The following is a 235,635-nucleotide window of genomic DNA, read 5'->3' as shown; positions in this document are numbered from 1 at the left end:
ATCTTCTGCAAACTGGTGGACCAGTAGACATGTGCTGTTGGCAGAACCCTTCCCTCCTTCCAGGTGTTCAAGGTAGGTCTAACACTGGGTGCAGGACCTCATAGATAGTTGGGTTCACCTGTCTCACTACTGTAAGTGGTCCTTGACACTTAGCAAGGAGCTTACTAGGGGATGATGGTCGGGGTAGCAGGACCAATGCTCCCTCTAATCTGTAATGACAAGTGTACACAAAAATCTTGTGCTGTGCAATAAGAACTTTGATCTCCTCTGGGTTTGATCATTTTTGCTCTTGTTCATCTGCACTCTCACAAAACATAAGTAGCCAGCCTGTAGTGGGTAATGAAGGATTTTCTCACCGGAGCTTTTGCACACCATCCATATGTGATTGGCTTGCTATATGATGCTTTAAAAAGTCAAGTTTCCAAATATCACCCCACTTCTTCCCACCTGCAAATTCTCCAGCAACTGACAATACATGCAGGTAACACCATTTTCTGTATTGTACATAAATAATTCTCGTAGCTGCATATCCCCAACCTCGTGTGCTATAATGACAGGCTGGACAAACTTTGGACAAACTTGCATTGTTTTCTTTGGGGTGGCAGAGGCTGCGGGGAGATCTGATAGAGATTTAAATGATTATAAGAGGCATAGATAACGTGGACAAGGAGTTTCTTTCTTCCCAGGTAGAAATATCTAATACCAGAGTGTATGCATTGAAGGTTCAAAGGGGTAAGTCTTTTACACGGAGCGGTGGATGTCTGGAATGCACTGCCTGGTATTGTGGTGAGGCAAAAACATTACAGGCTTTCAAGAGATGTTTAGATAGTGTCACGTGATCGGCAGCAATGAATATATCGAGTCAGAATTTATAAACAAACTAACATTTATTAAACCCTGATAAACAATGGAAAAAAAAATGAAAACCCTAACCAGAAGTAAATGGCTATGCGGCCATTCAATAAATTGCTACTCGGTACTAGTTCTTAAAGCAATAATACGAAACCAGTTCTTAAAGCGATAAATTCAAACACAGTTCTTCGAATGGTAAATTTTAAAGTCCAAGAGATTTATATAGTCAATTAGGAGAGACTTTCATGAAGTAACGAATTCCTCGAAGACAGGACGTCACTGCCACTCCCAGTCAGATCCTGCCTTGTCCACAGGAATCACGTTGACGGAAATAAAATGGTTTTAAGGGCACTGACCTTCCTCCTCTGTAGAATAGAGCCTGCACAGCCTTTTCTGCTTCCTTTTTAGCAGAGACTATCTCATGCAGATCACTTTCTTGAACAAATTCAATAATGGTCGATCCTTTCCAAACCAGTCGAACGCCTCCTTCAGGGTCCCGTCTTCACTCTCCAGCGTTACTGAAAAGATACATTAACAGGCCTGACAGTGATTGGTCAAACCACTGACTCAGACTTCTGTACCTTACATTAGAACATAAAACTCTGTTTAAAATCAAAACTGTGTCATAATGCAAATAAGCAGCGGAGCAGAATATCTCATTGACGTTCTAACTGGAAAACTAACTGCGTCACCAGGGGTCTTCCCTCTTATACCCGTGGTGAACATGTCATCACGTGCCCTCACATGGGTGGGAAAATTACATCAGGTGACCTCCAAAAGACCATTACATCATTCTCACAAGAAAGTCACAAGATCTCCTTGAGGTATGTAACACCTCCCTCAAAAAAATACAAAGGTATAAAATTTACAACATACAGAATATACACTGTATTATCTTTCAGCACTTTACAAACTAGAATATAGTAGGAGTGTTACAAATATTAAAATACCACTCCATAAAAAAATTTCATTGTACATTTAACATCTAGATAGACAATCAGCAATCACATTATCTTTACCTTTAATGTGGGTGATCAAAATATTGTACTCCTGTAACTTTAAGCTCCAATTTAGTAATCTTCTATTTTTGTTTTTCATCTTACACAAAAACACTAACAGATTATGATCAGTGTAAACTATGTGTGGTTTCTGAGTAGTACTAACACATACTTCAAAATATTGTAAAGCCAAAACAAGAGATAATAATTCCTTTTCTATTGTTGAATAATTTCTTTGATGGGCATTAAATTTCTTAGAAAAGTAAACTACCGGATGATCAACTTCATCACCCTTATCTCTTTGAAGTAACACTGCTCCTGCAGCTTCATCACTAGCATCTACAGCTAATGAAAATGGTTATTCAAAGTCAGGAGATTTGAGCACAGGTTGACTACATACTATAGTTTTCAATTTATCAAAGGCCTCTTGACAAAGCTCTGACCAAACAAACTTTTCATTTTTCTTCAAGAGGTTAGTTAATGGAAGAGCAATGTTCGCAAAATGCTTACAAAATTTTCTGTAATATCCTACCATACCCAAGAATCTTCTGAGAGTTTTTCTACCAGTTGGAGTGGGTACTTCTAAAATTGCCTGAACTTTCGCCTGAACGGGTGCTAATTTTCCCTGACCCACAACATAGCCAAGGCAGGTCACTGTGGCATGGCCAAATTCACTTTTAGCTAAGTTAATAGTTAAGTTAGCTTTTGAAAGTCTTTCAAATAGTTTCTCCACCACAGTAATATATGCTTTCCAAGTACTATTTCCCGTAACTAAATCATCAATATAGGCATCTGTATCTTTTAACCCATGAATCACCTTATTAATCATCCTTTGGAATGTACCTGGTGCATTCTTCATCCCAAATGGAAGAACATTATATTCATATAACCTGGATGGGGTTACAAACGCAGAAATCTCTCTACCGCCATCAGTCAATGGAACACACCAATAACCTTTTAACAAATCAATCTTTGCAAGGAACTTGGCATGTCCAACTTTATCCACACAATCATCTACCCTAGGGATTGGATATGCATCAGTCTTTGTCACAGCATTCACCTTCCTGTAATCTGTACAAAACCTAATACTATTGTCTGGCTTAGGCACCATAACACACGGTGAACTCCAATCCTTTATTGCAAAAGGGTTGGAGTTCAGAAAATAAGGTACTATTACAATAATAGTGGCCAAAGGACCTAGGGTAATGGATGAACTGAAGGAAATTTATATTAGGCAGGAAATGGTGTTGGATAGACTGTTGGGTCTGAAGGCTGATAAGTCCCCGGGACCTGATGGTCTGCATCCCAGGGTACTTAAAGAGGTGGCTTTAGAAATCGTGGACACATTGGTAATCATTTTCCAATGTTCTATAGATTCAGGATCAGTTCCTGTGGATTGGAGGGTGGTTAATGTTGTCCCTTTCTTTAAGAAGGGAGGAAGAGAGAAAACAGGGAATTATAGACTGGTTAGCCTGACGTCAGTGGTGGGAAAGATGCTGAAGTCAATTATAAAAGATGAAATTACTACACATCTGGATAGCAGTAACAGGATCGGTCCGAGTCAGCATGGATTTACGAAGGGGAAATCATGCTTGACTAACCTTCTGGAATTTTTTGAGGATGTAACTATGCAAGTAGACAGGGAGAGCCAGTGGATGTAGTGTACCTGGACTTTCAGAAAGCCTTTGATAAAGTCCCACATAGGAGATTTGTGGGCAAAATTAGGGCACATGGTATTGGGGGCAGAGTACTGACATGGATTGAAAATTGGCTGGCTGATAGAAAACAAAGAGTCGCGATTAATGGGTCCCTTTTGGAATGGCAGGTGGTAACCAGTGGGGTACTGCAGGGCTCAATGTTGGGACCGCAGCTGCTTACAAGATATATTAATGATTTAGATGAGGGAATTAGAGTAACATTAGCAAATTTGCCGATGACACAAAGCTGGGTGGCAGTGTGAAATGTGAGGAGGATGTTATGAGAATGCAGGGTGACTTGGACAGGCTAGGTGAGTGGGCAGAGGCATGGCAGATGCAGTTTAATGTGGATAAATGTGCGGTTAGCAACACACATCAAAGTTGCTGGTGAACGCAGCAGGCCAGGCAGCATCTCTAGGAAGAGGTACAGTTGACATTTCAGGCCGAGACCCTTCATCAGGACTAACTGAAGGAAGAGTTAGTAAGAGATTTGAAAGTGGGAGGGGGAGGGGGAGATTCAAAATGAAAGGAGAAGACAGGAGGGGGAGGGATGGACCCAAGAGCTGGACAGGTGATAGGCAAAAGGGATATGAGAGGATCATGGGACAGAAGGTCCGGGGAGAAAGACAAGGGGGGGAGGAACCCGAAGGATGGACAAGGAGTATAGTCAGAGGGACAGAGGGAGAGAAGGAGAGTGAGAGAAAGAATGTGTGTATAAAAATAAATAACGGATGGGGTACGAGGGGGAGGTGGGCATTAGCGGAAGTTAGAGAAGTCGATGTTCATGCCATCAGGTTGGAGGCTACCCAGATGGAACATAAGGTGTTGTTCCTCCAACCTGAGTGTGGCTTCATCTTTACAGTAGAGGAGGTCATGGATAGACGTGTCAGAATGGGAATGGGATGTGGAATTAAAGTGTGTGGCCACTGGGAGATCCTGCTTTCTCTGGCAGACAGAGCGTAGGTGTTCAGCAAAGCGGTCTCTCAGTCTGCGTCAGGTCTCGCCAATATATAGAAGGCCATATCGGGAGCACCGGACGCAGTATATCACCCCAGCCGACTCACAGGTGAAGTGTTGCCTCACCTGGAAGGACTGTCTGGGGCCCTGAATGGTGGTGAGGGAGGAAGTGTAAGGGCATGTGTAACACTTGTTCCACTTACAAGGATAAGTGCCAGGAGGGAGATCAGTGGGGAGGGATGGGGGGGGGATGAATGGACAAGGGAGTTGTGTAGGGAGCGATCCCTGCGGAAAGCAGAGAGGGGGGAGAGGGAAAGATGTGCTTAGTGGTGGGATCCCGTTGGAGGTGGCGGAAGTTACGGAGAATAATATGTTGGACCCGGAGGCTGGTGGGGTGGTAGGTGAGGACCAGGGGGACCCTATTCCTAGTGGGGTGGCAGGAGGATGGAATGAGAGCAGATGTATGTGAAATGGGGGAGATGTGTTTGAGAGAAGAGTTGATAGTGGAGGAAGGGAAGCCCCTTTCTTTAAAAAAGGAGGACATCTCCCTTGTCCTGAAATGAAAAGCCTCATCCTGAGAACAGATGCGGCGAAGACGGAGGAATTGCAAGAAGAGGATGGCATTTTTGCAAGAGACAGGGTGAGAAGAGGAATAGTCTAGATAGCTGTGAGAGTCAGTAGGTTTATAGTAGACATCAGTGGATAAGCTGTCTCCAGAGACAGAGACAGAAAGATCTAGAAAGGGGAGGGAGGTGTCGGAAATGGACCAGGTAAACTTGAGGGCAGGGTGAAAGTTGGAGGCAAAGTTAATAAAGTCAACGAGCTCAGCATGCGTGCAGGAAGCAGCGCCAATGCAGTCGTCGATGTAGCAAAGGAAAAGTGGGGGACAGATACCAGAATAGGCACGGAACATAGATTGTTCCACAAAGCCAACAAAAAGACAGGCATAGCTAGGACCCATACGGGTGCCCATAGCTACACCTTTAGTTTGGAGGAAGTGGGAGGAGCCAAAGGAGAAATTATTAAGAGTAAGGACTAATTCCGCTAGACGGAGCAGAGTGGTGGTAGAGGGGAACTGATTAGGTCTGGAATCCAAAAAGAAGTGGAGAGCTTTGAGACCTTCCTGACGGGGGATGGAAGTAGATAGGGACTGGACATCCATGGTGAAAATAAAGCGGTGGGGGCCAGGGAACTTAAAATCATCGAAAAGTTTAAGAGCGTGAGAAGTGTCACGAACATAGGTCGGAAGGGATTGAACAAGGAGGGTTAAAACCGTGTCGAGGTATGCAGAAACGAGTTTGGTGGGGCAGGAGCAAGCTGAGACAATAGGTCTGCCAGGACAGGCAGGTTTGTGGATCTTGGGTAGGAGGTAGAAACAGGAAGTGCGAGGTGTGGGAACTATAATATTGGTAGCAGTGGATGGGAGATCTCCTGAGCAGATAAAGTCGGTGATGGTGTGGGAGACAATGGCCTGGTGCTCCTTAGTGGGGTCACGATCGAGGGAAATAAGAGGAGGTATCCATGAGTTGTCGCTGTGCCTCGGCAAGGTAGAGGTCAGTACGCCAGACTACAACAGCACCTCCCTTATCGGCGGGTTTAATAATAAGGTTAGGATTAGTGCGGAGGGAGTGGAGAGCAGAGCGTTCGGAAGGAGTAAGGTTGGAATGGGAACAAGGTGTGGTGAAGTCGAGACGGTTGACGTCCCGTCGGCAGTTAGCGATAAAGAGATCCAGAGCAGGCAGAAGACCAGAGCGGGGTGTCCATGAAGAAGAGGAGGGTTGAAGACGGGAGAAGGGGTCATCGGTGGGGGTGGAAGAGTCCTTGCCGAAGAAGTAGGCTCGGAGATGGAGACAGCGGAAGAAGAGTTCCGCATTGTGGCGAACACGGAACTCGCTGAGGTGTGGGCGAAGGGGGACAAAGGTGAGGCCCTTACTGACCTCTGCCTTTGATGTTGAACGCACTGGAGAAGTCAAAAAACATGACCCTCACAGTGCTCGCTGGCTTGTCCAGGTGGGCGTAGACACGGTTCAGCAGGTAGATGATGGCATCCTCAACTCCTAGTTGGGGCTGGTAGGCGAACTGGAGGGGATCTGACCATAGGCCGGAGCAGCTCCTGAACAAGTCTCTCCAGGGTCTTCATGGTGTGGGAGGTCAATGCCACCGGTCTGTAGTCATTGAGGCCGCTGGGGCGCGGCGTCTTCGGCACAGGGATGAGGCAGGATGTTTTCTACAGTACAGGAACCCTCCGGAGCCTCAGGCTCAGGTTGAAGACATGGCAAAGTACTCCACATAGCTGAGGGGCACAGGCTTTGAGCACCCTGGTACTGATACCATCCGGTCCTGCAGCCTTGCTTGGGTTGAGACGTTTCAGTTGTCTTCTCACCTGTTCAGCTGTGAAGCCCACCGTGGTGGTTTTGTGTGGGGAAGGGGTATAGTCATGAGAGCAGGGTGGGGGACTGTGAGGAGGGGTAGGAGGAGAGAGTGGAATATGTGCTGGTTGGGGGCCAACAACCGATGGTTCATGTGGGGGATGGGCAGGGGTCACAATGTCAAATCTGTTAAAGAACAGGTTAAGTTCGTTGGCCCTGTCCACACTGCCTTCAGCTCCTCTGTTGCTAGTTTGCCGAAACCCATTGATAGTCCTCATCCCCCTGCAGACCCCTCTCATGTTGTTCTGCTGGAGTTTCCACTCAAGCTTCCTCCTGTACCTGTCTTTAGCCTCCCTGATCCTGGCTTTCAGGTCCCTCTGTATTGCCCTCAGCTCCTCCCTATTTCCACCTCTAAACGCCCTCTTTTTAGTGTTCAGGATGTCCTTAATGTCCTTTGTTACCCATAGCTTGTTATTTGAATAACAAAGGATAGTTCTTGTCGGAACATTGCCTGTGTGAAAACCTGGACTAAGAGCACACCAATCTCCTGCTACATACAGAAATCTGGTGGCTTAGTAGAGGAAGAGTTCTCATAGGGTGTTCGAGCAGAAAGATGAATTGCAGGAGTACTTTCAAGAAAATAGTAGGCCAGATTTTGCTAAGAGCTTTGAAGATGAAGAATGGCTGCAGAAACTAGCTTACTTAGCAGACACTTTTCATCATATGAACCAGTTGAACAAGTGTCTGCAAGGCCCTGGAGAAAATGTTTTGAATTCAAGAGAAAAGATTCTTGGATTTAAAAGGAGACAGAATCTTTGGAAAATTCATGCTGCAAAAGGGATTTCTGAAATGTTTCCATTGCTGCTTGGGCTTGAGAGTGAGGAAGGATATCAGAAAGTCTCGAGTCTTATTGAAAACCATCTGGAAGAACTACAGAACAAAATTGAACAGTATTTTTCCTTCCTTTCAACCCATGTGTATGACTGGGTGAGGGACCCTTTCTCTGAATCTTCTGCTCAATTTGTGAACCTGACTTTGAGAGAAGAGGAAGAACTTTATGAGCTGCAATCTGATCGTGCACTCAAGATGAGACTTACTGACCTAGCCCTGGACAAGTTCTGGATTTCTGTGAAAGAAGAGTATCCTGCCATTCATAGGAAAACAATAAACATTTTGCTGCAGTTTTCAACTTTTTACATGTGCGAGCAAGCTTTTTTTTGTTTAACAAGCATCAAGAGCGAGGACAGATATTGTCTCATTTCAGTTGAATGTGAGATCCATGTGTGCTTATCTCAAGTTCAACCCAGTATTGAGACATTTTTCCTGTTTGCTTTATGAGTTTATAAAATTTATGAAGGAGAAAGAAAAATTTCAAGAAAGGTAAGCTAACCTTAACTGTCTTTTTTCCAAGAAAGGTTGGTTAAAAATTCATTCTTTACTCAAAGGAACACTGAAAATTATTTTTTGATTATTATATCTACAGCTTACTGGTCACTCTAATGTACCATGAGCTCTAAATATGATCATTTTTATGCAGAGTTTCCCTGAGACCTGAAAATTATTTCAAGGGTTCCTCCAGGGCAAAAACGTTGAGAAAGGCTGCATATTGTTACAGGATGTCAGTTTTGTAGCAGTACAGGGATTGGTGAAAAAGATACTAAAGGAAACCACATGGATGTTTATGTTCAGGTCATCCAAAGAAGAGTTGATATGGCTTTCCAGTTCTCGGTTGGTGGTCCAGTAGGGTACTTCTCAAAAGTCTTTTTCCCCCTACAATGCTTTTACAGTGTGAATTGTAAATTTGCACACTGATGTGGCAACATGCCCAACATGCGTTAGATAATGCTTGATGTGAAAATGTTCTGTGCACTGTGTAATACAACAATTTGACACGACAGTGTTCTACGCTCTGTGCAATGCATCAGTTTGATATGGCAGAGTTCTATGCATTGTACAAGAGGGCAAATTTATATGCAATCGTGTGTGATGATGCAACCTGATATGTCACCTGCTGGTGGCGCCAGTTCCTACCCTATTTCTGTCTTCCCTGACAATCTTAGTTTTTTTCCTCAGTGGAAGGTTGTCAACCATTTATGATACAGATGGCTTATTCTCCAAACTGAATGCAGTTACAGATGAGTTTACACCTCAAAAACCAGTTACATTCTTAAATATAACAAGGAAAATTTATTTTAACATTCTATATTTCAATAGTTGAAGAAATAAGAAATATAGACTGAATGTGCTTATAGTTAATGCCTACTGTGACAATGCTGATTCAATAATTCCATCCATACTCATAAGCACACTATTCTTGGTGAGGGGGGGTGCGGGATGTAACAGCTCAATAACACGAGACACAAGGTGCCTGTGGACATCATGAATGCTTGGTGCTCACTTTGAGCAGTTCACTTGGATTTATTGGTTATGCATTCTCCTGTTCTGGCAGCCATCAATCACTTTTTATCTTGCTGCTCTCACCCCTTACATACCCTCATCTATTTCTGCCCCATGCCTACTCCAACTCTGTCACTCTACCCCTCATCTACTTTTCCTTCTCCTTCTTCATTATCCTCCTGTGGTTCTTTGTCTTTCCTTCCCTCCACACTAACATTCCACCTTCGATTTGGAAAGCAAAGCATGAGCTGGCCTACATTGCAAGCTGATTTGAGTACAAGAATAGAGGCATTTCAATCAGTTATATAGGATCTTGTAAGACTGCACCTAGAGCACTGTGTAAAGCTCTAGTTTCCCTACCTAAGAAAAGATACAGGAAAGGAACATAACAAGGGTATACAAGATTGAATACTAGAATGGTGGGCTTGTCAGATGGAGAGACGTTAAAGACTCTGTATTTTTGTGCTCTGGAGTTCAGAAGAATTTGAGCTCCCACTAAAACTTACAAACCTTTTCCTCCTATATTTTATGTGTTCTGGGTAATGGGATAGGGATACATCTCTACCAAAGGAGGTGTAAGGTGCTACTTCTGTCTGCTAGCCTGCAGGTCACTGTTGGGTAAGATGTAGCATCTGCTTAGACCCCCAGTCAGGGTCATGTGAAGTCATGGGAGCACGTGGCGCATGACTATATGAGCAGCTGATGCAGATCAAAAGTCCTGGTTATGTGACCACTGACGTCAAGCACACAAGCTCTGGAGTATTGATAATGGCTGGAGACACCCATCTTATAAAGACACTGCCCAGAAGAAGGCAATGGCAAACCACTTCTGTAGAAGAATTTGCCATGAACAATCATTGTCATGGAAAGACCATGATCACCCATGTTCTATGACACGGTACATACCGAATGAATGATGTTATGTGTTTCTTCAGATTCCAGCATCTGCACTCTGTGTCTCTAAAGTTTTTGTGGGACCTGATTTAAGTTAAGTTCAGGGATAATGATTCCCCTGACTGATGATGTCTGAAACCAGGGACTTCTGTCTCAAAATAAGAAATTGTCTGTTTTAGCAGACAGATGAGAAAAAAATTGCTGCCAGTGGTTAGTGACTCATTGCTGACCATTGAGAGAAGGTCTCACAGACGATACATAGTTCCCTTGGAGGGAACCAGAAGAATTTGTCTCAATTCTCAGCAGTAATGCTGTGCGTGGCAACAAGGGTGGAGATGATTGGGTGGGAGGGCAAGGCCCATCAAGAGAGCATACAATTTTCCTGTGAGGATTATTGAGTGAGATGCAGACCAATATTTTCCTCAGTAAGATGTTCAGAACCAGCAGTTCCATACTTAGAATAAAATAATACTGATTTAGGACTGATTTAAGAAGAAATTTCTTCATCTAGATAGCAGTAACTTCTTGAATTCACTACTCAAGAAGGCAATGGAGGCTTAGTTGCTACTAAGCAGAATAACAAAATAATTTTTGATATTAAGGGGATCAATATATATATGTGGTTAGGACATAGAAACCATAGAAACCATAGAAGAACTGCAGCACTGAAACAGGCCTTTTGGCACTTCTTGGCTGTGCCGAACCATTTTCTGCCTAGTCTCACTGACCTGCACACAGACCATGTCCCTCCATACACCTCCCATCCAAGTATCTGTCCAATTTATTCTTAAATGTTAAAAAAGAACCTGCATTTACCACCTTATCTGGCAGCTCATTACACACTCCCACCACTCTCTATGTGAAGAAACCCCCCCCCCACCCAATGTTCCCTTTAAACTTTTCACCCTTCACCCTTAACCCATGTCCTCTGTTTTTTTTCTCCCCTTGCCTCAGTGGAAGAAGCCTGCTTGCATTCACTCTATCTATACACATCATAATTTTATATACCTCTATCAAATCTCGCCTCATTCTTCTACACTCCAGGGAATGAAGTCCTAATCTATTCAACCTTTCTCTGTAACTGAGTTTCTCCAATCCAAGCAACATCCTTGTAAACCTTCTCTGCACTCTTTCAACCTTATTAATATCCTGCCTGTAATTTGGTGACCAAAACTGAACAGAATACTCCAGATTTGGCCTCACCAATGCTTCATACAACCTCATCATAACATTTCAGCTCTTATACTCAATACTTTGATTAATAAAGGCCAATATATCAAAAACTCTCTTTACGACCCTATCTACCTGTGATGCCACTTTTAGGGAATTTTGTATCTGTATTCCCAGATCCCTCTGTTCTATTGCGCTCCTCAGTGCCTTACCATTTACCCTGTATGTTCTACCTTGATTTATCCTTCCAAAGTGCAATACCACACACTTGTCTGTATTAAACTCCATCTGCCATTTTTCAGCCCATTTTTTCAGCTGGTCCAAATCCCTCTGCAAGCTTTGAAAACCTTCCTCACTGTCCACTACACCTCCAATCTTTGTATCATCAGCAAATTTGCTGATCCAGTTTACCATATTATCATCCAGATCATTGATATAGATGACAAATAACAATGGACCCAGCACTGATCCCTGTGGCACACCACTAGTCACAGGCCTCCATTCTGAGAAGCAATCGTCCACTACCATTCTTTGGCTTCTTCCATTGAGCTAATGTCTAATCCAATTTACCACTTCAAAATGGAAGTTGTGTTGATGTAGAAGATTGGCTATAATTTTATTGAATGGAGAACACTCCATGGTGGTACGTTTGAACAACTTTAAGCTCCTAGGTGGCAGCATATTGTTCCTGGGACCCATTGTACTGATGCATTCATGAAGAGAGCAAACCAATGGCTTAACTTTGTTAGGAATGTAAGTTTGATCTGGCACCAAAGACTTGCAAATTATTATAGGTGTATGCTAGAGAGCATTCTGGCTGGTTGCATCACAGTCTGGTTTCAAGGTTGCAATCCACAGGATTGTAAGAGGCTGCAGAAGATTAAAACATACAACATAGATCATAGAACAGTGCAGCACAATACAAATCCTTTGGCCCACAATGTTGTGTCAGCCCTTTGTCTTCTCCAAGATCAATCTAACCCTTCCCTCCAACATAGTCCTCCAGTTTTCTTTCAGCTACATATCTATCTAACAGTACCTTAAATTTCCCTAATCTATCTGTGTCCACCACAGGGAGTCCTAAACTTTTTATGCCATGGACCTTTAACATTAACTGAGGGGTCCTTGGACCTGTAGTTGGGAACCTCTGCTCTACCACCTCTTTTGGCATCTACCACTCTCTGTGTAAAAAAAATAGAATGTACCTCTGACATCTCCCTTACACTTCCCTCCAAGCACCTTAAAGTTATTAGCACCTCACATTCGCCACTTCCACCCCGGGAAAAAGTCTCTGGCTGTCTACTTTATCTGTGCTTCTTATCAATTTGTACACCTTTCATCCTCCTTCTCTCCAAAGAGAAACACTTTCATTCTCTCTTATCCAGGCAGCGTTATGATGAATTTCCTCTGCACCTCCTCTAAAGCTTCTACATACTTTCAATGAGGTGACCAGAAATGAACACAATGTTCCAAGTGTGGTTTAACCAGGGTTTTTTAGAGCTGCAACCCTACCTCATGGCTGTTGAACTCAATCCCCCAACTAATGAAGGCCAACACACCATAAGGTTTCTTGACTACTGCAACTTTGAAGGGTCTGTAGACAGGAATCCTAAGATCCCACTATGCTTCCACATAGTTAAAAATCCTGCTATTAACGCTTCAGGTTCAATCTTCCAAAGTAAACCACTTTATACTTCTCTGCATTGAACTCCATCCACCACTTCTCAGCCTTAGTAGACTCAGCCAGCTCTATCAGAGGCAAAACCTTCTCCACAATTGAAAACATCTTCAGGAAGCGATGCCACAAGAAGGCAGCATCCATCATTAAGGACCCTCACCATCAGGACATACACTCTCCTCATTATTACCTTCAGGGAGGAGGTACAGGCGTCTGAAGACTCACTCAACAACTGTCACTAGATTTCTAAACAGACCATGAATCTATGAACATTTCCTCACTATTCCTTTTTTGTCCTACTATTGTTTGGTAATTGATAGTAATTTTATGTCTTTGCAGTGTTTTGCTGCTGCAAAACAACAAATTTCAATGAAAGGCAAGGATAATAAAACCCGATTCTTATTCTGATTCTGTATTGGTAAGAACAGTTAGTTATATTGGTTGACAAAAAGTTTATGCACTTATGAATACAAGCGAGAGTTAACAACACTAAACAGATTTCCAGTTTTACCAGCAGTGATCTTTATTGCAGTAGAGCACACCAAATGTATTCCCAAACAAAACTAGCCAGCAATTTTTGCATAAAAATAAAATAGAAGTCTTGTTCTATTGAGAATGAATCCCTCTCGAAGGCCTCAATGCCACAAACGTTGCTTTACTGCTGCTATTTTTTATATTAACATTTTCTCTAAAATGCAAAAAGATATACATAAATCATTGTTTTTCCTTGAGGGTGAATAGATATAACCCTGAGATTTTTTCTCTCTGGGCATACCTTAGCAACTCTATAGAACAGTAACTGTAATCTGAAAACATCAGCAACTGATAACTGTAACAAACTACAAATGCAGATATAAATAAATAGCAATAAATATCGAGCATGAATTAACAATATAACAGAGTCCTTAAATGAGTGTATCTATCTCCTTTTGTTCAAGAGTTTGATGGTTGAGGGATTTCAACTGTTCTTGAATCTGGTGGTGCAAGTCCTGACACACCTGTACCTACTACCTGATGGCAGCAGCGAGAAAAGAGCATGGGCTGGGTGGTGAGGATCTTTGACGATGGATCCTGCTTTTCTATAGCAACATTTTATGTAGATGCGCTCAGTGGTTGGGAGGGTTTTACCTGTGAGGTACTGGGCTGAATCCACTTCCTTTTGTAGGATTTTCCGCTCAAAGGCATTGGTGTTCCCATACCAGGCCATATTTGCCAAGGTTTTTGATGACATGCTGAAACGCTGCAGACTCCTGAGGAAATAGAGGAGCTGTTGTGCTTTTTTCACAATAATATTTATATGATGGGTCCATGACAGGTCCTCTGAGATAGTGACACCCAGGAATTTAAAGTTACTGACCCTCTCCACCTCTGATCCTCCGATGATTTACTGACTCTTAGACTTCTGGTTTCCCTCTCCTGAAGTGTACAATCAGTTCCTTGGTCTTATTGACATTGAGTAAGGTGTTGTCGTTATTACACCACTTAGCCAAGTCTTCAGTCTCCCTCCTGCATTCTGATTCATCATCCCCTTTGCTACAGTCCACAACAGTGGTATCTTGTATCTGGTGTTGGAGCTGTACTTAGCCACACAGTCATAGGTATAAACCGAGTAGAGCAGGGTGCTAAGTACACATCCTTGTGGTGCTCCTGTGCTGATGGAGATTGTGGATGAGATGTTTTTGCCAATCCAAACTAACTAGGGTCTACAAGTGAGGAAATCCAGGATCCAATTGTACAAGGATATATTGAGACCCAGGTCTTGGAGATTGCTAATTAGTTTTGAGGCAATGATGGTGTTAAGTGCTGAGCTGTAATCAATAAAGAGCATCCTGATTTATCCATCTTTGCTGTCTAGATGTTCTAGGGTTGTGTGAAGAGCCAACAAGATAGCATCTGCTGTAGACCTTTTGTTTTGGTAGGTGAATTGGAGCAGATCCAAGTTACCATTCAGACAAGAGTTGATCTGCTTCAACACCAGTGACTCAAAACACCTCATCTCTGTGGACATAAGTGCCACTGGCTGATAGTCATTTAGACAGGTTACCACACTCTTCTTGGGCACCAGTATGACTGAAGCCTGCTTGAAGCAGGTGGGTATGACAGACTGCCAGAAAGAGAGGTTGAAGATATCCATGAATACACTAGCTAATTGGTAGGCATAGATTTTCAGTACTTGGCCAGGTATTCTGTCTGGACCGGATGCTTTCCTTGGATTTACTGTCTTGAAGGCAGCCTGTATGCCATCTTCAGATACTGAGACCAAAGGACTACTGGGAGACTTGGAGGTGTGTAATGGTTCCTCCCTGTTCTGGTGGTCAAAGTGAGCATAGATGGCATTGAGCTCATCTGGAGGTGAAGATTCGTTGTCCCCTGTGTCACAAGATTTAACTCTGTAGGAGGTTATGGCATTCAAACCCTGCCATGGCTGTCCAGCATCCCTGGTTGATTCCGGTCCAGTCTGGAATCTTCACTTTGCCCGAGAGATAGCTTTCCAGAGAATATACCTGCACTTTTTGTAGCATTCTTGATCTCCAGATTTGAATGCCTCTGACCTGGCTCTCAGTAGGTTCCGGATTTCATTGTTTATCTAGGGCTTCTGATTGGGGAAAACCCTGAACGATTTCATGGGTTACACTCATCCACAACTGCTTTAATAAAGTCTGTAACAGCCCTGGTGTAGTCATTCAGGTCCTGAGATGAGTTCTTGAATACAACCCAGTTCCCTGACTCAAGGCAATCCTGTAGCTGTTCCTCAGCCTCCAGCGACCACCTTGTGGTTGTCTTGATTGCTCTTTAGTCTCTGTCTGTGCGCAGGTTGCGGGAGTACAGTCAAATGACCTGACTTGCAATCTTGGGAAGGAATGCTAGGCATTCGTTATCATAATGTAACAGTGGTCTCGTGTGTTAGGTCCTCTGGTTCAACAGGTTATGTGCTGGAGATAATAGAGCAGGGTTTATTTCAAACAGACCTGGTTAAAGTCACCAACTATAATTTGAAATGTATTAGGATGGGCCGGTTCTTGTTTCCAGACAGCATTGTGCAGTTTCGTAAGTGTTTGCTTATTATCGGCCGCTGATGGTATGGAAACTGCGATCAGGATCATGAATAAGAACTCGCGAGGCAAACAGAATGGTCTACGTTTAATTGTTGGTTGCTCTAAGTCAGGGGAACAAGAAGTCGACATAACCCAACTTCCATATACCAATGAGAATTGGCTAAAAAGCATAAACCACCACCTCTTTCCTTACTAGAATTCAAGGTTCAACCCATCCTGACAATGGTAAAACCTTCTAGGCGGATAGCTGCATCTGGTATGTAAAATCTCTCTAAAGGATAACTTGCAGGTTCATTTGGTGGAAAGGAAGGCAAATGCAATGTTGGCATTAATTTCAAGAGGACTAAAATATAAAAGCAAGTTTGGAATGCTGAGGTTTTACAAAGCACTTGGAGTATTGTGAGCAGTTTTGATCCCCTTATCTCAGAAAAGATGTGCTAGCATTGGAAAAGGTCCAGAGGAGTTACACCAGAATGATCCTGGGAATGAAAGGGTTCATGTATGAGTAATATTTGCTGGCTCTGGGCCTGTTCTCACTGGAGTTTAGAAGAATGAAGGAGCTTCTCATCAAAACCTATGCAGTATTGAAAGGCCTTGATAAAGTAGACATAGGGAGGATGTTTCCTATAGTGGAGGAGTCTAGGACCAGAGGGCACAGCCTCAGAATAGAAGGATATCCATTTGGAACAGAGATGAGGAAGAATTTGTTTAGGCAGAGGGTGGTAAATCTGTGGAGCTCATTATCACAGACAGCTATGAAGACTAAGTCATTGGGTGTATTTAAAGCAGAGGTTGATAAGCTTAATTAATAAGAGTGTCCAAAGTTACAGGAAGGTTGAGAGGGAATATAAATCAGCCATGATGGAATGGTGGGTCAGACAATGGGCCAAATGTCCTAATTCTGCTCCTATATTTTATGTTTTTTTTGGTTTTAAAGCAGGGATCATTTTGGAGATCCATCCTGGGAATTACACTTGAAAATGGTAATATCTGGTCGCTGAAGGTTGCAAAAGAATACCACTACAACAATCTCTTTGCAAATCGCATTGCACGATAGCCTGTTCAACAGAGATATTAGGGCAGCAGGGACAATGTACTATGATGCAGAAGAAAACCTACATATTGAGATTTATGATAAAACAATTACAATTGTTATCTTCCATTTTCTGCTCAACAAAGACAAAATGACTGGTCGACTGAATGTCATGCAGGAAAACAAACAACAGGAGGCTGTGTTTGCCAGGCAGCCATGCACTAGAGACTGGGGTCTGGGATGAGGTTACTGAGGAGTCTCTGAGATTGGTAGGTGGAGCGTCTGCTCTGGTAGAAGGGATGAAACGAATTGAGGAAACCTGCTGATCGCAGCTGTATTTTACATGCACAGCGTTTATTATGGTCACGTGTACTAAGATACAGTGCATAAAAATAATGTGCAAGGACCATGACAAGATTGAATCATTTTTAATGTTCAAGAGTCAGATAGCAACAGGAGACAAGCTGTCCTTGAGTCCTGTAGTCCGTGCTTTTTAAGATTTTGTACCTTTTGTCCGATGGAATAGACGAGAAGAGAGAATGACTGGGATGAATGACTGGGTTTATGATTATGCTTTACCAAGGCAGCAGCAAGTATAGGAGGAATCAGTGGAGGAGAGGTTGTGTTGAGTGATGGACTGGGCTCTGTTCACAACTCTTCACTTTTACTTGCACACTTGGCAGAGCAGTTGTCATACATAGCTCTGATACAATCATATAGGATGCTTTTTATTATAGTACATTTGTTAAAATTAGTTAGAGTCTTTGCTGAATTTGTTTAGCCTTCTGAGGAAGTGGAGGCATTGTGGTGCGTTTTTGGCCATGATGTCAATGCAGCAAGATCAGGACAAATTGCTGATGATATTTGCATTTAGGAACTTCAAGCTCTCAACCTTGTCTACCTCAGTACCATTGGTACATTGACAGAAGTCAATGAACACGCTTTCATTTCACTGACGTTGAGGGAGAAGTTATTGTCTTGATACTATGCCACTAGGTTCTTTATCTCCTTCCCGTACTCTGTCTCACCATTATTTGAGATCCTGCCCACTACAATGGTGTCATCTGCAATCTTGTAACTGGAATTAGAACAGAATTTTGCCTCATAGACATGTGTGTACTGGGAGCATAGTAAGGGAAGTGAATTGGATTGCACGCCATTGTCTAGATCAGTGGTGCTGAAATGAAGATTGTCGAATTTGACTAGCATCAGTCAAATTTAAATCCACCTTCAACTTATTTTATAAAGTGCAACAATGCAGACATTTATTTGAAGGAGAATGGAATATAAAAACAAGAAAATAATGCTGAAGCTTTATAAGAAGTAGTCAGGCCACACTTGGAGTATTGTCAACAGTTTTGGGCCCCTTATTTCAGAGAGGATGTCATTGTCATTGGAGAGAGTCCAGAGAAGGTTCACAAGAATGAGTCCAGTAATGAAGGGGTTAACATACGGAGAGTGTTTGGCAATTTTGGGCCTGTACTCACTGGAATTTAGAAGAATGCATGGGGATCTCATTAAAGCCTACTGAATGTTGAAAGGACTAGATAGGGTGAATGTGGAAAGGATGTTTCCTATGGCGGGGGTATCCAGTACCAAAGGGCACAGCCTCAAAATTGAGGGGCGACCTTTTTAGAACAGAAGTAAGGAGGAATTTTTTCAGTCAAAATGTTTTGAATCTGTGGAATGTTCTGCCACAGAATATGGCAGAGGTCAAATCCATGGGTATATTCAAAGCAGAAGTTGATAGTTTCTTGATTAGTTGAAGCATCAGGGGATATGGTGAGAGGGCAGGTGTGTGGAGCTGAATGGGATCCAAGATCAGCCATGATGAAATGGCAGAGTGGACTTAATGGGCTGAATGACCTAATTCTGCTCCTATATCTTATGGTCTTACTCTCAAGAGTGTGATATCTAGCCAGCATTCTACTAACCAATGCCAAAATTAGCAGGAGGTCCTACTGGCAACTTAGTAATGCAGCCTTCATTTAAAAACTTTTACCTTCAGCTTTACAAAGGATGCAAATCACTGAGTTTCCTCAAATCTCAGCAGATCCTATCCCCTACGAGAAATAGACCACCCTCTACAAACAAAGCTACATGTGTGGTACAATATTCTACTGTCTGCACATACTCTTACATTCCATAAGAGAAATCTCCCAAACATTTTCACTCCTGTGGCCATGATTTTCTTGCCTCTGCCTGGAGAAGGAGCAGTCTGGGAGACGTTGAGAGTGTACACTGCGTTCTGTTCTGTCCGGCTACCTCAATTAGCAGTGTTCACTACTCCCTCACTGATAGTGACAATATGATCCCCAAAATCATTTCCTGATCTTCACAGTGACTGCAAGTTGAGGGTTCTTCGACAAACTAACAAGAGATGGCTCTGAGCGGTGATCCCCGTGAGTTTCATTTCTTTCATGCATGAATTTGTTTTTCTATTGCAGGGGAGAGAAGGGGTTATCTGATGATCTCATCAGTTGTGTTAAACTAATGTATTACTGAAAGCAGAATTGTTGCTTTCTGGACAAACACACTGTCCCCTTTCAGAAAATACTCGTGCTCCTACACACTGTTAGATTATTTCACCACACGTTGGTATGCTGACATTTTTTGTTTGTCTTACAAACAAGTGAAAAGTACATTTCATCCCCAAGGGCAGGATAACACCACCAGTTGTTGAGGGGAGAGGCTGGGACAATGGCGACTGAGCAGATATGTCTGCTCTGAAAAGTCTGATTTATTGCTGATCTGGGGAATAAAATCAATGGCTAAAGCTGTAATATGGGAGATGGAACTCGTAGCTGCTCCCCTACATCATGTGTTGTCTCCAGCTGACTTTCCCTATCGAGTGCCAGCTATTTTTCTTTGGGAACTAGCAGCCTTTTCTGCACTAACTGGGCAGAAGATCAGAATCTCAAATGAAAAGCAAAATTCTTAGCTACCATCCAGCCTAGAACAACTGAAGTTGATCATTGGATTCCAACATTACCGCTCACTTCCAACAAACTTCCTGGGGGGGGGCGGAGAAATGATGTGAAACTACTCTGCCTCCAGTGATTACACTCTGGAACCAAGAAGATGAACAGAACTGCAATGGTGGAGCTGCAGTGTGCAGATAATGCTTGCTTTCTGCATGCTCAGTGACCAAGTTGCTACATATCATTGACCCATTCCCTATAGCATACAAGGAGATTGTCTTTACACTTGACGTCCACACGACTGAGGTATAGTACACTGACCCTGCTGCAGCAGATGATAAAAGTTCATGGACATTTCCCCTTTTTCTGGAGCCGTCTCTTGGTAAAAGCAGACATTGCTGGTATTCTAAATTGCTTCACTGGTTGATTGAGGAATGGTGTATTAGACCTTAGACTTGCACTAGACTCATAATATACTGGGCAGCAGTGATCTTTGCCCTACTCTATGATTCTCAGGCCTGGGCTACCTGAAGCAGGCACCACATTACATTGGAAAAATGCTACGTGCTCTTTCTCTGCCAAGTGGTTCTCGAAATTCACTGGAAGAATATGCAAACTAATGTCAGCCTCCTCTCCCAGGCCAGCAGATCCTGCTAGTCTCAGTTGGTTATATTGGGTATGGCACATTGATTTACTCAAAACCAGCATCCTGAAACCAAAATCCTATTCCACACCCTGCTGTAGGAGGGGTTTTAAATATGGACAGAGAAAAATGATTCAACGTGCCCAAAGCTCAAAGTCAAAGACAAAGTCAATTTTATTGTCAAGTGCCCAAGAATATGTAAGAACATGTGCAATGAGAAATCTACCTGCAGAAGCATCATAGGTACATAGCATCATATGAACAGCATTTACAAGTAAATTAAACATAATTTATACACCATTTTTAAAAGAAGGAGCACAATTAGAACAAAGCAAAAAACAAAGTCAATTTTAGTGCAAAGAGATCAATGTGGTCATAGTGCGGCAAAGCTGTAGTTATTGGGATTTTACCAATTGGTTCAAGAACTGAAGAGCTGAAGGGAAGTAGCCATTCTTGAACTTAGTTATGTAGGATAGGCTGCTGTTTGTTAAATACAGCTTGGCATTCAATACTATCATTCTCTCAGTACTAGTCAATGACCCTCAAAACATGGGCCTCTGTACCTCCATCTGCATTTGATCCTTGAGTTATCAACACAGATCAGTATTAAGACATCTCTTCCTCACTGACAATCAACACAGGCACACCTTAAGGATGTGTATTTAGTCCAATGGCCTATTCTCTCTAGACACATGACTGTATGCTAGGCACAGCTCAAACACCATCTATAAAACTGTTGTTGGCAGAATCTCAGATGGCAACAATTTGGTGTACAGGAGTGAGATAGATCAGCTGGTAGAGTGGTATTGCAGTAACATCCTCACATTCGGCATCAGCAAATTGATTGTGGACTTCAGGAAGGGGAAGTCAGGAGAATGCACACCAGTCCTTATTGACTGGTCAAAGGTGGAAAGAGTGAGTGACTTAAAGTTCCTGGGTATCAACACATCAGAAAGTCAATTGTGGGCAAACACATTGATGCAATCACAAATAAGGCATACCAGCAACTCTCCTTGATTAGGAGTTAGAGGATATCACTAAAGACTGATGCAAATTTCTATAGACTTACAATGAAAATTACATTCTGACTGGTTACATCACCACTTGGTATAGAGCCTCCAGTTCATTGGATCACAAGAGGCAGAAGAAGAATTTCCATCCTCTGGACATCTTAGCCATCTCTACCATGGTCACAGCCCATCCCATCATCAAGGAAATATTCCAGAGCATTGCCTCAAGATGGCAGCATCTGTCATTAAGGACCCCACACTCTCATTTTGAAAATTAGAGTGGGGATACCACTCTCAGATACCTGAAGACCCACATTCAACATTTTAGAAAAAGCTTTTTGCCCTCTTCCATCAGATCTCTGAATGGTCCATGAGCATGTGAACAGCGTCTTGTTAAACATGAGATTCTGCAAATGCTAGAAATCCAGAGCAACACCCAAAATTGTTGGATGACCTCAACAGTATCCATAGAAATGAACACTCGACGTTTCAAGCCCTTCATCAGTACTGGAAAGGAAGGGGGAAGAAACCAGAATAAGATGGTAGGTGGTGGAGGAGGAAGGACTACGAGCAAGAAGGTGATGTTCATGCCATCAGATTAGGGGCTTCCCAAATGGAAAATGAGGCATTGCTCCTTCAACCTGAGAGTGGCCTTATTGTGACAATTCAGGAGGCTAAGTACCAATATGTTGGAATGGGAATGGGGATTAGAATTAAAATGGTTGGCCACTGGAAAATACTTCTTTTTGTGAATGGAGTGAAGGTGCTCAATAAAGTGGTTCCCCAGTCTTTGTCGGATCTCTCTAATGTAGAGGAGGTCGCATATCCCAAGAAAATGTTTTATGCATTCTCTGGTAATGCTCCACAACTCTTTCTGTGCTACATTGATAACTGCATTGGTGTTGCTTCACCTATGCTGAGCTTGTCAATTTAATCAAATTTTCCTTGAACTTCCACACTGTCCTTAAATTCACTTGCTCCATTTCTGACACATCTCTCTCCTTTCTTGATCTCTCTGTCTCCATCTCTGGAGTCAAATTGTCTCCTGATACCTTCTATAAACCTACTTACTCCCATGGATATCTTCACTATACTTTTCCCACCCTATCTCCTGTAAAAATGCCATTCCTTTTTCTCAGTACCTTCACTTCTGCCACATCTGTTCCCAGGATGAGGCTTTCCTTTCCAGGATATCAGAGATGTCCTCCTTCTTCAACGAACAGGCTATCCTATCCTCCATGATTGATGTTGCCCTCACCTGCATCTCCTCCATCTCCCAGGCATCCATCCTCACCTTATCTTCCCGCTGCCTTAATAGGGATTCAGTTCCTCTTCCCCTCTTATACTACCATATGAGCCTTCGCATCCTGCAACTTCAGCCATCTTCTTCGGTATCCTACCATCAATCATATCTTGACCTGTCCTGCCACCATTCTCTGCCTTCCATAGGGATCAATCCCTCTGTGATTATCTTCTCCATTCATCCATCTCCACTAAGCTCATTACTGATACTTACCCCTGCAAGGAGTAGAATTGCTACATCTACTCATTCACCTCCTCCCTCACCTTCATTCAGGGCTCCAAACAGTCCTTCCAGGTTATGCAACATTTCAGCTGTATATCTTTTGGGGTCGTATACTGCATCTGGTGCCCCTGGTGCGGCCTCCTCTACGTTGGTGAGACTGAACGTAGACTGGGGGACTGCTTTGTTGAGCACCTTCACTCTGTCTGCAAAAAGCAGGATTTCCTTGTGGCCAGTTGTTTAAATTCCGTCCCCATTCTCATTCTAACATGTCAATCCATATCCTTCTCTACAGCTGCAGTGAGGCCATTCTCAGGTTGGAGGAGCAACACCTCCTATTCTGTCTGGGTAGTCTCCAAACTGATGGCATGAACATCAATTTCTCCGCCTCTGCTAATTCTTCCCCGTCTCCCATCCCTCTTCTTTAAATTCCCACTCTTACCTCTCTCTTCTCCTCACCTGCTTATCATGTCCCCCCTCCTCCTTTCCCTTCTTCCATGGTCCACTCTCTTTTTCTATGTGATTCCTTCTTCACTTTATGTTTCTCCCCTGGCACCTCCTGATTTCTTTCTTCATCCCTCCTTCACCAGCTACCTGGCTTCACCAATCATCTGGCTTGTACTCCTTTCCCTCCTCCCCCCTCCCCCCCACACTACCTTATTTTGGCTTCATGCCCCTTCCTTTGCAGTGTTGATGATACATTGACTATTCATTTCCATAGATGCTGCCTAACCAGACGAGCTCCTCCACCATTTTGTGCAGGTAACACTTCCTTGCGATCCCTCTTTAGCACTATTTATTTATTTTATAGTGGCTTTGATGTCTTGCATTGCACAGCTGCTGCAAAACAACAAATTTTGTAGCATGTCAGTGATTAATAAACCTGATTCTAGTTTATTTATTATTGTCACATATACTGTGATATAGTAAAAACCGCTTTGGTTGTACACCATCAAGGTAGATCATGGCATCCATAGGTAGTAAACAGAGAAAAAGAAAGCTGAATATAGTGTGTAGTTACAGAGAAAGTGCGATGCAGGTAGGCAAATAAAGAGCAAGTTCCTCAAAGAGGAAGACTGGGAGATCAAGAGTTCAAAAAATAATCTCTTAGCATGTGAGAGATCGGTACAAGAGTTTGAGTCTAGTGTTAGATGCTTTTAAGTTTTTGTATCTTTTGGTTACAAGAGAGGGAGAATTTTTTTTTTGATTTTTGTGCGCTGAAAGCTTCCCTAAGTAGAGCAATAAATCTATTGGCTTCAGGGATCCTCCAGCATCTTAAGGTGGAGAAAGGGGATCTGTGAAGGTGTTGAGAACCTTAAGGCCTCAGAACAGAAGCACACAGAAACCACACATGAATGATGGAAGGAGCTCACCACCTCACTAACTATCCACCTACCTGCAACACCAGACACTTGCTGCTCCAGCAGAAGAGTCTGCAATCCCACTTTGGTCTCATTAGTCAACTCAATATACTTCAAATCAGAGTGGAGCAAGTTAAACTTGATTTTCAGTGACTGCCTAAGAAGAAAACATTTCCAAAATACCTAATTGAACTTTTGGGGAACCTGAAGACATGATAGCTGCTCTATAAATGCAAATAATATATCATTTTTTAGCATGAACTGTGTGCTGTCATCCTTCAAACATGTATGCATTTTGCAAAAAATTGTCCAATAAGATGGTTAAATTTAATTCAAATAAATGGATTTAATTTATATGTAACAGACAAAAAAGCCATCTATTTAATAACACTATGCAGTAATAGACTACAACAAATATGCAACACCTCCCCATTTACAAGAGTCCCAACCCATGTGTTTAGGGTCAAGGCAATTATTGTCTGACCTGTGGCAGCTCCTTGCCAGATGCTCCCATCAAGACTGAGGAGCCTGACTTTTTGTTTTGCAGAGAGCATCAGTGAAAGGCATATGTCAGAGCTATCAAAGAGGCATCAGTGGCTTTACTTTGTTTTTCCACTGAGGCATATTTGCTGAAGCGGGTTGAAGATTGAAAGGGAACTCATAGAAATTTTTTTTTAAATCACTTAAATGTGAAACAGACAATGAAATATCTTGGCAATGTAATATAACCATACATGCACAGCAATAATTCAATATATTTGCTCACCCACACCTTTGATCTTTTACTGATTAATATTGGGTGTAACAGCCCTTCAGTGCAGGTAAAGTCTGCACAGCTCTTTGGCCCAGTGCCAGGTTTTCTAGAGCTGGGTTGGCGGAGGCATTTCTTGGGCGTAAGAACTGCAATGGGTCAATAGGCTGCATTTTTTTTGCCATGCAATACTGTGTAATTCTTTATGCCAATTCAATGGCATAAAGGAAAAATCTTAATAGTTCTTGGATGTTTTTTTACAAAATATGTTTTGTAGGTGGAAAGAGTACTTCTAAAAGGTTAAACTGAAGCCCAGGGATAAACTACTGGAAATCTGAGATGAAATTACATTTTCTTTATTCCTCTCCCCTCAGCATCTGAGTGGAGAGTGGATGAGTTAGGGTTGGAAATTCCTCAAGGATATCAAATGAGAGGACATTTTGTTGGTCTCCTGGCAGATCCAGTCCCTCTATGAAATTGAAAGGGTAATTTTAATATAACTGGCCAAAGACATATTTTTCACACATGAATGAATTCCTGAAATTCTCGAAATCCCAGTGAATTTTGAGCTTTTAATCAATCCAGAAGCCACAGTCCAACTGGAATACCCACACATGCATTTTGCTACTTCAATGCATAGATTGTTCACTAGTACTTTTGATCTATAACTGAATAAGTAGACTCTCTCTGGACTACTGATAGATTGTACTGTTTACTTGGATTTGTCTTGTGTTAGAACCACACTTGTCCTGTGTTAGAACTGTGTGACTATGGTATTGGGACTGAAGATGCTAGAGATTACCAGGATGTTATTTCTGTGTTAGTGTTATATTAGTGTGGAGATATTTTTGTTAGTGCAGGTTTAATTTACTTCATGATATAGTAACACATTAACTCAAAGGTGCAAGTTCAAGATTCCCCATAGCATATAAGAAGTTTAAATTCAGTTGATTAAATAAATCATGAATAAGAAGGCAGTCTGTCACCACAAAATTTAAGTGAATTATTATAAAGTTTCTATGGTTCATTAAAGTACTTCAAGGAAGGACATCTGTCATCTTTAGTTCTGAGTCCCCAAGAATATGGTTAACCCTTAAAAGACTGAAAAATTCTAGGTTCAAAGACAATTGGTAATAGATAATAAATGAAGACCTTAGTGGTGTCGCACAAAACCTGTATATCAATTTGAAGGTCTTGCTGTGTTAGTGCTGCTTCAGTGAAGAGAGGGCACTGTGTTCATGCTCTACTATTGCTGCTATTAGTTCTGTGTTAGCTTTGGTGTTTGGTTCTTAAACTGAAGAGAGAGGTTCAATAATTCAGTCTTCCACTGTCCGTCTTTTTCTTTCTTTGCCTCACTTTATCTCTTGCTTTGGTTCTTTCTCTCTCACTTTCTTTCCCTATCCCAGTTTATCTTTCTCATTGCTTCTGTGAGCTCTCATACTCTCATCTCCCTCACTCTTTTCTCCCTATATATTTCTCTCTTTTTTCCTCTCCCCATCTATAGTCCATGTCTTGCTCTCTATCCCTCCCTATCTTTTTCTCCCTCTCCATCTCTCTCTTCCACCATTTCTTTGTCAAAGCTCCACCTTTCTCCCTAGAAATGCCTCTCCAACTTTTCTTCTCACCCAATCTCTCACTTACTATATCTCTCTTTCCTTCTTTCCTGTCTCTCTCTCCTCTCCTCTCTCCAAATCCTCTCCTCCTCCCTCTCCCACTCCCCCCTCCCTATCCCCAACTTACCTTCTTGTCCATGAGGCTCAGATGAATTGTAATCCCTTCATGGCTCTTATTTATGATTCTCAATATCAAAACAATCATTAAGCCACAGAAGGCAAACCGTTCTGTCAGAATATCTTCTCCAAAGCCCTCACATATAATTTCCATACTGACTTGTCCCTTTGCTACCATGCACCTGTATCCTGGGAATTAAGCACCAAACCTGGGAATGCCATTGACGTCAGAGGTTCAAGAACAATGCCTGACAAAGGCCACAGGATCAGGGCTATAAAAACAGCCTTATTTGAGCCACTTCTGGATCAAAAGGAATTCTTGAATAGAGAAAGTGTCAAAATATCACATATAGAATATCTTGAGATGGAGTATGACTAAAATAGTTCTGGTTCATTTCTGAAGATGTATTCCCCCTATGACAAAACTATTTATTGGGATTTTTCAGTGTTTGGGTCAAATTATTAGACATCAAGGAATGAAAGGATATGGAGTTAGTGGAGCAAAGTGGAACTGAGGTTAAAGATCAGTCAATCATATTGAATGTCAGACCAAGCTGAATGGCCAACATTGTTTCTCTTCTTTGTGTTCTAATGTTCATATTTTATTGCTAATTGTCTTGTAGATTGTCAGTTTTGACGCAGGCATATACGGTGCTTTCTTCTCCAACAACTCCTGGCTTCTTTCTATCGGTCTTAAACATTGCCATATTTTCATACACGGTACTATCAGAAGATGGAGTCACCTGCTAAGAGAAAGACAAAATGAATCAGAAAGGAATGTATTACATTTTAAGGTGAAAAGCTGACTAAAGATGCCCTTTCCTCAGTTCATCTGCTGTTGAAACATTGTACCACACCTTCAGATTCAACTAAACCACTCTTCTCCTGACTGGCCTCCCCTGATTGATTTACTATGCATTTAAGATCATAAGACCATAGGATATAGGAGCAGTATTAGGCCATTTGGTCCATCAAGTCTGCTCTGCCATTTCATCATGGCTGATCCATTTTTCCTCTCAGACCAAGCCTCCTGAGTTACCCCCGTATCTCTTTATACCCTAACCAATCAACGATCTATCAACCTCTGCCTTAAAAGCACATAAACGCTTGGCCTCCACAGCTGCCTGTGGCAACGAATTCTGCAGATGCATCACTCTCTGGTTAAAAAAATTCACCTCAACTCAGTTCTAAAGGGGCGCATCTCTATTTTGAGGCTGTGTCCTCTGGTCTTAAACATTCCCACGATAGGAAACTGTCATGGTCTGGTCCATGAAGTCTGCATTCTGGTTCATGGTCTGGTCTGTTAATGCCTCATTCCGTGTTTTCCTTTGTTCCATTGGGTGCCTTAATTGAGGCACCTGATTCTCGTTTTGGGCTTGCACATAAGTACCTCTCAAACCAAGGATTCCCTGCTGAACTGTTCCCTTCCACTTCCTTCTGAAGCCTCGCCTGCATCCCCGTCAAGTTCAATCGCCGGAGGAGACCGGAGCCTTGCCACACCAAAATAAGGAACTATCTATCGTTGAGTTTAAAACTATCTCTTTGTGTCCCTGTGATTAGTGTCCAGTCAATGAAGAGTCCCGGCCCTAGGTCCTGTTCCCAAGGAGGGGTCCTGACTCTGTGTAAAGCCCCAGCCCTAAGTCCTGTTCCCAAGGAGGGGTCCCGGCTCTGTGTCCTGTGTCCTGTGTTCCAAGTTCCAGGCACCGTGTTCCAGTCCTGTCAAAGTCAAGGCTTCGTGTTCTCATCCTGTCTATGTGCCTCGTCCAGTCCAGGAGTCCCTCATCAGTTTACCTCAGCAAGTGTCCTCGGCAGTTATCCCGGCCCTGCGTCCTAGAAAGGGTCCCAGCCCTGAGTCCTCAAAAGGGTCCTGGTCCTGCGCTCCAAGGAAGAGTCCGGGCTCCGAAACTAATACGAGTCCAAGAGCTGAGCCAAACCTAGTCCAAGAGCTACATTCTGCCCTGGAGTACCTCTTCCAAGGCTCTGAACGTCCAGTCCGCATCCAAGGCTCTGAGTTCCTGTGTTCCAAGACCAAGTCCAAGCACTGTGTTCCAGCCCTGTCCAAGTCTGAGCTTCGTGTCCTCATCTAGTTCCGGTTCCTTGCCCAGCCCTGATGCTGGAGATTCCTCGTCCTGTGCTGGGGTACCGCTTCCCGTCCTGTAGCCACGTCCTGTCCTTGCCAAGATCCTAGCCTAGACCCGGGTTCTGGTTCTGAGTCAAGATCCAGGTTCCGAGTCCCAACCAAGGCCTAGGTTCTGGGTCCTTGTCCAGGCTTTAGTTCTGGAGTTCCGTTTTCCTAGTCCAGGCTCCTCATTCCCAGTTCCCCATCCGGGTCCCGTGCTTCTAGCCCAAGTCCTAGTTCAGGCCCTGAATCCTAGTCTCGTCCAGAGCCTGTGTCAATGTCCAGTGTCATTTCTTCCTTACTCAGCTTGTGATCGCGATAAACCTAGTCCTGTTCCTAGTACTTCAGTGTCTGTGTCTTGCATTTGGGTCTGCTACGAGCGCCCCCTTGTAACACAAACATTTTTTCCACACCCACTTTATCATCAATGACTCTGCCCTCTTCATCTGACCCACAATGTCTCCATCCATACCCAGGATCATCATTAGCTCCAATTGGCGCTGAGCTTCAGCTTTTAAATTGCTAACTTCATGGTCAGGTTAATTCATGACTTATTCCTTCCTATCTCTATAATGGTTTACAGCCCTACAAACTTCCAAGAAGTCCCTTCCTGACTTGCTTCATTTGCCTTACCCCTTCCTTCACCTTGGCACTTAGGGTAGTGGTAGAACTTTGAAATCCAGCCTCTGTCTCCCAGCTTTAACATGCTTTTCTTCCTTCTTATTGCCTATACATCTGGTCTGATTTGCTCACCAATTGAAGAGATTACATCAAGTAAAATAAAGCCCAGCTTCATTTCCTTTCTTTTTTTTCTAGATCCTGACAATCAAGGTTGAATTTTGGTGTGTTGGTTTGTCCCTCAGGAAGACAATAAAGTACACCAACATCTGCAGCTCTTGTGTCTCCAGTAAGGGACACTTATCCACAGGCTTGGAAGCTGAGGATCTGCCACCAACTATTTTTGACAACATGGATCAGACATAATATGAAGCAAAATTACCAAACACCATCTGGCTTCAAGTACAGACACAAAGAGCTCATACCACAAAATGGACAAGATTCTTACCTTCAGAAGTGACTTGATTTTTGAATATATGGTTAATTTCAACACTGTATTTTTGTTGTATTCTTATTATATATAAAAAGCAGATAAAATATATCTGAGCATTTGCACACCATCCTCTCCCCTGCAGGACAAGTTGTCCACATTTCTGACATGGAAAATTCAAAATCCCAAAAAAAGATGCACTCAGTGACTTTGGCCAAAGTGAATTAACACAACACACACAAAATGCTGGAGCAACTCAGCAGGTCAGTAGCATCTGTGGATATGAACAGACAGTTGATGCTTTGGGCCAAGACCTTTCTTCAGGATTGGAAATGATGGGGGAAGATGGCAAAATAAAAAGTTGGTAGGAGGGGAAGTAGGTTAACCAGAAGGTGATGGGTGAATCCAGGTGGGTAGGTAAGATAAAGGGCTGGAGAGGAAGGAATCTGTTAGGAGAGGAGAGTGGATCATATGAGAAAGGGAAGGAGGTGAGGCATCAGGGGGAAGTGATAGGCAGGTGAGAAGAGGTAAGGGGTCAGAGAGTGGAAAAGAAGAAAAGGGGAGGGGATGAAGGAGATTTTTTTAACTAGAAGAAGAAACTGATATTCATGCCGTCAGGTTAGAAACTACCCAGATGGAATATGAGGTGTTGCTCTATCACCCTGTGGGTGGCCTCAACATATCAGAATGGGAATGGGAAATGGAATTCAAATGGTTGACCACCAAGAAGTCCCACTTGTGGCGGATGATGCAGAGGTGCTGATGAAGTGGTCCCCAATTTACAATGCCTCTCACCAATGTAGAGGAGGCCACATCAGGAGCATTGGATGTAGTATACGCTCCCAGCAAATTTGCAGGTGAAGTGTTGCCTCACCTGGAAGGACTGCCAGCAGCCCGGAATGGAGGTTAGTGAGGAGGTGAATGGGCAGATGTAGCACTTTGTCCACTTGCAAGCATAAGTGGCAGGAGGGAGAATATTCGGGACAGATGAAGGAATAAGGGAATCATGGAGGGAGTGATCCCTGCAGAAAGTGGAGAAGGCGGGGGTGTTGTTGGGGAAGTATGGATAAGTTTGATGGTAGGATCATCTTGGAGATCGTGGAACCTGTGGAGAATAATGTGTTGGATGCAGAGACTCATGGATTGGTAGGTTTTGACAAGAGGAACTCTATCACTGCTAAGGCAGTGGGAATATGGGGTGAGTGCCGATGTATGGGAAGTGGAGGAGATATGGGTGAGGGCAGCATCAACGGTGGAGGAAGAGAAACACTGTTCTTTGAAAAGGAGGACTTCTCTGATGTCCTGGAAAGGAAAGCAGCATCCTGAGAACAGATGTGGCAGAGAGGAAGGAACTGAGAAAAGGGAATGGCATTTTTGAGGAGACAGGGTGGGATGATGTATAGTCAAGATAACCACGTGAATCTGTAGGTTTATAAAAGATGTTAATCAACAGTTTGTCTCCAGAGATGGAGTCAGAGACATTGAGAAAGGGGAGGGAGGTGTCAGAAATGGACAAAGTGAATTTAAGGGCAGGGTAGAAGTTAGAGGCAAAGTTGATGAAATTTACAAACTCAACATGGATGCATGAAGCAGCACCAGTGCAGTCATTAATAAGGAGGAAGATTTGGGGAGCATTTCGTGGAAGTCTTGGAAACTAGCCTGTTCCACTTAACCAACGATTGCAGGTGTCCATGGCTACCGCTTGAGTCTGGAGAAAGAGGGAGGGGCCAAAGTAAAGATTGTTGAGGACAAGGACCAGTTCTGTCAGATGGAGGAGGGTGGTGGTAGAATGGAACTGGTGAGTAGTTTTATTGAGAAAGAAGGGTAGAGCTTTAAGGCTTTCTTGATGGGGGACAGAAGTGTACAAGGACTGGGCATGAATGGTATGAAATGAAGTGGAAAAGGCCAGGGAATTGAAAGTAATTGAAGAGTTCAGGAGCATGAGAAGTGATGCGTATGTTAGGTTGGAAGAGATGAACCAAACGGGATGGAATGGAGGTGAAGTATGAGGACACGAGTTCAGTGGGTCAAAAGCAGACAGAGACAATTGGTCTACCTGGAGAGTCAGGTTTGTAGACCTGGTGTAGGAGGTAGAAGCAAGCAGTGCAGGTTAAGGGAAGTATATGCTTGGTGGAAGTGGATGGGAGTTCTCTAGAGTTGATGAGGTCAGTGTTGGTGTTGGGGCCAGTTTTCTGAGAGTCTGGAGTGGAGTCCTCTTCATGGGGTAAGTATGAGGAGGTGTCAGAGAGCTGCGAGCTAGTCTCAGCAAGTAGAGGTCTGTCCACCACACTACAACAGCACCCTTTTGTCTGCGGGGGTTGAGATTTGCAGACAGAGTGGAGGGAAGTGCGTTAAGAGGGACTAAAGTTTGAGGAGGAGAGAGGAGTACTGAAATCAATATGGTTGATGTCTAGTCAGCTATTTGAGATTAAAAGGACCGGAGCAGAGGAGGGTTGGAGATGGGAGAAAGGGTCAGAAGTGCATGATGGGGAAACCTTGTCAAAGAAGTGGGCTAGGAGACAGAGGTGACAGAAGAAGAGCTCGGGAAGTTCAAAGGGAATAGTGAAGACATGGCAAGGAGTAGAGCTGGGGTCAGAGGGAGGAAGAGAGTTGGTGGTGCCAGAGAGAAAAGGAGGGTTGGGTGTTCAGGGAAGTAGGGTGAGAAAAAGATGGAAGCTCCAAGGACCAAAGGATGGTGGAACCTGAGAGACCTGGAGTTGGAAATTGATGGTGGAGGAAGGGGATCCTGGGGACCCAGCAGCAGCAAGTAAAGACTCATCTTGGAAGTGCTGACAGTTGAGGTCCAGGCTGGAGCTGGTTAGAGGCCACACAATTTGCAGTCTGAAGACATCCAGGTCATAGGAACTGTCACCGGTGGTGGTGGAATCTGGGGTCTTGGTATGTTCCAGTTGTTGGAACTAGGGTTGGTGATAATTGTCTCACCAACCTGGAACCGTTCAGAGCCATTGGAGCTGGGATTGCAGTCGGTGAGATCCGTGGAGTGGGGGCGTTCTATTGGATTGAGGACTGAGCAAGAGGCAACAGGGACAGTGGTCTGGTGGCATTGAGGGCCATCAGAACCGGAGTTGGAGGTGGTGGGATCTGCGGTTTGGAGACGGGTGAACTTCTGATCTGGGGGTCCCCAACCTTTCTTATGCCATACCCCATCCTTACTGGACCCACGAAGGCAAAGAATCGGCAGTTGAAGGTGTGGATCTGGTGGAGGATAAAATGTTGGAGAGGTCCATACCATATGGAGGAGTGGGAGGCCAGGAACTGTGGCCAAATCTAAGGTAGGGCCACCAGGTACCTCCACATAGAATTCGGAGAGAAGCTATGGAAGACGTAATCAATTGAATGTGAAATGAATTAGCATTGCCTCTATAATCAAAAGGTAATTAAAATGTTGATCAATAGTTCTTAGTGCCTAGTGCGCATACGCCAGTCGCACATGCAGCCTGGTACAGCTGTTCCGATCTATTCTTACTTTCTTCTTCTTACTTTTTAACTTACATTATTTTTTGTATTTTTTTCATGGTAACATGTCAAAGCTGCACCCTTTCTAACATGCTGGTAGAGAGAGTTTTATTTGGTTTTTTTTTAAGCACTGGAAATGGTTACATCCCGACATGCGGGACAGAAGCAAAGTCGCGTTGTGTATTCATGGGATCAGTTAATGCTGGCCAGTTTAGCGAGCAGAGCGGCGGACACCCCTGCTGGAATCCGGAAGAAAACACACAGAGGATGCAGAGGGGGATCACAAGGTCGAGGAAAGAGGACCGGGTCGAGACAACAGAGACTTATGGAGAAGAGGAGTTCGGTGGGTAATACCGTTCCGGCTGACCGGAAGTGCACTGAGAGTGGTAAGCGTGAAGGATTTGGATGCTTACTGTTCTGGTTAACAACGGATGGTGCAATCCGGGTCATATTACGATCGAGGAACGTGTTTGTACACCGGATATTGAACTTTTTACTGTTGGACTTCGGCCACATTCCACCATGATACAACACTTGGTGGCACGGGAGGTCGTTCCTGCCTGTGGCCATCGAACGTGCAGCTCCTCCCGTGGAGGATCAGACACCCTGAGCCAATAGACAGGTCCTGGATTTATTTTCCATCTGGCATAGTTTGCATTTTGTTGTTTGATTGTTTGTTGTTTTTGTATTGCTATATTTACGCTCTGTTCTTGGTTGGTGCGGCTGTAACGAACCCAAATTTTCCTCGGGATCAATAAAGTATATCTATCTATCTAATAAGAAATTACTTCTGTATAAAAAACCTATCAAACAATGAAATATCAGAAATAAAGAAAGAAGGAAAAGTAACAGAAATGTGATGTTGGGTTTCTTAAGGATCACTTAGGATAAGTCTCCAAGGCCTGATTGGATATACTACAGGTTATTGAGAGGGGCAAGAAATGAGATTACTGTGTCCTCTCTAGGCACAGGTGAGGTCCCAGAGGACTGGTAAGTAGCTACATTGCTCCATTGTTCAAGAAGAGAACCAGGATAATCTAGGAAACTATAGACCACCAAGTCTCACATCAGTGGTAAGAAGGTTACTAGAGAGAATTGTTAGGGAGAGGTTTATGAGCATTTGGAAAACTGTCCTAATTAGGCCATCATGGCTTTATGTGGGGCAACATCTTGTTATAGCATATGCCTTCTAATCTAGATGGTATCCTGGTAAATCTCTTCTGCACTTCCATAGCCTCAATGTCAGAAACCAGAAATGTATGCGATACTCCAGATGTGGCCTAACTAGAGCTATATAAAGCTGCAAAATAATTTCCTGAATTTTGACCTCACTGCCTTGACTAATAAAGGCAAGAATGCCATATGCCTTTTTAACCACCCTATCAACCTGGGCAGCCACTTTCACGGAGCGGTTGCAGCTATTGAGCTAATATAAGTGGTTCTGCACAGCATTGTGGGCCGACGTTCCTGTTCCTGACCAGTGGTGTTCTATGCGAAGGACTATGTCATAATTTCTCACGCTAACAGCACTCAGAAATTGAAATACACTGTAAAAATTTGCACATTACATCAGATTGAAACTGTGAAGAACTAGAAAAGAATGGATGATGATGCAAACAAACACAAAGATTTTAAATGCAAAATTTTGACATAAGTATGAGTCTGAAGGTGATAGAGATGTCAAGAATTGTGGATACAGATGATTAAATGTTGTGACGGGGTCCTGAAGTACCCCTATGAACTGTGCTTTTGAAAAGAGAGAGAGAGAGTTATTTAACACCAACATCTTGTATTTAAGAGAGAGAGAGAGATGAAGACAACTTTGGATGATGCTATGGGTTTTCTGCAGCATGTTTACATTTTTAGAAGGACACTGGTTTCAGCTTCTGTACTCTTACAGAGAGAGAGGGGGAGGAGCTGTTTGATGGACAGCTGGTATTCGGCATGGTGAGATAAGTAGAAGGTCAGATGATAAACGGACAGACACATGGTTTTGGACACTGAATGAGCTTTGTTGTGCCCACAGAAAAAGTGGGTTTTGGAGGATCGATCAGTGGCTCTCGCAGTGTGAAAAGGGAGTGACCGGAGGGGAGCTGTTTGCGTGTGCATCCCTTGCCTGGGTTGATAATTCCACCACAGAAGAACAGTCTGTGGTCACAGTCGGTGACTTCTAAAGGATTTCGGAGGGCAACAGGAAGATCGACGGTGTCAGCTCACCTGAAGACTCAAATCTCTCCCTCTCTCTCTTTCCATCACTGCTTAACTCAATACCACGAACTAAACTGAACTTTACTCATCATCGTAAGACTACCTATTTACCCCTAGACTTGAAGAAGTTTGATTTTCATATATTTCCACACTTATATATATACATATATTCATTGATAACCCATTTGATTTATCTGCATTTATATTACTATATTGTGTAGTAACTAATAAATACCATTAGTTAATAGCAATACTGGACTCCAAGGTGTTTTCCATTTCTGCCGGTTCTTTAACCTGTCACGGGGTACGTGACAATGTAACAAAGTTGACAAACAAAGCCATAAAAATGCAAAAAAAGGTGCCACCACATTTCAAATGTAGTGCAATACCGTCTAATCTAGAACTTTGAAGGGAAAACATCTAGGGCACTATGCACTATTACTGTCCATGTGATACAAAAATAGATGCACTAAAAAGAATTTTAAAGATGAAACCGGTTTTCAATGATAAGAAAATTTTAAAAATCCACATGGATGACCTCAAGGTAAGATTTCATAAAGAAGCTGCTGAGAAGAAGCTCTCAGCTATGCTGAAGTCCATATTTTGCAATGGTATATTTGAGGTGGCCATCACAAAAAATCAATGAGGAATTCAGGAGAATTCATTTTTCCTTGATTGGTCAAGATATGTTTTCCACCATCACATCAAGCATTTGAAGCAAGTGTCATAGATATGTATAAGATAACAACATAAATCAGTGAGATTGGAATGAATGGAGATGATGATGGCGGCTTGAGGTAGAGATAGCCCATAGCCTTATGTCCCATACTAGACTTGACAATCTCTATGATATGATTCTAGTGAGGTATTCCTTGAGATACATGGAAAGGAAGTTACCTGTGCATCACCAAGTTCGGCTTGTTCTGAGTTGGGTCTTGCTGCTTTTCGGCCCTTATGCTTATAGGCAAATTGTAGGGAAGCGTAGTGCAAGGAATTTCCAGAGTTTTTTCTAGAAAATTTCCATTTCCTTTCCCCGCTTTTCGACATAAACAAGTTGTCGTACACACCACTAATGACAGAATTACTTGTTTGTGTGATCTGCAAATGAGATAAGGGCAACATCTTAAAGCACTCATGCAATTTTCAAAGCAAGGGCCTGTATTTTTCTGAGAGGGCCTCGCCACGTACAACTACTATCTGTTTTCCCTATTCCCCTCAAACTTACCATCTCTTATGCCTCTGTTGGTTCTGAAGACAGCAGGAAGCTCGCGGCAGCAAAATGACCTCAATCAGTGCAATAAGAATTAGAAACAAAATCTTTCCATGAAACTCTGGAAACCCTTGACATCCAACCAAACCCCTCTCCATTTTTCTCAACTGTCAAAGGCTCATATAGTCCTCACTGTCACTAAAATGGACAATTACCAGAGCTTTTAAGTTATTAAACTATTGAAAGAATAGGAAACAGAATTAACATAAAACATGCCAACTTAACTAAAACATTAAAAACACAAGTAATTAAAAAGTTTATTTTAACCAGTTTTTTCCATATAGCCATACACTTCCCATTCAATATGAATGGGTTCAGGAAATTTGTGGCATGTAGCCTGTTGAATGATCCAACAGAAAATTTCCCCATTGTAAATCATGGGAGACATAACTGGCGTTGTGGGATATAAATTCAGGACTCTGGACTGTTGGTGCAGTCCTCCAGATTACCAACCTGGTTATTTAATTAACTACCACACCCACCTTTGACAAGGTACTTTGGCTACTCTGGAAGGCTCAACCCAGGGTGATATAGCAGATTAAATTCATATTTGGCTCAGATGTAGGAAGCAGAGGGTGATGGTTGAGGGTTGTTTCTCAGACTGGAGACCTGTATCTAGTAGTGTGCTACAAGGGACGGTGGTCTAATTTGTTTCTAATTTTTATATATGGTTTGGATGTGAGTGTATAAGGCATGGTTAATAATTTTGTGGATGGTACTAAAATAGGTGGTGTTGTAGATAGTGTGGAAGGTTATGGGAAAGTAAAGAGGATCTTGATTAATTAAGTATGTGGTCTGAGGACTAGCAAATCACTTTTAATCCAGGTAAATGGACATTGGGATATAAAACCAGGGTAGAATGGGAGGGCCCTGGGGAGTATTATGGAAGAGAGGAACCTCAGAGTTAAAGTCCATAGTTTGCTAAAGGTTGCATCACAGTTAGATAAGGTGGTGAACAAGTTACCTGATATGTTGGCCTTCACCTTTCAGAACAGTGAATATAGAAATCGGAAAGTTATGTTGCAGCTATATAAGACATTGGTGAGGCTGCACTTGGAGTGCTCAGTACAGGTTTTGTCATCTTGTTATAGGAAAGTAGTTATTAAACTAGAAAAAGTGCAAAAAATATTTACCAGGATGTTGCCTGGACTTGGGGCTCTGAGTCAGAAGGAAAGGCTATGTAGTTTTATTCCCTGGATTGTAGGAGATTGAGGAATGATTTGATAGGGGTATATAAAATGATGAGGGACACAGACAGGGTGAAAACACATAGTATTTTTTACCCCAGAGAGGGAATGCGAAAAACTGGAGGGTGTAGTTTAAGATCAATGATGAGACATTTAAGAAAGCCATCAGGTACAGCTTCTTCACATAAAATGCAGAGCGTATTTGGATTAAGCTGCCAGAAATATTGTAGCGGGTGAGGCGGGCATATTAGTAACAGTTAAAAGTGAATTAGATAAGTACATAGATAGGAGAGATGTAGAGGACTATGGGGCAAATGAAGGCAGATGGACAAGCTCACCAGACAACACAGTCAGCACAAATGAGTTGAGCCATACAGCCTGTTTACATGATGTATGACTATGACTTTATGATACTTGTTCAGCACAGTGTAGCAATCCCACTTGTCTTACTCTCGCTTTGCTAATTCACCTGGACCCCTTCATCTTACTCTCTTGCTCACATATGCATCAACTCCTTTTAGATTCTTTTTAACTATTAACTTACACAGAATAGTAATTTACAGAAGCCATCATTGGGATGTGGTTGAAGGTCCACACCAACGCACGAAGAACGCACAGATGACACCAGGCCAGGATTGAATACAGGTCCCTAGAGCTGTGAGGAAGCAACTCTATCTGCTGTCTTTAATTGATGGCAAGGATTAAAATTCCAGCTTTTGAATCAGATGAAGGTACTGTTTAAACAGTAGGAGGAACAAAGGCCATTGGGAAGGCCAAGTGCAAGTGGGATCCTCATGATTGCGTTCTACAGAGAATCAAGTGCAACATAACTTCCATTACTATATTCATTGTTCTCAGTGATCAAGGCCAACATGCCAAATACCTTCTTCACCACCCTATCAAAGTGTGATGCCACTTTTGGCAAACTATTCACTTTAACTCAGAGGTTCCTCTCTTCCATAATACTCCCCAGGGCCCTCCCATTCTATAAACCCTACCCAATATGCATTTACCTGGATTGAAAGCCATTTGCTAGTCAGTTTAGTCCTTCAACAAACAGTCTCCTGCAAGAACACATTTCATCAGAGGAGCAACAACTTCACTAACCTCTGTCAGATCCTGCATCTCTGTGTGGATGACAGGTTGAGAATCACATTCCAGATTTTTACCTGGGGATGAAAAAAAGAGAAAGATCTGTAAGCCATGGCAAACTTTTATTTTTGACTGAAAGTCAGGGTTTCCAGTCTCACACCTTGTGGTTGAGGTGGTAACTCCAGTGGTTAGTAGAAAGGCTCTAAGGTCACTGGGTGATACAGCTTAAAACAAAATTCTGTATGATGTCTCAGTGAAGAAAATGGTTCCATAGAAGTGAATTTCTCCCCAGACTCCTGCACACTTATTCCACAGCCAACATTGAAATGATCTGACCTTGAATAATTAATGAAATCTTGCTTTGCATAATTAGTTCTCTTACATTTTTATGATAACATTTTGAAATTAGAGTAAAACTCTAATAATTCAAATGGAATTTCCAATCGTTTGGCATCTGGCTCACTAGGTGATGTGGGACTCTATCCCCTCCCACTCACTAGTATATTGTTCTCTCTTTTAATTTATCCAGTTTGTTGGTACATTTATTATCATACCCCTGCAGCACATTTTGTCACATAATATAATTCTATATCATTTTAATGACATATTTTGTGTGCCACAGTCCCGGGGAGTTATTAGATTGCATAGAGGGAAAGAGAGTTTAAAAGAAGTGAGTGGGGACAGTCACACATTTTGTGATCAACAATTCCTGAGGAGACATTGGATTGTTTATAATTAGGCAGTTGGCAAGAACCAATATAAAGAAGTTAGGTTTAAGTGGAGTGGCCATTGTGTGCATGGGCCTGTGTTGGAGTGGGAAGTTGAGGCTCCAGCAAGAAGAGGCATAGGCAGAAGGTAGATTTTTTTTGTTATTTAGTCTTTCATTCTTTCTTATTACACATTTAGAGCAGTGGGAATGCCAGACAGGATACTGGAATGTTTCTCCTGAGGTATGTGGGAAGGCAGTGAGACATCCAGTGTCCCTGATGACTACACTTGCAAGAAGTGCATCCAGCTTCAGTTTCTAACAGACCTGCATGAGTTGCAGCTGGAACGGAATGATCTCTGCATCATTCAGGGGGCTGAGGGGGTGATAGACAGGACATACAGGGAGGTAATTACGTCCAAGGTGCAGGACACAGGAAACTGAGTGACGTGTCAGAAGGGGAAAAGAGAATAGGCACACAGTGCTGAGTACACCTATGGCTATTTCCCCACAACTATAGGTATACTGATTTGGAGGGGGAATGACCTAGCAGAGGAAAGCTACAGCAGTCAGGTCTCTGGCACTAAATCTGGCTCTGTGGCTCAGAAGGAAAGCCGAGCTGTAGCAATAGGGGATTCATTAGTTAGAGGAAGAGAGAGGAGGTTCTGTGGACGAGAATGACATTTGTGGATAGTTTGTTACCTCCCCCAGTGACAGAAACCCCAAGGCTGTGATCTCAGGATTTCTACACGTGGCATGTGCTAGTAAGGCCAGAAATAGGAAGATCATACAATTTTGAACATGCACGAGGGAGAGCTTCAGATTTTTGGATCATTGGGCTCCCTTCCACAGAAGGTGGTACCTGTGCAGAAAGGATGGTTTGCACCTCAGCAGGAGGGGGACCAATACCCTGGCGGGAAGGTTTGCTAGTGCTGTTTAAACTAAAATTGCAGGGGATTGGGAGCCAGAGAACCAGAATAAATTGTGGAGTGGTTGTAGAGAAAGATATCCTTAAGCCTACATACAGGGTTAGGAATAAAAAGGTTGAGCTCGGTGGGACTAATGTTCTGAGCTGCACATATTTCAATGCAAAGAGTACTGCAGGAAAGGTGGATGAGCTTAGGGCATGGATCACTATGTGGAATTATGACATTGTAGCCATTACTGAGACTTGGTTGCAGGAGGAATGTTCTGGCGTTCTGTTGTTTTAGACATGATAGAACAGAAGGGCTTAAAGTGGGACAGGTGGGATTACTAGTCAGGGAAAATATCCTCGCAGTGCTCAGTCAGGACAGAATGGAGAGCTCATCTAATGAGGCTTGATGGGTAGAATTGAGGAAGAAGAAAGGTATGACCATAATAATAGAAATATATTATAGACCACCCAACAGCCTGCAGAATTTAGAAAAGCAAATTTGTAGATAGATCATAGACTGCTGCAAGAAACTTTAAACTTTGAAATATAAAGTTGAGATAGTAGGTGATTTTAACTTTCCACATATCGACAGAGACTCCCATACTATAAAAGAAGTCAATGGGAAGGAGTATGTCAAATGTGTTCAGGAAAGTTTCCATAATCGTTACATAGAAGTCCAAACTAGAGAGAGTGCAATACTAGATCTCCCATTAAGGAAAAAGACAGGTCAGGTGACAGAAGTTTGTGTAGGGGAATGCTTTGCAACTAATGATCACAATGCTATTAGTTTCAAAAACATTTTGGAAAAGAATAGATCTGGTCCTTGGATTAAATTCGAGAAAGGCCAATTTTCATGGTATCAGAAGGAATCTAGCAAGTGTAGATTGGGACAGGTTGTTTTCTGGCAAAGGCGTACATGGTAAGTGGGGGGCCTTCAAAAGCGAAACTTTGAGAGTACAAATTTTGTATGTTCCTGTAAGAATAAAAGACAAAGGTAACAGGTTTAGGGAACCTTTGTTTGCAAGAGATATTGTTACCCTGGTTAAGAAAAAGAAGGAGGTACAGAGCAGGTATAGGCAGGCAGGAACAAATGAGGTACTTAGGTTATATAAGAAATGCAAGTGAACACTTAAGAAAGAAATGAGGAGGGCTAAAAAAGGACATGAGGTTGCTCAAGCACATAAGGTGAAGAAGAATCCTAAGGACTTCTACAGAGATATTAAGACCAAAAGGATAGCAAGGAACAAAAAGTGTCCTCTGGAAGGCAAAGAATGGTTTTGGACAATTGCTTCTCTGACTGGAGGCCTGTGACTAGTCGTGTGCCTCAGGGATCGACGCCGAGTCCATTGTTGTTTGTCATCTATTTCAATGATCAGGATGATAATGTGGAAAACTGGATCAGCAGATTTGCAGATGACACCAAGACTGAGGATATAGTGGATAGCGACAAAGACTTTCAAAACTTGCAGCATGATCTGGACCAGCTGAACTAGAATTAGTCCCATCAAGGTGTGAGAAAGAAATATCTGGAGAAAAAGATAAATTGTAATGGAATAAATTAACTAAAATTGAATTAGATAGATTAGGGCACCAAGATCTGAGGTGATAAGAAAGAAGGAGGTGAATGAACAGCAACAGAGACAGGTGAGGGGGTAACTCCTTTGTGGAGCAAGTATAGACCTAATAGACTCACCGGCTTCCTCCTGTGGTGAATTATTCCAACAATTAGCAAATGGTAGCAGGGAACTTACCTCTGAACAAATATTTCTTTTGTCTCCAGAGCCAAATGGCAAACAGGAGAAGTGTAGCGACTATGGATCCTGCAATGACTGTTGGTAAGATGGCACCTGCATCAGCCAACAAAACATACTTCAATATTTGTTGCCATAATAGTGCAGAAAACCTGCTGTTGCATTTGCTTCCCCACCTTACTGAATGTTAAGTGATTCAGTAAATTTGTGTTCACATTGAACTTTAGGTTCAAACAATGCATGTTGCTACTTCTCCTCCATATAAGCAACTGTCTTTAACTCTACTGAAGCTGCCTTCTCCCTCTCACCAATTCCATATCCTTTCTGCTCCCCATTCCTACCTTGCTGAATGTAGACTGCTCTTAATTCTATCCCCTATACTATTGCACTTATTGAATGAGTATTCTAAAGGGAGGATAAAGCAAGCGTGGCTGACAAGGGAATTCCAAGGGTGTATAAAAGGAAAGAGAGAGCATATACCCACTGGAGGAACTCAGCATGTCAGGTAGCATCAATGGAAACAAATAAACACTCGCTGTTTTGGGCTGAGACCCTCCTTCAGGACCGGAAATGAATGGGGAAGATGCCAGAGTAAGAAGATGGGAGCAAGGGAAGAAGGACAGCTGGAAGGTGCTAGGTGAAGCCAGGTGGGTAGGAAAGGTAAAAGGCTGGAAAAGAAGGAATATGATAGGAGAGAAGAGTGGACCAGAGGAGAAAGGGAAGGAGGAGGGGACGATAGGGTAGGTGATAAGAGGAGCGGACCCAGGAGTAGGTGAGAAGAGGTAAGAGGCCAGAGTGGTGAATAGAAGAAGAAGAAGACGGGAGAGCAGGGGAACTTTTTTTATACTGGAAGCAGAATTGATATTCATGCCATCAGGTTGGAAGCATACCCAGTCGGAATATAAGGTGTTTCTGCTCCATCCTGAGGGTGGCCCTATAGTGGCAAAAGTGGAGGCCATGGACTGACATGTTGGAATGGGAATAAAATGTTTGGCCACCGGGAAGTTCCACTTCTTGCTGATAGAGTGGAGGTGCTCGATGCTGTGTCCCCCAATTTATATCAGGTCGCACTAATGTAGAGGAGGCTGCATTAGGAGCACAGGACACAATAAGTGACCTCAGCAGGTTCACAGGTGAAATGCTGCTTCACCTGGAAGGACTGTTTGGGGCCCCGAATGGAGGTGAGGAAGGAGGTGAATGGCCATGAGTAGCTGCTTGCAGAGATAAGTGCCAGGAGGGAGATCAGTGGGGAGGGATGAATGGACAAGGGAACAATGGAGAGAGCGATCCCTGCAGAAAGCGGGGTTGTGGAGCGTGGTTAGGTAAAGATGTATTTGGCGGTAGGATCTTTTGGAGGTGGCGGAAACTGTGGAGAATGATATGTTGGATTTGGAAGCTCATGGGGTGGTAGGTAAGGACAAGAGGAACTCTATCACTGTTAAGGCTGCAGGATTATGGGGTGAGTGTGGATATTTAGGAAATGGAGGAGGGCAGCATCAGTTTTGCGGGTGAGGGCAGCATCAATTTTGGAGGAATGGAAACCCCATTCTTTAAAGAAGGAGGACATCTCTGATGTCCTGGAAAGGAAAGCTGCATCCTGGGAACAGAGGCAGTGGAGATGAAGGACAGAGAAAAGGGAATAGCATTTTTACAGGAGACACGTTGGCAAGAGATATAGTTAAGGTAACCATGGGAATTGGTAGGCTTATAAAAGATGTTGGTTGGTAGCTTGACTCCAGAGATAGAGACAGGGAGATTGAGAAAAGGGAGGGTTGGGTTAGAAATGGACCAAGTGAATTTAAAGGCAGGGTGGAAGTTGGAGGCAAAGTCGATGAAAGTGATGAGCTCAGTGTGGGTGCATGAAGCAGCACCAATACAGTCGTCAATGTAGCAGAGAAAGATTAGGGGAGTATTACCAAGGAAGGCTTGGAACATGGACTATTCTATGTAGCCAACAAAATACAGAATAGCTGGGGCCCACTGGCACTTTTTGCCTCTGGAGATTGTGGGAGGAGCCAAAGGAACGTTTGTTGAGTGTGAGGACAGTTCTGCCAGACAGTGGTGTTGGAGGGGAACTGTTTGGTTCTTTTATTGAGGAAGAAGTGGGGACTTATTAAGTCCTTCTTGATTGGAGGGGGGCGGTGGTAGAAGTGTATACGGACTGGACTGAAAATGAGGCAGTCAGGATCAGGAAATTGAAAGTTAGTGAGGAGACTGAGAGCGTGGGATATGTTGTGGAAGTAGGTGGGAATGGACTGAACCAAGGGTGATAGAATGAAGTTGAGGTATGAGGATATGGTTCAGTGAGGCAGGAGCAGGCAGAGACAATAGGATGGAATAGAAGATTGGATAGAAGCATGGGCAGAAGATTGGCTGACTGGCATAAAGCAAACTGTTTAAAAATGTAGTTGCTGCTCTTTCATCTAAAATTCTTACTTTTAAACTTTCATCATTGCAGGAGTGTAAGAAACAGACCCAAAGGTCTTCTGATAATATCAGTGTAAATGACACCCTAAACACAAAATACTCTGCAGATGCTGGGGTCAAAGCAACACTCACAACATGCTGGAGGAACTCAGCAGGTCGGGCAGCATCCATAGAAACAATCAGTCAACGTTTCGGGCCGGAACTCTTTGTCAGGACTGAAGAGGGAAGGGGCAGAGGCCCTATAAAGAAGGTGGGGGGAGGGTGGGATGGAGAAGGCTGGTAGGTTCCAGGTGAAAAACCAGTAAGGGGAAAGATAAAGGGGTGGGGGAGGGGAAGCAAGGAGGTGATAGGCAGGAAAGGTGAAGAAGGAGTAGGGGAAAACACAATGGGTAGTAGAAGGAGGCGGAACCATGAGAGAGGTGATAGGCAGCTGGGGGAGGGGGCAGAGTGAAATATGGATAGGGGAAGGGAGGGGGAGGGAATTACCGGAAGTTGGAAAATTCTATGTTCATACCAAGGGGCTGGAGACTACCTAGACGGTATATGAGGTGTTGCTACTCCAACCTGAGTTTAGCCTCATCACGGCAGTAGAGGAGGCCATGTATGGACATATCTGAATGGGAGTGGGAAGCAGAGTTGAAGTGGGTGGCTACTGGGAGATCCTGTCTGTTTTGGCGGGCGGAGCAGAGGTGCTCGACGAAGCGGTCCCCCAATCTGTGTTGGGTTTCACCGATGTAGAGGAGGCCGCATCGGGAGCACTGGATGCAATAGATGACCCCAACAGACTCACAAGTGAGTGTTGCCTCACCTGGAAGGACTGTTTGGGGCCCACCACTACCCTCCCCCGGTTGGCAGAACTGGTACTCACACTTAATAACTTCTCTTTTGGCTCTTCCCACTTTCTTCAGACCAAGGGTGTAGCTATGGGCACTCGCATGGGCCCCAGCTATGCCTGCCTCTTCGTTGGTTATGTGGAACACTCTGTGCTCCAAACCTATTCTGATACTGCTCTCCAAATTTTCCTTTGCTACATTGATGACTACATTGCTGCTGCTTCCGGCACCCATGCTGAGCTCGTCAATTTCATCGACTTTACTTCAAACTTCCACCCAGCCCTCAAATTCACTTGGTCTATCTCAGACACTTCTCTCCCCTTTCTCGACCTCCCGGTCTCCATCTCTGGAGACAGACTGTCCATTGACATCTTTTACAAGCCTACTGACTCTCATAACTACCTCGACTATACCTCTTCCCACCCTGCCATATGCAAAAATGCCATTCCCTATTCCCAGTTCCTCTGTCTCCACTGCATCTGCTCCTAGAATGAGGCTTTCCATTCCAGGGCATCTCCAATGTCCTCACGAGGAATTCTGCAGATGGTGGAAATTCAAACAACACACATCAAAGCTGCTGGTGAATACAGCAGGTCAGGCAGTATCTCTAGGAAGAGGTACAGTCGACATTTCAGGCCGGGACCCATTGTCAGGATTGGTGAAGGGTCCCGGCCTGAAACGTCGACAGTACCTCTTCCTAGAGATGCTGCCTGACCTGCTGCATTCACCAGCAACTTCGATGTGTGTTGTTTGGTTCTCCAATGTCCTCTTTTTTTAAGGATGGTGATTTCCCTTCTGCCATCAGCAATGATGCCCTCACCCACATCTCCTCCATTTCCCGCACTTTGGCCCTCACCCCATCCTCCCGCAACCACAACAGGGACAGAGTTCCCCTTGTCCTCACCTACCACCCCACCAGCCTCTGGATCCAGCGCATTATCCTCCGCAACTTCCGCCACCTTCAACAGGACCCCACAACTAAGCACATCTTTCCCTCTCCACCCCTCTCCACTTTCCACAGGGATTGTTCCCTCCGCGACTCCCTGATCCACATGTCCCTCCCCACGGATCTCCCACCCGGCACTTATCCCTGTAAGCATAAGTGCTACACTTCCTCTCTTGCCACCATTCAGGGCCATAAACAGTCCTTCCAGGTGAGGCAACACTTCACTTGTGAGTCGGTTGGTGTCATCTATTGCATCCGGTGCTCCTGGTGCGGCCTCCTCTACATTGGTGAAACCCGACGCAGGTTGGGGGACCGCTTCGTCGAGCACCTCCACTCCGTCCGCCACAACAGACAGGATCTCCTGGTTGCCACGCAGGGTTCCGGCCCGTAACATTGACTCATCATTTCCACGGATGCTGCCCGACCTGCTGAGTTCCTCCAGCGTGTTGTGAGTGTAGCAAATGACACCCTGTAGTTCCACCCTGATCCTCCTCCTCTATGCACTTCAGTACACAGTTTCATAAATTAATATCAAACCACTGAAGGGAACTTAACAGGTTGAGCAGCAACTTTGAGGAGATGAAATTATAAATTTCATCTCTTAAAAAGGTGGCATCCATTATTATGGACCCCCCTCCTCCATCACCCAGGGCATGCCTCGTTCTCATTGTTACTATCAGGAAGGAGGTGCAGAAGCCTGAAGTAAAACACTCAACAATTCAGGAACAACTTCTTCCCCTTTGCCATCTGATTTCCTGAAAGTGCATTGCACCCATGAACAGTACCTCACTACTTTTTAATTTCTATTTTTGCACTACTTATATAATTTAATAATTTTATATACTTACTGTAATTCACATTTCATGCCCTATGCCAGTGATATTAAACATGAGTTCAGCAGAGGAGGACAAAGGGCTTAATTAGGAAGGGGAAAAAAGATTACAAGAGAAAACTGGCAGGGAACATAAAAACTGACTGTAAAAGCTTTTATAGATATGTAAAAAGGAAAAGACTGGTAAAGACAAATGTAGGTCCCCTACAGACAGAAACAGGTGAATTGATTATGGGGAGCAAGGACATGGCAGACCAATTGAATAATTACTTTGGTTCTGTCTTCACTAAGGAAGACATAAATAATCTTCCAGAAATAGTAGGGAACAGAGGGTCCAGTGAGATGGAGGAACTGAGCGAAATACATGTTAGTAGGGAAGTGGTGTTAGGTAAATTGAAGGGATTAAAGGCAGATAAATCCCCAGGGCCAGATGGTCTGCATCCCAGAGTGCTTAAGGAAGTAGCCCAAGAAATAGTGGATGCATTAGTGATAATTTTTCAAAACTCGTTAGATTCTGGACTAGTTCCTGAGGATTGGAGGGTGGTTAATGTAACCCCACTTTTTAAAAAAGGAGGGAGAGAGAAACCGGGGAATTATAGACTGGTTAGCCTAACGTCGGTGGTGGGGAAACTGCTGGAGTCAGTTATCAAAGATGTGATAACAGCACATTTGGAAAGCGGTGAAATCATCGGACAAAGTCAGCATGGATTTGTGAAAGGAAAATCATGTCTGACGAATCTCATAGAATTTTTTGAGGATGTAATTAGTAGAGTGGATAGGGGAGAACCAGTGGATGTGGTATATTTGGATTTTCAAAAGGCTTTTGACAAGGTCCCACACAGGAGATTAGTGTGCAAACTTAAAGCACACGGTATTGGGGGTAAGGTATTGATGTGGATAGAGAATTGGTTAGCAGACAGGAAGCAAAGAGTGGGAATAAACGGGACCTTTTCAGAATGGCAGGCAGTGACTAGTGGGGTACCGCAAGGCTCAGTGCTGGGACCCCAGTTGTTTACAATATATATTAATGACTTGGATGAGGGAATTAAATGCAGCATCTCCAAGTTTGCGGATGACACGAAGCTGGGCGGCAGTGTTAGCTGTGAGGAGGATGCTAAGAGGACGCAGGGTGACTTGGATAGGTTGGGTGAGTGAGCAAATTCATGGCAGATGCAATTTAATGTGGATAAATGTGAAGTTATCCACTTTGGTGGCAAAAATAGGAAAACAGATTATTATCTGAATGGTGGTCGATTAGGAAAAGGGGAGGTGCAACGAGACCTGGGTGTCATTATACACCAGTCATTGAATGTGGGCATGCAGGTACAGCAGGCGGTGAAAAAGGCGAATGGTATGCTGGCATTTATAGTGAGAGGATTCGAGTACAGGAGCAGGGAGGTACTACTGCAGTTGTACAAGGCCTTGGTGAGACCACACCTGGAGTATTGTGTGCAGTTTTGGTCCCCTAATCTGAGGAAAGACATCTTTGCCATAGAGGGAGTACAAAGAAGGTTCACCAGATTGATTCCTGGGATGGCAGGACTTTCATATGAAGAAAGACTGGATGAACTGGGCTTGTACTCGTTGGAATTTAGAAGATTGAGGGGGGATCTGATTGAAACGTATAAAATCCTAAAGGGATTAAACAGGCTAGATGCAGGAAGATTGTTCGCGATGTTGGGGAAGTCCAGAACGAGGGGTCACAGTTTGAGGATAGAGGGGAAGCCTTTTAGGACCGAGATTAGGAAAAACTTCTTCACTCAGAGAGTGGTGAATCTGTGGAATTCTCTGCCACAGGAAACAGTTGAGGCCAGTTCATTGGCTATATTTAAGAGGGAGTTAGATATGGCCCTTGTGGCTATGGGGATCAGGGGGTATGGAGGGAAGGCTGGTGCAGGGTTCTGAGTTGGATGATCAGCCATGATCATAATAAATGGCAGTGCAGGCTCGAAGGGCCGAATGACCTACTCCTGCACCTATTTTCTATGTTTCTATGTTTCTATGATTCTGATTCTGATATTTCACATCAATGTGCACAATTCCTTTCCACCCACAGATGTTGCTCAACCTTCTGAATGCTTTTAACAGATTTTTTTCTCTAGATTCCCGTGTCTGTAATGTTTTGGGTCTACGTAAATTAATATCCCTATGAACTGAAGGACCTCTGTGAAATATTATTGTGATACAACTCAAGTTGCTCAAAGCTGATGCTGAAGAATGTGATGTCCAACAAATTTCATGATTTGTTCCATCATTAAAATATTAATTATTGATAAATGAAAGAAGTTAGAAGCATGGAATAATCAAGAATTCTAAGAAATCAAGAACTATGTAGACAAAATGAAACAGAAGAAAGTATAGTATTCTATGACAAATCATTGCTCTCTTGACCATCACCTATTGAAAACAATCTGAGGAACTCTGTTCAATGGAAGCCGTCAGATGGACTTCCTCTTCACAGGAAAATCTAAAATACATTTCCTTAAAAAACATCTTCCAAGTTGCGAAAGTGCATTTTGTTTTGTTAGGCAGGGGTACTAATAGTTATGGAAACAAGGTTAATTACTAGCATTCTTCCGTAGTCTAGTTGTCTTTGGAATTTTGTTAGTAGATTTTTGTCCCTCCTACTGACTTAGCCTTATCAATAATTTCACATATAGCTACATACCCAGTGTTGACTTGAAACAGTATTCCTCTGAGCGTATAACGCCAAGTTTATTCTGAGCTTGGCATGAAACACAACCACTTGTCATTGTTTGCAGAGTCAGAATGCTGATGGTCCAAGAGCCGTTTTGCACTTCCACAGCAGTCTCTGTGTTGTTCCAGGAAATTCTTGCTGGAGGATTGGCTTCAGTTATACAGTGAAAACTCATCCCACCTTGAGTCAGGTTTACTTGAGTAGGTTTGTCTGCAAGAAGAAATTAGGATTATAGATGGCAGGTTCATTTTCGTACAGCCTGTTAAACTCAAAGTCACAAGATTTTAGTTCGTTATATCCTCATATAGCTGATCCAACTGATAAATATGTGTCTGTGTGTTTGCAGATTATTTGATAAAATTAGATGAGTTCATTATCATGCACATTAGTGTTCAATTAAATTTCTCGTTTGCTTGAAGCTCTCAGAGTGAATAGTATACTTGATATTCATAAATCCAACAATAAATGTCATGATATGCACAAAATAGCAGGATGGCACAATGAATGTAGTGCAATCTGGGGTAGTGTAAAAACAAACGAGAGAAGATCTGCAGATGCTGGAAATCAAAGTAATACACAAAAACTCTGGAGGAACTCAGCAGACCAGACAGCATCCATAGAAATGAGTAAACAGTCGAAGTTTCAGGGTGAGACCCTTCATCAGGAAGGGTACGTCAGGAGCAATAGCTTGTATTGAAAAAAACGAGCTGCAAAGTTGGTGCAACTTCAACAGGATGTCATGCGTGCTAAACAGTAAGAAAAAGCTTGCAATGTGTTGTGCAGATAATTTCAGGCTCCAAACTACATCATCAAATTTGATTCCAACATCATTTTACGAAGTGAAAGGGCCCACTTTCTGCACAGTCCTAAGAAGATATGCCTGATCTACTATCCTTTTGGTTGAAGGCTGCAATATTAGGTTAGATTGTATGGCTTCTCAGGCAGCATTTTTGAGCAAGCTGTCAGCTGGTGGCAGTACATGGTTTAGCTGGTTTAGATTTCCACATCTGTGCTGTACAATGCATCAGTTAGGTATGATGCCACTGCTGATTTCAGAGGGGCTGGGGCATAGCTTGTGGATGAAGCACAAAAGCACTCATTTTAATTGGATACTGAACTTGAGTGAAAATGTAAGCACAGAAAAGTAATTATTTTACTTAATGTTTTCAATTAATTTCTAGTGATTAAAAAGCAACTTTACCTATCAACAATTTTTGTTTTAATTACTTTATCATACTGGACATTTAAAGTAGCTGAAGACCAGCAACAAGCTGTCATGGCCCTGACGGCTACTGGGGCTCTGGGATCTCTGGTCCCACAACCTTTGTGGAGTCATGGCAAGGGCTCTGTGGAGGAAAGGGTTCTTCCACTACTCGACAGCGAGGAGCTGGGTTGGATGCGAAGCCCCTCAATTATTGTAGTAGAGTACCACCCAGGGGGTCACATAAGTGGCAACGGTGCTACCACTTTTAAGAAATGTAACAGAGCACTACTTAGTGTATTATCTTTGAGTGTGAGAATGAAAGGGCATTGCACAATTTATTTTTGTAAATATTTTTATTATATAAAAAGATCTGATGCTCAGTTGCCACTCACATGTCCTTACAACATAAAGTAGTCCCATATTGTACAGTACACTCCTCCCCTTTTATTTTAATAGTGTATCAACTGTTTTTTTTTAACTGAGGCACTACGCTAAACAAATATGTTTACCCTTAACTTACAAATGCCTACCAATTGTTTACTTAGTAACTTAAAAATATCAAATTATAACAAAATAATGTAATAATATCAAATTATAACAAGCCCTTTTTTTTACTTTTGGTCTAAGACCCATTTATAACTCAAGTCTCTGGGGGGGAACACTGCCCACTGTGCCCTACTTCTCTAGGTGATGATTATGTACCAGCGGTAACAGAAGAAATAATTGAAGCTGTAGCAAAATTAGTCATATTTCACAAGAGATGTGATGCATTTTTTGTAGCTTTGGTTTCCAAAAGAAGTGGTTGGTGATCAGCTGTCTCTGCTATTTATTCAAAAGTCAGGGCAATCCAATGCCTCACAGAAAGATCAGTACTTTACCAGTAATCTTTTACCATTTGAAGAAGCAGTTGATTGAAATCCTGTTGTTCATTCCGTTGTTCTTAAGCTGCTGGTAAAGCACAGTTTTGCTGAAATAAGGATTACCTGCAGTGCTATCTGTCTGAAGTTCAAAATAAACAAATCTTGGTCAGGAAAATGAGACTGAACTCTATGCACTGTTTCTGAAATGTTTGGAGGATTCTATGTATGAAAAATCCCAGTTGTGCACAGTGCAAGAAAAGATTGCATACCTACCTGGCTCAAGAGGGAGGATTCCTTCAGATGCACATACAGCACAAGTGTGAAAATACAATAATAGAAACCTTACAGTCTGTTGCCAGAATCCACCTCTGTTTTGATGCTGTTTCCCAACTTCTTTGTGCAAAACAAGACACATTGGCTGAGGATTCAAAATATGTACGTCCAAAAGAAACTTCCCTGCAAAGGATTAAGTGAATGATTCTCGATGAAGGAAATGATTGGTTCAAGATTTACCTTGTGCGAAGGCTGTTCTGTTTGAATGGAATTGATTTTATCCAAGAGCTTTTAAGGAATGACCAATTTTCATGGATCTTTCCCAAGGAAATTGCTCAGGAGAAGACGGAGATGTTGGTCTTTTTGGAGATTTAAGCTTATTGAGAGTTTGCGGATCTTCCATTATCTGTTCATCTGTTAACAAGTAATTTAACTGCACAGGTGCAGGTTTTCATCTGCTGTCTGTAATTGGAACAGGGTCATTAGGTCTCCTCCTCAATTTTCTAGTCATTATTGGCTTTACCTCCATAGAATCTCCTGTGAGTTCCATTGTTAGCCTCTCATTCTCAATCATCTTTATCTCTTCTTCTAACTCAATCTTTTTATCTTCAAATTCCTTCACTGCTGCTTTCTTCTCTTTAATGTAATTCCTTTCCACTTGTTCTGTCTCCAGTTGCGGAAAAAGCTCTGCATTTTGTATTCTTTCCTTGTATTGTTGACCTAGTTTCTTCATCCTTTTCTGATACTCCTGCAAAGTGCCTTCCTGTAACTGCTGTAGCTGTCTTTTGAGTGATGTCAATTTCTCCTGGTACATCTGCTCTTTTACTTCCAGGTAGTCTTCATCATCCTGCTTATTGGCAATACCTGTCTCCCTGTTGACGCTGTCTAGCTCCTCCTTGTCGTTGTAGTAGTCGATATTGGGTGAGAGGAGAGCTGCGGAAATCTTCCCCACTGAGCTGCCCTCCTTTGTTGACACACCTAGTACCTTGATGGTCTGCTAATCCAGCTGGATTTTCCTGAGCCATTCATGTCCCTGCAATGGTGGTCCTCCATTTTTCAGTACATACAGGTTCAGTTGCTGTGTTTTATCTCCATAGGTCACTGTCACTTTAATTTTGCCTTTGGGATGCATTTTCTGTCCTGTGTAAGTTTTTAGTAGAAGTTTTGTTCGTTTCCGAAGTATGTGCGAAAACAGTCATTTGGTAGTCGTGTACAGAGATCACTCTTAAAGCTGAGTCTGTATCCAACTCCATTTTCAGTCTCACTCTTGTGGAGTGATCCATATTACTCTTCGATCATCTGTCTCTTTCATGCTGTGAAGTTGCAGACAAGACAATTCTCTTTCATCTGAATTGTTTTCATCAGAATTGCCTTCTTTCATTTTGTGCACATTGTTGTATTTTCCTTTCTGGGGTTTCTTGTTTCTCTGTATTCTGTCCTTTTTCTGCTGTTTACTAGCTTTGTATACTCTGCCAATGTGGCCCTGTTTGACACAATTTCTGCATTCTTTTTCTTTAAACCAACAATCATCAGGGTCATGTGACCTGTTCCCAGAATGGTAACATTTCTTTCCTTCATTTCTGTTCAGTGACATTTTATTCATAGCATATTCCAGAGGTTTTTGTTGTATCTTGGAAGAACCCCGTTCCACTGTTTCCATTGATATTAAGATGTTTAGCACTTTCTCGAATGTAAGGTCTTTGTCACACAGGAGCTTCTTCTGTGTGGTTTCACAGTGCATGCCACACACTAACCCGTCCCTTAATGCGCCCAATAGACCAGCTCCAAATTAACAATGTTCTGCTAATTTGTGCAATTCAGCACAATATTCAGAAATGCTTTCATTTTTACTCTGATTCCGTTTGTGGAATTTAATTCTTTCAGCTATGACCAGTGGTTTGGGGATTAAGTGCTGTTGGAGGGTGTCTACTATTTGCTTGAACATTTTGTCAGCTAGCTTTTCAGGGGTTAACAAGCTCTGTAGCAGCCCGTATGCTGTTGCTCCCATAATACTGAGTAAGACGCTGGCTTTCTTTTTATCATTAACACCATTAGCCTCACAATATAACTCCACTCTTTCAATGTAAGTTGCCCAGTCTTCAATGCCACTATCAAATGCTGTAATGGTTCCAATCATTGCCATCTTTGTTATGTTAATTAAACCCCATTCTCCCCTTATTTTCATTTTTGAATCACGTGTCCATTTTGCTATTGCCATGAACGCACTCCGTCTAGATGTGTGTGTTGCTCCTTTTTATCTCTCTTCTGGGGCAGGCACACCCTCAGCCCCTGGGGGGTCAGTGCCGGCTGTGGTCTCGGCTGGACGTGCTGCGGCTCCGACTGTGTCTCTTGGTCTCCCGACGTTCCCGACCTGTGGCTGTGCTTCTGTTTCCTTTCAGACTTGCGGCCTCGCTCTGCCTTGACTTGTACCTTGCGCTCTTCTTCCAAGTGTCGTTATCAATTAAAACACGACGTTCCGATACGATGTAGATTCATTAACCTCGTTGCCAATTTGTTGTGTATGTGGCCGGGTTACACAACAAAGATATAAATAAAAACGCTGGAGATGGGAGCTAAGTTAACAGGGTCCTTTACCGACTGAAACCAAACTGAACACACACGTACAGATCAATACGTGCCTAATAATGCATGAAACAACATAAAGTAGTCCTATATTATACAGTACAATAAGAATTTCAGGTTGCATACTGTATACAATCTCTGATATTAAATTAAACAATTGAAACATTGAAGAGTGTGAGGGAAGTTAGGTAAAAGAATACATGGATAAGGATGTATATTGAACAGATGTTAGAAAATAAGAGTATCTTCACCTTATACATTGACGTGCAACAGGTTAGGGGATAAAATTAACGTAAAACCCAAAGGATTACCTACATTGAACAGAAATCTTCCAGTCCTCTGAAGTCTGCTTTCCCAAATAATTTGAGGCTGTGCAGGTATACAATCCAGAATTGCTTCTTGAAATACTGTGAAAGACCAGGGTCCCTCTTGTACTATTAAGATTTATTATATGGCTATTATCTTTGTTTCTCCTGTACCAGGTGTAAGTAGCTTCAGGATAGCTGCGACTGGAGCATAGCAAAGAGATGTTGTCACCCTCTTTAATATCCATTTCTGTTCTGTCTTCTACATAAATGGTTGTGTTTCTGGGTGCATCTGTAAGTAAAAATAATATTATGAGTTATAACTTATGATACAGAGAACTTGAGTGTCCAGTTCATCTGTTATATAAGGCAATTAACAATGATCACATGCCTAACTCCCAAGTTAAGACACTCTATACTGAGTCCTCTCACAGAATAGTTTACCAAAAGCATAAGAGAAAAGGATATTCTCAAAATCTCTTGAAAAATAATTGCAACTTTCCCACTGACTCCTGGAATTTCTGACAATTCAAAGTGGAAAAGGACTACTTGGGATGGTAGTGAGGTTAGTGAGGCCATCGATCAGGTGTACACCAAAGTCCTGTGTAATTGATGGAAGGAGTGCACCAACAATGTTAGAAAACTGAAATAAAATTCAGAATTGGGAAAAATACACTCATCAAGTTAGGAAACACCTGTGGAGGGGAAACAGCACAATTAGGGACTCACTTCACTAAATTTTGTGTTTGGTGATGTTGATCTGGGGAGACGTTGAAGTCATTCTGCTTCATGTTCTGAAGGTTGGACAAATGCTCAGCATCAGTATTATCCAACAATCACTCTCTAAGATACTCAAGGATACCTGTCTATTTAAGCTAACAAACAAAGTTGCTTAATTAAACAAGCAAACTAACAGAGGGCCAAGTGGTAGTTCTCAACTCTGTCCTGACTCCATGGTGACAGGCAGATTCTAGCAAGTGAATGCAAAGGTGGGTTGAAATCTGTTAAGGGTGCATCCATCAGCCCAGTAGTAGAATGATCCTGAAGTAAAGGAAATCAGTGCTTCTGTGATCTCACCTCTGTAGCCAGCAAGGACTCCATGGCTGGAGCAAATCTCAGAGATAACTTCCAGTTGAAATATGTCAACCTTGGGATATTCTGTCCCTTGGACATTTCAAGCAAGGAGATTTAATTGTGAAATGGACTTTGCCTTGGACCCTCTGCTGTCAGTTCTGGTTATAGTGGAGGTCTGGTGGGAATAAACCTCCTTTGTTTTATGTTACAGGATTCACCTCCATGAGAGTAAGTCACAGTTGTAATTGTAGCTACACTATTAAGTCCTTCTCAGTGCCATAAGACCTTTCATAACACTGTTCCCAGCAAGTTGAAAGTAACTATGAATTCCACTAAAGTGCAGGTGTGCAAAGTCTTAACGTATGACAGCAACTTGAATATCTGTTATGTTGATATCGCTAACACTGCTGATGTGAGAGTAAATGATATTAGAAATCTGAAATAAAGACATGAGGAAATGCATGAAATATACACAAAATGTTGGAGGAACTCTGCAGACCTGGCAGCATCTATGGAAAAAAAGTACAGTTGATGTTTTGGACAGAGACTCTTTATTGGAACTGAAGAAAAAAAGATGAGGAGTCAGAGTAAGAAGTGGAGGGAGGAAGAACCACAAGGTAATGGGTGAACTAGGAGTTGGGGGGTGGTGACGGTGAAGTAAAGAGCTAGAAAGTTGATTGGTGAAAGAGATACAGGGCTGGAGAAGGGGGAGTCTAATAGGAGAGGACAGAAAGCCATGGAAGAAAGAAAAGGGGGAGGAGAACCAGAGGGAGGTGATAGGCAGGTAAGGGGATAAGGTGAGAGAGGGAAATGAAAATGGGGAACGGTGAAGGAGAAGAGGGGGGGTTTACTGGAAGTTTGAGAAATTGATGTTCATGCCATCAGGTTGGAGTCTACACAGACAGAATATAAGGTGTTGCCCCAAAGATCTGAGTGTGGCCTCATTGCATCAGTAGAAGAGGTCATAGGTTTCTTCCTCTCCTCCCACACCTTCTTACTCTGACTCCCCATCTTTTTTTCTCCAGTCCTGATGAAGGGCTCGGTCCAACTCCACTCTTTTCCATAAACGCTGCCTGGTCTGCTGAGTTCCTCCAGCATTTTGTGTGTGTTGCTTGGATATCCAACGTCTGCAGATCTTCTCTTGTTTGTGAGAAAAAGTGTGAACTTGAGGTTCAGTATCCTTCATCTGTTATCTGAGAACCCAGAACAAAATGTTCTGACACTGCTGATTTGCTGAGTGTTTCCAGCATTTCCTTTTCTGCTGCTGATTTAATCGATCTGTTGTGATCCCTTTGGCCACTCTCCTATCTGTACACTGTACAGTTCAAGCAGACTTCTTTTATTCTTCCTGTTTCAGTTTCATCCAGTCTTTCAGTTGTCTATGAGTAAAGTCTAATGACTTGCATATAGATGAAACTCAATACAGAAAGGCATTATTATTTTGAAAAGGTTTTGGATATTCCGTTTGTCTATCTCTGTCTGTTGCTCTCTGTTATTCCCTCTGTCTCGCTCTTTCTGTCTCTGTTTCTATGTCTCTCTCTCCATTATCATTCCCCTGTATCCTTTGCCTTTTTCTTCCTCTCTCTCTCTCTCTCTCTCTCTCTCTCTCTCTCTCTCTCTCTCTCTCTCTCTCTCACTCTCTGTCTGTCTGTCTCTCTTCTGCAGTGATCTGTGGAATCTGTAGAATGGGAAGTAAGGAGAACAGGTAGTTGAGATCAAGGCATTCAGGAATGTTTTAGTCAGCTTATACTTTAAAATAGGATGAAATTAGATGCAGAAAATGCACAAAAACAATAATTTCTCACATTGAACAAGTATCTCCACAGCCTCTGAGCTCTGCCTTCCAAGGTAGTTTGTTGCTACGCAACTGTACAATCCAGCATTGCTTTGTGAAATGCTTTGGAAGAGCAGAATACCATCATTGGAATTATAATCCTGAACTTGACCTTTGTCCCTCTTGTACCAGCTGTATGTGGCTTCAGGGTTACTGTTACCGGCACATGACAAAGAGACCTCGTCACCCTCTTTGATCTCTGATCTGTTCTCCATTTTAATGTTTACATTTTTGGGTGCATCTGAAAGTGAATAGATTTCATATTTGAGGACTAGTGATACAGACAGCGTACATTTTTTGAGAGCCTAATTTCACTCATTCAGATATAATGGACAGACCATGTTGACCACATACCAAACATTTCTGAGCTCAGCCACGAGAGGAGTTTATGAAATGGATAGAAAAGCAAGAATTTTTATAGACTTTCTCAGACTCTAGCTGACACAAATCACCATTGACATCTGGAAATCACCATTGACACCTGAAGGCTCTGGTCCAGGAGCATTCAAAGTAGAAAAAGAACATTCGAGATGATACTGAGAACATTAGGAGCACATGGGTTAGAAGATGTGCACCACCTCACAAACTGAAATGAAGCCCCCGGATGCTAGAAACATTCAGCAAGTTGGGTGACATCAGTGGAGAGAGAAAACCACAATTAACAATTTGGCTCAGTGATGAGAACTTCTGACTACATGGACAAAGAGACTTAGATAGTAGAGGGGAATGGGCAAAGAAGTGAAGTGGAAAAAGAAATACAATATTAGAAAGTGTTGGTCATGCACTTTGGTGGAAGAAATATATGGCCAGTCTATTATTTGGATGGGGAGGGAATTCAAAATGCAGAGATGCAAAGGGATTTGGGATTCCTTGTGCAGGATATCCTAAAGGTTAACCTTCAGGTTCAGTTAGTGGTGAAGAAGGTGAATGCAATGTTGGCATTCCACTTCCAGATAGGTTCTTGATTAGTCAGGGTACCAAAGGGAAAGGGGAGAAGGCAGGGGAGTGGGGATGACTGGAAGAATTGGATCAGCCAATGATGGAATAGTAAAGCAGACTCGATGGGCTGAATGCCCTACTTCTACTCCTATATCTTATGGTCTACTGGTCTTATTTACACGGGTAGGCTCTAGCAGTTGCTGCCTGTGACAGGTGTCATCCATCAGCTGGCAATGACTGGAATACTTCTGAAGGATCATGTCAGGGTCTCTGTGACCTCACATCTATCGTTGGCACACCCCGGCAATGACATCATGTTCAGATCCCTGCCTGCTGTAGGGGTCAGATCTCAATGAGAATTTCCTCTGGATGTCAGCTTTGCAAATATTTTGTCCCTTGAACATTTCAAGAATGGAGATTTGCTCTCAAAAACTGCCCCCTGTCACAGTCCGGTCTGTTGACTCCTTATTTCAGTTAATTACCTTTTCCCCGTGTTCTACCGGGCTCCTTGATTAGGGGACCTGATCCTCATCAGAACCGGCGGCATAAAGACTCCGGCTTACATCTGCCCGGGGCTGGACCGACACACCGCAGCCCGTGCGGCAATGCATGCTCCGGGGCTGCTGAGAATGGTGGATTCTAAGTGGCTTCAGTGCCTGGGGTTGATACGGGAATCCTGTCTCTTCATGTTCAGTTAAGTGATTGCCAGCCGTTTGCCGCTTCATGTGCTACCCCATGTCAAGATATGAATCGTCTGTCGTTGTTTGGTTTTGTTGCTACTCCGAGGTAAGATACGAATTGGCTATCTTTGTTTGATGTTGTCTTCCCATGTCCAAGTCCAAGCCCAGGCTTCGAGTCCAAGACGACTCCAAGTCAAGTTTGAGTCCAGGCTCCGTGTCCAAGTCAAGTCCGATTCCAGGCTCCGTATCCAAGCCAAGTCCGAGTCCAGGTTCCGAATCCAAGTAAAGTGCAAGTCCAGGCTCTGTGCCCAAGTCAAGTCCGAGTCCAGGCTCCGAATCCAAGTCAAGTCCGAGTCCAAATTGAGTCCAAGTCCAGGTTCCGTGTTGTAGTCCAGGCTCCATGGCCAAGTCCAAGTCCAGGTTCCTCTGGTTTGTTGTCCAACGTTTACATCCATGTAAGCATCTAATCCTCCCTCTCCAGGCTTCCTGGCAACTATTAATAAAATACGCTTCTGTTAATGTTACCTCCGATCTGTGTCCTACACTTGGGTCCACACCCAACACCTCATTGTAACACCCCCAAGAAAGCTTTGACCTCAGGGTGTCTGCTCTCACCCCTGGTGTAACCATACTGTATAAATAAATAGCCGTTCACCTCCACTGGAAGCAGTAATTCAAGCTCCGTTGCTCAGCCCTCCCCAGTAAACTTAGCACTTGGCAATTCTGTTCCCTGCAAGCTGTTAACAATTTTGAATCCGATTGAATAGCATGAGTGCAGAGTCTTCAGGGCTAGCAGTAACTTGTATTCTTCCTGGTTTGGTCATACCCCTAACATCACTGCTGTAAAATCAATGAAAATTTAAAACAGCAGATGCTGGAAATTGATAATAAAAACAGAAATTGCTGGTAACATTCAGCAGGTCTGGTAGCATCAGTAGAAATAGAGAAAGTGTAAATGTTTCAAGTCTGGGACATTCCATCACTACTCAGAGATCTGATGAAATGTTGAGGATCTGAAATGTAAACTCCTGTTGGCCAGTTGCTCACTTGTACATTGTACCGGTTGACTTGGTTTACTTGCAGCTCTGGAAAGTATTTTTTTCCCAGGCTTAACAGATCATTTTTCCTTCTGAGCCAGAGAGTTTTCTAGTGTGTTTAAGTGAGTTCATAAACTAATAATTTCAGTTTGTTTTTCATCTTTCATGGATTTTGAGCCTTGGAACAGCATTACTGCCATTGCATTGTCCTCAGTAACTCTCTGTATACTTTGAAGAGGAAATGGGCTTGACATGGATGAAGTGGGTTAACAGCATCTGCAAAAGGATAACGTAGCTTTGTAGATAATTGGGAACTCGTGGACTTTGTGAAAAAATAACTTTCTAATGGTGTTTTGACTTTAATTTCAGTGCAACTCTAAATGCTACTGAATAATGAACTTAAATAGATTTTAAAATGTTTTACTCATTATCTTCTTGATTTATTATATTGTTAGTCTCTCTCTGTCTCGATCTCTATCTAACCATTTGGGCTGTGATGGACCATGCTGCATGACAATCATTATGTGAGAAGAAAGGTTGCAAGAAGGTTCTAGCCCATTTATGTAAAAGCAACCCAACTGAATTTGTCAAGCAATGAAATTGATAACAGAAACCCCTCTAGATCAATAACTTCTTACATTGAACAGATATCTCCACTGCCTCTGAACTTCGCTTTCCCAGATAGTTTGTTGCCGTGCAGCTATAGAACCCGGAATCACTTTGTGAAATATTTTGGAAGAGCAGAATCCTATCCTTGGAATTATAATCCTGAATTTGACCTTTGTCTCTCTTGTACCATTTGTAGGTGGCTTCAGGGTTACTGCTACTGGCACATGCCAAAGGGACAGTGTCACCTTCTGTGATTTTCGATCTCTCTTCCACTTGAATGGTTACGTTTTTGGGTGCATCTAAAAGTAAAAGATTTTATACCTTATGACTAAGAATACAGAGAGCACTACGTCTCTAGTAGGACCCGAGTCACATACAGAAGGCTGTGTCGCATGGGAAATACTGATCACACAACAGACATCAGACACTCGACACTCTTCTCCAAGTCCTGCCACTGCAAATAAGTACTGCTGTTTGAGTACCGTTGGGGGAGACGGCCTACCTGGGGGAAGCAACAGTAGTCGCACCTCTGGCACGGAGTCTGGCCCTCTGGCTCAGAAGGGTAGGGAAAGAAAGAGGTTGGCAGCAGTGATAGGGGACTCTATAGTTAGGGGGTCAGACAGGCAATTCTGCGGATGCAGTAATGAAACGCGGATGGTAGTTTGCCTCCCAGGTGCCAGAGTCCGAGACGTTTCTGATTCGCATCCATGATATCTTGAAGTGGGAAGGAGAACAGCCAGAGGTCATGGTATACATTGGTACCAACATCATAGGTAGGAAAAGGGAGGATTCCTGAAAGCAGACTCCAGGGAGTTAGGAAGGAAGTTGAGAATTAGGACCCTGAAAGGTAGTAATCACATGACAGTAAGTATAGGAATAGAATGAGGTGGAGGATAAATGTGTGGCTGAGGGATTGGAACAGGGGGCAGGGATTCAGAATTCTGGATCATTGAACCTCTTCTGGGGCAGTTGTAACCTGTACAAAAAGGATGGGTTGCACTTGAATCTGAGGGGGACCGGTATCCTGGCGGGGAGGTTTGCAAAGCCTATTGGGGAGAGCTTAAACTAGAATTGCTGAGGGGTGGGAACTGACTTGAAGTGACGGAGGAAAGGGAGGTTGGCTCACAAATAGAGAAAGCTTGGAGACAGTGCGAAAGTGGGGATAGGCAGGTGATAGAGAAGGGATGCACTCAGACCAATGGTTTGAGATGTGTCTATTTTAATGCGAGGAGTATTATGAATAAAGCGGATGAGCTTTGAGCGTGGATCAGCACTTGGAGCTATGATGTGGTGGCCATTACAGAGACTTGGATGGTGCAGGGGCAGGAATGGCTACTTCAACTGTCAGGCTTTAGATGTTTCAGAAAGGACAGGGAGGGAGGCAAAAGAGGTGGGGGCGTGGCACTGTTGATCAGAGATAGTGTCACGGCTGCAAGGAAGGAGGAAGTCGTGAAGGGGTTGTCTACGGAGTCTATGTGGGTGGAAGTTAGGAATAGGAAGGGGTCAATAACTCTACTGGGTGTTTTTTATAGACCACCCAATAGTAAAAAGGGCGTCGAGGAGCTGAGAGGGGGACAGATTCTGGAAAGAAGTAATAATAAAGGGTTGTTGTGGTGGGAGATTTTAATTTCTCAAAAATCGATTGGCATCTGTCATAGTCCGATCCGTGAAGTCCGTGTTCTGGTTTATAGTCCGGTCCATGGTTCCTTGTTCCGGGGTTTCTGGTCTGGTTTTCCCCAGTTTCTGTTGTGGACACATGTTTCTCGTTTTGGGGCTGAGACATAAATACTTCTGCTGACCAGGGATTCCCAGCTGGACTGTTTTGTCACAACGGGGTTGCTGGGAACGGATCCAAATGCAAGACACAGACACTGAAGTACAAGGAACAGGACTTGACTAGAGTAGGGATGTGACAGGATACAGACAAGGATTAGACACCAGCACGCAGACTAGGGCTTGGTCCCCAAACCAGAGACTGGACAAGGACCCAGAACCTGGGTCTTGCCTCAGGCTTGGTCCCCAGAACCAGATATGGACATGACATGACTGCAGGACTGGAGGCTGGCGTCTTGAGGCTTGAGGCTGGAGACAGGCTTGGGGTCTTGGCTCTTGAGGCCTGCAGGCTGGGGTCTTGGCTCTTGAAATGCGGAGGCTTGGGTATGGACTCCAAGCCAGAGACTGGTCAAGGACCCAGAATCTGGGACTTGATTCGGGCTCAGACTCCAGAACTAGGCGAGGATAAGACGAAGCTACAGCTTTGGACATGGCTCGGGTGAGGAACTCCTGGGTAGGGCGAGACACAAGGGCAGGTAAAGGCACATGGACAGGACTTGGATAGGACTGGACTAGGCACAGACTGGATGAGGGCCTTCCGAAGCACGGAGCCTTGGACTAGAAGAGACGGGAGCACAGAACAGAGCTGGGACCCCTCCTTGGGAACAGGACGTAGGGCTGGGACTCATACACCGAACCCTGAACATGAAGAGACAGATCACAACACAAGGTGGCAGCAAACGGCCGGACCTACCTAGCAAAGGCGAGGACACAGAGACAGTTCCCAGCACTAGGCGGCGGCAAACAGCCAGACCCACCTAGCGAAGGCGTGGACACAGAGACAGATCCCAACACTAGGTAACGGCAAACGGCCGGACCTACCTAGCAAAGGCGTGGACACAGAGAGACAATTCCACATAACAAAAGACAGTTCCTTATCTTGACCTAACAAGGCTCCAGTCTTGCTCTGATGGTAAGGCTTCAGCGATACAGGCGGGGTATCCAGGCTAGGTGAGCAGGCAGAGAGACAGGTGGGGGGGGGTGGGGGGAGGAGATAGGGAGGGGAACAGGACAGTCCAGCTGGGAATCCCTGGTTTGCAGAGGTATTTATGTCTCAGCCCCAAAACGAGAAACATGTGCCCACAACAGAAACTGGGGAAAATCAGAAACCCCGGAACAAGGGACCATGGAGCGGACCGTGAACCGGAACATGGACTTCACGGTCTGGACTATGACAGCATCTCCCTAGAGCAAGGGGTTTAGATGGGGTAGAGTTTGTTAGGTGTGTTCAGGAAGGTTTCTTGACACAATATGTAGATAAGCCTACAAGAGGAGAGGCTGTACTTGATCTGGTATTGGGAAATGAACCTGGTCGGGTGTCAGATCTCTCAGTGGGAGAGCATATTTTAGAAAGTGATCACAGTTCTATCTCCTTTACCATAGCATTGGGGAGGGATCAGAACAGACAAGTTAGGAAAATGGTTAATTGGAGTAAGGGGAAATATGAGGCTATCAGGCAAGAACTTGGAAGCATAAATTAGAAACAGGTGTTCTCGGAAATATACGGAGCAAATGTGGCAAATGTTCAGGGGATATTTGAGTGGGGTTCTGCGTAGATATGTTCCAATGAGACATTGTAGGGAACAGGAATCGTGTTGTATAAAGGCTTTTGTAAGTCTACTCAAGAAGAAAAGAAGAGCTTACAAAAGGTTCAAAAAACTAGGTAATGATCTAGAAGATAGCAGGAAGGAGCTTAGGAATGAAATTAGGAGAGCCAGAAGAGGCCCTGAGAAGACTTTGGTGGACAGGATTAAAGAAAACCACAAGGCATTCTACAAGTATGTGAAGAGCAAGAGGATAAAATACGAGAGAATAGGACCAATCAAGTGTGACAGCGGAAAAGTGTGTATGGAACTGGAGGAGATGGTAGAGGTACTTAATGAATACTTTACTTCAGTATTCACTACAGAAAAGGATCTTGGTGATTGTAGGGATGACTTGCAGCGGACTGAAAAGCTTAAGCATGTAGATATTAAGGAAGAGGATGTGCTGGAGCTTTTGGAAAGCATCAAGTTGGATAAGTCACCGGGACCGGACGAGATGTACCCTAGGCTACTGTGGGAGGTGAGTGAGGAGATTGTTGAGCCTCTGGCGATGATCTTTGCATCATCAATGAGGACTCCAGATGATTGGAGAATTGTGGATGTTGTTCCCTTATTCAGGAAAGGGAGTAGGGATAACCCAGGAAATTATACAGCAATGAGTCTCACTTCAGTGGTTGGTAAGTTGATGGAGAAGATCCTGAGAGGCAGGATTTATGCACATTTCGAGAAGCATAATATGATTAGGAATAGTCAGCATTGCTTTGTGAAAGGCAGGTCGTATCTTACGAGTCCGATTGAATTTTTTGAGGATGTGACTAAACGCATTGATGAAGGAAGATTAGTAGATGTGGTATATATGGATTTTAGCAAGGCATTTGATAAGGTACCCCATGTAAGGCTTATTGAGAAAGTAAGAAGGCATGGGATCCAAGGAGACATTGCTTTGTGGATCCAGAACTGGCTTTCCCACAGAAGGTAAAGAATGGTTGTAGACGGGTCATATTCTACATGGAGGCTGGTGACCAGTGGTGTGCCTCAGGGATCTGTTCTGGGACCCCTACTCTTTGTGATTTTTATAAATGACCTGGATGAGGAAGTGGAGGGATGGGTTAGTAAATTTGTTGATGACACAGAGGTTGGGGGTGTTGTGGATAATGTGGATGGCTGTCAGAGGTTACAGCGGGACATTCATGGGATGCAAAACTGGGCTGAGAAGTGGCAGATGGAGATCATCCCAACTAAGTGTGAGGTAGCTCATTTTTCTAGGTCAAATATGATGGCAGAATGTAATAGTAATGGTAAGACTCTTGACAGTGTGGAGGATCAGAGAGATCTTGGAGTCCGAGTCCATAGGACACCCAAAGCTGCTATGCAGGTTGACTCTGTGGTATGAAGGCATACGATGCATTTGCCTTCATAAATCGTGGGATTGAGTTTAAGAGCTGAGAGGTAATATTGCAACTATATAGGACCCTGGTCAGACCCCACTTGGAGTACTGTGCTCAGTTCTGGTCGCCTCACTACAGGAAGGACGAGGAAACCATAGAAAGGGTGCAGAGGAGATTTACAAGGATGTTGCCTGGATGGGGAGCATGCCTTATGAGAGTAGGTTGAGTGAACTCGGCCTTTTCTCCTTGGAGCGACGGAGGATGAAAGGTGACCTGACAGAGGTGTACAAGATAATGAGAGGCTTTGATCATGTGGATAGTCAGAGGCTTTTTCCCAGGGCTGAAATGGTTAGCACGAGAGGTTCTTGGACGTAGGTACAGGGGAGATGTCAGGGGTAAGTTTTTTACGCAGAGAGTGCTGAATGCATGGATGAGCTGCTGGCAGCAGTGGTGGAGGTGGATACGATGAGGTCTCTTAAGAGACTCCTGGATGGATACATGGAGCATCGAAAAATAGAGGGCTATGGGTAAGCCTAGGTAGTTCTAAGGTAAGGACATGTTTGGCACAGCTTTGTGGGCCAAAGGTCCTGTATTACGCTGTAGGTTTTCGATATTTCTATGTTTCTATGAAATGATCACTAGGCAGATAAACAAAAAGATTCAAGGACATTCTCAAAATTCCTCGTAGAAATATCCTCTATGACACACTGGAATCACAAGACCATGGGTAATCAGAAAGGTTGGGGGCTGATGGGATGATATTGAGAATATTGGGCCCTGCATCAGTGCGGAAGGTGTGGGAGGAGAGCAGCATCTCACAAACTACTGTTGATACACTCTTCAAGCTCAAAAGGCCCAGACCTTTCTTCAGTGAATTGAAGCAAGGTTTCTGGGTCAATGTACTTCAGTATACCCAGGAACAGATCAGACTTAACTACTGAGGTTGGATGTCTCAGATAAATCCCATCTTTGCTAGGAATACTTGGCAAGTCAGTGGATGAGTAAAAAAAAATCACGGTTATCAACTTAGCCCAGAGACACGTGTAACTGAGCAGATGTCTGGCTTTGTGATAAACAGATTCAGAGGGAATAGCGTGCTGATCTGTGGAGGTGTTGGAATCTCTCTGCTGCATGTAAGGAGCTTACTGAGAGCTAGGCAGCAGCTCTCTGTCATGTGCTGGCACCATGCAGCCAGATCCCAGCAAGTGAACACCAGGCTGGTCTGCAAAGTGTGACAGGTGGCATCCATTAACCAACAGTGACTGGAATGATCATGAAGGAATGGAAGTTAATGGCTCTGTGATCTCTCCTCTGTAGCTAACACACCCTGGCAATGACTCCATGTCTGAAGTGCTGTCTGTATCAGTTATCAGATTTCAATGAGAACTTCTTGTGGAAGTCAGCATTGGGAATATATTGTTCCTTTATGTTTTTGAGAGGAGAGATTTGCTCTCAGAAATTATCCTTAAGAAGGATCTACTCTCAACCTTGTTCATACTGGACTGATCTGACCCCATTTTACAAATCAGGTAGCATCCACCTTCACTTAGACCAAGTTTCAGCAGTAACCAGAACTGCACGTGTCGTCCCAGCTCTTTTACTGAGTGCCTAAAACCATGAAGGTAAACTTCTTGATTCAGCTTTCTTCACTGATCTATCCGCCTGTGATACCATTTTCTGGGAGCTATGAAACTTCACCCGAGGGTCTTTCTGTACATCAACACTGCTGCATGCAGTTACTGGCTCTGTTAGTACTAAGGTTCCTTGCTTTGTTATAGATGGGGGACAGTAATGGGGACAAGCTCCCACTATTAAATGCACCTCCAATAGCCTCTGACAACCAAGTCCATCTCCTGGTCTTCATGTGTGGCTTAGCTACTAAGCCCAACAGAACCATTTCTACTGACAGGAGACAGGACAAAGGCGGGTTACTAGTACGTTAAAACCAGTCACTTTCGGCGGGTGGGGCTCAGCAACTGTGTTTGGTTGCTCGTCTGGGAAAGGAAATCTCTGATCTCAAACCTCTGCTGCCTTGTGGCTGTTCCCACTCATGAGGGAGGCTTCGGGGGTAAACCCCAGGGGAAAAGTCCAGAACTGTAGTCCCTAAGGCCATCCTATATTGAGTTCAATGTTGACTGGCAATTCCTGTGATGCTGCTGGTATCAAACTATGTCAGTCTCTGCCTTTCCTTTGGGTTCATCAGCTGCATAGAGAGGGGGAGCTTGCTACAAGGGCAACAGCTTGCTACCATGTCATACTGCCCAGACTTGCGTATCTAGACAGCTCGGATGCAATATCCGAGGTTGACTCTGACCGACGGAGGCCTCAGGCCAGTATTTGAAATTGTAGTCTGCATTACCGCTCACCAGTATGGGTGAAGTTACATTTGCCACTGTTATGGGTAGCTCTTTCTTTTTGTCTCTATGTCTCATGTCTCACGTTTCTCTGTCTCCCTTAGTCTGTCTGTCTCTTCCTCGTCTCCTGAAATAATCCAATCGTTTAGAATCATACAATCATAGAAAAGTACAGGACAGAAGCATCCCTTCAACCCATCTAGCCTGTACAGAACCATTTAAACTGCCTACTCCAATTGCCCTGCATAAGGACCATAGCCCTCCATAACCCCACCATTCATGTACCTATCCACGTTTCTTGCAAACTTTCAAATTGAGCTTGCGTACACCACTTGTGCTGGCAGCTCATTCCACACAAGGTTGTAGCAGATGCTGTAGAATAACAAGGTGGGGCAGAAGGGTTTAGGCACTTAAACTCCTGAGGAATAATCTTGCTAACATAGAAACATAGAAACATAGAAAATAGGTGCAGGAGTAGGCTATTTGGCCCTTCGAGCCTGCACCACCATTTATTATGATCATGGCTGATCATCCAACTCAGAACACTGCCCCAGCCTTCCCTCCATACCCCCTGACCCCCGTAGCCACAAGGGCCATATCTAACTCCCTCTTAAATATAGACAATGAACTGGCCTCAACTGTTTCCTGTGGCAGAGAATTCCACAGATTCACCACTCTCTGTGTGAAGAAGTTTTTCCTAATCTCGGTCCTAAAAGGCTTCCCCTCTATCCTCAAACTGTGACCCCTCGTTCTGGACTTCCCCAACATCGGGAACAATCTTCCTGCATCTAGCCTGTCCAATCCCTTTAGGATCTTATACGTTTCAATCAGATCCCCCCTCAATCTTCTAAATTCCAATGAGTACAAGCCCAGTTCATCCAGTCTTTCTTCATATGAAAGTCCTGCCATCCCAGGAATCAATCTGGTGAACCTTCTCTGTACTCCCTCTATGGCAAGGATGTCTTTCCTCAGATTAGGGGACCAAAACTGCACACAATACTCCAGGTGTGGTCTCACCAAGGCCTTGTACAACTGCAGTAGTACCTCCCTGCTCCTGTACTCGAATCCTCTCGCTATAAATGCCAGCATACCATTCGCCTTTTTCACCGCCTGCTGTACCTGCATGCCCACTTTCAATGACTGGTGTATAATGACACCCAGGTCATGTTGCACCTCCCCTTTTCCTAATCGGCCACCATTCAGATAATAATCTGTTTTCCTATTTTTGCCACCAAAGTGGATAACTTCACATTTATCCACATTAAATTGCATCTGCCATGAATTTGCTCACTCACCCAACCTATCCAAGTCACCCTGCATCCTCTTAGCATCCTCCTCACAGCTAACACTGCCACCCAGCTTCGTGTCACCCGCAAACTTGGAGATGCTGCACTTAATTCCCTCATCCAAGTCATTAATATATATTGTAAACAACTGGGGTCCCAGCACTGAGCCTTGCGGTACCCCACTAGTCACTGCCTGCCATTCTGAAAAGGTCCCGTTTATTCCCACTCTTTGCTTCCTGTCTGCTAACCAACTCTCCACCCACACCAATACCTTACCCCCAATACCGTGTGCTTTAAGTTTGCACACTAATCTCCTGTGTGGGACCTTGTCAAAAGCCTTCTGAAAATCCAAATATACCACATCCACTGGTTCTCCCCTATCCACTCTACTAGTTACATCCTCAAAAAATTCTATAAGATTCGTCAGACATGATTTTCCTTTCACAAATCCATGCTGACTTTGTCCGATCATTTCACCACTTTCCAAATGTGCTGTTATCACATCCTTGATAACTGACTCCAGCAGTTTCCCCACCACCGACGTTAGGCTAACCGGTCTATAATTCCCCGGTTTCTCTCTCCCTCCTTTTTTAAAAAGTGGAGTTACATTAGCCACCCTCCAATCCTCAGGAACTAGTCCAGAATCTAACGAGTTTTGAAAAATTATCACTAATGCATCCACTATTTCTTGGGCTACTTCCTTAAGCACCCTGGGATGCAGACCATCTGGCCCTGGGGATTTATCTGCCTTCAATCCCTTCAATTTACCTAACACCACTTCCCTACTAACATGTATTTCGCTCAGTTCCTCCATCTCACTGGACCCTCTGTCCCTTACTATTTCTGGAAGATTATTTATGTATAATATGTATAATATTATTTATGTATAACATGTATAATAACAACACAACTGAACTTGTCACTGCATGATATTAATAGCAAATACACTCAAAAGCAACAGTTTCTTACATTGAACAGATATTTCTACAGCCTCTGAGCTTTGACTTCCCAAATAGTTCGTTGCCGTGCAGCCATAGAACCCAGAATCACTTTGCGAAATACTTTGGAAGAGCAGAATACCATCCTTGGGTGTAAAATCCTGAACTTGACCATTGTCTCTCTTGTACCAGCTGTATGTGGCTTCAGGGTTACTGTTACTGGCACACGACAAAGAGATCTTGTCACCCTCTTTGATTTTCAGCTGCGATCTCGCTTCCACTTGAATGGTTACATTTTTGGGTGCATCTAAAAGGAGAAGATTTTATGTCTTATGACTAAGTACAGAGAGTACTACATCCCTAGCAGGATCTGAGTCACTTACAGTTAGCTGTGTCGCACAGGAAATATCAATCACAGATCTGACATCAGACAGCTGACACTCTTACTCACGTTCTGCCAATGGAAGTGATCACTAGGCAGACAGCAAAAAGATTCAAGGACATTCTCAAAACTCCTTGAAGAAATGCATTCTCCCCACATACAACCAGGAATCACAAGTCCATGAACAGAAAAGATGGAATGCAGTGGGGATGATATTGACAGTATTTGGCCCTGCATCATTGCAAAAGGCATGGGCGGAGAGCAGCATCTCATAGACTACTGATGGTACACACTCTAAGCTCAAAAGGCCTGGACCTTTCTTCAGAGAATTGAAGCAAGGTTCCTTGGGTCAAGGTAGTCCAAATTATCCAAAAGGAGATCAGATTTAACCACTGTGCATTGCCTTACTCCGATGTTTGTGAAGTTCCATTTGCCACTGTTATAGGTATCTCTTTCACTCCCTCTTTGTCTTTCTGTCTTCCTCTCTGTCTGCCTGTCTCTCTGTCTCTTGCTCTCTCTTCCTCCTTCTTCTGAAATAATCCAACCCTCTCGGTTGTAGAATAGCAATGTGGGTAGGACGGATTTAGGAGATGAAAATTCTGAAGAATAACCCCACTAACTTATACAGTAACAAAACAACTGAGCGTGTCATCAGATGAAAATAATAACAATAATTTCTTACATTGTACAGATATCTCCACAGCCTCTGAGCTCTGGTTTCCAAGGTAGTTTGTTGCCATGCAACTGTAAAATCCAGAATCACTTTGTGAAATACTTTGGAAGAGCAGAATGCCATCATTGGAATTATAATCCTGAATTTGAACTTTGTCCCTCTTGTACCAGCTATAGGTGGCTTCAGGGTTACTGTTACTGGCACACGACAAAGAGACCTCGTCACCCTCTTTGATCTCTGATCTGTTCTCCATTTTAACCTTTACATTTCTTGGTGCATCTGAAAGTGAATAAATTTCATGTTTGAGGACTGCTGATACAGACAGAGTACATCCTTTGAGAGCCTAATTTCACTCATTCAGATATAATGGACAGACTGTGTTGACCACATGCCAAGCATTTCTGAGCTCAGCCACAAGAGGAGTTTATGAAATGGATAGAAAAGCAAGAATTTTTATAGACTTTCTCAGACTCTAGCTGATACAAGTCACCATTGATATCTGAAGGCTTTGGTCTATGAGCATTCAAAGTAGAAAAAAAACATTCGAGATGATACTGAGAACATTAGGAGCACATGGGTTAGAAGGTGTGCACCACCTCACAAACTGGAATGAATCCCCAGATTCGGCAAGTTGGGTGACATCAGTGGAGAGAGAAATCCACAATTAACAATTTGGCTTAGTGATGAGAACATCTGACTACATGGACAGAGAGACTTACATAGTAAAGTATAGGGGAATGGGCAAAGAAGTGGCAAATGAAATACAATGTTAGAAGGTGTTGGTCATGCACTTTGGTGGAGGAAATAAACCGGCAGATGATTATTTAGAGGGGGAGAGAACTCAAAATGCAGAAATGCAAACGGACTTGGGAGTCTTTGTACAGGATATCCTAAAGGTTAACCTCCAGGTTGAGTTGGTGGTGAAGAGGGCAAATACAATGTTGACATTCATTTCTAGAGATATAGAATATAAGAGCAGGGATATGAATTTGAGGCTCTATAAGGCAATAGGGAGACCACACTTGGAGTATTGTCTGCAGTTTTGGGCTCTTTATTTTAGAAAGGATATACTGACATTGGAGAGGGTTCAGGGAAGATTCACAAGAATGATTCCAGGCATGAAAGGGTTACTGTATGAGGAATGTCAGCAGCTCTTTGGGCTGTATTCCCTGGAGTTCAGGAGAATGAAGGAAATCTCATAGAAAGATTCCAAATGTTAAATGGCCTGAACAAATTACATATGGCAAAGTTACTTCCCATGATAGGGGAGTCTAGGACAAGAGGGCACATCTTCAGGATTGAAGGACGCCCATTCAGAACGGAGTTGTGGAGAAATTACTTTAGTCAGAGGGTAGTAAATCTGTGGAATTTGTAGCCACAAGTAGCTGTGGAAGCCAAGTCATTGGGTGTATTTAAGACAGAGATAGATAGGTTCTTGATGAGTCAGGACATCAACCGGTATGGGGAAAAGGCAGGGGAGTGGGGATGACTGGAAGAATTGGATCAGCCCATGATTGAATGATGGAGCAGACTCGTGGTGACGAATGCCCTACTTCTGCTTTTATATCTTATGGTCCTATGGTCTTTACACAGGTAGGCTCTAGCAGTTGCCGCCTGTGATGGTGTCATCCATCAGCTGGCAATGGCTGGAATAATCCTGAAGGAACAGGTCAGGGTCTCTGTGACCTCACACCTATAGTTGACACACTCTAGCAATGACATCATGTCCAGATCCCTGCCTGCTGCAGGGGTCAGATCTCAACGAAAATTTCCTACGGATGTCAGCCTTGCAAATATTTTGTCCCTTGAACATTTCAAGAATGGAGATTTGCTCTCAAAAACTGCCCCCAAGAAAGTTTCGACCTCAGGGTGTCTGCTCTCACCCCTGGTGTAACCATACTGTATAAATAAATAACCGTTCACCTCCACCAGTAAACTTAGCAGTAATTCAAGCTCCACTGCTCAGTCCTCCCCAGTAAACTTAGCACTTGGCAATTCTGTTCCCTGCAAGCTGTTAACAATTTTGAATCCGATTGAATAGCATGAGTGCAGAGTCTTCAGGGCTAGCAGTAACTTGTATTCTTCCTGGTTTGGTCATACCCCTAACATCACTGCTGTAAAATCAATGAAAATTTAAAACAGCAGATGCTGGAAATTGATAATAAAAACAGAAATTGCTGGTAACATTCAGCAGGTCTGGTAGCATCAGTAGAAATAGAGAAAGTGTAAATGTTTCAAGTCTGGAACATTCCATCACTACTCAGAGATCTGATGAAATGTTGAGGATCTGAAATGTAAACTCTTGTTGGCCAGTTGCTCACTTGTACATTGTACCGGTTGACTTGGTTTACTTGCAGCTCTGGAAAGTATTTTTTTCCCAGGCTTAACAGATCATTTTTCCTTCTGAGCCAGAGAGTTTTCTAGTGTGTTTAAGTGACTTCATAAACTAATAATTTCAGTTTGTTCTTCATCTTTCATGGATGTTGGGCCTTGGAGTAGTATTACTGCCAATGCACTGTCCTCAGTAACTCTCTGTATACTTTGAAGAGGAAATCGGCTTGACGGGGATGCAGGATCTGTAAAAGGATGACAAGTAGTTTTGCAGATAATAATTGGGAACTCGTGGACTTTGTGAAAAATTAACTTTCTAGTAGTGCTTTGCCCTTAATTTCAGTGCAACTCTCAATGCTGCTGAATAATGAACTTAAATGGATTTTAAAATGTTTTACTCATTATCTTCTTGATTTATTATATTGTTAGTCTTTCACTGTCGCTATGTCTAACTCTATCTCAATCTCTATCTAACCATTTGGGCTGTGTTGGATCATGCAGAATGACAATCTGTATGTGAGAAGAAAGGTTACAAGAAGGTTCTAGCCAATATATGTAAAAGCAACACAAATGAATTTGTCAAGCAATGAAATTGATAACAGAAACCACTCTAAAGCAATAATTTCTTATTTCTCTGTCTGTCTCGCTCTTCCTCGGCTCCTGAAATAGTCCAATCCTTTAGAATCATGCAATCGTAGAAAAGTACAGGACAGAAGCATCCCTTCAACCCATCTAGCCTGTACAGAACCATTTAAACTGCCTACTCCAATTGCCCTGCATAAGGACCATAGCCCTCTGTAACCCCACCATTCATGTACCTATCCACGTTTCTTACAAACTTTCAAATCGAGCTCACATGCACCATTTGTGCTGGCAGCTCATTCCACACAAGGTTATGGCAGATGCTGTAGAATAACAATGTAGGGCAGATGGGTTTAGGAAATATAAATTCTGAGGAATAATCTTGTTAACTTATATAATAAAATCACAACTGAGCTTGTCACCGGATGATATTAATAGCAAAATACACTCCAAAGAAACAATCTCTTACATTGAACAGATATCTCTACAGCCTCTGAGGTTTGGTTTCCAAGATAATTTGTTGCCGTGCAGCTATAGAACCCGGAATCCCTTTGTGAAATACTTTGGAAGAGCAGAATGCCATCCTTGGAAGTAAAATCCTGAACTTGACCTTTGTCTCTCCTGTACCAGCTGTATGTGGCTTCAGGGTTACTGTTACTGGCACATGACAAAAAGACCTCGTCACCCTCTTTGATCTCTGATCTGTTCTCCCCTTGAATTGTTATATTTTGGGGTGCATCTGGAAAATAATATAGAATGCAAATAATATCATATGCAAGAAATGAGGGGTAGTTACCGTATGTAGCAACAAATAATCTTTTGGATCAACTCAATGGTTTAAGCAGCTTCTGTGTGAGGAAAGGAATGGTCGACATTTCATGCCAAACCTCTGCATCAGGTCAGCATCTGCATTAGTCTTGATGCAGGGTTTGAACCCAAAACATCGGCAATTCTTTTCCTCACGCTGATGCTGCCCACCCTGCTGAGTCTCTCCAGTAAATTGATTGTTACTCCAAAATACAGCAGCTGCCATCTATTGTGCATTGTTGTATTAAATCACCTTAAGTTTACAGCTCCCACTAAATGGAAGATATTAGATTTAACATGCAAATATACAGAACACTACTGTTCATTATTTGTCATGGAATTTTTCCTGTATTTCAGTCCGTTTTCATAACTTTGTAATCATTTTTCCTCAACTGTATGCTTATTTCTCCATTAAATGTTAGTTTTGCATTCTCCTTTTCAAACAACACGTTCCAGATTACAATTTGCTCCATTTAAAAAAATTTCCTCATTTTTCCTTTAAATTGTTCTGCTGTTCACCCTAGATTTTCTTCATTTAATAAAATATTGATCTGTTCATCACAGGAACAGACCTTTCTATCCACGATGTCTGTGCTACACATAATGCCAAATTTAAAATAAGTCTCTTCTTCCATGCCTGGCATATTCATAAAAGTAGCTGCTTCCACAACTACCCCTGCCAACTTTCTGTGCTCTGTGTTTAAAAAAAATGCCTAAGCATCCTCCTTCAACTTTCTGCCTCTCACCTCAAAGCTACGTCCTCTATAATTTGCCATTTTTTAACCTGGGAAAACAGTTCTGTTTACCCTATCAATGCTTCTCTAAATTTTATAACTTCTATCAGGTCTTTCTTCAGCAGTCAATACTCATAAGAAATCAATCCAGATTGTCTAATCTATCTTATAGCTCCAGACAGTTTATCCTAATTAGAAATGCAGCACAGTAACAGGTCCTTCTGGCCCAATGGGTCCATACTGCTGAATTACACCCATCCGACTAATTAACCTACTAACCTGTATGTCTTTGGAATGCAGGAGGAAACCGGAACACTTGGAGGAAACCCAGAGGTCATGGGCAGAGCATACAGTCCCCTTACAGACAGCATCAGAATTGAACCCGTGTCGCTAGCGTCATAATAACATTGGCTAACTGCTATGCTACAGTACTGCCTGTTTACACCTTTCTATGCCCTTATCAAAACTTCCACATCTTTCCTGTAATGGAGTAAACAGAAAAACATGCATTTCTTCAACTGTAGCATAATCAAAGTTTTATATAGCTAACATATCATCCTGACTCTTATACACAGTGCCCTGACAGATGATGACAATCATGCCATAGGCTTTTCATCATCACTCTATTTAGCCATGTTGCCACTTTCAGAGAGCAATAACCCTGTACATCACTACTGCTAGTAGTCTTAGTCATCAACAGTTCACTTTCCCCTTACAGTGGCATGCAAAAGTTTGGGCACCACTGGTCAAAATTTTTGATACAGTACTTCTCTGCTTTCTTTATATTCCTCAATGGCCCTGTCTTACATATGCTTCCTCTGCCTTTTTGACTAAATTTACAAATTCTCTTGTCATCCAAGGTTCTCTTATATTGCTATCCTTGTCCTTATCCTTCCTCCTTGTTAGAATAAGCTGGTCCTGAACACTGATCAGCTGATCTTTAACTAAATTCCATTTGCCAGATGCCTTACAAGAGGACCACAACTTTGTTGTTGGTTTTGGAGGCTTGCGTGCCTCAATGACCCAGAAAACAATGTTGGTTGGAGTCAGAGCTTTATGCTTTGGCTCTTCGTCGTGCCAAACAGGTCAAAGGGTAGAGGCCACACTAAGAGTGGTCCACCGTCCTCTAGGTTCAGGGGTTCAGTTCAGGGCTAACAACCCTGACTGGTAAAACAAAATTGTTATGGAAGGAGCAATGAAGAATCCTTCTACATCTGAATGCGACAGTATTCCTGAGTCTCCAACCAGGACTTGCATGACTGATAGTAGTGAAAACCGAGAAGCAGCTCTTGACATGAGGAAGGAAGCTCTGAACACCTCCATTCATGGAGAACCTTCATTTCTGCCCAATGGCATAATGACATAACTACAGTTCAGCATTCAACACCATAGTCCCATCCAGGCTTGAAAAAGCTCAGAGACCTCGGCCTTGACCCTGCCTTGTGCAGCTGGATCCTAGACTTCCTGTCAGATCGCCAGCAGGTTGTAAGAGTGGGCTCCCTTACCTTCAACCCTCTGACTCTCAATACAGGAGCCCCTCAGGGCTGTGTACTGAGTCCCCTCCTTTACTCCCTGTATACCCATGACTGTATCGCCATCCACGACTCCAATCTGCTAATTAAATTTGCCGATGACACTGCATTGATTGGTCTTATCTCAAACAATAGCGAGGCGGCCTACAGGGAAGAAGTCATCCCTCTGACACAGTGGTGTCAAGAAAACAACCTCTCCCTCAATGTCGCAAAAACAAAGTAGCTGTTTGTGGATTACAGGAGGAATTGGGTCTTAGCCCCTATTGACATCAATGGATCTGGGGTTGAGAGTGTAAACAGCTTTAAGTTCCTCAGCATCCACATCACTGAGGATCTCATGTGGTCTGTACACACCAGCTGTGTGGTGAAAAAGGCACAACAGCACCTCTTTCACATTAGATGGTTGAGGAGGTTTGGTATGGGCCCCCAAATCTTAAGAAATTTCTACAGGGGTACAAATGCGAGCGTCCTAACTGGCTGCATCACTGCCTGGTATGGGAACTGTACTTCCCTTAATTGCGGGACTCTGCAGAAAGTGGTGCGGACAGCCCAGCACATTTGTAGTTGTGATCTTCCCATGATTCAGGACATTTACAAGGACAGGTGTGTAAAAAGGGCCCATAGGATCATGGGGGACCCAAGCCATCACAACCACAATCTATTCCAGCTGCTACCATCTGGGAAGTGGTACAGCAGCATAAAAGCCAGGACCAACAGGCTCTGGGACAGCTTCTTCCACCAGGCCATCAGACTGATGAACTCACGCTGATTTGAGTGTACTCTATATTACATTAACTGTTCTATTTATTATAAATTATTATAAATTACTATGGTTGCACATTGCACATTTAGATGGAGACGTAACGTAAAGATTTTTACTCCTCATGTACGTGAAGGATGTAAGAAATGAAGGCAATTCAATTCAACCATTTGCTTTCTGTCCCATAGCCAAAAGCATCATATTCACTTTGCAACCACCCCTTTCAACCTGTGAGCTTCACTTTGCTCACAGTTCTATTTTGTGATATTGCACCAAGTGCCTTGAATTGCTCCTGTGACACAACATCAGATACACAGGCTCTCATCACCTTACCTGCAAATTCTTGAAAGAATTCGATCAATTTTGCCAATTTTTTTTTTGCTTTAACCAATTTTCACTGACAACTTATTGAAATGTTTGCCTTTTCTCAAATATTTCCATTGTTAAAGCTGGACTAAATGGTGGTAGATTCAGTGATTTTTTTTTGTTTCCATTTTCCAAGTAATATTACCACATCAGCGATCATCTGGATCAGTTTCTCACTGTTATTTATGGAAGAATTTGTGGCTGCTGCCTGAACCGCCAGAAATCATATATTTGTTTCCTTTGTTAATGTGTAAATCATCTTATCTTGAACATACGGCATTTGAAATTTGCAGATAGACAACTCACTCTTCATATGCTATATTTTATGCTACTTAATCAATGTTATTTCCTCTTTCACTGCTGCCCTAATAGACTATTAGATGGCAGCAGATACAAGCCACTCATTTATGGCCACATCCTCCATACAAGCATTCCCTTGTTTGTCCCCTAATTAGTCCCATTCTTCTTCTGACTGGTCTCTGATCACAGACATCTGTGTATCCACGGATCATTTTCATATTCTCTCACAGCCCTTCTCTGCCATACTTGTGGAAATGTGATGGGTCTTCACGTGCATTATCTCCACATTGAAGACCTTCTCTTCAGTTATACATTAAACACATGCCTTTGCAAAGAAAATAAGGCTTGTTTTGGGGAATGTCAAACTATTTGGCTTGCCTACCAAAGCTGATCTTGGAAAAAACTTAGTAAGGATTAAAGAAACAACACCACCACCTTCAAGTTGCATACTATCTTAATTAGAAATATATCTTCACTGGGTTTAAATCCTGGGCCTCCCTAGACAATTGTACAATAGGAGATACCTTCACCTGAAATGGTTCAAGCAAGCAGCCCAGCACTACCTTCTCAAGGACAATTAGTGCTGGCCAATAAATGCTACCTTGCCAGTGATGCTTAGATTCTGAAAATAAGTTATAAAAGTGGTGGAAGTTAAGATTTGTGTTGTGGAACTTCCACTTATGCCACACAAATCTGGATCCGGGAGTTAAAAGCGACTTTGAGGATCTCCCAGACTTACAACAATCTCCCCTCCAACAGATTACTCGAACTGCTAAGGTTACATTCTGGGGAAGTGAAGCAACACCATAAAGTAATAAATCGCCTGTTCTCCCTTGGACTGACTGCAAGTGAATTTCTCTCGAAAATTCACCAAGTTGCCACATGCCTGAGCCATAAGGTCATGGACTCATCCAGTTCAAAAACCGGCCCTTCAACCCACAATGTCTATGTCAACTGCGGCATCCATCAATACTCATCCTACTTACCCACAATTAGATCTCGTTTTCTGTGCTTTTCAGATGATAAAGAGGAAGTAATCAGCCAGAAACCCTGCTCATTTGCATGACACACAGGTGAGTGTTGAGAACAGGGATATGAATGTTAAATTAGTTTCACAAATATTGTCAACATCACCAGTTACTGAATATCTAGAGATACTGTAAATTAGAAGAGGAATATAATTGATGTAAGAATTGGATAGTATGTCCATTGAAGGATCTTTTATTTAGATACATTAAAGAATACAGATGAGCTTCCACACGGCTGCTTTGAGTTGGTCGACTGTCCGTGTTCTGTCTCAGTAAAGCAAGCATAACATCAATACCAATAGAGAGACACAAGCAAAAGAAAATCTGAAGATGCTGGAAATCAAAGTAACACACAAAAATCTGGAGGAACTCAGCAGGCCAGGCAGCATCTATGGAAAAGAGTAAATGGTCAATATTTCAGGCCAAGACCCTTCATCAGGACAGGAAGAAAAGAGTAAGAAGTGAGGGGAGGGGAGGAAGAAATACAAGGTAGTAGGTGATAGGTGAAACCACAAGAGAGGGAGAGGTGAAGTAAAGAGCTGGAAAGTCAATTGCTGAAAGAGATAAAGGGCTGGAGAAGGGGAATCAGATAGGAAAGGGCAGAAGGCCATGGAAGAAAGGGAAGGTGGAGGGGGGGAGGCTGGGCAGATAAGGAGAAAGGTGAGAGAAAGAAATGGGAATGGAGAGCAGTGACGCAGAGTGGGGGGTGGCAATTACCAGAAGTTTGAGAAATTGCCACCCGTTTTAATGCTACTCAGAAAGAATATAAGATATTGCTCTTCCAACCCGGGTGTGGCCTCATAGCAGTGTTAGAGGAGGCCATGTCAGAATGGGAGTGGGAAGTAGAATTGAAACGGGTGGCCACCGAGAGATCTTGCATTTTCTGGCAGACGGAGTGTAGGTGCTCAGTAAAGTGGTCTCCCAATCTACTTTGGGTCTCACCGATATATGGGAGGCCACACCAGGAACACCAGGTGACCCCCACAAATTTACGAGTGAAGTGTCGTTTCACCTGGAAGGACTATTTGGGGCCCTGAATAGTAGTGAGAGAGCAGGTATAAGGGCTGGGGTGGCACTTGTTCCACTTGCAAGTGCCAGGAGGGAGATCTGTGGGGGGGGGGGGACGAATGGACAAAGGAGTGGCATAGGGAGCAATCTCTGCGGAAAGTGGAATGTTGGGGGGGAGGGATGGAAAGACGTGGTTGGTGGTGGGATCTCTTTGGAGATGGTGAAAGTTTTTGTTTATTATGTGCTGGTTGCGGAGGCTGACTGGGTGGTGGGTGAGGACAAGAGGAACTCTATTTCTGGTGGGGTGTTGGGCGGATGGGGTGAGGGCAGACAAGTGGGAAATGGAAGAGATGCAGGTGAGGGCAGTATTAATAGTGCTCCTCCCCCTTCCCTTTCTTCCTTGGCCTTCTGTCCTCTTCTATCAGATTGCTCCTTCTCCAGCTCTTTATCTCTTTCACCAATCGACTTTCCAGCTCTTTAAATCACCTCTCCCCCTCTCCTGGTTTTATCTATCACCTACTACCTTGTACCTTTTCCTTCCCTCTGCCAATCTTCCTACTCTGACTTCTCATCTCTTTTTTCTAGTGGTGATGAAGGGTCTCAACCTGAAACATTGACTGTGTGCTCTTTTCCATAGATACTGCCTGGTCTTCTGAGTTTCATCAGCATTTTGTGTGTGTTACCAATAGACAGAGCCAGGGGTGAGTGGTAAACACAGTAATACTGGGCCTGTAATACACAGGTGTAGTGCAGAGAGAGAGGAACTAGTTCTTGTTTGGGAGAGCATTATGTATTAAAGAAGGTCATGAATCTGCAGCCATGCTGAGTATAGGAAAAGGAGGATGGATCAAGTTCTGATTAAAGGTTATTGACCAAAAGCATTAACTCTGCTTTTCACTCCACAGATGTTACCTCCACCTGCTCTCTCTATAGTTGTACTCAAAAATACTGATTCATTTTTGGAATTACTGGAACCTTCTGCAATCTTCCTGTATACGATTTGGTTGCTTCGATTCCTAAGTTATAATTGTCTCTGAATTTTCAATGAAGTATACTGAAGTACATTTATAAAAAGCTAAATAAAGCTCTGTGACATTGGTTTAAAACCATCCGAAAAGCTAAACAATTTTTAACCAGTCATTTGCTCCCTCTAGGTCTTCCTGTGGCACAGACTGGTGCTGAAATGCAAGATGTTAGTAAGTTTCAAGGTAGTTAAAATTGAATATAAGACCCTTACATTTAACTTTCAGAGTCACTTGAACTTCATCCCTGAATGAATATTTGCTGGAAATGACTGAGCACTTGATGACTTTGTTGTGATCCCTGTGTGATAGGGTGACGGTAACTGTGCTCTGAAGCGTTCTAGTTTCAGGGATCCTCCTGATATTTCCTGATATCCTGTCACCGAGGCCATACCACTCGAGTTTGGATTGGACTTGTTCATCAATTTCAGATGAGGAACAAATCAATTTCGTCCTGACCCCTTCAATTAATTCTGGGGGGACCGAGAGAATTGGCTTTGTTGGATGAGCTGCAAAAGAAAAGAAATGGTAGAAAATATTGGTTAAACAATACTCTACATATTCTAGCTGAAATTATTTGTAAATATCAGTTGTGTAGATGGATTTTGAAGTTTTTAAAGAGTAAAGTATATATCATGAAGGAAAAATTACCATAAACTATAAGGTTCACACCAGGTTTTCCTGTCCAGCTGTCTCTGCCTTGTATTTTGAATCTGAAGCAATAATTCTTGTTGGTTTTCTTAACATCATGTAACTGAAGAGAGCAATTTTTTCTGTCCAAGTCTCCTATGAAACTCACACCTTCGCTGTTAGCTTCCTTACTGTTGTACAGTATTTCAGATGATTCTGTACATGGATCTTCTAACCACAAGGCTGTTATGTCAGATGAAGGGATGCTTTTATAAGGATATTGGAAGGAACAGTTAAAGATTACAGACATCCCCTGCAGTGCTTGAACAGGAGATGCAACTGAGACATCCCAACCTTCTGGAGCCATATATGCTGGATAGGAAAGGGGAAAAAAAGACAACAGAGAATATAAATGCATTGTTAATTATGCAATTATACAATGTAATCTCTGGTTATGAAGCATTTGCAGTCATAATGGTAAATTGATACTTGGGGACAGCCCTCCCAATTCAAAGTGAAAATAAAAATCCTGCATTTGCTGGAAATATGTAATAAACACAGAAAATGCTGGAAGCACTCAGCAGGTCAGGCAGCATCTGGAGAAAGAGAACCTGTTGGTATTTAGGTTTGAAGGTCAGAAGAATCTACAATCTGGAACATTATTTGTGCAGAGTGTTTCCAGCATTACAATAACAAACAATGTGCTGGAGCAACTCAGCAGGTCAAGCAGCATCTGTCGGGAAAAGGGATATCTCAGGTGGGAACTGTGCATTAAAACAACACAGCTCCTTCCACAGATGCTGTTTGACTTGCTGAGTTCCTCCAGCAGACTGTTGTTCCAGATGCCAGTATCTGCATTCTCTTGCGTCACTGTTACCTGTCTTTACTTAGGCATTCAAAGTACAGAATCAAACACCAGTCCAGTGATATGAGCACACAATGCAGGCCGATGTTCAAGTCCGAGGAAGTTCTACATGAGGGAAATTTTTATCTGTTGATTGAGATCTTAATTAGGTTCTATCTGCCTTCAGATATCAAACCTCCAACAACGCAAAAGATCAATGAGGGAAACAAATAAGGGAATTAAAAAGGCAAAATGGGTGTATGATGAAGAATGTTAAATTTAATTTATAAAACCTCAAAAAGTTTAATTCAAAAAGTTTTTGGATCATTGGGATAACCATTGGCGCAGGCGTGATCTGTACAAAGGGGACGGGTTGCACTTGAATCCTAGGGGGACCAATTTCCTGGCGGGGAGATTTGCAAGGGCTTCTGAGGTGACTTTAAACTAGAAAGGTTGGGGGGAGGGAATTAAATTAAGGAGACTAAGAGAGGGGAAGTTGATATAGGAGAAAAGGAAGAAAAAGATAAAGTTGTTTGCTCAATTAAGGATAAACAGAGAGTGGGAGGTGGAGAGTTTCTTAAATACATCTATGTTAATGCTAGGAGCATTGTAAGAAAGGTGGATGAGCTTACAGCATGGATTGATAACTGGAAATATGATGTTGTAGCTATTAGTGAAATGTGGTTGCAGGAAGGGTGTGATCGGCAACTAAATATTCCAGAATTTCGTTGCTTCAGGTGTGATAGAATAGGAGGTGCAAGAGGGGGAGGTGTGGCATTGCTTCTCGGAGATTATATAACAGTGGTGCTGTGGCAGGATAGATTAGTGGACTCGTCTAGGGAGGCTATTTGGGTCGAATTGAGGAATAGAAAAGGTGTTGTGACACTTATAAGGGTGTATTATAGACCACCTAATGGGGACCGAGAACTGGAGGAGCAAATTTGTAAGGAGATAGCAGATATTTGTAGTAAGCACAAGGTTGTGATTGTGGGGGATTTTAATTTTCCACACATAGACTGGGAAGCCCATTCTGTAAAAGGGCTGGATGGTTTGGAGTTTGTAAAATGTGTACAGGATAGTTTTTTGCAGCAGTACATAGAGGTACTAACTAGAGAAGGGGCAGTGTTGGATCTCCTGTTAGGGAATGAGACAAGGGGAGGTAACGGAGGTATTTGTTGGGGAGCACTTTGGGTCCAGTGATCACAATACAATTAGTTTCAGTGTAATTATGGAGGAGGATAGGACTGGACCTAGGATTGAGATTTTTGATTGAAGAAAGGCTAACTTTGAGGAGATGAGAAAGGATTTAGAAGGAGTGGATTGGGAAAATTTGTTTTATGGGAAGGATGTAACAGAGTAATGGAGGTCATTTAACGGTGAAATTTTGAGTGTTCAGAATCTTTATGTTCCTGTTAGGTTGAAAGGAAAGGTTAAAAGTTTGAGAGAGCCATGGTTTTCAAGAGATATTAGATACTTGGTTCAGAAAAAGAGAGGGATCTTCAATAAATATAGGCAGCTTGGAGTTAATGAGGTACTCCAGGAATATAAAGAATGTGAAAAGAATCTTGAGAAAGAAATTAGAAAAGCTAAAAGAAGATACGAGGCTGCTTTGGCAAGTAAGGTGAAAATAAATCCAAAGGGTTTCTACAGTTATGTTAGTGGCAAAAGGATAGTGAGGGATAAAATTGGTCCCTTGGAGAATCAAAGTGGATGGCTATGTGCAGAGACAAAAGAGATAGGGAAGATTTTGAACAATTTCTTTTCTTCGGTATTCACTAAGGAGAAGGATTGTATTGTGTAAAGTAAACGAAACAAGTAGGGTAGTTATGGAAAGTACGACAATTATAGAAGAGGAAGTACTGGCACTTTTAAGGAATATAAAAGTGGATAAGTCTCCGGGTCCGGACAAGATATTCCCTAGGATCTTGAGGGAAGTTAGTGTAGAAATAGCAGGGGCTCTGACAGAAATATTTCAAATATCATTAGAAACAGGGATGGTGCCGGAGGATTGGCGTATTGCTCATGTGGTTCCATTGTTTAAAAAGGGTTCTAAGAGTAAACCTGGCAATTATCGGCCTGTGGTTTTGACGTCAGTGGTGAGTAAATTGATGGAAAGTATTCTTAGAGATGGTATATATAATTATCTGGATAGACAGGGTCTGATTAGGAACAGTCAACATGGATTTGTGTTTGGAAGGTCATGTTTGACAAATCTTATTGAATTTTTTGATGAGGTTACTAAGAAAGTTGACAAGGGTAAAACGGTGGATGTTGTCTATATGGACTTCAGTAAGGCCTTTGACAAGGTTCCACATGGAAGGTTAGTTAGGAAGGTTCAATCGTTAGGCATTAATATGGAAGTAGTAAAACGGACTCAGCAGTGGCTAGATGGGAGACGCCAGAGAGTATTGGTGGATAACTGTGTGTCAGATTGGAGGAGGGTGTGTAGCGGTGTGCCTCAGGGATCTGTACTAGGTCCAATGTTGTTTGTCATATATATTAATGATCTGGATGATGGGGTGGTAAATTGGATTAGTAAGTATGCAGATGATACTAAGATAGGTGGTGTTGTGGATGATGAGGTAGGTTTTCAAAACTTGCAGAGAGATTTAGGACAGTTAGAAGAGTGGGCTGAAAGATGGCAGATGGAGCTTAATGCAGAAAAATGTGAGGTGCTACATTTTGGTAGGACTAATCAAAATAGGACATACATGGTAAATGGTAGGGCTTTAAAGAATGCTGTAGAACAGAGGGATCTAGGAATAATGGTGCATAGTTCCCTGAAGATGGAATCTCATGTGGATAGGTTGGTAAAGAAAGCTTTTGGTTTGCTGGCCTTTATTAATCAGAGCATTGAGAATAGGAGTTGGGATGTAATGTTGAATTTGTATAAGGCATTGGTAAGGCCAAATCTGGAGTATTGTGTACAGTTCTGGTCACTGAATTATAGGAAAGATATCAATAAAATTGAGAGAGTACGGAGGAGCTTTACTTAAATGTTGCCTGGGTTTCATCTCCTAAGTTACAGAGAAAGGGTTGAACAAGTTAGGTCTTTATTCTTTGGAGCGTAGAAGGTTGAGGGGGGACTTGATAGAGGTGTTTAAAATTATGAGGGGGATTGATAGAGTTGACGTGGTTAGACTTTTTCCATTGAGAGTGGGGAAGATTCAAACTAGAGGACATGGGTTGAAAGTCAGAGGACAAAAGTTTAGGGGTAACATGAGGGGGAACTTCTTTACTCAGAGAGTGGGAGCTGTATGGAATGAGCTTCCAGCAGAAGTGGTTAAGGCATGTTCTATGTTGTCGTTTAAAGTTAAATTGGATAGATATATGGACAGGAAAGGAATGGAGAGTTATGGGCTGAGTGCAGGTCAGTGAGACTAGGATAGGGTAAGAGTTCGGCACAGACTAGAAGGGCCGAGATGGTCTGTTTCCGCGCTGTAATTGTTATATTGTTATATGGTTATAAGGGAAAGAGGATTGTAAATATAATTTATTTATTTTATTGAGATACAGTGCAGAACAGGCCTTTAAGATCCTTTGCGCCACACCGCCAAGCAACGGCCAGTTTAATCCTAGCCTAATCATCAGACAATTTACAATGACCAATTAACCGTACGTCTTTGGACTGTGGGAGGAAACCAGATCACCCGGAGGAAACCCACCAGGTCAAAGGGAGAACATACAAATTCTGTACAAGCAGCAGTGGGAATTGAAGCCAGGTTGCCTGTACTGTGCTGTTGTGCTAACCACTACGTTACTGTGCCATCCTCAGTCAGTGTCTTTAAAAAAAACAATCGACAGCAAACTTATGCCTGGAGGCAGGGGGCATTTACTTGGCTCCAGATGAAGTATTTAATGGAAGAGTGGAGTTGTGGTGGATGACTGTTAACTAGTAGGGGAAACAACAACCTTAAAGTTGGTGATTTTGTTTCTGTATTAAAAGAATATATGCCATAACTATCTATTGGAACCATATCATAAAAGGCTTGCAGTTCGATTGAATATTGACCATCACAATGAGCAATTGTGTTGATTTGCTGATCTTTGTCTGTGTGTGTATACATGTCAGTAGATTAGGTTATTGTCATATATATCAGAGAGCAATGAAATTCTTTGCTCCCATGAAGCTCACAGAATGAATATTATATATAATAACAATAACTGCAATAAATGCAATGGTGAATACATCAGGCAGAATGATGCGAAGGTTAGTAGTGCAGTTTAAGGTAGTGCAAAAAAAAATGCTGAAGTGATATGAACAGAATAACCAAGATGGGTGGAATTAAGTTTTCAAGAATATGGCAGCACCACTAGAAAGGTGTGTGAAAGAGGTGATTCGTTCAGAAGTCTAACAGCAGTGGAGAAGAAGCTGCTCTACAGTCCAGTTGTGTGGGCTTTTAATGTCCTGTATTGGATGTATGGACATTCCTATCTGTCAGAGTTAAGATTAGCTGAGTTTACAACTCCGCAAAGCTTAAAAGAGAAGATGTTTTCAAAAGTAAAACAAGATTAGCATGTGCCAAAAGAGAGGCTGACATGAGAGAGCAGCAATAGCATAAGTCCAATGATATTGGAAAGCTTGGATAAATGGTAAAATTTAATATTTGCTTGGAGCATATGAACTTTACAGCTAATTACAATACAAACATCACAAATAAACTGCAAGAGACTTGGATGGCTCAGGGGCAGGAATGGTTACTTCGAGTGCCAGGCTTTAGATGTTTCAGAAAGGACAGGGAGGGAGGCAAAAGAGGTGGGGGTGTGGCCCTGTTGATCAGAGATAGTGTCACGGCTGCAGAAAAGGAAGAAGACATGGAGGTGGAAGTTAGAAACAAGAAAGGGTCAATAATTCTTCTGGGTGTTTTTTATAGACCACCCAATAGTAACAGAGACATTGAGGAGCAGGTAGAGAGACAGATTCTGGAAAGGTGTAACAATAACAGGGTTGTCGTGGTGGGAGATTTTAATTTCCCAAATATAGATTGGCATGTCGCTGGAGCAAGGGGTTTAGATGGGGTGGAGTTTGTTAGGTGTGTTCAGGAAGGTTTCTTGACACAATATGTAGATAAACCTACGAGAAGAGAGGTTGTACTTGATCTGGTATTAGGAAATGAACCTGGTAGGTGTCAGATATCTCAGTGGGAGAGCATTTTGGAGATAGTGATTACAATTCTATCTCCTCTACCATAGCATTGGAGAGGGATAGGAACAGACAAGTTAGGAAAGCATTTAATTGGAGTAAGGGGAAATATGAGGCTATCAGGCAGGAACTTGGAAGCATAAATTGGGAACAGATATTCTCAGGGAAATGTATGGAAGAAATGTGGCAAATGTTCAAGGGATATTTACATGGGGTTCTGCATAGGTACATTCCAATGAGACAGGGAAAGAATGGTACAGGAACTGTGGTGTACAAAGGCTGTTGTAAATATAGTCAAGAAGAAAAGAAGAGCTGATGAAAGTTCAAAAAACTAGGTAATGATGGATATCTAGAAGATTATAAGGCTAGCAGGAAGGAGCTTAAGAAAGAAATTAGGAGTCCAGAAGGGGCCATGCGAAGGCCTTGGCAGACAGGATTAAAGAAAACCCCAAGGCATTCTACAAATATGTGAAGAGCAGGAGAATAAAATGTGAGAGAATAGGACCAATCAAGTGTGACAGTGGAAAAGTGTGTATGGAACTGGAGGAGATAGCAGAGGTACTTAATGAGTACTTTGCTTCAATATTCATTACGGAAAAGGATCTTGGCAATTATAGGGATAACTTACAGTGGACTGAAAAACTTGAGCATGTAGATATTAAGAAAGAGGATGGGCTGAAGCTTTTGGAAAGCATGAAGTTGGATAATTCCCCGGGACCGGACGAGATGTATCCCAGGCTCCTGTGGGAAGCGAAGGAAGAGATTGCTGAGCCTCTGGCGATGATCTTTGCATCATCAATGGGGACGGGAGAGATTCTGGAAGATTGGAGGGTTGTGTATGTCGTTCCATTATTCAAGAAAGGGAGTAGATATAGCCCAGGAAATTGTAGACCAGTGAGTCTTACTTCAGTGGTTGGTAAGTTGGTGGAGAAGATCCTGAGAGGCAAGATTTATGAACATTTAGAGAGGCATAATATGATTAGGAATAGGCAGCGTGGCTTTATGAAAGGCAGGTCATGCCTTATGCGCCTGATTGAATTTTTTGAGGATGTGACTAAACACGTTGATGAAAGTAGAGCAGTAGATGTAGAGTATATGGATTTCAGCAAGGCATTTGACAAGGTACCCCATGCAAGGCTTATTGAGAAAGTAAGGAGGCATGGGATCCAAGGAGATATTGCTTTGTGGATCCAGAAATGGCTTGCCCACAGAAGGCAAAGTGTGGTTCTAGACAGGTCATATTCTGCATGGAGGTCGGTCACCAGTGGTGTGCCTCAGGGATCTGTTCTGGGACCTCGGCTCTTTGTGATTTTTACAAATGACCTAGATGAAGAATTGGAGGGATGGGTTTGTAAATTTGCTAATGACACAAAGGTTGTGGGTGTTGTGGATAGTTTGGAGGGCTGTCAGAGGTTACGACGGGACATTGATAGGATGCAATATTGGGCTGAGAAGTGGCTGATGGAGTTCAACCCAGATAAGTGTGAGGTGGTTCATTTTGGTACATCAAATATGATGACAGAATAAAGTATTAATGGTAAGACTCTTGGCTGTGTGGAGGATCAGAGGGATCTTGGGGTCTGAGTCCATAGGACACTCAAAGCTGTTGTGCAGTTTGACTCTGTGGTTAAGAAAGTATACTGTGCATTGGCCTTCATCAATTGTGGGATTGAGTTTAGGAGCCGAGAGGTAATGTTGCAACTACATAGGACCCTGGTCAGACCCTACTTGGAGTACTGTGCTCAGTTCTGGTCGCCTTACTATAGGAAGGATGTGGAAAGCATAGAAAAGGTGCAGAGGGGATTTACAAGGATGTTGCCTGGATTGGGGAGCATGCCTTATGAGAATAGGTTAAGTGGACTCGGGCTTTTTCCTTGGAGCGACGGAGGTTGAGAGGTGACCTGATAGAGGTGTATAAGATGATGAGAGGCATTGATGATGTGGATATTCAGAGGCTTTTTCCCAGGGCTGGAATGGCTAGCATGAGAGGGCACAGTTTTAAGATGTTTGGAAGTAGGTACAGAGGAGATGTCAGGGGTAAGTTTTTTTACGCAGAGAGTGATAAGTGTGTGGAATGGGCTGCCGGTGACAGTGGTGGAGGCGAATACGATTGGGTCTTTAAAGAGACTGCTAGACAGGTACATAATAGAGGGCTATGGGTAAACCTAGGTAATTTCTAAGGTAAGGACATGCTCGGCACAGCTTTATGGGCTGAAGGGCCTGTATTGTGCTGTAGATTTTCTATGTTTGTATCCATTAGTAGAAAAACTTTTCCTTCTTACTCTGACTCATAAATGAAGCAAGTACATCTTTCTCTGTAGTTGTACACTTTATTCTACATTGTTAATGTTTTACATTGTTCTACTTCAATGCATTGTGTAATGATTTGATGTGTATGAGCAGTATACAAGACAAGCTTTTCTCTGTATCTCAGTACATATGATAATAATAATAAAAAAGCAATGCCAAATCTGCAGCATGGACTACAAGAGCTATCACCTGGTAAATGCAAACAGAATAAAGCAATGATAGTTGCAGTTTTATTGGAAATAGCACCGGAGTTTTGATCTTCTTAAGATTCGGGACAGTACCTCTAATATTAACTGGGCAAGAAGACTTAGTAGTCACTGTGCACATGATAATACTTGACTAAAAGTTTCAGCTTTTCTTTCCATCAAGCCCTGGGATAAACTCAGAGAACCAAAATCCAATGGATGTGCAAACTATGCGAAGAAAAATAGTGAATGAAGGAAGAGGTGTCTGACCCCTGTGGCTTTTTGTTCGCTATCTTACATCCACCATAATATTGTAAAATAGAGGCTCCTTATACTTGAGCTTCATCCAAAGAAGTTGTTACCAATTCATAGAGCATGCAACAATACAGCACAAGAACAGACCTTTTCTGCTGAACTAGTTAAATTGGTTATCAAATGCTCAACTAAACTAATTCTGCATTCCAGGCATCCTCTATACTGTGTAAAAAACCTTGTCCTGCAGAACTGCTTTGAACTTAACCCCTATCACCTTAAATGCATGCCCTCTGGTATTAGCAATTTCAACACTGAGATGAAGGTATTGGCTATCTGCTCTATCTATGCTGCTCATAACTTTATAAACCTCTATCAGATCTCCTCTCAGCAGTCACTAATCCAGAGAAAACTTCTCACGTTTGTCCTTATAGCACATGCCCCCTAATTCATACAGTATCCTGGAAAGTCTCTTCTGCACCCTCTCCAAAGCCTTGACATCCTTCCTATAATGGGATGATCAGAACTGAATGCAATACTCAGATGCGGCCTAGCTAGACATTTATAAAGCTATGACATAACTGCCTGACTCTTGAATCCAGTTCCTCAACTAATGCCATATGGCTTCTTTACGATAAGTAGCTATCAAGCTGTGTAGCTGCTTTCAGTAATCTACAGACTTGAACCCCAAGATCACACTGTACATCAACCCTGTCATGCCATTACCATTGTATGTCTCTACACTTGATGCTGCAAAGTGCGACTTCACATTTGGTCAGGTTAATTCCCAACTGCCATTTCTCAGCCACTATCTGCAATTGATCTATATCCCTCTGAATCTTTTGCTAGTCTTCTACACCACCAATCTTTGTGTCATCTACAACCTTACTAACCCACTCATCTGTGTCTTCATCCAGGTCATTTTATATCTCAAAGAGCAGATCCCAGAGTGGAACCCTGCAGAACATCACTAGTCATAGACCTCCAGCCAAAATAGTCCCATCAGACAACTACCTTATCTCTTCTGTGGGCAAGCCAATTCAAAATCCAAATGGGCAATTCTTTGTGGTTCCCATGCATCTTAATCTACTGCATGAGTCTCCCATGACAGACCTTGTTAAACGTCTTATTACAATCCATATAGACAGCATCTACAGCTCTACCTCCATCAATCACCTTTGTCACCTCCTCAAAAAATAGTTAATAAAACATGGTGCATGTCCCTAATTAGGCCTTGGTTTTCCAATTGCTGATTAATCCTATCCCTAAGGATCCTCCCTGGTAAATTTTGTACCACTGACATAAGGCTCACTGGTCGATTATTTCCAGGATTTCCTTTCTTGAATAAATGAGCAACATTAGCTATTTAACAATCCTTCAGGGACCTTAGCTGTAGCTAAAGAAGGCACGAAGATTTTGATTAGGGCCCCTGCAGTCACATTTCTTCCCTTTCTGAATATTCTGGGGTATATCCTATCAGCACTGAGGATATCCACTCTAAAGTTCTTCAAGAGGCCCAGCATTACCTCCTCAGAATGTGTTAGCAAATTCTCATGCTCCTCACTGATTTCCCTGTCCTCCACTTACTTCTCCTTGGTAAATATTGATGCAAAGTACTCAGTTAGGACCTTACCTCCACCCATCTTCCACCCCCAAGCATATGCTTCCTTCTTTACCCTTGAGGGGTCCTATCTTCTCCTTAGTTGTACATGCATAGAATGTCCTGTGATTCACTTTAATCCTACTTGGAGAGGACTTTTCATGGCCTCTCCCTGCTTTCTTAATTCCCTCTTGAGTTCTTTGCACATATGCACAGAAGTGGTTCATGTACCCAAATCATGGGTTTTGTTTCATTCACACAGTAAAAGATAAGTAATGGGCAATGTAAAGTTTTTATTTCATCATCTAAAATGTAGCACAGTGTTATTACTGAAACTGTATTTAAAAGCCTGGAATATAATTTAAAACTATGGTATTACAACAGTGGAATTTCAGTTATGATTGAGATGGCATTATGCTGAGATAGCATTTATTGACCTCTTCTTGCTGCTGGTAAAGGCATTGTACTCTCCAGTGCTGGTGGATAACTGACTGAATGGGTTAAAACATTCCCATATAATGCTGACTACCAGACCCTTCTCTGTGAATTGTCACCTTGTCGTGGTGGAGAAGCTTGTGTGGTCCTGTGATCCCGAGAGCAATGCTGTCTGGAGCTATGCTGCTGGTAGGGTCACCCATGGCGGTAAGGTTGAGGGTGAGGTCCCTGACAAAGAACAATCCAACCAAGACTTCAACAGTGGAACAGGCGGATGGAGTTACTTCGAACTCAATGGCTGTGAAGGCGGTTGTAGGCTGCAACAAATCCAACAGCTCCAATCATCATGGTTTCCATGCCATTGGAATCAGTTGGTTGATTTGTGAAGTATCGTGTGCTTCTTGGAGTGCAGCATCAAATACACATTAAACAAATACATGCACAGATGTCTTCACTCTGTGAGCCACTTTTTCAGAACGAAGACCATCATCCTCATCCTCGAGGGATAGCCACGACGACAACCAGACCTCCAGTAAGGATTTGTTCTTAAGACATGGACTTTGCTGAATCAGTTAGACTAACAAAATGATATTACTGACAATTACTACAAGTAATCCTGATGTTCCAATGCATTAATGTGTTATGTTAAAAAATACAAATTCCATTGGGGTTGGGAGGGTATGAATGAAATGACCTCAAGGAAGAGGTTGGAAGGAGACACTAATGAAAGGGATAGGTAGTCTTCTAATGGAATAATCTGAAACCTCAAATACTGGATCACCAGGTACACAAACCATGAAATAGACATCAACACACTTAAAATCCTATCTATTTACTAGTGGCCGCTCTGTTTGAAAGATGGGAAAAACTGTTGTTTCAACTTAGCAATCTCTAAAAAAAGTTATGTTTTTTGTAGAATTATTCACGAGCAACAAGCCAACACTAGTAAACCACAAGAATGGGAAATATGAGCTCCGGAAGGTGGAGATCTCTGTGTTTGCGGGGAGCTTCAAACCTTTATTAATAGGGTATTATACAATTGTAGGAAAGGATAGAGCAATGGTTAATGAAGCACAGCTGCCTACGAATTAGCTAAATAAAGATTGATAGATAGATACAATATTGATCCCAAAGGAAATTACAGTTTCACAATAGCATTACACGGCCACAGATATAAATATTAGAAGTGAAACACCCTGGTTTCCTTGGCTGTATAAGTCTAGCCCCTACCAAACCCATGAGACTGAGGCAGGCGCAATCCCTCCCCAAACCCTGGTTTGTGTGGATGCTGTGTCATTTGCTACCCTGTTACAAATTAATGCATGAAATTAAAGACAGTGCACTGCATATGATTAAAAGAATTATATTTATGAGTCTTAACTAAAGAGTTAGTAAAGACTAACAGAAAGAAAAGGGCCCATTCTAATTAAACAGTCAAATGTGCACAAGTTGGATCTCATCTTGAACTTCTCTGTCACTCATGTGCTGGGCCCTCGGTCAACGGGAAAGCACACACCACCTTCCAAACGTCGCTCGCAATCCATCTCGAACAAACGGGTCTCCCACCAGATGGTATGTTATGACCGGTTCTCCCCAGCATCTTCTCTCTTCATCTTCTCTTGAACAAAAGCTCCAAGCCCAACCTTAGTGTCCCTCACCAGAGAAACCTCCCCTTAATCCAACCATCCTAATTGGATGGCACACATTTCTCCTCCTCTCTTATCTTCAGCAGTAACCCAAACATAAGCTGAAAACAAGCAGCTCGCACAGAACAGCACAAGATGAAACACATACAGCATAACAGTAAAAATATGAACCAGGGCATTACAGAAGGAAAGTAGAAAGAATAAAAAATGTTACCACAAACTATCTAACAGAAGGGGGTCATGACTTCCCTGGCTATAGGTTGACTCATTATAGAGCCTAATGGCCGAGGGTAAGAATGACCTCATGTAGCGCTCTTTGGAGCAGTGCCGTTGTCTTAGTCTATTACTAACAGTGTTCCTCTGTTCAGCCAAGGTGGTGAGAAACATTGTCCAGAATTGTCAGGATTTTTCACAGAAAAAGGTTTATATCAAGACTCTGACATGATTATGGTTGAAAAGAAAGCTTACTGTCTGTAATGGGACAAAGGTGATATCCTACAAACAGAATCACCCTTATGAATTCCTCAGCATCACCTGTACCACTAGAGCTAGAAGCCCTAACTTTCTCTTGAGAAAATGCATGCAATATCCCTCTTCTGCAAAATCACGGCTCATTGCTGTGCTGAGAGAGGAAATCGAGGCGCAAGACTCACTACTATTTACATATTGGAAGACAAGGTATTCCTTGTGTTTAGAAACTTGAGCCTGGAAACATCACTGAAACGATTGAAAATTGGAACAGCTATATATTCCCGACAGGGACCTTTCCCATTTCAGGCAAAGCAATACTTTATACTTTATTGTCGCCAAACAATTGATACTGGAACGTACAATCATCACAGCGATATTTGATTCTGCACTTCCTGCTCCCTGGATTACAAATCCATAGTAAGTATTAAAAATTTAAGTTATGAATCATAAATAGAAAATAGAAAAATGGAAAGTAAGGTAGTGCAAAAAAAAACTGAGAGACAGGTCTGGATATTTGGAGGGGACGGCCCAGATCCAGGTCTCATGACTACTTAGTTTATTCTGAATGTGAAAGAAGCAGAAGGGGCGGGGGGGGGGTGTCTCCACTCCAAGTAACCAAAGAACTGTAGGTCAAAGTTCCCTCAAACATAATATAGAGATACTGCAATAAGAACATTGTGTTTGACAGGAAAAGGAGCCTCAGAGAGGAGGCTGTATATGTTCTATCTGTAAGTGATGATTGCAATGCATCTTGTGTGAACCACAGAGAATTAGGTAGTGGTCTCTTTGTACGAGAGATGAAATAGGTTCTTGCACAATTTAACCACGTACCGTTTTCCTTATGGCACCTATTGATAGACATATTACAGCAACCACACACTGTCAAGGAGAGCACTGGAATACATCCCTGTAAGACAGACAGCATCTGCTTCTGAGTGATTATCGTTCAGGGAAAGATGAAGGACACTGAGAGTGGAAAACTGGGGCTGAGGTGAAATGATCGCTTGGACTAACATCTGAATGAGACTCGCCAGTAATTGACGAATGAGAGCTGATGTGTATGTGGCTCTTATTTTACGGGTACAGTAAGGATATTATTCCTGTTCACAGTGGATGTGGGATTACAAGGGTCTCTGTGGTCTGTGGGAGATTTTCTTGGGGTAACTGGTATTAAAATGACTAAGTGCTATATCTGTAGCATGGTACAGGGAAAGCTGCAGAATAACTTGCTGACTTTCATATTCAATGCCTCAGCTGATGAAAGCAAGTGGTCTATATGCCTTCTTTTCCGCCCCATCTCCTTGTGCTGTTATTTCCTTTGAGCTATGGTCTTGGATCCAAAAGTCACTTCGCACCTCAATATTTTAAAGAGTTCTGTCATTAACTTTTTTTTAGATTTTTTTTTAGATGTTGAGGGCACACAGTCCTCTTTTATTGTCATTTAGTAATGCATGTATTAAGAAATGATACAATTTGTTCCTCCAGAATGATATCACAGAAACACAAGACAAACCAAGACTAAAAATAAACTGACAAAAACCACATAATTATAACATATAGTTACAACAGTGCAAAGCAATACCGTAATTTGATGAAGAACAGACCATGGGCACGGTAAAAAAAGTCTCAAAGTCTCTCGAAAGTCCCATCATCTCACGCAGACAGTTGAAGGAAGAAAACTCTTCCTGCCATGAGCTTCCAGTGCCGCAAACTTGCCGATGCAACATCCTGGAAGCACCCGACCACAGTCCGACTCCAAGTCCGTCCGAAAACTTCGAGCCTCCGACCAGCTCTCAGACACCGAGCACCGAGCACCATCTCTGCCAAGCGCTTCGACCCCAGCCCTGGCAACAAGCAATATGCAAAGCCGAGGATTTGGGGCCTTCCCCTCAGGAGATTCTTGATCGCACAGTAGCAGCGGCAGCGAAGCAGGGATTTCAGAAGTTTCTCCAGATGTTCCTCTGTGCTTCTCACGGCTGTCTCCATCAAATTAGGATTTTACACGCCACCCTACTTCACAAATACGATATCAATTCAGAGCGGCCGTGCGCGCTGCGTTGTGCCGCCATCTTCTCCTCCCCTCCCTATATATTTTACTTCCAAAGTGCAGCACTTTACACTGGCCAAAGTTAAGCTCCATCAGACATTTCTCTACTCATATTTCCAACTGATCTATATCTTGCTGTATCCCTTGTTAATCTTCCTATCCACAGCTCCACCTATTTATATGTCATCTGCAAGACCCATTGTGTCTCAGTCCAACAGAATACATGCATGTAGTCAGACTAACTCTCTAGCCCCACTCCAGACCAAGCCAATTCAAGTCCTACACACGAACCTTTTGCTATCTCCATGGGCACAGTCCTTCATAACGATTTTCTTCCTGTAACCATTTTAGTCTTATGGAATCTAAAGACTCAAGTAATGTATGTAGGGAGAGGTAAGTCACCAAGTATCCATGTTACAGCTCATTGTTGCCCTTGCTTGCAAGCTATACACCTAATAGCGATGCTGGGGTATAATATTACACTCATAGCCCAGCACCCTCTGCTTCCTTGACTCACTACTTTACCAAAGTTTGGAAGAAGGACTGAGGTTTGATTTAGCTTGGAATATTGGCAGGTAAAGTAGATATGGCTATGGATCACAGACCAGGAACAGAGACCTCTGCTGACAGTCTAACACCTCAATGGGACACACAACAGGCAGTTCCACGGGGCACAGGAAAAATAAAGAAAGTAATCCTGGAAAAAGTGCTGGACACCCAAGTCAATATCCTAGACCCAGAGTGGACAACTGAGCAAGTCATCCATATTACTAGCACCTTCAAGAGCAGGCAGAGAGTAAAGATTACAGAGCACACTGGTCTTGGATGACAACACATGCAATGCCTCAGGAAGACAGAGCTGTTGGATGGAGAATGAAGACTTAGGGAGCTGGGACATGCAGCATTAACCTCAGCCACTCTAAATAGGTCAGCTTGATAGGTTGACCAAGATGACTTTAGTTCTCTTCAAGTTGCCGTTACTACCTCATACACAAGGCAAGTAAATTAATAAAGAAGTGATTGCTCGGGTTGCACATCATTAAACCAATAACAGCAAATACTGTTTTTGAGATGTGCAGGAGGGGATTTGAATGCTGTCACCAAGTTTTAATAGGATGAAAGTTATGAGGGCATTAGCATGCAGAAGCACTCTAACATCGGTCAATATCAGAACATTTCCTCCCAAAGTAAGGATTTATCACAGGTGTGAGGGAGGTATTTGGGGCCGTGTGTAGGTGGAAAGGATGACTTTTTAAAATATATGGTTCGGACTAAAAACACTCATGACTGAAAAAAAATCTTGAGATCTTCTGTGGCATAATTGTGATTATACACTTGATACACTAGACAGTTGCTGGTATTCTGTATCTGCTTTTGGTCTCTCCAGAGGGCAAGTATGAATGACGCTGAGGAGAACCACACAAGTGGCTTTAACCTACATGGTACAGTTTGAACCATGCAGCTTAAAAAGATTCTACATTTGGGTTTGAGGCAACTTAATCAACATTCAGAAAATGAAGTGGTTGTACAAGTGGTTTCTCTTAACTGAAAAGTATACAGTATCACCATTCATAACTTCAAATCACGCACATGCAGAACTTAATTACCTATTAGGTATTGGTCCCTCTCTGTAAATACTGGACTACTAGCGTAGGTTGCTGCTCAGGCAATGAATGCTGATTTGTTGAATTCCTTTGAGTAAGAGATGAATCTGTTTTTTGGTTGGAGCACTAATGGTCTCCCTCAAATCAAGGCATTAATCAGTCTGAGGGTGGTTTGCTGGACTAACTCATTATTTTAGGGGGTCAGTAAGCAAGTAACAAAATCCTTTTTAATGTAACTTTGATGGTTGCCTCTACTCCCAAGAGACGAAGCTTCTGTGCAGTATTTATTGTGATGCATGTGCAGAGCATGCAGCTGCCAAATTGGCAAGCATATGTAAGAATATAATAATTAGAATCTGCAGTGGGCCATTTTGTCCATCTATGCCTTATCTCATTATCTCCCGATCACTTTCCATTACTAATCCCATAGCCCTTGATTCCCATCTACCTAAATATCAATGGTTTTCTATCTTGTATTTATTCAGCAAGTCCTCTTAGAAACTGATCTTTTTTTTCCCATGCCTGTAGTCTGTTGTCCTGTTTCCCTTTGCTAGATAAAACAACATCAGCACATCTAGTCTATATGTTCCAGTAAGAATTGTATATATTGTGATGTGGTCATCACTAAATCTGGCCCATAATCTTTGAATATTGATTTATTTATGGCAAGTGGATTATCTGATAATGTTCCATATTGTAACTCAGAGGAGTTCCCAAATGCAGAGCCAACTGAGACGAACTGATCTCAACCTCTGATGTGGATGGAGAGCTTGTCTTGAACAATGCTTGTCTTATCATAAGCTGAAACCAAACAGTTATGCAGCATCAGAATCATCTGATCAAATGTAAATGCAATGGAAAGGCTCCTAAAGAACAGGAAACACTACAAAACAAGTTCTCTCGCAGATACAAAAATGAAGTTTAAGAGGCACTTAGACAGACAAATGGAGGGATACAGACCATGTGTGGGCAAGTGGGGTTAGTTCAGGCTGGTATTGTGCTTTGCATAGATGTGTTAGGCCCACAGCCTATTCCCATGCTGCATGGTCTGTTGCCCAGTGTGCTTTCAGGGACGCTAAGAGCTCAGAGATGCCAGTTTTCAAAACAAAGCTGGCAGGGGGAGTAAGGTGTAAGACAAAAATAAGCTACATGGAGATTGATTAAGACAAATTTGACAATAAGGACTACAAGTGCTGATTGTTAGCAAGATATTTTACATCAATACAGTGAGGACAGTATAGAAGCATTACAATGAAAAGTGATGAGAGAGCAAACTATATTAAAAATTTTGTTTACAATCTTTTAAAGTCACCCACACATGCTCTGAGCAGGTTTGAGTCAACCCCATTGAAGCTCTCAGAAGCTCCCGTGAAACGATTTAGAGGTATTTACTGTAATTGACTCTCAGGTGGGCTGCGTTCAGGGAGACAAATCCCAATTGTGGGATAAGCTCCCTGCTTGTTCTTTTCACCAGGATCAAGTAGCATCGTTTTCTGGGGATTCAGAGATATTGTGAAATGTCAGTCAAGAGCCAAGAACATTGTGTGAGAAGTCAGGCTGATCATGATTATCCAATTTCAGTTAGGAAGATGACTGTTTTCACTCTGGTTTTGATGGACATGTGGCATAAACAACACCAAACATACAGTAAATGACCTATAGTCAAGCTATTCTTGCCAGTGGAGTCTGAAGGATGTAGATTATGGGGTGTGAAGTAGAGCAGGAGACAATCTTCCTCAGGAGTCATGTGTCTTGGCTTTTAGCTCCATGAGGAACAACGTTTGCAGTACCTGGATTTTCCCAGGTTGGAAACAGAGATTTATTGTCTCTTGCCAGTTGGATTGGTTTATTATTATTACTATTGTCACATGTACTGAGAGCAAGTGAAAAGCTTATGTAGCATTCTGTTCATGCAGTTCAAATTATTGCACAGTGCAATGAGATAGAACAAGGTCAGACAATACCAGAATGCAGAATAAAGTGTAACAGCTACAGAGAAAGTGCAGTGCAGGTAGACAGTACAGAGAGAGTGCAGTGCAGGCAGACAATACAGTGCAGTGCAGGCAGACAGTACAGAGAGAGTGCAGTGCAGGCAGACAGTACAGTGCAGTGCAGGCAGACAGTACAGAGAGAGTGCAGTGCAGGCAGACAATACAGTGCAGTGCAGGTAGACAGTACAGAGAGAGTGCAGTGCAGGCAGACAATACAGAGAGAGTGCAGTGCAGGTAGACAGTACAGAGAGAGTGCAGTGCAGGTAGACAGTACAGAGAGAGTGCAGTGCAGGCAGACAATACAGTGCAGTGCAGGCAGACAATACAGTGCAGCGCAGGCAGACAATACACAAGGAGTGCAGTGCAGGTAGACAGTACAGAGAGAGTGCAGTGCAGGCAGACAATACAGTGCAGTGCAGGTAGACAGTACAGAGAGAGTGCAGTGCAGGCAGACAATACAGAAGGAGTGCAGTGCAGGTAGACAGTACAGAGAGAGTGCAGTGCAGGCAGACAATACAGAGAGAGTGCAGTGCAGGTAGACAGTACAGAGGGAATGCAGTGCAGGCAGACAGTACAGAGAGAGTGCAGTGCAGACAGACAATACAGAGAGAGTGCAGTGCAGGTAGACAGTACAGAGGGAGTGCAGTGCAGGCAGACAGTACAGAGAGAGTGCAGTGCAGGCAGACAGTACAGAGAGAGTGCAGTGCAGGCAGACAATACAGTGAAAGATCATATTGGGGTAGATTGTGAGCACGAGAGTCCATCTTAGCATTTTAGGGAATCACTCAAGAGTCAGATGGAATTGCTTGGGTGTATACTTCTTTATAATATCTAGACATAGGCACCTTCAGCAACTGCTTAATCCATGGTAAACCGATATTGACTAAAAATAATGGTAAAGTTGATAGTAGTTTGCCTGTGCAGAACCAGGGCGCTCTGAAATGAACTTTTCAAATTGTCTGCTGGGAGGAACTGCTGAAGAAGCTGTTCATGCAAGCACAAACAGTTGGAAGTTAATGGTCTGTGGTTTATGAGGAACCTCTGGTCTGTCTATTCAAAAGGTTTAGAAGCAAAACTTAAACACACAAAACTACAGATTGGATTTGACCTTAAAAGTATTTAAAATTAAAACCATTAGAATCATAGCCAAGTTTTCACAATAACACTGAGAACAAACATTTTCCCATTGCCATTGTTCTAATGGTTGAGCATCAAACAGAAGAACTTTTCTGAAGTTGCCAGTTCAGGGACTTAAAGTAAACCAATAGGATGGTCAACAAAGGAGGAGTTGCTCACAAAATCCCACACAGCTGAGGACAGACTCCTACAAGCGATCACTGGCAGGAGTTGCAGTTACAGCCAGTTAGAGAGAAATGTATGTTTGAATCACAATTATGTTTCGGATTAAAGTTGTTGTCTCTGGGGTTTTATTTTCTACGAACACCTTGTTTTGCACTGTTCTTACGATTGTTGTATAATTTATTTATAATTTATATGCTGAGTGTAACCTGATCCTACATGCACTTGTGCATATGACAATGAACTTGACTTGACTTCACTTGAGAATGCTGAACTCACAGGTGAGTGATGGACTGGTGTTCAGCACACTGCTCCATGAGGTTCTCTCTGTGCTGAACTGAGGCTGTGGTCTGCAACAAACAAGCTCCTGGTTTGACTGCAACTGGTTTCATGGCTGTGGACTCACTTTCATGAACTTTGGTTCTGAATATTGTTTGCTTACTTTTTATTGTTTGCATTATTTTTTTGTGCATATTAGGTGTTCCAAGGTGTTCTTTTTAAAATGGGTTCTATTGGGTTTCTTTGTTTTGTGGCTGCCTGTAAGGAGACGAATTTCAAGGTTGCATGGTATATAGTATACATACTTTGATAATAAATGTACTTTGAACTTTGAACATTAATATACAATGTTTTACAATAGTTTACTGCATATATTTTTCAGTAGTTTCTTGTAATATATTTTGTTATATTAATTGTGTAAATCATATTTATTTTCGGTATACTTTTATATGGATGCCTCCGTCTTTGCTGGATCCACAGCAGTAGGAGAGGAAGAAAGAAGAGCATTAAAAAGTGATAAAGTATCATCCTATCTAGATATATGGTCGGAGATGACTCATAACCTGAATCATTCTGGAGAATCCCTCCAAATAACTCCTGCTGCAACAATTGAGGTACGCTGCATCTCATTCCACTACATATTACCATCTTATTGATTTGAAACGTCATGTATGATGTATGGCCACACATTAGATTCTATCAGTAACCATCTCCACCAAGAGGTGGACATATAATCCCTCCAAGGATTAATGAAACTATTGTTGCCCATTCTATGCCAGGTAAATCTAGTGCCAGTTTATTATGCAAGATTTGAAATGAACATTAACTTGGCATTGAATGACTAACACACCAGTGATGAGGTGAATTTTGACTTGGCAAAGCCATTGTTCTGGCACTGAGGTTAAGGTATGATCTGCAGGAGGGAGCTTTTAAAGCTTGAAGGCACTGAAGAAAGCTATCCATTTACCCCATGAGTACAGTCTCAAAGGAATGAGGAGTTCATGCACTGGAATTATGGCTGCAGACGCAGCCTGCAGAACTGAAGTTACCAATACTCCTCTATGAATGCTAAGGAGATTATATTGTGCTCTTCCTCATCCAGGATGATGGTTATGATTCCATGAACAACTCTGTGACCCTCCCTGACCTATCAAATCTAACTACAGTATCATACTTCAAGGAATTGGAGTATTCAGTCCAAGGTAGGGTGGATTAGTAAGATAGCTTATTAGTTTCCACTGGTAGGAAAGTCCAGGATCCAAGGGCACAGCCTCAGAATAGAGCGACTTCCATTTAGAATAGAGATGAAAAGGAATGTTTTCCAGCCAGAGGGTGATGAATCTGTGGAATTTATTGCCATGGGGGTCTGTGGAGTCCGGGACATTAGCTGTATTTAAGATAGAGATTGATAAATTCTCAGTTGGTAGGGAGGTTGTGGATTACAGGGGGAAGGTCAGAGAATAGGTTTGAAAAAAGTCAGCTATGATTGAACAGCAGAGTAGTCACAATGAGCCAAATAGCCCATTTCTACTCCCATACTTTATAGACCTATTGTTATTTTTTTCCAGTCAAGTCCATGCCAACCAATGTCCATCCATCCATATTAATCCCAGCTTCCATTAGTTTGGCTGCAGCCTGTAGACTACAGCAATTCGAGAAACTTTATTGAAACAATTCGAGAAACTTTATTGAAACTTTATTGAGAAGCTTTGAGGAAAAGTTATTCAAAATGATGACCACACTGTGTGCTATTTTCCAATTAGGCTGAACCGAAAGATGGAAAAGTTTCGATTTTATTGAAATAGGAAGCTGTATCACGTCCCAGCTTCAATGACAGTGCCAGCTGTAAACATTAGCACCTGCAAACTGAACCTGCAGTTCACTCACACTTGTCACTTGGCACAATTACTTCCCTTAACGTGTACTGCCTCAGTTCCTAATTTACAGCTGACTCCATAGAAACCACTATCTGAGTTCCTTCAGCACAAGCAGGTTCTGGAAGGGGCTCCTCTCTGCTGTGGAGAGATGCCAGAGTCAGCAAGTGCTGACATCGTGACAGTGAACACCGACCAGTGTCAATGAATGGAGAAAAACACTAACTTAACTCACCCATCTGCAGCCCCTTCTCCTTCCTGCTACCATCCACACACTGCACAAACAGTTCCTTCCCCAACTCCAAGCTATCCAGTTCTGGTTACAAATGTTTTTCTCTCCCCTAATGTTCCCTTCTCTCTTCCTTTACTTATCAGAGTTCAGCACTGGCAGCCCTTTGTGTCCCTGCTTATATCCATCCAGCAGCTGCCTCCTTGTCCCCTCAACTCGCTCAATCTGCCCCTCAGCATTTTCTCCCCAGCTCTTTGTCTGCCTCTCGTTTATCATTCACTGGCCTCAGTCATTCCGTTCCACCTCCCCTACCTGGCACAAGGTGCCTGTCTTCTTAAACTTTTGCTCAGTCCAATCATCTTTGACTCCTGTGTCACCACTGCCCTTCTCCTCATTCTATTGCTATCTGGTCTCCTCGCTCTTAGTCCAGGGTTTTGGTCTGAAGCATTGACAGTTCCTTTCCTCTGACCCACTGAGTTCCTCCAGCAAATTGTTCATTGGCTCAATTCCCACGTTGGATGTCCTCAATATTTCAGGGACCCTTCCAGAGTCGGTCACATAAACAACTCAACAGTAACAGCCACTGTATATGTTCACCCCCTCTTGTTTAATAGTCACCTGTGGGCTGCTCCCTGTCACGCAAAGCTGCTCCCTCACAGGAGAAAACATAACAGTTGACTCCAAGCAACAGCAGGTCTCAATGGCCTGACTTTGACAGTGTGCCTTGAGCCCCTACACTGCTCTGGGATGGCTGACTATCCAGCAACACTGGGTAATTCTCAGAGGGGCAGTGTTTGGATCACACATGCTGTTACTCTGAAAAAGCCAGTGGTTTCACAGGCTATGGAGCTACTTTCTCATCCAGGCAAGACAACTGATGCTGGGAGACAGACTGTAGATACACACTCACAGCCTGAACAGTCAAGCAATAGTGGGATCCAGCACACTTGGTCTGTCCAGGTTTAGGTGGAGAAAAAATGGCTACATACTTGTCCTTCAAGACAAGACTGAGGCATCTGTACTGCTAACTGGTCTGTAATAGAATCACAGCCATTGACCACAGAAACATTCTTAATCCACATCAACTACACAGTCGCAGTCCGTACTAATCTTATACTAATCCCACTTTGTTCTCCCCTACATTCCCATCAGCTGCCCCCAGATTCAACCACAGGCCCAAACACCAGGTCATTTAAGTGCAACAGTTAACTGACCAGGCTGCAAGTCTTTGAGATGGGAAACATTTCGGAAGACCTTGTGGTCTCAAGGAGAGCATATCTTGCACGTTCTGTTATTTTGCACTTGTCATTGCATTTATTGTTGTATTTACAATTACCATGCATACAGTCTGCTATGTGAGCTTCACACAAGCAGAGAAGTTCTTTTCACCCTGGTATATATGACAATAAGCTAATTATATTGGGAAGCTGTGTATGTAAACTCCATACACATCACACTGGAAGTCAGAATTAAACCTGGTTCACTGGAGTTGTGAGGCAATAGCTCTGTAATCTGAACAACCACGGCTCTGTAATCTGAACAACAATGGCTCTGTAATCTGAACCATACTGCCTCCCAAATAGTGTTGGGGTTCTTAAACGTTGATGGAACTGCATTCATCCAGGTAAGTGCCCAGTATTTGATCAAACCCCTGATATGTAGATAGAGAAAAGGCTTGGTGATGTGTCAGGAGGAGAATCACTCACCACAGAACACATTAAAGTTGTTTCACTTGAGCTTCTGATCAGTGGTGCATCCCTGGGTGTTAATTGTGATATAATCACTGAGGCAATGAATTGAATGTCTCCCATAAGTAGACTGTCTCCTGTCCAAGGTACTCATCCTCTGCCGTGTACCTATTTGCCACTTATCACTTTATGCCTGAAGGTTGTCTAGATCTTGCTGCATTATAATGAAAGTGTTCAGTATCAGTTTCAGTATCTGCTATGGTATTTGATTTATTCACTGTGGCAATCTGAATGGAATTGAACATTGAACAACTCCATTTCTTATCCTAGAACAAAAGGATGTTCCCTTGTTTAAATAATTCTCTGCAGTGATTGACCAGCTGCTCACTATCTTCTAGCAGTAGTTGGTATTAGTGTTGGTGCATGGCCAAGTAGTTAGTGCATTGGTCTAGTGATCTGAAGGTCACTAGTTCAAGTCTCAGCTAAGGCAGCATGTTGTGTCCTTGAGCAAGGCACTTAACCACACATTGCTCTGCGATGACACTGGTGCCAAGCTGTATTGGCCTAGTGCCCTTACCTTGGACAACATCGGTGGCATGGAGAGGGGAGACTTGCAGCAAAGGCAACTACTAGTCTTCCATACAACTTTACCTAGGCCTGCGCCCTGGAAACCTTCCAAGGCGCAAATCCATGGTCTCACAAGACTAACGGATTTCTATAAGTTGGTATCAAAGGGTAGTTCACCTTTGAGAGCTGGAGTTAAGATATCAGTTAATATTGGATGATTTTATGTGACTGGGAAATGAAAGGTATTCATGATTCAAACACATGCATGTGCTTGCAAGAGGTGGGTACAGCAAAACACAATTGCAGCAATAGGTTACACAAATAAGGATCTATCATTACTCTGGTGTGCATTTATATGAATATTCAATATCTAATATAGATATTTAAAGTTGAAAATATTTCTGAGTAAATGTTAGTAATCCTACAAACCTGTATCACTCCTCTCTGAAATTTCTTTACAGTGGCTATCTTCCCTCTGTGTTCTTAGTCTTGATGCAGGGTCTTGACACAAAGCTTTGACTATCTCTTTGGTTCTACAGATGCAGCTTGACCCACTGAGTTCCTCCAGTGACTTGATTTTTGATACAAAGTGAAATGATTGCAAAATAATTATGCTCCATCCAGTGCAATGTAATCTGTCAGAACTTGTCACATCGACTCTATGTTCAAGGAAGATTGCTCTCATGCTTAGTAGGGATGCTTGGGGTAAAGGATCATATCATCAACGAATATCTGAGCAAGGTCTCAAATCACTTACAGTAAGTACCCTCCCTGCTTTTGGTCTAGACCAGGAGTTCCCAACTTTTTTTTTCTGCCATAGACCAATAGCATTAAGCAATGGATCCATGGACACCAGGCTGGGAATCTCTGGTTTAGATAAAAAAAAGCCTCTTTTGTCCTGACAAAGGGTCTCAGCCCGAAATGTCGACCGTACCTCTTCCTATAGTTGCTGCCTGGCCTGCTGCGTTCACCAGCAACTTTTATGTGTGTTGCTCTTTTGTTCCTTCCTTCCTTCCTTCCAACACTGGTGTTACACTTCCAAATAGAAACAGACCTCATTATGTTACTTGGAAAATTTTCAGGCTAATTACTGCATGGAAATAGGAGTTAAAGTACTCTGAACAATTTTCAGATTAAAGCACTTTAACTATCTACCAACAATTTCAAATATAAATGCAAGCATATCACAGCAATGTGTAACTATCTTTGATCTGTTCCTGATATTTGTCCAACTATTTCCACATGCTATTCTGTTGATGTGGTTTAAAACTACAAAGCCTGATCAGTGCAAAGTCATTTTTAGGCAACTTTGCTCACTCAAGTTTCTGCATGAAAGATTGGCTTTCTTTATTTTATTTACAAATGAAATAGATCCTGAATCCAAGATAATAAGCATCTCATTATGGGTGAACGTGCTCGTATTGTAGATATACTTCTTAATGAATTTGTCTTCATGTTTGCATGAGCTAATTAAAATTATATTGACATTATGAGCACGTTCATTCATAATAATAGGAATTCCAGCATGCACTTCTAAAATCGGACAAAATAACCTCAAAACCTCTATCCAAGTCAGTTAAAGATTTTTCTGTTAACAATGGCATTTGCAAGACAGCATCTATTTAATTATATTTAAAAAACAAGACAGGGAGATATTTTCAGTATGATCCTTGAAGTGTAACAAAGGGAAACAGATGCTCAACTTTTTTTTAACAGTACTACAACTAAAAATACATAGGGAAAATAAAGCATTAAACATGAATGACCCAAGAGCAGAATAATCATTTTTACAGGCTTGGATAATGGAGCAATGCTTTGTTTAACTTTTGCATACCTGTTCATAAAAGCAAGGAACAGAATTCTGCTTTAAATCCTCGGCAGGGTGGTGACCAAACCACCTGAACTTGTATTCCTTTTCTTAATGCAGAAATGGTAGCAGAATATGTCCTTTGATTTGATTTACTCATGTCAGAAATAGCTTTTGGTATCCATCTGCAGTAATTCAATACAGATCCTCTGTACTAAAGGAAATACAAATTGGCCCTTTGATTTTCAAAACTTTGAACCCTGGTATTATTCTGGTAAATCAGCATTTATTTCCCTCCTAAGTTCAGCGTATCCTTCCTGAAATCTATTGGAGTTCTGGCTAAGCAGCATGGAGAGAAGTAAGCAGTCAACATCTTAAGCAGCATGGAGAGAAGTAAGCAGTCAACATTTTGGGAAGAGACCCTTCAGACTTTATAGATGCTGCCTGACCTGCTGAGTTCCTTCCTCAGCATTTTGGGTGTGTTGCTCAAAACTTCCAGCATCTGCAGAATCTCTTGTAGCAAACATTGTTCTATAATTTTACTGTGACTACTTATTCCACGCAGATACAAGGTTAACAGCTGGAGATGTATTTCATTTTAAAATATAAATCAATAACTTCTAGATTTGTATCCAAATCCTTCTTAGCATTCTATAATAAAATATCCTGATTCAACTTCCTTATATGTACATGGAGTAGTCGACACAGACTTCTTCACAGTGAATTCTATTTGTCATAGTTTTGCCCACTCCTGTTTCATTGCACTCTGTACACTTTTGTTATAACATAACAACCAAAATCATGTTGGGCTAGGATATTTCACACCATAATACCATTTCTCTGCACCTTGCCGCAGAGAAAAAGTTTGGTCAGTAAGTCGGGAAATGCAGGTGGCGTTTGAGGCCTTAGTGAATGAGGAGAGTTGGAGAAACAAGCAGAACAAAGATGCAAATATTATCAAACCAAGCACTGCTTGAGGAAACAAGAGGGCAAAGAGATTAGATCAAATGAAAGAGAAAAGTTAGACAGAAAAAAATAGGAAAAATGAAAAGATTTAAAAGAAGCTTCTAGGCAGAACTTCTGATATCTGTAGCACATCCATCCCAAACGTCAGCTATCCATCTATTCCAATCATGTTTACAGGCACTTGGTCCACAGCTATCTATGCCTTAGCAATTCAAGTGCTTGTGCAAATATGTTTTAAAAAAGTCATTCGCTTTCTCTATATTGGAATCAGGAACCTCTGCTGATAAATATAAGGTGGAACTCTTGCAGTAAAGTTACGATGCAAATCCATGAAGTTTTACCTGCATGAAAGAAAATGAAAACAGGCTTATATCAACCACCATTCCCTGGTGATTTAAAAGCCAATGGACATGACTTAACTGGAGATTACTGCTAAATTTGATCATCAATAATTATTGTTTTGACATGGCATAGATACCTATAGAGAATTACACTGCTTTTTGTCACCAATGGACCCAGCATGCAACTTTTAGTATTATATAAATAAATTCAAGTGTGGAAAATATTTAGATGGATTTGTGCTTGGTCAACCACCATGAGAATTGGATGATAAAAATACTTCTGATAAAAGATGTTGTTCAAAATTATGCATAACAAATGTTGAAATTAGATACTTACCCTGGTTAAGACACATGGCTATTAGTGCCAGGGTGTATTGCGATATGCTCATTGTTTTAAGACACAGCAGCTGAGAAATACATAATAGATCACTGTCAGTAAAGATCTTTAGGACATTGTGCAATCCCCCACATTGATCCAGCCAAACAATACACTTCTATTGTGTTCCTGAAGTCTCACTGCTTTCCCCATCCTGTTCTAGATGTTACAGCAACCTCTCTGAAACCAAGCAGTTTGTGTTTAGAAATTGTTGACTTTCAGACTGTCCAATTAATCATTTTGTTCATTTTTCTTAACCTTACAATATTTTCCCTTTTAAAGATAGATGCAAAACATTCTGAAAGTCACGATTCAATTTAATTCTTTCAGTGAAAGCATTCAGATCATACCAAATCTCAGGTGAGAAAAATATCTTTTTCTTACCCCCCCCGCCCCCAAGATTTACTGTTGCAATTATGCATTCCTTGCTTAACAAGCTATTAAACTACTTGTCAGGCAGAATGATGTTCTACAGTTGTTTGATTGATGAAATAAATGTTATTAATAATGTGATAGATCCATTGCTCTTTTTAATTACTGACCGTAAACTTTCCTTTCACACAGATACAAATTAAAGGAATTAGTGCATTATCTTAATGTATAGTAGGATACAAGACCTTAAGATCTAGGAGCAGAAACATGGCTCTGCCATTCCATCATGGCTGATTTATTATCCCACTCAACCCCATTCTCCTACTTTCTCCTCACAGCCTTTGATGTTTTTTCTGATCAAGAACCTATCAACTTCTGCTCTAAATATACCCAACGATTTGGCCTCCAAAGCCGTCTGTGGCGATGAATTCCACAAACTCACCACACACTGACTAAAGAAAATCCTCATCACTTCTGTTCTAAAGGGATATGTTTGTCTTCTGAAGATGTGCTCTCTGGTCCTAGACTCCCACAATGTTGGAACATCCTCTCTAAGTCGTCTTTATCCAGGTCTTTCAATATTCCTCCCCCCCCCCGCCCATTCTTCCAAACTCCAGCGAATACAGGCTCAAAGCAATTAAAAGCTCATCAAACCCATGTAAACTTTTTCACTCCCAATACCTATCCTGTGAAACTCCTTTGGACTGGCTTCAATCCCAGCATATCTTTTCTTAGATAACGGGTCCAAAACTGCTTACGTTCCTCCAAGAGTGGTCTAGCAAATGCCTTATAAAGCCTCAGTATTACATCCTTGTTTTTATATTCTATTTTCTTGAGATTAAAGCTAACCTCGCACTTGCCTTCCTGACTACCAACTCAATCTGCAAGTCAACCTTTAGGGAATCCTGCAAAGAACTTCCAAGCCCCTTTGCACCTCTGATTTCTGAATTTGCTCTGTTTTAGAAAATAGTCCATGTCTTTATTCCTTCTACCAGCTTGCTTGACCGTGCACTTCACTGCACTGTATTCCATCTGCTACTTCTCTGTCCATTTTCTTCAACTCTCTAAGTCATTTTGCAGACCCACTGCTTCCTCAACACTATCTGCCCCTCCAAACTTGCCCAGAAAGCCATTAATTCCATGATCCAGATCATTGACATATAGTGTAAAAAGAAACAATCCTAACACCAACCCACCAGTCACTGGCAGCCAACCAGCAAAGGCCCCCTTTATTTTCATTCTTTGTGTCCTGCCAGAAAGCCAAGTCTTCTGTCTATGCTGGCATCTTTCCTATATGGGATCTTATCTTGTTTAGTCGCCTCATGTACAATACCTCATTAAAAGCTTTCTGAAAATCCAAATAAACAATATTCCACCGAGGCTCCCCTATCAATCCTGCTTGATATATCCTCAGAGAATTCCAACAGATTTGTCAGACAAGATTTCCCCTTAAGGAAAACGCGCTGACTTCAGCCTATTTTATCACCTGCCTCCAAGTACCCTGAAACCTCATTTTTTATAATGGACTCTACCACCTTTCCAGCCACTGAAATTAGGCTAATTTTCTGTCTTTTGCTTCTCTCCTTTCTTAAAGAGTGGAGATAGCAATTTTCCAGTTCTCAGAAGCCAGGCCAGAACCTAATGATTCTTGAAAGGTCACAACTAATGCCTCCACAATCTCTTCAGCTACCTCTTTAACCTGGGGTGTAGTCCATCAGGTCCAGGTGACCTATTTACCTTCAGATGATTCAACTCCCAAGCACTTCTCCTTAGTAATAGTGACTACACTCATTTCTGCTCCCTGACACTCTTGAATTTCTGGCATAGTGCTGGTGTCTTCCACAGTAAAGACAGATGCAAAATACTATTAAGTTCAACTACCATTTCTTTATCCCCAATTGCTACTTCTCTGGCATCATTTTCCAATGGTCCAATATTTCCTCTCACCTGTCTTATTCTCTTTATATATCTGAAAATACTTTAGGTATGCTCTTTTATATTTTTGGTTAGCTTACCTTCATATTTCATCCTTTTGCTCTTCATTTTTTGTAAGTTGCATTCTATTGGTTTTAATAGCTTTAGTCCTCTAGATTCTAACTAATTTTTCCATATTCTATGTCCTCTCTTTTGCTTTTACGTTGTCTTTGACACATCCTCCCTTTAGAATGCTTCTTTGTCTTTGGGATGAACTGATCTTGTGCCTTCCAAACTGCAACCAGAAACTCCAGCCATTGCTGTTCTGTCACCATCGCAGCCAGTGTCTCCTTCTAATCAACTTTGGCCAGCTCCTCTCTCATGCCCTTGCAGTTTCCTTGAGCCAGATGTAATGCCAATACCTTTGATTTTGTCTTCTTCCTCTTAAACTGCAGGATGAATTCTATCATATTATGATCATTGTCTCCTACAGGTTCGTTTACCTTAAGCTCCCTAATCAAATCTGGTTCAGTACACAACACCCAATCCAGAATAACAATTTCTCTAGTGGGATAGGAACATAGAAACATAGAAAATAGGTGCAGGAGTAGGTCACTCGGCCCTTCGAGCCTGCACCGCCATTCAGTATGATCATGGCTGATCATCCAACTCAGAACCCTGCACCAGCCTTCCCCCCATACCCCCTGATCCCCGTAGCCACAAGGGCCATATCTAACTCCCTCTTAAATATAGCCAACGAACTGGCCTCAACTGTTTCCTGTGGCAGAGAATTCCACAGATTCACCACTCTCTGTGTGAAGAAGTTTTTCCTAATCTCGGTCCTAAAAGGCTTCCCCTTTATTCCTAAACTATGACCCCTCGTTCTGGACTTCCCCAACATCGGGAACAATCTTCCTGCATATAGCCTGTCCAATCCCTTTAGGCTTTTATATGTTTCAATAAGATCCCCCCTCAATCTTCTAAATTCCAACAAGTAAAAGTGTAGTCGATCCAGTCTTTCATCATATGGAAGTCCTGCCATCCCAGGAATCAATATGGTGAACCTTCTTTGTACTCCCTCTATGGCAAGGATGTCTTTCCTCAGATTAAGGAACCAAAACTGCACACAATACTCCAGGTGTAGTCTCACCAAGGCCTTGTACAACTGCAGTAGTACCTCCCTGCTCCTGTACTCAAATCCTCTTGCTATGAATGCCAGCATACCATTCGCCTTTTTCACCGCCTGCTGTACCTGCATGCCCACATTCAATGACTGGTGTATAATGACACCCAGGTCATGTTGCACCTCCCCTTTTCCTAATCGGCCACCATTCAGATAATAATCTGTTTTCCTGTTCTTGCCACCAAAGTGGATAACCTCACATTTATCCACATTAAATTGCATCTGCCATGAATTTGCCCACTCACCCAACCTATCCAAGTCACCCGCATCCTCTTAGCATCCTCCTCACAGCTAACACTGCCGCCCAGCTTCGTGTCATCCGCAAACTTGGAGATGTTGCATTTAATTCCCTCATCTGAGTCATTAATATACATTGTAAACAACTGGGGTCCCAGCAGTGAGCCTTGCGGTACCCCACTAGTCACTGCCTGCCATTCTGAAAAGGTCCCGTTTATTCCCACTCTTTGCTTCCTGTCTGCCAACCAATTCTCTATCCACATCAATACCTTACCCCCAACACCATGTGCTTTAAATTTGCACACTAATCTCCTGTGTGGGATCTTGTCAAAACCCTTTTGAAAATCCAAATATACCACATCTACTGGTTCTTCCCTATCCACTCCACTAGTTACATCCTCAAAAAATTCTATGAGATTCGTCAGACATGATTTTCCTTTCACAAATCCATGCTGACTTTGTCCGATGATTTCACTGCTTTCCAAGTGTGCTGTTATCACATCTTTGATAACTGACTCTAGCATTTTCCCCACCACTGATGTCAGGCTAACCGGTCTATAATTCCCCCGTTTCTCTCTCCCTCCTTTTTTAAAAGGTGGTGTTACATTAGCCACCCTCCATTCCTCAGGAACTAGTCCAGAATCTAAAGAGTTTTGAAAAATTATCACTAATGCATCCACTATTTCTTGGGCTACTTCCTTAAGCACTCTGGGATGCAGACCATGGGATCCACAAAGTAGTCCAGAAAACCATCTCATAGGCATTCTACAAATTCTTTCTATTTGGATCCAGTACCTACCTAATTTTCCCAATCTACCTAAATATTAAAATCTCCCATGACCATCATAACATTGCTCTTTTTATATACCTTTTCCATCTCCTGCTGTAATTTGTAACCTATATCTTGGCTATTGTTTGGGAGCCCATATACAACTCCCATGAGGGACTTTTTTATCCTTGCAGTTTCTTAACTCTACCCACAAGGATTCTACATCTTCTGATCCTATATCTTCTCTTTCTAAGGATTTAATTTCATTTTTTTACCAACAGAGCCACCCCAGACCCACAGCCACTTGCCTGTCCTTTTGATACAATATGTATCCTTGGATGTTAAGCTCCTAACTGTAAGCTCCTTTCAGGTACGACTCCTTGAAGGCCACTAAGTCACACCTGCTAATTTCTAGTTGTGTTGCAAGATCATCTACTTTTCTGTATTCTGTTTGCATTCAAATATAGCACCTTCAGTCCTGCACTCATCACCCTTTTTAATTTTGCCTATGTTAGTAGAAATTAAGTTCTAATCCCTTTCTAAACTTTATGTTTTTTTTCTGGTGACTCCTGTAACCTCTCCTGCATTTCCCTTCTCCTCTACTTTATCCTTACTTTTCCAAGCCGTTGATCCAAACCCACTACTACTTTTCCTCCTCTAAAACCCCTTCAGCTGTTTCACTCCAATTACTGCAGCAAGTTCCATAAATATTATTACAATAAAATGATTTTCCTCTCATCTCCTGTTTTTTTTCCTCATAGCTGTAAATCTATGTCACTGGTTTTTGAATAGGAACAATTTCCCTCTCTCTGCACCACTCCTGATCTAGTCAATTCAATCAAATCTTCTTTCAACCTGTCTGCTCTAAGGAAAATAGCCCAGATTCTCCGGTATGAACCTGGAGCTGAAATCCCCTATCCCCAGACATATTCCTATAACTTCACATCCTTTCCAAGTCAGGGTGCCCAGAATTGGACAGTGCCCTCCGTTCACAAATTAACTGATTCTCCCTCTGTTTATTTTCCATTTAATATCCTTAAGTGCACTGAGACTGCAGATTTAAAATATGCCTGACGTGGAATGACTAAAAATTAAAGTAACTTGACGCCACCAGATATTAAGGCCACATCCCAGTTGCTGTAGCAGTCAGAGCTCTTTGAAAAGTTAATGTGAAAGCTATTGAGATCATCTTACCTTTTACTTTATAACTTTTATTGACACAGTGCTCCCTTGAGGAAGTGTAATCCTCTTCAATCAAGTTACGTTATACTTATATCTACCGATGCAGGAAGAACTGGAAACGCCAACATTTTGTCATAGGATGCAGCTGCTAGAAGTCAACATGAAGCAAATGCAGCGACATTTCTCACTTATCAGCAATTCCTACCTCCTCAAAAAGGGAAGTAATTAATTTAGCAAAGATGAAAATTGATGAATATTCAAAAACAATCTGTTTACGCACTGCATCAAGCCACACCCATTATCAGCACCGATGTCTTGCATTTAACAAGTAGAATACGTGTCAGGGGTTAACAGAAAGACTCCCAAAATCAAAGGAATTATTGAAAGGTAGATTGGAAAGATAAATACAAGATAGTCTGCAGATGCTGGAAATCCAAAGCGACACACACAAAATGCTGAAGGAACTCAGCAGGTCAGGCAGCAGCTATGGAAAAGAGTAAAGAGTCAACGTTTTGGGCCAAGATCCTTCTTCAGGACTGGAAAGGAAGGAGGAGGATGCCTGAATGAAAAGGTGGGGTGGGGCAGGGGAAAGAGACCAGTTAGAAAGTGATAGGTGAAGCCCGGTGGATGGGAAAGGTCAATGGCTGGAGAATGATAGGTGAAGCTCACAGATATAAAATGAGATTACGAGGAATGCCAAAGTCTACAAAGAGAACCAAACATCATTGTAATGCAGATAGTTGGAATTAGAGATGCACAGAGAGGTTGCATGATTGCAGAAGATCACTTAAACAAGGTGGTCTGATTACAGTTGGAATTATTATGACATAATGGGAGTCATAGAATCGTAGAGACATTTCACACTGAGAAAAGCTCTTTGGCACATTGATTCCATGCTGATAGTCATGGTCACTGGGGGCTTTGCTATTGTTTAAATGGTGGGTAGTGGGTGTTGATACTTTTACTGGAGCAAGTGGGAGGAGGGAAGCATTGATGATTTTGCTGCTGCTTGAGTTTGGGAGGGCGAGGGGGGGCATTGAGGTTCTAAAATATTTCTCCCATTCATCTTTTGGGGTTTATCTTTGGTTTGGTGCATGTCTGTGAAGAGTAAGAATTTCAGGTTGCATGGTATACTGTACATTACCAGATCTTAATCCATTTTATTCCTCCCATATTCGTGAACTTCACTCAGATTTCACCACTCACCTACAAGCTAGGGTCAATTTAGAATCTTCAATTAGACCTCTAGCCTCCAGGTTTTGGATACAGAGGAGGTCAGATCACGACTTGGAAACACATATGACCAAAAAAGACTGTGAACACTCCACACAGACGGCACCAGATGCCAGGATTGACTTGGGGGCATTGAGGTAGCAACTCTACCATCTGCACGACTGTGCCGCCTACGAGACTATTAAAGGCTATAGATTAAAAGTTCTGCCAAAGAAACTTCTGTTCAATAGAAAATTCCAGAAGAAATAAATAACATTGTCTTTGTGTTAAAGATAGAGCAATGCAATAGGCACTTACAATAATAATAATAATAATAATTAAATCTTATAACCATATAACAATTACAGCATGGAAACAGGCCATCTTGGCCCTTCAAGTCCGTGCCGAACGCTTACTCTCACCTAGTCCCACTGACCTGTACTCAGCCCATAACCCTCCATTCCTTTCCTGTCCATATATCTATCCAATTTCACTTTAAATGACAACATCAAACCTGCCTCAACCACTTTTGCTGGAAGTTCGTTTCACACAGCCACCATTTTCTGAGTAAAGAAGTTCCCCCTCATGTCACCCCTAAACTTTTGCCTTTAAACTCTCAACTCATGTCCTCTTGTTTGAATCTCCCCTACTCTCAATGGAAAAAGCCCATCCACGTCAACTCTATCTATCCCACCATAATTTTAAATACTTCTATCAAGTCCCCCCTCAACCTTCTACACTCCAAAGAATAAAGACTCAACCTATTCAACCTTACTCTGTAACTTAGGTGATGAAACCCAGGTAACATTCTAGTAAATCTTCTCTGTACTCTCTCTATTTTGCTGACATCTTTCCTATAATTCAGTGGCCAGAATTGTACATAATACTCCAAATTTGGCCTTACCAATGCCTTGTACAATTTCAACATTACATCCCAACTCCTGTACTCAATGCTCTGATTTATAAAGGCCAGCATACCAAAAGTTTTCTTCACCACCCTTTCCACATGAGATTCCACCTTCAGAGAACTATGCACCATTATTCCTAGATCCCTCTGTTCTACTGCATTCTTCAATGCCCTACCATTTACCATGTATGTCCTATTTTGATTAGTCCTACCAATATGTAGCACCTCACATTTATCAGCATTAAACTCCATCTGCCATCTTTCAGCCCACTCTTCTAACTGGCCTATATCTCTCTGCAAGCTTTGAAAACCTACTTCATTTACAACAACTCCACCTATCTTAGTATCACCTGCATACTTACTCATCCAATTTACCACCCCATCATCCAGATCATTAATATATATGACAAACAACATTGGACCCAATACAGATCCCTCAGACACACCACTAGTCACCGGCCTCCAATCTAACAAAAAGTTATCCACCACCACTCTCTGGTGTCTCCCATCCAGCCACTGCTGAATCCATTTTACTACTTCAATATTAATACCTAACAATTGAACCTTCCAAACTAACCTTCCATGTGGAACCTTGTCAAATGCCTTACTGAAGTCCATATAGACAACATACACTGTATTACCCTCGTCAACTTTCCTCGTAACCTCTTCAAAAAATTCAATAAGATCTGTCAAACATGACCTTCCACGCACAAATCCATGCTGACTGTTCCTAATCAGACCCTGTCTATCCAGATAATTATATATACCATCTCTAAGAATACTTTCCATCAATTTACCCACCACTGACGTCAAACTCACAAGCCGATAATTGCTAGGTTTATTCTTAGAACCCTTTTTAAACAATGGAGCAACATGAGCAATATGCCAATCCTCCGGCACCATCCCCGTTTCTAATGACATTTGAAATATTTCTGTCAGAGTCCCTGCTATTTCCACACTAACTTCCCTCAAGGTCCGAGGGAATATCCTGTCAGAATTCGGAGACTTATCCACTTTTATATTCCTTAAAAGCGCCAGTACTTCCTCTTCTTTAATCATCATAGTTTCCATAACTTCCCTACCTGTTTCCCTGACCTTACACAATTCAATATCCTTCTCCTTAGTAAATACCAAAATTGTTCAGAATCTCCCCCATCTCTTTTGGCTCCACACATAGCTGTCCACTCTGATTCTCTAAGGGACCAATTTTATCCCTCACTATCCTTTTGCTATTAATATAACTGTAGAAACCCTTTGGATTTATTTTCACCTTACTTGCCAAAGCAACCTCATATCTTCTTTTAGCTTTTCTAATTTCTTTCTTAAGATTCTTTTTACATTCTTTATATTCCTCGAGCACCTCATTTACTTCATGCTGCCTATATTTATGGTAGATATCTCGCTTTTTCCAAACCAAGTTTCCAATATCCCTTGAAAACCATGGCTCTCTCAAACTTTTAACCTTTCCTTTCAACCTAACAGGAACATAAAGATTCTGTACCCTAAAAATTTCACCTTTAAATGACCTCCATTTCTCTATTACATTCTTCCCATAAAAAAAATTGTCCCAATCCACTCCTTCTAAATCCTTTCACATCTCTTTAAAGTTAGCCTTTCTCCAATCAAAAATCTCAACCCTGGGTCCAGACCTATCCTTATCCATAATTATATTGAAACTAATGGTGTCGTGATCACTGGACCCGAAGTGCTCCCCAACACAAACCTCCGTCACCTGACCTATCTCATTCCCTAACAGGAGATCCAACACTGCACCTTCTCTAGATGGTATCCCTGTGTATTGCTGCAAAAAACTATCCTGCACACATTTTGCAAACTCCAAACCATCTAGCCCTTTTACAGTAAGGGCTTCCCAGTCTATGTGTGGAAAATTTAAATCTCCCACAAACACAACCTTGTGCTTACGACAAATATCTGCCATCTCCTTACAAATTTGTTCCTTCAATTCTTGCTCCCTATTTGGTGGACTATAATACACGCCTATAAGCATTACTACACCTTTCCCATTCCTCAATTCCACCCAAGTAGCCTCCCTAGACGAGCCCTCTAATCTCCCCTGACAGAACACTGCTGTAATATTTTTTCTCATGTAGAATCATATAAAGTCTTCTCATATAGAAGACCTAAATTCCATATTGCAAGCTAATATTTACAAGGCAGTATGACTGAAATTATTATATGCTGAGAATGACCAATTATTATCCAAATGTCCTGCAGGATGTATTTTAAATGCTTATCTGCCTGAGATAAGGACTAATAGAGAAGCTGATTCCTTTGTTGTTAGAATAGTTCTGAAGCACGGATTAAAGCCAGTTCCTCAAGGGGTGTTGTGGTACCAAAGTATTACTCAAAGAAACAGCACACAACTTCCTTAAGAAATTCCTGTGATTACTCTCCTCCTGAGAGTGATATGGCTAGTCAACACTAACTACTTTCAACTGTTAAAATTTACATACAGTAGGATTTGAGGTTTCTGTTCTACCTTCCAACTTACACCAGCCCCATCCATTCTCAAGTTGCCTACATATCTCAGTTTGAATGGACAGTCAGTGTTATTGTCATATTCTTGAATTCTTAATTCTACCTCTTCTATTACTGTCATCTCATCACTTCTTTATACGCTTCTTCAGTTTGTACTTTGCACCATACTGTGGTTTAGTGCTGGCCGCACTCCATAATATTGCCTTTATTATTACCATGTATTTTCTTTACTCTGTGAGCTTTACACAAAGAATTTTGTTATACCCTGGAGTACGTTTGAACAGGAAACCTGCTCATACCTGTGCTAAGGAGACGTGCAACAGATTCCCTACAGAAGTTGTCACAACTGGAGCAGTTGACCAACAACAGCATGTTGCACCGCCATATGATTAGGCAGCTGTGGTTTGGTGAGAGGCCAGTGCCAGAAAGTAAGGGCCAATGTTAGTAGTATTCATCAAATCTTAGGGAGGACAGGAGCAAGAGATTTAATTGCTATTCCCTAAAACATTCAGTGAGCAAGAGGGAGAAATTCATGCAATTTCAGCTCCCTGGTTTGTTTAAATGTTATTCAATATTTTAGATTTTGATACATTGGAGCTTTCCTGACTTTCTAATATATGAATAAAGACATATAAAACCACAAAATAAGAAAATGCTTATATTTTTAATATCGCTAGTATCCACACTATTTTACATTACTACTCTGCAAACCTTTGAGAGCCCATCTATACTGATCCCACTTACCAGCTGCTCTCCCTTTTTGTTTTGACTATTTAAGCCCATTTGCCAGTTACTTTGGCTATAGAAGTATGCATCATCTATAAACCCAAATCCTGCTGGAGTATTTGCTTCCACAACCCCTTCAGGTAGTGTTCCAGATTTCACACCCTGATTCATCTTGATTTCCCTTCCAAGTTGTTAAATTGTTGCAGGATATTGAACCTGGAATGAGTAAAACAACCTGCAGAAATTAGTTTCAGCAGACAAATGCTCATTGTGAATGGGTTTCAATATTTTATTGATTTACAAGCAAGCAGCAGGATAACCTGTCATATTGAACAAGTTAAAAATTGAACACCACAGCTGTTAATAATCCAGAGGTTTAATTTATTTCCCATTTTGAGTGAGTGATTAATCTGCAATTATAAGACACAAACTTTTACATCATCTTAATGAACAGTGTAATTGATAGACTAAGCCCACATTTGTACAGTCATAAGAGTACTCTCACTAAATATATAAAAAAGACATTGTAATATACTATACGTCATCAGGCAACTGAGTACTGTTTGTCAGTGGATTGAGTAAAATCTGGTTATTTCATCTGTGGTTTATCACTATGTGAAATTGGCTGCTCGGTCTCTTCAATGGAAGGAAGAAGCTGGTGGGACACATACTACTGACCAATTTGATATCAGCACTGTCCCAAGTTAAGATAACCCCACAGAATTGTGCTGTATGTTTGACTCTACAACAGAGCCATTTGTGGTCCTGCATTTCATCGTCTGACACTCTAACTAGGCACATCTGAATGAATGTACCACTTTCTTTTTGCAGACTTGTTCATGATTATAAACAGTGTAATATTATTTAAATGCAGAATATTACAACAACCTCTTTACGAAATGCAAATCTCTTTTCCACTGAAATGGTGGCATGTTTCATTCCTGAGATTCAGTGCCTGGAGATTCAGGGCATTTCTAGTAACAGGAATCAGCTTTTGTATATAAAGAATAGTAAAAAAAAAACACAAAATGATTAGTTTTGATTTGATAAAGTTTTGATTAATTATTGAAATATTATTTACTGATTTAAGTCACTGTATTTTTAATATTAATTTCCAATTAAAAACTCCTCCTATACTTGTATTGACAGACCATATTTTAATTGCAATTATTCCACCAGATGCCAAATTTAGTTCCATTTAAGTTCTACAATGGAATGTTAGACTACATGCTAATGCAGTTTAAAGAGACTAAGGGAACTCAGAGTAAGAACATGAGAAATGGCTACAGAGATTAAAAAAGAATAAAATAACTAGGTGGATATATATGGGAAAAGAAAGGAAGAGAAAGATAAGGATACGTACTATATATGTAGAAATAACAGAAAAAGTGTGTGAAACATACACAAAGAGAATAAGAGAGAAGAATATTAAAAATGTATATATGGACAGATCAATAGACACAGTGACACATTTAGAGGTAGAGATAGAAAGAAATATGTAGAAAACTAGTGAACAATATAGGTAGATGGGATAATTGAACAACACAATGTGATGGATGTCAAAACAGAACATTAACAATATACAGAGATAGACAGATAGATAGATGTGGGTCCATGCAGACCAAAATATGAGGGATGTCAACCCACCTGGAAATTTTCCTGGATTCTTCAGAAATAAAGATTAATAATCCAGGGTATTGCCGACAATAACCAAAGGTAAAATTAGCAGAGAGAAAAAATTGTGTTGGGAATTGATGAAAGAAGACTTCCCAACAGTGCATTAATGAACGTGACCTTGCAGTTGTCGTGGAAGGCTAGTGTTTGCAAAGATGACCTGGACAGAACAATATTGGTGGGGGATAAAAAGTGGGTCAATTGATGAAATTATTGGGAATATATTCCAGCAGAGTTTGGAACCCAAGGAGGAACCAGTTGATTGAAAGAGAGGCAGTAGAGATAAAAACAAGAATAGTAATAGTAAGATGAAGGCATGTTAGCCAGCAGGTTTGGGAGCAATTAATGACATGACGAACACATAGGAACATGTACATTATGAATATTTGTATGGGATATGGAAAAAAACCAACACAGTGAATCACATATAAGGGTGTGGCATTTATGAGAATCATTGACCGTTCATGGTTTAGAAGGGCTTATAATTGTCTACATATACTGTAAAAATGAGAAGAAATTGTAGCAAAAATAACCTTTGTTGAACCCATCATATATGTAAGTAATGAGGCAGGGTTGACATAGCTTCATCTTGTAAAGTCATCTACATCATACCAGCCATTTTCTGCTGTAAAGCTTTACGTTCCAATGAATTTTGCTCTTAATACATGATTTTATTCATTAGTTAGTACACTTTATATTTATTTCTCTGCATTGGATATTTTGCTGGCTCATGTCAGAAGAAATGAGCAATAGGCAGATGATAAAGGGTTAATTTTATTATCATAGTTCGCATACAGGACAAACATTTGCTGATGGTATTACAGGGTCCTATGTCTATTCCAATGTACCCACTGATTTCTGGGTGAATGTTAATGATGAGCAAGTTCTCTGGAACATTGTACATTAAGCAATCAGGAATTGGATGTTTAAATACAAAGCTCCCATTAAGCTGTATTAACTGTGAGTAGCCTAGCCCACCCATGTAAGACAAAACCTTTGAGCAAGACTGTCATGTAGTGAACAGGACTTGGCGTAAGTTGGGATATGGTCTTTGCACCTTTTCAGCATCTGGAATCGTTTCACTTATTCTGCGTTCACAGTCTACTTAAATCTGATCAGTCAGACCTGAGCTGCAGTCCCATGATAAGTAAAATTTGAATACAACATTTCACTTCATCCAGATTGAAGCATTCAGCAAGAAGACTGAGATGATTCTCATCACAGTGAACAGAGAATGAATTTATGGTCAGGATGCTCAAGATAATAAACGCATAATTTACCCACTGTTCTGGCCATAACTGCAGTAGGCACAAATTTGCAGTACTTCGACTTTCTGAATGCAAAAGCAAGGTATACCTAGTTAATACCAAAATAGTGACAATCCTTTAGCTGGGTACAAGACAAATGGTGGAAGAAGTCCTCCATCAGTTAAGTTTGATGGCCACATAGCTGTGGTAGCCAGGGTGATTATAGGCACAGAATTTATATGCAACATTGCTTCACACATTACACTGCTCTGGAGAAATTATTTATTTATTTATTTGTTTACTGAGATATAGTGTGGAGTAGGCCCTTCCAGCCCTTCGCACCATGCTGGTCAGCAATCCCCCAATTTAATGCTAGCCTAATCACGGGACAATTTACAATGAGTAATTAACCGACCAACCAGTATGTCTTTGGACTGTGGGAGGAAATTGGAGCCCCCAAAGGAACCCTACACTTGTGCTTTTATTGGGAGAAGGCACTGTAGTTTGCTTTTACCACTTTTTCAGTAGAAACAGAGTAAATTTACTGAGTTAATTAATCTTGTTTGCTGTTCATCTCAATTTACTCTGAGTTATACAATACACTCCTTCAGTTCATTGGTTGATATAGTTTTGGAAAAACTACTTTGTATATCTTAGTTTGAATGTGTTTATAAGCATTTATAGTGTCCAAGTGTACATCAAGATTTGTTCATTGATTTATGGACATTAGCAGATGATGCCTAGCAAACATTGGTTTAAAGTTGGTAGAGAAAAGATGTAATGAGCAAACGGGGATGAGATGGGTGAAGCAATGTGAATAAATTAGTGGTGTGCAAATTCTGTACAAAGAGAAAAGTAAAGTGGAAAATGATTGAAAGAACCTAAATGGGTAAAGTATTAAGGGGAGTGTTTAACAGCAGGAAATATGCCACAAAATGCGACAGGGGATAAACTGTAGAAGGACACAAAATCTGCAAGGTTTTTGATAAATTATATAGATAATAGTCTGTGCCTATTTTATTTCCATTGCACAAATGTTCAGTCAGGGTTTACCCGTAAAAGTTACCATGCACCACTTTATTCAATTTCAGTATCAGGTTTTGCTGACTTTCTGTGGTCTCTCGTGTAAGTGAACAGATTGCAGGCATTGCTTCCACCTTCTTTCACACAGCTCCCAAGAACTCCACTCTGTCGCCCTGGCCTTTTGCTTGCTTGCCGTCTGAATCATGCTGCAGGTTGGCATAGGCAAATTCCTTTTCCCGTCTGCCGCTGGTCTCAGACTGAGTCCCCTGAGTCTGCAGAGAGAGGGACAGTTTGAGATGCTGCCAAAGTTCCATACTCACTCATGCTTTTCCCTATTCACTCACCTACCCCCTCCCACATCCAGCTCACTGACTCATCATTGATTTTACTGTATTTTTGTACCTTATTCCTCTCGATTTCCATCTCTTCCAGTCCTGCACACCTCCAGTATTTCTCCATTCATCTATTTCTGGTCTCATGTTGCTTCATTGGTAGTTCTGACTTGAACTATATTAAAACTGAGGTTAGAAATTCCTAGGTTAAATCTCTCACCTTATTCCAACTCTTCTCCTTTAAGACACTTCATCAAATCTACTTCTTTGACAATCTGCCTGCAATATCGTCTTAGTTGACTTAAGTGGCTGGTGTAAAATTATGCCTGAACTAACCTATGAGCACCACAGGGAAAATTAGACCAACATGTCCCAAGAGAAATTATTCTTGGGACAACTAAGTTGTCAGGGTTGTAGACCCTTATATAGTATGTAATGTTGCTTCCTTTCACCTATTGGGTATACAATCTTCTCCCTTTACCTGGCCTCATCATCTCCTTTCCCTGCACTATCAAGGACCAGGCAATGACTCCTCCCCAGCCTGACTCCTAACCCTAGCTCTTCCTGAAAAGTGGTACCTGAGTTCTCAATCTCTTTCCGACTCACGTCACCTACACCCTAATTCTAGATTTTGCTCCTTTCTGTCCTGCCAGCAGGCCAAGGCTAAGGCACCTTGACCTTATGCCTATTCACTTTAATCATTTGTTCAAGCCTTCAAAAAAAGCACTGACCTCCCCCAACTCTCTAAAATACATGAATCTTTTCAATCATATGCTGAATTTTCTTTTTGGCAGAATGTAATCAATGCAAGCAGTCACTTGCTTGGTGAGGTATAAACAGAGCTTGGGGCCTTTTGGGACTTTTCAGTGGGATGCAAACATAACTATCTATAAGGTGCTCGGCAAAGGTCAATATAAAGAAGAGAGGTGTGAACAGAGTGGCCATTGCAGGAGCGGAAGCTGTTGGAGTGTACAGTGTTAGAGTTGTCAGGCTTTGGCTCAACGCGATTGGGCAAGAACATGCGAAGTGTGTAAGTTTCTTGTAAGTTTTTTTCTTTCTTTGTCTATAAGCATATAGTTGTTGCGGTGAGAATGGATCCAGGGTTAGTGGTACATTCTTCGTGTGAGATGTGAGAACTCCAGGAGACCTCCAGTCTCCCTGATAACTACATCTACATGAATTGCATCATACTGCAGCTCCTTAGAGACCACGTTAACGAACTGGAGCTGCAGAAGGTTACCCTCCAACTCATATGGAAGAATGAGCAGGTGACAGATAGGAATGACAGGGAGGTAGTTACCCTTAAGTTGCAGGAGGAAGGTAGCAGGATGACTGTCAGGAGAGGAAAAGGGAATCGACAGACAGTGCAGATTAGCCCTGTGGCCATTCCTCTCAATAATAAGTACACCACTTTGGATACTACTGGGGGAGTCTACTTATCAGGGGAAACCACAGAGACTGGATCTCGGGCACTGAGTCAGGGTCTGTGGCTCAGAAGGGAAGGAGGAGAAGAGGGGTGCCGTATTGATAGGTGATTCCATAGTTAGAGGAGAAAAGAGGAGTTTCCGTGGACATGAAGGAGGCACCCAGATGGACTGTTGCCTCCCAAGTGCCGGGGTCACGGATGTTCTCAGGTCAGGTTCACAGTATTATAAAGGAGCAGAGTGAGCAACTGGAAGTCATGGGAACAAACAACATAGGTAGAAAAATGGTGGAGGACCTGAAGAGAGATATAGGGAATTAGGTTGCAAGCTGAAAAGTAGGACCTCTAGTGTAGTAATTTTTGGATTGCTGCCTGTGCGATGTGCTGCTAGTGACGGTAAGAATAGGATGATTTGGCAGATGAATGTGTGGCTGAGGAATTGGTTCGGGGGCAGAGTTTCAAATTTCTGGATCACTGGGATCCCTTCAGTGGAAGAGATCACCTACAGAAAAAGTATGGGCTCATTTGCTAGAACTAGAGCTGTTGGGAAGGATTTCAACTAATTTGGCAGGTGGATGGGAAAGGGACTGATAGGGCTGAGGATGAGGCAGTTGGTACACAACTAGGTACTGTGTGTAGTGAGATTGCAAGGAAAATCAGACAGATAATAGAACAAAATTTCAGTTAGTAGGATGAATTGAAGTGTAACATGGGGGCAAAATTGAAAAGGAATGCAGGACTGAAGGTGTTATATTTGAGTGTGTGCAGTATTCAGAATAAGGTAGATCCCCTTGTAGTGCAGTTAGTGACTGGCAGGTATGACGCTAACGGTATTACCTAGTCATGGCTGAAAGAAGATCAGAGTTCGGAGGTTAATATCCAAGGTAGGTATTGTATCAAAAGGACTGTCATGTAGGCAGAGGGGGCTGTGTGGCTCCATTGGTGAAAAGTGAAATCAAAGAGGTGAAAGAGATTAAATATGATGGGAAGATATATATTCCTTGTGGGTAGAGTTAAGAAACTGTAAGGGTAAAAAGACCCTGATGGGGGTAATATACTGAACACTGAACAGTAGCAAGAATGAGGGATACAAATTACAACAAGAGATTGAAAAGGCACGTAAAAGGACGATGTTACAATAATCATAGGGAATTTAATATGCAGGTAGTTTGGGTAACTCTGGTTGGTGATGGATCACAAGGGGGGAAACTAATAGAATGCCTAAGGGATGTTTTTTTAGATTAGCTTGTGATTGAGCTCACAAGGGGAAAGGCAATTCTGGGTTGGGTTTTGTGTAATGAACCAGATTTAATTAGGGAGCTTGAGGTAAAGGAACACTTAGGAGAGAGTGATCATAATATGATAGAATTCACCCTGCATTTTGAGAGGGAAAAGTTAAAGTCAGAAGTATCAGTATTACAGAGGAGTAAAGGGAACTACAAAAGCATGAGAGAAGAGCTGGTTAAAGTTGATTGGAAGGGAGCACTAGCAGGGAATGTAGCAGAACAGCAATGGTTGGAGTTTCTGGGAGCAACTTGGAGGGCACAGATTGGAGACCTCTCAAAGAAGCAGTATTCTGAAGGGAGGATGATGCAACCATTATTGACAAGGAAGTCAAAGGCAGGATAAAAGGAAAAAAAGAAGACATGTAATATAGTGCCAATCGTCACTGTGGAAGACCCTAGCATTATGCCAGAAATTCAAGAGTGTCAGGAGACAGAAGTGAGTGTACTTGCTATTAGTAAGGAGAATGTGCTTGGGAAGCTGAGGTATCTGAATGTAGATAAGTCATTCAGTCCAGGTGGACTACACGCCATGGTTCTGAAAGAGGTAGCTGAAGTGATTGTGGAGACATTAGTAATGATCTTTCAAGAATCACTACATTCTGGAATGGTTCCAAAGGACTGGAAAATTGTTAATTTCACTCCACTCTTTAAGAGGGGAGGGAGACAGGAGAAAATAAATTATACACCAGTTAGCTCTCCTCAATGTTTCAAAATGTTGGATTCCATTACTGAAGATGAGGTTTCAGAATACTTGGAAGAACTAAAGTTAGCATAGTTTTCCTCAGGGGAAATCTTGCCTAACAAATCTGTTGAAATTCTTTGAGGAAATAACAGGCATGATAGACTAAGGAGAGTCCGTGACTCTAGTATACTTGGCATTTCAGAAGGCCTTCGACAAGGCATTGCACATGAGACTGCTAAACAAGGTAAGAGCCCATGGTATTACTGGAAAGCTACTAGCATGGATAGAAGATTGACTGAATAACAGGAGGCAAAGAGTAGAAAAAAATGAGGCCTTTTGGTTGGATGCCGGTGACTAGTGGTGTTCTGCATGTGTCAGTGCTGGGATCATTTCTTTTCAAGTTATATGTCAATGGTATTGATAATGGAATAGATGGCTTTGTGGCAAAAATTATGGACAATACAAAGATAGGTGGAGGGCAGGTGATGTTGAAAAAGCAGAAGGACTCTGACAAAATTCAATAATCAGCGCTGCAAGGCAACTTGGGAGTTTTCATGCAGGATTTCCTAATGATTAACTTGCAGGCTGAGTCAGTGGTAAGGAAGCATATACAATGTTAGCATTCATTTCGAAAGGACTTGATTATAAAAGCAAGGATGTAATACTGAGGCTTTATAAAGCATTGGTCAGACTGCACTTGGAGTATTTGAGCAGTTTCAGGCCCCTTATATATGAAAAGTTTTGTTGGCATTGGAGAGACCCCAAAGGAGGTTCACAAGAATGATTCGAGGAATGCAAGGATTAATGTATGAGGAAAGTTTGGTGAGTTTGTGATTGTACTCACTGGAGTTTAGAAGAATGGGAGAGGATCTAATTGAAACCATTCTGAATATTGAATGGCCTAGGTAGTGTTGATTTGGAAAGGATGTTTCCTGTAAGGGGGCAGTCTAGAACCAGAGAGCATAGCATCAAAGTAGAGGGACATCCACTTAGAATAAAGATGAGGAGGAATTTCTTTAGCCAGAGGGTCTTGAATCTGTGGAATTAATTGTCACAGGTGGCTGAAGAGGCCAGGTTCTTTGGGTATATTTAAAGGGGCTTTTGATATGTTCCTAATTGTTCAGGCTATCAATGGTATGGGAAGAAGACAAGATAATGCAGTTGAAAGGGATAATAAATCAGCCATGATGGAATAGCAGAGCAGACATGATAGGTCAAATGGCCTAATTCTGGTCCTATGTCCTATGGTCTTATCCTGATCTCATTCCAAGATTTCTCACTACATTGGAAGAGACCATTCAGCTTACCAATTCTATGCTAAATTTCAGAACAAACCCATTAGACCCACACCTCCAATAAGTTTTGGTAACCTATTCTCTCATATGTGTCCATCAATGTTGCCCAGTGATCCCACCATAACATGAGGTGATATTTAGAGTCATCAGTTAATTTATTTGGTTTCTTGAGATATGGAAGGAAGCCCTTTCTCTCTCAAATGTCCTCTAATTCCCCTTCACGAGGAAGAATTTACATTAGCCAGCAAACTCACCAGCATGTATTTGGCATGTGCAAAGAAACTGCAATACATAGGGGAAATCTATGCAGGCACAGGTAGAAAATGCAACCCCAATCCTGGCTGCACCAAAGGCCAGGATTAAACCTAGATGCCTGTAGCTGTGAGGCAGCAGCAAGCTTTTGTTTAATTAATTATGATTATTGATAATGATTATAAATGAACAAGGCACTCAGGCTGTCGAAAGATAGGTAGCCCAGGTATTCGTTTCCATCTCAATCTCTACATGATCTCAAAGCCTACTGCAACCCTTTGAGGAAATTACAAGCAGGGTAGACAAAGGAGATGCAGTAGACATGGTGTACTTGGATTTTCAGAAGGCCTTTGACAAGGTGCCGCACATGAGGCTGCTTAGCAAGATGAGAGCCCATGGAATTACAGGGAAGTTGCTAGCATGGGTGGAGCATTGGCTGGATGGCAGAAAACAGAGAGTAGGAATAAAGGGATCCTATTCTGGCTGGTTGCCGATTACCAGTGGAGTTTCACAGGGGTCGGTGTTGGGACCGTTACTTTTTATGATGTATGTCGATGATTTGGACTACAGTATTAATGGATTTTTGGCTAAATTTGCTGATGATACAAAGATAGGTGGAGGAACCGGTAGTGTTGAGGAAACAGAGAACCTGCAGAGAGACTTGGATAGTTTAGGGGAATGGGCAAAGAAGTGGCAAATGAAATACAATGTTGGAAGGTGTATGGTCATGCACTTTGGTGGAAGAAATAAACAGGCAGACTATTATTTAGATGGAGAAAGAATTCAAAATGCAGAGATGCAAATGGACTTGGGAGTCCTTGTGCAAGATACACTAAAGGTTAACCTGCAGGTTGCGTCAGTTGTGAAGAAGGCGAATGCAATGTTGGCATTCATTTCTAGAGGTATAGAATTTAAGAGCAGGGATGTGATGTTGAGGCTCTATAAGGCACTCGTGAGACCACATTTGGAGTATTGTGTGCAGTTTTGGGCTCCTTATTTTAGAAAGGATATACTGACATTGGAGAGGGTTCAGAGAAGATTCACGAGAATGATTCCAGGAATGAAAGGGTTACCCTATGAGGAATGTCTGGCAGCTCTTGGTCTGTATTCCTTGGAGTTCAGGAGAATGAGGCGGGTTCTCATAGAAACATTCCGAATGTTAAAAGGCCTGTACGGATTAGATATGGCAAAGTTATTTCCCATAGTAGGGGATTCTAGGGCAAGAGGGCATGACTTCAGGATTGAAGGACGTCCTTTTAGAACTGAGATGCAGAGAAATTACTTTAGTCAGAGGGTGGTAAGTATGTGGAATTTGTTGCCACGAGCGGCTGTGGAGGCCAAGTCATTGGGTGTATTTAAGGCAGAGATAGACAGGTTCTTGATTAGCCAGGGCATCAAAGGTTTTGGGGAAAAAACAGGGGAGTGGGGATGACCGGAAGAATTGGATCAGCCCACGATTGAATGGTGGAGCAGACTTGATCGGCCAGATGGCCTACTTCTGCTTCTATGTCTTATGGTCTTATGGTCTTATGATGCAAACAAAATAAACATATTGCCTCAGGAAAGCAGCATCTGCCAGCAATGATTCCCACTACCTGGCCCATGCTTTCTTCTAGTTGTTATTTATTGATTTATTTATTTATTGATTTATTTATTGATTGATTGATTGATTGAGATACAGCATGGGATAGGCACTTTCAGCCCTCTGAGCTGCACTGCCTAGCAACCCCTGATTTAGCTGTAGCATAAACACATGACAATTTGCAACAACCAATTGGTATGTCTTTGGAATGTGGGAAGAAACCAGAGCACCTAGAGGAAACCCACACAGTCACAGGGAGAACGTACAACCTCCTTACATTACAGACACAAATACTCTTTTCAGTAGATGCTGGTTCACCTGCAGAGTTGCTCCAGCATTTTGTGTCTGAAACTCCTTACATTGTCAGGCAGGAGGTACATTCCAACTCAGGCCAACATCAGGCAGGCACTGGAGGGACTTGTATCATAAGTGCACCTTATTATCTGCTAATTTATTTGTGGCAATATTACTTTAGGTGTAGTGTGTGCGTTATATGTACTGTGCTGTGCACCATGGTCCAGAGAAATGTTGTTTCATTTGGCACTGTGGAACTTGAACTTAAGTTTGTAAAGGCCCAAATTAGTCACAAGGCCCTGAGGGAATCATGAGGTTACATGTCAGTGGGGTCAGAGGTCCATGCACATTTGTATGTTGAGGCTTGAAGGCCAAACCCATGATTGGAAAGTGCAGTTGGTGAAGTCTGAAGTTGGAGGCCAAATCGCTGTGAGGCTGGGAGTTAGTGGACAAAGCTGGAGGCATATAAGCAGCCTGTCCTGGGTTTGGAGGTCTGTCTGTGTGTGTGAGCGGGAAAGGGGCTTGCTTTGCTGTTGTTGTTGTTGCTGCTTGTGTTGTTCTGCAGAACTATGCTAGTGCCAGGATGTGTGATGATGCATGCTGCCCCCAGCGTATCTTTTAGTGCACTAGCTGTTAACACAAGCAACAGATTTCTCTGTATGCTTTGATGTACCCGAGATAAATAAATCTGAATCTGAATTTTTTTGAACCAGCCTGCTCAACTTTAACCCTACCTCAACAACACTACACACCACCTCATACCGCTATGGACTTATCTCTGATTGTAAATACAAGAGAATCTGCAGATTCTAGGAAATCTAGTGGAACACATACAGTACAAAATACTGGAGAAACTCAGCAGGTCAGGAAGCATCTGTGGAAAGGGATAAACAATCAATGTTTTTGGCTGACACCTTTCATCAGGACGGTCTCCGACTTTTTTTTCTACTTATCTCATGTCTTGCACGGTCTTTTCTTCACTGTCTTGTATAATTTAGATACAAATTATGTATAATTTATGCTCTGTGTGTTGTCAGAACCTATGAGCCTGTGATGCTGATGCAAGCAAACTTTGCATTGTACCTGCAGCTCACCTGCCACACTTTGCCTCCTTCCAGTTCAGGTTTTCACATCTGCCTCTTGCTGCACCAACTTCCCTAAACCCCTGAATTCCTCAACCCTATTTCTCACCTTCTCAAAATCAATCTTGCTGACTCTATCAGCCTAAGCCAAGTGGCGTTTCCTTGCCACCACTCTCTGTGACATTTCAGCGGACAATTTTCACATTTATATTAAAGCAGGAAGAAGTTGAGTCAGTTTTACAAACCTTTTTTGGTGTCTGTACTTCAGTGTAGATCACTGGCTGTGATTCACTCTCCAACTCTTGCCCTGAGTCCATAAAGAGAAAGAGATAAATAATGTGAGTTCAAGTGTTCTTTAAGCCCCAGGAGAACCCAGACTGAAATAGGGACATACACAGAGTGAACCACATCCTCATCCAATCATCCAACGTCCGCCTGCTGCAGGTTTGTTTGTGGCTGGAGGTGGGGAATCCACCCTCGCAGTAAAGTTTCTGGCTAACACAGAACTGCTCAACGCTATCTGAGAGACTGGTTTATGCGAAGGTGGTACAGCTGGACGATTAACTTGAATTTTATCTTTAACTTTTTGTGTGAACATCTGCTCATCACTGACATTTCCTGGTTTCACTTCACTCTCTTTATAAAGAACCAAAAAATATTGTTAAGTTAAGGATAACTCAGTTTAACATAAGGAGAAACAGATTTAGCAGTGAAACATTCTGTAAAATCAGGTTGATTGCCCATTGACACTCCATGCTGATAAAGATAAAGGGATCTAATACCAACCACAAGGAAATCTGCAGATGCTGAAATTTCAAGCAACACACATAAAAATTGCTGGTGAACTCAGCAGGCCAGGCAGCATCTATAGGAAGAGGTATGGTTGACGTTTCGGGCCAAGACCCCTCGTTAGGACTAACTGAAAGAAGAGATAGTAAGAGATTTGAAAGTGGGATGGGGAGGGGTGATTTATCTTTTATTATTATATATTTTTTCTCTCTCTCCTTTTTCTCCCTCTGTCCCTCTCACTATACTCCTTGCTCATCCTCCAGGCTTCCCCCTTCCCTCTTTCTTTCTCCCTAGGCCTCCCATCCGTCCCATGATCCTCTCATATCCCCTTTTGCCAATCAATTGTCCAGCTCTTAGCTTCATCCCTCCCCTTCCTGTTTTCTCCTATCATTTCAGATCTCCTCCTTCCCCTCCCACTTTCAAATCTCTTACTATCTCTTCTTTCAGTTAGTCTTGACGAAGGGTTTCAGCCCGAAACATCGACCGTACCTCTTCCTATAGATGCTGCCTGACCTGCTGCGTTCACCAGCAATTTTTATGTGTGTCGGATCTAATACCAAACATGGATTGGTATAATTTCATCTGTGCAGACTAATTCAACAACTCTAAGGGTAGTGGACCTTATGGTGCGATGGCTTTTCAGTTTTCACACTTGTTTGGATAAAAAATTTAAAGAAACACTCTTGCCTGCACTTGATTTTGGAATTACCAATGATTATCTCACAGCCACAAATAAAAGTTAGGTCGAGCACCTCCGCTCTAGCCACCAAAAGTGGAATTTCTCGGTGGCCAACCATTTTAATTGCTATCCCCATTCCCATTCTGACATGTTGGTCCATGGCCTCCTCTTTTACCATGATGAGGCCAGTCTCAGGGTGGAGGAGCAGCACCTCATACTCCATCAGGGTAACCTTCAACATTGATTTCTCTTTTTGGTAATTTTTTGTTCCCCCTTCCCTCTTCTTCTAGTCCCCACTATAGCCTCTTACACCTTCTCCTGGATAGGTACATGGAGCTTAGAAAAATAGAGGGCTATAGGTAATTTCTAAAGTAAGTACATGTTCAGCACAGTTTTGTGGGCCGAAGGGTCTGTATTGTGCTGTAGGTTTTCTATGTTTATCCTCACTTGCCTATCACCCCCCCCCCCCCGTGTCCCTCCTTCTTCCCTTTCTCCCATGGTGCATTCTTCTCTTCTATCAGATTCTTTCTTCACCAGGCCCTTTACCTTTCTACCAACCTGGCTTCACCTATTACCTTCCATCTAGTTCTCCTTCTTCTCTCCCCACTTTTTTATTCTGACATCTCCCCACTTCCCTTCCAGTCCCAAAGAAGGGTCTCAATCTGAAATGTTGACTGTTTATTCATTTCCATAGATGCTGCCTGACCTGCTGAGTTTCTCCAGCATTTAGTGTGTGTTACTCTGGATTTTCAACATCTGCAGAATCTCTTGTGCAAATATTTCGAGTGTGGGTTTGAATTGGAACTGGTATATTATTGTCACATGTACCAAAGTACAGTGAAAAGCTTGTTTTGCATGCTATTCGTATGTACGAAATCATTATGCAGTGCATTGAGATAGTACAAGGTAAAACAATAACAGAATGCAGAAAAAATGCAACATCTACAAAGAAACTGCAGTGTAGGTTGGGTATAAGGTGGAATATCTTAGTCTATAATCCAAAAAACGAAGAATAGATCTATATGGAAAACCATAGTCACCAAAGTCCGCATTGGATATGGTACCTAGACAGACAGATAAGATGGAGGAACATAATTAGGCCATTTAGCCCAGGGGTCCCCAACAGAGGGGTGGCAGTGGGGGAGGGGGGGTGTTCAAGTTCAACAGTGCGTGACAGCCAATGAGGAAAGGTGCAGCTGACGCATATCGTTTCATATCGCCAAATCATATCGTTTCCTCGGGGCCTGGTAGTACATGCTTTGCGGCCCGGTACTGGTCCACGGCCTGGTGGTTGGGGACCACTGACCCACTGAGTCTGCTCCACCATTACATCATGGCTGATATATTAGTTCTCTCAACCCCATTTTACTGCCTTATCCCCATCTTTATGAGGCAGATAGTAAGGTCAAGTGTCCATCTTATTCTACCAGAGCACCATGCGATATGTAGGGGTAGAAGCTGTCCTTGAGACTGATGGTACATGTTTTCAGGTTTCTGTATCTTCTGCCGGATGAGGGAGGTTAAAACAGAGAATGCCCAGGGTGGATGGGATCTTTAATTATGCTGGCTACTTTATTGAGACAACACGAAGAATAATGCGCCGATCTGTGTCCACAACTTTGCAGTTTCTTCAGTCATGCATAAAACAATAGCCATACCAAGCTATGCTGCATCCAAATAGTATATTGTATATTACAAGAATTTGAAGTATAGTCAATTTGTCTGTGCTATCAAGTCTTTTTAATTAAAAAAAAGTTTTCAGTTGTTTTTGACCAACACAATTTATAAGACATTCTGATCCTAGGCCCTACTATGTAACTGATACAAACTCCTCAGTTCTTTGGGCCTGTGCGGACACCAGACAGCATTGGGCTCCAAGGTTTTTAGAGCACCTGAATTGACTAATTGTTGTTTAACGACAGTCACTAATTGTTCAGAGTTCCTTCTGTTTTTCTCGAGCAAGTTGCTCTTTGTAATGTGGCCTTCTGGTGTCTTCTGTTGAACCTCATTAAGTTTACTTTGATCACCTTAGGGTTCTGTGTTACTTGGATTATTTAAGTGGAAGCCCCACTAGCGCTAATCGCACCACCTCAGTTTTGAGAATGTTGCTTCTCAGGATGTTGCTTGGCTGAGCCGTTGATGTTCTTTTGGAATTATTATGAATAAACTCTCATCGCCATCTTCATATCATGGTCTGGCTTTTCTATGCACTTGGGTTCTGATCTTGCCAATGCACATCACGACAAATGTGTCTATTTTTATTCTTCGAGGGTCATTGGATAGTAGACCTTACTTTATGGTTGGGAACAATGCAATTAGAAACATAGAAACATAGAAAACCTACAGCACAATACAGGCCCTTTGGCCCACAAAGTTGCGTCAGACATGTCCCTACCTTAGATTTACTAAGGTTACCCATATCCCTCTATTTTTCTAACCTCCATGTACCTATCTAAAAGTCTCTTAAAAGACCCTGTCGTATCCGTCTCCACCACCATTGCCAGCAGCCCATTCCATGCATTCACCACTCTCTGTGTTAAAAACTTACCCCTGACATCTCCTCCATACCTACTCCCAAGCACCTTAAACCTGTGCTGTCTTGTGGCAGCCATTTCAGCCCTGGGAAAAGGCCTCTGACTATCCACATGATCAATGCCTCTCATCATCTTATACACCTCTGTCAGGTCACCTCTCATCCTCCGTCGCTCCAAGGAGAAAAGGCCGAGTTCACTCAACCTGTCTTCATAAGGCATGCTCCCAATCCAGGCAACATCCTTGTAAATCTCCTCTGCACCCTTTCAATGGTTTCCACATCCTTCCTGTAGTGAGGTGACCAGAACTGAGCACAGTACTCCAAGTGGGGTCTGACCAGGGTCCTATATAGCTGCAACATTACCTCTCGTTATGTTACTTGATGTTACTTCTGCTCTCTGAATTTATAACAAACAAGCAATCTGCTGGAAGAACCTAACAGGTCAAGCAGCATGTATGAGGCACATGGAATTGTCAATATTTTGTGTCAAAACCCTGCAACAGGACTGATGTATAATTTATTGCTTCAGATTCTAGCATCTGCAGTCTCTTCTCTCTCATTTCATCTCATTGCCTGTATCTGTTCAGGATTCCGATCATCTTGTAACCTGTTTGGAATTCTACTTTGGTAGATCTGGGTTTTGCTCAGGAGGATGAAATGAGTGATTGTGAGTTGCTTACCTCCCCATTTGATCATTTGTTTCATGTATTTATTAACTTTTGATGCCACTTCAATGAATATAAGGATGATATAAAGTATCAAAGTTCAAATAAATGTACTTTGAAGTATGATATTTGAAGTAAGATGTAGGGCCTAGTAGGGTCTTATTTCCCCAGCAACTGGTTCTATCCTGACTGCCAGTGTTGCTTGCATGTTGTTTGCATATTTACCCTTTGACCCTGTTGCTTTCCCCCGGTACTCTGGTTTCATCCCACATCTCAGAGATGTGCTTGTTGGTATGTTACTTAGCTACTAGAAATAGAGCCTAGGCAGGTTAGTGTAGGGGAATCTGGGGGTGGAGCAAGGAATGATGATGGGCATTCAGGTGAAAAGAGAAATAGTGTAGATGGGTACTGATGATTCCCCGGAGACAACTTGGATTCTTTAATATTCCACAAGGAGTGTTTTATGGGGAAAGATGTTATCCCATACATTCACGAGATCACATCAGATGTGAAACACACAACGGTGAACCATTGTGAGAGAACAGCAGTTGTATCATTTGGACAGACAGGAAAAGACTAGGAATTGAAACTATTACATTTTATTCTTAGTGCAGTTGACTTACATTGCAAAATGATAATCAAATTACAAAGCAAGTGTGTGAGGAATGAGTATTTACCATAGTGACCATGGATATCCTTGGGATTCCCAGCTTGTGGAGCTCAACAGCTCTTAAAGCAGATGGGTTTCACAATATTTTAGCTACATCATCTCCAGGAGATCATTCGGGTCTCAGGAGATCAAGTGCATATCCACCTTCCTAGATTATCTCGGATTTCTACTCCCTGGGGAATATTTGGGAACCCCACTGCCTAAAGGTTATTTAGAATTGACATGATATTGCCTCACATTTTCAAGAAGTTGAAGAGATCATGGTCAGAACAGGTATTCAGGCCGAACCCAACAGACCCGATCTGAATTATAATCACAGTTTGAATAGCGTATACTGTAAATGCATTGAAATAATAAATAGGGCACTATGAGAGGAGGTTACATTTCCCTTGTTAATTAGTTGTATATCTTGCATAGTTTTATTCAAAACATTGTGAATAGGTAATCACTTGATGTGACCTAATGGCTTGAATTTCCATTGCAACAATTAATTAGGTTTTAGTTTAAATCTGCAGCCTCAGCGGTAATGTCCAGACTTATTCAGAAGGCAGATGCGTGAAGCATCATCAAATCTAAACATAAATTAAAGGGATGTATCCCATCACAATAATGAACAAATATTCATATATTTATCGTATTTCAGATACCTGCTTTGCCCATGAATTATTTAATTAACATTCAGAAAATAGTTTCTTTGCTTAGACGGTGAGCACAAATAGCTGGCATTTGAATGGTCAAGATGGCGACCATGGCATGATGGTTATCACTGGCCACAACAGAGCTCCATCCCTGTTTGGAATAGCTATATGAGAGAAGTTCTTGGATCATGCAACACTCATGGATTGCATTGTTGACATGAAGAGGGCTCATCATCTGTCGAAGTGTCCTCTCTGCCTAATGAACCCGTGGAGTGGATCAGCACAAAGCTTACCTTCAATCACTTCCTTCTTGCGCTTCCAAGCCACAATTACGAATATAATGATGACAACAGCACCGCTGGCAATGATCCCAACAACCAGCAGCAATAGTTTTGTAAATGAACCTACCAATCAGAATGGCAGAGTTAAAGACAAATCAGATTCATTCAAACAGACCACCTTATGTATGAATACAATGATCAAGGGAGTGGAAAAGGGATATAAATTGGTCACAAATACTGTATTTATGTGGATAGAAACTTATTCAAGTTAGCCTTGCCCTTAAGTTATTCTTCAAACTTGCACGCTGATTATATGGTAATGACATTCTGTTTTAGGCTGCATTTTTCATTATCATAGGGTTATAGAGAGATACAACATAAAAACAGGTCTTTTGGCCCACTAAGTCTGAATCAGCCCAATCTTCTCCCAATACATTTTATTCTCTCCCACATTCTAATCAACTCCCTTATGAATCTCCAAACATCTAGAAACTAGGGACAATTTACTGTTGCTATTTTACCTGCCAGTCCATTTTGAATGTAAGACGGAAAGTGGAACACCTGAAATCTATATTTCAGGGAAAACATGTTTAATTGGAAAGGTTGGGTACAGATTGAACTGAGGCAGCAGGGTCCAGGCCCCAGAACACATCGAAGCGACAGAATCCAATCAGAAAGGTCAAGTGGTGGAGTCGAGGCCCCAGAACACAATTAAGTGACTGCACCCTATGTTTAGAGGATGATTTAGGCTCTGGGCTAGATTGAAAAGGCCAGCGTTTCAGGGCCTGAGGTGAGGGATGGGCTGGTCCAGCTCACTGCTCCACACTGTTTACTCGGTTCTGCACTGAACTAGGGGTCTCCGACTTTCTTTGTGGACTTCAGTTCAGAACACTATTTGCTCACCGTTATTGTTTGCATGATTTGATTTTTTTTTTCTTTTCTCTGCACATTGGGGTGTTTAACTGTCTTTTCATTATGAGCTCTTTTTGGTTCTTTTGTTTTGTGGCTGCCTGTTAGGAGGTGAAAGTTAAAGTTGTATAATGTGTATATACTTTGATAATAACGTACTTTGAACTTTGAACATGGAAACTCCACACAAACAGCACTTGAGGTCAGAATTGAACCTGAGCCACTGCAGCTGAGGCAGCAATCCTATCAACAGCACTATCATGCTATCCTGTGCATTTATCCTTTGGGTAAAATAAGATTGAAGTGACAATGGATGCAAAATGAGGTGATCTATCTCATGCCATTTTGCAGTATTTAGTGGGTTTTGGGGTCCAAAAGCAGCATTCTATCAGATGGGAAAATCAGTTTCAGGTAACCTTAGCTGTTTGCTCTGTTATTCATAAGAGTTTGATAAAGCTGTAGCACAGAGATCTGTCTGCATATCAAAAGGTTCCACAAAAATTATCTTCCAGATTAGGAAGATCTCCTTGGAAGAACAATTTTGGACATTTGAGGATTGTACAGGTAGTGAGAATCCTTATGGGGTAAATGCAGGAAGCTGAGCTCAAAGGCAGCAGTAGTCAGATAACTGGTGCAACAAAGTTCTTCCTTAAATAAGGGCTGTAATAAATGACCTGATTCTAGAAACTTGATTTGAGAGGCAGCTCGTTCAGTATGACTGGTATATACCTTTTAAGTTTCCTCCCAATCAAATAAACTCATTCAGCTCTCCTCATCTATATCTCTTTACCCTTCCCTGACCTGCAGAGATTGAATATTTCCTCGGATACATCAATAAAAAAGTTTAATGGTATGGAGAAGCCAAAGTTGTTCCAAGAGCATGAAGAGTTATGAAGAGTGTGAACTATTAATGGTTTGATGAATTACAGAATGAGAAGCAGTTCCCAGTAACAGTAATCAGAAATGCAGATTTAAGATGATTGGCTAAAGAAGTTGAGCCTGCAAGAGAAATCTGTTGGTTACAGCCAGCTGACATGATCTGGAATGCAGCGACTGAATGAGTGGTGGAAGCAGACTTGGAATATATTTCAAACAAATTGAGCATAACTTTCCAGAGACAGAATTTGAAAGACCATGGCATAAGATCAAGTTCTGGGTCCAACTGAAGAGCTGTACAAAAGTGCAGGCATGGATATCATGAGCTTATTCTGAGTTGTAACACCCAATGATTCCACAATACTCATGCCTGCCATCTTGTTCAACTGCATCACCTCCATAAGGTTCCCCATTCCTAACACTGCCAATGTGAAAAGATTTCTGTAAAACTGTTTATCTGATCTCGAATCATTGTAGGTTTTCCCACATTGATTTTTTTTCCAGATTCATCATATCAAAATTCTTTATTTTTTTTTCTTTTCACCTTCCTTTTCCAATGAAAAATATCCAAAGCTACTTAACCTCCAAGCTGCATCTTTCCAATTTGTGTAATATATTATCAATTATACAGAAATAAAATTAACAGTGCAGTATTTGTTTTCTGTAAGGAAATCACAATAGAACACAATGCTCCAGGTGTAGTCTAATCAATATAGGCGTCCATTAGTCTCATGAGACCATGGATTTGCATCTTGGGAAGTTTCCAGGGTGCAGGCTTGGGCAAGGTTGTATGGAAGACCAGCAGTTGCCCATGCTGCAAGTCTCCCCTCTCCATGCTACCGATGTTGTCCAAAGGAAGGGCATTAGGACCCATACAGCTTGGCACCGGTGTCGTCACAGAGCAATGTGTGGTTAAGTGCCTTGCTCAAGGACACAACACGCTGCCTCAGCCAGGGCTCGAACTAGCGACCTTCAAATCACTAGACGAACGCCTTAACCACTTGGCCACGGATTTATATTATATCAATATAAATCCAATAATACTGATGCTTTGATGATTCAGACCAGCATATTGTTCTATAACTAATTCTTTAAGTGCTCAATTTTCAGAGCTCAACATATCAGTGCTAAAACAGTTCCTGATGACTGAGTCAATCACGAGGGGTGATTGATAAGTTCGTGGCCTAAGGTAGAAGGAGTCAATTTTAGAAAACCTAGCACATTTAATTTTCAACAGTCTCCTCCTACATGTACACACTTAGTCCAGCGGTGTGGAGCATACGGATCCCTTCTTTGTAGAAGTGGGTCACAGCAGGGGTGATTGATAAGTTCATGGCCTGAGGTAGTGTCATGGTCCGGTCCGAAGTCCACATTCCAGTTCACGGTCTGGTCCGCAGACTCCAGACTCCGGGTCTTCCAGCTGTCCTTGGTTTTGGTTGGACTTAACCATAAGCACCTGATGCTCATCTTGGGGCTGGGAATATAAGTGGCCCTGGGATCGAGTGTGGTTGTCTTGTCAGTCTCCCCTTGCAGTAACCCACCTGTGGAAGGCTAGTGTAGTCATCGAGATATGAATTTGGTTGTTCCATAGCCCGCTGAGGTTACTGGCTGCCTTGAGTCTTGGAGCCACCCCGGACTTAGCTCCCTTCCTGTCCCTTGCCTCCGTCAGGTAAACCAGGCCATTTGCCGTTACCCTGCGGTTAGTTCTGTCCTTCCTGTCCCTTACCTCCATCGGGTAAGCCAGGCCGTTTGTCATTACCCTGCAGTTGGGTCTATCCCTCCCTGTCCTTGCCTCTGTGGGGTGGAGTCCCGTGTCCTGCCCAGGAGTCGCCTCTAAGTACCCTTGCCCCATCATGTCCTCGTTGAGCCTCCAGGAACCCGAGCCTCGCCTCGTCTTTGCCCATTCTCCGGGTACCTGAGCCTCACCATGTTTCACCTGATCTTGCAACTTTGAGCCCGAGTCAAGACCCAGGTTCTGGGTCCGTGTCCAGTCTCTGGCTCGGAGTCCACGCCCATGCTCCTAGTTCCAAGTTCCATGTCCTGGTTCCGCTATCCTAGTCAAGTCCTAGCCCAGGCCCTGCATCCTTGTCTCGTCCAGGGCTTGTGTCATGTCCAGTGTCCTTTCTTCCCCACTTCCTTTGCTTCCTTGTCACGCTTAGTTATGTTCCTAGTGCTTCAGTGTCTGTGTCTTGCATTTGGGTCTGTTCCCAATGTTCCCACTATGACAGAACAGTCCAACCAGACTTGGACCCAGCGACACGGACACTGTCGTCTACCTCCCATCACCCTGGGTTCCCTCCTGATTGTTTACATCCACCCCCTCCACACCTGCCTAAGTCATCCTTAGTCCTGGAGAGCTTCTTCGGTTGCCCGGAGGCTCCCACAGAAGGGGTGGGGGGTGGGGGGCTGCTGTCATGGTCTGGTCCAAAGTCCGCATTCCGGTTCACAGTCCGGTCCGCAGGCTCCGGACTCCGAGTCTTCTGGCTATCCCTTGTTTTGGCTGGACTTAACCATAAGCACCTGATCAAGTGTGGTTGTGGGGTTGTCTCTTCAGTCTCCCCTTGGAGCAACCCACCGGTGGAAGGTTAGTGCAGTCATCGAGATATGGATTTGGCTGTTCCGTAGCCCGCTGAGGTTACCGGCTGCCTCGAGTTTTGGAGCCACCCTAGACCTAGCTCCCTTTCTGTCCTTTGCCTCCATCGGGTAAGCCAGACCGATTGCCGTTACCCTGCAGTTGGTTCTGGCCCTTGTTGTCCCTTGCCTCTGTCAGGTAAACCAGGCCATTTGCCATTACCCTGCAGCTGGTTCTGGCCCTTGCCTCCATTGTGTAAGCCAGGCTGTTTGCCGTTATCCTGCAGTTGGGTCTATCCCCCCCTGTCCTTGCTTCCGCGGGGTGGAGTCCCACATCCTGCCCAGGAGTTGCCTCTAAGTACCCTTGCCCTGTCATGTCCTTGTCTAGCCTCCAGGAACCCCAGCCTCGCCACATCTTTGCCTGGTTTTGGGGTCCGAGCCTGAGTCAAGACCAGGTTCTGGGTCCTTGTCCAGTCTCTGGCTCGGAGTCCACATCCAGGCTCCTAGTTCATAGTTCCTTGTCCGGGTTCCCTGTTTCTTGTCCATGACCTAGCCCAGGTCCTGCATCCTAGTCCTGTTCCTAGTACTTCAGTGTCTGTGTCTTGCATTTGGGTCCATTCTCAGTGCCTCCCACTATGACAGGTAGAAGGAGATGAGTTACTAACTTCAAACTTTCTGCATTATCACTCAGAGTTGAACTGCACGTGCATGTAACGAGAGCGTCTTGGACCTCCAGATGGTCCACAGCAGAGGTGATTGATAAGTTCATGGCCTTAGGTAGAACGAGATGAGTTATACAGCTCTTGTTACATGCATGCGTTGTTCAACTCTTTGAGTGAAAATGCAGAAAGTTTGAAGTTAATAACTCATCTCCTTCTGCCTTAGGCCACAAACTTATCAATCACCCCTGCTGTGGATTCCACTTTCTGGAGGTCCAAGACGCTGACTTCTACAAGGAAGGGATCTGTATGCTCCATGTCTGCTGGACTAAGTGTGTAAATGTAGAAAAAATAAATGTGCTAGGTTTTCTAAAATTGACTCCTTCTACCTTAGGCCATGAACTTAACAATCACCCCTCGCATAATTGTACTGTTAGTGTCTACTTATGTTATATGAAACTATTGGTACTAACAGGATAAAGATTAATTAAATGAAATATATTAAAATACTTACTCTTTGTTAACCAAGAGAACTTGTTTTACACTTACCAGGTGGACACCTCTCTGTTACCGATACTCCATGTTTATTCTGAGCTAGGCACGAAACACAAAAGCTTGCTGTTGTTTCCAGTTTCAGTGTACTAACTGTATGAGTGCCATTGAATTCTGACTTTATACTGACCCTGGGATCAGTGAGATTTATACTATCGTCACTGATCTTCCATGTGATGACTGCAGGCGGACTCGCCTCAGCAATGCACTTGTACAGAAGTTCCTGGCTGATTGTGACTTTGTCTGGTTTGTCTGCAAAATAAAATTAAAACTATTGTTTAGAAAGATTGAAGTGTGGTCTTAGTGTGCTCATAGTCTAAGTTTAGTCCTGACTGTGCAGGTATGGATCTCATTATAATTTTGAATGTTTGTTGCAGATTAACTAATCTCACTCGGGACTTGCTGATGTTCCCTCCAAAGCCTCTGGGTTAAATAAGCAATCAAAATGCAGATAAGGTTTCATTTCTGATTATGCTTATTTATCTGCACAGATACATACAGCATTGTTTGCTTATCTGAACTGCATCTGTCAGTGTGTCTGAGTGAAATGCATATGTGTGTAATATACTCACTTTCTTAGAGTCAGCCTGAAAGGGTCAGATATAAATGACTGAAACTGACATAAGATGGGACATTCCCCAGTCATATCTATATAATTTTTCCTTCCAAATACTTTTCTTCAACATGGAGATCAGAAAAAACCCAAATACTCACATTGCACATTAATTTCTACTTCTGAAGACAAACTCCCTCCTAAGTAATTTGTAGCCATGCAGTTGTAGAATCCAGAATTCTTCCTTGTAATTTTTTGGAATAATATATTGCTGCTTTCGATATTCAATATCTCTGTTTTGTTTGAGGAATGGTCCTTTTTGTACCAGGTATAGTTAGCTTCAGGAAAACTGTTCCCAACACACACAAGTGTAACACAGTCACCTTCTTTTATTTCCTCCTGTGTTGCATTCACAAGAAGGGCAGTGTCTTTTGGAGGATCTGAATGTACAAGAAACAATTGTGGTCAATGACTTTTGAATGACATGAAACATTTCAGGACAGTAAATACAGGGTACCTGCTGATAAATTCTAATTTTGAAACAAAAATAGAAGATACTGGAAGTATTCAGTGGGCCAAAAGATTCTCCGGAGGGAGAAGTAAAGTTGATGTTTCAGACTGATGAAATTTTATTTATTCATTTATTGACATAACGTGCAGAATAGACCCTTCTGGCCCTTTGAGCCACGCCCACCCAGCAATGCCCCCGATTTAACTGTAGTCCAAGCATGGGGCGATTTACAATGACAAATTTACCTACCAAATGGTATGTTTCGGATTATGGGAGGAAACGGGGGCACCAAGAGGAAACCCAAGCAGTCACGGAGAGAACGTACAACTCCCTACAGGCAACGATTGGAATTGAACCTGGGTCAGGTCGCCTGCACTGTAAAACATTGTGTTACCCACTGCACTACTGTGTCGCCCATCAGAACAGAATGTTCACCCAAGACTAATGTAATAACTCTCTCTACTAAAGCTGTCTGATCCATAGAGTATTTCCAACACTTCATTTACCTGGTAGCTATTGGAATGACAACGTAATGGGGAATTGGAGATGTTGGTTCCTTTACAGTTAATCGCCACAATTGTAATAGATGCCAGTTATCTTCTTTCTCTAGATTCCACTGCTGATTCAACTGTCTTTAGGAGCAGCAATCTAAGTATGCGTACTGTGCAAGGAATACACCATGTGTAAGGAATACATTGTATGTATATAGTGCAAGGGATACGCTGTATTTATACAGTGCAAAAGATACACTGGATGCACCTATTGCAAGGTATATATATTATAGGTGTATTTACGCATAACATTAGTATCAGTTTTAGAAAAAAATTGCTATTATAGTTTTAATCCATTCACTTGCTTAAATTACCATTACAGTTATATCACCTAGTGTGGGCACGTGGCCAAGTGGTTAAGGCATTGGACTAGCTACCTGAAGGTCGTGAGTTTGAGCCCCAGCCAAGGAAACGTGTTGCGTCCTTGAGCAAGGCACTTAATCACACATTGCTCTGCGACAACACTGGTGCCAAACTGTATGGGTCCTAATGCCCTTCCCTTGGACAACATTGGTATCGTGAAGAGGGGAGTCTTGCAGCATGGGCAACTGCTGGTCTGCCATACAACCTTGCCCAGGCCTGCGCCCTGGAGAGTGAAGACTTTCCAGATGCAGATCCATGGTCTCGCAAGACTAACGGATGCTATATCACCTACAGCTGGAAGGTAAATTGTTGCTAATAAATACTATCTGTAGGGGAAAAATTCTACTGCACATTTATGCACATGATAACAATTTTTGTACACCAAGATTACAACTGCGTTTAATCTTGTACACTCTCTTAAGTAAGAGAACTAAGCTTGTTTTATGGGAAACCCAGTACCTAGAGATACTGAGCTAAGAATTGCCTGTTCCTGGACAAAATGATGTGGAGTCACAGTGCCATAATAAACAGAAATAGCCCCTTAGGCCCATTGAGTTCACAATAAAAATCAAACACCCATTTACACACATCCAACACTAATCCCCTTTTATTCTCTCCGCATTCCCCTTGATTCCTCACCAAGATTCTGCCACTCATCTGCACTCTAGGGGGAAATTACAGTGACCAGACCTGAAAATCCAGCTTCAGCCCCAAACTCTTTGGGCTGTGGGAGGAAGCCGGAACATGTCAGAGAAACTGAGGCACTCACTCCCCCCAGGGAGCGTCAGAGCTCGTGCCTGGTCACAGTCCGTACTAACTAATTAACTAATTGTGCTGCTATGCTCTTATTGCTGTTGTTTTCCATTGCGATTAAAGATAACTCATCTACACACTCCAGATAAGTGTCCTCCCTGCTTATCCATTGCCTTTCAGCCTCCTGATGTATTACGCCATTCTGTTATAACCTAAATATCTGCTGCATGAACAGAGGGCTGAACAGTATCTGCATGTGAGAGGAGGTAGGGCAATTCTCTTTATCCTCCCCACAACCCCACAATTCCCACAGACGCTGCCCAACTCATTGACTTCCTCCGGCAGATTGTTATTTCAACAGAATATCCCAAGTTCCAGCATCTGCAGCCATTCTGTTTTCTCTTGTGTAATTCATTGGCTTCCCTCGGTCCATCTGGGCAAGCATCTGCAGTTTGTTAGGCATGCTCGCTTTTTTCTTATTTATCTCCAAATTGTTTGAATGCTTTTGTCTATGCAACTTACCTATGAATCCCATCTCCTGCTGGATCTTAAAACCGTTTCTATTTTCACCCTCCTGAATCTGTGGCACTTGAATATTATAAAAGGATTGCTGTCCTCTTCTTTGATTATGACATCCTCATCTCTGTCCTCATAAGAGTATTGATTCCTCAATCATTACAGACTGCTACTACCTACATTACCTCCCCCATCCTCCAAATTCCAATAATTCCTTCAAAGTACTATCCTCATGACCATAATGACAAAGCCTCCAAAAAATCATTCTCTCCAAAAGAATTTCCGCCTTTAATGCAGTCCAGAAAAATCACTCTTTGACAACAGTCCTAATTCTGTGATTCATTTTCTAGTTTGATTTGATAATGCCCCTGTGAGGTACTGTGTGATGTCCTGCTGTATCAAGATGGTAGTTCCTGGGATTGGATATTTGTGCAAGCAGGAGACACGAAGAGGCCTCAGGGCCAGTGAATCAGCAGAACCTGGAGTCTGGAGTTCCATCATAAGCTATTCTGGGGGTCAATGCCAATAATAAAACCCCAAAGGTAGACCAGAAGTCTGAAAGTTGAAGCCTGATGGCCAAACACTGGGGACTAAATGCTGGAGCCCTGCCCTGGAGTTGGAGGACTGTCTGCATGTGTGCGTAGGTGGGAGGGAGGAAGGGGCTTGTTTTGCTGCTGTTGTTTTTTCCTTGTTGTGTTCTGTGTTGTTTTGCCAAGCATGGTGGGTGCCAGAAAGTGCGAGGACACATGCAGTCTGCCCCAGTGCATTTTTAGGTGTGTTGGTTGTTAACACAAATGACACATTTCATTGCATGTTAACATGTACATTTGATAAATAAATTTGAATCTGCAGTATCGGAAAACATGAGCCTTCATCAGCATGCCTAGATCTACTCTGATCACTCCAGCCTCTTCACTTTACCATAGGGACATGATGATGGAATTTTATTCTCCCTTAGTTTTGGCAAATTTTGAATTAGCATTCCCGTTTGGGTCAAAATACCACAATACTCTTAAACTGACCCTCAGTTACATATCTACTTTGACCCTCTTTTCAGTTATAACATGGCTGAAGTAATTATTTCATGTCTGTACAACAGGAGCAAATGGTTCACCGACTGGCTTACTTTGGAGACGTAAGAAACTGGAATCTGGAGCAAAACAAAAAACTACTGGAAGAACTCAGAGGGTCAAGCAGCATATGCTGAGGCAACGGGATGCTGACTTTTTGGGTTGAGACTGTTGTGACTGTGATCTAGGTTACCGGAGGGATACTAAAACTGGTGAAAAAGAGATCTTTATTCAGCACAACAAGCAGACATCATTCTGAACACAAAATAATCCGCAGATGCTGTGATCAAAGCAACACTTTCAGTACGCTGGATGAACTCAGCAGGTCGGGCAGCATCAGTTAGAAATGATGAGTCGACGTTTCGGGCTGGAACCCTTCATCAGCACTGAAGAATGAGAGATGGGGAAGGATCTGAAGAATGCTTGTAGCTTCAGTTGAAAGACCAGTAATTTGAAAGACAAAGGGGTGGGGGAAGGGAAGCATTGACATCATAGCCCTGAAAACAATGGGTAGTAGAAGAAGGAGGTGGAACCATGAGGGAGCTGGGGGAGGGGGTAGAGTGAAATAGGGATAGAGGAAGGAAGGGGGAGGGAATTACCAGAAGTTGGAGAATTCTATGTTCATACCAAGCGGCTGGAGACTACCTAGATGGTATATGAGGTGTTGCTCCTCCAACCTGAGTTTAGCCTCATCATGGCAGTAGAGAAGGCCTCTATTTCATCTCCTCCATTTCCCGCACTTCGGCCCTCACCCCATCCTCCCGCAACCACAACAGGGGCAGAGTTCCCCTTGTTTTTACCTACCACCCCACCAGCTTCCGGATCCAGCACATTATCCTCCGCAACTTCCGCCACCTTCAACAGGACCCCACCATTAAGCACATCTTTCCCTCTTCACCCCTCTCCGCTTTCCGCAGGGATCGGTCCCTCCGTGTCTCCCTTATCCGCACGTCCATCCCCACTGATCTCCCACCCGGCACTTATCCCTGTAAGCGTAAGTGCTACACCTGTCCCTACACCTCATCTCTTGCAACCATTCAGGGCCCCAAACAGCCCTTCCAGGTGAGACAGCAGTTCATGTGAGTCTGTTGGGGTCACCTGTTGCATCCGGTGCTCCCAGTGCGGCCTCCTGTACATCGGTGAAACCTGACGCAGATTGGGGACCGCTTCGTCGAGCACCTCCACTCCATCCGCCACAACAGACAGGATCTTCCGGTAGCCACCCACTTCAACTCTGCTTTCCATTCCCATTCAGATATGTCCATACATGGCCTCCTCTACTGCTATGATGAGGCTAAACTCAGGTTGGAGGAGCAACACCTCATATACCGTCTAGGTAGTCTCCAGCCCCTTGGTATGAACATAGAATTCTCCAACTTCCGGTAATTCCCTCCCCCCTCCCTTCCCCTATCCCAGTTTCACTCTGCCCCCTCCCCCAGCTCCCTCATGGTTCCGCCTCCTTCTTCTACCACCCATTGTTTTCAGGGCTAGGATGTCAATGCTTCCCCTCCCCCACCCCTTTGTCTTTCAAATTACTGGTCTTTCAACTGAAGCTACAAGCATTCTTCAGATCCTTCTCCACCTTTCATTCTTCAGTCCTGACGAGGGATTCCGGCCCAAAACGTCGACTCATCGTTTCTAACTGATGCTGTACGACCTGCTGAGTTCATCCACCAGACATCGTTCTGAAATGCTCTCTGTAGAGGCTCACAAACCCGAAGGTACATCACAATTTTATACCCTTCAGATCAGAGGTAACGGTAGCTGATATAATACATTTTTAATAGAGTTCAATGCAATGACATTGTTTCCTTCAATATTATGGGTTGACAATGCTTCCTTTGAATTGCTCATTTACAGTGACAGTCACCTGTTTAAACACCTTTGTCACAAAGTAATTCAGATAAATAGTGGAAAAGCTTATGAGACTCAGAGACTACCCCGACCATTAATGTTGGGTGTTTGGCAGGAATCCCAGACACCCAACATTACTGGTCGGGGCAGTCTCTGAGTACACAAATATTATAAGTACAGAAAAACCTTTGAATATCTATATCTGTGACCATGTTTGATATGCTCAGTGTCAACCTCTGTCTGGTCTGCCAGCTTGAACCCAGTAACAATGGTGCAAATAACTTAGCCATGTTGCCTGATTTGATACAAGACAATTAACACAACTTAATGTTTTTACGTTTGGCTCTTGCATTTTCAATCTCTTAGTGTGTGGAACAGCCTGTGCTGCATTGTTCGTTCAGTGGTTTGCTCTTTTGTTCCTGAATATTACTTTTGAAGGTTGACTAATAAGCACTAATTAGTCTCACACTTAATTAATAGCAATAAACCTTGGCAAGTGGTTCTCCTTTGATGTAAACTGCACATTTATAAACATCAGAGAATACTCAAGTATAGACATATTGGAATCACAAAATAACCTAAACATCAAAATTATCTGGAGATCATTTACTCTTTCTAACTGTTCCCACATTCAATTTGAGAAAGGCCAATCCTATATCATATCCTTCATGTTCTTGCTCTCTCCCTGTACAACATTTTCTGTATGGTATTTGTAGACACAAGAATTTCTATTGAAACAAATAGATAGTTGATGTTTCCGGCCGAGACAATTCTTCAGGACCCTTCTGACTTGAAGAAGAATCTCGGCCCGAAACGTCAATTATCTATTCATTTCCATTAATGCTGCCTGACCTCCTGAGTTCCTCCAGCATTTTATGTGTGTTGCTTTGGATTTCCAGCATCTACAGACTTTCTCATGTTTAAGAATTACTATTGTATGGTTGTAAACAACAAATCATGTGAGTTATATCACACAGAATACTTATAGTAGGCAGGAGTGAAATTCCACATAGGCATCCAAAGCATACCATATGCAGGTGTTGCCTTCTGAAGGTAATATCAACATAAACCATCTGATTGTTTAGACAGAAATTATCCGGTGCTGCCCATAACACTGAGCACTTAATTCAACATCCTTCCTGTATTTACAAGAGAAACAACTGCATGTGAATATAAAATACACCACCAGCATGCACGAGGTCAGTTTTTCGATATATAATTCATTCCTTCTAGATTTAAGGAAGTTATAAAAACACACATAAGGCACTGACTTCAGTTTTAGCCTAAACTACAGTGAGCTCAACAGGACACAACTATTACACTTCATGTTGTTACAAGATGTGATGTACAATATAAGGGTATTGCCATTTGTTCAGCTGATGTTAATTTTTTCTATTGATTAAGATTGATCTGTAATTCTCAGTCAGAAAGTATAAAGTCTACACTGGGAAATTACAAATGAGAGAAAATCTGCAGGTGCTAGGAAATTACAGTCGCTTACCTTGGGTGAGAGAACATCTTAAATAATACATTAAGAAATTTACTGAAGTTACTTAAATCTAAGGAGAACACAACTACAGCTGGGAAGATCCTTGCTGCACCTGATGACCCTGTGATCTCTGTCTCAGAGACCGATGGTAGACTGTCTTTAAAGAGAGTGAACCTTCGCAAGGCAGAAGGTCCCAATGGAGTACCTGGTAAGGCTCTGAAAACCTGTGCCAACCAACTAGCAGGAGTATTCAAGGACATTTTCAACCTCTCACTGCTATGGGCAGCAGTTCCCACTTGCTTCAAAAGGCAACAATTATACCAGTGCCGAAGAAGAATAATGTGGTCTGCCTTAACGACTATCACCCAGTAGCACTCACATTAGCAATGATGAAATGCTTTGAGAGGTTGATTATGACTAGACTGGACTCCTGCCTCAGCAAGGACCTGGACCCATTGCAATTTGCCTATCATCACAATGGGTCAATGGCAGATGCAGTCTCCATGGCTCTTCACAAGGCTTCAGACCACCTAGACAACACAAACACCTATGTCAGGATGCTGTTCATCGACATTACCTCAGCATTTAATACCATCATTCCCACAATCCTGATTGAGAAGTTGCAGAACCTGGGCCTCTGTGCTTCCCTCTGTAATTGGATCCTCGACTTCCTAACTGGAAGACCACAGTGTGTGGATTGGTGATAACATATCCTCTTTGCTGACGATCAACACAGGCGCACCTCAAGGGTGTGTGCTTAGCCCACTGCTCTACTCTCTGTATACACATGACTGTGTGGCTAGGCATAGCTCAAATACCATCTACAAATGTGCTGATGATAGAATCATTGTTGGTAGAATCTCAGGTGGTGACAAGAGGGCGTACAGGAGTGAGATATGCCATCTAGTGGAGTGGTGCCGCAGCAACAACCTGGCACTCAACGTCAGTAAGATGAAAGAGCTGATTGTGGACTTCAGAAAGGGTAAGACGAAGGAACACATGCCAATCATCATAGAGGGATCAGAAGTGGAGAGAGTGAGCAGCTTCAAGTTCCTTGGTGTCAGGATCTCTGAGGATCTAACCTGGTCCCAACACATTGATGTAGTCATAATGAAGGCAAGACAGTTGCTATACTTTATTAGGAGATTGAAGCCATTGGCATGTCAACAAATACACTCAAAAACTTCTATAGTTGTACCGTGGAGAGCATTCTGACAGGCTGCATCACTGTCTGGTATGGAGGGGCTACTGCACAGGACAGAAAGAAGCTGCAGAAGGTCATAAATCTAGTCAGCTCCATCTTGGGTACTAGCTTACGAATCACCCAGGACATCTTTAGGGAGTGGTGTCTCAGAAAGGCAGCGTGCATTATTAAGGACCTCCAGCACCCAGGGCATGTCCTTTTCTCATTGTTGCCATCAGGTAGGAGATACAGAAGCCTAAAGGCACACACTCAGCGATTCAGGAACAGCTTCTTCCTCTCTGCCATCCAGTTCCTGAATGGACTTTGTAGCTTTTGGACACGAACTCACTTTTTTAATATACAGTATTTCTGTTTTTGCACATTTTAAAATAATCCATTCGATATACGTAATTTACTTGTTTATTTAATATTATGTTTTATTGTATTTATTATTCTTTTTTTCTCTCTCTCTGCTAGTTTATATACTGCATTGGACTGCAGCTGCTAAGTTAACAAATTTCACGTCACATGCCAGTGATAATAAACCTGATTCTAATTCTGATTTTGTATATGGATCACTCTATGTAACCCAGTTCTAAAACTTTTGACTCTGTTTCCTCAGGGATCTTCTACATTTAACCCATTAATTCCATTAATAGTCTTAAGCGCAATGGGTCTGTCTCTTACTCTTCCAATATTAATATGAAGGGTAGTAGGTCTAGTTGTGTGGTTTGTCCTGATATTTAAACATTTTTAGTTTGCTATCAATGTGATGAATCTGTCACAATTGCCCTTCAAGTCATAATTTACCCCAGTAGTGGAGCTCTAGGTGCTGATGAAGACAGGCCAGATGCATTTTATGCCTGGCCCTTCCCAGCTTAATACTGGGATGAGACTAGAGTGTGATCCCATTCAATTGTAAAGAATGATAGCCCAATGGAAAAAAGTTGCCTGAGTTGTGGGAGGAGAGAAAGCAGCGTGCTGCGCGAGCGCAGCCCTCCGGTGAAAAATGATACCATATCCGTTAAATATGGGCTGTGGATAATTCTGATTTGAGGGAGACGGACGTGAAAGCACAGAGGAACATCTGGAAACATTTCTGAAACGCCCGTTTGCTGCTGTCATTACTGCGTGGTCGGGAATCTTTCGGAGGGAAGGCCTCAAAATCCCCGGCTTTGCCTGCTGTTGGTGACCGAGATAGAGGTCGAATCGTTCGGATAGCGATGGCGCTCAGTACTTGGTGTCAGAGAGCTGATCAGAGCTCGAAGTTTTCGGATGATTCAGAGTCGGACCGTGGTCGGGTATGGCAGGGAGAGTTCTTCTTCCTTCTCTCGTCTGCATGAGATGTGGGACATTTGAGAGACTTTAGACTTTTACTGTGCTCCTGGACTTCTTCATCAAGTTATGGTATTGTTGCACTGTTGTAACCATATGTTATAATTATGTAGTTTTGTTAGCTTTTTCAGTCTTGCTCTGTCCTGTGTTTTGTGATATCACACCAGAGGAAATATTTTATCATTTCTTAATGCATACATTACTAAATGACAATAAAAGAGGGCTGCGTGTTTTCATAATCTAATTGTCAATGTTAACCTTTAAGATCATTCAAATACCTGAATGCACAAAATTGCTTACACTTCATAAATAATGGAGTGACTCTGACAATTTTCCAACTCAAATGGTGAAATCTGGACTAAGTATTTGGAAAGATAAGGTCCTGTTGGCAGTTTTTCACTACTCACCTGTTTCTTATAGCACTATGAATGGGTAACAAGAAACTCTCTTGCCCTGCTCTCTCTGCTCAAGATGGACTTATTGCCTTCTGCTCTACTTTTTTTACTCCTGCCTTCCTTGCCTTCTTTTTTCCATTGACTTCTGTTTGCATTTTGTCAAATTTCTTTCCTTCTTCATTACTTCTGACTACTACACATAGGTGGTCCTTTATCTCACCACCCACAACAAAACTGTCTAATGTTTAGTGGTTCCCACAGTGGGGAATACAACCCCCTATGGGAGTTTCTAAAGGGAAGATAAAGGGGGGTACTCAGTATCAAGGGCAGGGGAAGGTAAGGGGGGGTACAGGCTTTATTTAAGAAATTAATTACTTATATAAACATTTGATCCTCGGTGCCTCATAACTGATTACAACAATCACGTAATCACTCCATCTCTTACTAACCCACCTCTCTCTTAGACTTTGCTTGAAGCATGTTAAAATTGTTGAAAAGCAATGTGACGCTTCTGTATTTGGCAAATCCTGAGAAATATGGACTGAAGAAATCCATTCACAACTGTAGCACAATGTCAGCTACCACGATTCCCATACTCTAATCGTGCTGTGATGCAAATCCTGAGAATTAGGGTATGATGCTCAACGGAGTAAAGATCAGAATCTGCTCTTTTGAATATTCCTGACCCACAGCCCAACTGGGATATCCCAACTGGGATATTGCTGTCCCACTTTATGTACCTTCAGGCAGAGAGTCAGATTTTACCTGATCTATGATGACATTGCAACTTTTCCCATTATTGATCACAGTGCTTGAGGATAGATTTGAACAGTAAACAATTAACCGTGGTTATTAATCCATAACAAAAATGGCAGAACCAGACCAAACAAAAAAAAGATTGAGACAGTATAGTGTGGAGCATCTGAAAAATGGATTTATAGCAGCATCAAGCAACCAATGGCAGTCAATATGTCTGTGGTTTGAAAAAGTTTTTTTTTTCAAATGAGGTAATGAAACCATCCAGACTTCTTGAATATTTGAAGAGAATACATTCTGATAAAGCAAACAAGAACTTGGCTTACTTTCAGTCACTTTGTGAAAACTTTCAGAAATGAGAGATACCTGAAGACATGTTTGCCAGCACTTTACAACAGAACGGAAATGGCTTGCATGCTTCATACACTTCAATGTTCATTGCTAAATGTGCAAAGCTCCATACAATTAGAGAAGAACTTAGTAAGGCAGGTTCAGAGTGCAGCTTTGTATAAGTCATCAAAACAAATAATTAAAACAATCCCGCCCAGCAAAAGCTCTGTTCAAAGAAGAATAGATGAAATATCTGAGAATGTGGAAGTCACATTGTACAACAAACTTAGGACAACAGAATTTGCTCTGCAGTTGGATGAGTCAACTTTGCAGGCAATAAATCTTTACTTCTTGGTTAAGTTTGCTTCATAAAAGATGAAAGCATGGCTCCAGAGTTGCTATTTACAAGGGGGCTAGAAAGAGATATGAAGGGGGAAAACAATGTTTTGTGTTGATGAGCAATTTTTCAAAGAGAAAGATATTCTGCTCACCAGCATTCTTACTTACGCGACAGATGAGGCATCATCAATGATGGGACACCACCCTGGGCTTATAACTTTCTTGAAAAAAGCTGTACCTAACATATTTACCATTCACTGTGTAACTCACAGATAACATTTTGTCACAAAAAAACGTAGGTGATCAGCTGCACAAATCATTAAATACTGTTATCACTGCGGTAAATAAACTCAAATTGCAAGCTTTCAATTCTTGACTATTTTGAGAGCTTTGTTTTGAGAATGATGAATAATTTGAACTCTTGTTGTTGCACACAGAAGTCAGATAGTTCTCAAAAGGAAACCACCTGGGACACTTTTATGCACTTTTTGAAATTGATACAGTTCTTAGAAGACTTGAATGCATTATTTAATAATCAACTTCAGAATATTAGGCGTGTCTTTGATTATTTGTCAGAATTATCTGCAAAATTCAATGAAATAAATTTTCAGTTGCAAAGAAATGATGCGAACCTTATTAAAGTCAAATCAGTCATCTCCACGTTCCTGTCCAAGTTAACCTTAATTAAGTGCAACATTGGCCATCGTGACCATTTCCAATTTCTGAGCTTCTCTGAGTTGGAAGAGAAAGGAAGAATACCAGATGCTGATCTTCAATATACAGTGGCCACCTGGGTGAGCTGCATAACGACATGTCGGAGAAACTTCAGGATCTTCTCTTGATCCAAATTCCAGTTTGAGTAATAAATTCATTTGTGAACACTTGCAATGAGGAACTAACAGGAAGGATCAAGAAATGGTTGATCTTTGTATAAAATGACTTTGAACTGAGGCTGAGGATCAGAAAATCATATCAAGACTTTTGGTTACAGAACACTACCTCTAAACGTAATCCTGCATGGTGGAAAAAGGTCAAGGTGTTCTTTATTGCCTTTCCAACATCGTATTTAGTGCAGCGAAGTTTCTCTGCAGACTAATTATTTCAAAGCTATGAAACAGACTGGAAATTACTGGTTGCGGGGACCTGAGACTTTTTCATGTCCATCCACCTCAGTTAAAGATGAATAAGCAACAAAGTAATTACTAGTCAGGCTACTAATGTATGCTTTAAAATTGTTGATGAAAATTGTTTTTACTATAATTAAATAAAGAAATCATTTATTTGTAACTTTAAATAGTTCTGAATAATTTTTGCAATTTTTCATTGCTGCTTTGAATTTTCAGTTCCTATTTTCTTTCACTGCGCATCATAAACCAAAATTCTTTATAATATTTATGTAATGGCCAGAAAGGAAGAAGGGTAGGGGAGTGTGGCACTGGGGATATGGTCAGGGAGCCAAGGGGCTACTAACACCAGAAGGTCTGTGAATCACTGATCTAACCTAATGATAACAAATGAAGATAATCACAGATTTTTTTCTTTGCCGATATCAGCAGACATAGATTTGCATTATCAATCATTTTCATAATATTTCCTTTGTTTTCTCAAACCATTAACTGTGAAAATCTTTCAACTCTTACATTCGTGCAACCCAAAGCTTTGTTGAAATTGAGAATAATTTGAACTTACATCTTATTTGCAGTGTTACGAAGCTTTCATCAGAGTATGGGTATGGTGTATAGTTGACAATGCATTTGATGAGCTGGTTGTGATGCCGGTAAGATGGGATGAATGCAAAGTTACTGTGGAGTGACCAGGAGTAACCAGTCCATTTTTCTTCAGTCCTGGGGACCCAATCCGTCAGGTCAGAGATACCTTCCCAGCTCAGAGAAGCTTTTCCTCTTTGGTCAATATTTGTGGATGTACAGGACAAAGATACCATTTCATCACCTTCAATAACTTCCTCTGGGACGGATATCTGTGGTTTTGCTGGGCGAACTGTACAGGTAGAAGGGAAAGTAAACATGTTAAATGTAAACTTGACAGAATCTTTAAGTCAGACAACAAATAAAAGATTGTGCAGTTTTATCTGTTGACCTGAGTCGGTGTGCAATAGGTGAATCTACACTGGATCAAGTAGTGCACTGGTTGCTTTCAAGGCAAGTACTTCAGCAGATATCTCAGCAACATTAGTCAACTTTGACCCTGCCTCAGTCTACCTGCTCCTGAGATCCTAGTGCACGTGACTAACTCTTATTTCCCTTTTTAGTGAGCCAGCTGCTCACAACTCACAGCAATATAAACAAAACCCACATTTACAAAAGTACTGTGCAACTACTGAAAGTGAGTGTTAGAAATGACAATGGAAGTGACAGGTTGTAGTCACTCAAACCAACAAACTTGACATGAAATGGCAGGTAGTGCAGCTGCCTTTCAACTCTGACCTTGACTGCCAGCCACGTGGAGGTTGTACTCTCTTCCTGTGAGCACACGGGTTTCTTCTGGGATAAGTTTTCTCCCTCATCCTGAAGGTGTGCTGGTTGTGGGGTTAATTGGCAACTATAAGTTACCCCTGGAGTAGGTGGTGGGAGAGAGAACACGTCATGCTTCAAAAAGGTCACAGCCTGGGTGGTGTAGGAAGTGGAAGAATGTCATTTATGCCGGAGGTACATGGGATGTGCCTCCAAGTATGACAGAGCTAAAGGGTCCTCACTGTAATTTAGATAGCAGATTGGGCACCAATATTGGTGAGTAGCTTAAACTGGCTCATGGTAACTTTGACAACATGTGTGGATACAATAGCTGCACATCTCATTTGAAAGCAGTGGAGGGAGAAATAATGTTCAATGCATTTTGTACATCCTGCACGACAATCTGGTAACTTATTCTGTGCCACACACACAAAATGCTGGAGGAATTTAGCAAGTCAGGCAGCATTTATGGAGGGGAATGAACAGTCAACGTTTTGGGCTGAGCATCTTCATCAGAAGCTGAGGAAGAGTCCTGATGAAGGTCCTCGGGCTATAATGTCGACGGTTTATTTCCCTCTATAGGAGCTGCCTGACCTGCTGAGTTGTTTCAGGATTTTGTCTGTGATGCTCAAGATTTTTAGCATCTGCGGAATCGCTTTTGCTTATAATTTATTAAATGTGCTTTCGCAAGCTGTTGCGGTAACACCACACATTGTCTCAAAAGATACAACTGTGGTTGGGTAAAACTTCTCTTCCCGGAAGAATCTGACAAAATGTCATCTCCACTAAACCCAAAAGACCCAGCTACCCCAGATAGTGAATGGACCCTTTGAAGGAAGTATCCTGATTACAGTGCACTGTGATTTTGAATGAAAATTGTGATGGCCAAAGTGACCACAAAAGGAGATATACTGATTAGTCACAGATGTTGATATAAACTGACTATGATAAACTATCTTTAGAAAATGATGGTTAACCCAGACTTGAATGTAGTGCTGGGCCAACTACCTACCAGAGCAGGGGCTCCTGAAGCTGGGCCATATGCCATGCTAACATGTTAGCACAGCCAAATAGAGTACTAGTTGGTTGCATGCATAAACCATTCTCAGTCTCCTTGTACACACATTTAAGTGCTGAGCTGGAGAGCTAGGTCATTAGCTGGTGAAGATATCTGCCCGTCTCTCATTTATGCCATCTCATATCACACCTGTTCCCTTTGAGCAGCAGCTAAATTTGACCAAGCAACATGTCCTCTTTTGTGATATCAGTTCAGTCTGTGGCTTGAGTTCCCTCCCCTCCACTCTTTACAGTAACTTCTTAACTCTCAATTAACATGTACAAAAATTTTTTCAAAATTTTTCAAAGGGCACTAGAAATTTTGGCTCAAAACATGCAATTTTCATTCAACTCTTCCCATCTTTTAAAATTTGACTTTCACAGGGAGTCCTATACCTGTAACCTTTTAAACTTCCTATAGCTCCCTACAACTGAAATGTACTGCAGTGTGAATAAGCTGAGCAAGGAAAATGGATGAAACTCTCCCAAATGATTTATCATTCTGAACTTGACTCTGCCCACACTGGAAAATCTGGGCTTGCATCCAGTCCTTGGGTGCATAAAATTTAATCCTCCAGCAATACCAGCCCATACTTACATGTCACTGTGTTAAAGGGGTAGGAATCATAATTTCTACGTACTTGTGAAACTTCAGCTTAAAATGTAGCATCTTAGAGTGATACAGATGGAACATGGCATTGGCAAGCACACTCTCCTCTGACTGAGTGCTAAAAACAAGGCCTATCTATCTTCTCAGGAGCTCACATATCTATCCAAACTTAGTGTTCTGAGGGACAGCTGTTAGGACTTAACCCATATCCTAGTCAATATATAAAGTACTGTGGGCACGTGGCCAAGTGATTAAGGCATTGGATGAGCTACCTGAAGGTCGTGAGTTCGAGCCCCAGCCGAGGCAGCGTGTTGTGTCCTTGAGCAAGGCACTTAACCACACATTGCTCTGCGATGACACTGGTGCCAAGCTGTATGGGTCTTAATGCCCTTCCCTTGGACAACATCGGTGTTGTGGAGAGGGGAGACTTGCAGTATGGGCAACTGCTGGTCTTCCATACAACCTTGCCCAGGCCTGCGCCCTGGAGAGTGAAGACTTTCCAGGCGCAGATCCATGGTCTCGCAAGACTAACAGATTCCATAAATATAAAGTACTGCTCATTATTTGGTTATCTAGCAAGTATCATATTTCTGTCAGTTCAATGGCACGTACATTACGAGCATGAATAGATTTCAAAAACACTTTGTAAATTCAAGACTATCTTGAGGAAAGTGGAACTAGATTTTAGAGTCTCTGAAAGTAGATGTGGGGTTTAGGATCTGTGCTTTTGCTTCCATATGGTGATTATTATGAATGGTGTCTAGCCAGCATTAACTGGCTGTGGTATGCCTGTATGTCTCAACAGGAGGCCCAATATTGTGAAAGGTACCACCAACCATTCCATCCCAGACATTCTCTTTTCTTCCCACCCCCCATCCCATAAGGCAGAAGATACAAAAGCAGAAAGAATTTACCACCAGGTTCAGGGACAGCTTCTATCTGGCTATTGAATGGGTGTCTTGTACCATGAAATGGAGTCTTGAGCTCACAATTTACCTAGTCATGGTCTTGCACATTGCTGTCTGCTTGCGCTTCACTTTGTCACTTTAATACTTTATTCTGCATTCTGCTATTGCTTTCCCTTGGTACTATCTGAATGTATTAATGTGATGAAATGATCTGTACGTAAGACATACAAAGCATTTTTTTACTATACCTCATGAGATAATAAAACAATTATCCAATTGTCCAGCTTGCTTTAATATGTGCCAGCTGGCACTTCTTATATAGGAGGGATTGTAGCTGGACAATGATGTTGTTTATACTGGGGGTGCCTTTACTGCTGCACCAATATCTCACAGACTGTTGGTTACTGAGCTTAATTTGGTGGAATTACTCCTTGAACTCCTAAATGGAAGCAGCCAGTTACTGGAGCCTTATGTTTCTCTCCTCATTCTCCCTCTACAGTATGACTGGAAAAATAAACAGGGGATAGCTGTCCTGACTCATTTGCCCTGTAACACTGTATGGTAAGGGGATGGCTACTACTGCACCTACAGTGCCTTGAAAAAGTATTCAGCCCCCACAACTATTTTCACGTTTCACTCTCTCATTCTCTAAATTTAAAATATATTGAGGTAGGATTCTTGAGCCAATCTACAAAACATTGTACATCATATCAAATCAAAAGAAAAATTCCAAAACTTGTCAACAATTTACTAAAAATTAAAAGCTAAATTTTGAGGCAGAGAAGTATTCATCCCTTTTGTAATTACTATGTTAACTTTCCTCAGGTGCAATATATTACCTTACCAATTCACCCAAAAAGTTGATGTAGAAAAATAGAGGATCACTTGTTTTTAATGAATTCATAACAATAAATACCCCCTTGCTCTGTAAGATCCAAGTGTATAGTAGATTTTCAACAGACCAAACCAAATGAAGACAAAAGACGGAGAAGCACAAATCTGGGGAAGGATACAAGACTGTCTCAAAGATACTGGACATATCTTGGAGCTCAGTATAGTCCATCACGAAAAAGTGAAAAAGTTATGAAACCACAACCATGTTGCCTAGGTTAGGCTGTCCCTCTTAGTCTAATAGCACTTGTAAGAGAGGCAACAGTGACACCAGAAGTCACTCTGAGAAGAAACTGTGGTGTAAAGAAGTGGAAAAAGATGATACTAAAGTGGAACTTCTTGGCCTCAACTCTAAGCAGTACATGTGGCACTAACCTAATAATCTACAACAGCCAGGTAACACCATCCCTAATCTGAAGTATGGTGAATGTAGGATCATGCTATGGGGATGCTTTTCACAAGCATGGAGCAGAAGTCTAGTCAGGATTGATGGAAAGGTGAATGCTGCTAAACACAGAGAGATCCGGGATAAAAACCTGCTGGCCCCTGCCAGAAAGCGTAAATTGAGGGGGAAGTTTGTCTTTCAGCAGGGCAACAACCTAAATCACACTGCCAGACCAATATGGAGTGGCTTCAAATGGAAAAAATTGATGTCCTTGAGTGGCCCAGTTAGAGTCCAAAAGAGGGTTAAGAGGAGATTCAGCAGAACGTTGTCTGGGAGGGAGCTTTGAAGTGTGATGATAGACAAAACAAATGGGTTTGTTCCTCTTAGAGTAGAGAGTGTGACTGGGAGCCCTGTTGGATGTACACAGAACTATAAGCGGCATTGATAGAGTAGACAATGAGAAACTTCTTCCCAAATTAGTCTGCTACTAGGAGGCATAAATTTAAGGTAACTATTAAGAAGTTTAGAGGGGAATTTGAGAAAGTATTTTGGAATCTGGAACAGACTGACTAAGGGGGTGATGGACGGTGGTACTCTCACATTTAAGAAATATCTACAAGAGTATTTAAACCACCAAATCATAGAAAGTCATGGACCAAAGGCTGGTAAACAGGATTAGTTGAGGGGGTTACTTGATGGTAGCCATGGGAAGGCCTGGTTCTGTGCTCCATGACTCTATTTCTCCATAGAAATTCCTGCTTACCATATACATTGACACTGATTCCACCTTCTCCTGACCAGTTGTTGCCCTGACCCAGTTCAAATCGGAAGTAGTAAGTCCCAGTGTCTGCTTTGTGGATATTGTCAATTTGCAGTGAACAGTTTCTCTCATTCAGATCGCCAATCAGTTGCACGTCGGGTGACACTCCCTCCAGGTTCATGTTGTTGTATATTTCAGCAGCCTGGTTGTTATTGGGAAAGGGTGAATTCTTCAGCCACCTGGCAGTTACAGTGGATGGGTCTCGGATTGGGTCAGGGTATTGAAAGGAACAGTTCAATATTACAGTCTCGCCTTCCCAAGCAGAAACGGAATTATCAACCCAGACGGACCACTGGCAGATGGATCCTAAGAAAGCAAACACAGGAAGTCTGTAAACACGAGGAATTCTGCAGATGCTGAAAATTCAAGCAACACACATCAAAGTTGCTGGTGAACGCAGCAGGCCAGGCAGCATCTCTAAGAAGAGGTACTGTCGAAGTTTCGGGCCGAGACCCTTCGTCAGGACTAACTGAAGAAAGAGTTAGTAAGAGATTTGAAAGTGAGAAGGGGAGGGGGAGATCCAAAATGATAGGAGAAGACAGGAGGGGGAGGGATGGCGCCAAGAGCTCGTACCCCATCCGTTATTTATTTATATACACACATTCTTTCTCTCTCTCTCCTTTTTCTCCCTCTGTCCCTCTGACTATACCCCTTGCCCATCCTCTGGGTTCCCACCCCGCCCCCTTTTCCTTCTCCCTGGGCCTCCTGTCCCATGATCCTCTCATATCCCTTTTGCCAATCACTTGTCCAGCTCTTGGCTCCATCCCTCCCCCTCCTGTCTTCTCCTATCATTTTGGATCTCCCCCTTCCCCTCCCACTTTCAAATCCCTTACTCACTCTTCCTTCAGTTAGTCCTGACGAAGGGTTTTGGCCTGAAACGTCGACTGTACCTCTTCCAACAGGAAGTCTGTTATGACTTGTTGTCACCCAACAGTGATTCAGCCTGACTGTACACATTGTGCAATGTGAAATATTCAATTTTAAGTCCCAATGTGACTGTCAATATTCTCATAAATGTAAAAGCTTCCAGAATCCTTTTCTTTAATGAGTTCATGTCCTGAGTTTTCTAAAGAGCCAAGACTAATTTGGAATGATCTATTGCATTTGATTTGATGCTTTCAGCCACTATCCTTTCTAATAGAAAATTCCTGTATGGTGATGTCATTAGGCTGTTTGACTGAAGAAGGCATTTCATCGGCAGCCAGCATCCACGCAAAATACGGTTTTGAAACGCGTGATGTAGATGTAAATTGTCCCCGCTGTAGGTTACAGATGAAGGAACAGTTGGTGTCTATTCTGTTCACACTGTGACATTACAACTGTTGTTCATCAGTTCTTCAGGGACAAATCTAATCTCAGGTGAATAACCAACCTTCTGGCTGACACACCTCCATATCAGTTTGACTTAGCTTCACACGTGCATAAGGCCAGAAAGAAGTGTGGAACAAACTTAATATAAAAAAAACAGATGACAAGTTAACATAACAGATACTTTGGGATTCCTTTGGGATGAATAAAGTATCTATCTATCTGTCTAATAGATAATTATAAATACACATATACAATTAAGTAAAATTTAAAATGTGGACAAAATAAATCACATAATCAGTTTTATCTCCTAACATTCTCTTTTAAGGAATTGTCTTAATCAGAATGTTGATCCTCAGACAGCACCATACCGCGCTGTTCTTTTGAGTCTAGTTCACGTGCAACGGTATACAAGAAACATCACAGTAATGCCTGATCTGATCCTTATTTGATGTTCCAGACACACTGAAGAATTCCAGCAAGGCTTCCCTGGGTAGTTATTGGGATTAGAGGGGCCTCACACTCTTGTCTTATTTCCCCATTCAAATTGTAGTTCAAGGCATTGCCAGGAGGCTTGGAATGTGCAAACACTCTGCATGTGGCCAAGCTGTGAGTTTTGGATGAACTCTCCCTGAACATTAGCTCAGTGTGAATTCACACATAGAGACTGTGAGTGTAATCATCACTCATAGTTCTGTAACCGTCAGAAGAAATAGGGGAGGGGAGGGGAGGTTGAAAATATTTAGAGGAAGGAAATCAAATAAGCTTTTCCAGAAAATGGAATCCAGCGTTATTCTTCTAAGAGTGGGGAAGATTAAGACTAGGTTTAATATAAATCTATACTGTGTCATGGAATGGAATCATACTATCATGAGCCTTCATGTTCAACAAGCTTCCGCTAAATTCATCTGTCTTGCAGCCCACTCCCCGCTCTTCCTCATCGCCCTATAGTTGCTTTACATTTTCAAGTGTATATCCAATTCATGTTTGAAATGCTCCAATTTTCACCAACTATTCTATCACTATCACATAATCTTGAGAGCAACTAAGGGTGTAAACTGTGCCTGCTTGGGTGCTGGCCAGAAGTAGCAGGGGAGAAATTTAGGATAATTGGCCCAAGAAGCAGAAGGATTAATGAGTTGATTTTTTTTCATCTAGGGAAGCAAAACTAAGTTTCAAGATACAATTGCATCCAAGTAATAGGTCCCTATGGAAAATGTAATGCCTAGCAAATGCACCATTCAAGAAGACAGCACAGGTTTTATGGCTTGAATGGACACCTTCTCAGCTGTACCATCCTTTAATCTCTTTAGATGATGCATAGTGGTTGGTGGGCACTTACCCTGGATGAGACACATGGCTATAAGTGCCAGCGTGCAATGCAACGATGTGTTCATTGTGTCGATCTCAGCCTCGATGGGGAGCGTACACACAGCAGCCAGGCACAATCAGACACATTGATACCTGCACAATGGACAATGGAGTAGAGTCAACAAAGGGATGATTTAAGTCATGTTTAGCGATGGCTGTTGCATAAACCCCCACATCTGTCAAACTGGGCACTGAACTCTCATTGTGCTTCTACTACTCTCACTTCTCTCCTTTGCTTCTTTTGCAGAAATTGAAAATATGGAATTGCTGGGCTGAAATAACAACAGCTTTGGACAAAAGAGATTTAAACTTGAGGAAATAAAAACCTTTTTGTGCTCTTCTAACACTACATTCTTTTCTCTGCCTTCAGTTTTTGCAGTGATTCAATCAGAGAAATTTCTTTAGTATCTTAACCCAAATAGTCACACTCAGTGCATGACAGGAAATCCAGCTGTGTGGTGCATCACATGTGTGGTGTCTTTCCCAAACCTACCAAACAATTTCTTTTCATATAGCAAATCTTGTTGATGCAACTATCCTTCCATACAAACAAAAATCTACCAGAGGAACTCCATGGGTCAAGTAGCTTGTGTGGAGGCAAAGCGATAGTTGACATTTTGGGCCATGTTAGGTCTCAACCCAGATCATTAACTATCCCTTTACCTTCACAGATGCTAACCTTTTGAGTTCCTCCAGTAGTCTGTTAATTTCCTCTGCATCTTTGGTGTCTCCATTCCTTTGATGAAGTCACTCTCCAGAGCTCGTCTTTAGATAATCTGCCTGGAATATTGATCCCAGAGATGATGACCTGTAGCTTTTGAACTACTTTTCAATCTGATTATAAACTGATCAAAATTTGCACTAACTCAGTCCTTAGAGTAATGAGATCCACTTATCTCGTTAAGACATAAAGAAATATTTGGTTTAAAACCATATATTTTTCAAGTGCATTGCTATCACAAATCATTCCTATTTGGCTATGGGATGACCCACAGCTAAGCTTCAATGTAGGTATTGCTTAAGCATCCTGAACAGATAGTGGAAGAAAGTCTTTGATACCTCAAATTTCAAACCAGCAGAAGAAAAAAATAAGGCATCTAAGGGATGGTACACACATTCTAGTAGTCCCATTCATATTTCTCCAAGAATGCCCAGGAAAAACTAGAATACTGAATTAACTCTGCCAAGGATGCTTTTGTTATCTCACCACAGTAAACACACACTCCAAACCTAGTCAATTACCCCATACCATTGTCCAACAAACCCCATGTTATCCACTTCATGTTCATCCCCATGGAGAAAGTTGAATTTTCCCAAACCCATAATTGGTTATAGCTCCTCTGACTGTTCCATACCCACAGAGCCTCTTTCAGTGGCATTCCTGTCAACCCAGTCCAGTTATTCCCTTTATTTCCTGAACTCACTTTTCATTGTCCACATCTGAAACTGATAACCTTCATCAAAGCATTCATTTATTGGCTCCTTTAAAGTCCACACCAAAGCTCACTCCATTGCTGCAGTCTTATTTTCCCTTCCCACCGCTTAATCCTACTGTATCTAATCTCTTACCCCAAAATTCAGAATCAGAACCAGAAGCAGGTTTATTATCACCAGATTATAAGACCATAACACTATAAGACATAGGAGAAGAATTAGGCCATTTGGCTCATCGATTCTGCTCTGCCATTTCATCATGGCTAATCCATTTTTCCTCTCAGCCCCAATCTTCTGCCTTCTCCCTGTATCCCTTCATGCCCTGACCAATGAAGAATCTATCAACTTCTGCCTTAAATATACATACAGACTTGCCCTCCACAGCTGCCTGTGGCAATGAATTCCACAGATTCACTACTCTCTGGCTAAAGAACTTACTCCTCATCTCAGTTCTAAAAGGACTTCCCTCTATTCTGAGGTCGTGTCCTCTGGTCTTAGACTCTCTCATTATAGGAATCATCTTCTCCACATCCACTCTATCAAGGTTATTCACCATTTGATAGGTTTCTAGGAGATCATCACTCATTCTTCTGAATTCTAGTGAATACAGGCCCAGAGCCATCAAATGCATTTTATATGACAAGCCATTCAAACCTGAAATCATTTTCATGAACCTCCTTTGAACGCTCTTCAGTTTCAGCACATCCTTTTTAAAATAAGGGGCCCAAAACTGCTCACAGTACTCTGAGTGAGGCCTCACCAGTGCTTTATAAAATCTCAACATTGCATCCTTGCTTTTATATTATATTCCAGCCTTCTTGAAATGAATGCTAACATTGCATTTGCTTTCCTCACCACAGACTCCACCTATAAATTTAACTTTAGGTGAATCCTGCACAAACACCCTTTGCATCTAATTTTTTTTGTATTTTCTCTCCATTTAGAAAATAGCTAACCCTTTTATTTCTTCTACTAAAGTGCAGGACAATACCCTTCCCGACACTGTATTCCATCAGCAGTGAAATTTGTTGACTTTGCAGCAACAGTACAATGCAATACATAATAATAGGAAAAATGTGTGTGTATGTGTGTACATATATACGTTTATCTATTTATTAAATAGTTGAATTAAATAAGTAGTGCAAAAATAGAAATAAAGAAGTCATGAGGTAGTGTTCATGGGTTTAATGTCCATTCAGAAATCTGATGGCAGAGGGGAAGAAGCTGTTCCTGAATCGTTGACTGTTCGCTTTCAGTCTAATAGTGGGTAAGGAGAATTCACTCCAATTCATTCAAATATGCATTCCCCTATTTATAACCCACTCTGACTCCATGTTTCACTCCAATTCTCATTCCTGATAACCCGCTACAATCCTCTACTCCAAGCCCTTCCTAATCTCCAATGCCCATTCCCTCTTCAATTCCCTGTCTGAGAACCCTCCCCTGTAGTCCCTTGTCATTGGCCAGAACAATGCCCTCCTTGACAATTCATTTCAATCCCTTTTCTGGATATCTCACCCCAATTCACTTCCAACTTCCTGGGACTTATGTGTGGCTTCTGAAAGTGTGCTTTAATATGAACCCTCTTTTTTGGGTGAGGGGCCTTCGGAAATGTGATGACAGACGATAGTAGAAGCCCTAAGGAAGCCACTGATTTAGAAGCCCCACAGTTTGCTGTTCACTGTTTGCTCTGCAGGCTGACCAAAATCCATCCCATTGTTAGGCCATCTGCAGTCCAGTCAGTATTTACCATCTCACAGTGTTTTCTAATTCTTATCAGAGATCAAGACTCCTCTTTTTCTGGTTTGTAGCTCACATGTCCCTCTTCAGGGCTCAGTTAAAACCAAAGGCTGCCCTAGCCAACATGCTGCATCATACTGAGCTGAAATCCACTCTCCTTAGCCCAGGAGAGGAGATGATATCGGAAACATCTGATCACTGAGCTGGTAAATATAACTTCAGATCTTTTCCCTATATGAGTTATATTACACACAGCAACATTTGCCTGCACACTTCCCTCTACGTGTCAGGACCTTGTAAGTTTTTGACCACTGTGTGTACTGATATTTGAGTGTGGTCCAACAGCATTGCAATAACATTAAGTATTGCCTTATGCGGGAATAGATATTCTGAGGCGCTCTTTATCCCTCCCAATCTGAGCCAATTCTACCCACATTTTAGTTTGTGCCTAGCATTGAAAAATAACAGATTGTTCTTCTTGGGACCCTGAACAATTTTTAAAACTCAGTTAAAATAAACCCAGTTTTCTGATTGCTATTACATTTTTGTAATCTACATACGTGTAATTTTGTTGATTTCAGCAGAAATTTATTTTCCTCTCTACGTCAGTGACTGTAATTCAAAGACAACTGTATTTCACTGTTTATAATCTTCTTTGAATATCCCAAGGTCTCGACACACACTTTCTAAATATCAGCTTACTGACAACATTCTTTAAACTTAGCAAAGCAAAGTACAGCAGTTATGAGCTCACACAGTAATCTTTTAATGAATGCCTTGAAACAAGTTGATCTTGTGAACTTACGGCTGAAAGTCGGTTCAGAACAAGAACTAACCTTGCACAGAGGAAGAAAGGTAACCGAAAATCATGTTACATAAAATATATTTAAATAAAATCACAATTAATACTGCCTCATACTAATCTAAGTAGTACTTACAGTTGAATCCATGCTCCTTTGAAATGGCGCAAGATGTAAAAACCTTTGCTGTGTATAAACTGAGCAATGATGAGAGAAATGAAGAAATTGAACCGTTGTTCCAAAACAGAGGCCCAAGAGGTTAAATAGCTTTTCCCTCACCTATAGTGCAACTGATTATAAATTTAAAGGTCACAATGCTGCATAATTCCTATCATATTTTAAAATAATAATAATATTCATACATAATATTTTCACTTCCAAAGAGCTTTGTCATTAGAATTATTCATGGCAAATTGACATTTACATTGTTAAACAGGCAACTCCAGACACATAGGCGTCTTGTTAGTTCAACCACAGTTTTCTCTAAACAAGTACATGGAACAGAAACATTAAATCATTCTTACTTTTTCATCAAGACATGTTTGAATAAATTTCTTTCCCAGTTAACCACACAATAAGAGATATCATTAACTCTTCCGACAGCAATCATATGCTCCATTGTTGCCCAAAAGTTGTCACTCATCATATTCGTACTTTTTCCAGTTACATTCCTTATGAGAATTTTTTTCAGGTAACACAATGCAAAGAGAAACCGATGAGAATTCCTAACCTGCAGAAGATGCTTAGGAGAATGTCCACTTCAATGGTGCGGATTGCAGAGCATCATAAGGGATCGTTCGAATTTTTGGGTGTGCATGGTACAATGCAGACTCAGAATCACACCACTGGCTCCTCACCACTCACAAAGAAAGGCTTCTGAAATGCGAGAAGAAGCCACAATAGAAGCACAGTTTACATTATGGGCGCAGTCCAGCATGCAGGGGAGAGTGTGTCCAAGAGTGCGACACTCTCAATCAATTATTTGTGCTGCCCATTGCAGACGCAGCTTCTGTAGCTTCAACACAATGCAGTGCCTGGTCTGAGTCAATCCTCCCCCAGTTCTTTCTTTGACCCTGACATCGCCCGCTCTGGTGAAGTCAGTCTGTTGTTTGAAAACTGACTTCTTTTTGCTCAGTGCTCTAGCTGTTAGGTTGTTTTCATTACGTTTGGTCTTTTCTAAAAGATAAATTTGGATTTTGTACTATTGTTTAAAAACTGACAATATCTAATCACCAATCATTCTATATCTTCATCCGGTTTATGGTCCTATTGGTCTAAAAACCTCCAGAGGTTTGAAATGATCCATTACTTCTCCCTCATCAATCATATATTGTTGCACTACCTCAGACTAATGGTCACCGAGACAGCCTTTGCCAATAAGTACATAGTTCTAAGAAGTTATCCTGCAGTACTCATCTGAGGTCTCTGGAAACCAGCTGCAGCTCAGGGAAAGTTTATTAGCCTGATACCTGCTGTAGCTGGGTTGTCTTATCAGCATAGGTTGGACCAAGTCCTGGAACACTCCTCCTAATTGCATTGTGAACCGGGATAAATCCTGGAACACCCTCCTATACTATACTTGGAATGGAGATGGGAAGGAATTTCTTTAGCCAGACAGTGGTTAATCTGTGGAATTCATTGCCACAGGCATCAGTGGAGGCCAAGGCAATGGGTGTATTTAAGGTAAAGGTTGATGAATTCTTGCCTAGTCAGGGCATGAAGGGATACGGGGAGAAAGCAGGAGATTGGGGCTGAGAGGGAAAATGGATCAGCCATGATGAAATGGTAGAGCTGACTCGATGGGCCATATAGCTTGGTTCTGCTCTATACCCTGTGATGTTATGGTCTTGTAGTCTTTCGGGTATGCCTACTCCTCACGGACTACAGTTGTTTAAGTAAACAGTTCACTACCACCTTCTCAAAGGCAATTAAAGAAGGGCAATTAAATGTTGGCTTGGCCTGCAAAAGCCACATGAATGAATGATATTAAAACACTCTAAGCTTATATCTGCTGAAGCTTAGAAGAGCGAGAGTGGACTTGATTGAGACATAGAAGATGCTGAGAGATCTTTACAGGGTGGATGAGAACGGTTTATTCCATATGCCTGGAAACCTACACTCACTGGCTTCTTTATTAGGTACACCTGTACACCTGCTCATTAATGCACTTACCTAACCAGCTAATCATATGGCAGCAACTCCATGCACACAGCCATGGTTGAGAGGTTCAGTTGTTGTTCAGACCTAACACCAGAATGCGGAAGAAATATGATCCAAGTGACATTGTCCACTGAATGATTGTTGGTGTCAAATAATGTGGTTTGAATATCTCAAAAACAGCCAAACCCTTGGGATTTTCATACACAACAGTCTCTAGAGCTTATAGAGAATGGTAGAAAAAACAAAATAAAAATATGCAATGTGCGGCAGTTCTGTGGGTGAAAATGCTTTAATGAATGAGTTCAGAGGACAATGGCCAGACTGTTTCAAGCTGATGAGAATGTGACAGTAACTCAAATAACCATATGCTGTAACAGTCCTGTGCGTAATAACATCTCTGAATGCACACCACATTGAACTTTGAAGTGGGTGGGCTACAGCAACAGAAGACCACAATGTGTTGCACACCTTTACCTCATAAAATGGCCATTGAGCGTATAATGAGGAGCCACCATTCAGCAGACAGGTGAAAACAAATATTCTCCTAGAGGGAGATGAGTCTTTGGAACTCTATCCCTCATAGGGTGATGGAAGCATTTTCTGAATATTTTAAGGCAAAGTTAAATGGGTCTAAAGTGTGAAAGGTTATCACCGACTGAGCGTACAGTCAGATCAACTGTAATCATTTTGAATGACTGAGAAAGATCAAAGTTCTGAATAATTTATTTCTGCTTCTTATTTTTCTGTTTCAGCTGAAGGAAAAATTTACTTTGACCTAATGTTGAAGTTTGAAATTAACTGATGGACAAAAGTTAAAGGGATGTCAATGAATGCTGGTTGTTGATCAGTCAAGAAAAAGAAGGCAAGTTTAAATGGAAAACAATCAAATAGATGACAGGAAATTTTGTTCATTGTTGGTGAGAAGTTGTAAGTTTTGCTGCTAGGATAGATAATGTAGACAGAAACTATGCCAGCAGGTAACAGTGGATAGATGTGTGAATCAATGGAAAATAGAAGAAAGGATTAGGGAGCATTGTCCACAGAATTCCGTACCTATCGACACTGCAGGGGCATCAACACCATGTAAGCACCAGTAGCTTAACACTTATATAGAAAATAGAATCTAGAACATTGAACGTAGAACATAAACATCTACAGCACATTACAGGCCCTTCGGCCCACAATGTTGTGTTGACCATATAACCTACTCTAGAAACTGCCTAGATTTCCCTACCGCATAGCCCTCTATTTTTCTAAGCTCCATGTACCTATCTAAGAGTCTCTTAAAAGACCCTATTGAATCTGCCTCCACTACCATTGCTGGCAGTGCATTCCACACACCCACTCTCTGTGTGAAAAACTTACCTCTGACAGCCTTCTGTACCTACTCCAAGTGGCCTAAAACTATGTCCCCTCGTGTTAGCCATTTCAGCCCTAGGAAAAAGCCTCTGGCTATCCACACGATCAATGGCTCTTATCATCTAATACACCTCTATCAGGTCACCTCTCATCCTCTGTTACTCCAAGGAGGAAAGGACAGGTTCACTCAACCTATTTTCATAAGGCACACTCTCCAATCCAGCAACACTCTTGTAAATCTCCATCTCCTCTGCACTCTTTCTATATTATTCACATCCATCCTGTAGTGAGGTGACCAGAACTGAACACAGTACTCCAGCACTCCAAGTGAGGTCTAACTAAGGTCTTATATAGCTCACAGCTCTTGAACTCTGTCCCATGGTTGATGAATACTAATGCACCACATGCCTTCTTAACAACACTGTCAACCAGCACAGCAGCTTTGAGTGTCCTATGGATACGGACCCCCAAGATCTCTCTGATCCTCCACAGAGTCTTACCACTAATCTTATATTCTGCCTTCAAATTTGACTGTCCAAAATGCACCACTTCACACTTATCTGGGTTGAACTCCATCTGCCAGTACTCAGCCCAGTTCTGCATCCTATTGATGTCCCGCTGTAATCTCTGACAACCCTCCAGATTATCCACAACACCCCCAACCTTTGTGTCATCAGCAAACTTACTAACACACCCTCTACTCCTTCATTCAGGTCATTTATAAAAATCACAAACAGTACGGGTCCCAAAACAGATCCCTGCGGAACACCACTGGTCACCAACCTTCCTGCAGAATACGAACCACCTACAGCCACTCTTTGCCTTCTGTGGGCAAGCCAATTCTGGATCCACAAAGCAAGGTCTCCTTGGATTCCATGCCTCCTTACTTTCTGAGTGACCCTTGCATGGGGAACCTTATTAAATGCTTTACTGAAATCCACTGCTCTACCTTCATCAAAATGATTTGTTGCATCCTCAGAGAATTCCATCAGGCTCGGAAGACACGACCAGCCCTTGACAAAGCTATGCTGACTATCCCTAATCAGATTATGTCCCTCCAAATGCTCATAAATCCTGCCTCTCAGGATCTTCTCCAACAACTTGCCCACCACTGAAATAAGACTCACTGGTCTATAATTCCCTGGGTTATTCCTGCTCCCTTTCTTGAATAAGGGAACAACATTTGCAACTCTCTAATCCCCTGGTACATCTCCCTTCCTTATTGAAGATGCAAAGATCATCGCCAGAGGCTCTGCATTCTCCTCCCTCGCTTCCCACAGTAGCCTGGAGTATACCTCATCTGGTCCCAGTGACTTATCTAACTTAATACTTTCCAAAAGCTCCAGCACATCCTCTTTCTTAATGTCTATATGTTCAAGCATTTCAGTCTGCTGTAAGTCATTCCCACAATTGCCAAGGTCCTTTTCTCTGGTGAATACTGAAGCAAAGTATTCATTTAAGTACCTCTGCTATCTCCTCCAACTCCATGCACACATCTCCACTATCACACTCTATTCTCACACAGCTCATCCTCTTGCTCTTCACATACTTGGAGAATGCCTTGGGGTTTTCCTTAATCCTGCTCAGCAAGGCCTTCTCATGGCCCTTTCTAGCTCTCCTAATTTCATTCTTAAGCTCCTTCCTGGCATCCCTGTAATTTTCTAGAGCAGGAAGGGGATAATAACTCTACTGGGTATTTTTTATAGTAACTCTCTGAACATTTGCCACATTTCTGCCGTGCATTTCCTTGAGAACATCTGCTCCTAATTTATGCTCCCCAGTTCCTGCCTAATAGCATTATATTTCCGCCTACCCCAATTAAATGTTTTCCTAAATTGTCTGCTCCTATCCCTCTCCAGCACTATGGTAAAGGAGATAGAGTTGTGATCACCACCTCCAAAATGCTCTCCCACCGAGAGATCTGACACCTGACCAAGTTCATTTCACAATCCCAGATCAAGTACAGCCTCTTCTCTGCTTGGCTTATCTACATATCGTGTCACGAAGCCTTCCTGAGCACACCTAACAAACTCTACCCCATCTAAACCCCTTGCGCTAAGGAGATGCCAAGCAATATTAAGAAAGTTAAAATCTCCCATCACAACAGCCTTATTATTATTGCATTGTTCCAGAATCTGCCTCCCTCTCTGCTCCTCGATGTCTCTTTTACTATTGGGGTGCTATAAAAAATACCCAGTAGAGTTATTACCCCCTTTCCACCCACACTGACTCAGTAGATACTCCCTCCATGACTTCCTCCCTTTCTGCAGCCATGACACTACCCCTGATTGGCAAAGCCACACCCCCACCTCTTTTGCCTCCATCCCTATCTTTTTTGAAACATCTAAAGCCTGGCACACTCAGCAGCCACTCCTGCTCCTGAGACATCCAAGTGTCTGTAATGACCACAACATCACAGTTCCATTTGTTGATCCACACTCTAAGTTCATCCATCTTGTTTATGATATTCCTTGCATTAAAATAGACACATTTCAAACCATCTGGCTGAGTGCATCCTTATTCCGTCATCTGCCTATCCTTCCTCACAAACTCCCTACAAGCTGTCTCCACTTGTACGCCAACTGCCCAGTCCTCTGCCTCTTCACTTCGGTTCCCACGCCGCTGCATATCTAGTTGAAACCCTCCCTAATAGCCTTAGCAAACCGATCCACCAGGATACTGGTTGCCCTCGGATTCAAGTGTAACCCATCCTTTTTGTACAAGCCACACCTGCTCCATAAGAAGGCCCAATGATCCAGGAATTTGAATCCCTGCCCCCTACTCTAATCCTTCAGCCATGCATTTATCCGCCACATCATTCTATTCCTATCCTCACTGTTGAATGGCACGGGCAGCAATCCCGAGATTATTGCCCTTGAGGTCCTGCTTCTCAGCTTCCTTTCTAATTCCCTGTATTATGCTTTCAGGACCCCTCCTCCCTTTTCCTACCTATGTCTTTGGTACCAATACATACCACGACCACTGGCTGCTCACCCACCCATTTAAGTATATTGTGGATGCATTCAGAAACATCACGAACCCTGGCACCTGGGAGGCAAACTACCATCCTTGTTTCTTTTTTGCATCCACAGAATCGCCTATCTGTCCCCCTAACTATTGAGTCCCCTATTTCCTCTTCTATTCCCTACTCTTCTGAGCCACAGGGCCAGAATCTATGCCAGAGGCACGGCCACTGTACCTTCCCCCAGCAGTACTCAAAATGGAATACTTATTGTTTAGAGGGATGGTCACAGGGTGCTCTCCACTACCTGACACTCTCCTTTCCCTGTCCTGACAATCACCCACTTACCTGTCTCCTGTGGCCCCAGTGTGACTACCTGCCTGTCACTCCTGTCGATCACTTCCTCACTTTCCCTAACAAACCGAAGGTCATCGAGCTGAGCAGCAGCTCCAGGTCCCTAACTTGGTCTTTAAGGAGCTGTAGCTCGACGCACCTGGTGCAGATGTGGCCATCAGGTAGGCTGGAAGGCTCCCAGGTATCCCACATCTGATACCCGGCAACATTTCAGTACAGTGCAGGGCCTATGGCCTACAAAGTTGCTCTGACATTTTAACCTACTCCAAGATCAATCTAACCTTTCTCTCCTGCATAGCCTTCCATTTTTCTATCATCCACATGCTTATCTAAAAACTTCTTATGTTCTTATCCCAATTGTATCTGCCTCTACCACAGCCCCTGGCAGGGCATTCCATGGACCCACCAATCTCTATGCAAAATATTTACCTCTGGCATTCCACTCCCCCCCCCCCCATACTTTCCTCCGATCATCTTAAAAGTGTGCCCCTTTGTGCTAGCCATTTCCACTCCGGCAAGTTCTCTGGTTATTCATTTGATCTATGCCTCTTATTATCTTGCATACTTCTTTTAAGTCACCTGTCATCCTCCATCACTCCAAAGGGAAAACCCAAGTCAGTCAACCTATCCTCATAAGACCTGATCTCCTCCAGGCAGCATCCTGGTAAGTATCCTCTGCACCCTCTCTAAAGCTTCCACATCCTATCTGTAATGAGGTGACTAGAACTGAACACAATATCCAAGTGTAGTCTAACCAGTTTCTTATAGAGCTGCAACATTATCTCACTGCTCTTAAACTCAGTCCTCTGACTAATGAATGCCAACACATCACATGCCTTCTTAACAACCTTATCTACTTGTGTAGCAAATTTGATGGATGTATGGAAATGGACCCCTTGATCCCTCTGTTCTTCCACACTGCTAAGAATCCGACCATTAACCATGTATTGTGCTTTCAAATTTGACCTTCCAAAGTTCAACCCAGAGAAGTGTGATGTGAAGCACTTCACACTTTTCCAGTTTGAACTCCATCTTCCACTTCTAAGCCTATCACTACATTCTGTCAATGACCCATTTTAACCTATGACAACATTTTTTACTATCCACAACTCTACCAATCTTCATATCATCTGCAAGCATGTTAATCCACCCTTCCACTTCCTCGTCCAAATCACTTATAAACATCACAAAGTGGTATTTATACTGGTCACCAACCTCCAAGCAAAATATGTGCTTAAGGACAACAAAACAGAGACTAACCTACCCTTACTTATCTACCTGAAGGAGAATGCACAATAACAGAGCAGATAGTGTTGCTGTTCCAGATTCTGGGCTTGATCCGAACTTCAGGAGCTGTTTGTGCAGAGCTTGCACCTTCTCTCTGAGATTATGTGGGATTCCTCTGGGTGACCCAGTTTCCTCTTGCACCTAGATGGGAAATCAATTCGCTTCTGTAAATTAACCCTTGTTCATTTGGGTAGGAAGATAACTGGGCTGGAATTGATTGGTATCTAAAGAGTACAGGTTATGGGGTAATAAGTGGGTTAATGGGATGATGGCTTGCTTTGAGAACTGGCATACACTCGAAAAGCCAAATGGCCTTTTTGTATGTCACAGAGAAATATGGGAAATATGAGAAATGTTTCAGATCTTTTTTTTTTGCTGTGAGTTACCAGAATGATGCCTGTTCTACAAAACTTAAATTATACAGGGAGGAGGTCAAACACCTAGAGAGCTGGTGCAGGGATAACAACTTGATGTTTAATGTCACCAAAACCAAGGAGATGATCGTCGATTTCAGATGGTCTCAGCCTGAGCACACACCCCTCAGCATCAGCGGCTCCACAGTGGAGAGAGTGGAAAACATCAAGTTCCTTGGGGTGCAGATCTTGGACAATCTCACCTGGTCCAGGAACACCACTGGGATTGTGAAACAGGCCCAGCAGAGATTGCACTTTCTGAGGAAGCTTAAACAAGCATCACTCCCCACTAACATCTTAACTACGTTCTACAGAGGCGTGGTTGAGAGTGTGCTGACTTTTTGCACCACAACCTGGTACTCCAGCTGCAGTGCTGTCGACAAAAAAGCCTTGCAGAGGGTGGTTAGGGGAGCAGAGAAAGTTATTGGGGTCTCCCTACCTTCTGTCCAAGACCTCTTTCAGAGTTGATGCCTCCAGAAGACACGGTACATCATTAAAGACCCCTCACACCCTCTCCATGAACTGTTTGTTCTTCTGCGTCAGGCAAACGTTACAGGAGCATTAAAACTAAAACCACAAGGCTACTAAACAGCTTCCTCCCACAGGCAGTCAGACTGCTAAATAGCTGCTCCACCTGACTCTGCTTTGGACACTTTTAACTTGCACTGGACACTTATAACTTGATTTTAACTGACATGTGACTGTTGTGTTTTACTATTCATTGTTATGTTTATTATTTAGTGTTGCGTTTGTTATGTTATGATTGCACTGCTCCTGAGTAAAGCTGTCTCATTCTGCCCTGCAGAGCTGATGTACGGTTAGAATGACAATAAAGTTTTTTGACTCTTGAATCTTTGAATAAAGGGTGTGGGGAACAAGTTTGTTTTGTAGCACATGGAGTTAAGAAGAATAGGGGGAGATTCAAATGCAGTTTTCAAGATATTAAGGGAAGCTGATAGAACAATGAGACACTGCTTCAGCAAAAGTTCAACTGATGTTTTGAGCTTCATTTTACTGGAGTGTATTTGCTAAACTATTTGACCTGTACAAAGTGATGAAACTTTTGGCTCAAAGCAACACACACAAAATGCTGGGGGAACTCAGCAGGCCAGACAACATCTATGGAAAAGTGTAAACAGTTGATGTTTTGGGGGGGACTTAGCCCAAAATATTGAGTGATTATAGATTATGAAGACACATAGTCCTCTTTTATTGTCATTTAGTAATGCATGCATTAAGAAATGATACAATATTTCCTCCGGTGTGATATCACAAAACACAGGATAGACCAAGACTGAAAAAAACTAACAAAACCACATAATTATAATGTATAGTTACAACAGTGCAACAGTACCACAACTTGATGAAGAAGTCTATGAGCACAGTAAAAGTTCAAAGTCTCTCAAATTTCCCACATCTCATGCAGACGGGAGAAGGAAGAAAAACTCTCCCTGCCATACCCGACCATGGTCCGACTCTGAGTCATCCGAAAACTTCGAGCCTCTGATCAGCTCTCCGACACCAAGTACTGAGCGCCATCTCTATCCGAACAATTCAACCTCCTTCTCGGTCGCCAACAGCAGGCAAAGCCGGGGATTTTGAGGCCTTTCCTCCGAAAGATTCCCAACCGCGCAGTAACGACAGCAGCGAACGAGCGTTTCAGAAATTTTTCCAGATGTTCCTCTGTGATTACTCTTTTCCATAGATGCTGCTTGACCTGCTGAGTCCCTCCAGCATTTTGTGTGTTGCTTTGGATTTCCAGCATCTGCAGATTTTCTTATGTTTGTGAAACTTTTGGCTCAATTCATTCATGCTGACCATGGTACCCACCTAAGCTATTTCTATTTGCTAGTGTTTAGTCTACGACCCTCTATATCTTTCATGCCATATACTTCAGATAATTAAGATTTTCAGGCAGGATGGGTGATGCCAAGCATTACATCTCCTCCAAAGAAGCTGCTTGACCAACAGAGTTCCTCCATCGGTTTGCTTGTTCTCCAGATTCCAGCATCTGCAGTTTCTTATATGGACACTTGAAAAATATAGGACGAGCTGTTATGACAGTAGAGGACTTAATCATCTTGCAGAAGAAAAGAAATTATGGGGTGTGAGAAAGAAGAGCACATAATAGGATATTGTCACCTTCCACATTCTCTACTCCAATATTTCCCATGATTGTCTACACTTTCCTCTCTGTATCATATGACCATTGAGCATAATAAGGGGTTTCCTTATTCTCCTAGGATTGGTATTGTTCAGAACCACCTTTCCTGAAAACGATAGAAATTGTTAGGGAGTGTGCATTGTTTCTGTCACAGCTGACAATGTGAATAAGCTGCAAGGTGTGCCTTTGACTGTGGAGAGATGATACCAGTACAGGATAATTTCCTCCCCACGTTACAATTGAGGTTCTGAAATGCTGTCCAATCAGCTGATTGAAAAGTATATAAAGGCCAAGCATTCAGAGGACACATCATAATCAACTGTGCACTAATGATGTCTCCTGGCATGGTGATGAAACATTTGTAAACATTTGCAAATAAATTGCTAAGGTCAAAGAACATCCCAACTCAAACATACAATATAAATGTCTGCTGGGCATGTGAATGTCTGTCAGTGACAGTCGATGACAGAGATTTTTATTAGGACAATTCTGAGGTGTGGTGCTGTTAGACAACACGACACATGATGGTGGTGCACAATGTGTAGGTGTCGTTGCACAGATGCAGATAGATCAAACTTGGTATTAGCTTCAGTTACCTGAAGATAGAACAATACAGCAGAGGAAAAGGTCCATTAACCTATAACGTCTGTGCTGACTGAGATGCCAAAGTAAACCAAACCTCACTGCCGACATATGTACATTCCCTACAATTATGTGTTGGTACTTCACTTGGAAGCAGTTCTGAGTTGATTTACTAGGATGGTGTGTTCATCCAGTGCAGAGGTGCAGAGGGACATTGGAATTTAGAAGTACCAGAAATGATCCCTTTGATACCTAGAGGATCAGAAAGGGAAATTCAGGGCAGCAGTTGGAACTGGGGAATCCAGTCTTGGAAGAATAGTTTTAGTAGGTAGCTTAGCAAGATAGGACCAAGAGGAGAAAAAAATACTTTGCCCAGAGGGCTGTTGATTATACTCAAATTTGAGACTGGTAGTTTGATTTATGTCGGGAAATCAAAGATTTTGCAATTGCAGGAAAACGTGAAGAACAGTCATCATTTTTTGAAAGAGGAAACAGGCTGCTCAATCTAGGTTACATTTGGTTGGTGCTGAAAATTCCTGTAATTGCTGTTGGTCATTGACTAGATTATAAAAACAAGGATGTAATGTTGAAGCTTTATAAAGCACTGGTGAGGCCTCACTTAGAGTATTGTGAGAAGTTTTGTGCCCCTTATCGAAGAAAAGATGTGCTGAAATTGGAGAGTTTTCAAAGGGAGTTCATGAAAATGATTCCGGAATTGAAAGGCTTGTCATATGAGGTGTGTTTGATGGGTTTGGGCCTGTACTCACTGGAATTCAGAAGAATGAGGAATGACCTCTTTGAAACTTATCAAATGTTGGAAATCCTCAATAGAGTAGAAGTGGAGAGAATGCTTCCTATGATGTGTGAGTCCAACACCAGAGGACACAGCCTCAGAATAGAGGGGCATCCTTTTAGAACGGAGTTGAGGAGGAATTCCTTTAGCCAGGGAGTGGTAAATCTGTGGCATTCATTGCCACAGGCAGCTGTGGAGGCCAAGTCTTTATATTTAGGGCAGTTGTTGATAGATTCTTGATTGGTCAGGCATGGAGGGATAGAGGGAGAAGGCGGTAGATTGGGGCTGAGAGAGAAAATAGATCAGCCATGATGAAATGGTGGAGCAGACTTGACGGGCCAAATGGGCTAGTTCTGCTCCTATATCTTATGGTCTAATGGTCATGGTGCTCATTGCTACTTCAGTGTACAATCAGTGCACACCAGTTGTAAGCAACATCATGTACCCACCATTTCAGTAATCGAATTTCCAGCCTTCACAGTCATCTGCACAAATGTTAACAGTTTTATTGTGAACAATTTGTGGGGGCCGTTTTTAAATTATTTTCATAATCTTTGACTTCTCGTTAAAGTATAGTAGTTGGTTAATAGCATATTTTATTATCTGATAATTTTTTTTTCCTTTTTTTCCCAAACAGCTTTGACTTCGGTAGTGGGTATAGACCTCGTTTTATAAAATTGTTATATTCTATTATACTAATTAATCTAATCTATATGAGTATAGAGTAAGGAGTTCGTTAATGTGACTCAATATACTGTATCTGGTATTATTACATTTTTTCTTTTGTTTTGTAATATGTATTCTCTTGGACTCTGTATTCTTCTGTATAGAAATCAATAAAAATATTGAAAAAGGAAGAAAGAACAACATTCAATAACTAAGGATAAATATCATCTTTAAGAGTGAAATCCAATACAAAGTACTCATTTAATATTCCCACCGTTGGATACTTGGGCTTTGTAACCTGCCCATAAGCACTCTAAAATTCCATGAAGCAGCACATGACGGTACACTGAATTCTAAGTCAGTTTTACCTTTCTTCTGTGGAATCTTATACACATTGTTTTTTTTATTCTTTAAACAAAGCTTAATAAAGAGTAAGAGTGTGCCCTGAGCCAAAGTATAATTACAACAAACGAACAAAAATCGGCTCACCAAGTCAGCCCCGGTTTTATATAAATGCAATATAGTTACCTGAACACTAATCCCACCATGCTGAACACTGTCACAATAGAATTGCAAACACTTTCCCTCAGATACCTTCCCAGCTCCTGTTTGAACACTACAAATGTATCCACTTTCACCACCACCCACGGCAGAACAACCTACATCCCTGGCACTTGCCTCACAAGGTCACTGGTTCTTTGGCCTGTCACCTTCACTTTATAACCTCCTGTACTTGACCACTTAGTTAATAGGAACAGTTTCCCTTTATCTCCTCTATTGTTATTTTAAGTAGCCCCTCCAGATTTCCTCATAAATTTTTCTGTTCCAAAAATGAACAATCCCAAATTAACCATTCTAAACACAAAATGTATGTCTCTGGATACTGTATATGTTTGTAAATTTCACCTGCACTCTCTCCAAAACCTTTATACTTTTTTCTAAAGTGTGGCAACCAAAACTGAACACAATACTCCAATTGTGACCAAACCAATGTTTTATAAAGATTCATTCCTTGCCTCAGCAATCTGTGCCTCCCTTTATAAAGCCCGTTGTGGATGTAACAATTGTAAATAAATTAAAACAAGTACTTTGTGTCAAGTTGTGAATATAAAAGGTACAATTCCATAGTTCTTAGTTTTCCAGTGACTGTAAATTCATTCATCTAATTGGGACATCGGTTAAAACAATTCAAATTTATTGCCTTACCAAAGAGAAATGAGGCAGTTGAACTATTCAAACAGTGGTAATTTATAATGTTTCAGCAGTCAAGACAATATCCAGCAAATATTGGAAGAAGGATCTGTTAAGATAATGTTTTAATGAATGGAAATGCTGGTTACGTGCTTCATCAATTTGTGCTGTTAGAAATTTGTATCACACCCATTGTCAAATGATTGGATCCTTTGTGGTTCCATGCATTTCCTGACTGCTTATTTCTTCCTAAATAAATGCTTTGCTTTTGGCTGTTTCCAGTACTTCTGGACATTTTGCGAAAGTCAGAGCACAAAACACAATAGTTCTGTTGTATCCATCACAATCCTTTCTCCGTGACTGTCATTGAACTGGATCCCATCTTGACTTCAATACTGAATCATTAAACAGAAACACTGTTTCTGCAAGCATATGTATAAGGATCAAATTAAAAGCATAAAAACATTACAAGTTTACAAATGTGCCAATTTCATGGTGTTTTATCACTTACAAGGTTATTTATATTTTCTAAAAATCCTGTCATCTTTAACATGAAGCAAATGTAATGTAACATCTATATCACGTATGACATCTTCTTATCAGAATAAGGATTACATGTTAAAAATCAAATCTTTCCTATCCTCTCATGCATAAAGAGAAATGACATGGCACTTGTATCCAACCTGAATTGTTTTATTATATCAGCTAGTAAATGTATATATGCCTCCAAAAATTAACTGATGTATTAGTGGGGGAAATGGTTTTTGTGGTGTAAAGTGCTTGCAAGTTGTGCTGTAATGTGTGCTGTAACCTTTTCTTAATTTATCATGTTGTCATGGTATAAATAAAATCAAAACCTGTGAGTAGGCTGCCCCCCCCCCACCAAGGTCTACTAAACAACTCCTGGGAAATGTAAGCTCCTATATACCGCAAAGTATCAGTGACCAGCAATGGTGAACAACAGATAAACATTGTTCATGTTTAGCACAAGAAAAGTTGTACAAAATCTTTTGTATCTGCTTGAAGGGGTTTTGATTTTACATCTAATCTGGAATGTATCATTTCTCACTAATGTACAGATGTCAGAAGGAGGACTTGAGCCCACAACTTTTCTTATTCACCATTAAGAGTTACTACCAAATAAGCTACTGCTGCAAATCTAAATCCAGATATTGGGTAAATCCAGCAACTTCAAATTTGTCAATAAAGTTATTTTCTTTCTTTTCTGATGTTGAGGTCTGTACCTCATGTGTAAGATTGGTATTTATTGCTCATAAAATCATAGAAAAGTATAGCACAGAAACAGGCCCTTCAGCTCATCTAGTCCATGCCAAACCATGTAAACCACCTACTCCCATCGACCTGCACCCAGACCAGAGCCCTCCATACCCCTACCCATACCTATTCAAACTTCTCTTAAGCCTTGAAACAAACTCACAGAAGCAGAATCAGGTTTATTATCACCGGCATGTGTCATGAAATTTGTTAACTTAGCAGCAGCAGTTCAATGCAATCCATAATGTAGAAGAAGAAGAAAAAATAAATATAATAATAAATAAATAAGTAATTCAATTACAGTATAGGTATATTGAATAGATTAAAAATTGTGCAAAAACAGAAATAATATATATTAAATTTGAGGTAGTGTTCATGAGTTAATGTCCGTTTAGGAATCGGATGGCAGAGAGGAAGAAGCTGTTTCTGAATCGCTGTGTGTGTTCCTTCAGGCTTCTGTACCTCCTACCTGATGGTAATAGTGAGAAAAGGGCATGCCCTGGCTGCTGGAGGTCCTTAATAATGGACTCTACCGTTCTGAGACATCGCTCCTTGAAGATGTCCTGAGCACTTCGAAGACTAGTATCCAAGATGGAGCTGACTAAATTTACAACCCTTTGCAGCTTCTTTCAGTTCTGTGCAGTAACCCCGCCACCCCCGCCCCCATGCCAGACAGTGATGCAGCCCGTCAGAATGCTCTAAACGGTACATCTATAGAAGTTGCACCACTTGTGCTAGCAGCTCGTTCCACACTCCCACGACCCTCTGAGTGAAGAAGTTTCCCATCATGTTTCCCTTAAACTTTTCACCTTTCACCCTTAATTCATGACCTCTAGTTGTAGTCCCTCCCAACCACAGTGGAAAAAGCTTGCTTGCATTTACCCTATCTATAATTTGGTACACCACATCTCAATTTTCTACATTCCAAGGAATAAAATTCTAACCTATTCATTTTTTCCTTATAATTTGGGTCCTCCAGTCCCAACAACATCCTTGTAAATTTACTCTGTACATCTTTCCTGTAGGTAGGTGACCAAAACTTCACACAATACTCCAAATTAGGCCTCAGCAACATCTGACTTTGAATTGACTTTATTTCTTATATCCTTCATATACATGTGGAGTAAAAATCTTTACATTACTTCTCCATCTAAATGTGCAATGTGCAATCGGAGTAATTTATAGTAAATAGAACAGTCAATGTAACAGAGTACACTCAAATCAGTGTGAGTTCATCAGTCTGATGGCCTGCTGGGAGAAGCTGCCCTGGAGCTTGTTGGTCCTGGCTTTTGTGTTGTTTCCCAGATGGTAGCAGCTGGAAAAGATGGTGGTTGGGGTGATTCGGGTCCCCAGTGATCCTACAGGCCCTTTTTACGTACCTGTACTTGTAAATGTCTTGAATCATAGGAGGTTCAGAACTACAGATGCGTTGGGCTGTCCGCACCACTCTCTGCAGAGTCCTGTGATTAAGGCAGTGATGCAGCCAGTCAGGATGTTGTCCATTTTGGCCTAGTAGAAAGTTCTTAGGAGTTGGGGGCCCATATCAAACTTCCTCAACTGTCTGAGGTGAAAGAGGTGCTGCTGTGCTCTTTCCACCACACAGCTGGTGTATACAGATCAGGTGAGGTCCTTGGTGATGTGGATGCCGAGAGATGTTTACCCTCTCAACCCCAGATCCATTGGTGTCAATAGAGGTTAGCCCATCTCCATTCCTCCTGTAATCCACAACCAGCTCCTTTGTTTTTGCGACATTGAGGGAGAGGTTGTTTTCTTGACACCACTGTGTCAGAGAAATGACTTCTTCCCTGTAGACCACCTCGTTATTGTTTGAGATAAGGTCAATCAATGTAGTGTCGTTGGCAAATTTAATTAGCAGATTAGAGCTGTGGGTGGCGACACAGTCATGAGTATACAGGGAGTAAAGGAGGAGACTTAGTACACAGCCATGAGGGGCTCCTGTATTGAGAGTCAGAGGGTTGGAAGTGAGGGAGCCCACTTTTACAACCTGCTGGCGATCTGACAGGGTGTCCAGGATCCAGATGCACAAGACATGGTCAAGGTTGAGGTCTCTGAGATTCTTATCGAGCCTGGATGGAATTATCGTGTTGAATGCTGAACTGTAGTCCAAGAACAGCATTCTCACATGAGCATCCTTCTTCTCCAGATGTGTAAGGACAGTATGTAGAGCAGTGGTTATTGTATCGTCTGTTGATTGGTTGTGTTGGTAGGTGACTTGTAGGGGGTCCAGTTTGGGTGGTAGCAAGCTGCAGGTGTAATCCTTGACCAGCCTCTCTAAGCATTTGCTTATTATTGAGGTGAGTGCGACAGGATGCCAGTTGTTCAGGCATGTTACCTTGGTCCTTTTTAGTACAGAGACAATGGTGGACAATTTGAAACAGGAGGACATTTTACACTGGGAGAGGGAGAGATTAAAAATGCCAGTAAACACACCTGCCAGTTGTGCTGTGCACATCCTAAGTACTGGTCCTGGGATGCCGTCCGGTCCTGCAGCCATGCAACGGTCCACGCATTGGAAATGTCTGCATACCTCAGCCTCAGAGGTGACCAGGCTGCAGGTTGTAGCGGTGGCTTGCCTCAGAGGTTCAGAGTTAGCGACATCGAACTCAGCATAAAAGTGATTGAGCTCATCTGGGAGAGAGGCTGTGATGTTGGTGGCACCACAACGTTTGGCTTTGAAGTCTGCGATGGTATGCAGCCCTCACCACAAATCACGTGTGCTATTCATTGCTTCAACATAACACTCCTTCTCTGTGAGGAGTAATGAACACACTTTATTGTAATATTGTGTATTGCTGTGAAGAACGAGTGTTGAGTTAACATTATTGGGATCATTATTACTTTAATTCACTATGTCATGGATTCACAGAACAATACAGCATGGGGACATGTCCATACCAACATGATGACATGGTAGTGTAGTAGCATGATGCTTTACCTGGGTTCAGTTCCACTGCTGCCTGTGAGGCGTTTGTATGTTCTTCCCATGACTGCATGTGTTTCCTCCAGGTTTTCTCCCACTGTCCAAAAACATACCGGTTGGTAGATTAATCGGTAATTGTAAGTTGTCCTGTGATTAGGTTAGAATTAAATTGAGGGATTGCTGAGCGGAACAGCTCAAAGGGCCAGAAGGTCCTATTCCACACAGTATCTCAATAAATAATCAAATGACATCCAACCAGCTAGTCACAGCTTCCTGCATTCAGCCTCTATCTCTCTGAGCTCCACCCTTTAATGTATCTCTCCAAGTGCTTCTTAAAATGATACCATTGATCCTGCTACAACCACTTCCTCTGGCAGCTTATTCCATAAACTCACCATCCTCTCAGTGAAAAAGTTGTCTTTCAGTTGCTTTTAAATCTTTTCCCACTCACCCTAAATCTATCCCTCCTAGTTTTGTACTCCACACCCTGGAATAAATATTGTTACCATCCACGATATCCATGTCTCGTATAACTTTTAAACTCTTCTATGAAGTCACCCCTCATTCTCCTATATTCCAAGTGATAAAGACCTATCCTGGCCAACTTCTCCCTATAACTCAAGGCCTTTAGTCCGGGCAAAATCCATAATCTTCTCTGTAGACTTTCTAGTTCAATCGCTTCTTTCCTATAATAGAGTGACCAAAACTATACACAGGTCTCCAAGTCTGGTCTCGCCAATTACTTATACAGTTGTAACATAATATCCCACCTACTACACTCAGTGCTCTGACTGGTGAAGGACAGTGTGCTAAATCAAATCAAATCAAGTTTCATTGTCATTCAAACCATACATGGATACAACCGAACAAAACACAGTGCTCTTTTGGGGCCAAAGTACAAAAACATACACACGCATTCAAAATAACGAGAAAGGGGGGGAAAAAAAAGAGCATGGTCATGTAAAAAACATATTTTTAATCCAAGACCCTGAGCAGCAAGACCTGGCAGTCCAGCCTGTAATCCCACCAATCCAACACTGGAGGGCAGCACCAACAGGAGAGGCCACCCCCATCCGTGCCCAGATGCCACGCTACAATACAAACCTGTGGCTCGAGGCCTAGTCCTCACTACAACCAAGGCAACACTCCTGCCTTGCCGCTTGTCTTCCCGCCAAACAAGGGAAGCAGGCCTGTGACAGTCAATATCCAACAGGGTCTTGCAATCACAAAAGAAATGTCCAAGACAGTCACTCACAGCTTCACTACACGCTGCCTTCATGTCATCTCGCAAGGAGAAGATGGCGGCGCAACGCAGTGCGCGGCCGCTCCGAAATGATATCGTATTTGTAAGTAGGTACCGTGCACAATCCTGATTTGATGGAGACAGATGTGAGAAGCACGGAAGAACATCTGGAGAAACTTCTGAAATGCCCGCTTTGCTGCCGCTGCTACTGTGCGATCGAGAATCTCCAGAGGGGAAAGCCCCAAATCCTCGGCTTTGCCTATTGCCTGTTGCTGGGGCTGGGGTTGAAGGGCTTGGCAGAGATGTTGCTCGGTGCTCGGTGTCTGAGGGCTGGTCGGAGGCTCGAAGTTTTCGGACAGACTCAAGAGTCAGCTGTGGTTGGGTGCTTCCAGGGTGCTGCATCGGTAAGTTTGCGGCACTGGAGGTTCATGGCAGGGAGAGCTTCTCCCTTCTACCGAATGTGTGAGATGATGGGACTTTCGAGAGACTTTGAGACTTTTTTTTACCGTGCCCATGGTCTGTTCTTTATCAAATTACGGTATTGCTTTGCACTATAGCTTGTAGCTATATGTTATAATTATGTGGTTTTTGTCATTTTCTCAGTCTTGGTTTCTCTTCTGTTTCTGTGATATCATTCTGGAGGAACATTGTATCATTTCTTAATGCATGCATTACTAAATGACAATAAAAAAGGACTGCGTGTCCTCATAATCTAATCTAATCTAATCATCTCTGGTGCCTCTGATTTGCGGGTGGCAGCATCATGGCCTGCATCCAGGTCGGCTCTTCTGAACCCAATCTGGCTTTACCTGCGGCCCATCCCATTAGGACTCAAATCCTAAGTCCCAGCTGCCCAACGGTTCAATGGCCATTGCGAATATCAGCCAGACGGGATGCACGGTGGAAACAAGCAGCAGGGAAGATAGGAGTGTAGTAACTTCTACTTTGAAAAAGGCACACTCGACAACTTCATGCCCAAGAAACAACTTTATCTCAAACATCAAAACCATTATGTATATACAGAGGCTTTCATAACCCGTATGGCATGACAGGTACACTATATACAGAGCCCACCGGAAGTAAAAAGAACGGAAGTAAACCCCCCCCCCCCCATTATCCTGATTAGTATTAACTTTCTCTCTGACGGTGGTGTCTGAAAAGAGGATGCTGTCCAAGTTGCATGCCATCTTGGACAATGTCTCCCATCCACTACATAATGTACTGGTTGGGCACAGGAGTACATTCAGCCAGAGACTCATTCCACCGAGATGCAACACAGAGCGTCATAGGAAGTCATTCCTGCCTGTGGCCATCAAACTTTACAACTCCTCCCTTGGAGGGTCAGACACCCTGAGCCAATAGGCTGGTCCTAGACTTATTTTCCTGGCATAATTTGCATATTACTAATTAACTATTTATGGTTTTATTACTATTTATTATTTATGGTGCAACTGTAACGAAAACCAGTTTCCCCCGGATCAATAAAGTATGACTATGACTATTACTTTTAATAATGCTCACATTACAACACTTCTCCTTTAAAATCCAACATTCCCCAAATGTAAGAACTAGGAAATAAAAACAGTGGTGTTATTAACTTGCGTACCCCTGAAAACTTATACTAGTATCTCAGCAACAGTTTATCAATACAAAACATCTGGAAAATGTGACAGATTCAACATTCAATCTAACAACAATAAAAAAAAGCTGTCCTGTCAAAGATTCAGTCTGTCAGGCGGTTTACGAGTGCGCTGTGATCTGCCAATTACCCCTGGTGACCCAGCAGGCCCCGCTGGTGATGGTGTTTTGAGTGGGTCTGGTGTTGGGGGCAAGAGAGGGGTCTGTGTGTCTACGTGAGAATGTCCATCCTCCTCAGGGGACCCCGACCCCTCTGCCAGCATCTCTCCTTCTGGCAAAGTCACTGATGGACATGCTTCTGCAGTAGTCTCTCTCACAAATGGAAACTCCATGGAACTGTCTGCCTCTGAGCCGGTATCGTGACGCAGGCGCACATGGTCCTGATGTCTGCGGAAAACACGCCCATCAGTCAGCTTAACAACATGGGAGACGGGACCACTCTGCTTAAGAATAACCCCAGGCAGCCATTTCTGATTGTTTCTCACGTAGACATTATCATCCGGTTTTAACTGCCTCTCTTGCGCTTGTTGATCATGTCCCTCCTTCTGCTTTTCCTGCTTTCTCTTCCACTTTTGCCTTCATGTCTGGGCGCAGCACGTCCAATCTTGACTTGGGCCTACGACCCATCAGCATCTCTGCTGGAGTGCGAGCAGTTGTAGTCTGTGGCGTGAGGCCGTATTTAAACAGGAAACGTGAAAACCAAATGCTAAGAGAATCCCCTGTCATCCGCTTCAGGTCTTCCTTCACTGTCTGAACAGCCCGCTCAGCCAAACCATTGGAGGCTGGGTGGAAAGGGGCTGTCCGAATGTGATGAATGCCATTCTGCCGCATGAACTCACTGAACAGCTCACTAGTGAATGTTGGGCCATTATCAGTGACCAGAGTGTCAGGCAACCCGTGGACTGCAAACACTTGCCTGAGTTTGCCTATGGTTGAGGGGGTTGTGATGTTGCTCATGATGTGAGCTTCGATCCATTAGAATGCGCATCTACCATTACAAGAAACATCTGCCCCATAAAAGGGCCAGCAAAGTCCAAATGTAGCCTAGACCAGGGGTGGGTCTGGCCACTCCAATGGGTGCAAAGGAGCTGGTGGTGGCATATTCTGATTAGTCTGACATTGCGTGCATGATTTTACCTTGTTCTCCAGACCCTGATCCATTCTCGGCCACCAAACGTAGGATCTTGCAAGGCTTTTCATTTGAGACTCTCCTGGGTGAGCCTCATAGATTCCCTCCACAATCTGTGAATGGCCAGGGGGAGGCACGATGACCCTTGCCCCCCAGAAAATGCAGCCATCCTGCAGAATGAGTTCTGTCTTGCGTTTGCAATAAGGCCTCAGTTCCTCTCCTTCCACGACTCTGGGCCAACCTTGCAAAAGAAAAGTCTTGACTTGGGACAGGACTGTGTCCCTCTCTGCCCACTGCTTGATCTGAGTCACCTTTACAGGTGTCTCTGACAGCCTCCCCAATGAAAACACAGTCTCTGGAGGCACATATGTAGTAACAGGTGTCTCAGGTAAAGGTAGTCGACTCAGTGCATCAGCATTTGCATTATTCCCACCCACTCTGTACACTACAGTGTACCAGTAGGCTGACAATGTAAGAGCCCGATGCTGTATCCTGGCTGAGGCTAGTGGTGGGATGCACCTAGTCTCAGTGAACAGGCAATTAAGTGGTTTATGGTCCGTATAAATTGTAAATACGCGTCCATAAAGGTACTGATGAAAGCGTTTGACCGCCAAAACAATGGCCAGATCTTCTTTGTCTAGCCCTGAATATCCCTTCTCAGCAGCTGTCAGGGTACATGAAGCAAAACCAATAGGCTTCTCTGAACGGTCCTCCATTACATGTGAGAGAACTGCCCTGACTCCATAGGGCGAGGCATCGCATAGAAGAGTGATCTCCTTGTCTGGGTCATAGTGAACAAGCAGCTTTGCTGAGTGGAGGAGTTCTTTCACTTCCTTGAAAGCTTTCTCCCGGCTCTTCACCCCACTGCCACTTAGTGTCATTGTGAAGCAGCTTATACAGTAGGGTTAAAACCCTTGAAGGGTCTGGAAGAAACTTGCCATAATGATTCACCATGCCCAAAAGTGATCTGTCTGTGACGGTCTTGGGGGTTGGGGCCTCCTTGATAGCTCTTACTTTGTCCTCCACAGGGCAGAGCCCCTCAGCTGTGATCTTGTGTCCCAGGTAAGTCATACTCGGTGTCAGGAACACACATTTTCCACGTTTCAACTGCAGCCTTGCGTCTGAGAGCCTCTTCAGCAGCCATTCTAAATTAACCAGATGCTCCACCTCCTCGCCCCCGTGATCAAGATATCATCAAGGTACACTGCTACATGCGGAATCCCCTGCAGCAAAGTGTCCATTGTCCTTTGGAAAATGGCAGGGCTGGATGCCACTTCAAACACCAGGCGATTGTACTTGAATAATCTCTTGTGCGTATTAATTGTGACGTACTCCTTTGAATCCTCGTCGAGCAGCAGCTGTTGGTAGGTGTGGCTCATGTCCAGCTTTGTAAACAGCTTACCCCCTGACAGGGTTGCAAAAAGGTCTTCCACTCGTGGCAATGGGTACTCCTCCAGCCTAGAGACCTGATTCACCTTAAGCTTATAATCCCCACATATCCTCACCGTTTTGTCTGCCTTCAAAACCGGAGCAATGGGAGCCACCCACCTTGAAAACTGGATGGGCTCAATAATGCCCAGCCTCTGTAAACGTTCCAGTGTCTACTCAACTTTGCCTTTCATGGCATAGGGCACCGACCTGGGCTTAAAAAAACATGGTGTAACCTCAGGGTCGACATGGAATTTCACTGTCATACCCTTCAGTGTGCCCAGCTCGTCCCTGAAAACGTCACTGTACCGCTGCAGAATGTTCTCCGTCGTGTGTGGATACTTAATTTCATGCCAGTTTAGCCGGATTTTGCAAAGCCAATCGTGACCCAAAAGACTGGGCCCCCTGCCCTTAGCTATCACTAGCCTGGCTTCAGCCTTCTGATCCCTGGCTGAAATGTCCACATATAACACGCTAAATGAGGAATGGGCTGCCCCGTATGGGTCCTAAGTTTGAGCTTTGACAGTCTAATGGGAGACAGGTTGGACCCCCATATCCTCCTGTAGGTCTCCTCAATAATGACTGATGCAGTAGCCCCTGAATCAATCTCAAACTTAATGTCCTTTCCCCTGACAGTGACTGTGGCATAATATGGTTCAGGTGGTTCCCCATCCGTTTCCCCTCCAAATCCCCATATCCTTTCTGGGTATCTTTGACATTATTAGCAGCCATCTCCATGCCTGGGGCAATCTCGAAGGCTTTCTTGAAAGTCAACGGTGGGGTTTCCCCTAACAGGCGGCATTGTATGCCGTCATTATTAATGCCGCATACTAATCAATCACGGAGCATATCTTCCAACACCGCTCCAAAATCACAATGCTCTGATAGCTGCCGAAGCTCGGCCATGAACTTGGCCACAGACTGACCTGGCTTCCTGAAACAGCTGTGAAACTTACACCATTGTACTATCACAGAAGGTTTCGGATTGTAGTGGTTCCCCACGAGCTTGACCCGTTCGTCATATGGAATGTCCCCTGGTTTCTGCGGTGTGGCTAAATTCCTTATTAGCTTGTAAGTCTTCGTCCCACACACACTCAGGAGAATAGAGCGCTTCTTAGTCTCCTCAGTAATTCGATTAGCACAGAAAAAGTGTCCCAACCTTTCCTCATACACCGGCCAGTCCTCATTCCCTTCCAGAAATTCAACGATAGTTCCAAACGTAGCCATCTGAAACATGAAACTCCCGTTCGAAAAACGTGTCGATACATTCACAAAATCAGTTCACCTTGTTGCCAAAAATATGTAGTAACTTCTTCTTTGGAAAAAGCACACTCAACAACTTCATGCCCAAGAAACAACTTTATCTCGAACTTCAAAACCATTATGTTCCCAACAATGTAAATCCTTAGTAGGTATATTAAATTCAAGGAAGAAAACTTCAGTGTGAAATTCAGTCCAAAGTTCAAAGTAAATTTATTATCAAATTTCACATATGTCACCATATACAACCCTGAGATTTCTAGTGCTACATCACATAATATCAGCCCGAAATTGCCTTTGAATGTGAAGTCTGCAAAGACTGACAGGGCCTGAAGTTGCAAGATAAGAAGTCAGATACACGCCTGCCTGAGGAATGGAGGAGTGGGAGGGCAGCACTGGGAAGGGTCTTGTGAACAGGAATCAAGGGGCAGAACGTGGGCTGTCATGAATTTTATTTGTGAGATCTGTAGCGCCACACCTAAGTTTATCTGGATTCAGTGATTGTGTTAGTGTTTGACCTTTGCATGCCTTCTAAATTTCCTCCTCCAAATATCTTAGCTCCCACAACCTTACTCTCATAGTTTTTGTAAAGCACACGCCAAGGTTTTGGGTGAAGACACCAAAAGATGCTCAGATGATCATTGCAAATGTGCTTTGGAGATGAATGGTGCAATATTATGGCAGCTAGGTGGATTTAAAGAAGTTGAGGTAGAAATAGGGTACTTGCTAGATACGTCTGATGTAAAGAGAAACCAGGAAAGTACACAGTGGGCATGGGTGGCACAGTGAAATCGTAAATGGTGGTGAGGGACATGGTGGAACATCAGTTGAATAGGCTTGAGGAATATTGTGAGAATGTGGGTAGGTGGCCTTGAAAAGCATTGTGGTCTGTGGTGAGGATATAGACTGGTGGGGTTGTGCAATGTGATGTGAAAATGTGTGGATGTGATTTCTCTCTTTTTCTTAGTTCCTTCCATGGAAAATTCTTCTGGGTTCTACATACTTCATTATGACACCCTGTGACAGTAATGAGGCTGATGTCATTTATGGATTTGTACTCAGTGTACTGATTTGTTCAAGGTACTCTTGGTATACATAAACATCTTTCACAATATTTGATATGGGTCTTGCGCACTAAGGTTTAAAGTCTTCAACGGATCTGGCAAAAAGAATCGTGTCTTTGTTCGATCTCTAGCTTTAAACAATGGGTTGCTTGTGCACTATGGTTTGCTGCACAGCATTCACAATAAAGAACAAGCTCGCAAAAGCATCATTTATAGTTGTATTATGATAGATCAATGGTTGAGTTTTTCCAATTGAATCTTAATTTGTATTTAAAGGTCAAGATATTTAATTGTCAATATTAGCATATTGGTTCAAAATACAAGGGGAATGCAAGTCAACACTTAAACTTATCTCTCTATCAGACATTCCTAGAAGAACATCTATTTATTTCCAAATGCCCTTTCCCTGGAAATACTTGGCTACTACTGTAAATAGTGGTGCCCAACTCTGAGAAAGATCAACGTGTTTTCTTGCCAGGGCCTCAGTTGGCTTCTGAGGATTTGATTTACATAAAATTAAAGAATGCTATAAAATTAAGAGGTGCAGAACATACAAAACAATAAATGTCAAATACCTAGACCCAGAACAATAGAAAACCTGCAGCAGGAAGTCTGTGGGCCAACCTGCATCAGTGAGGGAAGGGAATTATTGACATTTTTGTTCAAAAACCTGCATTAGCACTGAGAGAAGAGAGGCTGTACAAAGAGGAGATGGGGAAGTGCTGATACTGAGAAAGGATAGATGGCTGTAGTAATGAGTCTTGGCAAGAACACAGTTGATGAGCTGGACATCAGTGAAAACCACAGAGGGGAGAAGTGAGAAAGGGTCTCACAGAACTGCAGTTGAAGAAAGGCCTATTTGGAATAAACTTTGCTTTGGAGTAGTACAGGGAGATAGAACAGACTGAGATGTTGGAACTTGCAGCAGCAAACAATTGCTAATGGAACCTAATGGGTCGAACTCCCCTTCTCCACTCTCTATTGGGATATGGATCTTGATTTAAACGGTCAACAATTTAGGCTTGAACCTGATCACGTTTAGAACACTGAGAGGTGGTTTTATTGAAATACGTAAGATCTAGAAGGATGTTAACAGATTAGATGCAGAGACAAAGTTTCCTTATGTTGGAGAAACTGGAACTAGGGGTCACTGTTCAAAAACCACAGGATCAACCATTTAACATAGAGATGAAAAATCTTTTTCTCCCAGAGTCATCTGTCTTTGAACCATCCTTGGAAGTATTGGAAGTATTTGGCTATCTTTAAGGCAGAGGTAGATAGATCTTTGATAAGCAAGAGGCTGAAAGGTTACTGTAGGTAGACAGGAGTGTAGCATTGAGGTTGCAACGATAAACTCAGGCTAGTGAACCCACACGCAGAGTAACTGGAGACCCGAGCATAAAACAGTGACAAGAGTTTATTCATGGAAGAATCAGTGAAGATACAGAGGTCACTCAGAACTAACATCGCTGTGAAGCAATCAGTTCAAGACTGAACGACGAATGTTCAGCACTTGTAACTTAAGTAGTACATAGTCATACAAGGAACTCACAGTTACTACTGATCCAAAGGGTTCATGACAGGATCCCCCCTCTCCTACAGCCAGCTCCTGATAGACCAGGACAATCAGAATGGTGGTTATGAACCTCTGTATCAACTCATGATGCAAAATTCCCCAAGAAGGAACCCATACCTCTCCTCTGGTTCATATCTTTCCCAGTCCACCAAATATTGCATCTTGCCACATACCATGTGGGAGTCCAACAGTCGTCAAACTGTATACATCAGTTGGACATCAATAAAAGGGGAGGTGGAAGAGGCCTGGAGACAGGAGCCAAGGAGCTAGAAAGTATAGGTTTATGATGGGACACATGAAAAGTAGGGTGGATTCACATGGTGCATGGAAGTTGCAGATGTTAAGTAACAAAGTTGATCTGGCAAAGAATCTTAAAAGAATTGATATAATGGGAAGCCAACTGATATAATGGGAAGATCTTTGTTTGATAGTCACACTTGCTCTCTGGAATAAGAGGGTGGACCTTGCCATCTCTAGTGGTTAGCATGACGTTGATGTTGTTGAGAACTGGCCAGCAGGGCTTTCCTGGCCTTTGACCATTTCTGCCTGAATTAATTGCTCAGCTGACGGAACATCCACCTAAGATTTCTGCTCCGGAAATAATGCAGGATTATAGTTGAATTGGCATTTAAAAGGTGACATTCCTATGGAAGAATATTGTAGAGTATTATGGGCGAATAGTCACTCCACGTTGTAGGATTCCTTGAAACCAAGCACCTCAGAGTCCTCTCCAAATCCTGGTTAACCCTCTCAAATTGTCCATTAATCTATGGGTGAATGCCAGAGGAAAGACTTGCAGAGTCTCCAATGAGATGACAGAAACCCTAACAGAATCTAGATGTGAACTGGGGACCACGATGCGAGATGATATCCTGAGGAAAATCATGTATTTGAAAGATGTTCTGTAGCATAAGGTTTGCTGTCTCAGATATTGTTGGAAGTTTAGGAAAGGTACAAAGTGACAGGCTTTAGAAAAATGATCCACCACAATGATGATGACCGAATTTCCTTGAGATGAAGGGAGACCAGTAATGAAATCCATGGAAATGTGCGACCCAGGACAAGATGGGATAGGAAGAGGCTGAAATAGTCCTTGGGGCTGTGATCCTGGTTCTTTGTTCCTAGCACACACCTTACAAGCCAACACATTTGACTTGATATTCTTGTTCATAACTGGCCACCAGAATCATTCCTTAGCAAACTCCATAGTGTGAGTAACCTCCGGGTGTCCAGCAAGATTAGAGGCATGCCACTAATTAAGTACCTCTGACCAAACTGCCTCGGGTAAAAAAGATATTACCACCAGGATCATTGTCTGGGTCAGCCTCACGCTGCTCCTGAGCTCTCTGTACTATGGAGTCAATATTCCATCTTACTGGAGCAACAAGTTCACAGCAGTTGCTATCTCACTTTGATTTTCACTCAAACCTAGAACATCTAGACAGCAAAGATGCATATGTCAGAATACTCTTTATCGGCTACAGCTCAGCATTCAATACTATCATCCCCTCAAAACTAATCAATAAGCTTTAATCCCCCCTTATGCAATTGGATCCTCAATTTCCTCACTTCTGGACCCCAGTCCATTTGGATTGGCAATAACATGTCCTCTACAGTCTCTATCAGCACAGGTACACCACAAGGCCGTGTGCTTAGTCCCTTGCTCTACTCACTTTACACTTATAACTGTGTGGCTAAGCACAACTCCAATGCCATATTCAAGTTTGTTGACAGCTGTAAGCCAAATCAAGGGTGGTGACAAATCAGTATATAAGAAAGAGATTGAAAATCTTGCTGAGTGGTGCCTTAACAACAAGGTTTTATTCAATGTCAGCAAGACCAAGGAGCTGATTATTGACTTCACAAGGAGGAAACCAGAGGTCCACGAGCCGGTCCTCATTGGGAGATCAGAAGTGGAGAGGGTCAACAACTTTGAATTCCTCAGTATTATTATTTTGGAGTACTTGGCATGGGCTCAGTTCTTAAATGCAATTATGAAGAAAGCACAGCAGAACTTCTACATCCTGAGGAGTTTGCACAGATTCAGCATGACATCTAAAACTTTGACAAACTTCAGTAGGTGTGTAGTGGAGATTATAATGACTGGCTGTATCACAGCCTGGTATGGAAAACCAATGCCCATAAACAGAAGTCTCTACAAAATGTAGTGTATATGGCCCAGTCCATCACAGGTAAAGCACTCCCTACCATTGAGCACATCTACGTGAAACTGTCACAGGAAAGCAGCACCCAATATCAAGGACCTCACCACACAAGACACGCTCACCACATGGGTGTAATTTATGAACCAATATAAACTACAAGATAAATTGAGATGAAATGGTTCCCATTCCAATGTCTGAGGCGTCAACCTCAACAACAACAGAGAAATCTGTGCCTGGCGGTACAAGAACTAGTGTTGTTGTAAATCTTTGTTTTAGCTCAGGAAAAGCCACCTCAGCCTTGGGGGTCCAGTAGAAAGGCCCAGCAAATCCTTTAGTTAAACTGGTGAGCAGTGCCACTGCAGAACTGAAACTACAAATCAATCACCAATAAAAATTGGCAATCCCCAAAAAGTGTTGGAGCAGTTTTACAGAGATTGGTGTAGCCAATTCTGTATGGCTTAGGTCTCAGCAGGGTTCACCTGTAGATTGACATTAGAGATAACTAAACCAAGAGAAGAAACTTTGGAAACGATATTTACTCTTTTCAAGTTTAACATATATTTGCTTCTGTAGTAAATATTGGAGAATCTGTTGGACGTGCTGGAGAGGTTCTTTTAAGGACAGAAAGGTGATAAGTATGTCATCCATTAAAAAAAAATAAAACGATTGAGCATATCCTGAGCACGTTGTTAATTAAGCTCTGCAATACCGTCAGAGCGTTCACCACGCCGAAGGTATTCATAATGGCCAGTGGAAGCGTTCCACTCATTCCTCTCTTGAGTGCAAATAAGATCGTAAGCATTCCAGAGCTCAAGCTTTGTAAAAATGGTGGCCCCTGTAGCAGCTCAAAAGTGTTGTTCATGAGTGGAAGCGGGTATCCGTCCTTGATGGTAAACTTGTTTAAACCCCTATAATTGATGCATGGCCTTAAGCCACCATCCTTCTTAGATACAAAAAAGAAACCAGCACCAGCGGGAGATGTGGATAGTTAAATAAACCCAGACTCCAGTGCTTCCTGAATGTACCCCTCCATAGTTTTCCCTTCGTGGCCGAAAGAATAAAATCTTCCCTGAGGAGGAGTAGTGTCAGTTAGCAAGTCAAAATCACAATCGTAATCCCAATGAGGTGGAAGTCTGGAGGGTTTCTTTTTGTTAAGTACCTCAGCAAGTCATAATAATCAGTAAGCACTCAAGACAATTCAGGTGAAATAGGATCCGGCTCAGAGAAATCTGGAGAGGAATCAGGAGAAACAGGAAGTGGCTCAAAAGATCTTGCAGGCATCTCAGGAGATCTTGCAGCAACTCAGAAGGTAAATAATTGGTCAAGTATGAGGCTGACCAACCCTGGAGAGTGCCAGTGGACTAATTGATAAGATGGTTGTGGAAAGCCAGCCAAGAATGACCAAGAATGAGTGGAATCTCAGGGGAACGGATAAGAAAAAATTGAACAGATTCCACATGCAGTTTAACAGTAAGTTTGAGAGGAGAGGTAAGAAAACAAATTTGCCTTGAGACCACTAGTCTCCCATCCAGAGCCGTGGTGTAGACTGGCTGGTCTAGGTGGGAAAAGAGCACGTTAATGCATCTGGCCTGCCCCAGATCTAGGAAATGACCCATAACACTGGAGTCAACAAAGGCTTCAAGGATGTGCTGATGTTCCTCCCACAATAAAAGAGAAGGTAGTGCCATTCCAAAAGCAACAAGGCAGAAGAAGAAAAATTAGAGACCTTCACAGTCCTCCACTTCCTGGATGGTCTTGGGAATTTCCTGATAATTCAGGACAAAAAGAGTGATAGTGGCTCGCTTTTCTGCAATAAACACAGCTTTTCTCCCTTGTTCATCTCTCCCGCTTAGATGGAGAGAACCTGGTTCTGTTGATTTGCATTGGCTCCTCAGGTAGAGGAGTCGGTGGAGTGATTTTTGTGTTTTTTTTCTTGAATGTGGGGTCAAAGAAGATATTGATCAGGCATGAAGATAAGTTCTTTGTGAAAAGTTCTCTCCTCCTCTCAGGGATTTATCTCTCTGGATTGTCAGGTATATGAGAATCTCCAGATCCTTAACTAGTCTCTGGCTGCTATCCATCCTTAATATCGTTACTAAGACCCTGATAACATGTGCTGGTTAGTGGCTCCATGTTCCAACTGCTCTCTCCAGCCAAAGTATGGAATTCTATAGTTTAATCCATTACAGACAAGCCGTCCTGACATAGATGGTAGAACCTGTTGGCTGTACCCTGACCACTGGTGGTTGGTTCGACACTCTCCTTATTGTTTGTGTAAAGTGGTCTACATCAAAGCAGCTAGGTAAATCCTTCTCCCATAGCGCCATGGAACTTGGAAGGCTGCAACTCAAATACTAAAGAGCATTGTATCAAAAATCCTTGGCAAGACTCAGGATTGCCATCAAGTCGCTCAGGGGCCAATAAGTTTAATGACCCTTTACATCGGTTAAGGAAATCCATGGCAAGATACAGAGGCGAGTGCTCAGAACTAGAACCAAACTCAGACGAACTTCTGCAGTGAGGTTAGGATTTCCTGGAGCACATGTTCATGTCACTCAACAGCTTCTCCTTGTCAGGCCGATGCCATACACAGCTGTAATGATGAACTCAGCCATGTGAAACCATGTATGGAGTAACTGAAGGCTTGAGTATAAAACACCAACAAGAGTTTATTCACAGAAGAATCAATGCAGTTACACAGGTCACTAGAATGAATATCATTATGGAAAGGCTTGTTCAAGACTTCAGGGAGCAATTAACAGGTAAAGCAAGCCACAATCAGGTAAATTAATGATATTCAGGTGAAGTAGAGTGCTGAGGTCTGAGGTGCTTTGAGGTCTCCCTCTGATCCAAAGGGTTCATAACAGAGGTTACACTGAGATGAATGATGATGTTACTGAAGGATTGAGCAGGTTTATGGACCTGAATAGCTTCTGCTTGTTCTTAATTTATATGTTTGGACTTTCCATCACATGCCCCTAGAATTGAGGTCTGTTTTTGTTTCAGTTCACAGTCCTGAAGGAATTCGGCAGGTCAGGCAGCAACAATGGGGAGAAATGGACAGACAATGAGACTTATAATCTGGACGAATTTCCTCCATAGATGCTGCCTGACCCTTTGAGTTCCTCCAGTGTTAATTTTTCCTGTGTTGCTTCAGCACCTGCAGTTGATCGTGTGCCAGATTTTGTTTTGCCATCCATGGGTCTGATTTATGACTGGCCTTCAATGGTGATACACAGGAGTTTGGTATGAATGAACAAATTATCTGCCCGTACAGGACCTTGCCAAGTTGGAATCATCTGGAAATACTTGGAAGGTTGTTCAAAGTAAGACCTCAGGGTTAGCCATGTGCTTGTTAAAATGAGTGTGGTTTAGGTTTCACAGGTATCAATGATCCTCCAGTATCACAATGACAATATGCTCTGTGTCTATCACATCAACGTTCTTATCAGTAAGTGCAAAAACTCACAGATGTCAGAAATTTAAAATAAAAGCAGAAAATGCAGGAATCACTCAGCAGGCCAGGCAGCATCCATAAGACAAGATCTAGGAGCAGAATTAGGCCATTTGGCCCATTAGATCTGCTCCGCCATTTCATCATGACTGATCCATTTTCCCTGTCAACCCCAATCTTCTGTAGTCTCCCCATATCTCTTCATGCCCTGACTAATCAAGAACCTATCAACCTCTGCCTTAAATGTGCCCAATGACCTCTCTGGGCGAAGTAATTTCTCCTCATCTCTCTTCTAAAAGGACATCCCTCTATTCTGAGGCTGTGTCCTCTGGTTTTAAACTCTCCCACCACAGGAAACATCCTCTCCACATTGATTCTATTGAGTCACATTAGCATTCAACATTTCAAAGAGATCACCCTTCATTCTTCTGAATTCCAGTGAGCACAGGCCCAGAGCCATCAAACACTCCTCATATGACAAGCCTTTCAATCCAGGAATCATTCTTGTGAACCTTCTTTGACCGCTCTCCAATGTTAGCATTTACCTTCTTAGGTAAGCAGCCCAGCGCAGCTCACATTATTCCAAGTGGAATTCACAATACTCCAAGCATCAGTGGAAGCCTGAAACGTGAACTTTGTTTCCCTTTCTACAGATACTCCCTGACATCACTCAAGCACGTGTGTTCTCCATCCTGTTTCATGGATAGGGAGCTTGGAAGATCTTAACCACCAGTTCACAAATGACAGAAGGCTTTCCTTTATATGAGATGCAAAGGACTGATGTAATCAGTAACTATTAGTCACAAATGTAACTGTAGGTCAGAGTGGCTGGTTTTAATTCCCACTTCTGGGTATATGGAATCTGAAGATCTATTGATTTAAAGTTGATGATAATTGGGATCTGAATGTATGCTTCCTCTCTTGCCACCAGCTGTGTCCCTCTGAACATTGTATGGACTGTTGGAGTTATGAGAACGCTTTCCGAGTGTAGAACCTGTAACACTTTATGTTGGAATGAGGGAAGTTACATACGAGAAAGAGTATTATTCTCCGGTCTTCTTGTTACTTAACCATTGTACATGGAAAGGTATGAAAAGATGACAACAACTTGCATTGACAACAGCAACAATATTTGATCACAATTCACAACATGAGTCATTTCAGAGGAGTTTGGATCTTGCAAAGATTATACTATAATGTAGTCTCTTGGCAGTATCTAATAGCAGTCTGTTTAACCTATCATATCAGTAAATTTCAAGTTAGAAAATTGCTTTCCAACAATTGTTTTAAAACAGGAAAAGAGGTAGTTGGAAAGTAGAGTTAAAATGGCTCACCACCTGGAGATCTGGTAGGTAAGACTGACAGAGTAAAGTGCAGAGGTCAAGTCTGGTTCAGGTCTCATTGATGAAGACGAGGCAGAACCAGGAAAACTGGATCCAATAAGTGACACCGATGGATTCACATATGAAATATCACCTCACTTAGGGTCCAGAATGGTCATGAAGTTGGAAGTGTAGGGGCATGTATAACACTGAGAATTGTTCCAAGAATAAGTGCCGGGAGAGGGTTAGTGAAAGGAACGAGACGACAAGGGAGACGTTGAGAGAACAATCTTGTGAAAAGGGAAGGGAGGGGAAGATGCGCCTGGTAGTTAGATCCCATTGAAGATGGCAGAAGTTTCAGAGAATGATACATTGGCTGCATAGGCTCTTGGGGTGGTAGGTGAGGACTAGGAGAGTGCTATCCTAGGAGGGCGGGGGTGGTTTGGCCGAGGGAAGGCAGACAGGAAATAGAAGAGATGTGTGTGAAGCTGCATCAATAGCAACGGGAGGTAGGGAATTCTGCTTTCCAAAAAAGGAGGCTAGCTCAGATGTCCTAGAGTAGAAAGCCTCATCACAAGAACAAATACAGTGGAAATGTAGGAACTGAGAAAAGGGATTGCATCCTTGCAAGCAACAAGGTGGTATTTCATCACTCAGAGTCATCATCATAATCTCACTTGAGAATCAGTGGGCTTTACTAACTGTTTGAAGTTGATTGATCCTGATGAAGAGTTTTGGTTTGAAATGTTGGCACTTTATTTCTCTCCATAGATGCTGCCTGATCTGCTGAGTTCCTCCAGCATTATGTGTGTGTTACTCTAGATTGCCAACATTTGCACACTCTTGTGTTTATAACCCAACAGGCTTTTGTTTTACTAAGATCAGTATCAGGTATTGATAGAAAAAACAACCAGAAGCTGAGAGTGAGTGCAGTGTTGACAATAAATATTACACCCAACATGTTCACACATGCACATGAAAGCAAAGAGACACAAAACATGCATGCAAAGGGAAAAGACTGAAAACCTTTATCAAAAGCTCCTTTACAACCTCACCAACACAAAGCTCCTTCGGGAAGCACGTCAGCCCTCCTACAGAAAGCGTGGAAGAAATCTGAAATATGCAACTTTAGCATGAAAAACAAGTGATGGATTTTGTCTCTGGTTGTGGTCATTCTTTTTAAAAACCTTCCAATCTCTGCTAATGAGACCAAATGAAGCAGAGAAGATGAACTTAATAGACAATAGGTTTTTAAAGGCAAGCTCAGAGAGATACTTCATTCTGTAGTTTTTTGAAACTTTGAAATATTTGTATTAGACTGTGGATTAGTTTGATACAGGGCTGATGGTTAGCTTTGGATTAGTATCCAGAGATTAGTGGACTCTATCTCCATCATGGCCATTAACCTACATAGAATTCAGGACGTCTTCAAGGAGCGATGCCTCAAAAAGGTGGCATCCATCGTTAAGCATCCCCATTAGCCAGGTCATGCCTTGTTTTCATTGCTAGCGTCAGGAAGGAGGTACAGAAGCTTGAAGGCACACATTCAATGATTCAGGATCAGCTTCCTGGCCTTTGCCATCCAATTTCTGAATGGATGTTTGAACCCATGAATACCGTCTTCTGACGAAAGACCTTGATGAGGATAGCTGGGACCCTAGTGCTGGTGTATCTCAGGCTGGAATCAAGAATAGTATCAAGGTGGAACGCGAACAGAGTAAAAACAAAACATTACAATATCTCTAGTTAGGCTTATGGTTGATCACCGAACTTCAGGTTATTCTCAGTCAATTGCTGCTCTACTTACACCAAAACAACATCTTGGAAAGATTTCAGTCAGTTTTAAGGTTTATCATAGCACAGAGTCTGCCCTGCTGAAAGTGTACGATGACCTGCTCCTCTCTATCGACTCAGGTGACCCTGCCATTCTAATTCTTCTTGACATCAGCGCAGTGTTCGATACTGTGGATCACACCTTTTTAATAGACCGCCACCAATACGGGGTTGGTGTTCACACGAGGAATTCTGCAGATGCTGGAAATTCAAGCAACACACATCAAAGTTGCTGGTGAACGCAGCAGGCCAGGCAGCATCTATAGGAAGAGGTACAGTTGACATTTCGGGCCGAGACCCTTCGTCAGGACTAACTGAAAGAAGAACTAGTAAGAGATTTGAAAGTGGGAGGGGGAGGGGGAGATCCAAAATGATAGCAGAAGACAGGAGGGGGAGGGATGGAGCCAAGAGCTGGAAAGTTGATTGGCAAAAGGGATATGAAAGGATCATGGGACGGGAGGCCTAGGGAGAAAGAAAGGGGGAGGGGGGAATCTCAGAGGATGGGCAAGGAGTATAGTGAGAGGGACAGAGGGAGAAAAAGGAGGGGGGGGGGAAATAAATAAATAAATAAATATCAGATGGGGTACGAAGGGGAAGTGGGGCATTAACGGAAGTTGGAGAAGTCCTACTTTCAAATCTCTTACTATCTCTTTTAGCAACACACATCAAAGTTGCTGGTGAATGCAGCAGGCCAGGCAGCATCTCTAGGAAGAGGTACAGTCGACGTTTCAGGCTCAGACCCTTCATCAGGACTAACTGAAGAAAGAGCTAGTAAGAGATTTAAAAGTGGGAGGGGGAGAGGGAGATCCAAAATGATAGAAGAAGACAGGAGGGGGAAGGATGGAGCCAAGAGCTGGACAGGTGATTGGCAAAAGGGATATGAGAGGATCATGGGACAGGAGGCCCAGGGAGAAGGAAAAGCGGGGGGGGGGGGGGGGGGGGAAGCCCAGAGGATGGGCAAGGGGTATAGTCAGAGGGACAGAGGGAGAAAAAGGAGAGTGGAGAGTGAAAGAAAGAATGTGTGTATATAAATAATGGGTGGGGTACGAGCTGGGGCATTAGCGGAAGTTAGAAAAGTCAATGATCATACAATCAGGTTGGAGGCTACCCAGACGGAATATAAGGTGTTGTTCCTGCAACCTGAGTGTGGCTTCATCTTTACAGTAGAGGAGGCTGTGGATAGACATGTCAGAATGGGAATGGGATGTAGAATTAAAATGTGTGGCCACTGGGAGATCCTTCTTTCTCTGGCGGACAGAGCGTAGGTGTTCAGCAAAACGATCTCCCAGTCTGCGTCGGGTCTCGCCAATATATAGAAGGCCATATCCAGAGCACCGGACACAGTATATCGCCCCAGCCGACTCACAGGTATAGTGTCGCCTCACCTGGAAGGACTGTCTGGGGCCCTGAATGGTGGTAAGGGAAGAAGTGTAAGGGCATGTGTAGCACTTGTTCTGCTTACAAGGATAAGTGCCAGGAGGGACCTAGGCCCTTGTGTTGTTTCTTTAGTGCCTATAAGCTGTTTGCCTTGTTGGTTATGTCTGTGTTTCTTGTATTTGTGATTTTAGCTATCTGCTCTGATCTGTACAGCATTTTGATCAACGTGGGCAGTTTTTAAATGTGCTATATAAATAAATTTGATTTCACTTGACTTGACTTCAGTTCAGGTGCTCCTTAATCACTCAATTCTTGGTGCCCAAAACATGATGCCGATTAGCAGAACTGTTCTGAACCCTTAAAGGGGCCTCACCAGCTAACCACTCTCCGGAGAGTTAGAGCATCTGAATCCCAGAGGCTGGCATATTTGGGAGCATCTCATAATATACTCACTACTTTATTATTTCTATTTTTGCACTACTTATGTAATTTAACCATTTAATAAATATCTACCTACTGAAATTCTTGTTTTTTTTTTCTGTCATATATTGCATTGTACTGTTGCTGCAAAGACAACAAATTTCACTTCATATGCTGGTGATATTGAACCTGATTCTGATTATGATTAATCAGAGCTGCAAATTTCACCAATGGCCACTAACTGTTTTTGTTTCCACTATTATCCCTTCCAGCTGTATTTTATCTCTTTTCCATTGACTAATGTCCATTTCTAAAGCTCATTTCTGACTGTTTATTTCAAACTTTCTCTCACATTCACATCTACTGTTTACACATGTTAAAATTCTTCATCTTTCCCTACATAATTTAGGTTAGCTGTGCTACAGTACTAAACAAAATCCAACAGAAAAGTCTATCTAGCCAGTGCCATATAGAGGAAAAGTTTAAGTAATGGGGTATAGGGTAGTAGACCAGTTCATGCTTGATCCAGACCACACTTCGCAGTTACCTCTCAAACTATGTCTGCACCCCAGCCAGAGGATATATAATCCCTGCATCTGCTCTATTACATCCTGCAAGAGTTCTGGAGACACAGGCATGAACATTGAATTTTCCAATTTCAGGTAACCCACATTCCTTTAGTTCCTACCAGACTATCTAGTTTCTCTGTTTACATGTTTTATTCTCCTCCCTCCTGTCCAGATCTTTAGAAGGCTCTCAGCCGAAACGTTGCCTACCCATTCATTTCACTAGATGCTACCTGACCTGCTCGTTTCCTCCAGCACTTTGTGTGTGATCCTATCATCTGATTCTGATTGACTGTGGTTTCCACAGTTAAAGCAAGAGATTAGTCAGGCAGTTCTGATTGTGGACACAACGGTTAGCGTTAAGAATGGGAATGTCCTTCCTGACTCATGGCAGCATTAAGAAATCAGGGGCAGAGCTAAACGGCAACTCCTTTGCTTGCATCTTCGGAAACAGCTCTATTTTTATCTTTCATATTTCTTTTTTCCTTTTTCAAGGTTCTTTTGGAGACCCTGACTTGGAGTTACATTCTGATTTCGGATTGTTGCAGGAATGGGACCTGCTCTCAGCGGCTCACAACTGGCCACTTTTTGATATCCCTAGGAAGACATGCGTACCTTCAGGGTGCCAGATTTTCGTGGCTCTGGAGATGGGCTGATTCAAGGCCGGTGCCCCTTACTGAGGCGTCACAAGAGAACATGGAACATTGGAAGCAGTAAGTTAGCTGCTGTGGGTTGTGTGTCCATAGACCTGAGCTCTCTGGGCGCAGAGCTTGGAAGACAACACAACAGACTTTTAACATCATAAATCAGTGAGTTGTTTGTTATGTCTCCCCTCTCGCTGTTAAACAGGGACATCTCTTTTTCCCTTGTTAGAGAGAGAGAGAGAGAGCGAGCTTGTGGTATGTTGAATAACTGGGTGAATGAGTAGTCTTCGGGGTACTGCATGTTTGTGTCTTTATTGATGCTTTGCTGTATGATTGAGTGCTTGGTGGAGGGTGCTGATGGTTTCTTTGCTGCTGTTGGGGCGGGGGGTGGTCATTGCTTGCTACTGCTTGTGCATGTGAGGGGGAGCTGGGGGGGGGGCTTTGTGCTTCTAACATTTAACTGTCATTCATTTCTTGGGCCCTCCTCTGTTTTTGTGGATGTTTGCAAAGAAAAAGAACTTCAGGATGTATATTGTGTACATTTCTCTGACATTAAATGTAACTACTGAACCTATTGAAATTCATGCTACCTTGGTTCAGGAAAACAGATCATCATACAAATAATCCAGGTAGGATTTACCAATATCCTATGCAAAGAAAGTTGCCATTATTATTTAATTATTATTACATGGGGTAACCCCTTCCCATCATTCATAGCATCTCCAGGAGATGCTGCCTCATAAAGACAACAGTTTTCTCCAGCAGGGTGTGAGTGATAGACAAAAGTTGAGCAGTTGACAGTCCCATGAGTCCTCTTTGCATCCTCCTTTTAACCCACGCTGCCTCCCAGCTGCAGATCATTATCCAAATTCTATGTATTAAATGCAGCACCCTTATCCAAGTTATCAATGCAGATTGTGAGCCACACTGATACATGTCGCGCTCTGCTGATCATGGCCTCCCAACCCGAAAATTACATTTTATCCCTGCCTTCTGTTTTCATACTTTTAAATAAAAATCTTCAGTCCGCACATATATTTTCTCCAATCCTACATATAATAATTTTGTTCAATAGTGTTTTGTGTGACACCTTTCAAAGTCCTCCTGCAAATCTAGATTCACAGGTTCCCCTTAACTATGTTGCTGGTTAGAACCTTGAGAAATGTTACAAGATTTATGAAACAAAATTTTCTCTTTTATAACTCAGTTATAGAAAAGAATAAGCAGTTGATGTTGCAGGCCGGAATCCTTCATCAGTAGTTTCCTATTTTCTATTTCCTTTCCTTTGTAAACAATAGGAAAGTTATGAGTGTCATTGGTGACATAATAATCCTCCTCAGACTCCTAATTAAATATAGCAGTTGTCTTGCCTTCTTAGTAATTGCATCAACAAGTTAGGCCAAGGATAGATCTTCAGAGATGTTGACACCCAGGTACTTGAATCTGCTCACCCTTTCCACTGCTGATCCCTCGATGAGGACTGGTGTGTGTTCCCTCGACTTTCCCTTCCTGAAGTCCACAATGAATTCCTTGGTCTTGCTGACATTGAGTGCAAGGTCATTATTGCACACCATTCAACCAGCTGACCTATCTCACTACTGTACACCTCCTTTTCACCATCTGAAATTCTGCCAACAATAGTGTGTCATCTGCACATTTATAGATGGTGTTTGAGCTGTGCCTAGCCACACAGTTGTGAGTGTAGAGAGAGCAGAGCCGTGGGCTAAGCATGCAACCTTAAGGTGCACCAGAGCTGATTAGTAGCAAGGTGATTTTGAGGGATATAGGCCAAACACAGGCAAATTAGACAAGCTCAAATGGAAATTTTGTTGCCATGGATCAGTTGGGCCAAAGTACCTGATTCCATGTTGTGTGATTCTGTGAATCTATGACCTACACACAATATACCCTTATGTTGTTGGGATATGCGAGGATATAATAGCACCCCGAGGAAACCCACATAGTTACAGTAAGAACCCACAAACGTCACACAGAGAACACTGGAGGTCAGGACAGGACCCATGCTGTTAAAGCTGTGTGCCAACTGCCACACTATGCCACACTTAGGAAAACAAAACTCTTACATCTCTACTTGCTTAGCCCAAGGGTGCAAGAAGAGAAGACTTTAACTGCACACCTCCTCCAGAACAAATGCTATGTTCTCGAGAGGATGTAAAATAATACTGAGGAACATCCATTGTTGTGGATTGTGCTGCAAGGACAGGATTGTTAAAGCTGAGTCATTTCTTGCCCTTTCACAGAGGTCTGATTGTCAAACAATGTTGAAATGCTCAGTAAGACCTTTGTATAATGGGAACTGCTCATTGCAGCTGTGAGAATGAACATTGTACAGATCCTCTCAGCTGTTTGTGCTTGTGTTTTTACATTGCTAATGTATAGTTCATGACCAATTACCTTGCAGGGATCTGGCAAGGATTCAATAGCTTTTTGCTTCATAAAAAGGGAGACGTCAAGTGCCACTCAAAGTTTGCTGTAAAACTGCTGTTTGAGAATGATATTGGAACAAATACACTCAGATTTGCCATACAATTGTTGCCACGGAGCCAATCCTTCAAGAGAGGAGGAGTAATAAATCCCTATAACAAATGTTTTCTGTTGAATCCCCATGGCACCGGAACATATTACACAATTAGTCCCAGACAGAAGTGAAAACAATGTCAGAATGAATGGTGAGTGACTACTTCAGCTTTGAAAGAAAAGGCCATGAAAGAAATGAACAACTGTATGTTAGCATTTTGGATACATAGTTCACTGGTGCCATTGTCATAGTTCTTCTGACGTAAACTTTGCTTGGCATTGATTCTTTAAGGCCAATAGGACTCAACATAATGCAGGGAGTATAATAGAGGGGTTTCCAACAATTTCAAGGCAAGTTTCTACATCAAAATGTTTCAGAGGAGGTATAGGAGTATGTTGATAACATTGCTTCAACTTGCACCCGTATGGTGGTCAACTATATCCTGGGACACATAGAGAATTCACATTCCAAATATTCAGATAAATAGGTAGAGTCACAAACTGGAGAAAATCTGCAGATGCTGGAAATCCAGACAACATACACAAAATGCTGGAGGGACTCAGCAGGTCGGCCAGTAATCATGGAAAAGAGTGAGCAGTTGACACTTCGGGCTGAGGTAAAGGGGCTCAGCCCGAAACGTTGACTGTTTATCTTTTCCATTGATGCTGCCTGACTTGCTAGGTTCCTCCAGTATTTTGTGAGTGTTGCCATTGATATGGTATCTGCACACCATGCAATGACAGTCAGGCTGGAGTAGTACTGCTGACTCAAGGCCCACTTCAGAAATCTGAACACACTTTTCGATGCAGCACTGAAGGAGTACTTTTTTTAGAGGTACTGTGGTTCAGCTCAGACATTTAATCTGAGCCCTGAGTGTATTCTTAGAACCACATGACAGCCTCATGACATTATTTAGAGAAAAATCAGAAGCGTTCTCTTAATTACCTACCATGCATTCATTATGTATACCCAGATCATCTCCTCATTTATTACATACGGTGTTGTTTCTAAACTCTCAAAATGCACCACTGTGCAGATGCTTTGCGGTAATTCACTGGCTGTAAAAACATTTGACATACTAATAGTTGTGATGATGACTATTCATATGCTTTCTTTTATCTGCCACAACTTTTGGACAGCAGCAAAGGATCATCCCCTGCTCTTCCTGTCAGACCTAAAAATACCCTGAGGTACATGCCAATATGTCAGTGGACCAGAGTCAGTCGAGATCCTGACTAAAATTAGAATTATCTGGAAATGTGAAAATGAGAAGCAAAACTCCCCAGTGACAATGAATTGTACAGGAACTTTTAGGTTCTCATGAGTCTTTAAATCCCCTGATGATTGCAAGGGGAACTTTTTTTTACCATATTTAACTGTAGTCAAGTTTTAAGCTGTCCTGTGGTTCCTTTATTGTATTAGGAACTGCCTCCTTTCTGTAAATATATTTGGAAACATAGTCAACTTTATTGCTATGTGCATCGCACAGTGAGGTACAGGTATGATCCAAAATGATAGGAGAAGACAGGAGGGGGAGGGATAGAGCCAAGAGCTGGACAGGTAATAGGCAAAAGGGGATACGAGAGGATCATGGGACAGGAGGTCCGGGAAGAAAGACAAGGGGGGGGGGACCCAGAGGATGGGCAAGAGGTATATTCAGAGGGACAGAGGGAGAAAAAGGAGAGTGAGAGAAAGAATGTGTGTATAAAAATAAGTAACAGATGGGGTACGAGGCGGGGGGGGGGCTAGCGGAAGTTAGAGAAGTCGATGTTCATGCCATCAGGTTGGAGGCTACCCAGACGGAATATAAGGTGTTGTTCCTCCAACCTGAGTGTGGCTTCATCTTTACAGTAGAGGAGGCCATGGATGAACATGTCAGAATGGGAATGGGATGTGGAATTAAAATGTGTGGCCACTGGGAGATCCTGCTTTCTCTGGCAGACAGAGCGTAGATGTTCAGCAAAGCGGTCTCCCAGTCTGCGTCGGGTCTCGCCAATATATAAAAGGCCACATCGGGAGCACCGGACGCAGTATATCACCCCTGTCGACTCACAGGTGAAGTATTGCCTCACCTGTAAGGACTGTTTGGGGCCCTGAATGGTGGTAAGGGAGGAGGTGTAAGGGAATGTGTAGCACTTGTTCCGCTTACATGGATAAGTGCCAGGAGGAAGATCAGTGGGGAGGGATGGGGGGGATGAATGGACAAGGGAGTTGTGTAGGGAGCGATCCCTGCGGAATGCAGAGAGAGGCGGGGAGGGAAAGATGTGCTTAGTGGTGGAATCCCGTTGGAGGTGGCGGAAGTTATGGAGAATAATATGTTGGACCCGGAGGCTGGTGGGGTGGTAGGTGAGGACCAGGGGAACCCTATTCCTAGTGGGGTGACGGGAGGATGGAGTGAGAGCAGATGTACGTGAAATGGGGGAGATGCATTTAAGAACAGAGTTGATAGTGGAGGAAGGGAAGCCCCTTTCTTTAAAAAATGAAGACATCTCCCTCGTCCTAGAATGAAAAGCCTCATCCTGAGAGCAGATGCGGTGGAGACGGAGGAATTGCGAGAAGGGGATGGCGTTTTTGTAAGAGACAGGGTGAGAAGAGGAATAGTCCAGATAGCTGTGAGAGTCAGTAGGCTTATAGTAGACATCAGTGGATAAGCTGTCTCCAGAGACAGAGACAGAAATATCTAGAAAGAGGAGGGAGGTGTCGGAAATGGACCAGGTAAACTTGAGGGCAGGGTGAAAGTTGGAGGCAAAGTTAAAAAAGTCAGCCGAACATCTACGCTCTGTCCGCCAGAGAAAGCAGGATCTCCCAGTGGCCACACATTTTAATACCACATCCCATTCCCATTCTGACATGTCTATCCACGGCCTCCTCCACTGTAAAGATGAAGCCACACTCAGGTTGGAGGAACAACACCTTATATTCCGCCTGGGTAGCCTCCAACCTGATGGCATGAACATCGACTTCTCTAACTTCCGCTAAGGCCCCACCTCCCCCTCGTACCCCATCTGTTACTCATTTTTATGCACACATTCTTTCTCTCACTCTCCTTTTTCTCCCTCTGTCCCTCTGAATATACCTCTTGCCCATCCTCTGGGTCCCCCCCCCCTTGTCTTTCTTCCCGGACCTCCTGTCCCATGATCCTCTCGTATCCCCTTTTGCCTATTACCTGTCCAGCTCTTGGCTCTATCCCTCCCCCTCCTGTCTTCTCCTATCATTTTGGATCTCCCCCTCCCCCTCCAACTTTCAAATCCCTTACTCACTCTTCCTTCAGTTAGTCCTGACGAAGGGTCTCGGCTTGAAACGTCGACTGCACCTCTTCCTACAGATGTTGCTTGGCCTGCTGCGTTCACCAGCAACTTTGATGTGTGTTGCTTGAACTTCCAGCATCTGCAGAATTCCTGTTGTTTACAGGTATGATGAAAGGCTCACCTGCAGCAAGTTTGTACAAATATATATAAAGTATACATAAACTATGCAAGACACAGAAGAGAGGGAAAAAAGATCTCGGTGCATAAAAAAGCAAAATCAAGGGGAGAGAAATCAAGGGCAAGCCTATAGCAGTGCAAGTAGTGGTCTGTGCTGTTCCATTGTAGCTTAGGGTTGTGATAGTCTGTTCCTGAACCTGATAGTGTGGGACTTTAGTCTGCTGTACATACTGTTTGACAACGTCAGTAAAAAAAAAGCACATGGCCATAATAGTGGGCATCCATGATGGTGGACAGTGCTTCCTTGAGGACGTGCCTCTTGTAGATTCTGTTAATGGTGGGGACAGCTGTGCCACTCATGGACTGGGCTATATTCACTACTCTCCAGAGCCTCTTGCATTCCTCAATGTTAGAATTGCTAAGGCTAACTTTTCCTAAAACATGAAAATGGTTATTTCCATTTAAATTATTTGCATAATTTCAATCTGAGTCAGTCTCACTGACTGACAATGGAATTAGCAGTTCATTGACATATTGGATGATCAAAAAGTTGTCAATATATGACAATTTACAGAAGTCGGCTATTCGTTTCTTCAAACCTGCTCCATCATTTATCATGATGATGGCTGATCTTCTACCTCAGCACCATCTTCCAGCACTTCTCCTCACATTTCCCAATTCTATTAATAGCCAGAAGTCTATCAACACCACTTTGAATTTTTCACATACTTAATTTTTCCTGATGATAGGAACGAGGCTGATAGACTTATTGAATCTATGCTGGCTATCAGAGCAATCCCATTAATTCTCTAATCTTAAACACGAGAAAATCTGCAGATGCTGGAAATTCAAGCAATACATACAAAATGCTGGTGGAATGCAGCAGGCCAGGCAACATCAATAGGAAGAAGTACAGTCGACGTTTCGGGTCGAGACCCTTTGTCGGGACTAACGGAAAAAAGAGATGGTAGGGGATTTGAAAGTGGGAGACCTGAAATGATAGGAGAAGACAGGAGGGGGAGGGATGAAGCTAAGAGCTGGGAAGTTGATTGGCAAAAGGGATAGAAGGCTGGAGAATGGGGAGTATATTTCCCAGTAATTTATTCTCTCACATCACCTCCACTTTGATTGCCTTGCCACCTCCATCACTGGCAATTAAAGTTAATCCGCATGTCTCTGGCATGTAAGAGAAAACTGTGTTACCTGGGGGAAACCCATATGTAACACAGGAAAACATGCAGAATCGACGCAAACATCACCTGAGATCAAGAGTAAAACTGGGTCATGGAGCTTTGAGGAAGCAACAATACCTACTGTGTAACAATGAACTCAATGACTGAGCACTTTGGATAAGTTATTCCTAAAGATTCATCACCCTCGGGGTGAAGAAGTTCCTCTTCATTTCAGTCTTAACTGGTCTACCCTTTATTTTGAAACTGTGATCCTGGGTTCTAGAAATTACATCCAGGGAAAACATCTTTCCTGCATAAAGTACTAGCAACCCTTTATGAATTATGTAAGCTTCAATGGGATTACCCCTTATTCTTCAAATCTTGGCTCAGTCTTCTCAATTTGTCCTCATGCGACAAACTTTCCATCCCAGGAAGTATGCCAGGACTTGAGGGCCTGAGTTATAGAGAAAGGTTGAATAGGTTAGGACTTTATTTTCTGGAGTGTAGGAGAATGAGAGGAGACTTGATAGAATACAAAATTATGAGGGGCGTAGGTAGAATAAATGCAAGCATTCTGAGATCCTCCAGCAGATTGTGTGCTGCTCCAGTGGGAATGTGGAGTTTGTCACATTCTGATGAGAATGCAGATCATTTTTAAGGGAAGCTACAAATGTACTTGAGGGAGAAAAGAATGATATTGCGATAGGGTTAGATGAAATAGGATAAGAAACTCAAATATATTATGAGTGGATATGTTGGGCACAATAGCTTGCTATTTCTACTGTAACATTCTACTGTGAGGTGTGGTGTGCCTGTGAATGAATGGTTTAGAATTCAAGGCACTAAATTAGAAAGTAAAGTTTATTCGTGTTTTCAAGCAGTAAGTGGAATGATAGGCATGTGTTCAGGGAGAATGTTGGTTGAAGGAAGGCAGTTCCCGCTTTCTTTCTTGCAAAGTTCTTGTAACATTTGTTTTGCAAACAGACGTTCACTTGGACTGCTTTAGGCTTTTGTTTTTGATCAGTGCTGTCCTCATATTACACATTCTTTAGGCTCCCACATAAAGCAAGTGTTTGAAAGAGAGACTTCTACAACCAAGTCAAGCTGAGAGATTGAAATAAACTAACTTAATATCAGTGGGAAGAACCTTATGCAAGAAGGTTGGTATGCCAATATCACATAATCACTTTGAAATTACACTCACTAATTAGGTTGCATTAGATTCCTGCTACTTTGTTTGGGACCTGGGTATTGTTGGCAAGAGTAGTAATTATTCCTAGCTAAGCCATTTCATAGAGACAGCTTCATGGAATGTGTCTGGAGATACTTATCCTCCCGAGCAGGTTAGGACAGCAGATTTCCTCTCCCAAAAGGATGTTAGCTGAACAGACAGGAATTTATAGCAATCTGATAGTTTACATATTTTTTTTGGCTGTTATAGTCTTGGTAGTCTCCAACCTTATGGTATGAACATCTATTTCTCTCACTTCAGGTGATTTCTCCCTTATGTTTCCACACACCCCCCCACCCGCCATTCCCCTTATCCCTGTGGTCCCATTAGCCTTTACCTTTCCTCCCCTATCCTCACTATCTGCAATAACCTTCACTTTCCTCCCTCTCCCTCCTACCAACACCCCCACCCCTTTATTCCATGCTCTATTGTCATCTCCTACCAGATTATTTCTTCTTCAGCCATATACCTTCCCCATCTATCACTTCCCAGCTTCTGACATTATTCCCTCCACCCCTCCACCCCAATCATACAGCACCTTCCAGCTCCTGCTGCTCCACCTCCCCTTACTTTTTTCTGGTACCATCCCATTCCTTTCCAGTTCTGCTGAGGGGTTTCAGCCCAACTGTCAATTTGCATCCATCAAGGCTGCCTGACCTGCTTAATTCCTCCAGCACGTGTTTGTGTTCATCTAATCCCATTATATCCTGCTCACACTCACATCAGATAAGTGTGAGGTGGTTCATTTTGGTAGGTCAAATATGATGGCAGAATATAGCATTAACGGCAAGACTCTTGGCAGTGCGAAGGATCAGAGGGATCTTGGGGTCTGAGTCCATAGGACACTCAAAGCTGCTACACAGGTTGACTCTGTGGTTAAGAAGACATATGGTGCATTGGCCTTCATCAATTGCGGGATTGAGTTAAAGAGCCGAGAGGTAATGTTGCAGCTATATAGGACCCTGGTCAGACCTCACTTGGAGTACTGTGCTCAGTTCCGGTCGCCTCATTAAAAGAAGGATGTGGAAACCATAGAAAGGGTACAGAAGAGATATACAAGAACGTTGCCTGGATTGGGGAGCGTGCCTTATGAGAATAGGTTGTGTGAACTCAGTTAAGCCTAGGTAGTTCTAAGGTAAGGACATGTTCGGCACAGCTTTGTGGGCTGAAGGGCTTGTATTGTACTGTAGGTTTTCTATGTTTCTATCAACTCTACCCTGGATTCAAACAATTATCTACAGATTAGCAGCAAAACTACAGAGGCCAATTAACCTATTGACACAAGATCATAAGACTTAGGTGCAGAATGATGCTATTCGGCCCATCAAGTCCACTCCACCATTCCATTATGGCTGATTTCCTATCCCTCTCAACCTCATTCTCCTGTCTTTGCCATACAACCTTTGACAGCCTGACTAATCTAGAACCTATTAGCCTCCGCTTTAAATATACCCAATGACTTGGCGTCCACCGCCATCTGTGGCAATGAATTCCACTGATTCACTTCTCTCTGCCGAAAGAAATTTATTCTAATTTCTGTTCTAAATGGATGTCCCTATATTCTGAGGCTGTGCCTTCTGGTTTTAGACTCCCTCACTATAGAAAACATTAACTTCACGTCCACTCTATCTAAACCTTTCAAAGAGATCCCTACTCATTCGTCTAAACTCCAGTGAATCCAGGCCACAGAGCCATCAAACGCTCCTCATACGTTAACCCTTCTTTTCATTCCTGGAATCATTTTTGTGAACCTCCACTGGACCTCCTCCAATGCCAGCACATCTTCTCTTAGATAAGGGGTTCAAATCTACTCATAATACTCCAAGTGTGGTCTGACCAATGACTTATAAAGCCTCAGCATGACATTCTTGTCTTATAATCTAATCCTCTCAAAATGGATGCTAACATTGCATTTGCCTTCCTCACCATGAACTCAACCTGCAAGTTAACCTTGGGGGAATCCTGCACAAGAGTTCCCAAATCTATTTTGCACCTTTGATTTTTACATTTTCTCCCTGCCTACAGAATAGTCTCCACCTTTATTCATTCTACCGAAGCGCATGACTATACACTTTCCTACACTAAGTGCATTCTCACAGTCTGAGGAAGACATTCTGTAGACTCTTTGCTTTCCCAACATTACCTGCCCTTCCACCTATCTTTCTATCATCTGCCAACTTGGCCACAAAGCCATTTATTCAATCATCCAAATCATTGACATATAATGTGCAAATAAGCGGCCTCAGTACCAATAGCTATGGACCCCTGTCATCGGTAGCCAACAAGTGAAGGCCATTATTCCCACTCTTTGCCTCCTGCCACTCTGCCAATTTTCTGTCCATGTTATTATCTTTCTTGTAATACCATAGGATCCTGAAAAGGGCCTTCTGAAAAGCCAAGTATCAGCATCAACTGACTCTCCTTTGTCTATATTGCCTGATATTTCCTCAGAAAATTCCAACTGTTTTCCTTAAGGAAACTATGCTGACTTTAACCTATTTTATAATGAGCGTCCAAGTAACCTGAAATCTCATCCTTAATAATGAACTCCAGGATTTTCCCAACCACTGAGGTCAGGCTAACTGACCTATAAATTCTTTTCTTCAGCCTTCCTCCGTTTTTAAGGAGTGAAGTGACATTTGCAATTTTCCAATCCCCCAGAACTACTCCACGATCTAGTGATCCTTGAAAAATCTTTGCTAATGCCTCCAGAATTGCTTCAGCTACCTCCTTCAGAACCCTGGGGTGCAGCCATCTGGTTCAGGTGACTTATCTACCTTCTGACCATTCAGCTTCCCAAGCAACTTCTCCTTAAAAATGGCAGCTATATTCACTTCTGCCCCTGGATACTCTCGAATTTCTGGCATACTGTATCATTTCTTAATGCATGTATGCATTTCTAAATGACAATGAAAGAGGACTGAGTGTTCTCATAATCTAATACTGCTAGTGTCTTGCACCATGAAGACTGATGCAAAATATTTATTTAGGTCTTTTGGATGTGGAACAAATTTGGAGCACCTGGAGAAAGACCACATGATCCAGCTCTGCTCAGAGAGCATTGAAGTTTGTGATTACCCTGGATCATTGGAACTGTGAGGTAACACATCTACTGGCTGCACCACTGTTCTGTTTCCAATTCTGGATCATTAAATTTAAGCTCCAAAGATCCCATTGTGGGACCTCCAGTCTCTGTATTGTGAGTAAAGACATCTGGATTCCTATTCCACTAAATTAACTGCTGTGCCACACCCATAACCTAAACAATTAGTGTTCTTTTATTACACAATGCAGGTTCCAAATACTGTACTCCCATCCCTAATGTCATCCCACCCATTTCATCATTCCTTACCAAGTCCTGTTGCACGAACTGATCTCTCACACCTGTGCCACTGTGGATTTCTGAGTTTGGACAGTAACAGCAGGACGTTTAAGAAGGGTAGGAGGCAGCAGAAAGGAAACTATAGACCTGTTAGCCTGACATCAGTAGTTGGGAGGTTGTTGGAATCAATTGTTAGGGATGAGAATATGGAGTACCTGGAGGCACATGGCAAGATAGGCCAAAGCCAACATGGTTTCCTGAAAGAAAAATCCTGCTTGACAAACCTACTGCAATTCTTTGAGGAAATTACAAGCAGGGTGGACAAAGGAGATGCAGTAGACAATGTGTACTAGTATTTTCAGAAGACCTTTGACAAGCTGCTGCAGATGAGGCTGCTTGGCAAGATAATAGCCCATGGAATTACAGAGAAATTACTAGCACAGGTGGAGCATTGGTTGGTTGGCAGAAAACAGAGAGTGGGACTAAAGGGATCCTCAAACATGAGGAAATCTGCAGATGCTGGAATTTCAAGCAACACACATAGAAGTTGCTGGTGAATGCAGCAGGCCAGTCAGCATCTCTAGGAAGAGGTACAGTTGACGTTTCGGGCCGAGACCCTTCGTCAGAACTAACTGAAAGAAGAGCTAGTAAGAGATTTGGAATCCTATTCTGGCTGGCTGTCTGTTATCAGTGGAGTTCCACAGGGTTTGTGTTGGGACCGCTGCTTATTATGATGCGTTAATGATTTGGACTACGGTATTAATGGATTTGCGGCTAGTGTTGAGGAAACAGAGCATGCAGAGAGACTTAGATAGATTAGGGGAATAGGCAAAGAAGTGGTAAATGAAATACAATGTTGGAAAGTATATGGTCATGCATTTTGGTGGAAGAAATAAACAGGCAGACTATTATTTAGATGGAGAGAGAATTCAAAATGCAGAGATGCAAAGGGACTTGGGAGTCCTTTTGCAAGATACCCTAAAGGTTAACCTCCAGGTTGAGTCAGTTGTGAAGAAGGCGAATGCAATGTTGGCATTCATTTATAGAGGTATAGAATATAAGAGCAGGGATGTGATGTTGAGGCTCTATAAGACACTCATGAGACCACACTTGGAGTATTGTGTACAGTTTTGGGCTCCTTATTTTAGAAAGGTTATACTGACATTGGAAAGGGTTTAGAGAAGATTCACAAGAATGATTCCAGGAATGAAAAAGTTATTGTACGAGGAACATCTGGCAGCTCGTAGGCTGTATTCCCTAGAGTTCAGGAGAATGAGAGGGGATATCATGGAAACATTCTGAATGTTAAAAGGCCTGAACGGATTAGATATGGCAAAGTTATTTCCCATGGTAGGGGATTCTAGGACAAGAGGGCACGACTTCAGGATTGAAGGATATCCATTTAGAAATGAGATGCGTAAAAATTAGTTTAGTCAGAGTGTGGTAAATCTGTGGAATTTGTTGCCACGGGTGGCTGTGGCACGTCTGCTCCTATACCTTATGGTATAATGGTTTTATGGATATCACCTCTAACGGAGCACAGGATGAGACCTCTCAGTTCACATCCACGTCTATCTATGCTGAGCTGCTAGGATTCATGGTTGAATAACAGTTGCATTTCAAAATAGAGCTGAAAAGAGTGCAGAAAAGATTTATAAGGATGTTTCCAGGATATGACGGAGTGAGTAATGGCGAGAGGTTGAACAGGCTAGGAGAATGAGTCATGACCTTACAGAGGCATATAAAGTCATTAATGGGATTTTTTTTTGTGTGTATGCCATACTCTGCCAGAGCCTCAGTGACCACTTTTCAAGTGGTTGTCTTGGAGGAAAGATTCTGTGAGTGGTCCCCCACGTCCTTCTCACAGCGCAGTTTTTTTTTGTGAGGCCGAGTTGCGAGCTCAACACTCAACCTGGCACGGATGGAAAGCATGCCCGGGAGTGGCCCGACTGGATTCAAACTCGGGAACCTAATAGGATAGACAGGACAAATACATACAGTGTTTTCCGCAGGATCAAGGAGTCAAGAAGCAGTGACACAGAATTATGGTCAGAGTGGAGAGATTTAATAGGAACTTGAAAGGCAATCCTTATACCCAAAGAATAGTCAGTATATATAATGAGTTGCCAGAGCAAGCGGTTGAGACAGGTACTTTGTACATTAACAACATTTAAAAGACACTTGGACAGATACATGGATAGAAAAACATCTTGGCATCTTGGTCAGCGTGGACCAGTAGGCCATGGACCAGGGCCAAAGGTCCTGTGGCTATGCTGTAAGTCTCTATGACTGTAAACCTTTCTTCTTTTCCAGAGTATGGTTGTGTAAATAGAGTGACCTTTTCAATCAGGTTGGCAATTAAGATTTAAAAGGCAGAGCTTCAGTTTCTCTGAGCTGGACTGGACCAATCAATGAGAGGGAGTGTCTAAATATACATTTTCAATCACGTCTGCAATCAAGGTTTAAAAGGCAGAGCTTTGCAGCACTTTCTCTGAGTTGGGCTGTAACCAATCAATGCGAGGAATTCATTAGAAAGGATGAATAACGCAAATTCAAGTGGAGTGGCCATTCTTGGAATGGCCAATCTTTTGAGTGTGCCAATGATTAGAATGGCTTTGGCTCATCAGGCTTAGATGAGGTAAAGTACTTGGTAAGTTTCCTTGACTGTCAGGGCATAGTAGTTTAGTGAGAATGGCACCGGGGGCAGTGTTTTGTACTGTATGTGGGATGTGGGATGTGGGAAGTCTGGGAGACCTCCAGTCTCCTGGAGAAATACATCTGCACTGGGAGCACTGAGCTGCAGTTCCTCAGTGAACGTATTAAGGAACTGGAGTTGCAGCTCGATGATCTTCGATTCATATATTAGGAGGCTGACAGAAAGGAGCTACAAGGAGGTTGCAGGAGACAGGTAACTGGGTGACTGTCAGGAGGAGGGAGGGAATTGCAGAGCCTGTGCAGAGTACACCTGTGGCTGTTCACCTTTATAACAAGCATACAACTTTATACACTGTTGAGGGGGATGACCTACTGGGAGAGCCACAGTGACCTGTCGTCTGGTACTGAGTCTGGTGCTGTGGCTCAGAAAAGCAGAGAGGTGAAGATGACTGCAGTTTTGATTGGAGATTTCATAGTCAGAGGAACACAAGATTCTATGGGCATGATAGAGACACCCGGATGGTATGTTGCCTTCCAGATGCCAGGGTCAGGGATATCTCAGATGGGTCCATGGCATTCTCAAGGATGAGGATGAGCAGCCACAAGTTTTGGTGCATATTGGCACCAATGACTTATGTAGATAAGGTGAGGAGGTCCTGAAGAGAGATTTTAGGGAGCTAGGTAGAAAGCTGAAAAATAGAACCTCCAGGGCAATAATCTCTGGATTGCTGCCTGTGCCATGTTCCAGTGAGGGTGAGAATAGGATGCTTTGGTAGGTGAACGTGTGGCTGAGGAACTGGTACAGGGGGCAGGGGTTCAGATTTATGGATCATTGAGTATCTTCTGGGGAAGGTACGACTTGTACATAAGGGATAGATTACACCTGAACCCAAGGGGGAAAATATCCTTGCAGGCAGGTTTGCAAGAGTTGTTCCCGAGGGTTTAATCTAAATTGGTGGGAAATAGAAACTGGAGTTATAGTGCTGAGGATGAGGTAGTTGGTTTACAAACAGGCAATGTGTTGTTGAACTCATAGCAACAAGACTGATGATAGAGCAAAATTGCAGTCAACAAGATGTGGTGCAATATAAAAGGTGGACAAAATCAAAACAGGGTAAATACAGGACTGAAGGTGTAGTATTTGAATTCACATAGTATATGGAATGAGGTAGATGAACTTTTAGCATAATTACAGATTGGCATGTATGATGTTGTAGCCATCAATGACTCATGGCTCAAAGAAGATTATGGCTAGGAGCTTAACATCCAAGGATACGTATTGTATTGAAAGGATAGGCAGGTAGGCAGAGGGGGTGGTGTAGCTCTGTTGGTAAGAAACTAAATCAAGTCTATTAGAAAGAGGTGACATAGGATTGAAAAGTGCTGAATCACTATGGGTAGAGGTAAGGAACTGCAAGGGTAAAGCAACACTGATGGGAGTTATATACAGACACCCAAACAGTAGAAAGGATGTGGTCTACAAATTACTATGGGAGACAGAAACTGCATGTCAAAAGGCTAATGTTACAATAGTCATGGGGGATTTCAATACTCAGGTAAATTGGGAAAATCAGGCTGGTGTTGGATCCCAAGAGGGGGAGTTTCCAGAATGCCTATCAGATGGCTTTTTAGGGCAACTCATGGTTGAGCCCACTCGGGGATCAGCTATTCTAGATTGGGTGTTGTGTAACCAGAATTGATTAGAAAGCTTAAATTAAAAGAACCCTTCTGGGCAAGTGATCATAATATGATCAAACTCACCCTGAAATTTGAGAAAGAGAAGCTAAAATCAGATGTATTAGTATTAACATGGAATAAAGGGAATTACAGAGGCATGAGAGAGGAGTTGGCTAAAATTGATTGGAAAAGAACACTGGCAGGGATGGCCGCAGAGCAGTAATGCTGGAAGTTCTGGAAGCAATTCAGAAGGCACAGGATATATACATCCCAAAGAGGAAGAAGTATTCTAAAGGTAAGATGACACAACATGGCTAACAAAAGAAATCAAAGCCAACATAAACGCCTAACAGAGGGCATATATTAGAACAAAGGTTAGTGGGAAATTAGAGGATTAGGAGGCTTTTAAAAGCTAACAGAAGACAACTAAAAGTCATTAAGAAGGAAAAGATGGAATACAAAAGTAAGCTAGCCAATAGTATTAAAGAGGATATCAGAAGGTACTTCAAATACAGAAGGTGTAAGACAGAGGTGAGAGTGGATATCAGACCACTAGAAAATGATACTGGAGAGGTAGTAATGGGGGAGAAGCAAATGATGGAGTAAGTATTTTGCATCAGTCTTCACTGTGGAAGACACGAGTACTATGGCAGAAATTCCAGAGTGTCAGTTGTCAGAAGTGTGTGAAGTTACCATTACTGGGGAGAAGGTTCTTGGGATCCTGAAAAGTCTGAAGGTAGATAAGTCACATGGACCAGATGGTGTACATCGCAGGAGGAGGCTGAAGAGATTGTGGAGACATTAGTAATGATCTTTCAAGGATCACCAGATTCTTGGAATAGTTCCAGAAGACTGGAAATTTGCAAACGTTGCTCCACTCTTCAAGAATGGGGAGAGGCGGAAGAAAGGAAATTACAGGCCAGTTAGTCTGATTTTAGTGGTTTAAAGATGTTGGAGTTGATTGTTAAGGATGTGGTTTTGGGGTAATTGGAGGCACATGATAAAATAGGCTGTAGTCAGCATGGTTTCATCAGGGAAAAATCCTGCCTGATGTATCTGTTGGAATTCTTTGAAGAGATAACAAGCAAGGTAGACAAAGGAGAGTCGATTGATGTTGTGTACTTGGATTTTCAGAAGGCCTTTGACAAAGTGACATACATGAGGCTGCTTAACAAGTTAAGAGCCCATGGTATTACAAGAAAGATACTAGCACGGATAAAACAGTTGGTGCCAATATGCTGATTGGCAGGAGGCAAGGAGTAGGGAATAAAGGGAGACCTTACTGGTTGGCTGCCAGTGTCTAGTGGTGTTCCACAGGAGTTTGTGTTGGAATCACTTCTTTTTACGTTATATATCAGTGACTTAGATAATGGAATTTATGTCTTTGTTGCAAAGTTTGTGGATGATATGAAGATAGGTGCAGGGGCAGGTAGTTTTGAGAAAATGGAAAGGCTACAAAAGGACTTGGACAGATTAGGATAATGGGCAAAGAAGTGGCAGATGGAATACAGTGTCATGAAGTTTATGGTCATGTGCTTTGATAGAAAAAATAAAAGGATAGACTATTTTCTAAATGGATAGAATATACAAAAATCTGAGGCATAAAGCGGCATAGGAGTCCTTGTGCAGAATTCCCCAGGAGTTAATTTACAGGTTGAGCCAGAGGTGAGGAGGCCAAATGTGATGTTGGCATACATTTCCAGAGGATTAGAATATAAAAGCAAGGATGTAATATTGAGGCTTAATAAAGGACAGATGAGGAATCACTTCGAGTATTGTGATCAGTTTTGGGCTCCTTGTCTTAGAAAGGGTGTGCTGAAACTGGAGAAGGTTCATAGGAGATTCACAAAAATGTTTCTGGGATTGAATAGCTTGTCATATGAAAAGCATTGAATGTCTCTAGACCTGTATTCACTTGGATTCAGAAGATTGAGAGGTAACCTCATTGAAACCTATCCAATGGTGAAAGGCTTTGATAGAGTACATGTAGAGAGGATGTTTATTATGGTGGAAGAGTCTAGGACCAGAGGACACAGCGTCAGAACAGAGGAGCATCCAGTTAGATTGGCGATAAAGAGGAATCAATTTAGTTAGAGAGTGGAGAATCTGTGGAAGTCGTTGCTACAGGCAGCTGTGGAAAACAAGTTTTTATGTATATTTAAGGCAGAAGTTGACAGATTCTTGACTGGCCAAGGCATGAAGGGGTACACAGAGAAGGTGTGAGATTGAAGCTCAGGGAAGATGGATCAGCCATGATAAAATGGTGGATAGGCCAAATGGCCCAATTATGGTCCTATACCTTATGGGCTTATGGTCTTCCCCAGTAGCTTCCCCCTATGTCTCTGGAACTTCCAAAAGCTCTGCAAGTCACTGAAATCTGTGCTTCTCTAATCCTGGTTGTTTCACACCTTGGGTTTAAAGTGTCTCCCTTATCTAATTACTTCCTCCACCTTGTCTTCTCTTTCCTTCTTTTAGACATCCCTTAGAATACATCTCTCTCATGTCACCTGCCCTGACATGAATTATGGAGAGTGTCATCAGTGCAAAAGTTCAGAGATTTTCTAAAGATAAGAGGTACGCTAAACTTCTTGAATGAAGTGGAAAATGGGTTTAGGACAGAGAAGTATATAATGATCCTGATTATCAAACAGAATTAGCACCCTTATCTATCCAGGCAGCTGAGTTAGCAATCAAGATCTAAATTCGCACTGATCCATTTGAATTTCCAACCCCTTCACCAACATTTTGTCTCCTTTATAAATAAGACATTAGACAGGCCATAAGATGTTGGAGCAGAATTCGATCACTGCCCCCACCATTCCATCATGGATGATTTATTAACCCTCTCATTGTCATTTTCCAGCCTGCTCCCTGTAAGTTTTGAATCCTGACTAATCAAGAATCTATCTTCACCACACTTTGGCTAAAGAAATTCCTCCTTATCTCTATTCCAATTGGAAATCCTTCTGTTCTGAGGCTGTGCCCTCTGGTCTTAGACTTTCCCACAATAGGAAGCATCCTCTCCAAATCCCTCTAGCTATTTAATGTTTGATATGTTTCAATGAGATCTCTATGCATTCTTCGAAACTCCTGGGAGTAGAGGCCCAGAGCCGTCACACTCTCATATGTTAACTTCTTCATTCCTGGAATCATTTTCATGAACCTCCTCTGGACCCTCTCAAATGCTAGCATAATTATGGCTATTATTCTATTATGGATTTATTGAGTATGCCTACAAGAAAATGAATCTCAGGGTTGTATATGGTGACATATATGTACATTGATGATAATTTTACTTTGAACTTTGAAGTTAATCTTTAGGGAATCCTGCAGGAGGACTCTCAAGTCCCTTTGCACCTCTGATTTCTTACTTTTCTTCCCATGTAGAAAATAGTCTACACCTTTATTCCTTCTACCAAAGTGCATGACAATAGACAATACACACAAAATGCTGGAGAAACTCAGCAGGCCAGGCAGCATCCATGAAAAAGAGTAAACAGTTGACCTCCCTGGCTGAGAACCTTCATCAGAATGGGAGAAAAAAGGCGAGAAGTCAGGGTAAGAAGGTTGGAGGGGAGGGTGAGGGATGAAGTAAAGAGCTGGGAAGTCGATTGGTGAAAGAGATAAAGGGCTGGAGGACAGGGAAGCTGATAAGAAAGGACAGAAGGCCATGGAAGAAAGGGAAGGGGGTGGAATGCCAGAGGGTGGTGGTGAGAAGATAAGGAGATAAGGTGAAAGAGAGAAATGGGAATGGAGAATGGTGAAAGAGAGGGGGTGGCTATTACTGGAAGTTTGAGAAACAGATATTCAAGGTTAGAGACTACCCAGACAGAATATAGGATGTTGCTCATCCAACCTGAGTGAGGGCTCATCACAGTAGTAGAGGGGGTCATGGACTGGTAATAGACATTGCTACACTATATTCCATCTGCTTCTTCTTTGCCAATTATTCAATCTGTCTAAGTCCTCCTGCAGACTCCCTGCTTCCACTTATCTTAGTCTGGCCCCTCTACCTATCCTAGTATGGTCTGCAAACTTGGCCACAAAGCCATCAGCTCTTTCATCCAAACCATTGACATATAAAGTGAGAAGAAGCAGTCCCAATACTGACCCCTGCAGAACACCACTAGTCACCAGCAGCCAACTTGAATAGACACCGTTTATTCCTACACTGCCAGTCAGCCAATCTTCCGGCCATATCTTTCTTGTTATACCATGGGCTGTTATCTTGTTAAGCGGCCTCATATGCAGCAGCTTGTCAAAGGCCTTTTTAAAATCCAGGCAAACAGCATGAACTGACTCTCTGGTCTATACTGCCTGTCATTTCCTTAAAGCATTGTAACAGATTTGTTAGGCAAGATTTCCCCTTAAGGAAGCCATGCTGACTCTGGCCTACTTTATCATGTGCCTTCAATTACCTAAAACCTCATCCTTAGTAATGAACTCCAGTAATCTTCCCAAACACCAAAGTCAGGCTAACTACTATATAATTTCCTTTTTTCTGCATCCCTCCTTTCTTAAAGAGTATAGTTATATTTGCAAATTCCAGCCCTCTGGAACCATTCCAGAATCTAACGATTCTTGAAAAATGAATACTAATGCCTCCACAATCACTTCAGCTACCTGTTGCAGAACCCTGGGCAAAATGCAAAATACTTATTATGCATTATTGCCATTTCATTGTCCATTACTACCTCTCCAGCATCATTTTCTGATGGTCTAATAACCACTCTCACCTCTCTTTTACTTTGTCTTTCTCAATATTTTTATTAATTTATATATAAGAATACAGAGCACAGGAAAAAATACATATCAATACATTATACTAAATCGCATTTAAAAATTCCTTACCCTATATTCATACAGGTTAATTAATTTGTAACATTGAAACATAGTAACTTTATTATATAAAAAAAATCTAACCCACTACCAAGACCGAAGCTGATTAATAAAGAAAAATGGGAAAAAATATTAGTCATCTTCTGTGCATTAACAACAAATCAAAGGTTTTGAAAATAATTCAGAAAAGGACCTCACAGTGTTTGAAAGTCTTCATGAAATTCAGAGATGGAGCATCAAATCTTCTCTAAATTTAAACATGACATCATGTCACGTAACCATTGGGTATGAATAGGAGGGGCCGCATCTTTCCACTTAAGCAAGAGCGTCCTTTACTTTTACTCTTTTACTTGTATACACCTGAAAAACATTTTTGGTATCCTCTTTTATATAATTAGATAACTTAACTTTGTGTTTCATCTTTCCTCTCCTTATGGTTATTTTAGTTGCCTCCTGTTGGTTTTTAAAAGCTTCCCAAACCTCTAACTTCCCACTATATATTTTTGCTATATTACATGTCCTCACTTTTGCTTTTATACTCTCTTTATTTCCCCTATCAGTGACAGTTGCCTTATCCACCCTTTAGAATATTTCCTCATCTTTGGAATGTGTCCTGCACCTTCCAGATTAGCCTCAGAAATTCCAGCCATTGATGTTCTGCTGTCACCCCTGCTAATGTCCCCTTTCAATCAACTTTGGCCGGTTCTTCTCTCATGCCTCTGTAATTCCCTTTACTCCACTGCAATACTGATACACCTGACTTTATCTTCTCCCTCTCAAGCTGTGGGCTGGATTCTACCATATCATGATCACTGCCTCCCAAGGGTTCTTTTTCCTTAAACCCCCTAATCAAATCGTGTTCAGTACACAACACCCAATCCAGAATTGCCTTTCCCCTGATTGACTCAAGCACAAACTACTCTAAAAAGCCATCTTGTAGGCATTCCACAAATTCTCTCTCAAGATCCAGCACCATCCTAATTTTCTATATCTACCTGTGTATTGAAATCCCCCATGATTATCATGACCTTGTCTGTATTACATGCCTTTTCTACCTCCTGTTGTAATTTATGTCCCATGTCCTGGTTACTGTTCTTGGGCCCATATGTAACTCCCTTCAGAGACTTTTTCCTCTTGCAGTTTCTTATCTCCACCCAATAGGGTTCTACATCTTCTGATCCTATGTCACCTCTTTCTTAGGATTTGATTTAATTTTTTTTTGCCAACAGAGCCCCTTTTCTTACCTGCCAAGAAGGGCCAAACTGTGTTGTGATGGGCCTTTGCATCTCCTTCCAGCACAGATAAAGGACAAAGAAATGTACTTCAGCTATCTTAAATCATCTCTGTTGGATATGTCCTTTCCATAATGAAAGTCCAGTTAAATTAGACTGATATTTAATGGCTCAAAGGTTCTCCCTTGTACATCTGAATACCTTTACAACTGCAAAGGATAATATTTAATCAGCTGAAGGAAAAAATATTCCATGCTCCTGTTGTGAAGATAATTTTTAAAAGTCTGCTGGAAATATTCTGAAAGCAAACAGCATATAGTCAGCCATGTGCAAAATGAGTCTATATAAAGACAAATTAAAATGTAAATTGATTAGCGCAAAGTGATGATAAGGATAATCTTTTCAGAGTGAATTAAGCATGAGCATGTAGCTAGCTCAAATGGAAACAGAAGAAAGAATGATGAAGCTTGAAATCAAGAAATAATAGCAACATTAGAAAATAATAATGCCTGGGGAGAAATATATCATTGTCAATATTGGAGGAGATAGACTTTGTGGAACATGTTGCTGCTTGCTACCGAAAGGTGGATCCAGAGCATAGTCTAGCAGTGAGTGATTCTCTTGCAGGTTTTTCTTGTGTTGGAATTTGGTAATGTTTAATACTTCAAGTCCAGTTCACTGGTTTATTGGTGAGATCGATAGCAGGGAAACTGAGTGGCCTCAGATGTAGTACAGACTAGGTCACACGCCATAGGGTCATCTCAGCCACCTAGGACAGGAGACATGGTGGCCTCCATGCTGGATTGTGGGTTGGCCCCTCACATTGCTGGTGCCCTTAAGTGTTCTTTTGGTGGAAGACAAGCTGGATTGCATTTGTCTGTGGACAGATGTAGGCTTGTTCTTGCTGACAACATCCCATGCACCATCAGTCTACATGACATGACACTCAGGGTCTTGCGCTACATTATATATCTTCTTTTGTGTGGCTGTATGCTTACTACTATATGTGTCTTGTGCAATATACGACTGTTTGTACTGTTGTGACTGTGATCGAAGTCACCAGGCAGACACTGAAGCTGGTGATATAGGTGTCTTTATTCAGCACAACAAGCAGATATCTTTCTGAAGACACCCTTGAGAGGCTCACAAATTCAACGGTACATCACATTTTTATACACTTAAGAGAAAGTTAACAGTAGGTGATCCAATAGAATCTCAATAGTTACAATGACATTGTTTACTTTAATACTTTGGGTTGATAAGTGGTTCCTTTGAGATACACAGTGGAAGCACATTGTAATTAATATGACACCTCCGAAGGTCCAAACACCTTTGGGAGAAACTGTATTTGTACAAATATCTTAAAACCTTTTGACAACAGAGAGCCTGACACCCAAAATTAATGTTGTTAGGCTTGTCGCTGAGTACACAGATATAGTAAGTACACAAAAACTATTTGATTGCCTCTGCTTGTGACCATGTTTGATATACCAAGTGACAACATTCATCTGGTCTGCCAACTTGAACTCAAGGTTCACAATGGTCCAAGTAACTTAGCCATCTTGCCTGGTTTGATGAAAGCAAATTAACACAGCCCCATTGTTTTAATGTTTGGCTCTTGCACGTGCAATCCCTTAGTCTGTGGAGCAGTCTGAGCTTTTAACTTCAAGTTACTGCTTGCAATTTACAAAAAGAAAATGAAGGCTAATTGCAAGCTTCCTGAACTTATATATATTTACAATAAGAACTGAAGCCTGGTTCTTTGAATTAATATCTGATATATTCATATAACTGTAGAATACAGTACTGTATTTTGCACCAAGGCCCTGGAGTAATGCTGTTTCGCTTGACTGTATTCATGGATATTCATGTATGGTTGAATAACAACTAAACTTGAACATGAACTTAAAGATGTAAATAGGGGCCAGTTGGGTCATCAAAATGAATGGTATCAAAGAATGAACAAATAATTATCTTCCCTGAGCCTGTGATATATTCTGTGGGTAAATGTTAGTAGCATCACCACATAAAATAGTGGTCAGGACTCTGAGAACACGCCAGGTGTTATTGAATAATTTAACAATTTGTCTA

The 235,635-nt window shown here is 42.3% G+C and overlaps 2 protein-coding genes across 9 annotated transcripts; both read right to left on the bottom strand.

Annotated features, from left to right (window-relative positions):
• Positions 1-27,044: 27,044 nt before the first annotated feature.
• On the bottom strand, positions 27,045-117,255 carry LOC140200357 (B-cell receptor CD22-like). 6 transcript variants are annotated; one of them, XM_072263570.1, is made up of 14 exons: positions 117,069-117,255; positions 111,361-111,430; positions 83,467-83,817; positions 83,031-83,324; positions 75,728-75,997; positions 72,355-72,624; positions 71,322-71,597; positions 58,654-58,923; positions 55,785-56,066; positions 50,520-50,759; positions 42,814-42,909; positions 39,456-39,517; positions 36,789-36,989; positions 27,045-27,785 (listed from the first exon to the last, which is right to left on the bottom strand). In XM_072263570.1, exons 2-14 carry the CDS (start codon positions 111,410-111,412, stop codon positions 27,648-27,650), a joined length of 2,802 nt encoding a protein of 933 aa, XP_072119671.1. In that variant the 5' UTR covers positions 111,413-111,430; positions 117,069-117,255; the 3' UTR covers positions 27,045-27,647. The 6 variants fall into 6 exon arrangements, with proteins under 6 accessions (XP_072119671.1, XP_072119672.1, XP_072119673.1 ...); XM_072263571.1 differs by having other exon boundaries at positions 27,045-27,782; XM_072263572.1 differs by lacking the exon at positions 58,654-58,923.
• Positions 117,256-122,713: 5,458 nt separating this feature from the next.
• Positions 122,714-173,036, bottom strand: LOC140200786 (B-cell receptor CD22-like). Of its 3 annotated transcripts, XM_072264394.1 has the most exons (10): positions 172,917-173,036; positions 172,325-172,476; positions 168,184-168,305; positions 165,477-165,839; positions 160,082-160,390; positions 147,109-147,387; positions 146,392-146,646; positions 140,840-140,950; positions 134,818-134,879; positions 122,714-126,616 (listed from the first exon to the last, which is right to left on the bottom strand). In XM_072264394.1, exons 3-10 carry the CDS (start codon positions 168,236-168,238, stop codon positions 126,485-126,487), a joined length of 1,566 nt encoding a protein of 521 aa, XP_072120495.1. In that variant the 5' UTR covers positions 168,239-168,305; positions 172,325-172,476; positions 172,917-173,036; the 3' UTR covers positions 122,714-126,484. The 3 variants fall into 3 exon arrangements, with proteins under 3 accessions (XP_072120495.1, XP_072120494.1, XP_072120496.1); XM_072264393.1 differs by lacking the exon at positions 172,325-172,476; XM_072264395.1 differs by lacking the exons at positions 172,325-172,476; positions 172,917-173,036 and adding an exon at positions 172,711-172,880.
• Between the last annotated feature and the right edge of the window lie 62,599 nt (positions 173,037-235,635).

This window comes from Mobula birostris, chromosome 7 (assembly GCF_030028105.1).
Source record: "Mobula birostris isolate sMobBir1 chromosome 7, sMobBir1.hap1, whole genome shotgun sequence".
Lineage (NCBI taxonomy): Eukaryota > Metazoa > Chordata > Chondrichthyes > Myliobatiformes > Myliobatidae > Mobula > Mobula birostris.
This window is presented reverse-complemented; position numbering and strand designations above follow the sequence as displayed.

Coding starts and splice junctions, on each gene's coding strand:
- LOC140200357 (XM_072263570.1), bottom strand. CDS start 111,412: ATGAGCATATCGCAATACACCCTGGCACTAATAGCCATGTGTCTTAAC. Junction 83,325..83,466: donor TGTGAACCTTATAGTTTATG/GTAATTTTTCCT, acceptor TTTCTTTTGCAG/CTCATCCAACAAAGCCAATT. Junction 58,924..71,321: donor TGTAGAAATATCTGTTCAAT/GTAAGAAACTGT, acceptor ATTCACTTTCAG/ATGCACCCAAAAATGTAAAC.
- LOC140200786 (XM_072264394.1), bottom strand. CDS start 168,238: ATGAACACATCGTTGCATTGCACGCTGGCACTTATAGCCATGTGTCTC. Junction 160,391..165,476: donor AATCAGTGTCAATGTATATG/GTAAGCAGGAAT, acceptor CTACCTGTACAG/TTCGCCCAGCAAAACCACAG. Junction 140,951..146,391: donor AACAGAGAGGTGTCCACCTG/GTAAGTGTAAAA, acceptor TCTGATTGGTAG/GTTCATTTACAAAACTATTG.